This window comes from Gasterosteus aculeatus, chromosome 14, assembly GCF_964276395.1.
Source record: "Gasterosteus aculeatus chromosome 14, fGasAcu3.hap1.1, whole genome shotgun sequence".
Taxonomy (NCBI): Eukaryota; Metazoa; Chordata; class Actinopteri; order Perciformes; family Gasterosteidae; genus Gasterosteus; species Gasterosteus aculeatus.
This window is the reverse complement of record NC_135702.1, coordinates 10501909-10738703: the sequence shown is the minus strand read 5'-3', so window position 1 is coordinate 10738703 and position 236795 is coordinate 10501909. Positions and strand designations below refer to the sequence as shown.

Below are 236795 nucleotides of genomic sequence, written 5' to 3'. Positions count from 1 at the left end.
TTTTTAACCAAATCTTAAACTGAGCAGTTATATATTATTACATTACATTACATGTCATTTAGCTGACGCTTTAATCCAAAGCGACTTAGAATAAGTGCATTCAACCATAGGGTACAAACTCAGAAGAACAAGAAACAAGAAAGTGCAATTTCCTCAAATAAGCCAATTTACAATTTGCTATAGATGAGTGGCGTTACAAGTACAATTTAAGTGCTACAATTTGTTAGTCTTTTAGTCGAGGTAGAGTCTGAGGAGGTGTGTCCTTAGTCTGAAGATGTGAAGGCTCTCTGCGGTCCTGGTGTCTTCAGAGAGCTCGTTCCGCCATTTCGGAGCAAGGACAGCAAAAAGGTGAGATCTAGTCGAGTGTTTTGCTCTCAGTGAGGGAGGGACGAGTAGTTTTGCAGATGCAGTGCGGGTCGGGATGTCGGGTTTGACCATGTCCTGGATGTAAGCTGGACCCGATCCATTCACAGCATGGTACGTGAGCACTGATATCTGATGCATAAACAGATTTCTTTCTCTTAACCTGTTATAGTGGCAGATCTCAGAACAAGAAACATGCTAACTGAAAAGACCAAGACGGGGAGCAGCAGAACTAGAGATCCAACCCTTCACTTCAGCTACTAAAATCTGGCCTTCAGTAAGCCCCGCCCCCGGCTGCTACCCCATCGTGCTCTCACAGCTACCGTGGAGCCCACGCTGTCAATACGCTCCCTGACAAAATGTGATCACATTTTTGGACCAACAAAAAGCGACCTCAAGGAGTAGCAGACAAAAGGTTCTACAGTACCAGGTTGGAGGATGAATCCAGGATGTCAAACTGATTTGACAGCACTGATCCTCTGAGCCGGGGCAGGTCTAAATTCAACGTAATGTAGTATTGTTAAAATCATTACAAATGAAAAAGCATAGAAGTGCTGACGCTAATTAATGATGTGCTCACGTACTCTGCTAAATAACCACTGAGTAGAAACTTTACACTCATCCAGTGTTTACTTCCAACCTTTAACACCCCGACTAATTCTGAAAAGCAGCCAGTCTGGAAGGTTTTCATGACTCTCTATGCATATAACTTATTTAAATTGTTTTCTTTTTAACCGATTGACTTCCTGACAAGCTTGATGTAGCAATCCTACCTTTGCACCTCTGGCTACTGGAACATAAATGAGACGTTTTCTTTTTGATTTAATTGTGTCGCTCAGAGAGAAGCAGCAGTGGTTTTTGTGTCTCAGTCTCACCAGGGAGGTATTTTGTTTTGGTTCCCACGGTTGTGACGTGGGAAGTTGTTTGTATTTATAAATATTTTTAATGGCACTCTGCAGAAACTGTGTGTACAATCACCTCGCCTAATGTGATGTGCATTTGAGTTGTCTGCCAGAAAGTAAAGCTTATAATGACTTGTTTTTATTTTTTAATCAATCCTCTAAAATAGCGAACGGTGGAAGGAGAGCGACGACTGCGAAGCAGCCTGAAAGAAAGAGAGTTGAGCGGGAAAAGAAAAGAACCCAGCGGTGGTTTGCAATGCAAAATTGTCAAAACAGGTCAGGTCAGGAAACATTTATTGCCATAATATGTCAGACACACAAAAGGAATATGACTTGGCGGTTGGTGCAGACAGTACGACAATGTGCACAAGAAATAAAAAAATAAATAATGCTATGGGTTAGTAGTATAAGACTATGGGTTAGTTTAAAATAAAGGAATACAAGTTAAAGTTAAAAAATATAAAAAAATGAATTAATTAATTGCAAAACATAAGAGAGATCAGATGAGAGCCAATCAAACAAACACATGAGCATCAAACTAGTCTGTAGTGTTGTTTTGATTAAGATAACTCCAAATGTGCTGAATTTACACTAATGTTATTTTTCTATCATGCAAAATAATATTATACTCACCAGTACATGTATAAGTCTATTGGTTGTGTTGTAGACCCACATGCACTTTTCCCTTGGGAGGATACACACACACACACACACACACACAGATATGCAGAATATCAGCTTCCACTACATCCCAGTGTGTGCGCTCGCCGCTTCGCTCCATCTGCCAAAGAAGGAAACACACACAGACTCAACAATTCAGTGCCGGGTTTCACTGATCTGACAATCGGATGGTGGGTTCGATGGCGCCTAATGGTGAAGAGGGGCACACAACAACTGGATTCTGTTTTATCGGTAGTCGGCCGATTGATTCATAAAGATAGACCTAAATCCCATCAGAGTCTAAATTGTAATATTTACAAGGCTAAAGTTCCGCTCTGCTTCCAAGAATTGCACAACATGCATAAAAAAAGAGTGAACATTGCCCAGAACAAAGAATATGCTATTTTCTTTTTGCACCTGCACCTTTATCAATACATAGTAAATTCGCTTTCACATTCATTTTGTACCTCCCTCAAATCAACACTAACCTTGATGCCTTTACAGAAGTCCCACATTTACTTGAAATTCTAACCATTAGCAGATCTTTTTTTGGGGGGAGTCAAAAACGGAGCCACAGTGCTGTGCTCTTCTGATGGCACCCTTAATGGCACCATAATCCTCTTGAGCAGAAGAAAGCGATCTTAATAATTAACATCCAGTGTTCTGTATTCCAGAGCTCATTTCACTACGTTTTGTGAGAGGAGCGACAGTCACACTCCGGATCTCCCTCTCCAGCAGTTTGCCAACCCGCCGTGACTCCGCGCGGAAGTGTGCGTCTGTGCCCCGTGTGTCTACGGCGTCATTATTCGAGGGGCTTATTGATCGGAGGGTGTTTGGTTTCTCGGCGGCTCCTAAGCGGTGGGCTCGTTTCCATGGAAACCTAACAGGCTGGCCGCGAAGCAGCAGCCTCTTAGCTGTGATCAATGTTGCTGGAGAGACTTGCAAACGGCCATTCACTTACACCCACGCACACACACATACAGTCTAAAACCAGACAATGAGAGGTTACATATACTGACTGTGGCACTACTAGTAATAATGCACATTTAAGAAATGGTGTATTACTGTGCAGTGGCCTCATTTCATTAGACGATGTAGGTTTTTTGTTTTACAGAGTTATACTGTAAACACAGTCCATCTCTCTGGACGGGGAAGATATCCCATCAGACCCATTTAGGTATTCTTTTATGAGTATCAGTTTATTTTGAATGCAGTCATTTGTTTCGCAGTACGATTTTCAGTGTGTGAATCTCTGTTGTCGACCAGACTCGCTTTAATCAGTTTGACTTTCAGATGCAATCAGCCTTTCAGGAGGTGTTTACAGCGGTCTGATTTAAGAGATGAATGAAACGTGCAAGACGTTGACAGTGATATATGGGCACACGCAAGATGGCCAGTTTGTGACCATTGCAAACTCACTGGTTTGACAAAAAAAAAGAAAAATGCTCTGTCTGCATCTCATGATGCCCAAAAGTTCCCAAACATCTTTGCGTCTCGCTGCTACGATCACTTCAGAGAACATAGTCTTGATGGATACAATACAATGAAAATACACTATGGATTGTGAGGTTTACGCACAGCAAAAAATAAGTTAGCTGTTGATGTTAAATACCTCCTAAATGTATCAATAACCAACAAGAAAGTTGTATTTACTTGAAACAGGATTTGAAAACATTCATGTGTATCCACAATGCTCAGCCGAGATTTGAATCTGACTCTTTCTCTGAAAGGAAAGTTCACACACAAGCACAATGTATACAAAAATAAAATGTACATTTTAAAACAGTTCGACATGCAGCCCTTCGTTGTGTGGGATTCATGCTGGTCTGCTGCTATAAATAACTTGGCTCAGGAGGTTGTCATGGCAACCAACAAACTGATGCCAGGGTGTGAGTGCTGAGCTACTTGAAGAGAAAAGCACATTCAGTGGAGGGACAAATAGTGCCAAAGGAAAGATGAAAAGGATGGGAAGGACGTACGGCAGGAGAAGGACGTCTGAAAGGACGGTCAAAATTACAGGAGAGATGGATGAACTCGGAAGAAGGTGAGGCATCAAAGCAAGAAGAACGATGTAAATCGTGAGGAAGAACGAGGGGAGAGGTTTGGACTGGACATAGAAATTCTGAAAAATAATAAAGTGATGGTGATGAAATGCCAGGGTCAAACAAGAGGAGCGCATAGAAAGGAGTCGGGTGAGAAAGAAGATTGTCTGAAGGTCAAGTGTAATGAGACCAAGGAGATGGGCTGAGGAGAGGAGCATGACGAAGTAGAGGGGAGGAGGAAATAAGTGGGATGAAGACGAGGAAAGATGGAGGGTAGGTGAGAGCAGACAGGGGAGTTGAGAGAGGCAACAGAGAGTTTTTTCATTGTTGACTATCACATTGGACGACATTTTTACCACATTGTTTTACTGGTTTTGGGGAAATAGCTCGTTGCCAAAGGTCAGAGAGAACATTTACTCTTATTTGTCAGATCGTGACCAATCTGCTGGTGGTTAGCTTAGCCTAGCCTGTATTGAAATCTCTGCTTGCACTAAATAGAGGGCCCGGCCCTTCCCCCGTCCCCTCCCCCCACGCCGACCACCTCCGCTCCTTTGGCTCTCCGGGACAGCTGGTGCTGACCTGCGCTCTTTCTGCCTCCAACTCCCAGACGCGTACCACTGCTGTCCGGCTTAACATGTGGCACGCCGCTGTGTGAACCGACACTAATGCTGACATGGGGGCTTTAATGGGATCACAGGGAGAGGGAGGGGGGGGGGAGTTTGAGGCTGGGAAACGAAAGGGTGCAGAGGGCCAAAGGGGAGAAGGAGATGTTCAAATGAGTGTGTAGAAATTAGACAGGAGGCGGGTTAAAGGGGAGCGAAAGGGCAGAAGTGGGGGGGGGGTGGGGGGCAATCAAAAGGCAGGAAGAAGTGGGGAAAGGGATGAGAGGTAGGGGGGGGGGGGCGTGGGCTTAAGGAAGAGGGGGAGAAGGGGGGTGCGGTGGAGGATTAGCGGGGCAACCCAAAAGCCCAGAGCTGCGCAGGGAGCAGCAGCAGAATTCATTTGCATCGGCCATAAATCATCAAACCCGGCCCGAGATATTCTGCCGCCCTGCTTCATCCGTTTGATCACGGTCGCCAGCCGGCCGGAGAGGGTCCCTCGCCGTCTCCTCGGTTTGTACATCCCTCTTCATCCCGTCACTTTCTTTCCATTACTCCACCCGCGTTCGATGCCTCTGCCCCCGAAACCTCCGCGGCTCTCTGTCTCCTGCGTGCGGGCATCACTTTGAAGAAAGTGGAAGGGGGATTTATCCCACAGCGAGTGTCTTCTTATCTCGCAACGCAACGGCACCAATAAAAACTCACTTAAAGTGTTGTTGTGTTGATGTTGAGGGTAAATCTATCTTCCTACAAAACGGGGGCCGACGGCTTTTCAAGTCTGACCTTTTTATAAAGTCTGGTTCCTGCAGTTGAGCTACATGCCCCAAACTATGGGAAGGGCTGTGATCCAAGAGGATCTTGCAGTATGCAGCTTCTGTGCTTGCATTCATTGAGGAAGGTGTTAAATGGTGGAAGGAACTTCACAATATCCTTCAGAGCAGAGAAAAACGCACATTTTCTGTGCCAGTTTTTAGCGCGGATACCACGTCTACTAAAGACATGTCATTAGGGATTTAGAAAACAATAAATAATTCAAAATGGAAAAAAAGGCCTTGTCTCATTCATTCTCAGGGGGGGGGGGTTACACAATTTCTGCACAATGAGTGTAAAGCTTGCCCCACTTTTCATCTTCATCAACGAGACGCTGCCGCAGAACGGATGCCGATGCTTCCTCCTCCTCATTTTGGATGTTTCTGTACTTTCTCTGAGCGTCACAAACAAGACGCCGCCAGGCGCAGTAATAAAGCTCCACGAAAATACTCCCCTTAGCCGTGTTTTCTTCCAGTTGCGGATCTGAACCTCACTTACTCTGTGGATGATGAGACGTCGCTACTCCAGGCAAACAATTTGAACTGAATGGCAGCAGATGTTCTCTGAGAGGCCCGTGAAGCGCGGATGGGCCCGTGATGTCAATGGGAGAGGACTTCAAATGGTTGCCATGGGAATGGCAATCAAGCGGTGCGCTTTTTATCCTCGTGATCAACACACGCAGACAAAACCAATTTTGGTGACTTTCTTTGACTGTGTTCGTTCCCTTAAACTGTAGCACGTCATCACAGCACTTCAGGCTGAAATCCAAACCCGATAGGATAAAACTAACATCCTTAATGCTTAACCTCACCTCGGGCAAATGAGTCATAGTTCTAATCTCGTCCTTGAAGTCGTAGTCATGCTCAAAGGTACTAGGAGCTGGCGTCGAGGCGCAACTCGCTCTCTCTGTCTCTCTCTCTCGCGAGGCCGCTGTCCTCATATGTGAGGAAATATTCACACGCATTTTGTTGTACATCAACATGCATGAACACACACGCTGTCGCACTTTGGTGCACTTTCCACGCTGAGGCCTTCGGGGGGGCTCTCTGTGCCATGTGGTCTGACCCAAACAATGTCAGGGGACGCACACACAAACCGTGCACACACGCACACATGGTGTGTACACGCAAAGGTGAGATGCGTTGCCTATTTGTGTGATTAAATCAGTGTCGTGAGGCGGAGGAGGCAGCATTCATCTCAGAGGGCTGATACCTCGCCGGGTCTCAACACACACACACACACACAACACTGAGGACACAGAAGTAATACATTAGTAAGGGAGTTCGCTCAGGGCACAGAAGTGTCCAAAGGAGAAATAAGACAATGCGAGCATATCCAAAATCCCAAATGAGTTTATATTTTTGGAGAAGTCTGTTTGCTTCCAGAAGTCCACATTGTGGGAGCGCACAATGGGCGGCGCGTCCCACGCACAGGATCCGGGCTGTCACAAAGACTCTCCTCCACACAGAGCATGTCATTTATTGCCGGACAAAGAAGAAATGTGTTCCCCTTGAGGATGCATAATGTAGACTTCCATCTGCAGAAGCTAAATAATACACTAGGCAGTCTTTTGTGTCCTTGCTCGTCCACAACCTTTTATTGTATTTTTTATCTCGTGCTCGGTCACCTTTTCTCCCCTCAAGGTGTCTCACAGGGCGGTGAACACAGCACGAGCACAAATGTGATGCAAATATAACAGCCCCCCCCCCCCCCCCCCGCCCCCCCGTTTGTGCTGCTACATCCACGTTTCACAGGATGGAACACAATAGAAGAGTTTTGATATCTGGTCAGCTTGTATTTTCAGGAGCGCTGATGGTGATCCACCCCGTAAAGGTCACTGATGTCGCACTGAAATGACTTTGTCATCGTAAATGCAGTGAACTGATATGAACATGATGTTTAATTGCAGCATTAGAGTAGTTGTTTTCGGCCGGATTAATGTCAACGGCGTTATAAATGTCAGTGCTGCAGTAATCACATCACCAGTAAGTCGCAGCGCTGTAACACAAAGTGCGCGGCTTGACATTTCTGTTCTGTCCACGCCAGAGAAATGACTTCACTCTGAGACACGTTCAAGGAACCTCTCGAGATTTAAGTCTATGAAGCAACACCCACGAAATCTATGCAAGGAACCATCAGCAAACTATGATGCTGTGACAACTCCATCATTGGGTGATCATTTTAAGGAAATTGGAGAGCTTTACAAATCTAGTGTCTAATTCCAACTTTTACATGGATGCATAGTATTCATACTTCCTGGTGTGTGGACCCTGAAATGCGAACGACAGTGACCAAATACACTGTGTATAAACGTTCTTAAATGACCAGCAACATCAGCTTCAAAGTTGAAATGTCCGGTTTGGATCAAAAAGAATATAAACAATTTCAAACTGTGATTCATAGGTTGTGTCACATTGCTGACAATTCACTCCTGCTACTGTGTCTTTGCACATCCAGACATACGTGACATAACACAGCTTTGTCTGCGTCCTTTAACCAGCCGTACGCTCCCATTCATGAATCGGGATGACTCCACCGATTTTCCGGCAGCGTGTAAGTGACATCTGTGCTGTGACTTACCGTGAAGTCATCCTGCTGTTGTGTCACTGTTCATTTTAGTAATTGCGACACAGATGCACCTGTTCGTCACACATCCGTTTTAAAGCGTTGACAAAGCCTGGCTAAGAGACGCTGGCTAATGATCTGACAAAAGTAGCAGAGAATTGATTCAATAAGAAAAATAATGGACCAGGCAAACCCGTAGCCGAGCTAATATTCTGCCGAGCTGTCGCTGGAACCCTTTAGAAGGGGAGGCGTACGGCAGAAAGGAAGGTATTCTGTGTTATTTACAGCCAACACTTTGCAGTGTGAGCAACCACAGATAACTGGCTCCACTTGCAATGGGGATTGGACATCATGAGGCAGACACTATATTTGGAGGTTACTTTTTGTCCACCAGTGTACAAATGAGACAATTCCCTTACTGTGATGGTGCAGCAACATGCAGCACTATATGCTTCTTGTCCATTACAAGCGAACGCATCATGAGATGAGGGGTTCCCTGATGATGTCACGACAACAATGCCGAGGAGCACGGATCCCCCGATCTAATACTTACCAATAATTAAAAATAAAGGACGTTGAAAGGATGTGAAAGGAGGCAGAAGAACAAAAACGTTGTGCTTCTGTCTGTGAGGATTTATGACAGCAAGAGAAAAAGAGTGGGAGGTGCGGCCTGAATTAGGGGCAGAGAATGCAAGGAAAAAAAGAAGAGGGGATGAACAAAAAACAGATTATGCAGGCAGCAAAGCAGGAGCATTACGAAACTGATTTTTGAAGCTGCGGCCTTGGGCGACGCCGTGAATGTATTATGTTCCAGCACACGGGTCTGGTCCGCCAACTGAGGAGCCCTCACAAAGACACACAGAGAGAGAGACGCAAATACTTGCTTGAACAAACTTGCTTAAATTACATCTCATACACCAAAGCTGCAGATCCTCGTACCTTTTGTTGCAATTCCTTTCGATTGAATGCATTTTCTTTTTAAAAGAACAAACATGAAAGTCATCGGGAATTCAAGCATTTGACCCTCAGGTTTCCCTTTAATCTTTCTTCATGGCGGGTGTGTGGACCAGGGCCATAAGCACACAAATAAAACGTGTTTCATTCCTGACAACATTCCAGAACTAGAATATTCCCCTGCTGCCAAACGGTCAACACCACCAATCAGTCGGATTATGTGAGCTTGATGTTGTCAGCCAGCGATTCCATGTACATGACAGCATGAGTGGATTAAACATTGGTTGAACATATCAAACCAAACAAGGCAATTGCACACATGTTTTTATAGGACATTCTATGGAAGTCCCAAAGTAATCTTTACAGCTATTTAACATCATCCTATTGGGTTCCTGTTTTGAAATCAAGCCAGTTGGATTTTTTTTTAAAATTAGCAAGAGCCAATGTTTTTTAACCACTTCACAAAGGTGGCGTTAGACGAATCACCTTGATACAGCTGATTAAATATGTTTGTGAGGTTTTTCCTCAACTAGCTCGTTAGTTACACTTATGCCGACCATAAAGAGAAATAGCATGTTGATATTCTACTATTTATTCTCTATGAGCTAATATCTGCACAAGTGCAGAAGCTAATGCCAAAGATTTAGGTTGTTCCAGATTTATTGTGGTTTCCATTTGTAGACCGTCTGTAATATCGACCAATCACATCAGATTAGAATTTGGTTGCATGCAGCTAAACGGCCCGTGTTGAGATCAAATAGGACAGAAGGTATTGTCCGAAATACAAAAACGGAGTCCACCAGCTGTTTTATCATTGCACACACACACACACACACACCGGTGCCCAGGGGAGTTACAGCCGGTAATTGTGATGTTGATTTTGTAGTCGTGGCTGGATTTCAACACACCAATCATATCTCCCATTTCATATATACCACAGCCATGCTACTGATGCAGAAGAAGCACATAACTCTGTGTGTGTGTGTGTGTGTGTGTGTGTGTGTGTGTGTGTGTGTGTGTGTGTGTGTGTGTGTGTGTGTGTGTGTGTGTGTGTTGTGTGTGTGTGCGTGAGAGAGAGAGAGAGAGATTTTAAGCTTGCTTTGTCTTTATGTGAACACATTGTGTGTGTATATGTGCAGGCATGCAGTGGTGTGCTGCTCTCCATTTTAATGGCAATTCCAACAGAGCCTTTCCCATCTCCCCGTCACCATGGCAACCGGGCGGGTAAGCGGCCACGTTTGTCTCGGGGGTCCTGGCCTTCTTTTGCGTGCCACAGCTGCGCACACACATAGCAGCACACACACACACACACACCCAGAATATCCTGATTATGAATACATTAATACAAACATTTACTTTCACAGTGCACACACACACTCGTTGCTACATTCTGTGTGTACACACACAGCAACGCCTTTCCTCCTAATAAATACAGGGCTCTTCCCAAAATCCTTCCTGCACGCCTCCCCCTCATCCAAACCAGTGCTTGGGATTTCCCAGTTAAATGCAAAAGGGCTTTCCCAACTGTCCTACCAATTACAGGAAGCTCTCTAATATCTCTCTCTCTCTCTCTCCCATACATCTACACACACCACCCCAGTGCCCTGAACTGAGCTATTAGCGTGGTCTTTTGCATGTGTGTCTGCAGAATGCTGGCCGGCCGGCCAGCCAATGGACTGAGACAGAAATCGGCGCTCTCCTCTCTGATGTTTTATTCCCACCGCTCACGATCGGAGAAACGATAAATGCAGTTTGCCACTGATGATGTTTAATGTAACCTCGCACCGCACCTCAGCTCAACCCGCACCAGCCTCGCGTCGATGAGGGCCGAGCACACATGCTATGTTTTATGCAAGGCCTGATCCTGCACAACATCATTGTGCAAGGATGGAATTAGAGCAGCAGCCAGAGGCTAAACAGCTGAATGGTTTAAATGATGGTTTAACTCGCCACCTCCTTAAAGCATGAGATCAATTATTAAAACTACTGAATATTAGTAAAGAAATTGGAGCTGAGGTAGAGTAATATTTTGATATTATGTGTATATTGGGTTATCGGAGATATTGTTTCATTGTGGCTTAAGTGCTGTCTTACCAGCCTGTTAGCAGTCCATCAATCTATCCTAATGAATATTTATCAAAAATCTCACAGTTTGCAAAAACCCCAAACGTTAAACTTATCACAACACCAACGTGGAGGTTTTTTGTCAAAATGTTAATGTGATTTTAGATTTTCCCCATATTACTAAACGCTAACTGAATTCTGATTCTGTAACTACTATTCATTGCTTCAGCAGATGATTCATGAAAGAGAACGCGGGAAGAAGAAAAACAATACCAGTCATGCTCATGTCTCGCTTGTCAGTCATTGAAATTTGGAACATTTTCATGACCATGATATTTATATCTGATATGGAGAGGAATAATGAGCATTTTCAGAATCCCGCAAAATTGTTTTCTGTTTTCATTTTACTAAAGTGTTTTTTGACTTTAACCCTAAATTGAACCGTATCCTCCTATGGATGAAGGTCAAAGAGATCATCTATGATTCATTAAACCCTTTCAAAACTGAAAAGGAGCTGAGACCAAGGCATTCAATCATGTTTAGGCATACTGGATTTAAAACACAGAAGTGCAGATATACCTGCAGGAGAGGGTGGAGCGCTTTGGATAATGTTTAATTTATTGTAATAACTGCGCACTGACATGAAGAACGTCATCATGCTTCATCATTACCCAAATCCTGCACAGGATGTTAAATCTCATAACTTTGTTCATGACAAAATCTGACATAAACCCTCTGATAAACTGATTCATTGTAATATAATTATAATTATTATCACCTTTCCTCTTTAACTGACCTCTATTGTGAAAGTCAAATCAGCCCTATAGCCTACAGGGGTATGATGAATGTGCTAATTCAATATAAATGAATTATGAATCTTTTTTATATCACATTAGTTTCTTCTTGTTCGTGTGAATATGTATGTTTAAGACCATATCCAATACATGTAGATTCATTCATTCAATTGAATGAATTAATGTCAATAAATTAGAAGAAAGGATACAATACTTTCTTAACTGAAGGACACGAATAAATGAAGCAGTAACTATGCAGCAATGATTTGACTGATTCAAATCCTCTTTCGTCTTGGATGATTATGTGAAACATGCGCTGCAGTAAAACAACGTGGGGCACTTTTGCGTCGGGTCAGAGTGAACCCCAGTTGTGACTCCTATGGTATCGCTGGTTTATCTCAGCTGACAGACTTTCTGGATCAACGACTGAAACCCACTGGAGCGTCTATTTGCCAAAGTGTGTGTGTGTGTGTGTGTGTGCTCGTCTGTCTGTCTGTCCGGCTATCTGACTGAATGTTTGGGAATCTGACCTGCATGTAGAGCAAGTAAAGACATAAGCAGCCTGCAATCCGATACGTCTAAAAGATACACAGTAGAGGAGAAAGTGGTGCATTCAAGTGTCCAACGTCTGTTGTGGGCATCATACGAGGGAGATCAGGTCCTTGTATTTCAACATTTTTCATCATGTTTTTCAAGGGGTTTTAATTACAGCTTATTTTACAGTTCAGGTCAATTTTTCAGATTAGGACATTTTCTGGTGAAAAAATACTTCTGGAACGTGTCCTGGTTCCTTTTCCCATGCTGTGCACATAGTTATGGCATCAACCAGATCAAACCCTGGCTGAAAAGAAATCTTTAAACGCCTTAACTTCCCATTTAAAGCTGACGAGCAGCGCCCTCTACTGGTTATGTTATTATGGTGCAGTTCATTCATTTCAATTCCATTTCATTTATTTTATGAAGCCTGAAATCACAAATGCGCCAGCCCTAACTGTAAGCGTTATCAAAGAAGAAAGTCTTAAGCCAACTTTTAAATGTGTCTGTACTGTTTCTGCCCCGCAGACAGAAAGAGGAGCGCAGCTCTCTGGAATCGCAATATAGCACATAAGCTCCTTACGTGCCCAGAAGTATTTTAAATGATTTTCTTGATTTAACAGAGCAGAGAATCTAATACTGGAGTAATATGATCCCTTTTCTTAGTTCTTCTTAATACGTGCATGCTGCAGGATGTCTGTATCAACTGGAGGCATGAGGGACGCACTCAAGCTGCCTGTTAATAAAGAATTGCAGTAATCTAGTTTAGAAGTAACAAATGCATGAACTAATTGTACCTGATATTATGTATGTTACATATGTGAAGAAAGTCAGTGCTTAAAATGTGTTTTATTATTGTTATTAGTTATTAATTCAACAAAATCAAACAATCTCATGTTAAAGTACTCAACAGATGCTTGCTTCATCCCAATTAGAAGCGATATAAACAGAAAATGGTTAATATTGGGGGGCTCAGGCCTGTTCTTGAAGACTGAAGGCACACAGGACCTACAATTTCCCCACTTTTATTTAACCCCGGGTTCAGTGGACCCCGACACCATGTGTGTAGTAATAAGGCAAGGCCAATAAGTCTGAGTTTGAAAAAATGATGAATCGTATTATTACTGTTTTGATAAAAAAATGAAAACAGGTCTCACAGACCCGAACACTATTCAAGGGTTAAGCCAACTGGGAGAAAACAGAAGACAGAACAAACTCCACATTGAGGATAACACACACTATTTGATGTATTATTAGCTGAGTATGTTTGTTGCAGAATTCTGCTCAGAAGAGTAACTTCCCAATTGACTGAAACCAGGTATTTGCTTTCTGTCCTTTCTGTCCTCAGTAGTCAGGTATTTTCAAGTGGCTTCGAAAAGCCAGCAGATGGCGCTATACCCCATACTTTAAAAAAGGAACGTTAACCACAACCACCATCCCTACTAGAACTCACACTTTTATAAAGCATGACAATGCAGCAGGCCAGTGAGCCACTAAACACACGTTTGATGCCTTATGTGATGGAAATGAACAAAAAATGATGAAAGAAAGAACCTAAAATGTTTCCCACATTCCTGGAATAAACCGGGGGGTGTTGCTGTGTGTGTGGAGGGGGTGGAGGATACATGTCTGATGCCCATTTATGGTCGCTACGTCAACCTGAAGAGCAGCTGACTAACTTGCATACCAAACAACATAACTACGAGCTGTCAGGAAGAGGAGAGAGAGAGTAACAGGCAGCAGAGGGAAGGCCGATAAGCCCGGAAGGAACAGACTCTACAAGTGTAAACTTCTAAGTGGGTGACAGGGAGGAATGGGAAATGTTCTGGCATTTTAAGAGATGTGACCTTCACGTTGTCATTCTGGCCAATGAATTCCACTTGTTCTATTTGCAATATTGGGCTGTTACATGACATGTCATCTTTTATTGTTTTTTCTTTTTCTGTACATTTTCAATCAAATTGCGTCGTTTTTTCCTTCAAAAATGTCTGATGAGTCCAATGAATGATTAAATAATTGAAGTACACTACATGTGGAACTTCCGTTGTGAATATTGATTGACACGGATTCCTCCCCAGACTGTTAATATCCGAAAAAATATTTGAAAAAAAAACAAGTGTGAAGTAAAGATAGGTAAAGAAAGAGGGAGTAGAAAGAGGAATTGACAAATATAAAAAGATAGAGAAACATTTTCTTTTACAAAATATACATACAGGCGAGATAGAAGAAAGACCGAATAGCAATATCAAACACGGGCCGGCAAGGCGAGAAAGAAGAACCTTGGTCTCTGTTTTCACTCCAGGCACTGCTGCTAAGCACTAAGTTTATAGACCAATAAAAAGTCTGCCGAGCTTCTCGTTCGTGTTAGGATCCAGACTAAACGGTTTCTCCCTGTACCACGCTGGCAGCTGGCAGCTGGATTGTTGTCTTCGTCCGGCATGGGCCGCGTCCGACAGTCTAAACACGGTGCCGTCTACCCAACTGCTGCGGCCGTTTATGATATCATATATCCATATGTGTGACATGTGACAGCTGTTCCCCTTTGTCCGTCCACCTCCTACTTGCATGTTTTTCAGACTGCTCCCCTTACGTCCTTTGTGCGGTTTCACTAGTGGTTATGGCACGTGTAAATGGCGGTCTTCTTCGATGCCACCTGACTTAACTTCGCCATGGCCCGTTTGTTGACGAGCACTCATGTCACCAGGCCGCTTAAAATGCAGCCGGGAACGCAGTATTTCAGACGGATTATCATGTTGTAACACAGAATATCCGGTCATGGTCAAATATTTTGGACACGCCAGTCTGTAAAAAGACAGATCATCATTCAGCAGTTAGAATGCAGAATGCACGCTTAGAATGCAAATCTCCCTTGAGGAGATTATCCGTGCAGATTTGTCTACATCCAGCTGCAAAACTCGTGAAGGTTGGCCATCAACATGACAACTCCAACTCCATCTGGAGGATTTGAGTCCCGGAGTGCGCTGCTCCACGAGATGCTGAATGTCCGTGGTGACGTGCGGTGTAGTCACGGTCAAACCAGGATTGGGAAAGGGACTCTACTTTTTGTTTAGATTGTGTGGAAATAAATCAAACAATGACTGGCAGACTTCTTGTAAATCCCGTCCATTCAGTCGACCATCAGCCATACAGGCGTCCATTCCTCGCTGTCCCGTTTAAAGTTGTAGGACATCGCTTTTTTTTTTTTTATAATGATGGAGTGGTTTCTGAGTTTCCCATCTGCCTCTTTAAATGAATCCCTCTCCACTCTCGCAGGGGAAAGGTTCTCAGGGTAGCAGCAGGGACGAGGCGTGTTGGCCACTCCTTTATTATACCGAGACTCCCCCAAGGCTCTATTCCTCTCCGTCTCCCTCTCTTTGGCGTCCTATCCTCCTCCTTCCCTCTCTCATCTCCGTCACACACGACCTCACTCTCCTCACCTGCAAATCCCTCATCCCTTTGTCTCTCTCGTTAACATCATCACCTGGACATTAATACACCAGTGCTTCTCTCTTGTGTTCTCTCTCACACACACACACGCACACACACGCACACACACACGCACACGGACACGCACACACTCTCATCCCATCGCCTCCTGCCGGCAGTGCAGGTCGACGCAGGAGCGGCGGCGGCAGCAGCTGCTCTGACAGATTCTGCAGAGACAAACCCACTGAAAAAGGCAGGAGGAAAGAAGGGAGAAAGGCGGAGGAAAGGGAGGGAGGGAGGGAGGGAGGAGAAGAAGTGGACACAACTCTGTGCGAGAGGACAGCGGAGCAGAAGGCGAGGAGGAAGAGGGGAAGGCGAGCCGAGGGGCGCTGCAGCCATGGCAGACACACCTTTGCAGAGGAACGGCACGGCAACGGCCCCGTAAGTAGTGGCATGTTCTCTTCCTTCCCCTTTTGAAATATTCATTATTATTTCTTATCCATCTCTGCCTCCATCTCCATCCTCGCCTCGCCTGCATCCCTCCACCTCTCGCTCCCCTCCATCTGACAGGGCTGGGTTGCCATGGGAACGGGAGCTCCGTCATGGTGAGGCTGCTGCTCAGTCATGACTGGCGAGGGGACCCGCCGTACATCGTGTGCACTCCTCCCTCCCTCCCTCCCTCTCTTTTCTTTCAGTCACCCTCTCCCTCCCTCTGCAGACCTCCCCACACACATCAGCCCTCCTGGGCTTTACTCGTCCCGCGTGACGTTTCATCTTTCCACCACCTTCTCTCGGTGTCCTCTTGCAGACCTTCTTCATTCACATCCTACCGTGCCTGATGTTAACACCATTCTACGTTATGGAGTGTGCGTGTGTGTGTGTGCATGCGTGCGTGTGTGTGTGTGTGTGCGAGAGTGGCGGTTTTCAGCATAGCCGGTCGCTGTGTTCTAGCACAGTCCGCCATGCGGCAGAATGGTTCTTCCTGTGTGTCTGTGTTTGAATGCGTGTGTGTGTGGGATCGTCGTGCGTCTCTACTGTTATAGAAACGAGTGCCCATGCATTGAAGAATGAAAATGAAATCAAAACTCACTTACTGGCATTTCATCTGTCTTTTAATCAGGACAGCAGACACACCAACCGAACCTGCGTTCGCATTTGTGGCTTATGGGGACAGAATAACAGCAAGACGTGAAGCAAGAAAACACTGGCTATCATGGAACTCTGGTGGAAATGTTGCTGTTCAAACCCCGTCTGATGCTGACTGTCAAGTCTTTGATGACGTGTCCCAAAAGAACAAAATCAGCAGATTTCCAAAGCAATCTGACATTTCCAGACAAGGACTTGTCATTACTCAAAGGCCCAAAGGGAAAACAATAGAAAGAGAAAAAATGACCGTTGTGTATTTTATGAATATTATGTGACAACCCAAGATATCCTAATGAAATAGCATAGCCGTACTGGCCAAACGGAATAATGTAATGTAACCCTACATGTGAGCGATGGCCTTTCAGAGGAAAGAAGTCCCATTTTCCTGCTGCTTTAAGAGATAGTTGCATGCTGTTTGCAGCCTTGCTAGGCGAGCGATTAGCAGCGTGTGTGCTGCTTAGCTAGTCCGTCATTACACTGTTCAGTTACATTTTAATTTAGGGTTTCCCGCTGACTGGCCAAACAAGCGGATACAAGCTCTCTGTTGGTGTCTTTACCACAGAAATGGAAGTCATTTGTCTAGTGACGCTGGATATGACCTAAACCAGGGCAGGTGTCAAGGTCGGTGAAAGAGGGCGAGACCCCGGATGACAGTCTGACATATGTTAGACGCACTTTTAGTAAAGGGCTTTTGTTGTGTGTGTGACTTTGGGTACGGGCACTAACCAACACATCTGGTAGATGTGTTATATATTTGGCAAACCTCCCTCGGGTCCAAATGAAGAACAGGGCACCAGTGTTGAATTTGGATGATACCATCGGTCCATCCGGGTGCAGATTGGCGGATGCAGGCTTGTAAGCCGGTTCTAGTGATAAACAACCCAGAAGCTCAGAGTCTAGATCAGCTGACGAAACGTCAGTCCGAGTGACAGGGCGTAGTGATTTTTTTGTCTCTCGGGGCCGCGACCCCGAAGATGTGCAGGGACGCATGAAGGGGAGGTGCTTTCCTGGTGAATTAATAGTTCATGTTTTAATTGGGAAAATGAGACGCGGCTGTAAGGATTCAGTCGGTCCATCACATCTATATCGCCTCTTCCCTCGGCCATATGCAGCGTGCTCTCTCTCTGTCTGTTTGCTGAATCAGCAGAAAGGCTGTGTAGTATTTGCGGTCATGCAGAGCGCAGACACCACAATGGCAGGCGGCCCATTCTCCATTGCTATTTATTGCACACTCAGGGAGATCTTACAGGAAAAAGGCCCTTTATAGTGATGGGTCGAATTGAGAAGATCCACTTTTGCCGTGACAATAACCACCATAAAATAATCCATTGTTTGGCCTTATTTATACATTGATTGGTGATGAAAAGTAAGGGTGATTTGCCTGCATAGGTTTGACCCCTTTGGTCCAGTTGAAGTTTATTCATAGACTACAAAATAAACCTGCACAACCGTTTTAGTCGAATCTGATCTGATGACACATAATGCATGTTTCTTTTTTCATATACGTCTCCATTCCATAAAGAGTGATTGTAAACAGACGGGAGATGTGCAAACTATAGAGGAGAGGGGGGGGGGATGGCATCGAGGGAGCAGAAAGAAAATGCTGAGGTGGTGAGAGTGTCTGGAGGCCGTGACATCTGCTGCTCATCTACGATGCAACTCACGCTAAAATACTCGCTGCACAACAACAACAAAGCATTTAAAAATAATAAGCATACCAAATGCAGGCAAACACGCATGTGCATGTGAAGTATTGTCTCTCAATGTAAAATGTTGAGAATAACAGTGAGAGGAACAGAATGAGAAACTGAACTGACACAGAGGAGGGACCAATGCAGGACATGCTAATGTATCCGCTGGCTAAACTCTCCCTTTGCACTACAAAGAATTGGATTGGTTAGTAAGTGGGCAAAATGAGAGGCGCCGTATATTTCTACAGAACAGCTTTCCTAAGATACTTTAAGTTATTTCGCCAGAAAAGCACTGTTTTGTTTTTAAATAAAGTAAGTTTAAAAAAACACGTACGTAAAACAAGCATTTCTTTCTGAGCTTTGTCAGCTTCCGTATTAGTTTACAGCAAAACAAAAGGACGCGCCTTGCAGGGCTGCAGCCATGTTACTACTACTGGTATACCAGCTACTGATATGGAGTCGTATCAGTTAGAAATAAAAAGAGTTGATATCCGATTAGCCGCTGGAAGCCGATGACTTCCACGAGTTCCACTTCGCCAAACCTTCTCGGCCCGTCTTGCTTTGGCATTTCATTTTTCTGTTACATTTAATGGCCAATTTAGCAGCGTAAAAAATAAAATAAAGACAGTTTTAATCAGTCGGTAATAGTTTAACTGAGTGTGCAGACACACTGACAGACAGACAGACAGTAGGACACCCAAACACAGCGTGACCCCCCTCAGTGGCGTATAAAATATGAATGAGATCAACGTCTGGCGCTCAAATAGCCAGAAATATGTCTGCTTGGGGTTATTTTTTGGGGATAATTTAAATGTGGCAGTAAAAAGCTCAAAGGGGAAGGCTAAGCATTAACAGAACTGCGCACAAATACTCAAACGCACACGCACACACTTTTACTGACTTACTTTCTTTGTCCATATTTGCTCATTTCCTTTGCATGTTGTTATATTTCTGTGCGTGAGCGTCTGTGGGTGTGAGTGTGTGCGCTTTTTCCTGCCTCTGGCTCCACATCTGGAGGCCATTACCTCCTCGGCTGGGATCGTTGGGGGGGCGGGGGTGGAGGGGGTAGCTGGGCTGGCTGTGCAGTGAGGTCATCGCGTCGTCGCGGCGATGCAGAGGAACAATGATGCTGCTTGTCTGCAACGACGACCAACCCAACACAACTCACGCCAGAGTTAAGGGATTGGAGGGGGGGGGGGGGGGTGCAGTGCTTCAGGGGGGCGAGGAGGGGGTTAAAAAGTGGGGCAACAAAAGCGAGGTAGAGAGGAAAGCAAATAGAAACATGTTCTAATAACAGAGGTAAGGTCGAAGTGAGGGGGGGTGTCCTGTTTAGTGGCAGCTAGATGTGAAGTCCAGTCCAGGCTGAGGTCCGACGGCTGCAGAGCTCAGCCTGGTTTCATAACATGAACTGTTTGTTACTGACCCAAATAGGTGGTTTATGACTTTGCAATGAGAAAAAAACATATAAACATTATGTTCAGTTGGTTATCATCAAAGACGCAGCAAGTCCCAGCGTCCAAAGTCCCTTATTGGTATGTTGGCGGTGAACCCCAGTGAGCCTGTAGTGTGTTCAGCTGCTGCTGAAGAGGAGAAAATAACGACAAACTTATTTGTCACATGAGTGCAATCTGTTTGCATCATGGAAAACTCATTTAGAAACAAACACATTTGTTTTAAATGAAGCTTTTTTTTTTAATAGTACAACAAGCAGAGCCTGTTTTGTTCAGGGGACATGAATCAAAAGTCAAATGAGAAACATTCCAACAAAGGAAATCTAACTTAAGGCCATTTCAGGCCAGTGCAACAATCTGTAAGGAGCACACAATAAAGTTGAGACATTAATGAATCAGATTTGTGCACTGCGAAATGCGTCACACGTTCACCAGCTAGTCGTTAACTCTGTGTGTCTGCTGTTTGGTGCTGAGCAGGAAGTGCTTTATCAGAGCTTTTTCCCTGAAAACAGCTGTTTGAGCTTAAAAACAAAACAAAACAAGGAGCTGGAAGACACTTAAACGCTCCACAGAGCGGAGGGGAATTACGAGCGACTCCTCTCACATACTGTGTGTTGTCATGTTGAACCGCCATGATTTACCCTGTCGGTATGCGGGAAAGGAATTGTACAAACACTTACTTCATAAAGGTAGAACATTTTTTTGAAATTCCAAAGCTGCTCTAAAAAGGGTCAAAAAGTCTGCTGATACGACACTTTCTTTTTTTGAGGCTTGAATGATCAAATCAGCTGGAACTGAAAAAACAACCTGGGTGTTGAAGTAAAACAAAATAGAAATGATATACTTTATGTTCTAAAGATAACTTGTTATGGAATTCCTTTGAAGAACTTCACACTATTTGTTGCAGACTGAAAAAGTGGAAGAATTTAGAGAAGGAAATACATTTTTAATGCCACTAAAAAATGTCACATAAACAACAACTAACGGAAACTATCGATTTAATATGACTGAATATCTGGAAACAACCACTTGATTCATTCTGGTTCATTCTCTCTCTCTCGCTGCCCTTCACAGGACAAAAGCTGTCCAGCTGCACTTATTTACTGTACACTTTATTTTCTCTCTCTTGGTGTAATGCAGAAGCTGCCGTGTGCGTGTGTGTTTGTGCGAGTGTGTGTTTTTTGTCTTTGCTTCTGTATTCCCTAAAGAGTCGGCCACGACTGCTGCTGCCGTTTCTCCTTATAAGGACGTCTGCTCGAGGAAGGAGGGATGGAGAAAGAGGAGGACAGGAGGGACGTGAGGAAGAGGAAGAACAGAAAGTGTGAGGGAAAAGTCGGATGGGCAGGTGGGAGGACAGAGAGGAGCGGGAAGAGGAGGAGGAGGAGGAGGAGGAGGAGGAGTGGGAAGGAAGGGAGTCGGGGAGGAGACGAGGCGCAATGTAAAGAGAAAAGGAAAGGAGGAAGAGGAGTTCCAAGGAGTGACAGTTGAAGGATGTAGGAAGGGAAGAAGAGAAAGTGTTCTAAAGAAGAAAGAGCAGCAATGCAGCAAAGGAAGGAGAGAATAAATGAATAGAGGCTGCAGGTGAAACCCAAGTGAACTTGGAGAGTTAAAGCAGGCAGAATTGGGACAGTTAACAGTGACCCATTTACACACACTTTTCTTTTGTGTGTGTGTGTGTCCTGTTTATAAAGCGCTGTTGTTGCGCTTTGCATTTAGAAAGATGTTCCATTGATGTTCCCCAATTCAGAGAGCGACACAATTACTATCTGGTTTTATTTAGCTTTTTTTCTCTCCATCCATTTACTGATGTCTCTTCTATTGAATGAATGAGTGGCGCTGGAATAAATGCACGACCAGAGTGACCAGAAATAGAAGTGGAAGGAGCGTTTGTTTGTGACCTCTGTGAAGAAAGAGCTAAAATATCTCACGATGGGAAACCGATAAACACAAGTTGTGTCACTTTGACGGACGGCAAGGTTTCATTCGAGTTTCAAGTGGTCGTTTTCACTTCCTTCTATGTTCTTTGGTTGAGGAATGCTGTTTTTGACATTATTACTGTTTATTAGTGTTAGTTACTGAGGTAGCAGATTTCAGATTTTCAGTAATTTACCACTACAATTTGTGAAATTCAACAATAAAAACAAAGAAATAAAAGGGAAACCATTCTACGATTTAGTTTTTTTGGAGATGGGGCTCCTGCTTGAAGAGAAAAGAAGCGAACAACCACACTTAGTGATGTGATGGAGGTGTCTACGTATGTTGAGCATGTGATTTATCTAAAGTAAGGATGAATGCCTGTGTTCAGGCCACAGTGGTGGAAACACTAAAACTATTGGACTGAAGATAAAAAGCAAGAAGCCTCTAAGCTGTCAACGTTCACTCGTTTCACACAGTCTCATCTCAGCGCCCAGAAGTGAGAAATGACTCCTCTGCTTCCCTTTTTCCTTCCTCTGATCCTTCATCTCTGCTCTTTCCTTTTCGCTCCCTCGTTCCCTTTCTCTACACCTCTCTCCTGCCCCCTTTTACCTTCATGCCATAACTTCTCTCCTTCCTCTGCTTCTCTCTCTCTCTCTCCCCCCTCCCACTCAGCTGCTCCTCCCAGCTGTTTAATCACACATTACTCATGCCTAAAAAAAAAAAAAAAGGAAAGAAAGTTGAGGGGAGGGAGGGAGGGGACAAATGGGAGGAGAGAGCGAGAGGGTGAGCGTGAGGCACATGTCCAGTGAATGAGAGACCTTTGCTTCCCCTCGGAGTGAGCTCCTTCTCCCGCTGCCTCCTCGCTCGCTCCCCCGGCTGGATTACCGCTGAGGAAGGACCCTCGCCGCCCCCCCCGGGATACTCCTCCTCTCCTCCCCTCACTCCTCAGCTGCCCTCCCCCTCTTACCGCCTCTCGTCCGTCTCTCGCCCAGGGGACCCCCCCGGTGCTCTCGGTCTTCCCGGATCTCACGTCTCTTTTCTCCTTTGCCCCCCTTCCCCTCCCCCCTCGTCCCCCCACCCTCTCCCCTTGTCCCCTGCTTCGCCCCCCTTCAGGATGTCGTGTGAGGAGGCTCAGCTCCACAAGGAGAGGCTGCAGGCCTTGGCGGTAAGTTTTTTATTTTTTTGTAAACTGTGTGCTTTGAGTGTGTGTTTGCTTTCCTGTGTCATTTTGGCCATCAGTACAATATCTGTGTGGCACCTCCTCCCTCCCTCCCTCCCTCCCTCCCTCTCTCTCTCTCTCTCTCTCTCTGTCTGTCTGTCTGTCTCTCTCTCGCTGTGAGTCTGTCTGTCTGTGTTTGTGAGTGTCTCTCTCTCTCTCTAGTCTTTTATGTTCCACAAAGAAGGGAAGAATAAGTGATCAGTGATTAGTTTGTCTCTTTGCCCCATAGCAGAGTTCAACTTTGTGGAATTTATTGATTAAATGTGACTCAGTGATGCCCCCCCCCCCCCCCCTTACCCCTGTGTGCCCTTCGCGCCCTCCGTGCCTCCCTTGCTCTTCCTGTCTGTTTTCACCTTCCTTCCATGCCTCTTTTTGGGTAATCTAAAATCTTCTTCTTCTTTCTTTGTTGTTGTTGTTGTCTGAGGTTTTTCAAGTGTCCGTGCTTCTCGTAGGCATCATGAGTCGGGTCCAGAATGTGTTGGGATACTCGCCGCCATGTTTTGCGTTCACGGGGCCGTTTGGCGCAGCGGGTTTGGTGCGCAACTGACAGGACTTCAGAGCAGAACAGTTAGATCCGGACTCACCGCCTGGGACTAAATTTGGCGCCAGCGAGCAACCACAGCCGACCGCACGCGCTTTAGGATGCACAGGAACACGCACACACGCACATATTTGCACAAGTGGGCTGAGCAGCAGCAGCAGCAGCAGATGGAGAAGCTATTTTGGCCACGTCGAACCATGGCAGTCACACCAGGCTGCTTGCACTTACACCAATTGAGGCACTGCAGTGAAGGAAGAGAGAGGAAGCCTTTCTGCTCCTCGCGTCATTCTAACTCATGTACTGGGACAAAACGCTGGTTTGAAAGCTGTTGTGAGGCTGCGCTCTGCGTTGCATCATTAGCACAATCGTGGGTCCGCCTGGAAGAGCTTCGGCGTGGCGACAAGTAAAAGTTCTGTCTCGCCTCAGCTCTGCGTGTGCGTGTGTGTGTGTGTGTGTGTGTGTGTGTGTGTGTGTGTGTGTGTGTGTGCGTATACACACAAGACAATAAGGGGCACTAATAGCCTTCAGGCCCAACGGGGCACTTAGTACTAACAACCCTGTGAGGCGGCTAAGCGCCCCGTAAGCCGCGGCCTCATCCAAACAGCACGGCTCCAGTGTAAATACAGAAGCAGAAGTTTTCCAGAGCACCTAGCGAGGAAGAGGAGTTATCTTTCAAAACGCTGTTCCACTGCCAATTAAAAGCAAAAAAACAAAAAAACACCGGATTAAAGTCTTTTGAACCCGGTTAATATGGTATTCCTCAGACGGTATGTGGGTCTGTTCCAAACAAGTAATCCCCCCCGTAGAGAGGTGTACAGTCACACACACATCATCTGTACTGTCTCGGCTCAGCCGATAATGATTTCATCAATAATTGATACTTGATACATCTCATCAATACTTTAGCGGCTCTCGGGCCAAATTGGAAGCTTCCGCTACAATCAGGGCAGGTTGTTGGACCAGTCTGCGTCTCACAACGCGTCATTTGGACGGTGATAGTTTGAGTTTCTCGGCCGCGCTTCACCTGATGAGTCGGATCAGAAGTAGCTTTCAGCTGCCGGAGCGTTATTGGAAACAGAGCCTGGCCGGTTTGCCGTGTGGCTCACGAGTAAAGCACGGCCATAACGGCATAACTTAGCAAAAGGAGGGAGACGGATCAGTCCTCTTCACAATCGCTCAAAGCACATTATGAATTTACTTATCTAAATGAATTTAGTCCGTCCGTCCGCCTTGGGGTTTAATTCCTAACGACCGAAAGTGCAACGAACCCTGAGCACCGGCTTTCCGCTTCTGCGCGATTCATTTAAAAATGTTTTTTTTGCCTAAGATGGTTCTCCTTTGTGAGTTCTGTGAGAGTTTGTGCGTTACTCATTCAGTACGACGAAGGGTGGGACATGTGTTGCCGTTTTAATCTAAGAGTTGATAAGCCACTCTGACCGTTTGTCTGCAACCCAGAGAAAGATTCCCACCGTCGTCAGCTGCCAGCGGCGCTGGTTTCCTTGGTTACTAATTGGCCAGATTAGGGAAGAGTTGTGATGTCATGTTGTTAAATCCAGACCTGTAATTGGTGTATTATTAACATGTAATTACAGCCGTTGGATGGAGTGCAGCTTGGTCAGGGTTCTCCCAAAAAAACAGATTATGTGCATGTCGTTGTGCGTTGTGTATGTTTATGTCCGTGTGTCTTCCAAAACTGTGTGCGAGTTCACCCTGTGTGTGGTTTTTGGGACCAGCCAATGGTGTGTTGCAGCTTTGTAATTAGCTGTTGCCCACGTCGTCTGCCCGATGCTAAACAGCGCGGCAAAACACAAAGACCAAAGTTTGTGTGCGTCTTTGCATGCGCTCATTCGGTGACTTCTCTGTAGCGTGTGTCACACGTATACATGGATGACCTCAGGCCTTTGGACTCTCCGCTAACCCTCCGAAACACACACACGCTCGTCCCACACAAGGCCACAGATTGTCTGCTGCCAAGTCTGTGGGGAATTAGGAAGTGGTGTATGAAGATTGATGTGTGTGTGTGTGTGTGTGTGTGTGTGTGTGTGTGTGTGTGTGTGTTGGAAATCCCAGCTGTTGACACTGGTAATAAGACAGAGACACATTTCAAGGGAAACAAAGATAACCTTTAGCTCAAGCGATACGCCTGTTGTTTATGGTTCTGCCCTTTTTCAACAATCAACGTACAGTTCGGAATAGTTTCAGAACCCACAGTTTGATCTCCTGGGGCGAACTGTGTGAAGTGATCTGTGTAGCTCAGGGTCGCTGTGGCAGCCGGTCTGACGAAGGGGCACTGTGAAGGTCAGAGGGGGGGTTGACCAAATGCTGACCAAATACTCTCCACACTTTCTCTGTATGTCAGGGTTGCAGGGTGGAAGGCAGGACTCAAACGCAGACTTGCGGCAAACAAAAGACTTTAAAAGTCACAAGGATCAAAAAAACACCGGAACTGGGGGCAAACGCACACAGGCAAGAGACTACGACGATCCAAGACGAAAGACAATGACACGACAAGTGACACAAGAGACACATGGCTTAAATACACAAGGGAGGTGCAGGTGATTGGACACAGGTGGAAACTATTAGACGAACACAGGGGATGACGAGACAAGGCAGGAAGTGAAGTTACCCGGGGACACGAGTGGCAGAAAACTACAAAATAAGACAGGAAGTGAACCACACCGTGACACTGTATTTGGGTCCCTGTCGCTGTGGCTGCACGCAGTGTGCTCATCCAAAACAGGTCAAACACAGCTCTCCCAGCCTTTCACCTTCTGTCATCTGCTTTTGTTTGCAGCACTTTTATCTGCCAATACAGCAGATAAAGCGAATTGGAAAAAAACGTTGCAAGATGTTGCAAACTGTTTATTTGCACGCGATCAGCCATGTTCAACTTAAATCAGGCGCTTGCCTGTTACGGTCTCTGAAGAATCTTAAGTGAGACTAAACACAAACTTTCCAGCCCTGGATAATTGCAGCGGATTCACATCTTTCCCGCCTATATAACAGATGTTGGCCTTTTTATCTTTTGGAGCCTTTGTTTAGGTAACGCCTGATAAAAAGAAAACCGTGGCCGGATTCAGCTTCGGATCATCTCCTGTCTGCTCCATTAAGTATGAAAGTCTGCATATGCAGACGGCACGGCGACTCCGCCATTGGTTCATGATGAGCAATTCTAAAATCCCGTAGGCAGGAGTGGATCGGTGGCCGGTGGAGGTTTGGTTTATGGTCTTTAGCACTTTATGGGGGTGGGGAAATGTGCTCGCGGCAAAGTCATTCAAGGGGGGGGGCATGACCATGCCGGCTAAAATTAGCAGCAGCTGTCTTGGACCCACTGGACATTCGGCCGTGTGTGTGTGTGTGTGTGTGTGTGTGTGTGTGTGTGTGTGTGTGTGTGTGTGTGTGTGGCATTAGGGTTCACCGAGCCTGGGATGCAGCTCTAGCGCGCACTGCTGGTTTTGAGACAATTGTCGGGACATTTGAGTTACATTGGACGGTAAACATTGCGGAGCGACCGGGTCCAGAAACGGAGGGAATAGAGAGCAACGCACTGCGGAGGTAACTTTAGCCGACGCGCCATTGTGCTCGCCCAGCCGACCGTTTGCGTTGGCGTACGTGCATGTGAATGCACGTACGCCAACGCACACTCGTGTCCCTCCTCGATATGGACACGATGAGTATAGTCACCAGCTGCCACTATCGCATGGCATTGGCGCGCGAGGCGTTCTAGCCATGTGCTACGTCTGCGTTCATCGACACTGCCCTTGGCTACGGGGTTACCGGGCCAACCGCCACGTTGCAACACATGCAAACTTGCATTGTCCCGGGAGGCCGTCGCAGCCGGTACGGTCCCGGGCTGAGATTCGCGCCGCGGGGTCTGCAGGTGTTTCGCTGCGACTACCGACTCATTTTCCACACCGTCACAGTGGATATTCTGTTTCAACACCACGTGCGTTACACTCTCAGTCTGTAGGTGGGTCCAGAATGGTGCTGGATGGAAGACGATCCCCACGGCGACGTGTCTGTGCTGGGTGCGTCGGCGTGTGCGGAATGTGACACTCAATCTCCACCTCAGATGCGACATCGTTGCATCACTGTTTATTGTCACGCCCCTGTGACCTCATGCCGTGGGGCGGGGGAGCTTGTGCAAACATTTTAAAATAAAAAACACGTAATAAGCTTTTCAGTTTTATTGTTGTTTTGGCTTTTCATCTCCATTCCGGGTTTCTTAATTGAATGACTTGTTTCATCCTCTTTACTTTCTGGGAAACATTCCGGACGTTATTAGATGAATCCTCCTCTTAATCCTGGGTTTTGTTCAATGATTCATAGGCTGCATTCATACTGTTTCCTGCTTCCCCTCGGCTTTTTATTTTATTGTCCAGAAAACGAGGCCTTTTTCGGATATCTGGGGGGTCGGTATGTGAGCATGTGGCAACGATGCCTGAAAATGTGAGCGTCAGTCTGCTTAACAAGGAGAACTGTTGCACAATTTGTCAGGAATGAGAACATTAAACAAAGTGAAAAAAAACCCACCTCGAATAGCAAAAGGGTTGCGTTGGGACATCAGAATGTCTGTGGTGTGGACACCAACGAAGAAGAGTGAAGGTTCATCATACTGAAGTAGATACTGTGAGCTTTGACCCCCCTCTCCACTGCCAAAAATGTTTAACCTTGTAGGATGGAAGGTTACTAACCTCAAAAACACACAACAACAACAACATGTGACAGTACAAAATCTCCAATGGGGCTATTGAACCTGGGATTTTATCTCGGGCGTCCAGCTTTTTGGATGGTGGCTGCATGAATGGGGAGAAGTAATGTACTCTGTGTGAGAGCCAAGCGGGGCCGAGCACGCAGTGAGTCAAGCGTGTGGGAAGTGGCGAGTGTGTCGCCAAGAATGTCAGCATATTTCCCAGAGGAGGAGGGATGTGTTCTCTGCAGGGGGTGGTGGGGGGCTCGGGGTCTTTCTCCTGCCGATTCAGCAGGACAAGGCTTTCGGGGTTTTTTTTGCATTAACTCGGCAGTTTCAGTTGCAAACGCTGTCTTTGATCCCGTTCTCGCAGACAGAGAGGATACCTCCCTTTAATTAATTTCTGTTACCATTCAGATGTAATAGCCGAACTGCTCCATTACTTTTTCAGAGGAACTCGGTGACCCTTAAGGAGTTGAAGATTCCTCCACAGTTAAACTGAGTGGCAATAGAACTTAACTCAAGCTAACGTTTCTATTCGTTCTACGGGTAAAGTATGACAATGCAAGATATAATGCAAAGACATTGTTCCATTTTGATCTATTCTTCAAAAGGTACATTTCAATTTTGGCTTCAATCCAATATGAACATTACCGAAGCCGGAGGAGTCTGCAGTGTTTGATCGATCTGCATGGGCAGATTCCATATTTGAGATATGTGTACCGCTTGGAAATCTGAGAGCAAATGTGAGGAGGGAATTCCAAACTCTGAAGCACCACAGCACTGAATGAGCAGTAAAGTCCTGTATGATTAAGCATGTCGTTAACCTCTGACTACTTTCTGAGGCATGCTTTATGCTCGGGTGTGAAATGGAAAACATTTTCCTATGTAGCTGTGTCTTATGTTTACTTGTTTGCATTTGATTGGTTTTCACACTGTGCTGCAAGATGATGTTGCATTGTGCTGCATACAGACTGTGTCAGCCTTTTTTTTTAATTTAATTTTTTTTTTCGCCCTTTGTTTGGTGTTTTTTCCACAGCCCTCTGCAGAGTGCACCCCCGCTGCTTAGCGTCATGTAATGAATGAGGAGTCTGTGCCGCACAGCTTTGTTCAATCTAAAGGTCCTTTTGGGCTGTTTAGCAACCACCAATATCAAATATTCATTTTGTTACAAAATGTTTTAAGCAATGATTTCCCATTCTTCAACACACTGATCTTGTCTTGAGAATATATCCGTGTCTACACTATCATTGTGTACATATATGTGTGTATTTGCGTGTATGTGTTTTGCCAATTCCTGGACCACGTGTCCTCAACAGTCCTTGACATCTGGGGACCATCCATACCTCTGCTAGTGATCTATGACTGTACTTCCCAAGCCATGGGAACTGCTGCTGCCGTGGGTGTGGGTGTATACACGTGTTGGTGTATATGTGTGTGTGTGTGTGTGTGTGTGTGTGTGTGTGTGTGTGTGTGTGTGTGTGTGTGTGTGTGTGTGTGTGTGTGTGTGTGTGTGTGTGTGTGTGTGTGTGTTTGGGCGTGTAAGACAGAGAAAGAGGGATGATGTCAGTTTCTTTACAGTTTTAACAGCTGTGTGCATGTAGCATGTTTTTACTGATTTTCATTTTTTGTTAAGAAATATTAATCAGGATGACATGGAGAAGGAGGGGGGGTATATAAACATACATAATGTATACATACTATTTATGAATGTGTGCATCATCAGAAAACTGCAGCCTGTAAAGCCTATTTACATTTACATTTTCACAGATTTGGTACCAAGATTTGGCATCTAATGACCCCTCTAGAATGAGAAATCGGAATTGCCACTTTTACGGTTCGGTTCGGTTTTGGCGACAACAGCAACGAGGCTGAAGGGATGCAAAGAGCAGCCAGATGGCGTCAAAGTCAGATGCTTCATAAGTCCGACCTTCCAACCCAACCTCATATCTGTGGGCTACTTGCCACCCTCGTAACAATGTCACCCTGCTGGAGATCGAGCTAGAAAAATCCTTTAAACCAAGAGAAATGATGATTCTCCGGTTTTCTACCCTGGTTCCACCTTGATATTGTTTTCAGTTCTGCTTTCCTGTTCTATACTCTACTCTCTTTTGAGGGTAGTCTTTTAATGTTAATACACATTTGGGGGGTTTCCCCGCTGGCTATATTTAGAAATGTCCCAGAAATCATTGCTCTGCTCCCACTGAGAGAGAGAAACCCGTCTACAGTATCTCATGCCCTTGAGCTCCGCGGCAGGCTTGTCCTGGGACCTGCTTTGTTTATATTCCCATGCATTTCCGTCGCAGCGCGTTCAAAGATCTTGGACTCCACATTGTCTCCGTCAGTTTGAAACCTCCCACTCGCCAAACATCAGCCTCATCCATCTCCACATGAAGCAAAGGGTTGTTCGCTCCACCTCCACCGTAATGCCACTTAGAGGCTTCAAGGCCTACCCCTCCCCTACGGGCCCTACTCAGTCCTCCATAAGCCCTGACCTCTGACCTTTCTGATACGTCATTTCTTTTTTGCCTCCTCCCCCTGGATCCTTCTCCTCCTCGTCTTGGGGCACAGATGGAGTGAGTGCAATTCGCTGAGATAATTGTTGTCCGGTTGAAACCAGAGAAACGTAATCGGAAGAAGCTTCTGACATCGGCCCACCCAGCAGGCTAAACAAGACAGCATCAGTTTGAATCGAGCTAGACAGAACATACTGTACGAGAGGCCATCAGGTCTCCGCTCACCTTTTGAAATTGAGCGTATGAAAACTTGAGTTGGACCCAAGGGGACGTTGTCTGGCCGATGGTGAGCATTAGCAATAAATGTGTTTTATTGTTAATGCTCACCCTCGGCGTGCATTAGTGAACCAACATGCTCAATTTAGTTTCTTCCTCTTTTTTCACAGTCCGCCCATGCAAAAGGATATATAACGTTACTACAGACCGTCCGACATATGCTGACGGATCATTTGATTTTCTTTCTTTGTCTTTTAGGAGAAGCGAAAACGGCAAACTGAGATTGAAGACAAAAGAAGGCAGCTTGATGACCTGGTGCTACAAGTGCAGCATCTCAAGGTTTGTGTGCACGTGTGTGTGTGTGTGTGTGTGTGTTCCGAATTAAAGAATTATGAAAAGCTTATGGTAAGGAATGCATTATATCATCTCCAGGAGGATTAAGAATTGAGTTCAGCGTTACACTTGAATTTAGCACAATGACTGTAAGCAATTAATTCTGGGGTTACAGTATGAGTAAAACATGAGGGGGCATCTGCATCGGTCTGGTCTCTATTACCAGGGTAATTATCATACCGATGCAAAGACTCCATTGAATGGAATACACAAGCCAAGACACATTCCTCCTTCGTGATGTAGTGGCCTGTATATTCACATGGTTGCTGTTTGATGAACTCTGTAAATGTCCCGGCTACTCTACGTGGGAGATAAGAGAAGACGCATTGTTCCAGATTTGATGTTCCAGTTAGTTTAAGGTCAGCTATTGAGTTTAGGGGGAGATGAGAATGGGTTCAGGTTCGGGTTAGAAGCTTGCTAAGGGACGGACGTAGTTGCTCACAGGTGTGTATGCGTGTGTGTGTCAGTTATTTGTCTCTCCTTATCCAATCAATCCCCTTTTTTTTTTTTTTTTCCTCATGATAGCTCTTGCCTTGACCAGAAATGTCATCGAGATAAAGAGACGGAGCGTGCTCTCAAAGATATGTCATGTGCCTCCCTTTGCAGTCCGTCTCCGTGGCTGCACGTACAGTTCGTGCATGTGTTTGACAGCCTCTGTGCAGGATTACATCTGGAAGTCAGACTCTGGCTGACAGGTGACGCGTCAATTCCGTCGTACAGTAGTATCCAAAAGCTCAGTGCTCCTGGTGTGAGAGCTTCCTTCGGCCTAGTGGGGAAGGCTTGGGTGTTTGTGAGGTTGTGAGTTTGAAGATTTGGTCCCTTGACCTCGAGCCCGAGCTCAGAAAATCACATGACCCGACCTGTCAGGTGGAGACACACCAGATATGCGCTTCACATACATTCACGTCTTCTGCTCAAGAAGTTTGTGAACTTTGATCTTCTGTCCGTCCCGTCATATTTATAGAGCGCTCGCGCGAGTAAATGTGAGTTGCCCTTTTTCCGCATATGTTCCACAGTAGCGAGCTAAGAGAAGTAGTTCAGGAGAGACATGCCGGGTGGGTTGGAAAGCGGCAGCGGGTCCCCGTAATACGTGCGGTAGCCAGCTTTAATATTTGCAATAAAACTGCATTCCGTTCTGTAATTAGAGCCTTTAAACACACTTCAGGGCGTGAATGACTCCTCTATTTAATGAGTTTGATTCCTACACGCCGGTGCTTTCCACCATTTAACACCCACTTATGGAAATATTGGCAAAAGAGAAACGATGATTAAAGCCATGCGCACAGCGTGTATCTGGCGTGCAACCATCAAGGAGGGTTAAGCTGTTGGACCCGGGTTCCATCACCCTCTCCAGGAGGGGCCCAACTGAGAAACACGGATTCAAACTACTCCGCTTCACTCGTTAGGTTGGTGTAACCGAGTAACTGGTAATGTAATATTGCATCAGTAGATATCTATGACTTTGACATTTCCATACGTGTCTGTGGACGTGTTTTATTCTGCTATTTCTTTCCTTCATGGCCCTAATGTAGGTTACTCTGCATTGGAAGTAATGTCTGAACAAAAAATATATATGTATTGTTGGTAATTAATCCAAAAGTATTACAACCCTTTACTGAGGTGCACTGACAATACTCCACAAACAAGGTGAATAATATATAATTAAGTTACAACCTTACTTCAGTAATACGTTATGTTACAATAACAGCAACATGTAGGCTCCTTGAACCAAAAGTATTCAACGTCCAGTCAAATATTCCCCTTTGCTGCTTTTAAGATAAGACTTGTCTGGCTTCATATAACAGCTGCTTTAATGTGTCGGCCTCTGTTTCATTTTACGGCTGTGTGTTTAAAGTATTCTTCATTACATTACAGTCTAACTCCTTCACAAGACAGCCATGCGCCATTTACTACAAGATCATCATATTTACTATAAGATCATTATATTTACTGTAAGATCATCATATTTACTATAAGATCATCATACGTTCGGAGCATATTTGTCACGTGAGAACCATGTACCTAATATGACTTTTCACAGGTCCAGTAAATGCAGGTCTGTGAGGCTTTTTGAATACATACATAAAGGAACATTTGTCAGGCAGTTAATCAAAAAGCTTAAAAATATTTCCCTGAAAAGCTTAAAGGTTTTCCCTGGTGAAACCATTCTCAGACCGATTTAGTTCAGTTAAAAAAACAAAGTCAAAGTTGAAATTAGGCACAAAAGTAAAAATAAAAAGCTTTTCTGTTTGCTGTTTTAAACCCTTTGATGCCTTTATTGGTTAGCTGGCACGAGGGAGATACCAGGAAGCGAAGATGCTCTACCATCCATTGACCCCTCGACCCCCTCATACACAACAACAACAACCTTGAACTCCAGATGTAATCAGCATCTGGACACACAGTCCCATTTCATGGCCACTGCCTCTGAGTGCCACGCGGCCGGGCAGCATGAAGCCGGCTTTGTAGTATTCTCTCTGGAGACCCGGTGGCCTGGGAGAGGAAATGGAGGCTGGAGCCGGGAGATTCGATAAGAACCCCTCGGCTACAGGATTTCAAGCCTTTGCAGAATGGAAGCGTTGATCTGAGTCTGGGACCATGTAAACATCGCCATGGTTTGAGACTTAAGGCGCTTTCTGTGTCTCCTCGGTGATTTGGGTCATGGGTGATTTTTGGTTGATTTGATGCTTTAACTGTAAAAATAAATCAGATGAATAGCATAGATCCTCTATGCACCCCCCCGCCCCCCCCGATCCTTCCCTTGAAACGTTTCCAGCTCAAAGTAGTTGTGTGTTAAAGTTCACCAGGAAATGGAAAGTGTATTAACCAGCGTGAGAGGAGCAGAGAGAGCTGCTTCTCAAGGAAACAACTGTTTAATTATTCAACACGCTGCTTTCTTCACTGTATAAATGATCCACAAAGCCTTTATTTACCCTCCTTTGTGCAGTAGCACCTTACTGTGATCAAATGATAAAATCCCACGGGCGGGGTCAGGGGTCAAGGTCGGCTACAGGCCGGCATGCTCCTCGGGTCGAATGATGTTTTCTTTGCCCCACGTACGAGAAGAAGAAGTCTAGTTTGCTCTTTCAAAATGTTTTTTCTAACCGACAAAATGAGTGACGCACAACAACAACATATGTGTGGTTTTCTTGGCCTTGTAGGTGTGTAGCAGCCACAAACAAACAAACAAACCCGGCTTCCACATTCCGACAGCAGGTGGTGAAATGCTTTGGAATCATTTCCAGGGTGTCTGTGTGTGTGTGTGTGTGTGTGTGTGTGTGTGTGTGTGTGTGTGTGTGTGTGTGTGTGTGTGTGTGTGTGTGTGTGTGTACTGTTAATCCAGCCGAGCAGCAACAGTTTGACAGCAAGCAGCCGAAGGTGAAGCTAAGTGATGCGTTGTGGAAACAAAACCCGGGGCTGCAGACGGAGACGAGACATTAGAGACACAAACACGCCGCTCGTTCGTCTTCCAGACATTAAATGAAAAGCGGCTGCTTCCACCTCGGCCTTTATCGCACCCTGAGGTCGACAAATGTGTGTGCCGGCGATCGCTGCAGCGCTGCCTCAAGTGTTTTCCTCTGAGGAAAATGCTAAAACCGTTAAAAACTTTTACGCGCGCGTGGGCCGACGTGTTTGTTTTCGTCTAGTGTGTAGAAGCCGTGTAGTGAGGCCCTCTGGCTGGTAATGACGTCACCGGGGGTCGGCAGAGGGAAGCGTGGCGAGAGGAGCGTCGCGGTGCTGCTGTGGATCTGTGCGTCCCGTAACGCTTCTCTGTTCCCCCCCCTCAGTCCAAGGCCACGCGCGAGCGATGGCTGCTCCAGGGAATCGGGGAATCGGAGGAAGAGGAGGTGCGGCGGAAGCAGCTGGAGCGGGACGAAGAACAAGGCAAGAAGCTGGAAGACGTCATACATCGGTACGCTAACGGACGCCACCGTGACACATCTGGTTTTTGTTGCTACACATCTGCTTCTCTCTCTCCGGCGCCGCGTGGCCTTTGTTATATTTCCCAATTTTTACAAATTAGAAATACTACACAAATGCGCCACATTTGACACAAGATGGCTCTGCCGCCATATCAAACCACAGCAGCATCAAACGCACACTCACACACACTGTAATGGGAGAAGTATCGGAGGTGTGGGATGATCTGGCCGTTTGGAAACCTTACAGCTAAATGTCTACTTTCCTCTCGTGCGGCGGTGTGAAAACAAACACCAAGAGACGACTGCGCGCCGCGAACTCCTCTCTTCTCTAAAGAAAAACCGGCATGCCGAGCTGGACGCGCAATGGAGACGGAGAAAGGGGAGAGGAAGGACAGGGAAAGAAAGACACAAGTGAAAGCAGGGCGTCATTGGAGGAGGAGGAACATTAAGGAAAGGTGAAGGGGGAAAAAGTTGCAGTGGTTCCGTGGGCTCTTCCTGCGTTTGTGTCTCTGGGAGGAGCTTCCTGATTCGCATCCAGCAGTCATTCCTCATTTCCCAGTCAAGTTCGGCATGAGATCACCATCCTCATGAGAAAACAAAAGCTTGCAGCTCAGCTCGCGCAGCCCGGGCTGCACTGTGACATTTTAGACTTTTAGGAGCCGTTTCAAATGAAACCAAAGTGAATCATTTTACATGTAACTATTGGTCCTCTGAGTTGTGTTATTCCCTTGTGTGTTTTATAACAGGATGGCAGACAGTTTAGGCAGCGATGCAGATTTATTATTTCACAATTCACCCATTCTAGCAACGGAGGTCAAAATTCAGCTGGAGGGGAGGTTTCAAACGTCCGGAAGAAAGAGTCCCTGTTAGCCAGCAGCTACTGCAGCTTATCACGGGCCCCCGGGATAACATCAACATCAACATCACAGACGTGGTCAGTGAACACCGGGATCACGTGGGCATTGAATGCTCAAAGGGGGAGCGTTGTGCACGCGAGTACAGTCGGGATCGTGGAGCCGCTTCACGTGAATCGCTTCATTCAGCCGCGGTTGAATAGAGTCGCTGTCTGGTGCTCTTTTTCCGAGCGGGAGAAACGCTAGTTTGTGGTTTCGAGTTCTTACAAAAGCAATTAAAACGGAAAAGACGACCGGATAGCCAACAGAGCAAGGCCGTACTCTGCTTTTGTCCATTTCGGGACGGCAGCAGAAAACCAAGTGAAGTAAACCTAAACTTCTTTAAAAAAGCAGAAAGCAAAGTAGAACTAGCACAATGAAGTGAAGCTGCAGTGTGCACAACCGTGAAACCATCCATCATAGAAAATACCTGACTGTCCCTGTGTGCACGTGTTCTAGTTCCTCTCCTCCACAGACCCAAAGTTCAGCGAGGACCCGTTAACCTGGCACTTGTGCACACAAGCAGTGCAGCAGCAGCCATTGTGAGATGCGTCCTGTTAAACGGCTTTAAGAGGAGCTCAGCTGTCTGGGAGTAAATTCCACAGGCTTTCAGAAAATAGTCTCTCCCCGGCGAGTCCCAGAGCGCATGAGTGGGAGTCTAAGCAGGGCCTTTCCGTCACGCAAATCCTAAACCATGAGGACGTTTCAACAAAGCAGATTTACACACATTACCTTAAACCACCCGTCTGGGGAGGGAGAACTGTCTTTGGACTAAAGAATAACATGTTTTTCCTTTGGGTGTCGTGGTGTGAAGGCAGTTGATTAGTTCTGTTAGGATGATGAGACACTGATAGACAGTGTCCGTGTGCGTGTGTGTGTGTGTGAGTGTGTGTGTGTTTCAGGCAGAGGGTGTGCCATCTATATTTACATTCTGTGGACAACATCCTAAAATATCCCACAACCAAGGGGACCAGATACTTTCCAATACCGATAGCAGCAGTGGCGGATAGACGGGACAAATATGGACACATTATCTGTGTGTGTCCTTGTGTGTACGTGTCTGTGTGTGTGTCTACATGAGAGAGAAAGAAAGACGGAGACTAAAGCGGGCGGCTACTGTTTGCAAGGTCAAAGTGACGACAGACCATCACGCTTAGTCACACACAGAAGATCCAAACTTTACTACAATCATGTGTAGAACCTGGATTTACATATATATATATATATATATATATATATATATATATATATATATATATATATATATCCCAACTATCCCATTCTCCAGCTATACAGGTCTGAAATAGAATCCTCTGCCTTGTCCCTAAACGCAGAGAGTCCCAGGCATCTTGTCCATGTGCATTTAATTGCTGCTTGACTAATAACATGTGCTCCGGTGGACATTTTAATGACTGACAAAGTGACAAAGACGAGGCAGCAGCTTTTATGGATGCTTGTTTCTCTTCACGCACTGCAGGACACATGAGAAAAGGAAGCAAAGAGGAGAAACAGCTGTGTGTGTACACGGAGAACAACTGGGCTTTCAGTGCATGAAGGAAAATCATGAGAAAAAGTACACACAGAGAAAAGCATAACTGTTGTGGATTCAGACCTAAATGATCATGCAACCCGGGAAAACAAAGACCGGAGGACAACGGCGTGTCTTTGTGTGGTGTTCAGCAGTAAGTGGATCCTGCTGGTGTAATTAAACTGGAAATTGCAAACAGTGAAACCATTGAACATTTCCTATACGTACCTCAGGCAGCACGTGCGGAAAAATGAAAAAGTTTGGAAATGAAGGCCGTCGGCGAGGTGGTTGCAGCCCCGACTCGGGGCGGAACACACAAAACCATGAAGGAAAAATGGAGATGGCTTCCTTACTTACTCTGCGGATCCCGAGAGAACAAACGGGCATTAGAGGGAATGAATGTGGCGGTTTTACAGATATCCCTCTCATTAACAGCGAGAGAGGGACGCGGCGGCCAAAAGGCCCTCTTGCAGCGCGCCGCTGAGCCGGACACGTGGCCGCGCCGCTTCGGGACGGCGGCTCGCTGCGTGCGGATGTGGCCGCCGTTGCAGGGGAGCGCTGTGGTTTTTATATTCGGGAAGACGAGTTTTCGTCTGGTCTTTTTTCCGGGAAATGTCAGATAATTCAAAACATACAGGTTTTTAATTAGTAGATTTCTTTTTTTTAAATGAAAAAGGCCACTGAAACTGTTTTGTTGCTGTTTTTCGGTAGTAACTAGTAATTGGTTACCAGATGAGAGAACCTCCGCTTTAAACGGTGCTGCAGAAGACAAATGGAGTTTTGGGAGAAGGCTGCAGGAGGAGTCTGGCAACAGCAAACTTATACTTATTGCAACAAAACCGCTGAAGTGCCCCGTATCGCGTTACATAACGTTCTAAGAATATTTGTCTTTGTTCCCCAGCAGGAGAACACAGAGTCTTTATCTGACCGGGGAAAATGAAGAAAGTGTGAGGCAGTTTTCATTTCTGAGCTTATCGCCAATCATCACCAGGGCAAATTCCTCTACGTGTAACACATTTGGCAATAAATGGCTTTTCTGATTCTGAATTTTAGCTTGAGCTGAAAGTAACTAACTGCCGAGAAAACACGGGACGGGAGGGAAAAGTGGATTGAAGAGCTCAAGATGTCTGCTGTAGATAAAATGAGATCCAACGCAGCCTCCTGTGAGTTTTGAAAGCTCTCCAAGTCCCGGTCTCCAATGGACTTGTAGCAATAACGCACTCGGTTCATGTTCCCCATCTCCTGCATTCAACATTATGTATCATGTTGTCAAAACAAATCATTCCGGGCCTCTCGTGTATACAGAGGAATAGAAAGGTACTCATTCACGGCCGTTTACTGAAGACACAAATGTCTCGTTATCCCCTGAGCAGACGCCATTGTTCTGGCCTTTGTTATTCTGGATTCTTTGGGTTAGGGTCATGCAGAGCCAGACATAAGAATACTGTTACCAACATTTTGTGCTTGAAAAAAAGCAAGCTCTTCTGTTAATCGGACACTGGTTCATAATGATACAGCTCTATTGAATGTGTTATTATTAACATTTTCACTATAAGAAGTGGATACGATAACAGGGGTGAGAAATAACAAAGGACTTCCTCCGTGTGGTCAGTAAGTGCTCACATCAAATTATGAGCATATCAAGTCATGGACCTTCTGCTGTACTGTAATCATCACTTTACTAATATTGTAGGCACATGTCGTCTGTACTGTGTGTGTGTGTGTGTGTGTGTGTGTATTGATACAGTATCTATTCTGCAGTCATGTTGACTAAAGCACCGCACGTCATTTACCGTGTGGGTGTGAATTTTTCATTTTTTTTAACCTAGGTCAGTAAATCGTCAACAAAAGTAGGACGGAACAAAGATCAGTATTCACTCCTAATGTGCTTTTATGCTGAGGCTCAACACAGGAAGAAGCTGACTAATACATGACAGCAAATGTTATAAATGTCCCCTGCGTCAATGTGCCCGTGTGTATTAGAGGACAGATCATGATCCACTTTTTAATCACTAACGCTTAGTGAAGTGTCCTAATGGAGTTTTTTCAGCGAGGACTTTTTTAAGATGTTGGCAAATAATGGAGCGGCCAGTTGTTGCCGTTTTGTTACTCGGCTTTTGACGTGGCTCATTGAGCTGTTATGGATTCACGAAGGTGTTTGCGGTTGGATGTGGAGACCAGCGATGGTCTACAGATCCTCACAGTTTTTATTTGCAAACACTAATGACTTTGCCTCAGCAAAACGTTGGAAAACAATGAGCAACATCGCAGGTTGTTTTTGTCAAAAATCACCAGGCTAAAACACTTTACCCTCCCATTCGGCCTTTATGAGCATCGTTAAAACATTTAACATATGGTTTATAGCTCAGTTGTATTTATCAACAGCTATAACACCTTCATCAGGACTTTTACATCATGTTTGATATAAATGAAATCCTATCTGACTATGATGTCATTCATTATGTGTCGATCCACCAACCCACAGGAGTTGTTGAAAAGTACTTTATTAAACATTTAAATGTGCTCACAACTAAATCCTACAACTGCTATATCAATATTGTATTTATTATCGTAGTTTAAATTGCTGTTGAAGCTGTATATATTGCAAATACACAGGGGGGTGGGGGGGGGCAGAGAATGAGTGAGCCAAAATTGAACTGCTCTAGATGTCACCTCATGGGCTGCTTGGGAATACTAAGGCTCCCTGACTCCGCCCACTGATCTCCACCTCAGCCAATCAAATGTTTTCATTCCCCAAACTGCTCAGCATCTCGAAGGTCGCAAAGACAACCTCCAGGTGAAACACGGTACCTACAAAGCTCCCACCACACACACACACACACACACACACACACACACACACACAGAAAACCAGAGGTCTGCTTTTCCTCTTTTGTGTGTGAGGTGGAAAGCAGATGCTGCCCACCCGGGCGTATCCATGGCAACTTGCCTGCGGTTGGCTGACAGGGCGGGACGGTGACATCACTGGTCTCTTTTAGGCCTGCCACAGAAGATAGCGAGGTACGAGGGGAGGCAGCGGAGGGGAAGGAGTGACGGTGGGAGGGCGGGGCCCGAATTCCCTCGCTCACGCACACGCATACAAGTAAAGCATAACCCATTCTGCAATACAGAAAAACTGAGAAATATCAGGTTTTTATATATGCGGACTGTGTGGTATTCAATGATCCATGTACTTGCGTGCTCTAAAAGAGGCACTGGACTCCTATGTGGAATATAAGTGAAAACTTTTAAGTAACATCTAGTGATAAATAGGGCGGTTAATACTTCCTTCCTTGAAGAATTCACTCCTAATAAGGTTGTATAGATTGGGAGCGATAGGAAACAATGCATGGACCATGTCGGGTCTGGTTTTCTGTGCTTGGGTCACTAGAGGGCGCCAGACACAAACATCACCGGTGCCAGTACATTTCTCTTTGCTCGGAGGTAAAAACTGATGCTGTATCACAGACAGACTATGCGACTCTACGGTGTTTGTTTTTTAATTGAACGTGGAAGAAAGAGGATTAAAATTAAATCAAAAAAGGCTTTCTGATTAGACAATATCTCCTAGCGTTATAACAAATGACAAAACTTTGAATGTCTCTCCAAATGAGCCTGTGAGGATGCTCATCATAAAGCGGGACATTAAGTTGCAGTGGTGTAATGGGATTAGAAAGCTGCGTCCTCCTCCGGTCACATTCTCTTTCGTTTTGGCAGCTCACAGGATGCAGAAGTAAAATCCATTTCCCGCCAGAAAGGGGGGAGGAAATGAGACGGGGAGAAGTGGGGGGGGGAGTTAAGCGTTGAGCCGCATGCTTCAAAATGAAAAGATAGAAGTCAGGGTCAAACAAGACGGAGGGCTTCTTTAAATCTGGGGCCCGGTGGACACAGTCACTGCCGATGTACAGTGTGTTTAGAGAAACGTTTCATGTTCACTTGGCTGCAGGCTGCTTTTGTTGAGTCTGGCGGTTGACTTCCAGATGGCGCTTTGGTTTGTCTTTGTGAAGCTGTGAAGCTGCTCCTCCTCCTCCATCCTATTTGCCAGGATTACAGCTGCAAAGTGGGATGGTTTGACCCCACCAACTGTATGCGAAGTATGAAGTACTAATCTTATTTCACAGTCAGTACAAGCACAGCACAGATTGATTTACTGGACACAAACCTCTGATAATTCTTAGCAGAGCAAGCTAACTTTCTCAGTAAAGGGTCATTAAATTCAGATTACCCATGAGTCATATTTCTGTTTGCTCACCTTTTATTACCTCCGGTCTGTTTCCTATCTCTGCTACTATCCTGATAAGAGTCGGTAGACTCTTGTTTAATACTTGTAGCATCAACACAATCATTGCCATATGTAAAGAAGGACACCTTATATTCAGAAAGGATGATGATGCATTAAGTGTGTTGCTTCCGATCACTTCTTCCCAACGTCATGCCAATGCGAGAAATTCTTGTCCGAGTCAGTCTACAAATATTTCATGATTCACATTGTGGTGCAGTCCCAGCAGCTCGATTCAAAGTTGGGCGATGGTTTAAAATACCTGCAAGGCTAGAGTTGAATACAGCATGGCTGTCTGGAATTACTGTATTTATAAATAACCACTGTCCCAAATCTGTCAAGACTAAAATACACTCCGATATTACCTTGGAGGAAATACTGTAAAGGTATTGGCTAAGAGGGCGGACGCTAGTTGTTTTCTGTATCACGGTGGAGATACATTTTACACCTTAAGACCCGCTGCAATATGCAATGGACATGAACGTTTTTCTAACGAAGGATAACGGGCATTTTTGGCGTAACAAGATGCAATACAGTGTTGTGAGTAGAGCCCCTTGAATTACGTGATTTACAGTAAGAGGACCCTGAACTGTGCTGATTACTCTGATCCAGACAAAGGCTCCAGGGCGCAGCTCCACAAGGCCAATGCCACGATAAGAAACTATTCTTTGTTCAGTCTTTCCATGCCAGCAGGAATTTCTCATCAAAACTAGTGCACAATAACATTCCGCGAAGGTAAACAACAGACAGACGTGTGACAGATGCAGCCAACTAAAGCTGTTGTTGCGTAGCGCGGAAACGCTGCGCCGCAGCTTCTGCAGCGTGCATGCACGCCGCCCTGCTGCAGCCGGGCCTCTCTTACAAAAGGAGACCTGGAAGATCGGTACTTACGGCCTTCACGAAGCTTTGAAAGAGCAGAAGCTGAAGACGAACTCGAGTGAGATCACTGGGATGAGTGTGGAAACTGTGAGCCTTTTTGTTTAGTTAAACTTCGGCGATTGGAGCTGAAGCTCCATGGTTCTCTGGCGAACGTTGAATACACAATCTTTTGATTTTGTCCGGAGCAACGAATCCAAGAAATATGGCCCCTGGTACTCGTTGATGTTTTTTGAAAACTCAACAGATATATATATATGGTCCGGTGATGAGTGGGGCTTATCGATCCTCTCTCACGGTGGGAAGAGCGCCCACTTGTTACAAAGCTTAATATCTTTGTAACTCACAAACACTGACGCACAAATTCCTCGCGTCCCGGCGGAGTGCATTCTCAAGTATTGTGAGTGCTGGCAGCGAGCGAGGAAGCAAACCCCCTCCCGCTCCTCCCGGTCCTCCTCCCTGGCTGCTTCCTAGAATTGTTGCCACATCCATGCATGCCTTAAATGTCCATGCAGCGTGCATGTTTGCGTGCATGTGTTTGTGCGTTCGTAAGTCGGGTTTGGGTGCAGTTTTAGGAATGGAGGTGATGTCTTGAGACCGGCAATGAAAAGAGACATTCAGTGGACTCGTTGTAACTTTCCTACTGATAGGAAATCGGGCCGAATCCCACCAGATGTAATTCAGAAACTGAGGGTCAGCAATTTGAGATCCACAAAATAGAAGCCAATCCTGGGACTTAGCTCAGTGTTGATGTGTCTAATTAGTAAGAGTGAATGCAATGTGATTATTATATTTATTGGGAAGCCATCTATTTCTAACAGCTCTCTAAAAACACTTTACATTCTTTTTTTTTAATACGTTTCTAATATTAGCTTTCATGGACAATATAATGAAAGGTAATGTCCCGCCGTATTCTTTGTGCTTGCAGGCTGGAGAGTGAAATCGGCACCCTGGAGAGCGAGGAGTCTCAGATAGCGGCTAAAGAGCAGGTTCTACGGGCTCGCCTGAAGGAGACGGAGCGCTCGATAGAAGACCTGCAGAAGGTGCCGGGACCCGGACACTTTGAGAAGCTTTTACGAACATGTTGTGTCTGCCTCTATAGTTACGAATGAATGGCCTTGAAAATGGTATGCCGACAGTAAAAGCATCAACTGCTCCGACTGGTTGGTACTGACGTTACAGTTGTGCAGTCACCGGTCCGTCCTCACAGGGATTCTTTTCAATTCTTCTCATCTGTTATCGGTTCCTTGTTTGACTAATTGCATTTCTTTTTTAACCGCATTCATTTCTTTTGTAGAAGCCAATAAAAAGCAGTGCTGCTAATTAAAAACACATGTTAGCCAGAAACAACTTGGATGAATTAACTTTGTGTTTACAAAACGGAGCAGTCAAACACTGATAACTTGGAAGTCGACCTGATGCAAACATTGAAGGGGCCAGCACTGAAACAGCCTTCAACTGTGATTCTTTTTCAAAAGCTGTACCAATTGTCCTGCCATGGCTCATATAGATCTTTTTTTTCTTCCTGTCTGTCCTTCAGAGTCTGATGACCCACGATAGAGGTATGACACACACACACACACACACACACGCACACAAAACACACACACAAAGGAAACGCACTAACACGGATGATGCGTCTCTGAGTTATAGTGGTTTCCGAGCAGTGGGGTCGCTCTCTTTTCATTTCTGTGCGTGCGTGCGTGTGTGTGTGTGTGTGTGTGTGATGGGGGTGCGTGCGTGTGTGTGTGTGTGTGATGGGTGTGTGTGTGTGCGTGTGTGTCTGATGGGGGTGGGGGGGGGGGGAATAATAGTCTCGCTGAGGCACGAGGGACGCCGGCCAGAGACGCGCTCCTGAACCCCCAAACACTCGGCCGTACATACAGACTCACCCATAGACATGTATATACTTGCACACAAACACACACACACACATGCACCCTAAAAGGGCACATACGCACGCGGCCCAGCGCGACTATAGAAGCTCACATACACACACAGACACACACACAGACACAAGGCCATGACTCTGCAGCCTGCAGTCGCTGGCTTCATCCCTCCTATTCACCAACAAGCCCCCTAAAGCCCCTAAAGCTTTGTCCCTGCAATCACTCACAAACACACACACACACACACACACACACACACACACACCTACACACACTTCTGCTGCATAAGCACTGAACCTCAGGGGTGCTACAGTTGCCGTGGACGCTGAAATAGAGATGGGGGGAGTTAGATGGTGTGCGTGTGTGGGGTGTGGTTAGTTTTTCCCCGAACGGGGGGGGTGGGCTTTACGTATGTGAGTATTTGTTTCGGGGTGTGGCTACACATCGCTGAGGTGTGTGTTTGTGGCCCTCACGGCCTCTAACGCCCCGACCCCCCCCCCCGATCATGTGTCATTTCCCCCCCTTTGCTCCTGCTCACTAGATGCCTCCGGCTGCATGTCCGCCCCGCTCTCGGACTGCACGGACCCCGATCCTGACCACGCCGCCTTGGCCCAGCAGCCCAGGACCGGCCCACCTGACATACCAAGACCTGGTAAGACAGAGGGAGGGAGGGAGGGCAAGAGAGAGTGAGGGAGGGAGGGAGGACCAGAAGATTTTGGGCCGCAGCCAAGTCGGATTATGACCAGGACAAGCTCACACGCACATGGAGGGTGGACGGACATGGACACTCACACATTCGCACTACTGACGTCAGATCTGGTATGGAAAGCAGTCTCATAGAGACACAATTTAGATACAGAAAAGGCACACGATTGGTATTTGAATCAACTTTGGAGAATGTGTCTTGGCTCTTTGTTAACTTTTTCTACACAACTCAGACTGGAGAATCAAAAACATCAATTTGCATTACTTTTTGTCTCCCTATTAGTCTCCATTTATTTATTTTGTTGTAGACCACTTTATTTGAGTAGAATTACTTTTCTACATCAACACACTAGATTAGTTGTTTTTAGCTTTGGTTTTGATCCGTTATTCTATGAATAGGAATAAACCCCCCAAAAATGTTGTCTTTGGAAATCTGTTCGTACCCCATTGGTTCTTTCATTGTATACAGTGTTGCTGACTTTGCAGTGGGGAATAGCTCTACAAAATAAAAGCACAGCTTTAGGGGCGCTCTGCAAAATGGACTGTATTACTGCAGAAGCAAATGTAAAGAGTCCTTTGTCGAGAGGACAAAAGATGAAATATTATATAGTCAATCTTTAAGGAAGGCAATTACTGTAAAGTAGCTGTCACTTATAACTCCGCTCAGGGCTTCTCAGGGAAAGTTCGATATTCTAATTTGAGCCTTGTGCTCACTTACTGTACCTGTAGTTTGCAGGTCAAAGATAATAAAATCAGCGTTTTTTTCATTTACTAATTACACACAAAGCAGTTTGACTAACAAACTCAAATTGCAGCTGCAGTTTATCAGAGAACGCTGTGTCCCAAACCTCACGCTTCACCCCCTCCACTCCCCCATCCCACTACCTCTACTGGTTCCACGCCATCCATTCACCCTTCAACCCCCCCCCCCCCCCCCCACCTCCCCTCTCCCCTTTGCATCTACCCCCCCTCCCAACCCTCCCCTCCTAACAGCAATGTTTGCCATGGAGATCAACGTGGAGCACGACCCGCGGACCGGCGAGCAGCGCATCCTCTCCTCCAACCGCGTGAGCCCGCTGGACGCGGCGGCGCGCGGCATCAAAGTCTACGACGACGGCAGGAAGGTGGTCTACGAGGTCACGTCCTCCGGGGGCGTGTCCACCAGCACCTTGGAGAACGGTTGGAGCTCCGCGCAGGTCGACCAGCTGGTCCAGCGAGCCAGACCTGCCGCGCAGGCCGGGGACGGCGGCAAGGCTCAGGTGACGGTGACCCCGGCGGCCCCGCAGGCCTACGTCTCCCCAGAGGACGTCGATGATCTGTCTCCGCCCTCCTGCGCCCCGCCGTCCGTTCCTTCGAGCCCCCCAGGCCAGGTGGTCCTCCAGCGGGAGGCCCGGCTTGGCATGATGCCCCCGTCTGCTCCCATCACCACGCAGCCGGGCACCTCAGCCCGCCCGGGCGGCGAGCTCGACACCCCGACGCAGGCCAGCGCAGAGCACCCGGTCACCATGGTGTTCCTCGGCTACCACGACGTCGATGACATGAGCGAGAGCAGGCGGCTGCTCGGCTTCGACGGCGCCGTGAAGGCCGAGGTGGTGCTGATCGACGAGGACGACGAGAAGTCGCTGAGGGAGAAGACGGTCACCGACATGTCCATCATCGACGGCACAGCGGCCGACCTCGTGTCGGGGCGGCCGGCCACGTCCGAGGGCGCCAGCACGGAACTGTCATCCGACGGCCGCGAGCCCGACAGCGCCTCCTCGCCCCCCGCCGACCCCGACGCCAACCCGCCCCCCCCGCCCGGCCTCACCCCCGCCACAGGTACAGACAAGAGGAAACGCTGCGAGTGCTGCATCCTCATGTGACTTCTTCTCCCGCTACCACCCCTTTATTATTACCCACAACACCCCTCTCCTCTCTGTCTGGATGGCTACTAACAGAAGCCCCGCCTTTCTCCTCCTCCTCCTCCTCCTCCTCTGGACTCTGATCGACAGACACATACACACTCTTGACTGACCTTACCTTATGACCTCCACATCGCTGCTGTTTCGTTTCTCTCTCGGTCACCACGGAGGCTCCGCCTCTGCGCCTCCCGTCTCCCCTGACGACACACGGTTTATATCATCCCCTCGGAATTAGACTGGGATTCGGCTGTTGTTCCGCTGCCATATTGATTAACAGACGAACCGATGGGGACGAACAGCTTAGCCGGGTAATAAATCCAACTAAACTCCGTGGTCAATAAGAGACAATGCCATGCTGTCTAACCAAGCGGTGTGTTTGGACAGCCACATCATTGCCTTTTAATAAGCCCAGTGTATAAGACATTAAAATAAGACAGCAACAGTCTTAATAATCAGTCACTTCCGACTTCCTTTTCTCGATTCTCTCCTGTTGTCTCCAAACCTTCACAGACGCACCACCAACCAAAAACTCAAACCAACCCCCCCACGCCCCCCCTGCACCGACTGTCCCTGACTAGGGCGGAGAGCAGGGTACTCGTTGCCTTGGTTTCTTCATGTGCCTCTTCATTCTTCCTCATTGATAGTCCTAACAAAACCGTAGAGATGATTAGAAGTTGCTATTAGGCTTTTCGTTTCAGTTTGCCGTTGTGATCTGAACTTTTTATCTATTTATTTTCTTGAAATTGAAAAGACCATTGAATTCTTGGGACGGCGGTTTCCACGGAAAACTGTTTTTTTTTTACATTGTAGTTAGTGGTGACGAAACAACAAAATCTCTCTCTCTTTCTCTCTCTGTCATCTTGTCCCTTAACTCCAGCTATTCCACTGCTGAGGCCATTTCCTCCTATTCTACTAATCCCAAACCCAACAGCCAGTAAGAAGCAGTGGAACACCTTTTGGCAGCCAGTAGGATGTATACAGCCAACGTTTCCAGTGTGTCTAACAGGCCATGGAGCACGGGAAGCAAACGGCAGCTTAATGAGCTCACTGGCACGTATGAAAAACAAACACAGGGTAACTACCACTAACAGCAGCCAAACACGAATATCTGCAAGCAATAACATTACTACACGTTTACGGGAGCTTTTTGTCAAATAAGCTTTCAGAGAGAGATTGTGTCCGACTGCCGCTTAATCTTTCTGGCCATTAAATTCCCTTTGTGAGACGGAGAACACTGCCAGCTCATGCTGTCGTCACCAACCGGGCCCTCGTTTACAAGGGTGCTGCAGTCAATGTGGCCTGGGTGTCATTACAACATTGTGTATATTACACTCCTCCTCATTTATCTTGGCTGTTTAGACATAAGTAATCTCACTCATTCCGTTTGAATAATGAAGGCTGCTCTGGGAGGAAATCTGCCCGATTTCAAGTGTCTTTGATGTTAAATGGTCGCGAGACGAGGAAGATGCTCGATCGTGCATCTAAGGAATTGATTTTGAGGAGAGTTGGGGAGCTCACTTCTGCGTTGTACCCTGCAGAAGAAATCCCCGTTGTTAGAGAGAGGATCAATAAAGTGACACGGGCCAGAAAGGTGATGGAAGAAGAAACGTTTACAGGAGAGGCTGGAGAAGCCGTTCGGATTCATCACGACGGGATTGGGTGACGTTTGTGTGGCATTCAGGTGTTTTTCATGGGCCGAGACGTCCCTGGCTCAAATCCACCCTGGGTCCCAATATCAAAATGGTTTATTCACAGCGCCAAGACAACAAACGACAGCCAACACGTCGCTAATCGTCACCTGAGGAGACTTTTCTTTTTTCTTTTTCAGAGTGCGGTACCATTTCTTTCCTTCTCTCTCCAGCCAATGCGATTAACAGTTTTACTGGCCTTGGACATTTTGTAAAGAACATATTTCTATGCAGTGTGTACGAACTATGACAACACTCATGAAAAGAATGAAAGAATGACACGATATTCCTTTGGCAACGTGCAGCATATTTCCAGCATTGAAAGGTTTATGGGTGAATCCGTGCTCTCCTTACACGGCTCTGTGCTCAGCTGCATCTCACTTCCAACTGTCCTGTCCTACTGTGCTCCCGTGTGATTGGCCGACCGCCGCTGTCGGTCAGTGCAGCTTGCTGTGTGATAGGCCGCCACCGGACCCCACCCACGGCAGAGAGGGGGGGGGCTCGTTTCCTGTGTAGATACAGAATGTAAATACGCTCTATATTCTATTTAGTGACAATTTCATTTTCCACATCTGTATAGAGATCTAGAGGAAATTCGGATTATTATGGGCACATTACTCTGAAGTCCTGGGATGCCACATAACGACTGTGTGACCGCACAAATGCTTGTTTGTATATTTTCATTCTCTTTAACTTCACTGCTTTGCTGTGTGTACTCTCACAATTAACGGCCACACAACTTGTCCCCCTCTTCTGACCACCAACAACAACAACAACAACTGTGAACTCTTTCCGGCTGCTACCACTCCACCGGAGCGGTTTGTCCACAAAGGCATCCCAGGATCTTTACGCGTTGTGCAGAGGCGGGATCTCGAGTAGCCGTACCATTGGATCTGCATGGTAGCCCATTAACCACCAACTATCACATTTTTTTCTTCGCCTTTTTACCAAAGCATGATGCACATTTTTACCCTTTACGCACTTTTTCCCTCTAGGCAACCATTGGTTTCCATAGATTTGGGTTAAATATTAACATCTATTTGACTTGATTTGCTTGGGGCAGGAAATTACACTTCATCAAAGATAATAATTCCTGAAATTAATTTGGAAAAAATCCTTTATTAAAAAATATATACAAAATATATACTTGTTTGAATTCAAGACAACAGATCCCCATGAGGTATCGCGGGGGGGCACAGAGATGGTTTATCCGAGTAATTCATTGCTGTTCATCGCCGTCATAAAGTTCATCTCCAAACTGCAGGCCCTGTGCAGCCTGGAGACAAATACAAAATCGTCCCGCTCAGTGTCCCAAAACTGCCAAAACGTATTCTTTGCATGACTGTTAGGAATTAAAGATTGAGGAGGCGATGCAGATGAGTGTATTCTCAGAGGTGAAATGTTATTTTTTCTGCCAGGTGTAATGCACACACATATGACGTTGGTGCCCACAGTATGAAAAACACAATCCCAATATCAAAACCCATTGAAACAACATAAAAAGAAACAGCAGAGTTCTGGTTAATGGAGCCCGACCAACCCAGTTAGCCTGTGTGGATTTGTGTGCGCGTGTTTTTGATGTAATGCAAGAAGCTGCAGGTGAACAACAGACTAGTTGAGTTTACCAGCCCCACTGCCACGCCTGCAGTACTCCTCTGAACCTGTAGGGGTCGCCCTCAAGGTTGTTTGGACTGTTAAAACAAAAAAAGAGCCATTTTCTATTGTTCACACCTCTGTCGCTCTCTCTCTCTCTCTTCTTTTAAGGGTACGACCACTCAGTCTATTACATTCTCTCTCTCTCTCTGATGTCTGTATCCTCTCTCTATCTTTGGTCAATAAAGCTGAGTTTCTCCAGTTGCTCCCCTGCCGTCTCCTGCTTGTTGTTCTTTCCATCTGTCTCTAACATTCACTTTTTCGTTGGCTGCTGACAAAGGGAACACAAGCTGTGCTATCTCTCCTAATACCTCCCCGCCACTAACAAAACACACACACACGCAATCACTCAGGTAAGGTTATCAATGTGTGTGTTTGTGGTTGCATCGCACCCACAAATGAGGGTCAGCTCGCACAACTTTGTGTCGTACAGTTTATGGCATAATAAATCATAATAAATACAACACAAGACTCATGTGCAAAGCCAAAGCCCCCGTCAGAGCGGGTTGGATATTACATAATTGCTGTTGAGTACCTCAGAATATTTGACAGTATTAGACTGGTGCTTATGGCTTTAGATGAAAGCCTCTGAATTTTGGAGAACTTTCAAAAGATGGTCCACTGCTAAATGCAACCCGTCTGCTCTTGCTAAAAGTATAAAACCCCCAAATAAAGGCCCTCTTTCAGCACGACTAGCCATTGCTCATGAGAAATTGCTCCATTGCATCATCCTGCGTCTGTGGGATCTTACGAGTTCACACACTTAGGAGTGTGAGGACCTGAATGGGCAGCTGGTGCTTAAGGAAGAGAAGTGGGTAGATGGGTTGCTTAAAAACCTGGTACAGCTGGATGAGTCTAGATACACCCGTGCAGCGCCCGTACCAGGGCGCCCCCCCTGGTATCAGTGTAAGGTATTGAAGGAAATCATTTCACTGCATGCTCACTCGTCTAATACCACACAGCCATGAACCGAGAAGGACGCCGAAGAACACCAGAGGCGTGCACGTGAGACTCACGCGCCACGGGGACACGGAGGTGGCCACAGCCGTGTTCAAGGACACTTTCGAGGATAAAATGCACAAATGATACGCACATGATGTGTTTACGGTACACTATTTAGGACATCAGCGTCCTCTGAGGCAGATAGCAGCTGTACAATCTGTTGTTGTTGTTTGTCCTAGATGACAAACTGGCTGCCATTAGTTCCATTAAAAATAAAAAACACACACACACACACACACACACATGATCTGGTGAGAGCAGCGACACAAACATGACACACACTTCCCCAGAGGACATATTACCAGGTAATACATTATTATATTACAGACGTCACAACAACCAGCGTCTGAGAACAGGACTAACGGACACACAAGTGCAGACACACACACTCTTCCGGCACAGAGGATGGGTGTGTTTTCCGGGATAGTAACCACAAATACATTTATCTTTACACGATAATTTACACGGTGCACATCACGTACACACAAACACACACATGCATACAACACACACACAGTAAGCACGCGTCATATCTTTGTGATTCGGACTCGGACAGATCAGTGTCACGTGCACCTGACGTAGTCCAAAGGAGGTGGAGTAGTCGGTCAGGGTTGAGTGATGCAGTGTACGCTGTGCACGATTTGTGGTTTCCATCCCGTCAGTTCAACTTTACATACAGACAACCAGAGGCTACATATAAATCAAGAAGAAAAGTAGTAGAGGGTTTTAGAGGTGGTGAATTAAGATGCTGCTGAGAAAATGGGTGAATTATTATTGATCCTGAATAACGACACCTTATTTTTAATGTTTTAAAACACTACTACAGCTGCTGCTGATGAAAATACGGCTACTACTACAGCCACTTCCACTTCTACTAATACTAATACTAAAGCTATGGCAAATATTGACGCTTCTATACCTACCACCTGGTGGTGTAACATTTATTCAGATTATTTCAAAGCAATAACACATGTTAATACAATTTAAAGATAGGTATTATAAGAAAACATATTATTATGCAAAAAGTCCTGTTTCTTAATGCTGTATTGTATGTATACCGCATTAAGGCAGCATTGGCATTTTAATGCTGGGTGGTTTAGTCAAAATAATTAATATAATGGGACATAAAGTACAATATTTGGCCTTGATATATAGCATACAGTAACAAAATGACAATACAGAAGCAAATAACAGACACCTTAGTACAGTATTGGATGAGCAAATGCACTGTCCTTGGGCTCTACTACCACTGTAGCAGCGTTTCTTGGGTGATGTCCATTATTAAGCTACAGACACATGGATTTTGAATGTTTTTACAGTAGCAGGATTACATGTTCCATCCGGTCGGGTTTTCATGAAACTCTAAAAACAAGATAAAAGACCCAAAAGGTTGAGAAACTTGTGAAAATGAATATGAAAGGATAAGATGATTACCAACCATGACAGCGGTTTCAGTAACTCATATCTTCTTTCGTCATAGGTTACGACCCAACAGCGGTTGCCGTGACACCAGCCAATGGGTATGAAGCTCCCCTGTCGACCAGGCATGCTCACACCGCCATGGTGAGTAGTCTGTAAACGTGTGAGCTTGTCTCTTATGTACATGTGATGGTGCCATTCGTAAAAGTACGGTAGGAAGAAAAAAAGATGGCTGTGGTTTCATTTTAATGTGGTACTGAAATACCAGTTTTATTCAACCATGAAGTGTAACGAGTTTATTGGGACCAAATAACTCCCTTACAATACATTTTGTTTTCTATAATTTGCATATATTGATTTAAGGATGTTTCGGCTACAATATAATATGCTACAATATTTTCTATAACTATTGATGTGCAGAAATGTGGTTTTACTCTTCCACAACCACGTGGCAAACGCGTGAAAAGAGAATAAACAGACTGTTATTCACGTGGAGTCTTTAGGTCACATTATCACGTGGCGTTAACGGTCCACTGGCTCGCTGTTCTAGAACTGTCAAAAAAACCCAAAAATCTGTCTCCCTGAGCACATTTGACTGAGGGAAGCCGAGAGGAAACAGAGAGGTGGAGGAGAATGGAGGTGGAGGAGGAGGAGGAGGGGGGGGGGGGGGGGGGGGGCAGCTGAATAAATGAATGAAAGGCAGTACGGGCCCGTAACCTGATCCGTCCCAGTCACCCGCTTTGTGTGCTGCTGGCGCCGCGGAGGACAGCGAGGACGAGAAGGGGAGAAGGGGAGAAGGAGAGAGGAGACAGTGGGGGAGGAAACCAACGCTCGTTGGGGAAAAGCTCGCGCGTGGAATAAAGAGAGAGAGAGAGAGAGAGAGAGAGAGAGAGAGAGAGAGAGAGAGAGAGAGAGAGACAGAGAGAGAGAGAGAGAGAGAGAGAGAGAGACCGACAGGCAGCTCGATGTCCTGCGCGCGGCGGCCGTTACCGTTATTACTGCTGCGGAGCGCGGGCCGCCATCAGCTCCTCCTGCTCCCGGTGTCTTTCTAACAGCCTCCGTCGGACCAAACGTTTTTATTTATTCCCTTCGTTTCCCCGCGTTGAGGAAGGACTACCGGGACCACCGGGAGAACCGACTCCGGGGAACTTAACGCCTCGCGCCGTTACAAGTTACTCCCGGTCGTTGTTCCCGGTCGTTGTTCGGCCGTCGCGGAGCTCCGGGGGGATCCGCGCCTCGCTGCCGCACTCCTCCCCCCACACAGGTAGATGGAATTGACTAAAGTAACGCTTAAGAACGTCGTATGAGTGTGATTTTAATTTAACGTCGGAGAGCGACGCGCCAAACGAGGGGGGTTGTGGGTAAAAGTGAAGCGTTCAAGTTTACAAGTGATCAGTTAGGGCTCCATTCGGCTTCTGTTTGTCCTTTTCATCAAAGAGTTTACAACAGCAGCAATTACACTGATTGGCTTTAAAGTCGCGAGGACACGGGACACTGTCCAGTTATGTCCTGAGAGACAGAGAGACACAGAGAGAGAGAGAGAGAGAGAGAGAGAGCTCCAAACCAGGTTAATGGAGCAGACCACTTGCTGCAGTTGTCTCTGTGTATATTTCCGTCTCTGTTGGCTCCTCCTCCTCCTCTGCATCACTTTAACCTACATATCGAAATGACCTTAACCTGTTTTTCGTCCTCCACGCACACAATGACTCTGCAGAGACAGACTACAGATCATGCATGGAGGCGCTGTGCTGCATGTTAATGTCCTCATCAAATAACACAGGGTTTTTTTTGCAATTTATTTACATTGATTCTGTCCGGTTTGGTTGCCCGACCCTCTTGGGAAAAACCTCCTAGGAAGCCTCAGCACAGGGGTCAAGCGGCTGCGCGCACAGTTTCAGCCCCGCTCCCAACGTCCCAAAATCCCTCATTACTTATTACATACGCAGGACGGCACCTTCAGAGGCGTGGAGGGTACGAGGTGTCACGAATGTGTTTTCGAATCTTTCGTGTGTGACCGCTAATCTGCAAAAACGCATACTCACGCAGTCAAACCGACTCTCCTTGACCCCGTTTGCCCACCAAATCCAATCATGCTGATTGATTTCACTTTGCCGCGAGTGCAGCTGACCGGCACTTTATGAAAGGGGGGCAGAAATCGAACGTGTCTCTGTGAATATTCTCTTGGTTGCTTCGTAAAGAGACAGCTGTTTAATCTTGGACTTGACAGCTTTTGTTTATTTTGCACAACAACAGCAGTGCCAAGAAGAAATGCAAAGAAGCCAGCATGGAAGCATCCTTGCTGGCTTCTTTTCAACCATCATGGCTCATTAAAGAGGAGGGAGGGGCGGGACAATGTGTCTCTTTTTACGTCTATTTTTATGAACGTCTACAAATCTGCATCAGTAAAAGAAGCGCCGATGGGGATTCTGGTCCGATTTGACCGGTAACATTCACAATTGAGGGTCGAACAAAGTGTGTTTCCGCGCTTTGTTCAGAATGGCTCCTCATCCGCCGCAATCTGTTTACTGTTTTGTTGGGTCATCATTCAGAATCACCAGCTGCTTCTGGAAACTACGCAGCAAAGCAGCAAACTGCCAGCTCAGACGCAGTGTTTGCCAATAACCCGGAGCCAGCGCACCATTTGATTAGATAGTCGACGACAGGAAGTACCTGCCACATACTTAATGTCCCATTGTGTGTGTGTGTGTGTCATGGGGAAGTACGTTTTCCGTCCCCACCCCTCCCAGCACCGTGGACTGTGAGAACATTGACAGGAATAACACACTTATCAACGATGTCTTCTTCCTACAGACCTCTCCCATTTCCCGGAATGCACACACACACACACACACACACACACACACCTAAACGCACAAACATAATCACAGAGGTTACATAAAAGATGTTCCTCGGTTCGGTGAGCCTCGAGTGCGCAGGAAGTGTTAAATGGGAGTGAGGTACGGGATGAGAGAGGCCGACGATAAGAAACAATGAGTTCAAGGAGAAACGAAGGGCGCTGCAGGTGTGTGTGTGTGTGTGTGTGTGTCAGGGCTAGGTGGAGCGATGGATGTGAGGCGAGGGGAGGAGGGTGCTAAGCAGGAAGCCTGTTCAGCCCAGAACAGCTCCAAGGGCTGTTGACATTAACCAGGCAGCGGGCTTCCCGAGCTGTTGAAGGGCCTCCTCCTCCGCCCGCTCATTAGAGTTAAATCAGCCCAGTTCAGATGGACACCGAGGTCACGGACACACGCGCGAGTGCGGTTCGAGCTTTCGTGTCGCGGGACCTCGCTGGTTAACAGATGTAACGGGTGTCCCATCAGCTGACGATCAGTGATACAGCACGTGAATGTGAAGGAAGGACAACTTTTAGCTTTAGGGTGGCGCATCATTGGAAATCATGTGAGGGGCCCCCTCACCCCCCCCCAGGCCGGCTATGACACCGGGCCTTGAGACGCAGCATTTTCAACAAAGCCTCCTTGTGTGAAGTGGCCCGGGATTTATAAAAAGCTCTTTGGGCTGTGAAGGACACTTTTTCTATTTTGTTTTTTTTTTCCCACGGGAATGGATGGCAGCTTAAAATAATGACGGGGCACAAGAATGTGTGTCTGTGTGTGTGTGTGTGTGTGTGTGTGTGTGTGTGTGCGTGTGCGTGTCCGCTTGAGTTCGGCAGTTTTTTTTGATAAAGCCATAAAAGTCACCTTGACACCGCCAGAAGAGAAGAAGAGGCCCTTTTCACAAATATTAATCTCAAACTGTTAAAAGTTTGCGTTCTTGTCAGAGGGAAGAGAAAATACACTGCAACAGCTGCTGTGATTGGCTGTCCAATCAGCGGTGGCTTTGGTAACGTCTGACAATGGCACCGAATTGCGATCTTGTTGCAATTATCGTTGATCAGGAGAGGAGGCAGATGTTGACTACGTGGCCACTTGGCACAGAAGCTTCTGTAGAGCCGTCCACTGGTCACGTGACTCAAATGATGACATCAATGTGGAGCTGTGTTGTAACCATCCATTCTGGCTCGGGCATAACGTCCTCATTCATTCTGCCTACTAAGCAAAACTATTTGTTTTGATGCGTCTTCCACAAGGGAACACGTGCTTTTTTATTTTTTTGTCCGTTGAAAATGACAACGAAAGAAAGAACAACCCTGAATTAAGCACTCAACAAAGGTCGCATTCCATATTCCAAGTGTTTGGTTCATTGGTTTTCCAGAGAGGAAGAGAACCGAGGGATGCAGGAAACGTAACAATACAACCCCCCCCCCCCCCCCCCCCCTCCCCTCTCCTCCCTCAACCCCCCCCCCGCCCGCCACGTGACAGCACCCCCACCGCCCACTATTGTCTGCGGCACCCGACCGACTATGTGTCGCGCTGTGCAACCCGAGTCATTCATCTGCCACGGGGTGAAACGCCGCTCGTACAGCAGAGCCAATGCGGCGCAGGAACAGGACGTTATGAAGACGGGACATTCCTACCTTTTAAAACTGCCAAAATGAATTGGCTTGCACCACAAGAATCCTGTTTGCACAATATATTAAAAAAAGGAACGGTTTGATCAAATACTGCAGCAGATTCCGGGGAGTCGGGAGGGAGGCTGACCTCCGATGGGCTCTGGTGGTGAGAGGCTGCAGAGGTTTCTTTATCTCATTCCAGCTTTGGACTGGAATGTCAGATCGGTACTTGGCCAGGTGTTACTGTGGGGGGGGGGGGGTTCTCCTTTGGAGAGCCCAGCGGAGCCTCGGACCAACGCGATCGACGCGTCATCGCAAATTGGTTCCGCGGAATGTGCGTACCGGAATCTGAGGGGAGTTTTTATTTGAAGGTGACCTCTATGATTCTGGTCGACGAAGGTGCACCAGGGGGGGTAACGGTGTGAGGGTTAAGCGCTGGAGCTGAAACAACTCAATACCTAGAATGACTTTGCTCGTCGTTCCGTCATTTGGATGATGTCCACTTTAGGGAATTTACCGGTGGGAGGTGGCGGTGGGGGGGGTGAAGCAGCAGACGGGAACAAATTGATTTTAAAGCTCGCCGGCAGGTCATGTCGTCCCGAACTCTCTCTGGTTTGCTATGTTTGCTTCGTAAGAACACATGAACATCTCTGTTTTCACTCAAGAGGGTTGGCTTACTTCAACCCGGCGCAAAGCAGCCGCGATGGGAAAACCGCTCTAAGTAAACTGGGTAGCTCTCCAGCTCGGGCGTGTTTACCGTCACCGGGGCTGTTTCCCCCCGGCTGTCTAAATACTGCAGCTAACGGACAGGTGATTAACCCAGGAGGCCGAGCGGGGAGCTAGTTAATGCTATAAGTGGGAGGGAGGCTCGCTCTCTCGCTCTCTCTCCCAGGACAACAGCGCTAATGCGCTTTCCAGTCTTTTTTGGGCCCGCTCAGGCGGGGTTCCCGCCGCTGGGCCACGCGGCGAGCCAATTGTGGATCCGCGCGGTCTCGCTCCTTGAGAAAGTGCAACATGCTAATCTGTGCTAACGTGACGGCTATTATTTGCCATCGGCTGGAGTCCGTTACTGCGCGGCAACATCATGTGGCGATAACAAGCCGGCTACTAATTACTGTGGCGGGCTTTTCGAGGGGGCGTTTTGGGAGGCGGGGGTTGAGTCAGGCTTTCGAAACACAGCTAGCTGACATGAGTGTGCGACGGCATCGTGCCACAGTGGAAGTTACCGGCCTAATCTCCCCTCCGCCCTCAAACGGCGCTCACTTTGAGCTGATGATATGAGCCAATCGCCGGCTAATTGATTGGCAGATGCTGTTGTTGATGATGCGGATTGAGCCCGCGGCCAAAGAGAAAGATATTTGTGATATATCTGTTCTAGAGAACCTTGCAACAGGAAAAAGGCTTAGTATGTATTAAACACACAAACTATTGCGCTCTTTTCACTCCAGAGGAAAAAGCTTCATCAACTTTTTTTAATTTAGTTCTGTTGCCGCCGAGCCTCACTGTGTGGTCTCACCCGTGCTCAGAGGACTGTGGGACAAAGCCCTAAAATGGGCCCGCTTCACGCTGGGAAAGGATTACAATCATGTGCTCGCCGGCTTTTCTCTTCACACACAAACAGCCAGGACCACGTCCTTTGAAAGCCTCGGACTCAGCTGACCACGTGTCCTCCTACGGAAGATTTCGCTCCTCCGTGCCCGTCCTTATTTCCTGCCCGCTCATCCTGTTTCCCCCCCGATGGTCCGTCCGATTCCACAGAGGCTCGTCTTTTAGCCTTTCACCCTCCGTTAGGTCAGATCTCCCGGAATGGTCATGACCCCGTCACTATAGAGTCCAATGAAACGGTGGTGCTCGTGTTCGCTGAGCCTTTGTGTGTGTGAGACGATATGAAACTAAAAGGAATGTTTAGTTTCCAACAAGTCCTGCCGTGCTGGTTAAACAGCAGGAGAGAGACGTTACATAAGAAAGGGAGGCTGAGGAAGGAAAGGGAGCGTTGTCGTTATTTGCTTGTTACTTTCGCTTTTTGTACTCGCCTGCGTTTAATACAGTCTCTGTCCTGCAGGCCTCTGTGACCCTGTTAATCCAATGAACTTATCCCAAGTCATGTCCTCATAGCTGTTAAGTCAGTTAGTCACTGAGAATAACCATCGACAATAACGATGAACAAGCAAGGGTAGAAAATGATAAACATGCTACCACATTGCCTTTGCTGTACACAGATGATCATACTTCCTGCTGTGCGTGTTGCCCAGCCTTCCCCTGAGATCCGTTTTGATCCAGAAATAACCCTAAAGGTCCCCTCCACACAGGCGGGGGGCAGTCGGGACTCACAGGGGGATTTAACAGAGGTTCATTTGGTATCAAAGACCGTCTCACTGTGTCCTAACTGTCACGGTCCACCATCCCACCGGGCAGCCGGCCCGCCAGAGAACACTTTGTTTCACTGCCACACTATGAAATATTGTCCTCCACACAGATCTGAGATCTGCTTAAAGAAACCAGTGTAGTTGGTGCTTGGACTCCATCCAGGACCAAACTCATCGCTCCTGCCGCTCCGTGACCTGAACTTGTGTCGGGGCTGTTGATCTGGCTCTCCATCCGGTACTTCTGGAGAGTAGTCACTCTCTTTGACTACAAACCTCCATCTGTGAGCATGTAAGAATGTGTGTGTGTGTGTGTGTGTGTGTGTGTGTGTGTGTGTGTGGATCGTGGCATCAGTATTCAGCCTCGAGAGCCTCGCTGATGCGCCTGTCGGGCCCTTTGTTGTGGTTTCGTGGAGGGGTCTTAGAGGGGCTCCGGGAGGGGTGTCATGAGAGGCTTGGAAGGGGACGCCCAGAGCGGCCATGAGTCCTCCGGGACACTCCAGAGGCTTCGTGGACACGTCTCCGGTCTCTGGCACTGAGGAGGTCAGAGTCCGTTGTTGTTGGTTTGCAGTGGTGTTGTGTGTGTGTGAGTGTGTGTGTGTGTGTGTGTGTGTGTGTGTGTGTGTGACCCTCATTGCACGGGCCCTGCTTAAGCATGCACAGACATCACTTTGCTGATGCTGCACTGCTGGGCTGAGAGTCAAATTACCCAGAAGCCCCAGCGTGGGTTTGATAACACCTAACCGTTAGATTAACCCGTATCTTCTGTATTTCCGTTTGAGATGAGTAAAAAGAAAACAAGCCAATTTTAAAACACATTAAAATGGAGCCTAAGCGGTAGTTCTAGAAGGAAGACGCCCTTTATGCCACACGTAATGTAGAGATGCTTCAGCTGGTCTCCCAGAATTATCCAATCAGTGGAGATTGGCTGCACTCAGGTGTATGCGGCCAACAGAGGCGGCGCTGTGGCTCTAAACCAATCATATAGTTGATGTCAAACCTTTTTTAAGGGGTTCTCTCTGTGTTGCTGTCAGGGGTCATTTCAGTGCGAAACCCCACTCGCTTGTCTTGGTTTTCATCAACTCTCTTCTTCACCACCACCAGTGTCTGGACTCCAGGGGGGATTCTGCAGAACTCGGCATCACGGCCCCTTGATTATCCCGGTTTAGGATGGGGTCCAATCGCCCGAGATTCTGCACATTTCAATATCATACATGTGCAATGTTGTAAATTCGGAGCGAGTCTGGTCTGATTGAAGTGAATTTACAGCACTTCATTTCATTAATATGCCTGTTTTGAGTTGGCTCGGCTGATCTGGGTGTTTTCTCGCAGACTTTCCTCTTGCCGAATTGTTGACCCCTGTGAACTTTGAGCCTATGATCGTGTGCGTGTGCTCTGGTGCAGGTGGCCTCAACTTGTTGGTGCATTTCCTGTGTTGAGGGGCCATTTCCATGGATACAAGTTAGCGCAGCTTCCTGGTTTCCTGTTTAGATACCCTGCGAGCCGTGATAGGCTCTAATCCAATCAGTCGCTTCCTCTACTTTGCAGCATCATTTGTTTGAGTGTCCACAGCCCTTCTTTATATACACCGTGACTGTCTCTAACATCCAGCAGGACTTGAGTGCTTTTACAATAACTGTCTGGAGGATCTAAGAGTGTGTTACCCTACAATTAGAAAGCGTCTTTCTAACAGAACTGGTCTGCTTGTAGTGCGTGATGGGATGTTCAGTGGCTGCGATGCTTCATGTGTGTCATTCGTTTTTTTTCCTGACCAACTTCCCTGATGGAAGACTCCTCTGGGCACTGCACTTTATTGACCAGTGTTGACCCAGATGCGCGCAAATCACACATGGACACGCACAACGACATAAACAAACCGCCACGTACGCTGCTGCTGTCCTCCCCTGTCTGCTTTACGTTTTCAGACAATGACCCTTTTCATATCTCACAGCTTGTCTGTGACTGGACCTTATAGCCATGTAGCTGTAAATCACCAGCGATCATCACGAGTCGCTCTGTGCGTTACGATCCGTCCAGGAAGTGAACCCCTAAGTTCATATGCAATAATTGGGTTACTGTCCCAGTTTCCTGTAAATATAGCAGAGGGAACTAAATTACCTTAAAGATTATTCGTTTCGCAATTGTGCTTTTTGGTGCCGATGTCTGACAAAGTCCCTCCACGTGTAGGATAACAGCGGCCGTGAGGAGCTGACTAACTGAGGAAATGGAACAGGAAATATATCATTTAGTCAAATAGTCGGTCATTTGCACCTTCTGGCTTCTATAAAGGAATCATCCATTGATGAAGTGGCCCTGACACATTTCTCGCTCGCCGCTCCGCCCTCCACCATTTAGCCGCCGCCAACACAATGTGGCTAATTGCTCTTGTAGATCGGAGGAAAGTGTTTCCAGTGCGTCTCGACGCTCGGCGGGGAGAGAAAGTGAGCCGTGACTGGGATCCGCTCTGGTTTCCACCGGCCTGATCCGGTGACCCGTCGAGGCGCACACATCACCAACGCGCGACACGTTCCTTCTAACAGAGTTTGACTCCCCATCTTCAGCGGGGCAGTGCCCGGCCCTCGGAGGTTTTGAGCTTTGAGCTCTTCCTCCGCCCAGTCGCACGCGGAAAATCTCTAAAAACAAACTGCACCACGAGGCAGCGGCTCCCAGGTCATTAACTTTTTATTGGAAGGTGAACACAGCCGGGTTGTCACTCTACCCCTCGGACGCACTCAGCAGCTCCAAAGCTGATGATGACAGGAGAACCCCCCCCCCCCCCCCCCCCCTTCCCCTTTCTTCAGTCATCATGTCTTGATCATCGTCTCTCCGCCGGCTCCTTTGACTCTCGTCTCCTCTGAGTTTGGGAGGTTTGGAGGGAGAGCGGGGGAGAGGGGGCTCGCCCTTACACAGGAAAGGAGCAGCGGGGAGCCACAGGGTGGGTGTTTTCGGTGTGTGTGTGTGTTTGTACGAGGGCCGGCACAGGAGGGGTCTTTGTGGGTGAAGGGATCTGGAGAAACACACACGTTTAGCCCATGACATCACAACCCACTGAGCAGTCGGTAGGAATGTGACTGAGAGAGGAGAGGCTTTGTGGAGGAGAGGAAAGAGACGGGAGGGGAGGAAAAGGAGGAGAAGAAGAGGAGGAAAAGGCTTGGCCAGGGAAAAGTCCGGCACTCCCACACGCTGGAACCAGACTGGAGTGAACGGAGCTAAATGGGAAAGCAGATTAAGCTCATTTGGGGAAGTCACACGGGGGGTCGCAATTATTGATAGAAATATAAAAAGGAAGGAAGCTCGTTTTTAAGAAAACCCTCCATGGATTTACAGACACGCTGAAAATCGATCGGCAGGTGAGAACTCACTCAGCTTTTTGTGCAGCAAAGAAAAGAAACAGCTGTAGAGGAGCGCGTGGGCTTTTATTTAGTTCATTTTCTCTAATTCCATTTGCTGTGTGTTTTGGATACAATGTGTGCTCATTTTTATGGGAGAGACGTTCCAGATGCTGTTTACTTCCCTTCACGGAGTGTTAGGGTTTTCTCATAATCTGGTAACCCCCCCCCCCCCCCTGGCCTCTGAGGCCTGCAGCCCAACGTGTATGTTAGTGTGTGTTTAGTGTGTGTGTGTGTGTGTGTGTGTGTGTGTGTGTGTCATCCCAGTCAGAGGTTAAGCGTTTCCAAATGTGATGGGAAAGGAGACCGAGCATGAGACGGTCACATCTGACTCGGACAGAATAGCGATTGTGTCATTTTACTCGTCGTGACCTTCCCCCGAATTCCTCGAGTCCCACAAAACGTAACCCTTACATGAATCCCTAATATAACATTAATATATTTTAACAAGCTAATCTTATTTCTAGGATCTAATCCAAGCCATTATACAACATCCTAATCCTAACTCTCGGGTCTTAAACCCTCAAATCACCCTGGACGTAGAGCTTTCTTTCTGATCTGACTGTGGCTTGTTGCCCAGATTTAAACTCATAGGAATTCAAAGCGCCGACCCTGAACTACATCCGGTTGTCTTCTCCAGATTCTCGCGAGTGTGTGCGTATGAAAGGAAAGGTAACTCCTGGTCCGAGAGTCAGGACACACAGTCCAACAATCTGATAAGAATTTTAGCTTTTTATGCATTATTTTTGCACACACACACACTTTGCTCCTCGCCAGGTGGACAGTGTCCCTCATCGCAAGTATTTGAGTCCGAGCCTCGGGGACAGCTAGTAATGTCTGGAATGTCAGTTCACCTCAAGGAGAATCAGAAACACACACGGCAATACACACCTCTGACACAAAGACCACACTCACACCGCCATGCACCGCAGCACACACACACACACGCCTTGTATTGTGTGTTGGTGGAGTCGAGTCGCATTGCATATGAGACATTCCTGTACTATAGGTCTGTCTTCCCGAGGCAGTAAAGGGATATCCTCCCCCCTCTGTGCTGTCCTGCCTGCTGGACACACACACACAAACACATTCCTGCCCGCGCAAGCACACACACACACACACACACGCAGCAAACAATGGATCGAACGTAAGAGGGCCGAGGCTCTAGTCTGTGAATGTGTGTAAACACAAGTGACATCTGGTCGTCACATGGTCGCTAACATCATTAACTGGGTGAAAAATCATTTGAGTGTGTGAGAGTGTGAAGAAAACTAAGAGCTCCGAGATGAAAAGGGAACTTTAAACGTCTTTAAAACTTCAATACAGGTCAGTGTCAATCATAGTGCGGCTAAACAAAGAATAAAGTTGACAAAGTGACTAATGGCTAACTGTACTTTTCTGTCAAGGGCTAGTAAAGTTTTCATTTCTAAAGCTTAGCTTTGTCACATATTGATAATAACATTCCCATAACATAAGTACAGCTTCACAGAACTGATAGCATCGCTGCACACACATCGTTACACAGATGATGTATTAGATTAGAGAATAACTGCATCGGTTTATTTTCTCCCTTTCCATGCAGAGTAATAAAAGTAGTCCATACATCGTATCACTGGTAGACTTGTAGATGTGGGAGGCCGTCTTTGAAGAGATTGTGTTATTCTGACTTTCACACCCTTCATGAGAGAGTGGAAGCATGAGTCAGCCGGACCGGTACAAACAGAAACAATAGAGGTTATCACAGGAGTGTGCGGGGGAGAGACAACCGAGAGTAGAGGGTTCCTTCAGTGTAGACAAGACAAGGCTTTTTTTATCCCGCCCCCCCCCCCACCCCGTGTGAGTCCAGTCCAACAGTCCGAGGGAGGAAAAGCAGACGCAGGAGAGGACGCAAAAGAGCAGCCGAGGGGATTCAGAGAGAATTAAGACCAAGAAGTTCAACGGGAGAGAATAGTAGTCGAAGGAAAGAAAATGATCCGGCTTTGAAGCATGACTGCCCACTTTCTGAGCAAAATGTCCCGCTGATTCCTGCAGGAACGCCTCGTGCGGAGGGTTCACCTGGGCGGGATTGTCTGAGAACATCTTTTAATGAGTTGTTAAGTGTACGAGTGGGACCAAAGCAAACACCTCCTCCTCATGAGCCTATGTGCAGTTCACTCCTCAAGTGGTCCTCAATAAATCCCACCCCCCCATACACACACACACACACACACATTCTCTCACGTGTTATAAAGACAGGGGTCAGCAACCCCTCGTGGAAGATACTCGGCCCGAGGCGGTGAAACAGGAAGCCGGTAGAGTGTGTGTTGGTGGGAGTGGGTAAATGTAGCTCCTTGCTATCTGTGGGTGTGGAATGTGTCAGATGGATGGTTCACAAAAGCAGAAGGTCACAGATTTGATCCTAGGATGCACTTGTGTCCACCGGTGTGTCCTTTACTCAGAGTGAAATGTCCACCACAGGCCATCAGTGATTTAATGTCTATGTTATTTTGTATCCCATTCGAACAGTCAAAAAACATTTTAATCCAACAAAATGTTTCGGCATTTCCACCTGCAGCTGTTGAAGCTCAGGATGCCTCTCACCTCTTTTCCCCCTGTAGGATCCTACGTATGCCAGGTATTCAGCTCACCGATTCACGCTTGTGAGGTTATTTGATCCCAAATAGAATCATTTTCCGTTGAATAAAAAGTCGTCTTGTGTTTGTTCGGACAGCAGAGAAGGAGTCGGCGCCCTCTGGTGGTGGAAGCAAGTCGCAGCGCACTCCTGCTGCTGCTTCATTGGTTTCCTATAAACTCAACACACTACTACTGCAATGCAGACCGGCTCGTCCATGTGCGCGACGTGTTTTTAAAACAGGTTCACATCTCTCACTGCTCTCGTTTCCAGAAGTTGTGGCGGGCCGTCGATGATGTCAGTGACGCCGCGCCAAGAGAGCGGGCCTTGAAGAGCGTCAGTTTCCAGGAATCGGTCAGCGTTATCACTGACGGGCCTGCGAGCATGGAAGTGGAGAGCCAGCAGATCCAACATGGCTGCCTCAGCGGCCCCAGAAACCGCGCTCACAATGCAGCGCCTCCTGACGGCGACGGGGTGCAGGTACGCATGAAGTATCTTAATATCCTTTATCGTTTTACAGCAGGAGGAGTTTGACTATCATCATAATGCATCACTTGTCTCTGTCCACAGGAGATCCGCTACTTGGACCAGGTCTTAGACGCCGCCTCAGAAACTCCCACCAACGGAATCTCTCCCCCCTCAGAACACACCGGGCCGATCGCCGTCAACAGGGGCTCCCCCGCCGTCAGCGTGTCCGCCTCCTCTCCCGTCGATCCCCAGTCGATCGCCGTGGAGGGGCGGGGACAGACCACGTTCGTCCACCGGGACGACTTCGCCCCGAGGACCAACGGCCACGGTCAGGGGGAGGAGTCAGGGAGCGGCAGGGCCAAGTTTGAGCTCAGAGCGTTCCAGGAGGAGCGGCGGCCGGCGAAGCTCTTCGTCCCGGGAGAGGAGCAGGAGGTCAGGGTGACGCGGAGACGACCGTCGGGGGAGGTGAGCGGCTGAGCGGATTATGTGTATCTGTATGTGTTGTGGGGAAACAAAAGGGTTAGAAATAAGAGTCCTGAGGAAGGCTGGTGAATGCCAAGACATTACAGCATCTTATCTTAAGTGGTCTCACCAAATGAACAGTGTGAGCTAGTATACATTTGAGTATATTTTTTAATCCAAACACTACATTTAAAGTCAGGCACTTATTATTGCCCTTTGTCACCAAATCTAAACTGCGAAAAAAACAAGCTTCAAATGAAAGATTTATAGTATCAAGTATCTATTTAGTAAACAGAAACTGCCTAAAAGCTGAACCATAAGTTAGCTGTTAGCAGAAGATGTTTAACTGCCACTAGGCCTTAAACTCATTGCACTGTACTGACAGGCCTGACTCTTAAATATCCACACACGTCTGTGTCAGCATACACGATCAAATCAGAAGCTCACGGCTAATGGTGAGTGATTGGACTACTCTTTTTGTCTTCCCCTCGCCTGCTTTCCCAGGTTCAGGAGCTAGAGCGAGAGCGTCAGGAGCTGATCAAGGACCAGGCAGTGAAGAAAAACCCTGGGATCGCTCATCGCTGGTGGAACCCCCCTCAAGAGGTAGCCCCCCCCCCCTCCGCTTTGAGCTCTGTTTAGTATCTGGCTCTCCTGACAAACCGAGCGATTGTTTATCCGCTTGCTTTCTTTAATCCGTAAAAGGTTCCTTTGGAAGAACAGCTGGATTCAGATCAGCTGGAGTCTCTGAAGAAGTACCAGGAGAGGAAACAGCAGAGACAGAGTCACACCTATACATACACACAGGTAACACACACACACACACACACACACGTGCACACATGACTAGTGACGTGGGAGAGCTTGATGATTTTTTAGATTGGAGGACTAACCTTGTTGTTCACTTTCTGGCTTTGCTTTCTTTACACAGCCCCAGGTTTCTGGCCCTCCCACGATGGTGACCTTTGACCCAGAGCTGATCAGGAAGGAGGAAATTCTGGAGGAGCAGATCAACTTCTCGTCTGCCAGAAAGCAGTTCCTGCAGGGGGAGGCGGCCAAGAGGGACGTAGCTCCTCACGCGTATTCCACACAGCCCTTTTCAAAATCCGTAACCGGGGGCAGCCAGGGAGGCGGTGACGTCGTCCCAGAAACCGGCGAGGGCCACGTGACCTGGTCCGACGAAGGAGTGGCGGCGGAATTTACGTGTGCACGAGCTGTGATGACCATCCTGCCCGACGAGGAAGACAGGAAAGGGCATTTCTACCAGCCGGAGGAGTCCGACTCGGGGTTGGACGAGCTGTCTGTCCGCTCTCAGGACACCACCTTGTTCAGCTCCGACAACATATCGGACAGCGGGGCCTCGCTGCCGCCCACCCCCTCGCCGCTCACCCCGATGTCCCCGCCCACCCCGCAGCCCTCCACTCCGGTCAACGGGCAGGCCGGTGGCAGTCCAATGGAAGACGAACTGGAGTACCACGCCGGGGTGCTCGTTCAGAGCGCCATCCAAAATGCCCTGGAGGCTCAGGACGGAGGGGAGTGGCGGGGGTCCAATTCCTCGCAACTGAGCGCCCCCGTGTCTCCGTCCACGACTTCAACCAGCAGCCCGGAGCCGGTTTCTTCCTCTCCCGCGTCTTCCGGCGGAGCCCCGAGTCTCCAGTCGCCCGTGTCCTCCAGTCCGGCCCGGGAGCCACACCTCCAGACACCCTCTCCGCCGTCCTCCCAGCCCGTCTCGCCGCCGCAAAGGCCCAGAGACGGAGGCCCCAGGATCAAAATCCAGTCCTCCTACGCCAGAGCGCTCGCCTCCTCGGCCCCGTCTCCGGCCCGGGCTCCCGCCTCTTCCTCGGCCGCCGCCGTCCCGAGGCCCGCCCCGGTCTACCGGCCCCCGTCTCCCCCGAGCCCGGAGAAGCCCGAGTTCAGCTACTTCAGCAAGTACTCGGAGGCCGCCGAGCTGCGCAGCACGGCGGCGCGGGGCCCCGAGGCGGAGGCGGCCAGCGGGCCGTTCCGCCTGCGCTCCAAGAAGCAGCGCACCCTGTCCATGATCGAGGAGGAGATCCGGGCGGCTCAGCAGAGGGAGGAGGAGCTGAAGAAACAGAGGGAGGAGAAGCCCGTCGTGGCCGTGCGCCCCAGCGACTCGTCGGGCAACAGCCTGGGCCCCGCCAGGACGGGGATGCGGAAGGCCAACGTTTCCCCGGCGGACAAGATGAAGAGCAACAGCCTGCCGGCTCGTCTCACCCTGACGGCGAGGACGGCACCAGGTGGGTCACGGCGGTTCGTCACCGATCCCTCCACGGACGGGGGTGGGAATGCTGCGGCGTCCCCCCCCCATCGGCCCGGTGCGACCGCGTTTTATTCAACAAAAAGCGTGTTTAACACGTGCGTGTTTTTCTTTCGCCTTCCGGTGTGCAGGAAAGATCGAAAAGGTTCGACCCGCGCCGCCCGTCTCCCCCTCGCCATCAGAGGGAGCCCTGTCCGACGCCGGCAGCGAGGACTCCGGGGGACGTCCCAAGAGCTACATGCAGACGCTCATGGAGGACTACGAGACACACAAAGTGAAGAGGAGGGAGAAGCTGGAGGACAACAGCGTGAGTATTTGAGCCTGGTAGACATTGTGCTTCCATCCCCGTTAGTCTCTGCGAGAGCGGAAACTATGACATCAGAGGGAACTTCCCGGCCTGAAACAGGAACTTAAATTGACTAAATACGCTGGCACCGTTACGTAACGTTACCCAACTAACACACAAAGGAAGTAAAACCAAGCATGGCATTGCACGCATAGTTGTACTGTACTTTCCGTGATATATCAAATTCATTTTGACCGCCAGCAGAGATGTTCTTGTCGTCGTAGCAGATCTTAGCTGTTATTGTTTATTCAGGATGACATCACGTGTTTCTGACTATTTGTACTGTTGCTTCTCTCCTGCCGGGTCGCTCAGTATGCCCGTTTGTTGCTGGTTAAAGAGGTCACAACGGAGGTACCGGTCTCGCCTAAAACCTGTTCACTCCATGGATGGCCTTTACTGACAGACCTGGGACAGACCGCATGTAGGACATAGCAGTGGGAATTTGCACTGTTACTGTCAGGGAGTATTTGGGTTTTATTAGTTTTGGACATACTGTACGGTGGGTCTGATGATTATAACAAAACAAAGGACATTTTGAATATAAATATATATATATATATCTTTTTCACATCTTACTGAAGGAACTGATTATTCACAGCAAAGATTATGAAGCCACATGTTTTTATTGCGGGTTATTAGTATTGTTATCATCCATTAAATGTACACAACGTAAAACGCAAATAGATTAGTGTGCAACAACAAACAGTTTTTTATCTGATCCCAGGTCTGCTTGTGGTCTCACTGCATTACTGTCGTGGTTTGTGGTGATGGTGCAGCATGTGTTTACCCCCCCCCCCCTCCCATGCACATTTGTCAGACAAATTGTGATTGAAAAATCGACAGCAGGTCATTTACAACCACCTCTACTTCCTGCTCAAGTAAACGCTTAGTGATTTGAAATGGATGACATATATTTTCCTCACCACAATTCCCCCCCCCCCCCCCCCTGGACTCCTGCTCACAGAGAAAGACGTTCTGCGTGTGAAGATGTGCTTTCGTCTTTGTAACTGCGTGTGTGGATTTGTATTTGGCATGACCGTGTGTTAGGGGGACGATGAAGGGGGGGGGCATAAAAAGGAGTCAAATAGTGCAGTGGCGCTTCATCTTCATCACACCTCAAGGGCTCCTCTACTGCAGGGTGGTTAAAACAGGCGCTCCCTCTGTGTTTGAGTTTACGACGCATGCCATATTTAGTCCACTGCGCGGGTTTCCTGTTTGTGACGTGTGTGACGTTGTGTCCCTCGGGGCCACAAAAGCATGTGTTTTTTATTAATATTCATTCCTGAACATTTGGATAAATATTCCGCTGCTCTGACGGCCTGCTGTTCTGTAACTGACAGGTTCTGGAGGCCACCCGCGTCACCAGGAGGAAGAGCGACATGGCACGGAAGTGGGAGGCTGGTATCTACGCCAACGAGGATGGAGAGGAGGAGGAGGAAGAGGAGGAGGAGGAGGAGGAAGAGGAGGAGGAGTAAATGGCTCCTCTCAGTGGCAGCCAAGGGGCCAAGTGGAAAGGCAGAGGAGGGAGAAGACGAGGACAATGAGACTGGAGGAAAAAACGCAGCGAGGACAGTGAAAGGCAACAGTATTTATTTTTGCTAATAGTATTGAGATGGCCGGCTCCACCGACAGTCGAGTTGTGGTTTTTGGACCTGAGGAGTGAAGGCCATCAGTACGTTGGATGACGTGAGTTTGGAGATAGAGAGAGAGAGAGAGAGAGAGAGAGAGAGAGAGAGAGAGAGAGAGAGAGAGAGAGAGAGAGCGAGAGAGACCATTTAAAAGGGTTTTGTGGTGGTCGGATGTGTATTTGGTATTGAAGGTTTTCACTAGATGGTAGACGCTGAATGACTTAAGTATTCATAGGATCCTTATTTGCCTCTCATTTTTTATACTTAAATATGGCCTGAGATCTAAAGATTTTTTGTTTTGGTCGGTTGCCTGAGACTTGTTGAACCATGAGCATCTTCCACAATGCGTGGCGACACGCACGTTTGTGCGTTGTGACTTTTCTGCACGGGCTGATTTCTGTCATCACAGAATCGTTTTTTTCACCTGTGTTGGACGAAGCTTCCCGCTCAGAGGCCGCCAGGTTAGATCTCCTGCATCGGGCAGTTTTAACACTCATACGACGAGTTGCAGGGATCCGTTGCCTTTTAAGCGTCCATGTTGAATGTCATGTGCCGGTTTGCGGTTCCTGGAGCTGCTGAATGCTGGCGAGAAAAGCTTCGCCTGAGACCGTCACCGAGCGGCGCAGGCACCACACGTGACTTACGCCGCATTTCACCACTGGACGGGTGGTGGACAAACCTTCAGTGACGGACGGGGGTTGACGGGAACGCCTTTCCAGCTGAGGATGAAGTTTGACAACAAAGAATTTTTTATAAAATAAAATGTTACAGCTAAACCGAATGTGGTTACTTAGTGAACTGCCAGCTTATGCTTTTAAATCTATTTAACAAGGACCGGGACGTGAAAGGACACTCCTCCGATAACCTGAAACAAGCACACGACAAGCAGCAAGAGGAAGGTGATTGAAGGTCAAACGTGTGTTTATATTGTATGGGAATGACATCATGGTGGGAAAGGGGGGGGATTTGTGTGCTAGAGTTGTACGTTTTTTTTGTTTGTTTTTACCTAATATATAATGAGCTTCGATTTCTTGTTTTGCCGGATGAAGGAAGAACAACGCGGCCCTCTGTCAGCGTGGTGATGATGCCGCCGGGGGCCCCGAGGCAGCGCTCGGCTTCTCAATTAAAGCGCTAAAACACATTGAGACAGAAAAGTATTTGTGTGAAAACGCAGTAGAAACGTGTCAACGTGGTACCTTTGAACCACTTTAGCGGAAAACAATTGAACTTTCCAGCCTCCGTTAGCTCGATCATTAAAGCCTCGGAGGATCTGTATTACTTCAGCATGACAGGAGGATGGAGAGGGTCTCGGTTTGGGTCAGTGTCCCTGACCTGGAAACTGACCCTTTGCTTCATAAAATCCACATGTGATTAAAGCCGAGATGAAAGATAAAGAGATGCGGGACACGTGCTAATAGCCCTTAGCAATAACGACTCTTATTATATTTATTGTGACTGTCCCATCCCGCGTGCAACTGATCTGACTCTATTTAATTATCTATTTGAATATGTTCTCTGAGGAAACGTCGCGCCTGCAACCACCAAACACAAACACACAAAAAGACACACGTTGTGTCCAGCGAATCCTCCTCGTTCTGTATTTTTTCGATACATATGATACCATTGTATATAAAATGAAGAGAAACAAGAAAAGTATTTAAAGAACCACTGTCCCATTTACTGAGATGGACATGTTACTGTGTTGCAGCTGATGCTGATATGAGATTAAACCACACGAGGTGAAGGTGTGTTACCACATTGCAGATATTAGATATTAGAGGCACTCGGACTGACATCATCCAGAGCAAATGACAGAGGATATTTTTTTTAGTGGCCTACTCTGAGCTCCGACTGTATCTACGCTTCACTTTCTTCTTCACTAATTGACTGTAGCTGCTGCGCCGCCGTGTAAGACGCCTCCGTCCTCACTTCACCTTCCAAGGACACCACCGAACCCCCGACTCACTTTGAGTTTGCTTTAGATACGCTCCAAGGCTTTTAAAAATGCTTATGACGTCACGCACACGCAGAGGACTTACAATTGTGTGATTTATTATTATGATTATGCTTTTTGTTGTTTGAATGAGAAGATTTATTTATCATTTTAAATGCTGGTTGCTGGTTTTGGCCTGCAGGAGCATGTGAGCTTCAAGCTGTCTTTGTGTGTGTGTGTGTGTGTGTGTGTGTGTGTGTGTGTTGAAGCAATCCTATTATACATTATAACCTGTTTCTATGTTAACCACTTGTATGCTCATACTCTCCTTTGTTATTTTATAGCACACGTACGGCTCGCGGTTATTCACCTACGATACATATTATGGATATTTTCTCATTAAAATCAAAACCTGTACACGTGTGACTGCGTCATTCATGTTTTTTTAAAGCAATGGTTGTGGGTTTTTTTGCTTGTGACCAGCATGATGTGACTGAATGTACACGGCCGGGTATTGACTCAAACTGTAATATCATTGTAAACCATTAAATCGATTTGTCCTTTTGGATTGTTGCCTGTTTAAAACAAGCCAGATGGGCTCCAGGAACACGTGATACCTCGTTGTTACCATGGTCACCACCTTTTAAACACCCTCCCAATTGATTAATAAAAACAGTAAGGTTAGGTCTGTGTTAGCTGATTCCCGCCGTGCCGTGACATCAGAAGAGCAGAAAACAAAGTTACAACTGTTAACAACTGTGATTTTACGCAATTGTCCAGTTTTTTAAAAAAACGCATGACTTTCTTTATTGAAATTAAAGGAGCGACCTCCTATGTTTGTATTCATTCTTAAATACACACGTGACTCCGAGGTGGAGCGCAGGCCGGTTTACCAAAAATTCCTCCCGTGTTAGTCAGCGCGTAAAGAGGAGGAAGTCCCGACGTGCGCGTTTCACTTTCTTCCCCCGCTGCTTCACTTCACGAACACTCCTCACTCCGACGGGGGACGCGTGGGAATGAGGAGGTCCTAGAAGAAGAAGAAGTCCCACCACCATGTTCCCGTTGTGCCTTTGCCACGCCGCCGTCGCGGTGCTGCGGCGCATCGAGCCCACCATCGTGCTGCAGCAGCTGGGCAGCGCGCTCTCCAACACCGCCCTCCAGATGTTGGCGAAGGACCGCTGCCTCAACGCCACCTACCCCGACCTCTCCCCGGAGGCCAGCCAGCAGAAAGCCATGACGGACTTCTTCATGACCTACAACCTCATCCTCCGGCTGGTCCCGATCGTGCCCGCGCTGCTCCTGGCGCGGGGGGGTGACCGCGGCTGGAGGAGGCTCCCCATCGTGGTGCCGCTGTGCGGGTACCTGCTGCTGAGTGTCATCCTGCTCCTGGTGGTCGTCTTCCGCCTCCCGTTGGAGGTGATGTACGGCGGGGCGGTGGTCTACGGTCTGTCGGGGGGCTTCGGCGCCTATTGGCCCGGCGTGATGACGCTGGCCGCGCTCTCCTCCACGGCGACGGACCGATCCAAGGTCAGTTCTACGGTTACCGGCGTTCATGTGGAAAGCTTAACAACCCGCAACACCCACATAGCAGTAGTTGAAACCAACTAGGGACAATCGATCTTATCATAACACGTTTTTATTGTGCAGGTGATGATGAAAGTGGAGCTGCTGTACGGGACAGCCGGCGTGGTGGGGAGCCTCGCGTCGGGTCACATGTTCCTCGTGTACAGCTCCAGTTTGGGGAACGGGATCATCCTGCTGACAGTGAGCGTCCTGCTGCGGCTGCTGTGCCTCCTGCAGTCCGTCGTCCTGCTGCAGGTACGTGGATCGCCTCGTTTTTAGTCCGCCGCGCGCGTGCATGACTCTTTGTGAGACGCCTGGCCCCGCGCGCCCTGCCGCGGATGACGTCAGGAATGAGTGCCAACAGGTAAAACGGGCCGTGCAGGACGCCTGTTGTATCGGTGGGACTCTCCTGCTCTCAAAAGTGCTGTGTAGTGTGTACTGTGCTGAATGGAGGGCCGCTCAATGAAAGTATGCAGATACTTGGTCACATCATCAGAAACCACATTTTCAGCTCGTCTCTCCAAAAGGCGGCCCCCACGGGGTCACTTGCTGCACTCACTGCAGCAGCTGATGCAGATGTTGCACGTGTGTGTGTCCACCTTCATTTAAGGTGAACCCCCGACCGAGCGAAGAGCCAGAGGACACCAGCCGCCTCCTTCCTGACGCCTCCGGCGAGGCTCCTCCGGAGGCTCCTGCTGAGAGGAACAGGGTGAACGTAGTTCTGCTGGTGGCTACGGCCCTTCTGTACGGCGCCGCAGTGGGTGGAGCGATGGAAATACTGGACGTCTTCGTGCTAAAAGAGCCGCTCAGCTGGAGTGCCACTGAGGTGATTGTCTGAAGTACTGAGCTGTTGGTTTCCCAGGCTGTATCGATCGCATCAACGTATTACATGAACGCTGTGTTTTTATACACACTGCAGTGCACGTCGATTTGACCCTCCTCCCTTTTGCACTTTGGTGTCTGCTGCGCTTCACCTTGTTGTCTCTCTACCTCCAGGTGGGTTATGGGAACGCCGCCGGCTCTTTGATTTTCCTCACTAGCTTCTTCGGCGTCATGGTGTTTCGCCGCTGCGTCAGCGACGCGGCGCTCATCCTGATGGGCATGCTGTCCTTCGCGTCGGGGATTTACTTCATGTCCTTCGTCAGGACGACGTCCATGTTCTACCTCGGTGAGCATCTCGGACACGACGCGGGGATTGTGATGGGATCGCGAGCAACGGGCGTTCAAAGTCTGTCCTGTGACACGGTTCGGTTCGGGTGATGTTTTCTTCCTGCGGCGTTTTGTCTTGTCCCAGGATGAAGGCCCGAACTTGAACTCATCAAATTAGAACTGAATGATGCCTCATCTCTTCCTCCAGCTTTGTCCCATTATATCATAATGCTGAACGCTGGTATAACGATGCTTCTTTTCATAAAACTGGTTTCTACTTGAACTCATTAAACTGGGTTGCTCTGTGGCTCTAAGGTCAAAGAACCTGATGGGCTGAAATAGAATCACAAGTAATTATCCTTTTGAAAATGTATTTCTCTGCCAAATGAAGTAGTGAAAGAGACCCAGCAGACTTTCTCAGAGCTCGAGATGGTGTCTTCAGATTGATGGTTTTTCTTCACTAAGATTCAGTCCAAATCCAAAGTTAATAAAGTTAGTTATAGGCAGCTAAAATAAGTATATAATATAGTAGAATCATAAGATTCTTAAGATTAATAAGAACTGACTAACTCAAAAGTAATGGTACAGTTCATCTCAAAAAGAAGGGAAATAGCTTCACTGTCCAACAATGATTACAAGTCTCTAGTGCAGTGAACAGTTGTAGTATGATTCAAAATCATTAAAAAAAGCCATACAAAATGTCATTCAAAAATGTCAACGTAACAACGACGAAAAAAAAACTAAAATCCATGAAAAGTCATCGCTTATTTCTATCAAATTCGTAGTCTCGTTTGTCCCCATGAGTCAACGTGCAGTACGTTTAGCTTCATGAAAGCAGTTTGGCTTCAGAGCGCGCCGTGGTAGAGAGACATGTGTACAGACGGGGAAGGGCGACTTCAAAAGGAAACAATGGAGTCAGTTGTCAGCGAAATAGTTAATCAGTCATCATTTCTCCGCAGCTCGCTCACTCAACTTGTTTGCTCTGATCCCGATGCCCACAATCCGATCGCTGCTCTCACAGCAGGTTCCGGCTTCCTCATGTGGTGAGTAAGAAACCTGTGGCTGTGTGTGTGTGTGTGTGTGTGTGTGTGTGCGTGTGTGTGGGTGTGTTTGTGTTTGTAAGAGCACAACAGATGAGTAACAACATCAGGAAAACAAGTAATTCACTGCAGTGTTTAATGATGCTCTCAACATAATAATGACTGTAATACTTACTTTAAAGACATCTGGAGGGGGATTGGGCACAGCACATAAGTTACCGCAAACTATTTCCAGATCATTAAAAACAGAAGCAAAATAATCTTTAATACCATTATTTCTTAGGGGAAAGTAGTAAATATAGATCTCAAAACCTGGGGAATTAAAAAGAACTTTCTCACAGTGTAAATTGCAACCGAGCCAAAGCAGTGACCCGCGTGGCCTTTTTGTTTGAACTACCGCTACATACTGTACACTGATGACAGTACAGGTACAGGAACACGTTGTGGAAAAGGGAAGACAACTTTATAGTTCCGGAAAGTTGAGTTTTCAACTCTTTAAACAAACCAGCCTACCGATCCTCTGATGTTGCTGCTGCCAATCTGTGACCAACGTGTCCCCTGGCAACCAGGACTCTGACCTGAGGGCCTCCATCGAGCTTTATCATAATGCATCCCCTAACACACAGCCCCTTTTAAGTGAGGACCAGGCAAAAGGTAATTCGGGTAATGATGTGCATTTTGTCCCCACAAGGAGGACAAGTCCCCGTAATGGCATTTATGTTCCTACCAGACAAGTACAACAGGCTCGCACGAGAACACCCATTCAAGGAAGCAAGGGAATGTAAATATACTGTTTAGGAGTTCCAGTTTAGCCATTTCCCATTTTTTTCTAGTCATCTTCATGTTCCTGTAATAAAGAAGAACGTTATCAGTCCTCTTAATCCACTCTTAACAAGCATAATAAGTTTACAAGCCAAAAACAGTTCTCTCTCAGAGGGAACTCTGCTTTGAGAAAAAAAGAGGCTTTGCTGAACCCTTTTTTAAACTCCTCTCTCCCTTCGCCCATCAGGCACCACTCTCACATATCTGCAGATGGCCCTGAAGCTCTCCGGTCTGGCCTACATCCCGGCCTTCACCAAGATCTACCAGAGAACCCTGGACTGGTTCCCCGGCTTCGTCTTCACGCTGGCCAGCAGCGTCACGGTGCTGGGAATGATCCCCATCAGGTAGGCGGCGCCGACGCTTCTCCTCCTCCGGTTGCTTCTTCTTTTGTACTTGGAAATAGTTTGTGGAAATACACAGTGTCTTCTATGTGAAGAAAACAGGCGTATTGCTACATTTGTGATGTGCACTTCCTCCCCTGCCGACAGTATTGTGAGCTGCAGATCTCGTCCGATGCGCCAGCCCACAAGGATTCAGGCGGACTGAGGGCACCGACCTCACCGCCCTCACCGCAGCCAGCGCTCGCCAGAGGGTGACGGGGCGAGGAACCGAGGAACCGAGGAACGAAAAGTGGGCGAAAAGCAGAACAGCGCTTCAGTCTCACTTCCTCTTCTGACGGAACTTTGTACACCGCGAGAGTTTCAAATGGCCTCGGCTGTCACAGGATGAGCCGATCCTGTTTTGGTCCAGTTTGACGCAAACTCCTGACTGGAGAGTGAAATTTGTCCCGAATGAGGCGATTACCACATAATGAGGGACCAACGATGACAAAGTGACGCGAGTTTAGTCACAAACAGGCTGAATCACTGTCCCAAAGTGTAGCACGTACATGAGGGTTTGACAAGGGTTGGGATTAAAATTTCAAGTCATTCACACTGATATGTACTTTGGATTTATACTTTTCTACTGTCTGTTGCATTTTTATTGTTGTGCATGTTCGGGGATGGAATATACACACACACACACACACACACACACACACATTTTGATTTGTTTGAATTTGAGCTTGTGTGGTTTTGTACTCCCTTTGCATAAAAAATAGCTGCAGATTATTTTCAAACAATACATTTTGAAATGTTTATTTATTAAATGAACTACATATTAATCAATATAAATCGTATATTATACACAAGTTGTGATAAATTATACATTTCAGACGATAAGGCAGCAAGTGTAAGTCACTGTGCTTTACGGTACTCTGGACCCAGTGGATCTGAAGGGAATGTAATGCAGCGGATATCATTATTTTAACATTATGGATGCTGACCTTCGGGTATGAATTTAGGTAATTATTACACCTACGGTACAGTTTATCCTGGTTTAAGGGCTTAAATCAGATATGAAATATTCAATGAACTGAAGCTGTGAGTTTTGTAAGTCTTTAATAAACATTTCTAAATGTCTGTTTTTGGAGATGTATTAACTGGATGTATTATGAAATCTCAAAGTTCAAATAGTGATAATATTCACCAGGCATTGCGTGTATTTTCATGAAATAATGACTTACAAATCTTTCAAATGGCTGAATACAAAGAAAAAGTTAAAGAATGACAATAAAAAAACAGACCTAAGCAAAGGCATTATTTTTTTATTATTGGTCCAATATAACCAAAAGAATCATTCGAGGTAAAGATAAATTGCTTCAAAACGACATCAATATACAAGCTTATTTGTGATCACAACAGGATGTTGTTAGCATCCAAACAATAGGGACTCAACGTAAACAAGTACACACTGGGGAGGAACAGAAATCAAACAAATGAAAATAAAGATACACATTTGCATAACCGGTCTGACGTCTAATCTTTGATGGAATCCAATCATCTCATAATGTGTGAATCTATGACAGGAAGAAAAAAAAAAAAAGCAACCGGGGGGCATTTTGGCTTAGAAACATTTGATTTGAACCGAACAAGACGAAACAAATGCACGAGTCTGCCTGAATTGTCCCTGTTTGCAGAGCTGAATTCAGGTTAAATCCCCAGACGATGCCTTTCTGAACCAAGTCAAGTCACCAGACTATTCATTGTCATGTTTGGCAACAGAAAAAAAAGCTTATGTACGTTATTGTTGGAGTTGGCGCGCAACATAAATAGTGCAAAAGTAAATCAGCAGGCAAACGGTCTGAGAGGGGGATTATAAAATGTCTACAAGGGAGAAGAAGTAAACGTATGGGAGAAGTACTGGGGTTCCAATGACTCGTGCGAAAACAATAAATAACCGTTTAATTCCAAAATCCCTTTGACGTGATGTCGTAATCTTCAAACGCTTGATGGAAAACCAAAAATGATCACCTGCTTCTTTTATAGAAAAATAGACTCAGCTGTACCATATAATTCAGCTGTACATTTGGGTATATTGAATATACAGTATGTTGTCATTACAGAAAAAATACCTTTCCAACCCATTAGCATGCTCTGGTGAGGTCATCAGATGGCTTAACGCCTCTTTAGGAAACAAACCTGCTCATTTTAAACAGATCTTACCCAATAAACAAACAAAAAACCTGGATCGGGTTTGCTACATTTCAATATATTAAAATCTATTTAGATTACAGTGAGCATCACTTACAGGTTGAAATGTGGAAAATGAAACCTTTTTTTTGTCATATTTCTTATTGGGTTCTGGAGTGCAGTTTGCGAATATGAAAAGATATTTGGAAATGTTAAACTGATAAAACAATCTGTTGTTAAAGCTGCCCAGTGGATTATTTTATGTTGTAAACAAATGTTCACATTCAGTCTCGTCTTTGTGTGGTTCCTTGAGATACAAATCTGCTCCAGAGTGTTTCTAGTGGTCCGAGACCCTGCAGGCTGCCTTTCAGAGACGGATCACTCCTCCAAACAGCGACTGTCAGTCAGATCAAATCTATCGTGACATCCAACATAAAACGGATGCAGATGCACAAAACAAGAACACAGGCCGCTCTTAAAGCATTAGTTTGGGGATAGAAATTGAGGGTTTAGTAGAAACAGCATCTGCGTTGTGCTTCTAAAAAGGGAAAAATACAACCGACAAAAACGACAACGTGATGAATCCAGTTTACCAGCAGCCACTTCTCGGTTCCTCAACATGGGCCTATGTGATCAGGCCAAGGAGCATCCAGAGACAACCTGCCTGAAGGACATCTAGAAGAAACCACGGAGACAGACGGCCGTCAACTCAAATCAGCACCTTTTCGTCGGAGAGACGTGATGTCGTGGTAACGAATCAGCGCTAAAAGTGTCGGAAAAGCAAAGTCGTGGTCCTGCGATGAAATGAACTGAAGCTGTAAATGTGGTCGTCGGTAACGACGTCCCCGATCTCTCACCGGGAACAATCGAAAAGAGGGAAGAAAAAAAAAAAAAAAAAGAAGATGGCAGAAAGACCTTTGGTGGAGAGGCAACAATTTGAACCAAAACGGAGACGTTCTAAACTCTGAACTCTCTTAGTGTTTCTAGGTCAAATGAGGCAAAGCGTTTGGGGCTTTTAGGAATGTTCTCTCGATCCGTGTCACTGAGGCAGAGAAAGACATTTCATTCAAAGAGTTAGACAAAACATGTTGACGGATGATTTTCAGTCGTTTAAAGTAGATAAATGATACTTTCCACCCCCTCTGTGTTTATTTAAATCGGGTAAATCCGCCTGTTTAGCATCCTTGTCTAACTTTCAAGGTGAAACCCCTGCAGCAGGAATAAATGGCCGCGGCAGGAAAAAGCAAAGCAGACTTTTATCAGGAGTAGGAAACTGTTCAGCCGGCGGTTTCAAAAGCATGAGAGCTGTTTTCATCTAAACCACCAGGCGGCGCTGCTACAAAAGCACACAGTGAAAAGCTCAACATCAATCGTGACGTGGATCAAAAGTACATCCAAGTGTCCCTTTGCTTCCTTTGCTTTTACTGACATTTCGTTTCGTGAACCTCCTCCTTTTTCTCGGCCCATTCGCTTCTTGCGGCTGAGCTGCGGTTTCAAAAGCTCCCATAACCGTTAGTTCCAAGTCCCTGCAGGAGGATTTTTCATGCCAACAATGTTGGCGGGCAGAACAGGAAAAAAAAACAAAAAAAAAAAACATTTATGAACTCTTGGACAAAGGTCAACAGAGTTTATTGGCTGCAACCTGCGAGAACAACCGGTGGATCCTTTAAATGAAGTACGAGGTGTTGGATTCTAATTCACAGCCAATACGGTGGCTCCAAGAGATGAGACAGTATTGTTTCAGTGTGACATTTTTTAGAAAAGGAAAAAAAAAAAAAAATGAAAAAAGAACACTACTTCGTAATTCACATTTCGTGATCTCATCGGCTTCCTTCACGTTTGGCTCAATGTGAACACGGAGAGGACGGACGGAAAACCAGCCTCTCTGAGACCGAGCTTCAACACCGGCGGCATTTGGCACCCGAAATCATTAGGAAATATTGAGTAGAAAAAGTCCAGTTCAGAAAAGAAGGAAAAAAGGAAAATGTCGACGAAGTTCTGTCCCGTTTCCCCCCCAAGCGTCCTAGAATGTACCGTCGGTTACCTACTTTGTAGGGTCAAAGAGAGACGACTCCCCTCCGTACAATCCTCCCCCTGGAGAACGGGGGGGAGAGGGGGGGGGGGGGGCAAAGTCCTGCAGCTCAAGCCCGCTGCCCGGCTACGCAGCGCTACGCGGCGCTACGCAGCGATCAGATGTTTCAGTTCGTCTCGTGCGTTTTGTCCTCGGCCTGTTTGTCCTGGAGGACGGTTAAGAGCGACTCCCACGCTGCTTGGCACTGCACAGGGGGACGGGGGGGGGGGGAGGGGGGGGGCAGGGGGGAGAAGTGAGACACTCAGAAAACGGTCCGTCTTCCTCTACCAAATAATTGTATCCAACCCCGATAATGTTATCGGTTTCTTTCATATCAAAAAGTGTCTTGATCAATGACTGCGGCGCCGTCAAAGAGCCGCCCGCGTACCTTTTCGTAGTGGCGGATGTTCTTGTCGGCCATGCCGGTGAGAAGCTGTTTGAAGTCCTGTCTCTTGTTGCTCTGCCAGCGCTCCCAGTCCGCCTTCAGGTCGGCGTTGAAACACTCCACCTTGTCCTGGCATTTCTCCACCTCCGCCGGCATCTACGGAGAAACACAGACAACTACGGCTACAGGGGCGTTCAGGGAGCATTGTACGTCGTCTAAGGGGGGCGAGGGGGGTGGGGGGGTCTAGGTAGGTGCTGGGGTTTTGGAGGAGAGGGCTGTGTTAGAGATGTGGGGAAATGTGGCGCATCTCTCTGGGCGGAGTCGTCGTCGTCATCACGATCATGACGCGCTCGGATGAGAGGAAGGAGGCGGCTTACTGGCGTTCGGTCCTCCTGCTTGCGTAATATGGCGGCTTCTAGTCGGCCCTCGTACTCCGCCTGGCTCTGGTCTCGCTTCCTCAAAACATTCTGCAATCAACCACAAAGTGTCCACTGTTTCATTTTGCATGCGCGAAAGGGGCATTTAAAGATGCTGTAATGTTCCGGAAAGAAGCGACGAGGGAAATGTTAAACGGAGAGGAGGTGTTGATTAAAGAGCTCGGGGGGGGAAAGCGGCATGCGAGCGGACTCAGAGGTCACTTGCTCGACAGACGGTCCAACATGACCCCTCCCACCCCCGCTCACCTTCATGGACTCCACGTAGAGGACGTACTCTCGGAGGACGGGCAGGAAGTCCTGGCTCATGCCGTCGCCCAGGTCGTCCAGCGCTCCGCAGCACGTGGCCACGCAGCCGCCCACGCCCTCCAGGGGGCGCCGCAGCTCTTCCTCCGACGCCGCCCAGCTGGAGTACACGGTGCCGTACTCGCGGAGCTCCGTCAGGTACTCTGGCGGGGTTCAAGAGGAGAATGGAGGGGGGAGAAGGAGGAGGAGGAGGTGGTTAGACAGGCAAACGGGAAATGAAGAAAAAGATGCCGCCCGTTTCATACTTCTTAACGACGTGCGGATAATCTGTGTATCAGTTTGAAGGTTGAGCCCGGCTGGAAAACTAATAAAAGCAAAGACGTCTCTTTGCTGCCAGGCGACGTGGAGTGATTGGCACGCGCGATTGGAAAATCTGTATTCGCCGCAGTACACAGGGGATACATTTTATTTATTTTATTTTATTTCCCCAGTTCCTAGAGTTTCCATTCGATCTCCTCCGATGTGGAAACACGGTTCTTTTGTCTGCGTGGCAGATTTTCTTGGTTGCGACGCGCCTGAACCACCGGCACACACGGCGACGCCGAGCAGATGTCAGGAACTCACAGGATCACATGTCATGCAGGAGGAGGGCCTGCACTTATCACCCGCGACAACCACAATGCCAAAGGTCTGTACGGGGGGGAGAGGGGGTGGGGTGGGGGGTCTTTAAACAAACAACAGCACTGAATCAATACAACGAGCCAGTTTCAGCCACACGGACCAAAGGCCGTCGCATGAAATAAGCCGACCACCAGCTGACGGCCGGCACAATGGAAGTGGGACGATACGACGTAGCTGCCAATCAACCACAAAGGAACAGTTCAGCCACATCGAGGCTCTCTGCCGTTCATTCGTCGAGTTTATTATTTATATTTTGGTTATTTATGAACATCGCTCTTTTGCTGCTCAATAACAATCAATAAATACCCATCTGCAGGCCTGCTGGGCCCTGCCTAACATTTAAAGGGTTTATTGGACCTTGCAAGGGACCAGAGCTGCATATAATAAAGCAATCGACAGGTGACCGTATTATTATTATTACTGTCGCTCTAATACCCGACTGCTCTTTGAGGATCCTCTGAGCGATGCGGTCGATGGTTCCCAGTTTCTGGTTGAAGGTGTCCAGGTATTCTCCCATGGCGCAGAACTCGGCGGGCCGCGGCCGCAGCTTGTAGCCTCCGGCCACGTGCTTCACCGACTCGCCCACCTTGGTGAGCAGAGCCAGACCCTGACGCTTGTTCAGGTCCTGCACGCACGCACGCACGCACACGCACACGCACACACACACACACACACACACACACGGGGACAGATAACGGGCCACATGAAGTCCAATTTAAAACACAGATGTTACCAAAGTAACATTTTTTCTAACAAATTTTTTCCTATAGTTGATGTGCGGAAAATTGTAACATGCAAATTCTGAATTTACAAGACGCCCACAGCTGCTTTTATTGTTTGACTCCCCGTAGCATTTTGTTACCCATTTGATATGGATCTAGTATGCAGCAGCCTAACAAGGTGCTACGGTAAACATGTGACAGGAACAGCAATGACTGACTGCCCCGTGTGTTAATCATAGTGAGAAATAATTACTTTTATTTTCCCTAAAAAAAAATTTTTTTTAAAAATCTAAAGGTGAATTTGCAGACTTTGTGTTTCCTCACCTTGCCTGTTAGGAAAGCGTTTAAATGCGGGTTGAAGGAGAGTACCGGGTGGTCGGCAACTCGCTTGAGGAACTTGTCCAGAGCCTTCATCCTCGTCTCCACGAACTCCTCTGAAAAACGGTCCACCACGCCCTTCATCACGAACTTCTCCGGCAACGGCTGGAGAGGAAGAGGAGAAGCAGAGAGTGGAAATTGAAGGGCTCCTCGACGGGAGAAACGGACACGGCGCATGCGGCTCGTTCCACCTTACGGGGATGAGGTGGGTGGGCTGGCTGTCCTCCAACTTCATCCGCAGCCAGTCGAAGTCCTGGTAGCGCCGCCGCACGCAGTACTCGGGCAGGTCGAACTCTACGCGTGACGTCTGGAGACAAGAGCTTAGGATAACTATGCACGCTGTGTGTACCTTGACATATAGCTGACACTGCGCACACACACACACACACACACAATAGACAGCCCCCCCCACCCCCTGCACGCGCTCAATTAACACTGTGTTCATAGTGGGCTGTGATATTTGTCCACGGCCTCCGAACCCGAAGCGCACATAGCAACTGTCGCCATGACGCAAGCCGGCGGCTCCTAGCAGCGTCTCCCTCTGCATCGGTTTCCTCCATTACTACGCGTGAAGGCCTCCGAGGCTGCGGTTACCCCGCCGAAGGTCAGAGCGGGTTTAATCCCGGAGCGGCCTCTCCGCTTGCCAGCAGACAGGCGTGGAGGATGGAGCGGAGGATCCACCTGCTAAACACAAGTCCCTGAATGCATCCACCCTGTGGGATGGAGATGGGCTGAGGGACGGGAGTCTGTTCCGTGACGTACTGCGTCGAGACGTACAGGTCTTACCAACAGCATGAACATAAAAGGGGGCATGCGAGTGGAAATGAGGATAATAAAAGGAAGACTAGGTTTTCGCCGTGCTTGGTGGCCTACAAAAAAAAAGATATTCATTTCATTTCGTCTCACCTTGGTGGAGACTCTGTAGGTGATGTAGGTCTCCATGGTGGACACGTGTTTCTTTGGGTCGTCGACCGTGACGAAGAGGTCACGGGTCTCCGCCGTCTCCGCGTAGGGGTCCCGGACGTCGGCTTCCGGATCGTCGTCCAGCTGCAGCCTGTTGAACAGCGACGACGTGGAGGCGGGACTCGGCGTCTCCACCGGCGCGCCGTTGGTCAGGGACGCTTCCTGCGCAGGCGGGGGTGGGGACACAAACAGTGACATCAAATCGGGAGACACTGCGCTGGGAAACGCCGCGAACAAAAGACCTGATAGTTTGGTAATCCAGCTGTTCCTCTCCGTCAACGGGGCCCTTGTTGAGGCTGCTGATGCTGCTGCACCTCGTCTCACACGACGCCCGTCGCTCTCATTTTAATGAGGGACGAGACGGGAGAAATTTAGCCCTGGTGGAGTGGGGGATACTTTTTCCACAGGCCTAATACGAAGAATATTCAAACTGGGAAATAAATTGGCTTGCTATACTCTAGACTGAAAAAAAATAGAAGAAAAAATGTTGTTTCATTATAGATTTTTATAGGGACTTTTGGTATTTCTCCATTAAGAGATCTGGATCTACAAACACAGATCTGAGCACCACCGCTGTCAAACGGATGCAGAACTATAAATTATCATTACGCTCTCATACTTATTTCGGACAATTTCTATTTTCCGGAGGTTTGTATTGCAGCAACTGGAGCAAACAACCAATTTCACCCACAGGCTCCATCCAAACACAGCAAGTGTTCCAAAAAGCTATAAAAAGCAAATGACTGGACAAAAGTGCCGGTTGTGTTACTCCTATAATAAAAAAGAGACAACCTCTGGAGTTAAAAATCACTTCTCTACATTGGATTGAAATGCTATTGCTTCACATTTAGAAGAGAATATATTCATCGTTCTAAACACTGCAACAGGAAAGTAGGGAGAGTCAGCAGAGCTGTATTGTTTGAACTGGATTTGAAATCAAAACTAACCAAAGTCTCTCTTTGAAACAACCCTCACGGGCCCATTTCATTTGGTAATTTGGCAAACAGGAGGAAGGAACTTATTTACAGGTGTGGAAAGCACTTAATGTTCAACCTTTATCGCTTTTGCTGAGGCACAACGTTTGCCTGATTTGTTTAATTTTCAAATTCAAATCATTGAAAAAAAAAAAAAAAAGTCTCTCTTTTACTTTCACACCGTGCAACTCTACACACAACACACACTTTATTCACACCCCATCTCTCTCTGCTACTGTATATAGACACAGTAACCCACCCACACACGAGCTGCTGACATTGTGCATGCACACTTTTTACACCCCGCTGTCGATCACAGTTCACGCAGTTGCATTAAGTTGCATCATTACACCACAGTGAACAACCAGGCCGCCGCAACACTGGAGGTGAGGAAGAGATCTGAAACTATTATATCGAGGTCGGCGGGCGAGTCGGTAGATGTGCTTATGTAATTATAATAATATTAATGGTAATAAGTGACTGTTATTGTGACCAGGAAATGGGTGTGGCTGTGGTTCTGTCTGTTATTGGAATACTGTGATAAGAGCTTAGATGTTGCACTTCAGGGCCTAAAAGGTTTTTTAAAACATATTGGAGAAAAAGCACAGACAGCTCATCAGGTCCACATTACATTATAGGAGAACTACAGGCAGCATTCCCAGGGCCCCGAGACCGAAACAGACAATATTTATTTGACCATTTACAACGTGTGCTTTACCTGCTGGGATTTGCCAAAGTATCTCCAGAGAAAGGGACGTTAAAACGGGACGTGCCAAAATGCAGAGTCCACTAGTTGGTTAGTCATTAGTCAAAAAAAAGGGCGTTTAACTTCTTTCAAAGAATGCAATGTTAAGAAATCCTTTTGGAAAAAATCTGATCCACACTGAAAAGCAATTACTTGCTCCCAAAGCCATGACCTACATGTTCTTCCACTCTTATTGAAGCGCGTTGACAGACGAGTACGTTGGTCAGGGGCATTAAACACCAACAGGGAGACATTTTAAATTAGTTTGGCCTCTGGTTGTCTTGTTAGTTTGTATTTTTGTGGCAGAAATGGGCTTCCATAATGGATGAATGAAATTATATATATATATATATATATATAAAAAAGAATTGTAGAATGAATCACAGCATCATTTACTAGCGATAATGAATGTGTGTCATTCCGTGACGGACCCGCGCAGAAAGCATCACGGATCATGTTTCCACGAGCACACAAAAACAAGTCGGGTCCCTTTCTTCTTAGTGGGATCAGATAAATCTGTGCGTCTAATGCAACACTTGTAAACATATAATCCAGTTTGTTTGTTTTTTGTAAAGGTGTTCACACAGCAGCCTCGCATTCCTTGTGTCTCTGTGCTCGTGTGTTTGCGTGTATGCATTTTGTTGTCGTGCGGTATCACAACGTAAGTCATGTGACGACAGCTACACAACGTTAGCCAGCAGATACGCTCCTTTCACCGGGGATCATTAATCATCGTTAGCCTGCAGGAAACTGGGGAAGCTGCGGCGGGTCACGTGCAGCAAACAGCAATAATAAACGTTTGCGCTCATCCAGTTTCCTCCGTTAAACTTCCGTCACTTTCTGCTACTTGCATTCAGCCACAAGTACCGGGGGTCGGACTGAAAACAAGAGTTTTTTTGTGCCACCGTCCTCCGGCCACTGGGTGACGTCTAACGGGTCTCGGATCAGCCCCGGCGGACCGTACCTTGTCCCCTCCGACGACGACGCTGACGGTGACGGAGAGCTGCTGCTGCTGCTGCTGCTGCTGCTGCTGCTCGTCGCCGCCGCCGGAGAGCGGGTGGAGGATCTCCGCGATGGGCTTCTGCCCCGAGCTGGCCATGCACCTCGGAGCGGTAACACTCATCCTGCGGGGAGGCGGGAGGACGTGGCCGGGTTTCTGGGGACAAACGGCCGTCCGGTTCTCCGCTGCTGATACGCAAAAGTATAGAGACTAGAGAGGAAGGTTTTTTTTTTCTTCTCTCCCTTCAGCGTCTCTTCAGTTGATCGGTTACACCCGCTGGTTGGTCACTACAGTCAGCTGACTCCCAACGCGCAGCTCCGGAAATTACACTACACGAACCCGGATGTAAACACATGCATCACGTGCCCACAGGAAACTAATGGAACCATAAAGATCGTCTATCGAGAAGATGAGTGGACCGTTGTTGAAACGCCAACGTGTAAATGTGTTTAACACAGAAAGCACCTTGTCAGAAGCAGATCGTGTGAACCAAATAAAATGCAAATAAATTGATGTAAGCAACTGTACTTCAAATTAAGATTTTGTTTGAGTTATTTATCAAACTATTGTTCCCAAAGGCAATATTTAACATCCATGCTCAAATGTACTGGTCATTTAGAGCAGTTAATTGTCAGGTTTAAAGCATTTGATGATGATCACAATGAAACCAAAATAAAATGTGATTACATTAGAACGGACAATTAATGCACGTTTTGTTCTGTATTTGAATTCAAATTTGCATGCAATGGACTTGGACTCCAAATAACAGCGGCTTTCTACTATGTATTGATTAATATGAGTTTTTAGTGCATATAAGTTACTTTATCACGCTTGTCTACTAGTCTTCTGTGTCGTTTCTCCAGTTCTCAGGTCACTCTTTTGAATACCGGAAATAGATAAGAGTGGCACCTCTTCATCTTTTCCACTATCTAACCCATCTATCGGACAACCCGGTCCTTGGTTTCCAGAAGTAAAATGCGACTCATCGGCCGTACATAAGCAGGAGTTTTATTCTTATTTTAAACTTTCAGCTAACGTTACTGTTACAAAAGCAAGTACCGTGTAGTTTATCCAGCTCCAGTTTATGTGATATCCCCCCGGGGGACTTTTATCGTTGTGCATTGTACACCAGGGCAACATTAGCTGGGTGGAAGGAAACACAAATAAAACGTAGACCATCAGCTCTTAAAAGCCCTTCAGTTCTTCGTTACTTTGACCTGCCTCTCGCAACCTGTATGGAAATGGCTACTAATCCTCCAGGACCAGGTAATTCGTTAGTTTTGGGACAAACGTCATTGAGGGCTTTGTCTCTATCGCGCTGTAACTCCGGGGGCGTTGCTTCGAATTCTGCCCCCCGTAAACATGTTCTGCTCTCTGGTTCCCCCAGAGGAAGCTGGTCAAGCTTTAATCGTCTTTCATTCTATGTACATTTAGTTTCACCCCAATATAAAAGCTGAAAGAAAATATACATATTTAATAAAATTATACATGATTGTTATTTGGGATTGTTCAAAATATCTGTAGATTAATACAGTAACGTTAACTAATGCATATCGTTCCATCCCTCTCTCTCTGTCTCTTCCCTTACTGTCTCTGTCTCTGTCTTTTCTGTTTTTCTAGCCGTGCCAAATAAGGCACGAGTGGCGATCCTGGCAGAGCTGGAGAAAGAGAGGAGACGGCTTTTGAGCACCCCCGGAGCGAGGTAGGGATAGTATGCAGAAATTCAGGATCACCAGCATCAGTCACAACCTCGGGAGGAACCTTTTTTATGGAGGCACTAAAGCATTGGGATAGTGTATGTACATCCATAGTTTGTATGTCAATATTACGGAAGTTGTCTGATTCTCCTCCATCTCCTCCTGTAGCATCTCGCTGTCCAGGCCGAGTCTGAAGGATTTCCGGGACAACGCAGAACAGCAGCACATCGCTGCCCAGCAGAAAGCTGCCCTGCAGGTGTGACAGTCAGACCCAAATCACATCACCTTTTTATTTCACAAAACGTTTACATACAGAAACATGCAGCAGAACAAATAAAAATAAAAAATCAGTACTTCAGTTACTCATCCTATGGCTTATGTTAGTCAGACATTTACTCAGTTACATTCAGTTGCGGAGGGATTATCGAGTTTAGTTTTTCATTCAGTGGCGATGGGTTAATTTTTCAGTTTGTAGGAGGCTTATTTGTCACATATCACAATCAACGAGGACTTCTGTATCGAGTCATTTTTGAAAAAACTAGGCTTGAATAGAGTCTGGGAATCCTTATTCGAGCGAGAGAAGCTCAAAGACTAGATGAACCATCTTAAAGAAGTATCAAGGGGTTTGGGAGACACCGCGTGGTTGTTGGTGCATCAAACATCAAACACTGCGATGAGCTTTGATAAAATTCTCTGAAATCATTTTTGCTAAACAGAGACTACATGGTGGTTAGCTTAGCTTAGCAAAAACACCGGAAAAAGGGGACATCACAACATCTATCCTAGCTCTGTCCAAAGGTAACATGATAAAGCTACTAGCGTGTTTATTGCTGAACCCTTGTTAATTGAATAGCATTATAAAATGGTGAATTTGGTCGGTTTTAACACAAACCTTTGCCCGACGGTCTTCTCTTGCAGCATGCACACACACACTCATCGGGCTTCTTCATCACCCAGGACTCCTCATTCGGGAACCTCATCCTCCCCGTCATTCCACGCCTGGAGCCTGAGTCTTGACCTTTTTACCTTCCGTCGTCCTCCTGCCGCCCGGTGTGACACAAAGCATTCAGACAACACACACACACACACACACGCACGCACACCGGACCCACGCGTCCCCCGCTCTCCCCCGCTCGCCCCTCTTTTAAGTGTTTGATTATAAACGGACAGTGGTTTGTCCCATCGTAAACGATCTCAGGGGAGTGTCAATCTGTCATTTTTACATTTTCCAGACCAACAGGCTGACTGCGGAATTTAGGGAAGCTGTCAAAAGAAGTAGCAAGAAGGTTCTAGAAAGCTGTGTTACATCCTGTGAAATGGCGTGAGGGATAAAAACAAGATCACGGAAATACTTTTATTGCCATTCTGCATTTCTGCCTTTCACAGCGTTGATCCACAAGATACACTTTCGGTCAGGGTTTTACTTTTTCTTTTCTTTTTTTTCAACATTTGGATAATAAAATTGCTACATTCATTAGATATTGAATTTCAGTTTCTTGTTTTTGCAAATATAAAAAGATGGTGTTAGAAGCGACGGACAGCTGTGTTCACACAGGAGTTAGGAGTAGTGTTTATTCCTTTTTGAAACAAAAGAATATTTGCCTTCTTCATAACCCAATTCAAACTATTTGACCTAAAAACAATCCAGGCAACACGCTTCAAACAAAAAAAACATTGTCGCTGAACATTGACTGAAGCTTTGAAAGTGGTCAGTGGGCCACTGCAGATTCTCATACCATGTCAGTGTCACGAGCCACCACAGCAAAGCTGCTGTTTTCCCCCATGTGAGTCTATACGTGTGTCGTCATGGCTAAACTACTACAGGAGTGCTTTTGAGTACCGTCTGTTCACAGATTAATTTCAGCTCGATGGCGCTGGAACCGTGCAAGATGCAGTCGTGACTCTTTAAAGGCGTGTAGTTGAAATCAAGGTGAAAGGCCGAGTTTGACAATGGGTGGGGTCCATCCTCGAGAAGGCCAAAGGTAAGGAGTTAGCAAGGAGCCATTAACACCCCGGCCTTCGCCTGCGGCTCGTTCACTTCGACACTATGGGCAGCAGTTCGCCTTTGGCCTTCATCGTTTTGATCTTGGTCTTGATGCTGTCGTCCATGGCCTGCCGGCAGCGGTGGGCATAGTGGGCCAGCGTCTCCTCCTTCTCGTCCCACGGTGCCATGGCGTGAAACACCACGGGGGCGGCCAGACTGAGCTCGGCTATGGCGGCCGTGCGGGAGATTGTGTTGCGGTCCACGCCCACCCGGTCGAAGGCCACCTTCATGGAAACGCTGCGGCGGAACTCCTGCAGGGCCGCCATGTAGCGCGCTATGACGCCCGCCACGTTTTTCACTGGAGAGGGACAGCGAGAGAGACGCGTCAGCACGCGTGAAAAGGAAAACGAATGCCGTGTTTTGGTGTTAACATCTCGTACTACTCTACGTCTCTACGCGTCCTTACTCCTCACGCGGGGGTTCTCTCCGTCCCGGCTCCTCTTGCTCTTCAGGGTCCGGTGGCCGTGGTCCAGAGGGTGAAGCTCCATCTCCTCAAAGGAGTCGAACAGCGTCGGGGAATCGACCCCTGGCGCGTCGTCAGAAGACGGCACGTGTGAACTTCCCGGTTCCATCGGGTCGGAGCAGCAAGGCCACCTCTTTTCTAGTAGCAGAAATAGGACAACTGAATTCAGCTAATATGAAAATAAACATCTGAACTGTTCAGGTGTTGATTTCATCGACGGGTGGCTTTTCAGACCAGACCCCACCTGGCCGCAGTTTGTCCTGCAGAAAGTCACAGATGAGCTCAGCTTTCTTGGTGAGTTCATTCTGCAGGAGCTCTTTGTCCTGCTTCAGGCCGGAGATGATGTCCGACATCTGCTGGTTGCGGCTGCGTTCTGCACACAGTAACGCGTGCAGCTTCTCCAGCTCGTCCTGCTCCCCTGCGGCTGCGCACACAGAAGCAACAAAGAAACCCCAGCAGTCAGAAAGAGGAAGTCAGACGGTTGGATACGAGCACACAAACATTTGGTACGGAAGTCTTGTATATTGTTTTATATAATAAACAATACTATAACATGTAACATACACATTATAATACTGATGTATGCTTGTGTCAACTTATTTTCCATTAAATCAGGGGCAGGAAGTTAATTTATGCATTATTGGGCAGAAATGCCATTGAAACCTTTCAACATATTGTAAGGTTGCTGATATTTATTATATTATTATTATTTATTTTCCTAGTTGTTACCAGTGTGGGAATAGTTATTTCCTGCAGGCTATTCCCCCGATGAATCACGCTCCCAAAAGGGACGGGTCCTCACGTCTGTATTTGCACACCATCCAATAGGAACAACCTCCCTCTCAGGACCGGGGATTGTGGAAGCAACTCCCGTCACACAATAGATTTTCTCAGCCAGGAGAACATGCAGGAGTCTATTTTTATCCTTGGACCGCTTGAATTACAATATGCTGAGAGTCAATCACGAAATGTACAGTGCAATGCTGCCAAAAAAAAACTGCCAAATGCCACATTGTAACATTTGGGGACCTATTGAGGATGTGCTGAAATGTGGGTTTTTATGAGGCCTCGCGACAAAGCCGTACCCGCGGTCGTCTCCGTGGTCCCCGTGGAGGAGCAGCTCCTCTCGGCCCGCTCTGCGGTCCCTGCTGCGCAGCCGCCTCCTCCCAGCAGCTCCATCTCTGGGCCCTCTGACCTCTCCCACCTCAGGTACTGCCCATGCGGTGGGTGAGGGCCGGGTGAAAGGGGCTTTTTGGGAAACAGTGTGCACGTGATCTGAGAGTGTGCGTTTGGGGCCTGACGAGCCTGTGACACGTGGACGGCGTCCGTGCCGGCAGCGTCGTGGTCCTCTGCACAGGTCGCTTCTTTCTTGACCTTCTTCCTGATAATTGCTCCTCCTTGTGCCCCGCCTCTTTTCCTGGATGGGCGGAGCTGGTAGTCACCGTCGCCGTCCGTGGCCGAGGATTCACACCCGGTGATGTCAAAGCCCCGGCTGCTGCTTTCCTCCCCGTCTGATGCTGCCTCGCTATAGTAGAGGTCACCTGACGCTCCCGCTGTCACCTTTAAGGTATCAATGAGATAATAGAATAGTAATGACAGGTAAAAGATGAACTTCCGTGTGGCGTTAACAGCATTTAACTAACGTGACCTGCTCATTGTAAAAGTGGGATGTAATTGGTGATGTCATCGTGGTCATCTTTTGGACAGAAGGCCGACATTAGAAAAGGGGGCAGGGCAGATGATGACATTAATCAGGCCTGGGACGTTTAACAAAATATATATGAAAATATAATATGTGAAAAAGTAGACCTGGAACCTTCGCTCACCTTACTGGACCGGCGCCCTCCAACAAACCTTTCCTGGCCTTGGCTGGTATTTGATGCGCCTCTCCAGCCGTTGTTGTGGTCACTAAGGGGCCAGTGGTAAGAATGGCCGGCCGCACAACCCCATAGGGCCACGGGTACGCCGCTACCATGGAGACCGGGTTCAGGTGCCAGCACATTACCATGGGAACCACAGGTGAGGTGCTGCAGGCTGGGGATGAGGTCGCAGATGGTTCCGTGGCTGTGAGCCCAGCAGACCAGTTTGCAAAGACTGCCGGAGGTGGTCTGAACTGGGTCGGACATGATATCCACCTGGAGAAGAGAGAGAGAGAGAGAGAGGGGCGTCTCTTCAGGTGGGAGTGTACAAAAGTTACTTATCAACGTTTACTATTTTGGTGCCAAAGAACGCTTAGTTGTATAACTGATTAAAGATTTGTGACTCAACTGAATCACTTGTACCATTATACCAGAAACACCTTCAACTATGTTCATTAGGAGATTGATAGAAAGACGTTGAGTTAATTATCATGTCATAATAAAGAATAAGCATGATATTTGGGAGTCAGGAAGCAGGAAATACGTGACATTTTGCTAAGCAACTAAACTGATTATTCAACAATAAAAATGTATTTTTGATCTTTGAGTTAATTGTCAAAATTGACTATTTGACAATTAATTTGTTTTAACTATAACAAATGAGCAATATTAAAACGTATTGACAAAGACAGTTGCTGCCAAATGGTTACAAAACATAACAGCTGATAAGTGACTTGAACAAACAACTTTTAGATTTAGATAAAACTACAATAAAACCAACAATTGGAGGACAAACAGACACCTTGTTGCTCATCCGACTCCCTTTATGTCCATCACGTCTGTCTGCAGGCAAATCACAAATCATCACGCACAAGAACAAAGCGATAAATCATCCATCCATCCATCTTCAAACCGCTTATCCTGCACACAGGGTGCGATAAATCATTGACAATTATATTTACCTTTTCTTAAAAATACCATCATTTAAAACATTGCTGTCCTCGTTTATTCCACACGTGTCGGTGGCGACAACGAAGCGACTCTGAGTTATGTTATTATCCAAATGATGTGTGCAGAATTATCATGAATATCACATCAGATGTAACGTTGCAACGTTTGTTTAATTATGGCATTCTTTGTCTGAAAGCAAAGAGTGTGTTGCCGGAACGCAGAGGGGAAGTTTCTGTTGTGCCCCCTGGTGGTCTGGAGGAGAAACGGCTCAGTGCTGGAATACAGCGACCTCTAGTGGCCCCTGAGGCTCAACGTGTAAAACTTTTTTATTATTATATATTATATTAGCTTTATTTTGAAATGTGCACTTTTCATAACATGTGAACATATACTTGAGTAAAAGTGCAAAGAAATCAAATAAATTGCCCTCATTTAGGCCTAGTATTTACTGTGTTTCTTAATTCCCTCCCATACAATATATGCAAAAATGTGTTTTGCATATATTGTATATTTATTCGAGAGTTTTTCTTCACTGTGATTGAACGAGTGTTCAAAAATAATTTCGTGAGGAGAGATAGAGCTTAAGCTACCGGCTTAAATAGAAGTGTGTTTTTCTTTATTTAAGTTGCATTACAACACACGACTTAACACGCGCACAATTATATAATTAACAAAGGTTTGGTTCATTTTGAGGCGCGCGCATACAGAGGTTACATCTGTTTAAAGAGCTTATGTGTTTCCATGTGTGCAGCCAGTGACTTGACTGAACTCGCTGCGGGCTCCACCCTCCGTTACGTGTGCGGACGGCCGCCTTCAGCCGACGGGCATCTCGGCCACAAGAGGGGCGAGAAAAGAGGAGTTTACCCCGGCTGCTGTCTGCGGGAATAAAGCCCGGCCGGAGCAACTTCGACAACTTTAAACGTGTCAACGGAAGCGTCCTTTTCACACGAGGACACTGTTTTACTGTTTTTTTTCCGACTTGGATTAAGTTCTGCATGGAAACAAATGCTATTTGAGGGAGAGAGAGAGGTGGGTGTCGGGTACGTGTGTTTCTCTGCTTCTTCTTTTATGCACGCTTCTTAAATACGAGCATGTTTGCGTTGACAAAAGTGGCAACAGCAGCAATAAAATAGTCCCAATTGTTGCTGCCGCTGCGTCATCAAAATCTCCAAACATCTGGGAGTATTAAAGACTTAATCCCGGGTTGAGGAGGGGGGCAAAAAGAAAAACCATTGAAACAAGCGAAAAACTGCACGCAAATAACAACTGTTGCACAATTATGGCGTTAAAGGCCAAAGTGCTGTACGACTTCAGCCCTGAAAACCCGGGTGAGATCTCCGTAAGGGAGAACGAGCTGGTGACTCTGTTCAGCGAGGAGGAGCTGGATGGCTGGCTGGAGGGGGAGAACAGCAGGGGGGAGGCTGGCCTCTTCCCGGCATCCTATGTGGAGATCCTCAGGAAACCCATCTCCCCCGCCGCCGCCGCCAACAACAACGGCCTGTCCTCGCCTCCCAAAATCAAAGCCGTGACGCACGGCCACCCCACCTACGCGTCCCCCCCGGGCGCCCAGTCCCCGAGGGGAGTCGGGGCCGGCAGCGGCGGGAGCGGTGGAGGGAGCTTCCACACCAGCCAGGGCAGCGACGACGACTGGGACGACGACTGGGACGAAGGCTCTTCGGCGGCCGCCGCGTCCCAGGGTTACGGCAGGTCGCCCCCCTTGTACCCGGTGACCACCTCCTTGCCCGCGGGGCGGCGAGAGAGCGGCCAGCAGCATCATCAAGCCAAGGGCTCGGCGACCGTGGGGAGGAACCTCAACAGGTTCTCCACCTTCGTGAAGTCGGGCGGGGAGGCCTTCCTGCTGGGGGAGGCGTCCGCTTTCGTGAAGGACGGGGACAGGATCTGCGTGGTGATGGGGAAGCAGGGGCCGGAGTGGCAGGAGGACCCCTTCCCTTTCACCTGCACCATTGACGACCCCACCAAGCAGACCAAGTTCAAGGGCATGAAGAGCTACATGTCGTACGGCTTGACCCCGACGCACACCAACGTGCAGGTGAACCGCAGGTACGTGGCTGGCTTCCTGCCCCCCCCATTCCCCCTCCGCCTCCTCCACTTCCCTCCCACGCCGTTTTTCAAGCTTCTTTCTTCACCGGATATCCGCGGGCCTTATACCCTTACGAATGAAGGTTTCTGTGGCTTTTTCCTGTGGCCACAACTGTTGCGGCCTTTTGGCCTTTTGGCCTCTGGAGTCCTCCGGAATCTCCTCTTCCTTCTTGCGATTCCCTCTGCACCTTTCGCATTGTTTCCCTGTCAGGTTCCGTCGCCACCAGCCAACATGAACTCCCTTACGTTTCAGTTGCCACAATGTCTTGACTCCTGCTGGTGAGTCCCAACTGTTGCCTCGCAGCCTTCTTTTGTTTTCACTCCTTCTACTAGTCCGTTGCCGCCGTCGACAAACCGACCTTCTCCCTCCCTTCTCATCCACTCAAAATGTCCCCGCGCGCATAAACCTGTCTCGTATTCCGTCGTCCCCCCCGCAGGTACAAGCACTTTGACTGGCTGTACGCGCGGCTGGTGGAGCGTTTCCCCGTCATCTCAGTCCCCCACCTGCCGGAGAAGCAGGCCACGGGCCGCTTCGAGGAGGACTTCATCTCCAAGCGGAGGAAGGGGCTGATCTGGTGGATGAACCACATGACCAGCCACCCGGTGCTGGCGCGCTGTGACGTCTTCCAGCATTTCCTGACGTGCGGGGCGGACGAGAAGGCCTGGAAACAGGGCAAGAGGAAGGCCGAGCGGGATGAGCTGGTGGGGTCCAATTTCTTCCTGACGATCAGGTAGGAGGCCGGGTCGTGAACTGCTCGTGGTTTCCGTTACAAGCTCATGAGAAGCACTGAGGGCTCGACCGGAAAACCTGCGATTTGCTTGAGATTTAAATACACTGATGATGTCACGCATATGCAGACCGAGCACAAGGGCTTCATCCTAGGGTCGCCATTTTCCAACAGCATTCCACAATCATTGTTGGGGGTGTAGGGAACCCAGGATCTACCCCGATAAGGGCAGGCAATAGATCACAATGCCACACTGATCCAGTTTTCAGCAAGGCCCACAGACGTGACCTTCTTTACGTGATAAACCACTGTGAATGGATCAAGTTACAGCACAGACCCCCCGATCGAAGGAATTCTGGGAAATAAAGGCCCTCATTAGCTGACGTACATGGTTTGATGGGTTTGGAGAAAGATGGTACACCATAAACATAAATTAAGATGAAACAAGGTAAGTTTACAGGATTAGAGCAGCAAAGTAGGTAAAGTGCACACAGACATGTTGCCAAAAACAACAACATGAAAACAAATGAGCAGTGATAAAATAAAAACAAGAATCCAGATTAGATTAAATTACAGCTCTTCGCACTGTGTTATTATAATTATTATCTATATGTTATTATAGATTATAACTCCGTATTTTACTCCATAGTGTGTCAAGACATATGAATACTTTTTCGGTGTACACTATAATATTGTGGCAGATGTTCCTGTTATTTTGTCCGCCCACTCTCAACGATATGAAGTGGAGGATATTTGCCCTTGAGCAAGACGCCGTTATCAGTTCTCCTTCTTCGCCTGATAGCGAGGACGAGATAAAGTGAAACACAGAAACAACACACATACGACAGCTAAACACGATGATGCTATGATGAGAAGACACACAGGGGATGTTCAGAATGAAGCCACCACTCCTAAAATGGCCGCCACATGCCACGCTTGTCCTGCAGCACTCCCGCCGTCCCGCTGGACCTCCAGGAAGTCGAGAGCAAGATCGAAGGCTTCAAGACCTTCACCAAGAGGATGGACGAGAACATCGTGGTCGTGAACGCCACCATTAACGAGTTTGCCCGCAAGCAGATGACGGGGTTCAAGAAGGAGTACCAGAAGGTGGGACAGTCCTTCGGCCTCCTCGGGCAGGCGTTCGAGCTGGACCAGCAGGCCTACTCGGCGGGGCTGAACCGAGCCATCGCCTACACCGGCGAGGCCTACGAGGCGGTGGGAGAGTACTTCGCCGAGCAGCCGCGCCACGACCTGGCGCCCATTTCTGACCTGCTGGACCTCTACAAAGGACACCTGGCTAATTTCCCCGACATCGTCCACGTGCAGAAGGGTGAGTGTGTGTGTGTGTGTGTGTGTGTGTGTGTGTGTGTGTGTGTGTGTGTGTGTGTGTGTCGTTGTGAGGCCATTTCAAACCACTTAGTGTCAGTTGGAGGTGTTGGAAACAAGTCTTATCCTTTTTCCTCGCTTAACGTCGGGGCTCTTTAGCACACGGCCTTTTTGATGTGAGATGTGAATGCCAAACATGTCATACCGCCCCCGAGGGGGAACAGAAAGGAAATTGCAGAATGAAGTATGTGAAAGGGGTTACTAACAGGAAATGCATTAAAACCTTGTTGCAAGAAATTAAACAGGCATGGCCTTTTTACAGGGAGGTCAGGGGTCAAGGCTTAGCTTCGAATGGAGCTGGTGCGGACGGAGTGGTCGGGACTGTCGCTCGTGAATGCCGCTGCAGGGCGGAGAGTCTCAATCCGGGGAGGATTCAGATCGTTGCAACTCGAGGCCCCTCGCGCTCAGCTTTCATGCAACAGGCTGCACAATCTCTTATCAAACAACACCCCCCCCCCCTCAGAGATTTATTTACTTTTACTTAGATTGCAGAAGAATGTATTATGTCTCCAGACTGCAGCCTGCCCATGTATCAATCTTGTGAATATGATAAGGCAGATAACGAACAGAGACCCAAAATCTGTTTTCCTTCACTGAATCGTCTATGTGGGTCAACAACTGAAAGCCACAGCCAGTTCAATGTAACACTCTGGTGCTGTGAGAGCATGTACTCGCTCACAGGAAATCACAGGAAAACACACACCCACACACACAGACGTGTACGAAGGACAGAGTGAGGGCAGAGAGTTGGCTTGTCGGTTCCCTGCAGGTTGCAGGAGGAGGGACTTGGCACACAAAGGCCTGACGTTTGCCAAACCTAGAGGCAGCCTATAGTCTGCTGAGCTCTGTTAACTAGACACAATCACTGCTCCAACTATGGGAACGCCGCCCGAATCCCACAACAGTCCCGTCGACCGGCAGGAGTTCACCCACTTTCTGATTGACCAGTAACACATTATTTCACGTCCCACAAAGAGTTTGAACACCTTTCGCTGTGGATGCACTGCAAGGCAACCTTCCCATCAGAATATTTTTAGTAATAAGCTTACGTGTTCAGCCTTAGGGTGGAAGAAATATTTCCGAGCTAGTGCTGCCAGCTGCTAAGAGTGTGCAGAACTGGGTTGCGTCACTTTTTAGTAGTCATGCTTTAACCAGCATTAAGAAAACTGAACTCAAGGGGAAGTCGTGGAAATGATTACGGGTATGATATCATCATTCTGGCCTTCTGAGAAACTCATGAAAAAACACTCTTTCACTTTTGGAAACTTTAAGTAGCGTTGCTTTCAGTATAACAAGTTAATAATAAGAGGAACAGAAGTTTTTGCTCTTTCCCCTTTGAATTACTTGTAAATTCAAGTTCTCAAGCTGACTCAGAGCTTGTGTTTCTATCCCCCATGAACTTTGAGTAATTCACCGCTGGTGCAACAGGAAACCTTTTTGTCGACCCAGCGACACTGTCTGTACGTCTGCACGTCTGCCATAGTTGTGAAATAACTACCGTTGGTAACAGTTTCCATAACACTCAATTTAGGGAAATAATCCTCATGGAGAGAAACATGTTTGCAGAGATGCATGCATACATCTTTTTCTTTTTCAAACCCCCCCAAAACCCCCCCTCTACTGCGGTCTCCGCAATTTACATAACCGTTTATTTTCTACCTCCACGGTTCAACGCTCCACTAATGCCCATCATGTCATACAGCGCTGAACATTTCTGCATCACCAACCACAGAGTAACATCACGACAGCATCGCAGCACAAAAGCAGCTGCTGGGCTCCCGAGGAGCAGCGCTTTGTGGACCCAAATGAGCCCGGGCGGCGTCGTCCGTCCTCGCCGGTTCTGTCTGTGAGGTCCACAGCGCGCACATCTGATTCGAATGAGCCGAGGGATTCTTGGGTCTCTTGTGCCGCGTTGCCCCGGGACGGCAGGAATGCAGAACGCGGCCTGTCTCAGGATTAGTTTCCCCTCCTCCTCTTTTCTTCTCCCTCTTTTCTTAATTCCTCCCAGTGACACAGCGAGTTAACAAGAAAGAGGAAGAAGAAGAAGAAGAAGAGGAAGAAGAGGAAGAAGAGGGGAGGGGAGTGTGTGAAAGGGGCAGATAGTTGAAGAGATGAACTAGTTTCCCTCCAGCCAACAGCACAAGATTTCCGATTAAAGCAGCGTAACGGTCGTGAGGAGAGCAAAGTCCGAGTTCATTTCAGTTTGTTAGCGCACCCGAGTCGGCGTGTGTGTGCACTAGAGAGCGCGTCGATGCTGCCATGTTAGAGCCTTGCTCTGGGGCACCTTTTTTAACCTGGATCCAACTGTGCCAATTCCCCTCTGAAGCTTTAGTGACACTGAACCATCGTGAGTCACGGATGACTCCACGGATCCTGGAAACAGTGGTTAATAATGGTTTGTTTCCTTCTTGTAGTTGATCCTGACAAGCTGTCATCCCAACAGCTTCTGTAACTCAATGTAACAGAGGGTTAAAAATGTGAAATGTGTTGCCGCCACAGAAGATATGCCAAATTCAATCGGGTCACTTGTCATTAGAATGTAATCCCTTTATGACCCCAATGAAGACGAACAATGGCGATCAGACTTGTGGTACTAAAACGATTACACGGATTGGTCAATGGGGAAAATGCAAATGGCGTTTGGTGCTTTCTGCTATGAGTGTCGTCCACCACTGCTAAAAAGCGCTCTGCCTGATCGGGTTCATCAAAGAAGTAAACTTCCTGTGATATCGTTGCAAGATCATTTTTCAAAGACTTTGTTTTTTCGGAGCACGGCTTCATATTCAGGTCTGTTGTTTGACTTGTCACCTTTTCACCGATCTCCACCGCGTTTCTTTTTCTTCTCCCCAGGCGCCCTGACAAAGGTCAGAGACTGTCCGAAGCAGGAGGGCGAGCTCCACGACCGCTGCAACATCATTTCCTGCGCCACGCTCGCGGAGATCCAACACTTCCACCGCACGCGCGTACGGGACTTCCGCTCCCAGATGCAGCACCACCTGCGTCAGCAGATCGTCTTCTTCCAGAAGATCACTGCCAAACTGGAGGACGCGCTCCAGAAATATGACGATGACCAGTAGGAAGAGATGACGGAGAAGTGGGCGGAGCTTGAAGAGAAGTTCAGACCGAGATAATTGAGATGTTTCGTCTCACATTAACGGAGAACCTCTTTTGGTTTCTTGCCACAAGCATTTTAAGAATTAAAACCACTCTTTTTGAAAAGAAATGTAGACCACTGTACTGTGGGAAGACAACTTCTTGGATTATCTTGGTGCCCTTGATGAATGTACCAGTAAGTGGGATTTTGCTGACGCTCCAGGCACATCTCCAGCGACGGATATTAAAAGCAGCTGCCTCTCAATTCCCGGTTCCAGGGTCACGTGATCTTTCCGACGACGCTATTCTGCCTTCCTACTTTATGGAAACCGTCTGTTCTCGAACCCGGTGACACAACAGAAACAACGGCACGAAACTCCCTGAATAAGATTAAACGGGATGTTTTAAGGATTGAAAAACAGGACCTTTCTGTTTTCTCTATATGCGTCTGTTTTTACTTGAATGACCTGTTCAGTATTGTTTTGTTGGGCCATAACATAATGTTAGTGTTTGTTTGTGAATATGAAAAGGGGTCACACGTGCCTGCTTCTGATGTCTAACATCTGACACGACTCAGATGCCGTCACATCTTTGCTATATTATGATATGAATATCTTTGTTATTTTAGTTTATGTCTTAAAACCATAACTGATCTTCGACTGATTTTAAAACAATTTCGGCACACTATCTTCCTGTTCTATTTATTTGGGTTAGTTATTAGAACCTCAAGTCCATATTGTTTTTTTTTGCTTTCACCCGAAGAGGGAAGCTCAGAGGTCAGACTCAGGGTACTGAAACTTCAACTTGATGGATGCTTCTTGCCGTGAAATCTTTGAATCCAGATCTTCCTGTTTAAAGCCACCGCGCGGAGGTTCTTCTGTGATTCTAGTCTTTACTTTCAAAAAGAGTTTTAAGACAATCCTGTTTTTGTTCCCATTCCGTCTTTGTGGTACTACAACTTCAGGGACCTAACTTTAATGGTTGCTCTTTCAAACGTGCTAACCTGTAAAACACAGCACACTGTTTGTTGTCGGTCCTGGATCAATCAAAGTATGTTATTTTGAGGAAAAGTTTAGTGGCGAAGACAATCAATATACTCATTATAAAGTTTATGCTTAGAATATTTCTTGTAAAACTTTACATTCCTCTCCTGGGTTTTTACTTGGTTTAGAGTAGGATTGTTAGAAGTGTTCTTCACAAGCACGTTATTTTCTACAATGAAGTCAATACCTGAAACTGTTAATGTAACACATGGGAACAGTATTTCAGTATAAAATGTTAAATATATATTTATAGTTCCACTTGACCGGTTCTGTGTCTTTTAATTAGTGTTTTGAATGTAACACTAACTCCTTTTTATTCTAAACAAGACACCTGCTCCATCATTTTATTTCACATGAGGTTAGTTTGTTTAGTATAAAAATAATCTCCATTAGTTTGCTTTTCCCCAAAGAGAAGCTTGTTATCACTGTTTTGCCTCCGGAGGCAGAAGCAGTGCAGCCGCTGATATATGACACCGGAGTTCACAGCCTGCAGGTCAGGTTACTGCCGTTGCAGCTTTTCATTATTTAGACCTGCCTCTTGGTCCCTGTTTTCATTTTCTCATTTACTAGTTTCACTAATCATTTCAAAGTCCTGGTTATTCTAAGCTTCAGTTTCAGTTCATAAATATTCCAAACACAAAACAAAGCTCCCCTGCTCTCTAAATGAAGATCCACTTCCACTAAGCTTTAAAAGTATCTTGATATTTAGAAACTCAAATTGTGTGGTGGTGCTAGTGCTGATTTAAAATAACTAAGAATGTATATGAAGTACATCTATATTAATGCCTTGGAATGATTCATTATTGAATGGGTTTTCTGGCTGAGGCCTATTTCTAAGAATCACATAAAACCTAAAAGTGAGTTTTTGATTCATGTCAACATGTGTATCTCCATAGCACGCAGAGATGGACAGCCTGCTGCTACTTGCTATAAGTCATTACACAGGACTAAGTATACAAAGACAAGCATTGGTCTCCATTTCCTGTACACAGTTAAGATTGACACACAGTCGCTTTTATTAAAAATGCATTCTTCACAGTGCATGGCAAACAGGCTGGCATAAAAGGGTTCATGAGTGACAAATATATTATTTGAAAAATAAGGAAGCTACCAGTCTCTACACCTCACCGTGTATTGGTTTATCAGAAAATATGAAAAACATCTCACCTCCTTCAGCTGCAACAACATCAGATGATGGAAACACAAAAGGTGTGTGGAAAAAATAGACTTGAAAGGTCACAGCACTTTTAGTCACAGGTACAAGCAGACCGTACGATCTACCAGTTGACAGGTTTTGAACACATCAACTTCGCACAGTTATTTGTACGCCACTAACTAGTTTGAGCTAAAATTCAGCTACACCAAACAGAAAACAGTTTCTTTTACAGAAAATGCTATAAACCCCAATTTATGTTTCACTTCCTTGTTCATCCACTCTTCATAATGCCTCATTTGTCACAGCTATAGACTTTAAAGCCTTTATTTTGAGGAAAAAGAACCAATGGTGGCCATAATAGCGTCACACTAGCTCCTATGTGGAAACGGGATGTTTTACAGGGGAAATAACAAAGAGTTTTGTCAAATTACTTGAACATGGTGGCTATTATACATTATCCTCAGTAATATCTTTTCACGCACATTCTTGTGCTCCTTTGTGTGAATGTGCCTTAGACGACTACGGCTGTCCCTTGGATAGTACAGATGTTACTACTAATAAACTATAATACACCTCCAAGGCACAGTTTTTCGTTGGATTTCTTTCATCAAACCCAGTACTGGTTGTCTTTAAGAGTCGGAGTAGGGGACCTAGATCTCAGAGACGTTTGGAATCCCGCAGTTGCCATATCCTTTTCAATACTGCCACCGCCTATAACATTCCCACCAGCACCTTCTCCATCGGCTTCAAATGTCCCCCAGAAGGTCATCCCGGGCGCCAGACTCCTCCTCCTGGGACTGAAATGTCGCCTGGGGGAGTTGGGGCAGCTGGCGGGGCCCAGCGGGGTGACCACCACGCAGGGCATGGCCGGGCTCCGCTCCGCCCGGCCGAGGTACGGGCTTCCCTCGGCGGGCGACGCCGCTGCAGCGAGCTGCTGGAGGAGCCGCAGCTGGGCCCGTTTCTCCTTGCGGCGGCGGAACACCAGAATCAAAACCACGAGGATGGTGATGAGGAGCAAGCAGGCCAGCAGCGGCAGGATAATGAGGAGCGGGTCAGAGGACGGGCGGGGGAGGATCTCCACGCGGACCGGGTGCAGGACGGGAGGGAAGGCTGGAACGTGTTTGTTCGAGACCGAAGGCGTGTGGGGCAGCGCGCCGTGACCCTGACCCACTCCCTCTGCATGACTCCCCGATCTTCCCCCATGACTGCCGCCGCGCGTGTGATTCCTCCCGCGGCTGTGAGGCCTCAACTTGTGCTGTGTCCTGTTGTGGTTCTTATGTGACAAAATGTGTGGGGGCAAACCCAGCGCGTCCGCGCTGAGCGTCATGGAACCCCCCGGTCCACCTCCTCCCATGGTGGTCTTATGATGCGTCGGAAGACGGGTGGTCGTTTGAGCATGACTCCCGCCGTCTGCGTTGGAGCCGCTCGGACCGTGACGCATCTGGTGGTGGGGTAGGATGGTGAAGTGCAGCTCGCCCTTCGCCGGTTGGACGTTTCCAGCCTTCAGCAGGAAGATGAACGAGTCGTTGAGGGGCGTGGCAGGGGCGTGGCCTCTGGCTGTCGTGAGCGCCGATTTGTTGCCGCGCTGCCGGCTGTCGCTGTCACTGAGAGTCTCCTCGATGGCGACCCGGCCCTGCACCACATCTCTGAACGTAAATGACTTCAGCACCTCGGACGCTCGGTTAGGGTCGTAGGTCATCTGGATACACAGACAGTGGAAGAGAGAATGAACTGAAATGAACTGATTATTCTGGAAGGTTTTTTTTTTCCTCCATGTTATCATTTAATGCATTCACGCTCAGTGCGGTTTGTTCCTTTAAACAATGAACGGCTTTACCTTGACTAGTTTTCCATGTTTTGGTGGCGACAGAACCAGAAAAACCGGGTCGGCTCGGCTGATCCTCGCCAGCTCGGAGGCATCCATCATGGCCTTCCCCAACTTCACAGCAATCCCACTGGGCACTCTCACGGGCTCCCTCAGGTATATCAGAGGCCGCACAGTCACATTCACCACCTGCGCTGTCAGATTTACATAATCGACACCGGGCGACGCGGCCGACACTGTGACCTGGAAACTGTCCTCGGATTCGCTGAGATCGGTCATGTGATAGACGACGCGCCCCGACTGCACGTCCTGGTGGCGGAAGGCCGTGACTTCCTGGTCGTTAATAGCGATGCGTCCGTGGCGAGGGTGTGTGGTGACCGTGTAGGTGATGTTGACCGGCCTGCGACCGTTGGTTTGTGCCGCAAACTGGTTGGTTGTCAGGACCACAGCGGTCCTGCCTTGGACCAATGACAGGCCAGTGTTGTTCACCATGGAGACAGAGGGCTTTATCACCTCCAAACTAAAGCGCTTGTAGAGTGGACGATGGTGACCGTCGGTTACGTTGAAGTAGAAAACACCCGTTGAGGGCTCTCCCTGAGAGAGGGGGGACAGACAGAAGGAAAGGATTCAAAGGACACACCAAAGAACGGTACCGGCACTCACGTGAGTCTCCCTCAGCGGACTCACCTGCTGTATGAAGTGCAGCCGGCCGTGGTTGACGTCGTACTGGGTGAAGGAGGTCACCGGCTCCAGTCTCTCCCCCAGCGTCAGGTAGCCGTTGCTGGGTTTACTGATCACGAGGTAGTGCAGCTCCTCTGGAGGGGTGTCATGGTCCTCAACCTGGAAATGCAGATTAACAGGGTTATATTCAACAAGACTCGTCGAAAGAACAAGCCCAAGTAAACTTTCACTACTTTCAAATATTGTTGCTGCGTTAGATCTCAAAAGGTTTGCATAGAAAACAGATCGTTTGTCCCAAAAATGATCATTTCCTCTGGAAATCAGCATCTCTGCTAGTTCTCTGTGTGGATGTTTGATTTCACAATTGCCAATAAGATTTAAAAAAAGGCTTTTAAAATTGAAAACAAATTGTAAGATATTGGCCTTTTGCTTTTTGTAACTTTGTTTCATATACTCAAATATAAGGCTACGCTCTCTTAACACTGGCTCACCTGCAGGTGGTCCCGTCCAAGTACCACTCTCTCCCCGATAACAACCTTCATACTCGGCGCTCTGTCCCGGATGAGCGGCGGCTGGTCGTTGACCGGTGTCACCGTGATGTTGAACGTCTCCGTCACCGCCAGGCTGTCCCTGGCCCGGCGAGGAGAAACCACATCCAACGACGAGAGGGAGGAGGATGAGGCCGAGTAGAGAGGGGAAAAGGAAGAGGGGGAGGAAGAAGACGAAGATGAGGAAAATCCAGACGAGGAGGAAGAGAAGAGATTCAAAGGAGCCACCCAGGCCCGGAAGGAGAAGCTGTCGCTCGTCGTCTCTGAGTCATCGTGGGCGTATGTGATGCCGAACTTGTTTAGGGTGACTTGAGAGAAATCAGATTGGTTCCTGGGGAAAAGAAAAATATGAAAAAAAGCTGTACTCAGTCATCACTTTACATTTTAAAGGTCGCCTATTGCTTGTTGGCAAATGGTTTTGTCAGCAAGGAATTTTAAACACATGAAATTAGAACATACCTTTATTTCTTTACGTATTTGTGCCTTGTGTTTGGTACGACTTGTTTTAATATTATTCATCTATTGAGGCAAGAGGAGCAGAGCAAAGCACCTGGTGAGGTTATGTCCTTGTATAGACAGAGAGCCGTGGCGCGGTGGGGAAATCAGGCGGTACATGATGTGGTGGTCTTTCCGGTGCGGCGCGGGGACTTTCCCAAGGAGATTGGAGGCATCGAGTTTAGACTTGTCAATAGTCACCCTGCCTCCCTCGGCAACCACAGCACCTTGAATCACAAATACGGACACCTCGGTTGGTCCACTTGAAATCATGACCTCCAGGGTCCAAATAGATATCAAAGTAGAAAGGGAGACTTTTGCACTCGGTACCTGCGTTGCTCAGCAGCCTGGTTTTGTGTTGAGGGATGTTGTGATGTGCGTTGGCCTGATAGGAGATTAAGATGTTGAAGGTGTGTGGAGCCAGGAAAGCCGGAGGAGAGGACACGGTGAAAGAGAAGGTGTCTGCGGCCGACCATCCCACTGACTGTGGCTTATTCTGATGGTACAAAATAACCCCATCTTTCACCTGAGAGACAAAGACATGACCAAACACAAAGGGATTCGTTTTATTTGGGCCGTAAGACAAGAGCTTTGCTTTTGTTTTTCAAGACACAAACGCGCCTACCATGCCTTGTGTGAACGTGGAGACGTTTCTCGTAGAGTTGTCGGGCATACGGCGGACCAGGCTGCCAAGTTTCGGAGGATCAGTTACCACAAAGACCACTGAGTTGTTTCTTCTACTGTCGCTGACATCGTTGGTTACGGCCTGAAGCTCCTGCTCAGAGATTGGTGTCACAGAGCCTTTAATGGTTGGAACAAATGAGTTATTAGTTAAGAGTTATTGAATGCACATTTATTGTTTTTTTATTTGATTTTCATGTCTTAGTCCCCCCTATGCTGCTGTAATCCTGTAAATCTACTCACTGTGGGACTAATAAAGGATGGTATTATCTTATTTCTATTTAATAAAGATTTTTAGACTTATATGTAAAGTCTATTTGTCAAAGTCAGATTCACTGTGGTTGAGAAGGGAAAAGCCTTTTTTTGGTTTTGTGAAAACATACCCGGGTAGACCTCCATGGGATGATTTGTCTGCAGGGTGAGGACCACAGAGTGGGCAGTCGTGCTGAAAATCTGTCGAGGGGCAAAGTTCACGCCGTCGTTCACCTGGAAGTGAAAGCCACCCGATAAAGCACCTACAAACAGTCAACATCAAGAAAATAGAGGGGTTGTTATTTTTATTTTTTTATTCCATCCCATCCACAAATGTGGTCCCAAGACGTTACTCACCACTGTGCACAAACATCAACTGTCCGGTTCGTATGTGATTTTGGGTGAAGTTGAGGATTTGTCTGGAGGGGGCCCCCTTAAGCGCCAGGTGGCCGTTGCTCGGTGGCGTGACGATGAACTCCAGAGCCTGAGGTTCAGGAGTGTCTGAGTCCTCTGCACTAAGATCATCGGTGGTGATTTCTGTCACTGAACCCACCCACACCTAAGGGAAAATAGAGGAAAAGATGGATGAATAAAGTTGATGCAGTCTGACTCATTTTAGCTGAAAACAATCACAGTGTCTCATGGGTGTGTATGTTGTCACTCTTCACCTTCAGACCCTTGTTGGTTGTAACAACGGGAGTTTCATCATCAACGGGTGTGACCTTGATGTGACCCGTGCACGGCAGGCTGTTCTTCTTGATTTCCGTCTGATTGGCCACAATGGTAAAGTTGTCTCTTAGCGTGTCGCTGCCATCATGGATGTACGAGATGTACTCACGTTCCAACTGGGAAATACAAGCGATGTTTGTAACTGCCTATGTGGCTAATGTCAGATGGACAGGAGCAGAGCAACAGCACAGATGTGTGTGCTGTGTATCTTTCAAGATTATGCAAAGTTTGGTGTGTGTGTGTGTGTGTCTGCTGAGTCAAACCTCAGTGTGAGTGAAAGCGGTGATGGGCATCCCCGGGATCCGGCTGTGCTCCAAGTGTCCGTGTCGTGGTGGAGTGATGACCTGGTACAGGAAGTTCATCCCTGAAAAGTGATGACTGGCCACCTTGATGATGTCAGGGGTCAATGGCATCGACGACCCCTCGTCAAGGGTCAAGTCAGACACCTGCAGAACAGACAATAGAACTGACTGACTGGTTAGAGGGAATCTTCCTCTGCGTGACAATCGACTTCTCTCCATTTTCATGCAATGGTTTCCTTTTTAAGATCATCTGACGTCTAGACGGACGCGTTGTACCTGAAGAGGGAGCAGGGTGGGGATGATATCAATCTCTAGCCTGAAAGGTCCGACTCTTGTGACGCCGTTCGTTGCCTCCAACAGGAGAGAGTCGTTGGTGCGACCTGCAGCCTGCTGGTGGTAGATGATCAATCCCTGGTTGAGATCCTCCTGGGTGAAGGACTTTGTTGGCTGCTCTTCGATGCCCTGCATGGAGGCGCGGAGCAGAACAACCTATTGAGTGTAGCTTCTGTGCAAAATCAGTGTGACCTTTAAAGCAGCGGTGTGCAACTGTTTGCAGGCCTTACACCTACTGTAGGAGGATTCTGATCGAGGTGCAGCTGCTCTCCGTTGTTGGTCTGGTGGGGAAACCGCTGTAGAAAGCCCAGGGCTGGAGGACTTTGGATGTTGAAAACTATCTCTGAGGGCCTGCTGTCCTCATGAACCACCTGTTCAAACGCAACAGACCACATGTATTTCTAAGTAATGGAATGAACATCTGATACCAAGAGTTATAGTTGCTTTGAAGGGTGATTTTGTAAAATGAATGAATAAGAAAACACAATAAACCTTGATCTCGCAAAGTTCGCGATACAAGTAATATATCTTGTAATATATGAAACAAATCGGGCTGGAAAGTGACCACCTGGTAACTGAGTAGTAGATGATTTGCTTGTGGTTACCAGCTTACCTCCAAGTGCTCCTTGCTTATAGCGACGTACTGCCCCTCGGACACAACCACTGGGCGGTTACTCGTGACCGTTGGCGGCCTCTGGTGGCTCTCCAGGACGATTTTTACCATCACTCCAATGTCCAGATGTATGTCCCTCCTCTTCCGATCTAGATGCACCGGCGTGTTCTTCTCGTTCGCTCTGGCCGTCACATTGAACCCATCTGACAGCTCGTGGCTGCCGTCGTGGCGATACGCCAGGCGCCCCAGCACCAAATCTCGCTGGGTAAATATTGAAATTGCGTCTGATGCTGTCACGCCATCTCCGTCATGAAAGCAGAGCACGCCGTGTTTAGGTGGAAGGAAGACCTCAAATGTCACTTCCTGTGGGTCTCGGATGTCCAGGTTGCTGAAGATGCTGAGGTTGGCAGCGGTCAAGGCTTTGAAGCCACCTCGCTGGAGCACGAGGCCTGTGTTGTTCTCCACTTGGAGGTAAGGATCCTGGGCCATCACCTGCATCGGCCCGTCACCCAACAGAAAGAGATGTAAATGATTAACAGCAGCTAACATCTTTAACCATCTAACACAATTATATTTAATTACCAGCAAATCATTTGTAAAAATAAAACACAATTCAAATCACTAATAAATGACACAAACATATTAATGTAAAACAACGTGACCAATGGTTTGTTTTATGCTGCTTGACTTACTCTCATCATTTCAATGGCACCGTAAAATATGCATGAATTAAACGTTTATTACATTCAGTGGGAAGATAACATAATCACCTCCAGCAGTGTTGAGACATAATGTTTTCCATCTGATACGAACAGCACAAAACGCCCAAAACTCACTCCTCTGTGGACAAACAACACTTTTTTCTGCCAGGGGAGAAAAGAAAATGATAAGAAAACTGCATCGGGAGGTTTTATTAAAAAAAAAAAACACACTAGAAGTAAAAGTTAAGTACAAAGGCATCAGGGTCTCAGACCCCCTCCCTCTACACCTCTCCAACACTGGAAAAAAAGTGAGCTGCGTAGAATCCTTATTTTCCCTCAGGACGGAAAACTTTCTTAGACCCAAAAAAGTGTGGAGATACATCTGCCATTGCAAGACTACACCTCCTCCAAACCATCTCACTGACTAAGATGTTTCATCAGTGACTTTAAACCTATTTTGTGGTCAGTCGGACTTTGAAGGTGACATGAAGGTTGGAACACAGAAACATCTGAAGGCCAACCCTTGACTACGTGGTTCCAAATGTTCTACCAGCTGAACGAGCAAGAGACTTCACGGATGATTGCACTTACCTGCTGGAGATCCCGTTGTGTGAACTCGTACAGCTTGTGACTGGTATCACTGGCCAGCACCAGCTCTCCCAACGGAATCCCTCGCCGCGTGTACACCAACCAACTGTCATCAAAGTCCGAGTCGTCGTCGCGGTAACGGAGGTCGCTCAACGTCACCAACCTCTGCCCGTCGCGGGCCACGTGGAAAACTTTGTCGACAACCCTGACGGGTCGCTCGTCGTTGACCAGCTGCACGGAGATATTGAAGGTGTGCTCGGCCGTCCGCCGATCCTCCTGCTTTCTCGCGCGTTTGTTCGGTTTGTGAACCACGATTTGAAAAGTGAAGGAATCCTGCGTGGTCTCGCTGTCATCGTGGACGTACATGACCCTCTCCTCAATGATGTCCTGGTTTGTAAACGCCACAACGTTATCGTTAACGGAAGTGGAGTTGGAAAGGTTGATCCTCCTCAGGTGGCCGTGCCGGGGGCTCCCCGTGACGCTGTAGTGGACATCGCGGTTACTCGCCGTGCGAGTGAACAGGACGTCTTTGTTGATGACTCTACTTCCTCCCTCCGGGGTCGACAGGCCTTTGTTTACAACGGTGATGGCGATCGACTCGGCTCTGATGTTGATCCGGAAGTCGAAAGCTGTTGAGGTGGCGTGCGTGGAGAAAACCTGGAAGCTGAACGTGTCTCTCGTGTCCTCCTGAGGCACGTTGAGCAGCTCGTACTTCATCAAGCCATCCGTGACGTTCTGTTGGCTGAAGGCCGAGTTCCTTCGCAGAGCTTTGTCGTCGAGGAATAGCTGCCCTTTCTTTGGTAACGTGACAAGCCGGAAGTGGAGGTCGCTCTCGTTGACTTTGACGCCCTTAGAGATCACATGGAAGTCCTTGGGTGTGAGCGCAGTAGACTGAACGCCGTTGACCTCCATCTTGCTGCGTGTGACCTTGTAGTGGATCCAGCGTACTGTTATGGGGAAAACAACCTCCTGAGAAGCCCGAGATCCGATGCTGATTGTACATTTGAAGTAATCAGTGGTGTTACTCTGCGTCTGAACGCTGTGGTAGGTGCTGAGATATCGGATCCGTTCTTTTTCCAGAAGCTTCTGAGAAAAGGAAGTTGTCGGTTTCCAGTCGCCGCTTGAGTGCAACCGCTGGAGCTCGCCATATCGTGGCGACTCCACAACGGCGTAGCGGATTTCCACCGCCTGATCATTCACATTAAGTTGCACCGCGAGGTGAGTGGTGGTGATGATGAAAGCCTCGCCTTGGTTCACCTCCAGTCCGGTGTTATTCACCAGGGTGTGTTCGAGTGGCACCGCCATGATCCTCAAAACTACCGTGTTGCTCAACTGCGCAAAGGAGAAGGAACAAGGAAACACCAGATGTTGTGATGAAATAGGGGATGAGATGAAGGAAGAGGAAACAAGGGAGGAAAGGAATTAACAGGAGACAAGGAAAATAAACTGATTGACCTCATGATGGCAAAATGTATACTGTATAGTGAGAAATTAATCAATTAAGTGAATACAATTCATCCTGAGAGGTGGGTGAATGTTCCAAATTTCGAGGTAATCCATTTAACAGGCGTCACGACATTTAACTTTATTTGTTTCTACAGTAGCCGAGAAGGTTCAAAACAAACGCTGGCTCTAGTTAAGGCCATTAGCATGTTTGCTAAAGCCACTTAAAAAATGCCCCAAATGCATTTATCACATCCTTTACGTTACAGCTAATGGGTTTATTGTCTCTTGGGCAAGACATTTCTTACCTTAAGCCCGTCGCTGACCCTGAGTGCCAGCCGGGAGGTGGGGACGCCGGTGTGGACAAAGCAGATCTTACCCTCCTCCAGATCATTCAGCGAGAACAAGTCAATTGCCCTGGAAGATAGGTAGCAATCCTGTTAACTTCCCTAGCCTGTCTCCTAACTCTAAAAACATTTCAGTAGTGGCGTGCATGACTTTTGGGTGCCACGAGGTTAAAACACCTGCCTTATACTGAATGTTTATCAAAATCTAGCAACCATAAATGTGCAGGAGTCAATTAGTTCTAAATATCCACCATCAGATTTAACCATCAATTACAGAGAGCCAAGCTCCACGCCTAGCTTTTATTCACTAGTAGCCTTTTTATTTTAGCATTGAATTCATTGTTCCATCCGATGGTTGGTTCTATGAAGAGTTTCAAAGCTGCGGTACAAACCTGCCGGGGTGGTCCTGGTGCTCAAGGTGTCCAACCTCAGCGTTGAGGTTCCCTAGAGAGCTGAAGACCAGCTCTGCAGGACTGCTGTCAGGGTCCCACACCCTCAGCAAATCTGCTGTCAGCTGGGGGACACAGTGGTTGTATTAATCATCATTGTGTCCCTTATCCAGCGAACGTCCATGCAAAGACTGACATCTAATAAATGCGACGATGACAAAATCTACATTCATCAACTGCTACTGAAAATCGAATCAAAACATCATCAACGTCTCAACACGCACCTTCATTGATATGTCATGCGAAGCTAATGACTGCTTAGTAATGTGACGAGTTCCTGGACCTGTTGACCTCCGTCTGTTGTACGACTGCTGGTGATTTAATCATCCGTGAGTAAAGTAAACCTTCCGACAGGCTGCGAGGACATCCAGCTCACCCAAGAAGCAGGAACCCAAAGAAATGCTTTCCTTCAACTGGTGTCAAAAACACCGCAAATGGGATTGATAACTTCCCGCGCGCCAGATCTGCCCGTCACGGCTCTGCCGGTTCCTCCTCTCCTGTGGCCCCGTGTTCTGTCCCGTGCCGTAATGTTACACATAGCTAAGCATTTATTCCAGCAACTATCTAGAAAAATACACTCCTGAAGGTAGACATTTGAAAACTGGCAAATGCGGCGTAATGTGCACTGCTGCTACAAATGATCAGGACGGGACGAGGAGGAGCAGTTCAAGCGTGACCTCAACTGAGATATTAGAGAAGGTCAAACCAGCTGTCATAGAGTCATAGATGGAGGAATGTGATTCAAACTCCGATAAGATGCCCACAGAGGAACACGCCTTACAGCTTTGTCCTCCATCTGCCCATCAGAACAGGTGAAAAGAAAAGACAATTTGTAGACGTAGTAAACGAGTTTCATGTTCTTAGCCTTTTAATTTCACATTTCAGCCAGATAATAAAATAATCTTTGATAGGAACATTTTATACCTAAAAGCTCTAAATTAAATATGTATCAAAACTTCTTGGGACTAAACTCCCTGCTGCTTAACGGTGCATACAGCTTTTCAGCTGAGTTTAATAAAAAAAAGGATCGGTATTCATTGTACAGTCCGTTATCTTTTTCATTCATTCAATCATTTACGTTGCTAAACCTTTTTCTTTAATCATTTATTTTCTGTTAGTTGTTTAATTGTGTAGTTAGACCAATAAATATTCCATTCATAAAGAGCTTGATGATTTCATTTGCCTGTACACATTGAAAAGAGCTCTGAAACAACCATGAGATTGACATTCAATTGATTAATTTTCCCACCATCATTTCAATACTAATTCATAAGTTTAGGATTAATAATTAGTGGAATAATTAATATCGCATACTGAACATATTTTGATATTTATTCTTATTTATTACATCTTCTTCTCTACCCACTTGGTAGACTTACACATAGGAGTGTTCTGCTGTACCAACCTGTCGGCTGGACTTCTCCAACAGCGTGAAAAGGTTTCCCTGCGGCAGGCTGAGCACAGGTGCATCGTTAACGGGACTGATGCTGATATCGAACCGATGCAGACGGTTACCCTTCAGAAAAACAGGAAGCATCTTCCTTTTGTTGGAAGATACCGAAAACGTGAAAGAGTCAAGCTGGTCCTCTGAACCGCCGTGAACGTAGATCACGCGGCCCTGCCACAAGTCCAGCATACTGAAGGTGCTCTCCGTCTCTCCTGCTCCCATTGTGATAGTCCTCTCCTGGCCCTCCCGCAGCTTCCCATCAGGGTCGGGACTGAGGTCCAGTTGGAGCTGGCCGTGGGCGGGCTGGCCCTCAATACGGAACATCAGTTGGGATGGGTGAATGCCCAATTTTCTAAAATCCAGATTCACCTAAAAGACAACGTAAAAAGGGACTGAATTGTTGCTATTATGTGAATAAATCTATACTATATACATAGCTAAAGGTGAAAATCAGCACGATCAGCACGATCCGTCCAGTCCTACCCTCATGTGTTTGGGCTCCAGTGGTGCCCGACCTCCCTCCGAAACTTCAAGCTTTCTCAGCAACAAAAAGTTAGTGTTCTTCTTATCTTCGGCGATCGGTTGTGGGGTTGTCTCATCAAACTCGGGACGATCTGATGGACCCATGGTGGTCACCGTATCTTGAACCTGCCCTGTCTTACAGCCTACAGTGACGTCCTTGGTGATGACGGCGTGCGGTAGGCCTGTTCTTCGAGTGTTCACCCTGATTTCGCGGAGGCAGCCTCTGAAGGAGCCTCCCCGCCCGGACGGTCGCCCCGCCGGCACAGCGGACAACAGCCCAGCTCGCCTCGCCTCTCCCCGTGCTTCTTCGTCCAGCCCTCCCAGGAAGAGAGGCCCGTCGAGCTGAATGGCCAGGGGATCCAAACTCGGCGTGGCCTCAACCAACTCCTCGCCCACCTTCAGCTGGACGCTGTTGGGCAGCAAGTGCAGCCGGACGGGGTACCACGTGAGATTGCTGTGAACGTGCATTGCAGAACGCAGCTCAGTTTTGCTGCTCTCTCCAGTCGCCACCGTTGCCACGAGGTTACCGTCTCTGATCTCTATAGCAACGAACCCGCCCTGGTTGCCGGAGGCATACAGGACCAGGCCATCGTCTTCTCTTGCGGAAGGGTACAGTTCACATTCAAACGCTCCCTCCTGCGGCCCTTCCCACGGCGGGAGAGAGATAAAAGCTTTGGAGCTAAAAAAGCTGACAGAGTCTTCTTCCGTGGCCGCAAACTGTGAGCTACAGCCCAGAGACACCTCGTGGACGCTCTTGTACCCAGAATGGGGCCTCAGGCTGGACAACAGGTTGTGTTCATTAAACACAACTTCATCTACGCAGCCTCGAAACCCGGCGGAGGCGTTGAAAAGGAGCGGTCGACTCAGTCCGGCTGTGCCGGCAACAAAAAGGCCGTCCTCGACGCTGAGCTCCAGGTCCGGTCCTGGCATGCGGAGGCTCGTGTGAGAGTTTCCGTCCACGGTCATGTTTACGTTGTGGTGGTCGTGGGTCAGCTCCATGGAGTGCCATGCCAGGTCGCTGAGGTTGATGCCCTTTTCTGAGCGTAGTGAACGCTCACCTGAGCCCAGGTTCAGGCGGACCTGAGGGATGAGGAAGAGTGGGGGAAGGGGGAATAAATAAGAATGCAATTCTACATTATAAGAAAGAGCAAGACACACAAAAGCAGGCGTGGGATGGAGATTCAAAACAGAATCGTGGCACTTGCTACCTGTGGTAGAGCATTATTTCACACAAAAGCAAGAAAACTCTTTTATGAGGGGCTCCCTTACAGAGATTTTCTCTTTAACGTTGGTCATGAAGGAACTTGTCCTAAAAGTGCCAGGGGGATTTTTTTTCTCTCTGCAAGCAATCTGACACCGAGCTGTGTGTTCTCTCTGTGTCTCCGTAGGATCGTTAGAGGCAATATTTGAACTAGAAAAAGCCTAAAGGAAAAATATTTGTAAGTGTGTGTGTGAGGACTTGAAGTGAGAGTGAATCTGGGCTAATGTGCGTATGTATTACAACAATCCAAATAAATGATCTTTCACATGCTCCATTTTTGTTCTTTAAATTACCAAAAAGACGTCTCGCTAGTGTGTCGCCCATGAACAGTTTCCCGCCAGTTGCTTTTTGACAACCATGCTACTGTGCTAAAATGTGCTAGTGCTAACCTGCAGGCGCCCAGAGAGGAGCTCCAGCAGCAAGAAGTCTCTGCGTCCAGCGGCCAGGAACAGCATGCCAGCCGGACTGGAGGTGCGGAAACGCACGTGAAGCAAAGTCTGATTGGACGCCTCCCTCGTCCGCAGGTGGATGTATCCATCCCCGTAGAATGAGACTACAACAATGAACAAAGAAGACAGGGAAGAAGCAGAGGTTTTAGCTGTCAAGGTCCAGATTTGTTCTATGCTTCTATCTCATTTATATCTGTATATTAAAAGACCGAAATAATGGAATGAAGATGTGGTGACTAAAGGCTTTCTCCCTGCACAGGGTATTCCATTAAATTGTATTGACCAGGTTTCCAATGCGGCGTCTATCCTGCACTTTACACCTGCTATCCAAATCAATTAATGACAACTAATGCACTCTGGAGCGGGTCATCCAGAAATATGCTGTTGCTAATTAGAGTTGCCTGTTAAACCGAATGAAGCAGGTTGGACTAAATTCTCCGACAGAGCTGCTCTGAAAGCACAAATACACAGCACCGATTGCAGCCCACGTAGCCAACTCAAATTTGGAACCTGTGAGCAAAATATGAATAAAAATATGTAATGGACCGCCATTGGTTTTGCATTCAAATTGCCTCTTAACGCCAGATAATTGCTTGTTTAAATGTTCCATGTTTAGGAGTCATCGGGCTACATTTAGTGTGCAACCTAACGAATAGGGGTTAAGATACCAAAAGTTGTGGACCAATCAAGCGTCTCTCCATTCTCCCCAGAGTCTAAAAACCTTCTGTAAATGTGGCCCGACACTTTCCATTCTAGGGTTTTATAATTGTGTCTATGTGTAATTACAAAGTACTTGTGTTTAATAGTGAACCCAGAGTCCCCAGGACTGACATCTGTGAATGAAACAATAAATTAGGCTTCACTTCAATCAATTTGACCTACAAAGCAGCTGTTAGAACTATTGGAGCGTGTTGTTAAAAGGACAATTTGTTGAACAATTAGCAAAGAGAGGTCAAAGAGAGAGAGAGAGAGGCTGTGTGTGCTGTTGGGGATGGTGACACTCTTACAACTATAAAGCTCTCTAAAGAGTGCAGCAGTGTAGAGTGATTGTGCGACTGATTCAATGATTTGAATTAAAACACTGAAAGAGGGTAATGCATTAAACTCGGATAAAAGAGCTTGTTAGCCGGAGGGGGAGGAACACAGATGCTGTAACATTTTATGAGCAAACAACTTTAAAAAGCTGCTGTGTGCAGCTAAACAACACTTAGTTAATTTACATGGCACCCAATAATACAAACAAGTCAGACAGCAAGACATGCTAGACTTTTACCTGCAGGGAACTTATAACCATTTAACCTTTATACATAGTGTTATTATTGGTTTTCTGGCAGGCGCTTCAAGCATCTGCCAAGTTTGCCAACATTTCTCAAAAAACGTGTTATCATTTGATGTTATGGTGAAGATTTTGTTGACTAAAATCATTTAGGATGACCTTTGTGGCTAGATATAACAATGTGGTTTGCATTCATGAGTGTTTTAGCTTCAAGGAGAAATACTAACAATACAAAAAAAATGAAATAATGAGTTGGGCATTCAACATAATCATTTATCATTATTGTATTGCCTTTAAACCCCTTCTGCCTGCGAAATAAATAAATAAAACTGGTCCCACTGAGAAGCACTCAGTCAGCATGCCCCTGTGCATAAAGCCTATAAGCCGGCTGTCAGTATCCCCCCATGCCTGTCCATCTATGTCTAATCTGTCTCAATGATACCAGTGAACATTGGATTATTTGTAATCTTCCGACAGGGACAGACACACCTCCAATGTGTGTTTGGTCTGCTGCCGAAATGATGAAATATCACTTGTGCAAATGCAGCAACTTCTGTTAGGAAGTGTTGATATTTTTTGGAAAACTATTTCAATTTGAACAGAAATGTTGACTGAGAAGTTGTCCACTTGTCAAAACTAATCTAAACGCAAAACCAAATGCTCTCTTTTTAACATAAAATTAATATTATCCTATAAGTAATTAAATGCTTTTCGATACAGGTAGAGGCTTGTTTATGATGACAAGGTTGCTGCAGAAGTAACAGCACAAGTGAAAACTATCTTATAGACAAAACTCATTTAGTGAGCAGCGTGACATCCGACCAAGCACCTGTGCCCCTGTGTTTATATAATAATCCAGAATATGGCAGAATATTACCACATGGCTTCAGACAATTTACGATGGATTAAACATTAATCTGCCAACCGTGACAGACGCATTTAAACTCGGTCAATTGCTGTGAACTGCCTTTGCAACGTTATCCTCATCATCTCCTGCGCAACCTAATTAATGGGTGATGACATTAACTTAAACCACGACTTGTGTGTGAACTCTGAGAACTATTCAAAACTAAAGCTGCATGATACTCAAAGCATGATTCTTTCCATTATAACAATGCAACAAACCATTAATTTGTAATGATTTGGAATAATTGCTCTCAGGTAACTTTTGCATCTCAAGTCAAGAGAAAATATGACTTTGTCTCCTCTGCAGCGCCTTACCTCCATAAACGTGTCCTGTGGAAATCAGCAGGAGCAGAAACAGATCAGCAACAAGACTCCCCATTGTTAGTCAGGCCCTTAAAATCTAACTTGCATTTCATTAAGAGCAACTTCTGGCAGCTGGATTGTGCAGTCCATTGTCTTCAGTGCACGGCACTGGCCCCCATTTCAACCCGCAGGCTACTTCCAGACGGACTCTACCTGCTCTGCAGGCTTCGGCTTACACTCTTTAAAATAGTTTTACCTGTGGCTGCTGGCAAAGCAGGAGCTCCACCCTCGGATCCTCCCCGTGGCCGACGGTGCTCAGCGCTGGACATGAACACAAGGGGGAGGTGTCGCAACACGTGCAAAGCAAGTAGTGCATCGTTGTTCATAGATTGAAACTTGTAGTGTAGTTAATCACATTATTAGGACTTTGGTCCATTTTGATTAGAATTTTGCACACCTTTGGCATGAAATTATAAATCCTACTATTGGTTGTTCTTATTCAGATGTTCAGGTCTTAAGAACAGAGCTTAAAGGCAGTTTGTGCTTTATTTTTATTTAATATGTATTAACTTCATCTCTTCTAATCACTTCCACACTTGGCCGACCCAGTAAATTGTTATTCGCAAAGATTAAAGATTAAATCTGCCATTTTATAAAAATAAGTAGGTTTTTGGCTCATTGATACTATAGTATTGCAGTGCTGCTTTATGGTACAGAACGTGCCTCAGCCAATTGTAATCGAGGACCGAAACTATTCATTTTAAAAACTGTGTTTTTTTCAGGTAAGCAGGTTTACTACTAATATTTAAAAACGTTCCACTCAGTGACTTTAACCATGAATTCAGCTGAAAGTACAAACAAAGGAACAGGATCGTCTGTCATTTCTTACCTTAACTAGAATACTATTGAATTGACCTCCAAAGACGGACAGAAAATAATGCAGATATGCAGAGAGAGACAGAAAGAGGGAGAGAGAAGGAGAGAGAGAGAGAGAGAGAGAGAGCGAGAGGGAGGAAGTAAAAGGGAACAAGTGTTTAAAGGAGGGAAATGGCCTGTGGCAGATCGAGGTAAAGTGGAAGTTTGGGTGTGATTGTTAAAATGCAGGACACACTCCCTAGTCTGTATCCTGAACCCCTCCCACCCTTTAACTTACTACTTCTACACACACACACACACACACACACACTTTAAAATGGGCTGTGAGGCTGCAGCTTGAGAGCATTTGGTCCATTAAAATGTTGAAAGAACACACATGAGGGCCTTTATTCAGCTGCTGATTCAAACTCTGCTTGGCTCGCTCTCGTGAGAGGAGTGATGGGTTTAGGGTTAGTTCCCAGGGTGTCGAATAATAGATCCCGCAGCCTGGTTTCTTAGACGGAGGGGTCACTCCCAAAAATGGGTCACAGTTCAGTGGTGACGGGTCCTCTCACGACGAGAGAGGTGGTTTGTTTTAATGAGCGCGGATCCCACGCCGAGAGGATTAGCGTCTTGTCTTTCGGGCTGGAAAAGTCTTTTAAGTCCGTCAAAAAAAAAACCCCCAGACAACTGGATGTTTGTATTGAGCTTAAATTAATACATTTCCCATATCTATCATAGCAACACAACCCATTCAAAGAGGGATTTCCGATGCTTTATGCAAACAAAGGTTTCGCTAAAGTCCATTCAAACTCACATTTGGTGCCATTCGGTAACCACTGTATTGAATGTTGTAAATATATTTTAATCAATTGAAAGAGAAACCCATCTCTTAATCATGAAAAAAAGGAAAATGCTGCGACATTCTCATTGCACGGAATTAAAACTCTTTTAAGAGTTTGAGATGTGCGTTGCCCTTTCAAATCAAGTACAAAAACCCCAACTAAAGCTTTACAACTGTTGTAATACAAGGTAGAGAACAGGAACCACCTGGCCGAGGAGGCAAACAGCGCAGACCAGGAAGAGATGGAGGATTTGGGACCGATTTAACCAGCCGCAGCTAAAACAACAAAAACACACCACAGGGCTGGATGGACCGTCCTGAAAGCTCCCTGCTTCTTACACGTGTCCCCAACACGGCAAATTAATAGAAAAGAAAGTAAAACCTGCTTTCCTCCTTGAAAGATAACGAATCTTCCTCCCACACCTACATGTGTTGGCACATTTGTGCCTGATAGAAGCCGCTCTAGTTCTCCCGAGGAATTCAATAAAAATCCATTGATTTTTGAGTTGCTAAACAAGCACTAAGAGAAGAAAACAAAAAGAAAGAGGCACATCATCCTCCTTTAGCGGCCGAGATGAATGAGTCAGTGTTTTGATGCTGGAATATAAATAAAGTTAATGGAAGAAGGCTTGAAGCCCCGTGTGGGCTCCGGCATAAACTATGGCCTGCGCTCGCGGTCCACTTCCAGTATAAATACAGTAATTGAGTGACACATCCAGTCTCTATTTATGAGCTGGTTGCATAAGAGAGCGGGGAAGGAAGAATAGCGCTATGGAGAAAGACCAAGAGAAAAAGATGCAGATGAAGTTCAGAAAGAGATGCTCCAGATCCACAGATAGATATCAAACCATGAAGAACACAGGACATTTGCATTTTTCTTGGCCATTTTTGGCATTTAGCTTAAATATCATGACATTTTTTAAACAAAGCTCAACAAAGAGCAGCTCGGGGCATTTGCTTCCGTCCAGGGAGGGGAGTGCGTGTTTGTGTATTTGTGAGGGAGGCCAGAGCTCGGTTCAGCCTTTCATTAAGTGCACTCTCTCCATCATTAGCTACAAGTTGTAAGGCCCACCACGCAATTCACAGTCAGTGTGTTGTTCTGTGCGAGTGTGTGTGTGTGTGTGAGTGTGTGTGTGTCTAACCTATCGCCAGAGGCACCTCTCCAAATGTTTCGGGGGAACCTCTCAGATATTTGATATTTTGCTCCTAAAAACATGCAACGCGATGCCGGGACCAGCTGCTACCTCTGCTTGGGGACACATGGAGTCTTTGTTTGTGTGTGTGCGTGTGTGTTTGTGGGTACCCATGTGTGAAAGTGATTGCGGTGTGACTCACTTTGAGTCATAACTGCTCCATTTAGCTCACTTGTTGAAAAGAGACACAAATAAGAGAGGATAATAATCCTATTGACGGGACTTATTACATGAACTAGAAGTAGTCCGAGTTCGATCGCTGGTCAAAGAAACGGATGGAAACACAAACAGGCGCAACATCACAGATGTGTGTGTTGATCAAACAGGTGTCCAACTCCCATCGTCTCCCACCTCGCGTTCACTTCTGTTCTCCACGCCATCTCGTATGGGAATGTAATTGGCAGTTAATGTATTTGATCATTACCACTAAACATGGAACAGGCTGACGGGAATGCGGCTGGTTCTGCAGGTTTTGGTCACAAACCTTTTTACCTGGCCATGATGTGAGCTGAACCAGTCGAGGATCACCACATTTCAGGCCATCCTGTCGGGTGAACCGCCCCGTCACACAGAATCCATCGACTCAGACGCCAGCTGTCGTCCTTTCATTTTCCTCTCTGCCTTAACGGCCAATAAAACATATCGTTCTGTGAAAACAAAGACATGCAGCATCTGCAAGATCAGCACTCCCAGTGATGAGTGACGGGAAGGGAGAGTGCAGAGAAGGCAGGATAGGAAGGGATGAGAGGAAATGACCTATGGGCGTCTCTTAATGTTTTAGTTAGGGGTTTTTTCCAAAGTGGGGGAAAAAACAATTGAAGAAATGGAAGAAGCCTGATTTCTTTTTTTTTTTTTTCAATGTTAGGAGTGATTGTTTTCCAAAACCTTTCTGAAAAAGATGTAGAATGAAATCCCATCTTGGTCTATGTCAGGAATCCTTTTCCCAAGTACTTTAAACTTTGAATGCACATACTGGCACAAGCTAACAAGCATACAAAGACACTTTCAAACACAAATCCCCCAAGTTACACGTACCCTTTTCTTTTGTCTTACACACACACACACACACACACACACACACACACACACACGTAAACACACTCACTCTCCTCCCCTGATACAATATCAGGCTTTCTGCTGATGATTGTTTTGCTCTCATCTCAAATCTTCGTCTCCATCACCGTGACAAAGGTCAGTCGCCAAACACAATGGCTGCCAGCAGCTGGCGGCCTGACTCGCTGCCAAACCGTTTGACCCTGAAGCTTATCACATCGTTTAACATTGTTTAAGACTTCTCAGCAAAACACAATCTGAGTCACTGTCTAATTTGTATAAAAAACAACGTGTTTGAACTACGAACAGGGTATAAAGGACGCGCTGTCACTCGCGGCAGAGTTCCAAATGCTCGTCGCGCGCATTTACTGTTCGACTGATCGAGGACGTGCGCGGGGCGAGGTGGTTTGCAGGGTTGGATTTTCAAACCAATCCGAAGCATTCATGTTCCCTCACAAGTGGGCGTGAAAAACAAGCTTGTTTGTGAGTTTGAAAACAGGGGAATACGTTGCACATCACGCGCTCTCTCCCGGAGCAAACATCTGCTCTCTGCCTGTGATCTTTTTCCATGCAACGACTAACTGTGTTATCTACGGTGATACAATTTCCCACTGTACAACTCCCTCGCCGGAGGCTTTCGGTTGGAGTGCTGGCCATTTTATAGTCCCCGGAATAGGAAAAAAAAACAGCATACCAGTGTGACAAAACATGCATACAAATAAAGTATTCATTTGATAAACACCAACTTACTGACAGCTAAATGGAAACAAATGCACCTTCGGTTGCACAAAAAAGGTTTAACAGTTGTGTCTATATACTGATAAGTTAATATTTATGTGTTTTAATTAAATGGACAGTGCTTCACTGTGCATTAAGACAAGCCCGGGACGTTTTCTTCCCCAGTTAAACCAGCACAACTTGCACAAAAACTCCAGACTGTCCGTCTTTTAAAAGAAAATTGTGAGCCTGGGAAGACAGGCTGGTTGAGGGATACATGAAAGAGTGAATTGTACTAAGTTGAACTAATTAGGAGGCAGCGAATGAGACTGAGCAACAAGAACTGAGGTCAGAGGTCAAACTGTAACCTGCTTATTAAGTGAGTTAGATATGAATCAGCTATTGTTGTCTGCCAAACGGTCTGATATCTTGGGGGGACTTCTGCTCTAATACAGATATCATTCACCACTTGGTTGTGTTCTTCATCTTCAAGTAGAAAGTGAAATGCGTTGGACGAGATGTGTTTTAACTCCCGAAGCTGCTCATTTATTGTGCGTGGTCCTCATGAACCACGCGTGTGGTGTAATGTTTGATGGAACACACTGCAGGCTCTGAAAAGAGGTTTGGTTTTTACCTCGCATGTTGTTTACATTTGTATCTTGATTCTTAAGCCTTCAGCTGTTAGGCCTGCTTCACCGATCGCTAGTTTCAGTGTGTGACCAACAGCCTCCTCATATCGTTCATTGTAAAACATGAAAATGAAAATGATAATAAGAAAAGCATGACCATTCTTGCTGAATTGACCTCCGATCTTGCGCTGTGCTCGCCAGTAATAACAACGGTTCTGCTGTTATAGGATTTTGCTTCGCTTTAAAAAACATCTTGTGGAAACCGCAGCATATTGTGTTATTCTTCTTTTTTTTTCCTGCTGCCTCGCTCTCGTTTGCTACAGGAATGAATCACTCCCACGAGAGGAGCTGGAGTGGCACTTCTCTCTAAAAACAAACAAACTCCTCCCTCCCTTTTGGCGCCGAAGAACCATTTGCGGCCCAGATTCAGATCACAAACACTCGATAGGTATATTCAATATGTTCTTTGTTGTTGATTGTTACAACAACAACAACAAAAAGATGGCTTGATTTGCAAAAATAAATTCAAGTGCATTTCATTTTTTTTAAAAGAGGTCAAACGCTTTAGTTTAAACACATTCACAAAACAGTGAAGTGCAATAGACGGTGTTTAGCCATCCAAACTCTGGCTGGCCAGAGGCTTCATAATGTTAAGCCCCTCCCCCAGATCAAACAACCAATGATCCATTATCTCTATAGGATCAGCATTTACAAGTCAAATGGTTTAAATGTACCCAAAAACTATGACAGAATTTCATCAATAGGGTCATATACCCTGTAATTAAAACAGTATCTTGTGCCGTCACGGTTTCATGTCATGTTTGTGTGAAGATTATTGATCCAACTGGATGAGATGCTCATTTATGAACTGAGTTATCGTCAGTCTTATAAAAACATTTTCAAACTAAGTTGATTGACCCAAATGGCATTTTTGTGTTGTGTTTTGATTCCTGAAAACTTGACATTTCAGAGCTGCGATGTCTCCACAAGATATAAGACAAAATACTATGAAACAACCACAGCGTCGGTTCCCAACTGCTGTTTGCCTGAAACTCTCACAATGCCTCTAGTATCAGTGACTTCAGAGGATTCACGCAATCAATCCTCCGAGCCAAACTGACTTCAAGGGATTCAAATAGTTTGGAGGAAAGCAATTACAGCCACAGACACTCACACCGTCCCATAATCAACCGTCTGCCCCCAAAACATCCCTCTGCAGTCTGGCTCGAAGTGGCGGGAACAAGTGGACAACATGCGACAGCAGACGGGCAGGAATGTTTGCCGTGACTCGTTAGTGACGCACTATTTGTTGTTGAGCCCCACTGCAGGGAACTTATTGTTGAGGAGGGGACGCTTTGCACTTGTCGGGGGAGGAGGAGGAGGAGGAGGAGGGGGCCGGGGGGCAGAGAGGGAGGGGTTTTGTTGTGAGAATAAAAAAAAGTCGAGGGTGTTCTCCTTTCGTTTCCTCCTCTGCCCGAAAGGCCGCACCACCTCCCCCCCTCCTCCTCCTCCTCCTCCGGTTTGTCTCCCTCCCTCTCCCCCACGTCTCATGTTATTCCTCATGTCTTTCCTGTACAGGGTTAGGACCTGTTCCCACACCGCGTGCAATGTCCTTCGCACACACGCACAAGGGAAACACACCCTGCCGCCTGCACTGTGCGTACTGTCCTGTTAGCAGCGCGTGCAGATGATTGGTGGAAGGAACACAGTTGGACGTCTGAAGGGTGGTCCAGTGTGTTCTACGCATTTTAGGATAAGCTCTACAATCATTCGAATAATCCAGAATGTAATATGGATTTTATAGTTATGGGTCCTTTGGCAATGACGTAGGGGACGGTTGTCCCACATGTTACCAGAAACAAATGGGAACGTGCCAACAAGTGTCTCTCTTTCCATCACTTCAAGAGGCATTTCCTGAACTTCCACTGGCGTCCTCCCAAAAGACGTTCCATTAAACACTCAGTGTGAAGATAAATCGTATCAATAAGGGATCTTGGATCAGAACCGTCTGGTAAGCCCCTGGCAGAGCATGTTGTGTTTGGACGAGCCAACAAAAGTCGATTGCGCAAGCGCAAAAGTTTGGAATCGACCTTTTGTTTGCGCCGCTGAGCGAGAGGGAAAAACAAAGCGCGTTTCCTGTTGGCGTCACGTTCAAACCCCTCCTCGCCGTTTCCTTCCCTCGGAGTCGATTGTGCACCTGCACCCAGAAGCAGCATAAACACTATTAGCTGTTCACTGGACGTTGAATTCATCCGCCGTAAAAACAACACAACACATGTTGAGAAACAATGCAGCCCGTGTGTGAAAACAAGTTTGTTGCTCAGTGGTCCTTGGTGGAATGAATAGAAAGCGCAGGAAGCCCCTCGGTGTCCTCTGCATTCCTCTCGTTTGGGGTTGAGTGTTTACATTTGGTCACTTGGTTGAATATAGATTTCTACATTCATCTCATTATGCGGAGGAATGAAAGGAATGTGACCAGCTGCTCTACTCTTTGTTGAAACGGAACAATTCCAGGTCGCAGTGGAAGTCCGCAGTCCAGTTATTGGACAAGCGTCTTTGAAATGGACCATCAAGGTTCTCGTTCTCGTCTTTCCGCTCCCTATTTTACGCGTAACAATCATTTTCCTTACATGGATTAGCTTGGTCAGCTATTGGTCAGTGTCAGGAATTGGCTGCTCAGTAAAAATAAGTCAAGGAAAACTGACATGGGATGAAGTGTCGACAAATAAAAGCCACTTTGCTTTTTGCTAAATCAATATTATTAAATAACATGCCGTTGCAAAATACAGTAGATGCCGATAGCAGAAGGGGATTCCCTGCTGCAATGGGCTGCCATTGGATGATAATATTTTCAAAGTTTACATCAAGAGAGGCCTCCTATAAGAGCCTAATGCACCGCTGCAAAGACAGAAAGCATTTCTTTATTTTGTTTCGATGAACCATTGTGAAGAGCAAAAGACACTCTGCTGTAAAAATACAGAGCTCCCCAGATAGCATCAAATTTGATTTAGACATGTAGCACAAAACACACGCACACACACACAAATTGCCTCCACCTAAATCCAGTGCCACATCTGCAGACAGTGTAGGAGTGGTTTACAGTAAAACCACCGGAGCTGCAGAGAAATTACAGAAGTAAATCAAAACACTCTCAGACGGCGCTCGCTCCCAGATGTGCCTTTACTTTTGTTTTTAGTAAGAGCGTAGGCAGCTCACATCCCACCTCAGACATCCAGTTGGTTTAACTCTTCACTGGGAGGATTTGGAGGCAGTGGAGTGGGCACTTTATACGGTTATAGAACGGGAGGAACGGAAGGAGTGCCTTTGCTGTGTCTTTAAAATAACAGCTCCATAAATATGTGTTTCACCGATTCCTTTTAAATGTTTACCTTGCATGGGGTTGTCAGCTTTAATTAGACGGTAAACAGTGTAATGAGAGGAGGGACGGTTGATGTGAGATGTGAGATGTGAGCTGGTCCTAAATCCAAATGAAAAGGAGTCAGAACGTAACACCAAGAGAAAAATGAAACCACATCTACCAATACAGATACCAATATATTTGAAAAACAAAAACTAATTTTTTCCATTGTGAAAGAATTCCGCTCATACGGGAAAGTTCAGAAACACATCATCGTGCAACTTTTCAGAAGTGCAATTCACAGCTGTGATGGTGACAATGTAATAGTCGCCATGTGTTACTTAAAGGCTTTGTTTTTAATCACCCGGAAAAAAAAGTTCCCAGGGGGGAAATATAAGTTGCATTAAAAAGAAAATCCAGATAAAGGCCAAGAAATTGGTATTTTAAAGAAGAAGCTGCAACATAACAAGATTAAAATAAGTCACCAAAACCCAAAAAATAGTTTTTCCTCTAGATTGTTAAAGCACAATACGTGTTACTGGAGACGGCCTTCGGTACCGCACAGTATAACCAAGTCTCTGTCGGGTTTATCAGCTCTGCGCTTCACATGTTTTTCATGAATTTGCCGGGACCAAGTTTGTTGTTTTTGGCAGAACATTTACCCTGAGGGTTGGTGGAAAGGGTTCACCTGCTTACGTCTTCTCGCAGGTACTTATCAGATTTTCTATGCTCACTGGACAGAAATATGACTTCAAATGGAAGCACGGAGGCATCACACAGATAAACAGTCCATATACATATATGTTGAATACATACATTTTTTAAACGGTTGAACTTTGGCTCTTGTGTTATGTAAAGCAGATGTAGGTAAATGTCAGGTATGTATTGTGAGTTTGTGTGCGTGTGTGTGTGCGTGTCTACCTCCCATCCTCAGAGGATATCTGTCTGAGTGACATGGAAGTTCAGGGCACATCCAGGAAACAGGCCGTCTGTCCGACTACCGTCCATCAGCTGCAACCCAGCTGAGTCCCACATGAGGAGGATATATATATATATATATATATATATATATATATAGTGCAGTTTCCTATAACTCCAACCAAGTAGAAGAAACGCTAGACACAAAGGATTATGGGGCATAAGACTGTTTACGGCTCATATTCAACAGGCCCTCTGGCTTGATTTGATGCCTCTACATGTTCTTAGCTGGTCTTAGCAGCAGGAGACAATATCTGAATCATAAATTATGTAATCAATACTAACTTCACACAAGGCATCATAAACAGCGAAAAGAGGCCCATTTGAAATGCTGTAAAAGCTGGCATACGTCCGCGAGCTATTATTCAACCTGACTCATAATGGAGTGCGTTACGGGCGGTCATTACATGGACGCTGTTGCCGTGGGTGAAAGTGATCCCCTTTCTCTCTTCTTAATGTCACCGTGGCAACACAAATCACAGGTCAGGATGTTGAGCAGATTGTCGCATTACTTCAAAAGAAGCAGATGAGCAGTATGAGTGAATGAACGAAACAAATGTGCATATAAAGGAAGGGGGGAATAGTGTGCATGTGTTTCCTACGAGTCGTTATCACCATTCTGAGGCAAATCCTCAGACGGCATAAAATCCACCTTTTTTCTTTCATCTCTCCAGTGACCCAAGAAAAAGCTAAGGGAGTGAGAGCTGTACAGCAGACCTATTTCACTTCACCTCTAACCCTTTTTTCAGAATATGACCTTTAGGGTCTCGCTTTCCTCCGGCAAAGTAAAAATAAAAAAAAAACACTGATTATTCGCCACTTATTGTGTCCAGACCGGGGCAGGGGGCTTTCAGAAGCTGTGTCAGACCTTTTACTGGAAGCCTGTGACTCACCCGTCTCCCCCCCGCCCCCCTATCCTTGCTTCATGTCCCCTTATCCCCCCCTCCTCTGATATGTCCAACTACTCCACTCAGGCTGAACCATACTAACCCACCTTAATCCCTTCAGGCAGCCCGAGCGTGCGGCTTTTTGAGGCAGGAGTTTGTTCTCGTGCTGCAGGTTTTTTTTTATTCTTCTCTCTAACTTTTATAATATGCATGTGTGCATGTGTGCATTCTGAGCAGTAAAGAATGTCACCGCAAAAGCCCCCCCCCTCCCCCCTGATTCTCGGGTCCTCCCCCCCTTCTTGTTCCCCTCTTTCCCGAACACAATGATCTCACCCAGCTGTCACTGCGTGATCCCACCCACACGCAGGTTGCTGCTGCCGCTGGTGACCTCTGACATCACTTGTTTTGTGTCGCCACGTCCTGGAAATCCAAAACACGCTTCCAGTCAGAAGCTTTTGGACAACGATTTGGGGCATTTTGGTTTTAAGTAGTGCTAACTGGTGCTGGTGCTGCACTCACTGTAAACGCTCCAACATGCAGGTGAAGAGTATTTGTAGAAGATTCAACGACGAATATCAGAGCTTTTTCATTCTCGATAGGGTTCTGGTTAGAAATAAGAAAACCTGTTGATCCAACAGAACCGAACAAGATAAATTGGACTAAATATCAAATGGCCTCAAAAATCCAAAAATATATAAATCTTCTCTGACAACATCTAAACCGACAATTAAATCTGCAATAATTGTAGACAAAAGAAAGAAAGACAACTTTTAAATTACACAATTTAAAACGTCAGACAGCAGTGATTTGCTTACTTCAGATCACCATTAGGAAGATGTTGAGTCATGTTTCTTGCTGTTTGATTCATTTAGATCCAATTTTACCTCTTATTTTAGCTCTTGCTTTGTTCTTACTGACTCATGAGGGATATAACTGGCTAGTGGCTCATCAGCGTTTCTTTTTTTCTGCTACTAATAGTTGCCTGGTGCGCTGAACTATTAGAGCGGTGAGAGAGAACAAGAGCAGTGAAGTAGCAGGACAGAAAACAAAAACAATTCCATCGCTAGCCCTTGTGTACAAAAACCTTACTTACTGTGTATACAATTACCTATTTCTACGGTAGGCCTATACTGTACTGGTAGTACAGGTTGAATTATGAACCCCCAACTACGCAACACGGCTGCTTTTTGCCACACAAACATTTCCAGCTCAAAGCATGCAGGGTCCTTTCTTTTTTTCCCTAAGTTTAGGGTATTTACAGTGCGCATGAAATATGGCACAACATAACAATTTGCAAGGAAACCTTTTCCTGGTGTTGGCACGCTGGCTGAGAACCAACGGAGAGACACTTACTTTCATTGTTTCTCCTCATGAAGCTCTGATCAATAATGTACTATCAGAAACTTCTGTAGTCGAAGTGTTTATCTGGTGCAGTTTTCTGTAAATACAGAATAAGTAAATATTTGAATGCTGTGGTTTTGCCTTCATGCATTTACTCTGCAATGTGGCCGGTGAAGAAGCAGGATCCACGTTAACGAAATTAAACCACCTTGTCATTTAAGCCTCCTGCTGCATGTTCCCCTCCTGTGTCTGTATCCCTCACATTACCGTACCTCTGCATTCAAGTCATTCATTTCCTACTGAAAGACAGCAATTTATCCCTTTTTCGTTTTTTGTTAGGAACCATTTCAAAGCTGATTAAATATGATGTGATTCATACGATGATAAATGCTTCCCAAGGGTTTTAAGATCTCAAGAAATGCCTGTGTGCCTTTCACAGAGTGAACATGGAAGGTCATTGAGCAACGGTGGTGGTGTTGACCACCAATGGAGTTTAATATTATTTCCTTTGACTTCCCTTGAGTTGCCGCTCTGACGGCGAGTCCTCCTGAACAGCTCGTGGGCGTCGAGCAGCCACATCGAGAAAAAAAAAGAAGCCAAACCTCTCGAGGGCCCTCACCGCCCGTCGCCATGGTCAAGCACCACCGGAAGGCGATGCAGGTGTGCGTTCGTTGGCCGCACTACGCAGCCGGAAGTTGTGCGCTCGGGGTGCATTGTGTAGGAGTTGGGTTATTGAAACGAGAAAATCCTGCAGCCTGGAAGACTCAGAGATCAGCTATTCTTGCCTCGACGGTGATGCGTCATAATGTAAGAGGCGTCGGTGTTGAGCGCCGCCCACAGCGTTGGGGCCCGGCCGTGCTTTAAATCTGGCGCTGTGCTTATGTAATTTGGTGTTTATGCAACAGAAAAAGGGATTGGACGGACTCTGTTGAGGTGGACGGCAGCGAGGCAGTGGCATTTGAGCGGGTGGGTACTGTGCGCACCCACCTTGCTTTAATTACCATATTTCAGAGGACAATTAGGCTGTAGGAGGGGAGCAGAGTATACATAGTTACAGGTCATTCTAAACATTTAGAGAAAGAGATGAGGTGGGGTTTTTAAACTCCGACAGAGTGAAAATCAACAAGAACCTGTTGAGGACGCAAGTACGACGAGACTGAACATTTATTCCTGTTGTTACTTGAACACGTAGATGATCTTTTTGTTTTCCCTGCAATTTAGGGATAACGTTGTGTCATGGGTGGAGTCATTTCTCCATCCTCGCGGGTTTGGTAAATCTTCAGGTATCAGCAACATTACTGTCGTCAAGGCCGTTTTTCTCTTGAATCTCGAGTGAAAAAAGGTTTACGCAAAGACATGCCATCAATGCACACCGTGTAAATAAATCAACTTCTTTGGAAGGAACGCTTTGCCCTCGCAGCCTGCTGCGTTGAATAGCATACACACTACAGCAGAGGGTCAACAACTTTTATGATTATAGATTTACTCTGAGCTACAATTTAATGGCTTACCAATAAACAGCGACAGATCCAGGTCTTTTGAGAACGGCCATGACCGGGTGTAATTACCTGTGAGCCACAGTACGGCATGAATGACCAAATAGTCTGAGAGTGTGTGCATTACGCTTCACACACACAATTATGTGTGGGACAGTATGTGGCATGTGGTATGTTATGTGACATGTGAACTAGTGTTAGAGCTGCAACAACACTTAATTAATCCTGCTTTCAACTGCATCACCACAAAATGAGATTAAAGCTGCACCAACTAATAGAATCTATATTGCCAATCATTTAAACATGAAAGGAACCACACAGAGTCATCCTCCAACTCAGCAGTCCTCCTCAGTCTTATGGAGCATATACTGATTTTTAGCTCATTGTTTTGGCTCTCTTGCCCTTCACCACTATACTTTTCTATGACAAAAGTCAATAGTTTCTATTGAAAGATCTCTGATAAAACCAGTGAATGCTGCTTGCCTAGAATAGGATAATGGAGCAGTAGCGTAAGAGCCTGGCTGGTGAACACAGTGAAGCATTTACTGGATAAAAACTTTCTCAGGAGTTGGTGTTTATTCTTTTCCTCGTGAGACAAAGGTATGGCAAATGTGTTTTTAGTGTTCTACTGCTGCCCCCGCAATGTCCAAATTAATAAATTAATGAATGCAGCTTTGAGCCAACAAAATTTCCACTCTAATGAGTTACCTATTTTAGACCTGATTTCAAGATGGCACCCGCCCACTGCCATCTGATTTCCACAGTGCCGAAATGATTAGCAACTTTATAAAGGGAGAAAGCATATTCCAAAGTTCAGCAGTAATGATTTATTGCAAAATACATTGATATACAAAAAGAATACAACCATATTTATACTTCAACACTACACTTCTTGCTCACTTCTGGATTCATTGTTGCCATCATCTCACAATACACAACAGCATAAAATGAAACACATTTTCTTCCTTTTCATCTTCTTAATATATGGCTGATTAATTACATCATTTAACAAGATAAAATGCAAGCTTTTACTTTTACAAACGCTTGATTTTTTAAGACCCAAGACACCCACACAAACACACGCACACGCCCACACACACGCGCACATACATTCCTGGAGAAACCCTACACCTTCCGTATTTCAGCTCCAACAAAAACATTCGCTACACCCCCCTTGATATATGTTGAGAGGAAGGAATTCGACGGACGGCCAGTCAGCCAATCAGATTCTCTGAAGTTTTCGATTTTTTAGTCCCGTCCCCTGTGATTGGCCCGCGCCTCCTCAGAAGGACCCGCCCCCACGCGGCGATTGGCCGGTTTTCCCGGCTCCACGGAGGGTCACTTGAACCCGCCTCGCTCTGAGAGGCTCGTTTCAGCGCCGCTGGTTCAAACCGAGTCAAATATCAGCGGCGGACACACAATGGACGAGAGCACAGCGCAGACACACACCGCCGAGAGACCTGTGGCTTGTTAGACACACACGCAAACACACGCTGTGCAACTTTATCCCGGTGTCATGGCGGGCAGCGGACACCTCTGACGGACCGGACGGTCCTCGTTCTCTGCGCTTTTTATTGAAGTTATCGCAGTCGGACATTGAGTCGCATCCCATCAGCGGTAAGTCGCGCGCGGGGGGGCGATGGGTTTCTTCATGGCAGCAGTTCCATTCAATCTCATCCCCTTTATGTTTTCTTTCATCGCATTCATTCAAGATGCTCAGGTGGCCGCAGAGCCGAATCTAGTTTTGTTTTTCTTTCTCAGCGCTACAACAAAACCTTTACAAATAAAAAAAATAAATCCTGTTAACTCAAAAGCATTTATTCGGCGTGGCGGGTGTTTTGCAAATGGGTTATTACACCCTTCCCTTGGATTCCATTCTCTCCCCTCCTACATACCCACACTGTTGTTGTTGTTGTTTACCGCCCATGTGAGTTTATAATTAGGCTCGCTGTCAGACTCGCGCGCGCACACGTTACTCACCGACACCTGCGACGGGACGCCGGTGGCCGCTTTTACTTTTAGTGTGTTATGACTCAGTTAGAAACCCATCATGTGGGCCAGGCATGCCGGCCTGGTTCGTGTGTGTGTGTGTGTGTGTGTGTGAGAGACCAACACTTTGTGTGTCTTTAGGGAAAAGAAAAAACGAGCCTGTGTTCTCCTGACTTTAAACAGCATTATTCTCTCCGCACACTTAAATATAAACCCTTAATAACTGGCTGAAACTAGCACAGCAATGAACCTCACATTGAAATGTTTCATTTATTGTGGGGATTAGAAACAAAAGGCATTGTGAGGAACACAGGCAACATTCCGGGCTGGTGAGAAATGTGTGTGTTGTGCTGTGTGTGGGAGATTTGTAGGTTTATGGGCGATAGAAAACGTGTTTCTGTGTGACAGAAAACCCCTTTACAGGAGCTTATCGGGTTATGAAATCCCATCAGCAGAGGAGATAATGTCTCTTTATCCTTTCTGGCAGTAGGTTAATACTGTACTAGCCTACCAGATCATGCAAGGGACCAGCGCGTGCGTCTCCTTGTGTGGATCCATACACTTCTAGCCCTGTGTGTGTGTGTGTGTGTGGAGCCTCTACACACAGGAATGCGTGCTGGAAAAGATAAAAACAGGACTAGCATTGGGTGAATTGTTTTCCAGTTATCTCCCTCAACGTGAGCACGGCGTCCGTATCCGGTCGCCCCGTCTATCTTCTCGACGTAGGTGCAGGTGCTGGTCAAGCGTATCCCGATGTGTCTGGTGGTTTCACAGCACCTGACCCATGAGATTACTGCAGCGTGAGTGCATAGGGTCGTGACCCCCACCCGGACCCCACCCCCCCTCTCGCCCGCCACTCCCACCTCCCCACTTTGCTTTGGTCTCGTGTGGTCAGGTGACGATGATGGTCTAACGCCTGGCGGTCGCTAAAAGGTTTTGAGCATGAGACCTCGAATAGGAGAACTGTGGGGCAGATTCATTCAAAGTGAAAATACCCCAAAACGCAAAGCATTGTGGGTAGAGAAAGATGGATGAGGAGCTTTTTTACTCAAAACAGCATGTGTTGCAATGAGACTCATGACGATAGCTCAGATTCCTTTTTAGATCTTTTTATTTTCACAATCTTTAACTGCAGCGCTATAACAGCTGAATGGGTGCGAGGTGGAGCTACGCTGAAAGGTTATGATGATGCACCAGCTGATTGCGACTATCGTAAACTTAATTGCATAGTTCACGAGTCACCAAACAACACGTGGATTATAGGTCAGGGAGTATTTTAAAAGTCTCACAGGCCGCTGCGTCCCCACACAGTTCAGCTGACTACTGTGTGTCACGAATATTCACTTCTCTTAAGAGGAAGTTACAAATAAAAGTCAGGGGAATCCCTCCGTCGTTGAGCAAGAAGATGGATGGAATTGCCGTTGTTTTTCTTTCGCTCTCGTCGTGCTGTTTAAAGGGTGAACCGTAGTGTGCAGCTTCGCCAAAGCCGGCAGTAAGCGATACGAGCGCAGCCCGTACTTTAACCTCATTTATTGTGAAGAATAAGGCTGACTGTGAAGGGTTTCCCCACAGACGTCCCGCCCACACGCCTACACGCCTAACCCGCTGCGACTTACTGGTGTCAAAGTACGCACTTTACAAAGTAGAGGCAAAGGTGGCCGTGCATCGCCCCTTTTAGCGCTCTGATGAATTCGCTTTAAAGCTCTTCTTATCAGCTGATTTGCCTCTGACGCCGTGTGTCCACATCGCGGTCACCTGCGTGTTTTCTTGCTCTCAGGTTAAAGGCCTCGGATGTGACAGGAGTCCTTGCAAACGAACAAACCATCTCCTGTTCCTTCCAGGTCCTGGCGTGGTTAAAAGCATCAGGGTTTACTATTATTAGGTCGGTTTCATTCTGGCTCCGTTGGCCTTGAATACGTGCCTACTAAGACAGCCGTGGGGTCCCCACACACTGTGACGCACCAACTGTTTCACACCAAAAATCCAGCCGCTCGAGGCCACGTGAAGTTATATCTGCTCACGTCGGTACACAAGCTCCCGAGGTGGCCTGGCGTACCTTTTTTTTCGGCGGCCTTGCAGCCAAATGAAAGTGCAGATTTACGGCGCGTGACCTCGCGGTGGATGACGCCTGTGAACGTGTATCAAGAGCCCCTTGCAGGAGGAAGACAAAGTCTGCTCGGCACTGGTGACGTGAAGACGATCATCCCGGGCCTCGGTTCCACGAGGAGACCTGGCGTCACGCGTCCTGACGGGGGCCAGCCGAGTGTGTGCGAAAGCCGCTGTGTGTGTGTGTGTGTGTGTGTGTCTGATGTGATCTCTTCCTGGGAGTCTTTGTGTGGTTGTTAATGCCATGACAGGATAGATAATACCTCTATTGTTGGAAAGCCCCCCCTGCCCCCTCGTACGCTCCCCTCCGGCTATAGCTGCTTTCGGCATTGCTGGCTGGACCTTTTTTTTGTTTTGTTTTTAAACCACATTGTTGTGATTTGGAATAAAATGGTCTGCCGAAGGTTGAAAGATTTCGGGTTTTTTCCGGAACCGAATGGAGTGAAGTTGGTCTTAAGCCAACGATGCTTTGCTTTGGAATCCAAGAAGGAATCAAACGCACCTAAAACACTTCTTTCCTTTCACAGTCCTTTCCTGGTAAAAGAAATGACTTTCAAAATGCAGTATTAAAAGCTAAAGTGTCAAATTTCATTGTGCTGCCAAATGACCTCGTCGTCCTGTCTTTGAAGCAGCTTGGAGGAATCCCCAGTGGATTTAAATCCATTAGCAGTTGATATCAGCCTGCAGCTCCATCAAATGTCCAATTAGTTTGACCCTTCTGCTGAACCGGGTCGTTCCAGGCACCCGGCGCTGCAGTCGGGGGGTCATTTGTCAAACAGGGGACAGGGTTTGTTGTTGCAGTATGAAACGGATGCCAGTGGCAGGAGGGGGGGGGGGGGGGGTGCACGACAAAACACGCTTGTATCCTTTTTGGTTTCGTTGGCATAAAGCGCAGACAAAGAGCAGAGAACATTTCTGCTCCCTCCTGTACGTCCATGACGTCCCTTTGCAAGGCTGCACTTTTTTTTTTACAAAGTTTACAAATAAGAGAATTCAAACAATGCTCTCAATGTGGAATTATGCTCCCAAACACCGTCATTAGGGCGTCTGCGGCGAGCCCAACCTATCATTTAGAGAGCGTAGCATTTTTGGCGGCCGCGACATGGAAGCCGCGAAACCACCCGAAGGGTCAACTCCTCAGGAAGTCGGTTCTGGAAAAAAACTGATTTCAGCCGCGTTTCCCAAGCGGCGCGAGGTCACCTTTTCAACGCAAACAAGAGGCCTCAGAGACGGCGTCCCCAAAAAAACCAGCGCAAATGTCACTTAGATGCCTTATCTCAACGTGACCACCAGAGCTCTTCCAGATTGCATTACATGGTGACTTTAGGAAGATAAAGCCAGCGTAATCTTTTAACGGGGTTAGAGGGAAAACAGACGGGCCGGCGCTGGCACCACGCCGGGCCCCCGTGGCACACAGGAGTGTGTGGGTGGGTGTGTGTGTGTGCGTGTGTGTCGCTTTGCTCAAGCCATCGTTTGTTTATGTGTGACGTGTGTGTGTGTGTGTGTGGGGGGGATTATACCGGCATGGGGTTTGGCGCCGTGGCTGACATGGGTGTGTGTGTGTGTGTAAGATGTTGGCCCGGGCAAACACTCCTCCGTCGGCGCAGCGCTGGACAAACAAATGTCGGCTGGATTCCTGCAGCGTCTGGTTTTCTGGCAGAGCGTACGTGCGCGCGCACGGACGAAAACAGAAGCAGGATAAAGACGGCTCCAGAGTTAAAGCACGCCGTGGTGGTGATCTGGGATCAGCTTACCAAACTCAAATCCAATTATCTACACCATTAAGGCAAAAAAAAAAAAAAAAGATCCATCTGCTGGGCTATTTTTTTCCACCCTTATGGCAAAAACAATAAAGCAGAACTAAAAGGAAACGTCACGTGACCTTTGGGGAAAGAGAACTTCACAGGGGGAATCTTTCAAAATTCCAATCCAAAACGGTAAAAAAGGAGGGTTAAAGTGACGTGATTATGTGTAGATATCGACTTGCTCAAACAGATATTTTCACAACATGTGATTCGCGGCTCGTCAGTGCAACAGCTGTGAATACGGGTGTTTGGTGACATAATGAGGACAGATGTCATTTAGAACCTGCAGGCATAACTGTCGTTCATAGTGTGATATTAAATAACTATTAGTGAGATCTGATCTACAGAAAATGAATCCAAAAAGTATTACTATGTGCCAATAGTAAATGTAATACATCCTCTTCTCCAGGTCACCATGCCTCCCACAACCCCGTACGCCGGAAAGTTCAGCCCCTGCGCCCCTTACGGCAACAACAACAACAACCACCCCGCGCCTCACAGCCCGTACCGCAACGGCACCGCCGCCGGCCCGGAGCCCGCCAGGGAGAACGTCTACAACGGCGCCTACGCCGCCGCGGAGAACCCTTACGACGTGCCGCAGCCGCACGCCGCGTACCGCAGCTCCTCCGTGTCCTCCGTCGCAGCCAGGGAGCGCCATTACAACGGCGGCTGCGCGATTTCGGAGAACCCGTACTCCTCGCCGCGGCCTCACAGCCCCCGGCAGCACAGCACCTCCTGTCCCGGGCGGGCCTACCGCCACACCACCGCCGCCAACACTGCCAACACCACCACCGCCAGCAGCAGCAGCGGCGGCAGCGAGCAGTCCTCTCGCAACAACTCCGTTGCGGCGAAAGGCCGGCGCTACGGACACGGCGTCACCGCTAGCTACGGGGAGATGTGTTACCATGACAACAGCTTGGTTTCAGCATCCCTCGAGGCCCTGATCCAGCACCTGGTCCCCACGGTGGACTACTACCCAGACGTAAGTGTCGGTTTAAGTGGTTAGTGGCTGTAGAGGACAGATTTCCTGTGTGTGTGTGTGTGTTCTTGTCGTGAGAGCTGTCGTGTTTCTTCATCATCAGAGGTCGTACGTGTTCACCTTCCTGCTGAGCTCACGCCTCTTCCTGCACCCGTACGAGCTCATGACGAGGGTTTGTCACCTGTGCGTGGAGCAGCAGCGCTCCGGGGACGCCCTGCTGGACAAGGTGGGCGGATTACACGCACACACACTCACGTAACATACGCACTGCTATAATTTGTCTTTGTTTCACTCCTTCCCACACAAACTCACGCCCACGCATAAACACCGCCACACGGACACAAACCGCTTCAGTATTTAATGACTGTTTTTACGAGCGTTCGGGGCTCTCGTTGAAACCACGGGCAACACAAACGGAGCGAGGATGTAAACAGCAGCATATCGTGTCAGATTCCGTCACGTAACAACTTCTGTGACACACAACAGGCCGTGTGACGTTTTTGTTGCTTTTTGTGTTTTTTTTTAAAGATACGCTTCCGCGAGGTGGCGCCCAAGCTGGTGCAGCTGCTGACCGAGTGGACGGAGACGTTTCCGTACGACTTCAGGGACGAGAGGATGATGCGCTGCCTCAACGACATGACGCAGCACGTGGCCCGAGGAGACGAGGTCAGCGCCGCCAATCGCCGCTCTTTTGTTTCCCCCCTTCAAGTCAATTTAATGATTTGTATTCTCAAGCGAGGATTGCCAAACGGCCGATAAGGCCTTTAATCTTCAGCCACATCAGCGTTAAAGCCTTTTTTCCTAGTGTCCAAAAAGCGTTTTTAACGCAATACCTCGAAAAGCGTCTCCCAATACGTCAACAGAGATGTGGCTCTTGACTTCCGTTGACCTCTCGGCCCAACGCCGCCATTACCATTCGAAAATATTGACGTCTGTATAAAGAATCGATATCTGACGACCCGCGTTGCGCTTCCAGTACTCGTGGCGGGCCATGCAGCAGATGACCCAGCGGCTGATCAAGCGCCTGTCGGCCCTCGGCCAATACGAGGAGGCCGTGTCGGCGCTCAGCGCCGTGGCGATGGAGCGGCCCGCCTCCCTGAAAGGCAGACAGGCCGCCGGTCAGCGGGGCGACGTAATGAGCGCGTGCGACGACCCCTTCGTCCTCGCACAGCAGCTCACGCACATCGAGCTGGTAAGAAGAGATTTACGGGGGCCCGTACGACCATCTGTTGTGGGATCAGGAGGCGGATCTGCGGTCGCGTGACTGATGTTCTCACCGTGTTTCATGTGTCGGCGTGTGGCTGCTGTTTAACAGGCCTTTTATTTACTCCACTTAATTGGTTTAAAAACACATTTCTAAGCTTAATGAAATTCTTGCTGCCGCTACCTTCTTTTTTGTTTTGTGTGCGGCTTTTTTGTTGACTTATTACTTGGTTTCATTGTTTTCCCATAAACCCCTTTTGTGGTCTTTTAAAAAGAGAAAGTTAATTAAAACTTTTCTATGAACTTGAACTGATTTGTTTTATTCTTATATTCTTAATAATTAAACTCTTCCGAGGTATTTTTGTAGTTTTCTGTTCTCGTGGTCCACGCCCCCTTTCTTCTTGATCCTCTGCCCTTCGTGTATTCCTGTTTTTGTTGTCCTGATTGTTTTCCGTCCCTGTTTTCTGCCTTCAGGACAGACTGAGTTTTATTGGTCCCGAGGAGTTCATCCAAACATTCGCCATGAAGGATCCTTTGGAGAACCACAAGGTACAACGGAGTTTCAGTTCTGCGTTACTCCAAAAAGGAGCCTGTGAGACAGATAGATATTAAACACACTTTTTTCCTTTGTATGAAATGATACTGATTAAATTAATATGGAAATGAATAAAGCGTTTTTTCTACTACAATATTTAATGACATCTGTCAGAATGGATGGGATGGAACCAACATCTATAACTTTTTGTTTAAAGAAGAACGCAGCAGCATGATCCGTCTAATTATCATTATCACAAGCATCAAAGAAATGATAAAGAAAAGCCCCAGATTGTAGTTATTTTTATTTGAAGCCTGCTCAGTTTTACGCCTACTTTGATGATGTAATTTGTGGTCTGCCTCAGCTCAGGTTGATTCAGAAGCCACATGGAAGATCCTTTTTTTTTTCCTTAATTTACCCTTTAAAAATGCATCAAACACAGTATGAAAGAACCATCACGCGTATGTCTAAGTGTACCTGAAGGGCTCTTTTCCTCCTAAGTGGCCCTGTGAGTCAGCTGAAGCGGCCGCTTTCAATCAGCGCTGCCCAGAACGAGCTTTCAGCCGCTGCTTGTTACCCAGCTGTGCTGCGGCAGTTATATAAGATCCACTTTGTATAAAAGAGCAGGTTGAGTCAGCGTTAGGGGTCCTGAAGTGTAAAGGGGAAGTTTGGATCGGAGTGGGCTGCTGGTGTTGTGTAAGCAGCTAATAGAGACATGAATCTGCGGGATTACATCATCACGGGCCAAGGCGAGGTTATTTATCCAGCGCTTTTGTTGTATAAATGTTATTTTTTTAATATAGAAGTGCCTCTGGCAAACCGGTCCACCACAGATTGCCTCACACAAAAACCAGAAGCAGACTGAATTGAGATGGAAATAACAACAGAGACGTCACTGTGCAGGTGCACGGGTTGTGTGGGTGTGAGGGCTTTGGAGATCCATTCAATAAGGGATGAAAAGAAGAAGACCGGCTCGCCCTTTTTATTCCTTTTTTTCTGTGAAATGATTATGAGTTATAAGTTATGCTGCAGAGTATCACAATCTCAATTCTTTTTTCGTCAGGTCAGAAAGATTGCAAAAAAATGAGCCCCAGATAAACCAAAGAAATGGCTCAAACTAAAACGTAGCCCAAGATCCACCTGCTAAATTGTCTTCCCGTTGTCTTCCTCGGCAGATGGAATTAGCTCAGTATTTGCATGCATTGCTTTTCTTAGCAAACTCTTATCTGTTGAGGAAATCCATGATATGAAGTTGAAAGCTCCAGAAAAGGCTCGTAATGCAAACCGGATTTTCAGGTTTCAGTGACAAACGCGTTGAAAGAAAAGATTGTATGCGGTTGTGTTCACATGTTTGCGTTGCATTGGTGTTATTCTACCCCGGGTGCCTTTTTTGTGACGTTTACATAAAGTAACCTAACCTCTAACAATCAAAGTCATCGTTTATTGTCCTAAAAAAAATAACCAAATACAAACAGGACCATGGTTTAAAATTACACAAATGTGTCGTTTTTCATGCATGCCTTTTTGACATGTCTGTCTCTGTCTTTTTTTCAGGGTTTCTTCCGGAAGCGTAAAACCAGTAACCTGGAGGCCTACATCAACTGGTTCAACAGACTGAGCTACCTGGTTGCCACGGAGATCTGTATGGTACGTTCTCCTCAACAGGACCAGTTCCCCCTCCCTGTCCCCTACCTGTCCCCTCTCTGTCCCCTCCCTGTGTGTCACCCACCGGAGCTTTTGTTGTTCGACGGCCGTCTCTCTGAAACTGGTGTGTTCTTTCATTACAGCCGGTGAAGAAGAAACAGCGAGCGCGTATCATCGAGTTCTTCATCGATGTAGCTCAGGAGTGTTTCAACATCGGCAATTTCAACTCCCTCATGGCCATCATCAGTGAGTACTCGACCTAGTGACTCCCCTCCCCCCCCCCCGCATTGTTGTAATGAGGTTGTTTTTGGGATATGAAGTGGATTGGGATTCCCACCATTTCTCTGTTGAACAGACAAAAATTGGATACAGGTCAAGAAGTAAAGTGCCGGCTGGAGTGCAGCAGTTTGCTTCAAATACTTACACAGCTACTCTGTCTTTCAGCCGGAATGAACATGAGTCCTGTTGCCAGGCTGAGGAAAACCTGGAGTAAAGTCAACACCGACAAGTTCGAAATCCTGGAGGTAAGAAAACCTGCACGCATCCCTGATTTCCTGCTACATCAACTTTACTGTATTTCTGAATGGATTGATTTATTTGAAGTTGACTGCCAAACCTTTGACCCACGTCGGCTCTGTTTGACCCCACTCAGCACCAGATGGACCCGTCCAGTAACTTCACCAACTACCGCACGGCGCTCCGCGGCGCCACGCAGAGGTCTGAGACTGCCCACAGCAGCCAGGAGAAGGTCAGGAGGGGGCACACAGGGGGGAAATAAATCCCAATACACAGAGTGTAGAACGTCAATTTAAAGCCAATGGTGTCTCTTTCCTCCAGATTGTGATCCCTTTCTTCAGTCTCCTCATTAAAGACATCTACTTCCTGAACGAAGGCTGCGCCAGCAAGCTGACCAACGGGCACATCAACTTCGAGGTCAGTCCGCAAATTTAAGAGATTGGTTGATGAATCAGATCGAGGTCTGAACTTTTGATGTGATTGTGTTTTTTTTGGGTCAAAGCTGATCCATAGAAGCGATGATTTGAATGTTCACTGTGAAATGATGTAACTGCTCCACAGTCATAGGTATGGTTTTGACAAGAGGCTTTCAAACCGTATGTAGTTGTGCCCCCTTGTGGTCTGAAATGAGCATTACAGCTCCTCCTATTTCTTTAGTGATGACGTTAAGAAACCATTTTTTTAAAGCCTCCCTGCATATATATATATATATTGTTAGGTACATTATACACCTGTTTAATAGGGGTCGGTGTTCATAATGTCTCAACAGAAACTTTGGGAGCTTGCGAAGCAGGTGAGCGAATTCCTGGTGTGGCGTCAGGTGATTTGTCCGTTCGACAGAGACCGCCGGATCCTCCAGTATCTTGTCACCACGCCTGTCTTCACTGAGGATGGTCAGTATGCGATCTTCTCCGTGTATTTCTCTTAATTGTATATGAGTTGCACGGCTGCCGTGTTCCCCGAGTTGGAGAAGGAGTGAAGGCTCCATCTTGTTTTTGTTGCTGCAGAGCTGCACCTGGCGTCGTATGAGAGTGAAGGGCCGGAGAACAACATGGAGAAAGACAGCCGTAGGTCTCTCAGGTGGGTGCACGCACGCTCAAAACCATCAAACCACTGCAACAAGAACATATGAGATCGGCTCAAATAAATAACTGATAACCCGTGTTCTGTTTTACAGATCCTCCCTTCTGCATCGAGAGAATCGGTCCTAAGAGAACGACATTCTGCTCTTCAGACTGAAAATGAACGAGGTGTTTTAAAGCTACAGGTTCCTTCACAGAATCTCTCCTGGACACATTTTCACATTCCCTTCGGAGAACAAAAGCAGCCGGGCCCATAGTCTCACATAAAGGGAAAGACTACACTGGTGTACCCTTTCACCAACCTTTGATGAAATCAATCACGACTTCACACGCTGCAGTTTTCAATCTTGCGATTCCCGAAGGGAGCTCGGAGTACTGATCAGGATCATCATCTGAGCTCCCTCTCAACATCAGCTCTTCCCCAGGCACTTACAGGACTTCAGGCTGTGGATTTAGCTTATATCTCCGGTGGACCCCTTTTGTCACGGGCACAACATATTGTTGAGGGACCCCCAGTGTGGAAGCGTAAAGGGAGACGGACAGATGTGGACCCGATCGCCATCATTGCGATATCGCCACTGTCGCCCCGCAGACGAACGTGGCTGAGTTGAGTTCGGACCCACAGAGGAGAGACGCACTCTGAAAGATCAATCTGTATTATAGCTAACAGGCTAATTCCTGCTTTCAGAGGTGGTGCTTTCTGCGCGGTGTTGTCTTGTCGAGTGCGTGATTGTGATGGCGACGCCGTGAGCAGCAGAGGCGCCGCATCCTTTCCACCTCCCCTCCGTTTACACACAGCATCGATTTCCGTCTCTTTTGGAGGCCGTGATCTGATTTTAGAAAGACGCTAATGCAAGTCAATACATCAGCTGCACATGGCCCGCCCCGCTCCACAGACACTGCACTCATGCTATCGGGTTCTGCACGTTTTGTGATGTTGTGCACTTTGACTGCGTGCCGGCGGTGCAGAATTGTGCGTAAGCGACGTGCCGCTAATCATGCACGTTAAATCAAATGCACTTCAGTGGGTTGACATGTGTTGTACTATGGGATGTGGTGACTCCTATTTTAAGCTGTCTTTCAACACAGTATTAATTTGTATTTTGTATCAGAACGTAAAGAAATGTGTATTTTTTTTCTTCATGTATTTTTGTGTCCCTGTGAGCTTGTTGCTGGTTGGCTGGCTCTGTGTTGGTAAGCTAGCTTTAACACCAGTTCATGTCACACGGAAGTGTTTTGGGTCCTTCATTTGGGAATGAAACAAGGAGTGATGTTTGTGTGTGTGTGTGTGTGTGTGTGTGTGTGTGTGTGTGTGTGTGTGTGTGTGTGTGTGTGTGTGTGCGTGTGCGTGCGTGTGTGTGTGTGTGTGTGTGTGTGTGTGTGTGTGTGCGCGCAGCCTGGATACAGTTATTTCTCCTCTTCAGCTGATCTGTGATGACGTGAGCTCGATGTGTTTCTTACAAATCTGCTATCGTTCTATTTTTTGTCGTTGTCCTTTTTTGGAAAAAAGCTTATTTTACGAGTGTTTTCTCACGTATTTGTGTGTATTATTTTGTGCTACCGGTCAGGGTACTTGTACTGAAGGTCGTTGTGAAAAGAGAATTATATTTTTTCTTTCAAATAAACAGAATAATGAAAACATTGTTATTTTTGTTTCCCTCCCCAGGTGCAGTAACCTCTAAATGCAATAACACCAGAATATACGTAAAGACGTTTATTTACAATACATGTTGGATAAGAACAATCGTCTCTTGAGTGTACGTGGCATTAATCTTAGGCCAAAAACTGCAAAGAAGCGAAATGTGTTGATCCTCGTGGTCAGACATCAGTGACGCTGAACTCTGGTGAAGTTAATACAGCGTCCCTGGAGACAAATAAAAGCCAGACATTTGCAGTTAGAGGAAAATATGAAAACACAATAATCAAAATCTCATCAGCGATTGAGAAGACAAAAAAATCCTAAAACATCTACACGCGTATTATGTATTCAAGCTGTCTTTGAAGTGATGACATTTACACAGTGGTTTATTACGACTGAGTTGGTGCAGTAAGCTGTTATTAGTCTGTTGGGTGGATAATTAGAGGGGAGTTCGGGCTGTATCATCTGTTATTATCTAATCAAATCACTGGCGTCGGGAGGACGGATCCGTTTTGTAATCAAATTAACTGGTGACAGGGAATGATTCAGCAGGCAATGATGATGAAGTATTATGAAATGAAAGCAATCCCTGTTCCCCTTCCATCGTTGAATAGTACTCTTACCTTGTCGCGAGGCGTCGGCCTCATGATCGCCACTCTGTCGTACTGTCTCCTCATTAACGCCTGCAGCGCATCAAAACGGCCCTGAAAGTCCAGTCAGATTAGGTTATTTTAATCAATGACGCAATATCATATTGCAGATGAAGAACAGTATGCCACACCGACATCATCACATTTATTTGTATGTGCGTGTGGACGGGATCAGAAACACATCTTAGCCTTAAAGTCGTAGATATCAGCTGCCCGTATGAGAGAGTCTCGTCCTGTGGTGGGTGAGCGATCGTCTCACCTTGATGGGAGTGTACCATTTGGGCCGTGGTGGCGGCGTGTAGACTGGAGGAGGTCTCGGCGGGGGTTTAGACAAGATGGGCTCCTCGACTCCCTCCGGCATTGTGACCACTGCGTTTTTGGCTTTCTCAAGCCGGGAGCCTTCCTCTGTGGACCCCATCTGGCCCCAGCGCACCTGCGGACCACGAGCACACCGACTCCCGTACTGCAACCACGTCAAAACGTTGAGGTCGAGCCTACAAGTAGGAGCTTTTTTCCATTACCTCCATGCGCTTGATTCCTCCAGCACCTCTGCCACCATAGTAGGAAGCGTCCACTGTGGGCCACTGGTGTTTGGCTGAGGGATCTTCTTCTGGCTCCTTGAAAACAAGCAAAATGCTGGAGTGCTGGAGTACTATGAGCAGACATTGGACGCTGCCTAGAGTCCAAGATGGCATCGAGCGGGAAAATCCAAACTTCAGGCTCAGAATGCCGAGTCAGTTTTTAAACTATCTGTGGTAAACTCACATTGACAGGAGGTGGCGGTGGCGGTGGCGGGCGAGATGGGGGCGGGTCTCTGATAACCTGTGAGAGAGAATGTGAAAAGAACAAATTAAATCAATGTTATTATCGAAACACTGGCCAAACACTGTGGGCTACCTCAATAAATATGAATCCCACTGAAATGTGGCCTGTGGTTCCACACTTACACGCGCACACACACACACACACACGTTGTGTAGGCTGAAGACTCACCACGGTGCAGCAGAGAGGCCAGAACCACCAGAAGAAAACCAGAGCTAGAAGCAGCAAGAGAGCCAACAGCAACCAGAGCACCCAGGTCCCATCTGACTGCAACAAAACAAACCCATCAGACCCACGCCGGTGTCGACTCTGCGTGGAAATGGACAGTTTCTGCTCTACGAGGCAAACTTCAGCACTGGCAGGACCTGATACTCACACACGCTGTAGCACGGATGGTAATGGGACCGGAGATGTAGGATTGTCCGTTGTTCAGGCTCACCAGCACTTCGACTGATCTGCAGAAGGCAGGAGCAGAAATGATGGAGAAATGTCCCCTTGTATTGATTTATTGATCATTAAGGGGTCAAGTGACAACCTTAATGTTTGACAGCGATGCCTCTACGTAACATTGCCAGTCTCCCAGTTGACCTTTCAACGCCAACGCACCGTAAAAAGGAAACACTTGGCACGAGTGTTTTAGTGAGGAGGGAATGTTGCAGAGTGGGTGAGACATGATGGAAAGTGAGAGGCGACGGGGGACAGATGGAGGGGGAGAGAGAGGACGCTGTTGGAGGTGGGTGAAGCACCTTGAGCTGCTGATGGTTTCTTTGACAAATAAAAGCACCTATTTTATTTTATTTTATTCTACACAGACTCCGTGTTGAGCTCGGCGGTGGGAGAGCAGGCTGGTGGGGCGCAGAGATGCTACTGATTCTCATCTTATCTACAAGTCCTTTCAGCCAACCCACAGCCTTTGGTAATGACTGATTTTAATCACATGGCACAACACAAACCAGCACAGAAGGGACAGAAGGCTGAGCGTGCAGCATGAACACTTTGCACACTATTTTCAATTTTCAATGTGCAACTACACGTAAATTAAATGAAATAATTGTAACTGTACTTTGATTTTAAACACAACATGTGTGTTTAGAGTCAGATAATAACACGTGGCACGTGTGTGTGTGTGTGTGTGTGTGTGTGTGTGTGTGTGTTTAACTTCACTTACTGTCCGACCTCATGTAGAACCGGCGCTGGACACAGCAGATAGCCGTCTCTAACTACTTTGGGTTTCTGGTCTAAGAGAGCGAAAGAGAGAGAGTGTGTGGGTATAATTACCTATAAGGAAAGGAATGTTTTACAAATACCTGATGAAGACAATCACACAATGTTAAGTTGTAGATGGAAGCAAAAAACAAATGGATGCGGTTGCTATGTCGTGATAATTGATCATAGAGTTGAAAAATCATTTTACACATCTATAAAATAAAAAACAGCAATTGCAGCAAACAAATAAGAAAAGGATGAAAAACATTCCAGCAGAACAGATACCGAAGCTGGTCGGGAGTCAAAAGTGGACATCACGTCATGAGTTGTGTCCTCTCAGTGACATTAAGAGAACATCGATCTGTTTACAGACTAATGGGACAGAGAACATGTTCTCCCTCGCTCTGCGTCTCATAATGTCTCCTCTGTTCTCCGGCTGAAGTCAATAAAAAAGAAGCCACTGTTTATTTCCGCGCGCCGTGACTCTGACTTTCCACTGCGGCACAGACATCTGCGCATCGTATCTATCGCCGTTCCCTTCACAGAGGAGGTTTTCCCACAGTGCATCGCAGTGTGTACGCAGCTTTTAGCATCCTTGGCAAATAAGACCACAGGAGGCTCACCCCCAGAATTAACATCCGAAGCGTCCCAGCCGACCTGCAGTGTGAATGGCGGCGTGAGGGTGTGGAGTGCGTGGCGTTCACTGACCGTGTGTCTTCTGATCGACGGTGAGGGAGCAGAGCACGTTGTTGGTTCTCTTGGATCCGCTGAAGCCGCTGCCCCGCAGCACCACGCTGAAGGACTCTGGGATACATGGGACAGAGTTTATGAAACAGCAAAGTAAGGCCAACGAGACTGAGGCTGTGCGGCCGGGCTGACGTAAGTATGTTAAACGGAATAAAGGAACGTGAAGGATAACCACAGTTATTACAATTCAGCAGGAAGTGAACATATAACAGCAGGAATTCTGGGGCAAAATGGTTGTTTACTAGAATATCTCACGACTTATTGGTTGTTTATCTGATCGAGGTTTATTAGTTGTTTTTAATTGATAAATCCATGGAACTGTCTGAGGTGCTGAAATGACAGACGGGTTCGTATATGCATTTATAAAAGAGTCTACACATAGAAAGACAATCCTATACTATATGTGTACATACATATTATAGGTTAGGGTCCCTTCCTTGATTAAAATGATAAGAAGTTCCTTGTTGTTGGGGAAGAGTTGATAGAGTCACATTGCTGTTTTTAGTAAGCCATCATTTACCTCCAGTTATTTAGTAGCGTTTGTAAAAGTCTAAAGGTAGAACCCACTTGACTGAATATCTCTGTAGCGATATATTGTAGTGTAGACAAGACCACTGTTACTGTAATTGTCTCCTTTGGGTGTGTTGGTTGATGGTTTGAAGGCAATGGGTTCCTCCCATTGGGAAAATCAACAAATCACAGAGGCTAAAATAGTCGAGCACTAAAGTCATTTGGCTTCATCCTCCGGGGACCATGATTACATTTTTTTCCTGCATCATTATATCAAATAAAAAAATAATTAAAAAAACCACACCACTAACTTACCATTCACACAAACGCTCGACGGCTCAATTGTGAAGACGTCGGCGCACGTCTGCTTCAGGATCTGAAGACGGAGACGAAGGTGACAGCTCAGCGCGTGCGGCTGGATATGAGCGTTTTTTTGTGCGTCGTTATGTCTGACTTGACCTCACCGAGTTCACGATGTCTTTGAGGGCATGAAACCCGGACAGCACCGGGAAGACCTGCTCTGTGCCGTCTGCTATGTCAGCAAGCTGACAACAAAACCAGAAACAGTTTAGCGGGAGTCCTGAACAACTGAGTCGACAGCGGACGTTCATTTCGCTGCTTCTTTGGGAGGTCCTGTGTGCGTTTGGGTTCAGTACTTCTGCAGCGTTTAGGGAGGAAAAGTCTGTTTCTGGGAGATGAAAGCTCTGGACAGCTGGCTGGAGCTTTCATCTCCGACCCCGGTGATAGCAGAACAGGAAGCTCGGCTGGCATTATTTAATTGGAGAGGGATGTAATGACTTCCTCCTCAGACCACAAAGTGCACTCTGGTCAGTAAGTGCAGAACAACGCTTGCACTTGCCGACTGAAGACCTTTTTTTAGTTTGAAGCCATATTTATATTCTTATTAATCCTTATTTTACAATTATTGTCACTAAAAAGTGGTCAAAGAATGAATTAGGTTGTGGATTGTGCAAAAACACGTTAAATGAATTATATTTTAGAATCATATTCCTCAATAAATGTCAATCGACAGTTTTTTCTTTGCACTGCAAATTACATTTGGGATAAAAGAATCTGTTGAAAAGATTCGGTATCAAAGCAGTGTTTCAGACACAGGAGATAACTGTTTCTCAACCATTTCTAAATCTCTACTCAACATTTCTCACAGTCAACACGGTCAGCACAAGATAATTCAATTTGTTCCTATTCAGCATGAAGAAATTTAGAGGAAACATTCTGCTGTCTTTCAGTAACCTGATACAAGATATGAAGGCAAATCAAATCTCTCCAAGGATATGATAACTTAAAACATGCCGCCATACAAAAATCATTCATTGTTTTGACATAAACCAAATTTGTAATAAACCCCTGAATACAATTCCCTGCCAGATGCGTGCTGTTCTGTCCTCAGGAGGTTCCAGTTGAGCTCAACCACATCGAGCCACAAGTTCAAGGTGCGTCAATAAACCAGACAACCAAAGAAACACTCGACTATTGAAGCCCCGACTGAAACCAAACACACACACACACACACACATACAAACACATGCAAAGGCAAATTCCACCCCAGTGTTTACATAACCACCAGTATCAGTAACAGAGAGAATTCCTGCTCACACTGTCAGAGGCTGAAAGAGCGTGAAGGTCCTCCTACCTGTCTGTGGTCAAAGTCCATGACCCCGACACAGTAGACTCGGGCCCCAAACCCTCTGACTTTGTCCGCCTGGGAAGCACAACACGGAAAGTCCTGATTCACCTTCTGCTTCCACTAGCATTCCCTCCAGCCATGTTTACAATGGGTTCTCAAAAAATGAATAATTGATCCCAGAGGGTTTCTATCGTGTTGCTATTTTGAAACAGCCTGACTTTCTGCTAAAGAACCATGCGGTGATAAACCATGTAGCCAGAAACTCACTTCATGCAACGTGATTAAACATCTTTGAGTGTCGTAATTCAGTAAAACAACAGAGAGGATTATATAAGTGTGTATGTGTGTGTGTGTGTGTGTGTGTGTGTGTGTGTGTGTGTGTGTCACTGTGTCTCCTCAAACAACCTGTGTTTTGATTGAAATACATTTTAAAAACCCCATAAAAACATAGCCATTAGAAATAGAATTATCTTCAGCGTTCAGTACCTCCTGTACGGTCAGTTCATAGGGGAACACCTGCAGCTTGCCGTCGGTCAGAGCGATGATGATGGTGGACGACGGCGAGGTCTGTGTCTTCATCTGCTCTGACACCTGAGGAGGGAAGGTTGACACAAACATATGCACTACTACTGAAACAACACAAAAGGAGCCGCTTAACAGGTCTCACACATCCACATATTTACTTTGTATCTATTAGGATTTTATATTGTACGGTGAGACCGAATGGACCAGTAGCAGTATTTTATAGTAGATTTGATTTCTTATAGTACATTAGTTTTATCGCATTTCCCCTTTAGCTCCTGGAGGAGAATCTACCTACCGCTTTCATGCCTTCGTGCATGAACGTTTCACCAGCAGGTTTGATTTGGCTCAGCTTCTCCAAACCCTTGTCTATCTTTGACCTGTGCATCCAGATCACATGACACGAAGACAGCGTTTAAATACAGGCCGATAAGACTTCAGTTTCTGTGTGATCTGCTTATCTGCGTTACGTCTCTTCTGCTCGTGGAGGAAGATGTGTTTTTGGGTTGGAGACGGAGAACGACAGAAGGAGAAGAAGGGAAATGTCAATAAAAAGAAAACTGGTACCTGTCTCCAGTTAGAGGCAGTATTACGACTGCTTTGGCTGAAAAGACTATGTAGGAAACCCTCATCCTGGGACTGAAACACACATAAACACGCAGCTTGTGAGTTTCATCTGCAGTACAAAGACACGTCAAATGCAAAACCACATTTTGTAACTTTTAAGATTGTGTCAAATAAAAATGAAATGAAATAATAATAATGATACATGAAATTTGTGACAAAATGTGACATTACACTTTCATACCACTTTTTGGCAAGGCACAACGACGCCGTTCATCTTCATATAAACTATATCACTTTATATAAACTATGTGTACTACTGCTATCAGTATCTGTAAACACGTGTAGCAATGAAGTCAAATAGAAGCCAATAACATTATACAACATGTCAAACTTCAGCATGCACGATTATGCATGACATAACTTAAGAACATGGTAACAGAACACGGCATAACATGAAATGACTGTGCACGACATACAATACAACTTTACTACATAGTGTGATAAAGCAGATAATACCATTTTGCAAAACATTCCCTGTGACTTTGTGGGGAATTGAACCCTAAACCTCCGTCTTTAGTTCACCCTTCAGGCTTTGTTGGGATGAAGGACTGTCTGAAGTGGTCGGCACCAACTTCCACATGCGGCCTCCATATTTATCACCCTGTTATTAAAGCTAAAGATACCCCATGGACACACACACACACACACACACACACACACACACACACACACACACACACACACCCTTGTATGATGTCTGCTGCTCCAAATAGACACATGGCCTACTTTCTACTCACTACGATTGTTTGTACTATAATTGTAGGACCGTTAACTACTTCCTAATGTTTAAAATAGTCTTTTTTCATTTGCTGAATGTGACTGGGGGACATTCAATGTGCCTTCCCGCCCGCACTCTTTCCCCTCGGTTTTGAACTGATGAAGTTGTATTATTCCATTCTTCATGAGGCTATTTATAGTATAGAAAGCCCCCTCTGTGGAGGAGACGAAAGGCGAATAGGGACAGGAGAGAGAGACGAAAGGGACAGCAGCAGACACTTTACCCACCTGACAAACCTGCTGGTGAGCTGCTCAACAAATCCATAGATCTCGTCCCAGTGTCCAAAAACACTGCCGGACCTGCAGAAAGAGGCAGCAGCACGTTTCAAATATATCCCACACAAGATTTAGGACCAAACATGCTGAACCCGGAGGACGGCACAGGTGCGTAAAGACACATTTGTATATTGTTTGCATGAACTTTTGAGTTCTGATACTGCAGAATTCATTGTGGTGAAATAAACCTTTAACCTCTTGAGCCCCACAGCCATTTTTGTGGTAAAGTTTATTATGGACTTTGTTTGTTCATGCTCAACAAACTGAGAGAAGTTCAGAAGAGAAAATACACTTTGTGCAACATTTGCAGTGTAGCAGCAGAGGAACAAAACCAAAACAAAGCCATAAATGGAGAGGACAGAGTCACGGCTGTCTCCGCACTAAGCACACGATATTACATTCACTATCGGTCTGTCACGGTTGGCTCGTGGATTCCTTCAACAAAAACAAGATCTGTGTTTACTCACCGGTCCAAAACGAAATAAATATCAAACGCTCCATCACAAGAAGCGTCCTCGCCATCACTCAATGATGCTCTAACGCAGAAACTTAGGCAAAGTAGGATTTGGGAACATATCCGTATTAAATCCATAATCCGTGCGTTTCATATCAGAAGTGTGTTTGTGCTGAGCAGCTGTGGGGTTGTTGTTTTTTTTACCCCGTGGTCAGCATGAGCCCGGCGGGTTCGGATGTTGGATCCCTGCTGGGTGGGTCCGTGGGTTCGTGCGCTCCTTGGCTGTGATAATGCAATGAACGGGGCGGGGCGGCTGCTGCACCACCGGACCAGCAGCCAGCCGACAGGACAGGACTTCCCGCTGGGGTCTCCACATTAAACCTGCACTGCAGACGTCTACGCAGGAAAATAATACTACAAATGATGAGGGTATTCATCAGTATGTTTGAACACGTTTAGGATTGTTCTTTTTTTTTATGGAGGGTGTTTTGCTCTATTTGATCCATTTGTGGTTTGTTGGTTTTATGGGATTAACAGTGATGATTATGATGCTGTAAATTAGCAAGAATTAGTTTGTTATCTGTCCCTGGACATATTCTATTCGAGTTTCCCTAAATAAAAATATCATAAAACAGACATTAGAAGCAGTAACAATATATTATTAATATTAGTGAAGGTATTTTACGGATTGAATGAAAAAAAAATGTAATTGAATCATAAATAAATACCAGACAAATAAAATATGAGTAAGCATTGATTTATTTATTCTAAACAACAATCAAATGTTATGTAATATAATGTTGCAAAATAGACATGAAAAACGTATCATGCTTTTATGTTGAAGGCACACTAAAACATAAAAACGCGAATGTTCCTGTTTTCTAAATGCCATTTCTGACTTGACTGAGATTAGAAAGAATTGCAGACTGAATGATTTCCCTACAGAATGTAAGACCCTTAAATATGCTGCTATTCAATGTGCTTTAAAACAAAAGTAAGGGAGCTTTCTATAAAAAATCAATCCTTGTAAGTATCTGAAAAGCGTTTGCCATGTTTCAAGATGTAAATCAAAATGTGCTTCTCAATCAATGAGGAATTTCGTGTATTTCTCACTGACTCACAAATCACTCCCGATGTTCTTTCTCTTCTCCAAACAAACCACTGCATCACGTTCCAACAAATTTAAGTCAGATGGGAAATGGAATTGAATAACACACCCTTGGTACGTCAGGGTGGTGCAAGTTGCTTTGCATGAGTATTGTCTAAAATGTCACTCCCCACAAGTAATTAGATCTCCTCTTTTGTCTCTCAAGAAAAAAACAAAAGACTTCATTTATGGATTTCACAAGAACGTCTCGGCATCACCACAACAAGTGTCCTCAAACGCACATTGTGTTTAAAGACATGAAAGAGGAAACAATGCTGAAAGCACATGATGTCAGAGATGAAGGGATCTTACGCACTGATTGCTGGCAGTTTGAATATTTATTTTCAACTCTAAAAGGAGTATGAAGTCCTAACATTTACAAACTCAAATAACAACATACCAAAGGAATACTGTCAGCAAAGTGACTCTGTTTAATCTTGCTCTAAAAAGAAAGATCTCCCTTTCGTATTTCATGCACGTCTGTTATGGATTATGTGTTCTGCGCATTGTTTTTGGGTGTAGTAGTTGGGAGACAGAATGATGCAGTCTGAATTATTGTGTCGAGCCAGAAATGTGAACCACATCTTCTCCGGCCGGCAGCCTTAGAATAAGTCGATAATGAGTATAATAATGTCAGACAGTGTGTAATACAAATCTCACCCTTTTACTCAAAGTGGAAGCGAAACAATCGTGGCACATCAAGGACTAAAGTTGAAACAGGAAAAGTTAGCTTCAGGTGGACAAGTGTACGTCAGAAGAAGGGCTGGTCTCGTTAATTCCAGCCCAAAAGACGTGAATGAAATTTCCCGCAGGGTGTAACCTGTTGTTTCTAATGAAATGTAATTAACTGCCAAAAGCAAAGGGCGTGATTTTAATTTCTGCTCTGGTGCAGATCTACTTGAAAGTGCTCACTGTGCACGCTTAAGGCTTCAGACAAGAGAACTAAAGAATAAGCTTTTGAGAAATTACTTTAACATAAGATATCTCTGCAACAAAGCCTGGAAGATAATTTTGGCCCCCGGTGCAGTACCTCACGCGTACCAGCAGGTGGCGGTGACGCGCCGCCGCCTCCTTCCACGGCCGAAAAAAAGAAGAAGATCCGGTTCGGTGTTTATCGAGCAGCGGAGGACGTGCGTTCAGTTTGATTCCTCTCACCATACTGTATTTTTATTTCATGCTCGCGCAATGCTCGCGTAACAGCCCTGCCGGTTATGGCTGAATTAGCAGAACAAGGACACCGACGGCCCCCCCGCGACTAATGGTGAGCTTTGTGACCCGGTTTTCACTCGTTTTTTATCGGGGCTGCGTTACAGGACGAGCCCGTCAAGGTTAGCGTCGCCGTTTCCTCTCCCCCCTCCTCCCCCCCCGGAACCGAACTCGAGCTAACATGGCGTGACGACAATGAAACGGTGAGGCAAATCATTCGTGGATGCCGGCACGTCTGTTTGAAAAAGGAGTTGTGTTTCCAAGTGAAATAGATAATGGCACCTGTGTCGAGTCAAGGATGGAGTCGTTGCGCACGGACACACACACACACACACACACACACACACACACACACACACACACACACACACACACACACACACACACACGTTAGCTTCAGCTAGCTTACATGTAAACAAACGTTTTCTCCTCATATTGTCACATGTCATAATATGTTTCACAATTGTCGTTTTTTACCGGTGGTGTCTCCCGTCCACACCAGCCGTGTCCTCGGCGGCCAGCCGGTGGCTGAGAAGAAGAAGCAGCAGCAGGAGGAGAAGAAGGAGGAGGAGAAGATGCTGCTGAAGACGCCCCAGAAGCTGCTGAAGACCGGCCACTACATCGAGCTGGGCAGCTACCAGCACTGGCCGGTGCTGATACCCCAGAGGATCAGACTGTACACCTACGAGCAGATCCCCCTCTTCCTCAAAGAAAACCCCTTCATCACCGGCGGCTACCGGGCCCACCTGCCCTCCAAGCTCTGCCTGAGGAGGTGGGTGGATGACCGGCGGCAGTGACGTAGGGTTTACACGTCATCACGCGAAGGTGCAGCCGCCTTGTTGATGTGCGTTTCTTCTTCTTCTTCTTCTTTTGCAGTATTTTTATGCTGACCAATGAGACGGTGAACATTTGGAGCCACCTCCTCGGTTTCCTGCTCTTCTTCTCCCTGGGGGTCAACGACGTGTCCTCGGTGCTGCCGGCCTCCGGCGCCAATAGAGAGGACTACGTCATCTACGTCATCGGACTCTTCTGCTTCCAGGTGAAGGCCGCCGATATCGCAGGAAGTCTCGCACGCTCGTCCAGGTCTTGTTGTCGTCCCCAGTGTCCATGCTCACAAACAAAGAATTATCTACAGAGATTATCTACGTGTCTTATCATTTTACCACTTTGTAATTACTTTCTTCTTTTGAATCCTTTACAGCTGTTTACTGTAAAGTCTCAGTTAATACAAATGTGCTTTACCTGACCGTTTCTCCCGTGTATAAATAAATAATGTCTCTTAAAAACGGATTCATGAAGGTTCACGTTTGCTGCCCCGGGCACAATCAGTTGTCCTCAACCCACGCAGGTGTGTAAGCTGTTGTAAAGGTCGGGCCCAGTGTGTTGTACAATAAAGCGCTGCAATAGCGACGGTGGAGTAGTTCAGAGGTGCATTTCCCTGTGGAGGGACGTTAGATGTGTTTGTGCGGTTCATGCAGTAGGTCGGGTAAAAAATGTAAATGTAATAATATAATATAATCCTAAAAGGAAAAAGGGACAATCTGCTTTCCTTTTAGGAAAAAGGGACAAGGGGAAGGGGAATAACAGATTATAATATAAACGATCATGTTTCCTTACAATCAGAAAAGTGAAAGAGGTAATAACGAAAACCAATAATGACGATCATAAAAACAAAACCCTTCTAATAATAAAGATAAGACTTGCGTTGGCCTTTCTGGTCTGTAAACGCTGGCTTGTGTTTGCATCGCAGGTGTGCATGCTGTGTTCCGTGGGGTATCACCTGTTCTCGTGCCACCGATCTGAGACCACCTGCCGCCGCTGGCTCTCTTTGGACTACGCCGGCATCTCCGTCGGCATCCTGGGCTGCTACGTCCCCGGGATCTTCTACGCCTTCTACTGCAACGCTGTGAGTGTGATTGCCCCACCTGTTTGCTTCCCCCCTCCCCTCCGTGGATCTCAGTGGACTGCGTCTCAATCCGTCGCGCTCCTGTGTTTGCAGTTCTGGCGACAGGTCTACCTGCTGACCGTGCTGTCGCTCATCCTGGCCGTCTTCTGCACTCAGGTGCACCCTCATTACCTCAGCAACGAGTGGCGAGGGATTCGCACGACGATCTTCTGCTGCGTGGCGGGCATCAGCGTCATTCCCGCGTGTCACTGGGTCTGGCTCAACGGAGGACTCGCCACGGACGTCGTGCAGGTCCGTGCTCCTACAGCGGTGGAAACAGCGTGACAACACTTCCATCTCGGCACTAAACCTTTTTGTTTTGTGTGTGTTTAGCTGTTCCTGCCGCGCGTGCTAGTGATGTACCTGATTGCCGGAGCTGCGTTCTTGTTCTACGTCACCAAGGTCCCCGAACGCTACTTCCCCGGTGAGTCGTCGTCGTCGTCGTCGTCCTCCGTCTCTTTGTGTGCACAAAACGGGAGCTTTTGGGCTGAAAGTGAACGGGGAAGGAATCTGTAATTAAGGTCACTGTTTGTCTGAATAAACAGACGAGGTCGGTGAGTGTAAATTGTGTCTTGTTGTCAGTAAAGAGTTACAGAAGCTGAAACATGTAATACGTTTTATAATATTGGACTTAATATTGAATTCCAATGAAATAGACTCACAACTGCAAATCATTGTACTTTTTAAATACACAAAGTGTGATTGATTTGAAATGAAATTGATTGAAATTGAAATGATCTAAATGTTCAGTCTACCAGGAAACCGATCCATGTTGCAGTTTGCTTTTATTTTTATATATTCTACAGTTTAGAGCAAACAAGGTATCTTTATTATTGTACGGGGGGGGGTTGTACCTTATGGGGTTTGTTTTGTACTCATCCAAATGTGTTTCTTTCGTAGTTAGTAGCACAGATAGACTTTAAATTATATTGTTTCAGTAGCATTTGTTAGATCCTTTACAGCTAAACGGGAAACTCAAATAGCTGTGACATATTTCCTTAATTACCACTACAAGATTTTGTGAAGCGGTCTCGGAGGTGTGGCGGATAAACACGTCAAAATAACAAAATAGTCGCTGAGGCCGGGGCGAGGTCTGGGCAGTTGTTAACGTGAAAGAAAACTGCTTGGTGACGCTTTGGAAATACGTCGAGAGGGACGAGCGCACGTAATTAGGAGAGAATCTGGTCAATTTTCAAAATAACACATTTTTCAGAGCTGTTAGATGACATGTTTAGGTACTATTTCTAGACCCCCAAGTGCCAAATATGCTCTTTTTTTTTTGTACATTTTGAAGAAAGTAGGGTAATTGGGCGGAAAAAAGAGCCAAATATGTAATATAGTAATTGTCTTTCCTCCTTCAGGCCAGCTGAACTACCTGGGAGCCAGCCACCAGGTGTGGCACATACTGGTAGTGGTGATGTTTTACTGGTGGCATCAGACAGCCGTGCACATCATGCACTTCAGGCACAGCCGGTCCTGCCCGAGCAGCAGCAGCTAAGTTGGACAGATCCCACGATGTAATGGAACGGCAATCGGTTGCAGGCTACTAAGCTATGAATGTTAGTGGACATCAGTTAAACACCTAATGTTGCTTTTCAAACACTTCTCACCAGTCAGCCTGCTGGTTAGAAGCTGCCGCCTAAAGGGATTTTAACCACAAGCTTGTGCTTATTACCCACTAAGGTGTAAAACTGACAGTCTCATGGAAGCTCCTGGTTTTCATTGAGCTGCTGGTTACTGTTTTAGTGGCTTTTTAAGGCCAGTACACGCATTAATTCTACTGTGTCCAGCACTTGATATCTGCAAGGAGAAGCTACACAGTACTGTACATCTTAAACTTGCTTATCCACCATAACCATTAAGTTGCATGAAGCTGGAATTTTATATTATTTTGTAGAAACGGACTACGGTTTGGAGTTTTTAATTGGTGATCTTTTTTTTATCGCATGGTTTGTTGAGTTTGGGATCTTCTTTGTGTACAGAAGTTTTAAAGAATATCTACATGGATTCTGTTGAATCAAACATAAATGCCTGTGTGAACAATTCCTTAATTTTTGCTTTCTATGTGATTAGATTGGATGAAACGTCTTGATGAAATGTGAAAAGCAGGGAACAAAAACTGGAAATTCAGCACTGTGAACTCTGGGAAAAATAATGTCTCAATGTATTTGAAGCGCTCGAACAAATATCTAAAGGTCAATCAATGATCAATCCCCAATATCTGAGAAGAAAGTGTAGGAACCATATTCAGCCTACATTACATTACTTCCTAAATACAGCCTGATTTTTATTTGTCTTTGGAACAGAGAAAGTGTCAGTGTTGCGGTGGCCAAATCCAGCATGTTATGGCTTCACTACACGATATGTAATATCAGCCTTAATACCAGAACAACCGAGTTAATCAACAACATATTGTACAATCATCCCCTTTTTAATTTAAATATTAGTCTGTTAGATTTAACTTATTAATCAAAAAGAAAGCTTGACCAGCTAAATTGACCGAGCTTCATTCTCCTGACATCATGGTGAATGGTTCTGGGATCAGATGTGGAGTCACCAACTACTGTTTTTGTTAGAAAGTGGTCTAAACTGGAGTCTGCATGGCTGGAATGACAAAAATGCTGATTGTAGTATTGTGATAAAAAAAAGAACCCTTTAACAACAGTTTGAACTGGACAATCACGACAACGAGGACACATTTCGGCTGACGATCCAGTTGGCGGTAGCACTTTAACGCTCTCCGATTGGTCAACGCCTGTCACTGATCAGGCAGGAAGCCCTTTTGAGTCATAAAGGTTAATTGTGTACAATTTTGCATGTATTGTCTACTTGAGGCTGTTGTTTAAGCGAGGCCAGTGTTACAGGTTTTTATTTTTAAAATCACTCCAATCATGTTTGCATACGTTTGCCTTATCATCTGTGAGTATTTGTACTGTATACACACTTACTGTTAGAGTCGGTTTCGTTGTGTCAAAGGAATTATCAAACTCAGACCGATTTAATCTTTGCTGTTACACAACAACGCCAGTATGGTTTTTATCTAATATGATTCAACGCTTAGAACAAGTTATGGATTTTAGTTGAGGTCACTTACTGCTGCGGAACTGTGTGTGGCACAATGAAAGAAGTGACTTTATTTCTGCCTTTTTGGGTTTGTGTTTTTATTTTTCATCATGCATATCTAACAATCATGTACTGCTTGGTCTGTTCTTTTGAAAATTCATATCATGATTGTTTTATCCTGTGTTTGTGTTTCCTTAATTATCATTTATATGATAAAGCACTGGCGCTGATTTACAAGATATTTATTTCAGTGCCTATGTGAAATTATATTTATAATATATTTTTAAACATTTTGAATGAATAAAGAATGCTGGAAAATACGTTTTACGGTTGTCTTTTTTTCAATAGCTCAGGAGCGCTTTAATTGAATTTATTTGAATGTCTTTACCTAATCCATTTGAATTCCTTTATCACTGCCTGAAGGGCACATCATGTGTCAGAGGAGGTGACTTTTACATCTGAGGGCTTTCAGCCGTTGTCATGGGATTCACTTGAGTTAGCAAATTGATAATGACATGCTTGTTAAACACAGGCATCTTCTGATGACTCAGCCGGTCATTGTGAAGTCACATGTATCGTCTCACAAGCAGGAAATATACGCTATCTCAGTTGTTTTTCCCATTTATTCAAAACAAACAATCATTTTGTAAATCTTCCTCTTGTCTGGTGGCAACGCTGACATCCTAAATGATTGTAATTTATTTCCACAGTGACTTTGTTAGTATGATTATTGTGCTAGAAAATGATATAACACAAAATCACCTCATGCAGTAATGAGTATTTGCGCAAATGGTGTCTGAGACAGTAATGATAGAAAGTCGCTGTGAAAATACTGTTGTCTTATTCATTCATATTCATCATTTCATTTTCCCTTGTTGTACTTTCCCTGTAGTGAAGGAGTTGAAGCACCATTTTCTTCTTTTCACTGATGTTTCTTTGCTGTGTAAAGGTCTTAATGCCAAAGACTCAGGCTAAAAACATATCAGTTTAATGCAAGTATTGAACATTAAGGCAGTATTTGTTCTATATACTTTTGGAGTGTTGAACACTCAGTGATGAAAGTCGAGCGGACTACACGTTTTAATCTAAAAAGTGAAAAAATCTAAAATCAATACGTGAAAACTGATGACAAAATAAACGTAGGAAAATATAAAATGTTAGTTTACAAAATGTTCAACCACTAATGTCTATATCTTAATACAATGGCAGTTCATCAATAATCTAAATAAAAATACATCGTTTATGAAGTATTACATGAATTGTGGTAGTTTCGACAACTGATTTAATCACAGAGACAAAATCTGTGATTTTGAAAGTCATCTAAAAACAAACATTTGATTCAACAGACATGAAAGAAAGTAGCAAAGCATTAAAATAAAAATGCTGACCTCACCTGCTGCTATCAGTTGAGAGATAAAAGTTAGAAGCACCAAATAAAGAGTTGTGTGTAATTCCTATAATCTTTACGAGTAAAGCGCTAAAGCCGGCCTCGTTGCTGGCTCACCAAAGATCAGTAAACGTTGGTGTCACTCAGCCAAGGCTGTTTCTGTGCGACACTGAGATAGAAAAGGCACTCCTCGGGAGTCACAGAAAGCTTCTGTGACCGCCGCGGACTGGTGCTTCTTCTTTCAGTCAGGTGGACTCGAACTGGGTTTTGAGCTCCGATGTCAGAAATCAGGAAGTAACGCAACTGGCGGCTGAATCTTCATGTGCGGGTTGTAACCACTTTACACTCCGGTTGTAACCATGGACTTTGGCCAAAGGACTCAAGTGATGTGAAAAGTCAAAACAGCTTTCATTGCCGGTAGCGTTGCCTTTGACAGAGTGACACTCATGTGTTATTTGCCTCAGATATCAGAACCTAACAAGAACGAACCAGGGAGCTTGACTACGTCAGGAAAAATTACATCCAAAAAATCTATACCCTTCCTGTTTGTTTTTTTAGAACAAAGCTCCCTGAATAGTGACCTCAAAGCTAACTTGGAGTATTGTACAGCATGCCTTATATAACAGCATACCTTCTCTACCTCCAGATGCTCTAAACCAAACAGTCTTCCGACTTGCCTTCTGCGGATGCGCTGCTTGCATAAAGCACCGCCATGTGAACCGTATGAAACAGCAGGCTGCTCATGTCTCTGTCATCTTTCCCGAAGAATTGTCCTTTCTGCAGGGCGTCAATGACTGAGGTGTTGCAGTGTGCAAGGAGCACGCTGACGCCTATCTCCTTAAATTCACTGACCAGCCCCTTAAATGTGCCCGTGCCTGTTGAGTCTATGAAGGGTATCGCAGAGCAGTCCAGGACTATCGTGTGGAAGGCCAGTTCTCTCTGTACGAGTCCGAGTCCTATAACAACCATCTTAGAGGACATCTTTTTTGCCTTCTTCTCTGCCTTTCTCCTCTTAGTCAGCTCCAAGAAAGGCTCAACTCCAACGGCTTTGTAGAGGGATTTGAGGAACGAGTCCTTGTTTGCGTAGTACAGCGGCGCCTGGAAGCGGAACACCTGAACCCGAGGCGGCGGCATAAGGTTCTCGTACTCGTCCAAGTCCTCGTAAAGATCACTGCCGCTGGCCCGGCCCAGCAGAGAGACCTGGCATCGAACGATCAGATTACATTAGATTAGATTAGATTTTGAGATAACCAAAGGTCAATGTTTGGTCAATGTTTGATAACCGAAGGTCAATGATTTTTCACATGTTGGAACCATTGTCTTTTTGTTCCAGCTTTTAAGTCTATTACTCACCTTAGGGTTCTGAGTCTCAAAGATGATGCAGAACATGGAAAAAAATATTCCGACCACAAGACCCAGCTCCACACTGATCAGAGCCGTGGCCGACATGGTGACCAGCCACACCGTGGCGTCGGTGCGGCTGGCACGCCACTTGGCCGGTACGTCCCTGAACTTCCTCAGCGCCCCACGGAGGCTTACAATGATGATGCAGGCGAGAACGCACTTCTGGAGGGCGTAGAAGCAAGGCGCAAAGAAGAGAAGGACGAGTAGGACAACCAGGGCGCTGACCAGACTGGAAATCTGATTACATGGAGAGTACAGATGGAGAGGAAGAAGGAGATTCCACAGTAAGCGTCTTTCACGGAGTTAACATTGACGGATGCAATGCGGTAATGTGAATTGCTGAGGCTCTACACGTCTCGCAGAGACCATGCACCCAGGCAAGGAAAGCACACACTTTAGGGAAGAATGGAAAATAAAATGTAAAAGTATGAAATGCACCTGTGTCTGGCAACCTGTTGAGTCCTTAACCATGGTTTTTGCCAATGCTGCACTGGTGGTGAAACAGTGGAAGAAGGAAGGTATGATATTACAAAAGCCGATGGCCAGCATCTCCTGGTTGGGACGAACCGTATAGCCATTTTTCTTTGCAAACATCTCGGACAGCGACACCGTGAAGGCAAAACTGCAAGACAAAATGAGCCTGTAAATTAAACGCTTTGACCTTATTTAAACGTACATTAACGACCTCCAACAGAAGTGAAAAGAAAATAGTATTTTCATTTTCATACCCACACAATTACTACTCAGGTAGCTTATTTTTTGCATCCTTAAGACGTATTCATTTAAACAATGGTTATCGGCGAGCGGTGACCATCATTCGAATCAGCCAGTACACTGTATATTTGTCAGAAATGACCATCGTTGTACATATTTTGGATTGATGCAATCAGCTAACGGAGGCATGTTTCCCTGGCAGACGACACTCCAGCTTCTAAATTGCATCTGTAACGTTCCATATACGAGACACAGATCGGCAAACGTGTTAACTATTACCTAATGACGGCCAAAGGAATGGCATCCAGTATCAACCGGGACATCAGACTGAAGCTGGGCACCTGTGGGGGACTGAAGCCCGTGGGGATGTGGCCGGATACACTGGAGCCATAATTGCTGTTCAGCTCCCCAAAATGGCTGGCCAGCGTAGCTCCTGCCACAACTATCAGCTCAGTCGGCAGAGGGATCTTAAGACGATCCTTGTAGCGCTCCTGGATCTCTTTCCCCGCCACTGTATTAACCAAAACCTCAGTGTTATTCCATATCAAAGACAGCTAGGATGAATTTGCTTATTAGGCCGTAGTATGACCACTAGCGGGTTGCCTTGTTCCATGTCCTCGGGAGCACGGGAGGCGGTTAATGTATTTACCTAAAACAAAGATAGAGATGGCGCTTGTGATGAGGTCACACATGTTGGTCTGGTGAATGGTGGCGAAGATGTTGAACCAGGTGACGACAACTGTGCCGTAGCCCTGGTGACGGGGGATCTTTAGACCCAGCAGGTATTTAGCCTGCACGGTGAGGATGGTGAATGAGGCTCCCGTGGCAAAACCGTCAAGCATCGGAGCCGAAAGGTATACAGAGACGAAGCCGAGCCGGAACGCGGCCATCAAAACCTGGTGGGGAGGTGAGGAGGTGGAGCGGGAGGAGAAGCAGGTGGACGGTAACAAAAACGGGAGTCAGCTCTCAAATGAAATAGCTCAAGATTTACTTGAGGGATTGGCAAGATGTTTTGTAAACATTCACAGCTGTCAGATATATTTGAAAGACTTTGGTGCCCTTTCTTTTTTGCCAAAAGATTTTGTTCATCGCGGTACAAAAAACACACTTGCGTGTGTTACCTGGTAAACGCCAACCAGAAACGTGAGAGAAGCAGCGATGCTGATGGAGTAGCACTCTTTCCCGCACTGCAGACCCATCAGCTCCACGGTGTGAAGTTTTCCGGCAGTGAGGTTGTTTCCCAGCGTGGCATTAACCACATCAGGGCCAGACGCTGGGGAGTCCTCGTTGAGGTCAAAACCTGCCAGGAACATCTCCTTGTACACCACCTGCAAACAAGTAGAAGTATTAATTAATCAATTAAATGAAACTTTATCCTTTTTATTTACATTTCAATCAACATTTCACGAAAGACCCTAAAGGTAATGATCATTTCTCGCCACCCAAGATCCTCTGCAGTACCTGTCCAACCATCAGGCTCATGAGGCTGAAGATCCCCACCGAGACATGCCTGGACGTCCCCATGAGGAAGTAGATGATGTTTGCGTAAAAGGAAGTGTAAAGACCGTGGATTGGCTTCACCCCTGCAAGCAGGCAGTAGGCGATGGCCTGCGGTACCAAGATGATACCAACGATCACCCCGGACATCAGATCGCCCCAGATGTACTCCCGGAGCTTGTATTTAGGCAGCCAGCGCACGACAGGGAAGAACCCGGTCAGGGCGGACCGGACTCTGGGGACGGAGCAGGTGACGCTCTTCTTCAGCTTGGACTTGAGGACTGAAACCGCGGGCTGTCGCCGGCGAGCCCGGCGCTCCAATGCAGGCGGCGTGACCAAGTTGACCTCCTCCATGGTCTTCGGGAGTAACGGCGGGCGGCGAGGTGAGAGGAACGGGTAACGGAAGTGGGTAATGTGGTCAGCTCTGCTCCTGTAAGAGTAGATGTACGGAAGATAAAGAACAGAAGGGTATGAATGGAGACGATCTTCCTGTTAGGTCTCTGGTATATTGGAATTTTGGGGCATTTACACATTCAGTAAACTTCTCAATTCTCTGTCAGGATTAAGAATTCCAGTTTTTTCTGTCCAAAACGAGTCAGTGTACAAATCAAATATTAAACCCATGACCATTGTCCTGTTAAACTTACATATTGTAGTTGTGCAGTAGGTATGTCTCGTGGTAATGGTGATGACCTACTTTTCTCAGAACACAGTTAGCCAGTGGCTAAGATGCACGGTCGTGACTAAGTGGTGTTATAGGCATATTGTCATGAAAATACGTTGTCCGTGATTTTGTCCACTTTGGTTCAAATCTATTCAATTCCTTCCCAAGATCTGCTTCTATGTGTTGACACTTTAACTGGCTCGGATTCAAAGCTAAAGGGTAAAGCTCCTGAAACTACAACGAAAGACAGGAACTAATTGGTGCAACCATGTCAAGAAGGTAATGTCATTGTATAAAATGACCTTTTGTAACCTTTTGGACAATCAGAAATGAACCGAGGGATTTTTGAGACCTCATTAAATGTTTTCTCAAGTGTTAAAAAATGGGTTCAAGTTTGCACCAAATCTGTATAAGAAATGGTATCAAGAACTAACGAGATATAAGAGTGTGTAAATTCTCCCCATATACTTCCATTCTAATGTTCTAATGTCAAAATACATTCTATTCAACTCATTTATTAATATTTATATCTGATAAAAAGCCCTCACCCTTTACGTTACAGAAAACGGGGAGGACTGATAAGAGGATTAAATTCTACCATGAAACTAATTCAATTGTTAGAAACCACAAGTGACAAAACCTATGCAACATACACATCATTACATACATGATAATCAGAAATGAATCTAGAGGTCGATGCCTCGTGGACGGCTCGTCTCGCAAGGTTCGCCGTTCAGCAGCTGCGTCCCAGAGGAGATTACCATGTCATATAAACCATTAAACACTCAAAATGATGTATAATCAGCCTCCAGCATCACAACACGGGTATGTGCTGTGATTTACACGCCCTGCGGCATCGTTGGGCATCAACAGCCAGACAGATATGGCAACGCAAAGATGAATAGTGTAATGATTTATTTTATGTGAAGCGACATCAAGCGGCATCATTTTAATTTTCTTTCTGTTGGGCTCGCTGTTGCTTGCCAGTTTTACTTTGCTTTAAAAAATAATTGCTTGATTTTGCATGAAAAAAAAGTCCATACAGATATCTGTGTTTGTGTCTTTTAAAGTAAACCTGACCCCTTTTTTGTCAGATAAAAGACACAGGAGATAAATAATGAGCCTGTGGCAATCTCCCCAAAAGAGATGTTATGTTTAACACAGTTGCCAACAAAATGTCCAGGGTTCCTTTCAAAAAACACCCCTGATTGACTGTTGAGCAAGGCAGGAGTCACACTGAGGTCTTTTTGGAACCAAATGATGAGATTTACTTCGGTGTCAACCCTGAACAGTGGGGCGAAGACTTTTGATCAAAGCTGTTTCTGTAAAGCGTTTCAAATCATTGTACTCCGCCTTTAATCACGTTATAAAGGAATCACCACTTCATGCTTACAGCATTGACACGGACAGCGCAGCTCCCTCAGAGACGAGCAATTCAAACCTCGTCATGTAAGGTCTTCACTACATACGGTTGCTGAGTCTTCAGTCAGTGTTTAACTAGTGAAGCCAGGACTATTGTCCCCAGTCGAACATTAAAAACACAACAGGCGTGAAAGCGGGTAGTTTTAATACTTGACAAACCAGATAAAAATCTCATTAATTTGAACAAGAATCACCCTTTTGACTTCCAAAAACCACGTTATGAAATGATGCAAATTATTCTCCAAACCTCAATTCTTGACTTAACTTGGAAAGGAAACAGCCCTGAAGAGGTTTTCAAAGGATTTGAAGTTTTTTAAAAAAATCATAAAAGAAACTGTGATTACCACTAAAATGACATTCCCAAGAGTTTGACCCATTATGAAAATGACTTTAAAAACTGAAAACGTCGGTTTTGGTTTCCAAACTCCAGTAGAGAACATCTTTTCTCAGAGAGAAAACTGTCAAGTCAAATCAAAAAGACTCCTCCTGGTTGAAACATTAAAATGGAACTTCTCAAGCATTACCATAGTAGTTTCTCCGAATATTTTTGCCCAAAAAATCAAAATACACCATAGAATCATTTGGACCTATGAAATAATGATTGTGCCACACCTTCAACAGCATCCTGTACTCTCCAACTCCAGTCACGTCTCTACTCTTAAAATGCTTCACAGGAGCAATAAAAAACAGCTTCAAAATGCCTTATTTGTTTTATCTTGGACACAAAGTTACAGTCAGTAACATGTGACAACACACTCACCTGCAGAGTCACTGGCACAAGGACAAACAGCACCACGAGTCTCTGATGTGTCGTATTCAAATCCGCTCTATGTTGAAGGCACTTAACTTCTCATTCCATCTCTCTCTCTCTCCCACTCTTCATATGTCTCTCCCCCTCTGTGTCTCTCTCATCATCCGAGCGGCTGGACACAGTAGGTGTGAGTGAGATCTCAGCTGGACAAACAGGGAGATAAAAGCGGCCCTTTGCTCACCCTCGATCAGTCTCCTTATTGGCTCAGTTTCCAAGAGTGGGTGGCGCTGGTCAAAATGTCCACCAATGAAAAAGCATCTGCGTGTGCGTGTGTGCACGTGTGTGTGCACGTACGTGTCTGTCTGTGGAGGAAGCTACTCTGGGCGAGAGGTTAAATCCAGTCAATGTTTTACTGAATAGTGTAATATATTGTGCATGTTTCTGCCCTGCAGAGGACCAGGACCGCCAATCACTTGGATTGCAGATGCGTATATCAGCATTTCCTACTATTTAAATATAGACACAGCAAACAGCAGATAAGGTGCCCTGTTATCTGTTTGAAGGGCAATAGAAACAACATAGAAGTATTCCAGCAAATACAATACAAGATTGGATCAGTGTTCAGCGTGGAAAAGGGGAACCGACAGAGATTTTGACCGGCTAGCTCACTGTATTGCTCATGATCTACCTGCACTTTGTGAATTGTTTCTTTTCATGAGCTCATAATCAGAAGTGTGAGCCATGCAATTAAGAAAATCTGAACTGAAAACATTCTTTTTTGTTTTTCAGGGGTTTGATCAAGCAAGCCGTGCGTCATTTTGAAAGGGGTTTGGTAGTGTCATAAAATGCTTTACAGTCGGTTAGTTAGTCAGAACTAAACATGGAGGAGCAGCGTTCAGTCTTTATGCTCCACATATCTGGAACAAAGTCCCAGAAAGCTGCAGGTCTGCTGAGTCCCTGAGCTCCTTTAAATACAGATTAAAGACTTTTCTGTTTGCTGCTGCCTTCAATTGACCAAGTCTGAATTCTTAAAGACATTCTTAACATTCTGTAACATTACATACAATTTTATTTCAAAATTTTTAACGTCTTTTTTATCCTTTTAATGACTGTTTTTCTTTTATGTTTCAATGTATCAATGTTCCTAACTGTTTATAAATCTCCTTGCTTTATGTGTGGATGTTTTAATGGTTTTATGTGAAGCACTTTGAATTGCCTTGTTGTTGAAATGTGCTACGCAAATAAAATTGCCTTGAAATCAAAAATGGTGGATAGTGTTCTTTTGAATAATAAGGAAATTATCAAATAAATTGTGATGTAGTATTGAAGGTACCCAGAAGTGGGTTTATAGCCGTAGCTTCACCCTCAGAAGAGGCAACATTATTATAGTATTTTTACATACTAGTGTATTGTTTCTAGAATGTATATTACCTTTAATTGAACCAGTTTTGTACTAATATACATTGAAATACCAGTTTACCATTTAAGAATCTGCCTAGTTTGGCAAAGTTCAGCAACAACATATATAACACAGACCTTGTTTAATGAACATTTAATTTGATAAGCAAAAAATATTTGTCGATAATCTTCATCATACCTAGAAACGATGTGTGCTTCCTGAAATCAAATGATGATCAAATGAAAACAATGCGCACGGTTGCCTCCGAAGTCACTTTAGCTATTTGTATCTGGACATATCTTATTTTTGTGAGGCACTGAAGCGGTCAGTTGAAGTTATACTGAGGTCAAAAGTCTGCAGCTTTCAAATTATTAACAACAAAAGGGTAGAGTCACATTTTCCCTGCGTCGAGAAAGAGAAACATTTATGCAAAATAAAGAAAACACTTTCTCCTTTGTTAAACAACTTCACTGATACAAAACGCTGCAAAACATTCAAATCCTGCACGATTTGGCCTCTGTCCGTCTGTGTGGAGTCTGACTGTGCAAGGTCAGAGTTTACTTTTAACTTTTAATCTTCAAAATAATATCTTCAGCTGAACTGATCAAACCAGAAGTTGAGCTTAACCTTAACTGGTGGCTCAGCAATGATTACTCAAACACTGGCAACGGGTGGGGCATCAATTATTATCCCTGAGATAAAAACAGGCAATACAAAGTTATCACTAATCAAGAACCAGAGATTAAGAGAGAGCTTCTGGTTTTCCTATAATCATATAATCAAAATCTGAGACAATGGTGGTCTGTGTGTGTGTGTGCGTGTGTGTGTGGGTGGGTGGGTGGGACCCTGAGTGCATTAACTGCTGGACTAAATGGCATCATTGTGGAAACGATTGCAGTTTACTCCCTAATACAGCTTTATATTAGAGCCACAGAAATATCAAGGGAGAAAGGCCTTCTCTGTATGACACGTGCTTGTCTGTGTGTGTGTCGTTACCATGACAATAACAAGACGTGAACATGCCTTCTGACCAACAAAACAAACAAATCGGAAAACACATGAGGAGCCCCCCCCCCCCCAGCAGGATTACTGCCCTGCCCCTTTAAATCCACCGGCATCTGTCTCCTCCACCGTCTACCAGACGCATCATCTGCCCAGCATGGATTCCTGGACACGGTTTGTCTGTTGTCCTTATAATTGACACGGTCGAACGAGGAAGGACTCACCCAGAGAGGCCCAGAGGAGCGAACGGGAAGCAACGTCAGCCATAGCTCCCCGATTGGTGCCTCTGCATGCAGCATCAGACTGTGTTTGTCTGTGCAGCCGTCCACTCGGATGCTCATGTTCTTCTTCCTGCTTCATTCCGCAAAGCATGATGGGAGCAGCACCCACCCCATGTCTTGTTCCTGTCTGCGGATTGGAGCCGAGGAGAGGGGGTGTGGAGAGAGGGGAATAAAGGGAGGAGGGACTGAGGAGGGATTATGGTTACCATGGTGACTAAACTGCAGCTGATGCTCATGTGGGCATGTGTGTACTCCTGTTTCTTAAATGAAGACAATTACCACTTCACATGCCTATGATTATGCTTTATGTCAATGCTTTATGGCTCCATTATTATCTAAGAGTATTAGTAACACATCACGAAGGAGACTCGCATGATATTTCATGATTGATTAGCTGTTTTAATTCAATCACACAAACACTGTCCTGCTACTAGAAATAGTAACTGAAACACCCATTTTATAACTGGTGTAAAAATCCACTTGTCCTTACTAGGAGCAGAGTTTCCTTCCGTTTTATTAACCTTCGGCAAAAGCTTCAGTGCTGTTTTCTTCTCCTCCAAGGATTCAGCCAACGTTAGATGAAATACTTTGAATCGCAGACATTTGTTCAAAGATATACTGTATTAGGTTAGGAGGAACAGATGGGTTTGGTGATGACAGTTACACACCTCTCCATCTCAGATGGAGTTCAGAATTGGTTGATTCCGATTACAATATCGTTCTTCATCAACTTTCAATTTCTTTTTGTCATTATATACACAGAGGATACAAATGATCCTCCAAGATGCTACTTGTAAACCCGAGCTATCCTCAAAACTACCGTGCGAAACAAAGTCTGCAATACTACTTGTATATTTGTACTTACACCTGGAAAATGTTTATGTTCTATTCAAGTGGGTTTTTTTTGTACAGCTCAAAATCCCTTCAGCGTGAAGAAAAAAGGACAAAATCCTATATGGGGAGTCCCTGTAGAACCTATAAGAGGAGGATCCCTCCCCGCGATGGATGGTCATATGTACAGTTTAAAAGACACAGTGCGCTCAAGAAAGAAGAGCGTAGAGGAGGAGCAGGTCCTCTCCTACTGTGAGTGTTTACCTACCTGTGTCTGCCGGGTTGCCACTTTCTGCTCTGCTTTCAATTCAATTCATTTTATTTTGTATAGCCCATAATCCCAAATTACAAATTTGCCTAAGAGGGCTTTACAGTCTGTACACATACAACATCCTCTGCCCCGAAACCCACCATCGGCACAGGAAAAACTCCCCAAAAAATGAAAAAAAACCCTTACAAGAGGGAAAAAAGGGAAGAAACCTTAGGGAGAACGTCAGAGGAGGGATCCCACTCCCGGGATGGGACTACAATGTACTAATATACATTAGTATATTACTATTACAGGACTACAATGGATGCCATGTGTACAGAATGAACAATGTATAATACATGCAATTCCTATGACAGAAATGATTCAAGTAATTGTGAGTAGTAAGCCAGGCGCACAGCAGGACCACTGCAGGGGCAACCACCATCAGATAGAACCACCATCCACAGAAGCCTGTGGGGAGGGAGAGCACAGAGACTTTAGGAGAGGGTAATGTCGGTTTATGAGTACAGTAATATGATTAATATCTAAAATAATAATGATGATGATGATGATGGCAGCAGCAGGCGTCAGCATGGCCACGGCAGGTGTCATGACCAGGGTCCCGAAGGAACCACGATCTACGGAGACCTGATAGGGGAGAAAGCACAAAAAAAACTCCCGGAAAGAAGCTGAATTAGTCATGTGCATAAAACTTGAATTATGGTAGAACGAGAGCGTGAGAGAGGAGCTCGGTGTGTCCTAAGAATTCCCCCGGCATTCTAAGCCTATAGCAGCTTAACTAAGGGCTGGTCCGGACTAACCTGAGCCAGCCCTAACTATAGGCAGAATCAAAGAGGAACGTTTTAAGTTTTACTTTAAAAGAGCTGACCGAATCTGCCCCCCGGACTGAAAGTGGAACCTGGTTCCACAAAAGAGGAGCTTGATAACTGAAGGCTCTGGCCCCCAGCCTACTTTTTAAAACCATAGGAACAACAAGTAACCCAGCATCTATGGAGCGCAGTTGCCTTGTAGGGCAATACGGTGTTACAAGCTCTTGAAGATACGATGGTGCCTCACCAGCAAGTGCCTTGTAGGTGAGGAGAAGTACCTTAAAATCTATTCTTGATTTAACAGGAGGAGTGGAGAGAAGTTAATACAGGAGTGATATGATCCCTTTTCTTAGTTCTTGTTAATACACGTGCTGCAGCATTCTGAATCAACTGGAGAGGCTTAAAAGATTTACAAGAGCAGCCTGATAACAAAGAATTACAGTAGTCCAGTCTGGAAGTGACAAACGCATGAACTAATATGTCTGCATCACTTTGAGACAGGAAGTTCCTGATTTTCGATATGTTACGTAGATGAAAATAGGCAGTCCTTGAAGTCTTCTTTATATGAGAGTTGAAGGTCATATCCTGGTCGAAGAGAACTCACAGATTCCTGACGGTGCTGCAGGGTACCAGAGCAATTCCATCCATAAAAACTGTATCGCGTGACAGCTGGCTTCGAAGGCGCTCTGGGCCTATCAGGATAACTTCCGTTTTTTCTGAGTTTAGCATCAGGACGTTGCCGGTCATCCAAGTTTTGATGTCTCCAAGACATTCTTAAAGTCTAACTCACTGGTCCGTCTCTTCTGGCTTGATCGACAGATACAGTTGAGTATCGTCTGCATAACAATAGAAGTTTATGCGGTGTTTCCTGATAAAATCGCCCAAAGGAAGCATATAGAGGGTAAATAAAATCGGTCCAAGTACAGAACCTTGTGGGACTCCGTGACCAACATTGGTGGTCTTTGAGGATTCACCGTTTACAAGCACAAACTGGGATCGGTCCGATAAGTAGGATTTCAACCAGCTGAGTGCAGTTCCTTTGATACCAATTAAATGTTCTAGTCTCTGCAACAGGATACAATGGTCTATGGTATCAAATGCGGCACTGAGGTCCAGCAAGACAAGAAAAGAGATGAGTCCTTGGTCCGATGCAAGTAGAAGATCATTCGTAATTTTCACCAGTGCTGTTTCTGTACTGTGATGCACTCGAAATCCTGACTGGAAATCCTCGAACAAAGCATTGTTTTGTAGAAAGTCACATAATTGATTTGCGACGGATTTCTCAAGGATCTTAGAGAGGAAGGGAAGATTAGAGATAGGTCTGTAGTTAGCCAACACCTCTGGAGCAAGAGTAGGTTTCTTAAGAAGAGGTTTATTACAGCTACCTTGAAGGACTGTGGTACATGTCCTGTCAACAAAGACAGATTCATAATATCTAATAAGGATGTGCTAACTAAAGGAAAAACTTCCTTAAGCAGTTTGGTCGGAATCGGATCCAAGAGACAAGTAGAAGATTTAGACTTTGAAAATAAAGAAGTCAGTTGATCAAGGTGGAAGAGAAGGCATCCAAACAGGCATCAGGGCCCACTGCTGCATCCGAGGTTCCTACAGTGCTTTCAGAGCTTGCACTCCTCAACCAGGTTTGAGACATTAACTCCCTAAACTAGCGGTAAAAAAATGTTTTTGATTATCAGATATAACCCTCACCAGATATAGCCACCATCAGATGAACTGAGACTAACTTGTACAGACCCGGAGAACCCGGGGAGAACCCATGCAGAACATGCAGGCTCCACACAAAACGGCCGCTCAGTGGACCTTCTTGCTGGCGACATAATCTCTTATGTAGTTATTTTAAACCAAGCCACAATCCGCTCCTGAACCCAACAAAGCAGTGTAGGAAAGGTTGTGGCTTTTACGGTGGATTGTGAGCCTTCAAGAAAAACAACCACCAATCACCAGAGATCGGCAGAGAGGATATTTACCTCCCTGACATGCCACCACTTCACAAAACACGCACACAAAGACGCGTGCTGTCAAGTCGTGGCTCACTTTAATCATCACTTTAATCATCTCTAAGAAAGTTAAAAAATCTGGTGACACTGCGTGAGTGAGGTTAGGTATGAAGAGAGGCCTCCCGCTGGCTCGGCCAAGCGAATCACTGAGGTGAAATATTTCTCAACCTAAAACTCGGGACGTTTCTCAACAGTTTTGCTTTGCTGACCGTGGAAGAAGCGTGCGGCGATGTCCACGCAGCCTACTTCTGACATCGGGTGCATGATTTGCAGTAAACCACCTCTCCGATGCGTAATAATTATTTAGGTTAAGATTTTACAAGCAGCACAAAAAAAACATAAACATAAATATCAATTTTTAACCACATGTTATTTTGCTTTACAGTCAAACAGCTTCCACTGATCGACCTTCTCACAGTTTCATGTTCTCTTGTTTAAATTCTACTGCAAAGCATTGAATGCCTTAAACAATGTTTAGTAGTAGTGAATATTGAAAAGACATCAGCTATTCGGCAGTGAACGTTCACTGTCAGTTAACTTTCTTTCCTTCATTATTTCCGTTTAACAAACCCTGTTTGAAGTACGTCATTCCACCCAATTGACCTGATCACTAATCGATCGATTGGACCTGTGATAGAAGGTGTCAGCACAGATTAATAGCTGGAGACTGAAATGTTTGCCATTGATGTGTGTGGTGAAAATGTGCAGATCAACAAATTCTCCCCCAACAATATGTGTAAATTAGCGCAATGAGAGTTTTTGGCACTTTGCAGTGGAACTGCAACTCAATGCTGAGGTCTGTTAAAAAATACATCCTGTTTTAACTGAAAATTATTTTAAAATCAGCAAAAAAAACGGCAGAGGTCAAACTATGTATGGTTCACTATGTGAAGTCAGAGTCAACCTGAACAGACTATAATATTGAGCTGACTGTGTTGCAGCTACATCTAGTGGCAGCGTGGAGACGAGCCGGTTGGGTGTTACAGACGATATTACAGCAACGGATGCAGCTCAGTTTCTCCCTGCAGTCTTATAAGTGAACACAATCAACGCCAGTTCTGAATGATATTACATTGTTGAGTTGCAGTGTTTGTGGGCAGCGTGTGGATCATTTCATGGGGGTTACGGCATTGTTTTGTTGGACAGCTGGTCTTGAACAGGCCCAATGACCCTGCTCAGGGTCACCCAGGTCCGGTAGGAATCACATGGCTCCCAATAGAGAATCTCAGGAGATTTGACAAACAAATCCTTTAAGTCTTCCTTTATTTCTCATAAAGCATGGAACCATCCTTACCCGGGCTTAGCTCAGGGTTACTGCTTTGATGTTGGTGCGGACCTCTTACCTCCACATGGGAAGAGGTCAGTGATAACTCCACTTGAAGGTTTCTAAATCCTTTCACACTTCAAATCCTTCAGCATATCCTTTTTTTTTTGCCGTGGCCACATCTGTTAGAAAAGAACATTAGGTTGGAGTCAGGCAGGAACAAAAACTATCACCCGGCCCATAGAAGGATAAAATACGAGACTGGCGTCCCGTGGGGTGAAGCACATTTTTGTGCGCCTACTTCCTTAAAATGTTTAGATCCAGGATGCTTATAGAAAACGCAGGTTCTGGCTGTGGCGCTTCTGCGCTGGGAGGCAGAGCCTTGAGAGCCTCGTGCTTTAGACGGCGAGTAATCCCGGAGAGATTGAGTTGGAGTCTGGGAGTTTTTGAGAGGGTTTACGGAATAATGAATTCCTCCCCTGGCTTCTCAATGATTGGTCAATGGCCAGCAGACTTGGGTCGGTCATCACAAATCAACCCAGCAAATCAGTGTGAAGATTGCTGCCAGCGGCGGAGGGAGTGATTGGAGATAATTGTGTTTGCAGGTCCCTAAACGGGCTTCTTGACGAGGGGCTTTGTTGTGTAATTGCGCGCCTTCCCCCGCCGACAGTAATAAAGGATTGTTAAATATGTATTTCCTCACACACAGAATAATATTAATCCTAATGCAAACTTGCCGCAGTATAAACTCGTGACGCCACCGATCCAGACAGGTGAGAGTTTACTAAATATTTGTTGCTTATTTTAGTTTGGTTGTAGTTGGCATGGAAATGGTCGAAACATCAAACCTTTTTCTTCCTCAAATCAAGGCCACACAATTCAGTGCACTACTATGCTAGACATGTGACTATTGGTTCTCCGAGACGGGTCGCTCATAGTTTATGAACCCATATGGAACTCAAACGTTTACTATGTTTACATATTTATGATCAACCAGTAATCCCTATGACACTGATATCCAAAGTCAATATGTGTTGTGTAATTGATCATTTTCCAAAGACAAGTGGGATGTGTTAAAATGTTTGAAAGACTAGTTTTTTGGCAAATATCACAAAGCGGTTACGTTAATATGAGCAGTATGCGCGGTTGCAATTAAACGGGAATATTAGTAGAATTCTAATCTCAACATTCGCCATGTACACAGCAAAACATGTAAACACGTCAATGTTTTGGTCGTCTGTGTCTGTGAGTCCAAATACTGTGTGAAGAAACAAAGCAGCTTGTTGTGCTGCCTCCAAATGACCAATACCTAGATTCATGCCGGGTTAATCAGCCATAAATACACCACTTTATCAACTCTGAATACGACACAAAAATCTAGATCTGGAGACATCCGTACGCCTCGGAGGGCTTCTCACCTATTCAAGAGCTTATACGAATCACTGTACATTGAGTAATTGGAAAATTCTCTGTTTATTCTCCGTTGCACACGATAAAGATGAAATACAGGGACAAGTAAAAGTTGTCACATTGTAACAAGACATTCATCCAGCTCGTCATCTTTCAAGTTGGACTCTGAGGTTGTGCATTGCGAATAAAAGAAGAAGGATGATTAGTTAACTGCTGTTTGGCGAGGCAGAGATGCAGAGAGAAACAGAAATGAAAATGTGGCGACAAGGTGTAGGCGGTCGTGTTGGCATCACACCTCCGTGTGTCCATCTCCTGATCATGTTGTGATAGACAGACAGTGTCGCTTTAGACGTAAATCAAGCATCAAACATCAGAGGAGGGGTAAATCGGGATGAAGGCGTTTTTTAAAACTCGGATACTAGGATCAGAGTGCCACCAAAGCCTCTCTGTAGCTTAATAACAACTTGAGCTGTTTTTCGATTTCATCCGCCCATTACTTATTGTTTTTTTTGTTTTCTTTTTAAACCCTAACATCACGGGCCTTTCAGGTATTGTAGTACAAGCGAGCAATCACAAAACTACTGACAATATGCAACATGCCCAACATGAAACAGCAGGGAGCGCAACAAAAAAAACCTCCAATTAAGGAAAAGTGCCCCAATTAAGGCTAAAAGGAGCATGAATATTGACCTCTAGTGGTCAAAATCACCTGATTTCATTTAACAGCGTAGAGAGACAGACAAGTCTGCAATGCTTTGTTTGAGGGATATTCTGCCCGGCCTGAAAGTGCTATCATGTCTAATTAGGGAAATATTGATATTGTTTCCTGAAACATTTCCACTTCTCTTTTTCAGGTCTGGTGTGGAGAGAACAAAAAATAATGATTGCGGACGTGAAATTACTTTTTTTAATACTCTTTTTAAAGCTGCAAAATGAGCGCTTCCCGAAATGCTGATAATGTGGCCCAGAAAAGAGTTTAGTGAAATTATCATGACAATAATTCCTTGCACTCACTAAGCACCACATTAGTAGCGGAAAATACTCAACGACAATTCCCAGTTCCCTCGTCTGAGAAACATCCGGTGCCCAAACACAGTGCCTATACCTCCTTCAGGAAATTAATCAGCCTTTAAAAAAAAATGAAAACTACTTTTTGTCTCTTGTCTTTTGTCTCTTACAGAGCGATTGTAAACTATTCAGAAAGCCCTTATACTTTACATTTCTTGTTGTTGTCTATATATTATATTACATATTTTTTAAGAACTGAAAAAATAAATAAAATAAACTAAAATTATCAAATTAAATAATATAAAATAGATAATTACTTATTTAATAAAAAATATTGAATCTAATTGAGATACTTGATGATCACAGGTCTCCATCTTCAGGTCTCTTCAATTCCGTCTCTTCCGCCCTCCATTAGCTACGTCATTATTTACGTTTCACGTTGAGCCAAACAAGAGAAACATTTGTTGCATATTTGTTATTATCAGTAACATCAGTGAAATCCAAAGGACCTCTTCCTGTATAAAGGGCTTTTCTCTGCATGCAATTCATATCCGCATTTACATTTGTGTCATGATGATTCTCATCACGCAGTTTCTTTAAACTTTTAAACTTTTTAAAAACTTTTTCGGAATATTTGTATAGCAGTGTGTCTGTTTGTATGCTAAATATATTGATGTCCTTTAAACCATGTCTGGTTCATTTTCAACCCGTCTCTGTCGCTCCTTGCAGTGAAAGCCAAGCTTTCCCCCTTGTGATGTACACATCTGCCGTGATGTAGAGCTGCACTACCAAACTAACACAACATCGCTGCTGGCTTTCAAACAAAATGCAACACATTTGAAACGTTCAGCCAGACGTAAGTGCAACAATATCGTATGTGCCATCAAAGGTGTTTCATCTCAACAGTCAACAATAGAAGTTTTACATCACACCATATTTCATCACAAACTGCCACACTGAAGTCCGTAATTGTCTGATTTCACATTCTGGGCCTTTGGTCTTTTGGTGTTTACATCTATTTCAAAATGAAATACGATATAAACGCCAAACATCTAATTGTGACATTACATTCAGCTGTTTCTCAGTGCTGCCAATGCTGGTGAAACACAATAATACTAACTGCTCTACAATAAATTTAACTTCAAATCTAATGAGCTTTGCGGTCTGCGTGAGCAGCTGGCAGTTACCTCTGTTATAACTATGCAGGAGCGCCAGAACAGAGGTTTCAAAGACGGAGCTGAATTTATCACTGGACTTCATCTTCACGTCCAGTGATCATGATGTCTGAACAAAATCAGTTGTAGAATCAGAACCTGAAAAAGTATTGGGTATGTTTTATTCCATGGACGCAACACAACAAGTGCTTTGGTATGCACCCACGTTGCATGTAACCAGATCAGACTGTCTGCGTGTCGGACGGCTGCAGTAGTGCCTCTGAACATGGACTGCATCCACATACAAAAAGTCATCTGATGAGGATTCTGGATCATGGAGTGAATACCCAGCTGAGATAATCCCAGTCTCAGTCTCAGGTCAGATCACAGTAGACTGTTGACATTACACGGGCCAAGAATTCTTCATCTGTGAGCAGACTCGAGGGTCCTCCACGTCAGCTGACGCTATCTTCAGAGTGGTCCTAGAGAGTCCTGGGACTCCTGCTCGTTAGCCAGCATCGTCCGCCCGTTGTCGCTGTAGCTCCGATTTGGTAGGAATGACAATCTGAAAAACAGACAGAGTCCCTCAGTAAACTTTGCACCGGCTCATCATTACGTGGATTGCTCTACACACAAACTTGTAACGTGAGTTATACAAATAGTAGTGCGTTTCTTTTTTGTAGCTGCCTTTGAACCAGAATGTCAAGAAATCCATCATCACAGAGACTTGCACAATAAGAATAAAGCAAATACAACACAAACTATCACAAAAGACAGTGAAAATGTATTTTTCAAATAATCTTGAAAAAAAAAAGGTTATGTGGACTTTAAGGTCCAGGAAAAGTAGTCTCATTGTGGTGCATTGTGGGAATAAGCACTGAGTTTCGGTCGTGCAGTCGGTGGAAGTAGAAGAGAATGGAAATGATTAAAGAGCGACTGGGAACTAATGTCTGCATTCTTCTCAAAGTAGGCAGCAAGTCTTCGGCCAAGAGGAAGGAAGTGGCAGGAGAAAAGAGTTAAGTTTATGATGGCAAAATTCCATTTATATAAAAAAAAAATAGCTTTTCAAAATATTTATGAAGGTAAATACTTCAATAAAAAAGCAGCACAATATACTTCAAATCCAAATAGGTATTTTATATTTTTGCTGCGTTTTTTATTTTTAGAAAACATACTATATATTGTAAAAATGGATTAATTACATAGTCATGAAGAGCGTTTTTGGAACCCAACATGGGTACTTAGGCTGGTTCGAACTCCTTAGGAAAGGAAACATTAAACTGACACTTGATCCCGGTGCCAACGGAAACCCTGAACTAAGTGGCAGAAGCGCTTTGCTGTTGAGGACAGTCTGTGTGAAGAGCTCATGAGCAAGTGATTAAGAGAAAACACACGTTGGCACACACCCCCTCGCGCACGCACACACACACACACACACACGCACCAACAAGCAAACACACACCTGAAGGGAAGTCCGGGTGGATTCCTTCTGGTAAGTCCCAGTAAGCTGTTATCAGACTATTTACTACAGCGACCGCAGACACACACACACCCAGTCACACACAGGCATGTCCAGGGAACAGAAAATGTTCTTTAACGTTTATTCCTCTTTTGTCTGGACGGTAATGTGTTTACAGTCCAAACACACTGCGTCTATCTCTCCGACACACAGCCGGGGTTGAGACTGCCAACAGCCACCAGAAGAAAGATCAGCATTAGATAATACCATGGAGGAAATTCAAGAAAACAAGTATCCGGATAACAAATAATGATGGCATTAAGGGTCCAAGGCCAAAAATGTCACTGCAAAAATGTAACCTTGCAAGTCCAGTGTACTGAAGAATGAATTGCTGAAGCGTCCTTCAATAAGTATATTTTATGGGTGTAATAGAAACTCTCTGCATCTGTTGACTTCCCAAAAAGATCTGTATTGGCTTACACCAGAAGTTGTTAGAAATTGTACAGTACAGCATTCAATTGCTGTTTAATGCAATTTCTGCTGTCAGTTTATTAAACATACATCACTTACAAGTTTTGCTGCAAACTAAATCATCAATAATTTAAACTTTTCATTTTGAGACGATCTTTAACTCTAAAAGACAAATCTAATCTACGGCTGCTTTCAAGTGTCACACTTATCAGTATCAGATCATGAGGTAAAAACATCCTTGCAACCTCAGTCAAGCTAATTTCCACACCGATCAGTTGAAACATGGTGGAAAGTTAGTGTGGATAAACTCATTGTGTATTTGACTTAAACCTCGTTGTTCTGCTCAAGCAGTTCCTGATTTCACTACAGACAGCAATCACCTCCTGGATACCAGAGCAAAAAGAATTTGACAATCATCAGCTGAGATCTTAAGTCATAAGGACGTTTGTCTGGGGGGCAAAGAGTGAATTTAAGTCGTAAGTCAACAGGAAGCGTCAGCCAGCAGCAGCTGCCCCTACTGCCCTGAGGAAGATTAGGCATTTATTGAGTTTATTTTCAATTAAATTGTCATGCAAAAGTCCTCAAATAGACCCTTTTGTGAATTTATTTATTCATTATTTATTTAATGAGGCATAACAAAACCCTGCAAATCCCTGAGATCTGACCCTTTACCGTAATATGAGAAAACCAGAGGCAGAGTCTTTGTAGGGATAAAGTCCATGAACAAATTCATGCTTACATGAAGCATCATTAAGCTAAGCTTTTTTTTTCCTGAGCGGACCCCGGGATTCAATTTCATCCTTCAGCTTTTCAAACCAAATAAATGTGTTTGTGCAGTTTGACAAAAACCCTTAAATACGACTCATAGAGCAAAGCGCCTGTTCATGCTTCTGATCACCACTAATTAATCCCCATTAAGCAGAGAAACGGCACTGACTTACTGCATTTATATGGTTCATAAGCAGGACAAAAAGCATGATATCCTGTTAGCAGATGTTTGGACTAAACGTACATTCGATGATGTATACGACACTTCGTCAAGTGCAGTTTCAACTCGGCAATTTTATATTATATATGTTATATTAAAAGAAATTCAGCAGCCCCCCCCCCCCCCCCCCCCCCCCCCGCCCCAATGACAGATCATTCCCAGAGTTATTAAAAAAGGAGGGAAAGAGAGTATTCACATTTTCCCACATGGTAAATCAAATCGTATAACATCACTCTGTCCGCGGAGAGTTTAGTGGTCAACTCCCTCCAGAGCTTTGCCTCCCGCGTCTCCTCTGTTTGGCTCTCTGCGTTGGTTTTTCACCGTCGATTTTGGAGGTAAAGAAAAAAGGTTGAGACATTTTTTTTCTCGCGATACGTGTGCAATTCAATTTTCCATTAACTTTTTCATTTCGATGGCAGGCAAATGTTTGGTGAGGTTGCGTAAGCTGTCAACCGTGATTAAAGATGAAAACCCTGCCGGTTAGAAGGAGAGAAAGCAGAAATGAACTTCTCTCGTGGGAACCAACAAATACTTTTCTGTTTCTATTCCGACACGAGATCAGCAGTGGCGGGGAAAACAGAGCTCTTGTTTGTGTTAGATTTTCATGACATAACAACATTTTTGTCCCTATTTACAGTGTGAAACTAGTGCATTCAGTAATAATCATCTGGGTCGAGTGACATCGTCCGCCAATCTCACAATAGATTTAAATTGCCTTTACTCACTCGTGCAATTTACAGGATAATTTACTGTTTTTGCTTCGATCTCATTGATATCAGTCTTCTCACTCTCCAACAAAAAGGTCCACTGGGTAGGAATGATGTGGACATTTGGACAAGATGGAATACGATGTCGATAGTCGGTGGAGATCTGTGACCTCACCACTAGACGTTTCAAAATCCCAAAAACTGGACTGCGAAATCATTTCAGAATGTTGCTGCTTCTCATGGAAACATCACAGACCTACGCAGTCAAGACTGATCCATGCGTTTGTTTTTTTGAATGAAAACCATATTTTAGTTGTATTTGTGTACCTGTCGTTCTTCAGGAGGCTTTTCTTTGAGAAAATATAGGAATATGGAATGTTCATGCCAAGAGACGACACGTATTTACAATCAGCTTGATCAATCTTTCCCATTTGAATGTCCCATCTTCCTGTTAAAATGCTCCGTGCACCCTTTCACATTTACCTTTTTGTTCAGCACTCCAGTTGTTAAAATTTCCCGTCTCATATTACTCAAAAAACAACAAGGCATGTCCTGTCACATAGCCGGCCCCCGTGACCTCAAGACAGATTGGCACGAGATACAGGAGAGGTTTGTGTTCCTTTAATTTAGCGCTAATATCGGGGGGGACGTTCAATTAAATAATAAATAATCCATTTGGACTCTTATCTCCTCGCTTTGAGGGCTGAAGAAGAGAGGAAGGAGCGCTGATGGGGGAGGAAGATAAGGAGCACTTTCCCACAGAGACCCTTTGAACACAACTAGAGGACTTAGCTTGGCTTTTTCCAAGCAATCTACTCACATCCACTTCTGATAGGCTGCATGTGTCACGTGTTTGACTTACAAACTGAGGACAGAATCTTTAGGTCGAACACACAATCTAATGAATGCTTTTATTAAATAGAATTAAGAATCAAACACTTCAGCTTTGGCCTACACACACACACACACACACACACACGCATACATAAACAGAGCGACAAGTTTGGAAGCCCTCGAGGGAAATTCAGCGGCTAATTGGCAGTGTGAATTCTCGAAGACACCCTGGAGTCTGGGCCCTTAAGGAGTCCACTACTGTACAACTAATATGTTGAGTCGAAATCCCAGTTTTAAAACGTCAAAGAACCTGAACCGTATTGACGCACACGTCCTGTTCTAAACGCGTTAGAGCTCGTCTTCTGCGCTGATTTCAGGTCCACTTCCTTTCAGAGCCCTGGGAGTCATTCTTGATGAGACCAACTGGGATGAAAACACGGAGAGAGACAACAGACCATCAGCTAATAAATAGAAAGTGTACTGAAACAAATCCCAAAACTCAGGATAAGCTTCACAGAACATGAACACAAACCAAACAAGCGTGAAACGATCAAATTCATCAGCATGATCTGGGTTTCTAGGACAGAAAATCTTCGGCATTTCATGTTTCTGTTAATATTTTGGCGACAGGCCCTGTGAAAGAAGACATATTTCCATCCGATGACCCAACGCCGGCTCCTGACAGATCTTTAAGAAATAACATCTCACTTGTTTCTGTTAGCGACTTACTGGCAGGGCTTTCTGTTGACTTTCAGATTTGGTCTCAAGTAGAGCGTTCTGTCCTCTAGTATGACGCGTCCGTCATGCTACACTGAAATATTTAAGGAACCGAAGAACACTTTTATTAGACTCTCGTGAAAGGAAAACTAAAGAGAGGATGTGTGGTTGAGAAGACACATTGAAATCATACTTTATAAATCTATCCAATCCATCTCACTTCCTGCTCAGAGATGGACCTGACAGTGACACGTTGCTTCTATGCTGGACACTGTATGTCTGCAGATTTGTACTCAGTGTGTGTGTGTGTGTGTGTGTGTGTGTGTGTGTGTTGAAAATAAAAGATAATTTTAGAAGTTTTCCAGAGCATTAAACCTAACTTTAACATGTGACTCATGCAAATGTATTTATTGTTTTGGACGAACCTCTCAAAGCTTTTCCAGGTGCTTGGATACTTTTTCTTTTTTTTTACACAATCAACTACAAGCTGTATGTGTGACATCACCTGTTTTCTATTTTCCAAAGTCTTGTGTGACTAAATCGACTTGATTTGCACGGTTCTTCATGACTTGTTGGGAACAAATGGGGCCGTGATGCTGTGGCAAACCGGAGCCGACGCGTTACGCTGATGCTGTTGCTCGGCGCTTCCTGTCATTTGTCTCACATTAGATGCGTTTGAATGTGAAGACGAGAGAAGGTCTTTACCGCCACACCAACAATTGTATGTATATAGTTAGACATATTTTTATGTTTATTAGAAATACAATTGCTTTACCTATCTGTATCCAAGAGGGAAGGTTATTCAATAAAGTTTAATTACATTAAAATATAGTCATTAACGCACAGCCAGTTTTCTCTGGCTGTGCGAGTTCCAAAAAATTGTTGATAATTTTCTCCCACTTGCTTACTGTTGCTAAGGAAACAAATAGTAGAAAAAAACACTCAAGGCAATACAATAAAAAAAAAAACCTTAAATGTCTGGTTCAACTGAGGGTTCACAGCACACAGTAAACGGGAGAAAAGCAGGAGAGGAAGAAAGATAATGAGAAAAGCTCTTTCCCTCTTCAGCGGCTACACCTGATGTGCATGTGAGGAACATCAAAGTGGAGCAGCTCACCGACCAGCAGCATTTGCCTGCAGCGGATCCCACTACAGCACCACGTATATGAGGGACATGTAGAAGGAAAGAAAATCTAATTTCCTGAATTCCTCAGAAAATGTTAATAAATACAGTGCACACAGAGTACGTGAGCTCAAAGTGAGTGCGCAGTGATATTGAGGAAGCATGAAGAAGTAAGTAGGACACATCCTAATTAGAGGCGACCATCAGCTGCTTTTATATATATATACACTATATAAACATCAAAACTTGATCAGAAGACTACTTATAAGCACTTAAAGATGTCGAGCAGTCAAGTTGAAAATGATGCATTCCTAAAAAGCCTCCTCAGCTGAACTGAACTCCGTCTCCATTGCTCCTTTTGTGGGAATGTCTCCGTGCTGACATTGTTCAAAGTAGGAACACATGATAAGAACAGTGAAAAGAAAATGAACTGAACAAATCCGAAGAATGCCTTCACCTCATCCTGGGATTCAATATCAGCTCTGCTGCACAGAACGCATGCCGACAGCCAGCGAGGGATTCAAACTGAGCCGCTGTGCTGTCTGTATCGGACACAGATCTGGTGCTTTGCTCTCGTTTGAGCAGACGAAGTAAGTAAATCACCTGAAGCTAAAGCAAGGTCAGCATGGAAAGGTCCCGCAGATACTTTACAATACCACTAAAACTCAATTGCCATGTTGTTCATCGTATGTATGTTTTACGGTGTTGGTTTTGGAAGTATAAATTGACCATATACTTTATAATATCATATGTGGGGCCGAGCTATTTCCCTTTTATATACACACAGCTGTCTGACCCTGAGGTTCTCAAACAGGTAAAAGCAATATTATGCATAAAAAGTGAATAAAATATACAGTAAAATGAAGTTCTAGTCTTCTCTAAATGAGACCGTCGGCAGCAAAAGAAAACGAAACACAACAAAATGCAGCAGAGCTGACATTACAGAACCAATTGAACTGCAACCACAGCTTTTTCCTCGTGGCGTCGATCACATTGGACTGCAAAGATGTCCGGTACATGCACATGTGCAAAGACGAGCCAGTGAGTGCGATCGCGGATGGATGGTAGTGTAAGTCCTCAGAAAAACCTGGCAAGAAATCTGATGCAAAGTTCACTCCCGATGTCTCAATGTGCTGAAATGCAGATAAGATTTATTTTCCTGCTCTGTGTTCAGAGCAGAACCCTCCGTCCGCTGAGAACAACTCCTCCGGTTTCTATTGACAATGTTGTGATATCAATTAGAAGTGACCCGCTGTTCCTCTCAGCTCGATGGAACATTTTAACCTCTTTCATCTCATTGTTTTGGTTTTTCGGGCCTGTGGTTTTCTTGTTTGGTTCACTCTCACAGCTCTCACAGGGTTTTCTTTTGGTTATATTTAGCAGAAAAAACGGATAAATCCACATTAAATGGCCTTTTCAAAACCAAATGGCAGGACAGACACAGTTATCGAATAAGTGAAGCGGATCATCTAGCGGCGGAAGAGACAGATATGTGCCTCAGGAGTTAGAATAGACCAAAGCTGAAAAGGTCAGTATTTAAAGCTTCTCTCTGCTCCCAACAAAATACTCGTAAATGAGCTTAATGCAGATGTAAACACTGCTGTGTTTACATGTGTCTTATGTATAAATAATACATGTGGAGGAAAGTCTGAGTTTAAGATCAGGGAACTACGTCTTCTGGGACCAAAATCATTTTCCTTCAGCTTTTTCAAAGAAAAACAGAGAAAGTCTTTTTTCCCTTGCAGAAAAAAAGAATTGACCTAATTGAAATTCTAAGTTCTTTTTCCCAGGTGGGTTCACTCCACCGTCTCTGTCACCAAGGAAACCATGTTCGGGTCACAGAGGAGAGACTGAAGGAGAGATGAGTTTCATTCAGACTCACAAATGAGTTCAGAACGTCCAAACCGAACAGGAGGAGAAACGTCAGCTGCGGATGTAATCAGGACAACAACAACTTTTATTGTGTGCTTATTTTTTAACATTTAGAAGTTTTTTTTCCCCGATTTTACTCTTTAACCCTTTTGTTGCAGTATAAAATATACTAATACACAGTCGTTCCTTCTGTTAGAGCCACAGATGAGACGCGGCGATGAATAAGGAACGGACGATTAAAGGGAAGAAAGTGGGCTGCAGAAAGGAGCAGCTGGGGGGATTTGATCTGGGGAAGTTTTAATCAAACAGCAATAAATCTAATAAGCTTCATAATAAATCACAGACTGCATGTTTACATTTCTTTGGCCCGTCTTTCTAAACTAAGTGTCTTTGGTCGACGTCCAATCATGGCTGCAGCATATACATCCAAGAGGAATAAAAAAAAGAAAAGAGCTTCGTTTTTTTATGGTTTTGTCGATTTGTGGCTCCTGCGTTCTGAGGAAAGTAGAGCAGCACTAACCTGCTAAGAACAACAGGTGATCATCATGAAACCATCCGTTCTCAACCGAGGTTCGGAATAGACGGATCTTCTCTTGAGAAGATGTTTGGTCTTTAGTTTAGGATCTTTCCCCAATATTCCACCAAAGCTGGAAGCTTAAATATACAAACCTTTGGTTTCAAGTACCGATTGAGCTTCACCCAAAATCTGGATCCTGTATTTCTCATAATGCAACTTGCTAACATCTTTTTTGAGTTTTGCTCCTCCTGACCATTGAATGGATCCTGTGTGTGTCAAAATCCGTGGACAGCCCATTTAATATTACCCAACAACCCGTTACATCGTGTGTAATACCTCTCTGGTTTGTATTATCTTAGCGTTTCAACCGCTGTATAAATCTACATAAAACTTGCTGAATGCTTCCGCTTATTTTAATAATCAAAACACAAATATTCAGGATCAGTAAACAGCGTTGATTGACCATCATCCCCCACGTGAGCCTTTGCACCAGTGAGATTACAAATTCTGCTGTTTTGAAAATGGCTAAAAAGCGGCGCTTTGCTTCAGCATTAACTGGCAGAAAGCTGAAGCGCGTAATAATCACACTGATTGTACGCGACCGATAACCGTGTTTGGTGTTTGGGGAATGCAACTGGTCACGAGCTCGACGGATCACAAGAGGAGTTGATTAACTGTAACAGGAAGAGTTGAACATTTTGAGTTGTAGCTTGTTATGTCTGTTTATGACATTCAGGGGGAAACGTAAATGCTCTATTGCATGCAGCTCCGTTAAGTAGCACTCCAACAGCAACGCAGCTGATTTGTTTTCGGCACATTAAGACTGCATCAGCCTCTCATTTTACACCTTTCACTCTCGTTTGAATCCCTCTCATGCTTGTATTTTTGAGTTGAAGCTCACACATTCAGCCCACACTGTTTAAGGTATTGATGTCAGCTGCTCCGAAGGAGGCAGGATGACAGCGCCGAGAGTCACGGAGGAACTACAGACAATCCGAAGGGAAAATGATATCAGAAGATCACATGCGTGTGAAAACATCATATCTTCAACACTTCAACTGGGTTATAAAAGCAGCAAATGCTGACTTGATATGTATGTTTGACATTTCAAAACTGTGGTGGCAAATAATGCCAAATAATTAAGTTCCCATTTATCGCCACGCCCATTTTGCAGCAAATAGAACCGATGATAGAACCATTCACCTGTATTTACAAAAAGACGACGCTGCCATCGTGACGGAACTGTGACATCACCCATTGGTTTGTGGACAATAAGTGACTTTCATGGACTGAAAAAAACGTAACAACAGTTACAGTCAAAACGTAGCCGAGCCCTAAAGTATACCCTCCTTTATATTCTACTGTAGCTTAAATGGTACCATCGTTTACAAAATGAACATCTTGCCGTGTTGAAAAAGATTGGAAACTCGCCACTGAGACCATGAACCCACGTTTACAGTGTTTACTGAGGTAAAAGAATGGCCATTTTCTCATAGTTTGGAAAAGGACTGAATTACTCTAATAGAAAGTTATACACAGTTATAAAGTTATTACTTGTGCACTGTTGTCTTGTCTGTCTACTGTCGCGCACTAACCGCCAAGACAAATTCCTTGTATGTTTGGCATATTTTGGCAAATAAATGTTTCCTGATTCCTGATTCCTGATTCCTGGTACACTATGGTGTGGAGCAGGGGTCACTAGCAGGCGGACCGTATCCGGACCCGGGACCTATAAGCTATAGATAATTGAGAATGATTACGGCACAGCTTTTCCAGCCTCAGCGGCACTTGTTCAGCAGTGCAGGAACCCGCCCGACCATTTTCATACCTTGTAAATACCGTTAAATCGAGTGAATGAGCCAATCAAATATCTTCATTCCGATAAGCATCGCGGCTTGAGAGCGATACACACAAAGTGGAGCGAGGTCCAACAACTGGAGTAGTGTGTGAGTCAAAGTTATTTAACCTTATTTTACATGGCAAATTTAATAACTTTATTATTTTATATCTTCATATGGGCAGAAATGAAGTACTTTATTTTAAGATAGAGAATTCTCAAAAGCTTTCTTTGATGTATTTTTTATTTTTTTGTATTTTACTGTATTTGTCATTATTCCTGATTAGTATTATCAAGGTTTGGGTTGATTCAGAATAAACTAGGAAACTACCGCTGACCATGGAATGAAGTGGACAAACAACTGTTTAGTAGGATGCAGGAAGGCTGCTGGCAGTCTGTAAAGATGAATGGTGGTCTTTACAGAACAAATCTGCCCTTTATGGCTCCCATGTGTGACAAACTGACAGATTGTTGTCAAGTGCGCACAAAACTGCGTTCACACAGGAATAAATAAAAAAGACAGAAGACAGTTTTCGTGATGAACTGCGTTACAGAGAAACACCCGAAAGGACACATGGACCATGCACGCACAGACTGTGCGCCCACAGACAAAGCGACTCGAGGATTCTTCCATTCATTCCAGTTTGCAGTATCCTGTTGGCGGTAATCTCATTGTCTGAGTCTGTTTTATGTCCCAGAGATTTTAAGAGAGAACGTCAGATTGGAGTTTAAACTTTTCTTCTTTTTTGTTTCCTACACACACACACAAACCGGTAGAAGGACGGAAGAAATGCACAGAGACGCCACGGAAACACACATTACAACAAAAATAACCACTATGACCGGAGAGGAGGCACAAGGTCAGCGGGCTTCCTCTCTACAAACTGCAGACACACACTTGAAGCATTATATGAGTGGGTTTTCCCATGCAGGATTTTTTGATTTGATAACTCACATCCCTGCTTTCTACATAGTGTGTATATATTAATTTGTCAGCTGTGTGTGTGACTGCGTGTTTGTGTGTGTAAGTGCGTATGCATCTGTTTCTCTGTGGCAGAAAAGTACTTATGTTAAAGTTACACAGTGCAGAGCCAAGCAGGTCCCCTCCTCCATAACCCCCACCAGAAGGGAAACACAAACACAGGCGTCGACTAAATCACCACCATTAACGTCAACAGAAAACCTGCGTTAAAATTAAAAGAATTAAAAACTACCATTCATTATCAATTAATTAAAGATGGCCATCGCTGAAATAATACTACATTTTAAGACATGTATCTGTCCTCCTTGAAGTTTCACACCTCAGGTGACTCTAAGCTCAGCAGAACTCTATAGCGCTGTGACAAACGACTTGAGGAGGCTCACATTATTTAAAGCAACATGGGGTTTACTCTCCGGACGACGAGCAATTTATTTTGGTGTCAGTTGTACTTATTTGGGATTTTATAAGAGCAATAAATATAAAAACAATACAGTTTCAAGTTAAAGCTTTTTCCAATTTTTGCAATTAAAAAATGTTAAATATTTACGAAAAAATTGACTAAACAAGCAGTAGAATTTGAACGACAATTCCAAGTCAGTTCTTCTCGACTTCCGATCTAAATGCAAAAAGCGGTGCATCTGCTCGGGTAAACGTGGACGCCTGCAGCAAAGTGGTGCTCGTGAAGCGGAGATACCCCAGAAACATCACTTTGCTGCAGGCGTCCACGTTCTCAGAGCAGATGCACTGGGACGCATTTAGCTCGGAAGCTGCCTACTTGGAGTTAACAACTTCCATCTAGCGAGGCTGGATGGATCTCGCTCGGGTTTCCGACAGAGTGCATTTTTGTCAAAGGATTTTTAGCAGGACCCCAGCATGTCGTCTGATTGTAAATTGCCACAGCTGCTGTTTTATAAATCCACAGGCCAGATGCTTCTGTCTGTGCTGGCTTAGAACTCCATCCATGTCCCCAGCTTCTAGCAGATCCTTATTGCTACGCATGCGTATAAGTTAAGAAAAGGTAAAGCACTAAATACATCAATTTAAACAAAATACAGTGTTGAAATCTGCGCTAAAGCCTGATAGTGTCTTCCTCGCCTTGTCAGCTCAGCTTGGATCACATTTCCTGATTGTACTTAATGTTACAAAACCTATATGACATAACTCATGATGTCACAATCATATTACGAGTACACACTATACGCCAAAATAGAATGACCCGACACAGGTACGAGTCCAGGACAATTTTGCAGGACTTTTTGTTTCTTGATTTGGAACTGCAGAGCACCACAGCTGATTTGACCCTTAAATTATTATTTGTAGAACAGGTACAGCTTGATCTATTATTTATACGGTAAAGTATGACACACGGCATAAATGAGAAATTATTCAAACAAGACGATGGCATGACGTGCAGATTTCAAAGATTGAAGAAACTATGCTCCATAGAGATGAAATCAAATCGTGTTTTAAGAATTTAAATGTCTTCAAAAAAGCAGACATGTTCTCCAACCTAATCTATGTCACCAATTAGTAATTTATACTGTGATGTATAAAAAAATTAAAAAAAAACTTTTGAAAGATCTGCATCTCAACAAACAGACAAATTAAACTGTAAAGAAAGAATCTCCGTCTTCCTTTCTGTGTGTCTTTCGAATATCTTGAGAACCGCTGATCCGATATACTTCACGCTTGGTGGTCTTTTTCAACGAGTGCTCTCTTCAGACAAACAGTTTAGTAGGAGTATACTTTGCACCTTTTCTAGAAGCAGCTTTTTTGGTTTAGCAGATTGACTGGGCTCTGCAGGTCATTGTATACTAATCTTAAAACCAAACTCCTCCACACTTCCCGGCGGCGTAACAGACGATGCACATCTGGCTTCCTTTGCAAGAGAACACAAATGAACTTGGTTTCCTGTCTGAAGCCTTGACTTCTCCTATGATGGACTTTTACTACGGAAGACCAAAGGACAACGCACACGTACGATTCACACATTGAAATATCCACAAAACCAGTTGCAGCCGTGCCTTTACCATGTGTTTACCTCAGTGCCATTGACGTCCCGTTGACCGACCCGGCCGAGTACGCCCTTTGGGTGTGTCCGTAGGAGCAGCTCCCCTGCCGCGCGTACCGCTCATCCCCGCAGCACAGGATCACCAGAAAGGCCCTCCGAAATGCCCGGTTCAGAAAGGCGTACAGGAAAGGGTTCAACCCTGAATTGATGTACCCGAGCCACAGCCAGGCTGTCCACAGCTGCCAGGGCACCGAGTAATGGATGAAGGGGTCCACCACGTTGGTGATGAAGAACGGCGCCCAGCAGAGACAGAAACAGCCCATTATGACCGCCAGCGTCTTTGCCGCCTTCGTCTCAATGCGCATGCGGCTGTTCGCTATGGGAGCGTGCTCCGAGGAGGAGGAGCTCGCCGCTGTCCTGAGGTGGTACTGGTCCGTCGGATCCGAGGAGGTGGAGGACCTCACGGTGACCACCGGGGTCGTCCCGAAGACGGGCGCCGAACCGGCCCGCTGCAGTGTTTCTATTTGCCGCACATGGGTCATGGCGGTGACGTAGATCCGCTGGTAGGCCAGGACCATGAGAGCCAACGGGACGTAGAAGGCCACCGTGGAGCAGATCAGGGCGTACGGCCGGTTCACCAGAAACACACAGCTGGTGTCGTTGGAGCCTCCTGACGAGCGTCTGTCCTCAATCTGGAAAGGCGACCAGATACGGAGGTGTTGGCAGGAATGTTTTTGAACTTTGAGGAGGCAAACTTTTAAGTTTAGCGGTACAATCCTGACCTGGAAACATTTGTATGGTGGGACCCTCTTTCATTTTTTATCAAAGAAATTCATTATTTTTTCAAAAGGGAAGAATATATACAACTATATTTTCATCCACCGGTGACTGTAACCCCCTCTACACATTTATATTACCCACATGGGGTTTGGATCCACTGGACCCGGGGCAAACAAAAGTGGGGAAATTGTAGGTCCTCTGTACTTTCAGTCTTACAAGTCTACACTGGGAAACCTGATGGAGGACACCCATCAAATCAAGGGATTGGAGTTGTCCTGGACATGTCTCAGGGACTCAACATCAAATGCAACAATTTATTGTCATCGTACACGCTGGGACAGGATCTCCTGAAGAGGAAGTTGATGGTGGAAACTATGAGGAAAAACAGGCCTGAGCCCCACAATATTATCCATATTTGCTGTTTATGTTGCTTCCAATTGGGATGAAGCAAACATCTGTTTTTTAACATCAGATTTGTTGACTCCAAAATACAGCAGGCTCAAGAGACCCACAACACTGAATAACAACAAAATGAACAAGGGGTAATATTGAGTAATCCTGTTTTTTCAAAGATAAGAGAAAGTTGAGACTCCTCAGCTTCATACCATCGTGCCCCCTGCGGTGCAGAGTCTCACTCTGGCTTCAGTGGGAACGGAGCAGAAACAGTTCACACCGAGCTAACACACCGTACCGTATTGTTTAACGTGTGTCCTAGCTATTGGATCAATTCTTGTGGCTTTGTGACAGCACGAGTGAGAAGGACTAACAATTTCAAACAAATCAGTGCAATGGATATTTTCTGAATGTTTGAGAGAAAGTCAAGCAACCAGAGATAATGCACACGGTGATAGACCTGGCCCAAATGTGCAGACACAATTCAGTGCTCAAGTTATATTCAATTGTATATGTGACATTTATGACTTCAAGCCAGCCAGGTCAATACAAAAGATTGTTGTTTTGGATGCTGCAGACTGACGGACAGAGAAAGGGAGCAGAGTATTTCATTAACTCTGGCTGAATAAATTCATCTGTCCTCTTCTGCCTCTGGGAGTCCTGCAGCTCATTTCAAGGCAGCTACGAAATAACCTCCCACCAAAACGTATCCAAACCAGCAAGAAATGCTCGTTGAAGTTTACGCTCGCAGCAAGAGAGCCTCCACAGGAGCTGCAATTGTTTTGTGATCACTGCATTAGCGTCTCATCGTTGAAAGGATTGCAAACTTTATTAGAAACAGAGCATATTAGGTTGGGAATGTGTGCTGAATTTACCCATCCAGAAGAAAATATCGCTCTCTTTATGTGCTAGAGGCAGTTATTTGAACTCTTGTTGTGATACTTAAAATATGCAGTATATTTCGTTCATGCCGTGCCGTAACAAATTGTCATCAAAATAACAACGTAACACGCAGTTTTGAGCTTCTTTGCTTTTTGATTTCCAATCTCAGCTGCCGAGGACTCACAATGTCCTCGATGCCGATGGCGTTCCAGCTTTGCATGATGGGTAGAAAGGAGATGAATGTCGGGATGAGCCAGCAGCCACTGAGCATCCCCGCCACTCTGAGCGGGGTCATCTTGTGTCTGTAGACCAGCGGCTGGCAGCAGATAGCGTAATACCTGGAGTGAGACACACACACACACCTGCTGTACACCAGGAAGCCTTTGAATGAGGTTTAGAATCTCCCTCTCGTTCATCTCACGCTCAAACACGCAAACCTGTCCAGCGCAATGCAGCAGAGGTGCAATATGGACGCCGTGGTCAACAGGACGTCCAGAGACGTTCGGACCAGACAGAAGATCTCTCCGTACCGCCACTCTCCGGTGGTCAGCTCGATCGCAGCGAAGGGCATCACCAGCAACGCCACCAGCAGGTCGGCAAAGGCCAGCGACACAATGAAGTAGTTGGTCTTCTTCTTTCTGAGAGGACAGCAGGGAAACAAGACAGCGTTAAAAATCACCAGAAGGTCGTGGGGTCACGTGACTGTAATAAGCTCGCACCTCTGACCCATAAAGGTGCTTCCTGTCAGTGTGACTTCTCAGGAATATGAAGCGACAGTCAAGGGTCCCGTTTTGCAATTTCTTGTATAGATCAAAAACAGCTTTTGTGTACATGCAAGATATGAAATGTCCACAAAACTATCACTGTTTGTTGTCCCAGGCAGACTACCAATATACCTGTCCAGTCAGACACTGAAAAAGGAAAAAGGGTCTATGTAATGGGAGTGCTTTGACATTTAATGGGATTGTTCCAAAGAATGTGTAATTTTACAACACAGTTGCCCCAGAATGGATTACACAATACATCTGTGTTTTCAGTACAAATAGCAAGCAACATACTTCCCTGGCTTTGTCTCATCCTCATTTATTTTACTGGGGTGTTAAAGTCAGACTGGACCACTGTTACTGCTGTATGTGTACTCGTCCTGCTATTAGAAATAACAGGCTCACCTTAAATGTCTATCCTTGCAGAGTGCCACCATGACCAGCAGGTTACCAAACACTGTCATGATGATAATAACTGAGAGAAAGATGATTAGAACAATCGTCTCCAGCAAGCTCAGAAATTCCTCCTGCTGCTGTTCTCCCGTTCCTCTGTTTATTACGTCATCCAACAAACTGCGAAAAAAACAAAACTTAAAACTTAGAAATGAATTTTGGAGTTATATATATATATATAGACATGTTTTGCTTTAGTTTCTGTAACAGAGGTTAAATTGATGACTTACTGTTGAGGGGATGTTGTGTCCATCACTGGTCATCTGCATTCAGGTCAGGGAGGACAGTCCTCATCACCCTATGCTCTGGCCTTGTTGATACACACACACACACACACACACACACACACACTTGCAGTGAGTCTGCAATCTAGTAGCCAGCTTGCGTGTACAGACTGGTTGAATTTATTTTTGTTTGACTCTCTATCATTGTACTTCAAAAATGGAACTAGATCACGCGTGTCATATCTAGAAGACAAGAGGGCTACAACAGGCCACAGCTGTCGCTGCAAGATCCCATCAGCATGTTAGTTTGTCTTCATAATGCAACAATAATACCATGCTTTAGTCAGTACCACAGGGGGAATTCTCCTTTGGTACCCCCTTGTCAGAGCAGGTCAAAGGTCAGATATTAGCTACAGAACAGCACCTCTGAGACTAGCGGGGATTCAGCAGATCTTGGCTCTCGCTTTTAAGGACCAGTCTTCATGACCCAGCGGGCAACATATCTATTTTACGAACAACAGCATGAGATATGAGAGGCCGTTAACTTGACAATGACTGTGGGTCATTAGCGGCCAGGATCTGTGCGGCTTCTCCCTTCTGACAAATCAATATCTTCTTGTTCAGATTGGTAGACAGCTTCTTATGTCTTGGTTTTGATGTTTACAGCTCTTTAAATAGGTCCAAGAACATATGATGCTGTAGAAATCTACCCCAAAAGAACAAATTCATATGATTATGACATTTCGTCCCTCTTTGTCTTTGTCAAACATTTTGGTTTCATTTGGCCTTTGATGACGAGCCGCGGACTCAGCCAATCCCTGAGCTGAATGTACTGAGGACGTGTGGATGTAAATGGTGCGATTACGCCGAACACACTCGACTTTGAGACGCCAGCCTGTCAGGTTTAGCAGCGTGGAGGGTCTATTCAATTGAATCATTTTGTTTTTGATTCACACACAATTTTGACCTTATAGACAAAAATGCCAAGGCTAAACAAATGCATGGCCTATATGTACCAAAATACACATAAATCTTTCAAGTAGTTGTTAAAGATTAAATAATGAATTGTCTTCTTTATGGTGGCTCAAGAAAAAAGTCAGAGGCTCACAAAAGTTATTTGAATTCATCCACTAGGAATATTTAATTTCTTTATCAAACTTAATGGCAATCCATCTATTCACTTATATGGTGCCAGGACAACGAGAAATGAGTGCTGGGCACGTCGCCACATTACAATTGTGCTAACAAATGTATTAATTAACACAAGAACACTTGTTAACGCATTGTTTATCAGTCATCATAATTCATAGAGTCTGAGGTTGACTGGCTCTGAGTACACAAGCAAACCCTCCACGGGTCACAGGGGGGATGTTGATCAGTGTTGGCTTGGGCGGGGCGTCATCACGCACCTCGACCAATGAGAGTATTTGGGGGCGGGCCTAAGATTGCTCAGATGAACCAAAATAGAAATCCTTGGACCTCTTCAATTTTAAATGGTTTTCAGGCGGCGAGTTGATTGATCCAAACACACAACTGTTGTGTTTTAAATACACACAAGAAGTGAGAACAAACTGCTCTCAGTTCTGTCTGTTCTATCTGGATTAAGTTTTCTCCTCACCTAAGTCGCCTCTGGTCCCTACAGACACTGTTTCTTATTAACATCAATAAGCATTATGAACATCGATGTACCAACATACATTTATGAGAATTACCACTAACACTGAACTGAGACTGTTTATGCTGCTCCCTGATAAAAGTAAAATGTTTCTGCCAGTAACTTTAAAAAAAGAAAAATGGTTTTATAAATGTTAACTTGCTGTTGTTGGGAAGGTGCCTGTTATTATGTAACCCGTTTTGCAATAAAAAACTAGATCAAATGTTAGCTTTGGTTTTGTGTTTGATTTAGTGCTGTTAAAAATTGTTTGCAGAAATAAAAGTGCACAATAGCCTACTTTTAAATTATACAATTGAACTAAAAATGAACTACATCAAAAAATTGCCTAGCATTATTAAACACACATGTATTATAAAAATGCAATTCACCAGAGAAAGACTGAGGTTTGTCTTTCATGTTTGCATAGTAGTTGAATGAGACGATTTGTCAAAATCTGCCACATGACAAATAAGGGTTGAAAATGTCTCGTGAGTCATGGTCCTTTTTTAGTAAGTATATTTTCTTGAAGAACAGCAGAGAACCTCTCATCAGTGCACTTGTAGATGCCTTATCAGCTTTAAGTACCAATTACAACATCTGCTTTCTATGGCATTTTATGACGGCAGTCTTGTCTTATCTCCATGGTCAATATCATCTGACAGACTGTGACAGCCGGCGATCCTGTCAACAACTCATACTTCCTGCACGCAGATGACCGATTCCAGTTTGTCACCTCTAGCGCAGTAATTCTCAATCCTCTCACCTGGTGTCATTGCAATGTTTGCTGTGAGGCTTTGATGTAAGTTGAACCAAACATATCACTTTATAGTAACTTGACAATGTTTTGTTTCTGTTTGTGTTCTTATACAAGCCTGCACCCATCTTGGCATAGAACCACTTCTCAGGACAACCTGTTACAGTACTGGTCAGCCAGACTGGTCTCAATTTGCTTAGTCACGACTTTTCCTGTCGTTACACACAATATAACCTTCAATGGATTGTGAGTTTGAGGGTTCAGTCCTCTTTGGACGTTCTTCTGTCCTCTGTCCTCTGAACGTGTCTGAAGGAAGGTGTTATTTTTGGCCGTACAGGAGCCCGCATAATAGAGAGGGGCCTCGGTATCCGCGTGGCTGAAGCTCATACTACGTAGCCTCCATGTCCAACGTACGCATCGATACACAGGTTGCATGTCGCAGCTCTGCTTCCCACTTCTTTCTACACCGTCGTCCGTCAAACAAAGGCAAATGATGAAGCAATATAAAGAGTGTGAGAAAGTGTATCAAATCCTGTGTGTACGTTCACACCCCCACAGACTGGGCGAATGCTTTCTTTTCTACAAGATCTAACAAGCACTAATTTGAAGCAGACTGAGGCCTTTAAGGCACCCTGACCTCTCAGGCACCTGCCCTCCCCCCCAAAAAACACTGATTATACACACAGCAAATATAATTAAATGCCAAGTAGTGCGCAGGAATAATTTGGCTGAACAATGGTGCACCGATTGGATTGTTAAACTTTGCGTTCTCATTACGACATGCAGTTTTTAATAGAGCACCAAACCATGACTGATTACTTTGCATTTCAAATGGTCCGCCGAGGGGACTGGAATGAGCGTTATCCGCTAACACGCAGAAATCATTACTGGACAACAACACTAACACTGCCCACCCTCGTACTCGCTGCTCACTCAGTTACTCACACGTAGGAATCCAGGGAACCAGAGAATATTTTCTCAATCTGAATTCCAACAAAAAGAAAAAAAAAGAATTGAGTAAGAAGGGTGAAGAGCCGAGTCTGACAGACTGCTGCAGTTCTCTGATGTGCGTTCACGCAGCTGACACTGTTGCATAGAACAGAATGACCTCTGGAGAGACTCTGGACTTTTTGACAATTTCTGTCCTCTTATTTTCATTATTACTATTCAATCATAATCATTATTGATTTGGGCCAAAACGGAAATAAGACTTGATGTTTTGAGACATTTTTGCAGCTCTGTGAGGCTACTTACCGGCTCGGATGCACATAGAGCTAAATGCTAATGTCAATGATAACAAAAAAAATTGAATTTTGATTTTGACAATTGTATTAAACGACAAAAATCACCAAACTTATTACAACATGTACTGTAGGGAATAATTGAATGGCAAGCCATATGATAATGCTTGAGACATATTACAATAGCTAAAGATGTACAGTAAATCTTAACCTCATGCTGGCACAAAAGGAAAAGTCAGTGAATCTACAAAGTCATTAGGATTCCTCTGGGGCCCATGAATGTACGTGCAACAATGTAGTGCAAATTTATTAAGTTAGTGTTGAGATATATTTCACGGAATGAATAAAGGCTTTGACCTAGGTAGCGCTACACAACTTGCATGGCTAAAAACGAGACTGGATGACATGTTCAACTTATAATGGTAGATGTATGAATATATGAAAACAAGGCTGGCAACAAATTAGCAGTATGAACAATATCAAGTCAAGAGTAACACGTGCAAACATGAAATGAAATCAGTCTGAGACATTGGAACCTTTATACATCTGAAGATAGATGGATAGATAGATATATGGATGGAAGAATGGATGCATAGATATACAGATGGAAAGCTGCATGCATAGATGGATGGATGGATAGATAGATGGAGAGAAACCCTTTATACCTTAATTTAAAAAAATGGGAGAACAATACTGTTCTGTATCTAATCAATTTCTTAGACTACATAAATCACTGAAAAATATATTATAGAAAAATAATGTTATTCTGCACTTTGTGCCACACACAAAAGCTACACGCACACAAACAAACAAGAAAATAAAAAAATGAACTCTCCAGTCACTTGCTTTCTGCCAGGTGGAAAGTACTTCTCACTTGATCTCACACCTCAGATTGTGAGAGGGCTGAACCGTGTGTAAGTGTGTTTATATGCACATATTTTTGTTTGTACGTGGAGGAGGAGCCTCTGGTCCTGTTGCCACGGAGACTGAGAGGTATAATGCTCAGCGAACTGTCATACTGTGATTTGAATTTGAAGAAAGGCTGGCTCTCTAAAAATCTACTGCCGGGGTGGACGTTTTCTCCTGAGGATGTGCTGTGGTGTCTAGATGTTGATCAGTGTATAAATATCAATAGTTAGGGCCGAAAGATGACCATGATATAAAAAATCATCCCAAGTGAATTGATGAAGGAATTGATTAATTGGACGGGTGACATGTTCCTTCATCATGATCCAATCCCAAATTCACCAGCCTGGTTCCAATAAGCACTTTGAGTGTGTCCACTAAACTGTATAGTAAGAAAATCCTGCTAATTAAGAAAATGTTTCTCACACCACCCAGTCAACATACTACAGTACATCTGGAACACACTCCACATTTCATTTCTTGCCGTGAAAAGTAGTGTCGATATTATGTTAATCTGAAATTTGGAACACAACCTCTTTCTCTTCTACAATGAATCTACCACTTCACGATCACGCTCTCTTTTCTTTTCTTTTAGGTCTGTGTATTTTAGGACCTTTAAACATTTACCAATGAGTAGTGACGATTAAGACTCAGTGATGGAGGGCTGGTATCTCCAAACAACACCGAACGCCAACCTTCTTCTTCCAAATGGACTTGTAGCCTCCAAAGAGTCCCAGTTATTGTTGTCTAAGGATCCTGTTTGTCCTGCGTGGATTACGTGTGTCTTTAAAGAGTCATCCAATGAGCCTGCACATGTTTATTGTTTTTTAGGAATCAGTGAAAACTGGAGAAACGTTTTTAAAAAAACTATGTGAAATTACATTATAATTCAGGAGAGATTCATCACACACAGAACAAGGCTCTTCACCTCAATTGACTTGGACTTCGTGGAAAGATAACAAACGCATTTTGGCACTATTTTTACGACAAAACAGAAAGCAGAACCCCTGTCAGTTTAACTCAGCAATGATCAGCCAAAGCCAAGAACACACCATCAGGTCTCTCTCCCACACACACACACACACACACACACGCACACACACACCCTCACTAAGCCAAGGAGTTTTGAGTCAATAATACTACGTTAAAGCAACAGCAAGAAACCGAGGAACTGGTGAAGTGATTAACGTGCACTGTTCGCTCAGGAATCAAGAGGTTTGGGACACAATTCAAAACAATTAGTGGAAAACAACTGTTTTTCCTTGTAGTTTCCCAGTTCCTTGTTTGTTTGTTTTGTGTCGCCATCACGTTAGCACTCATAATGTTGCTGTGTTTTCTTCACTGCATCAAACCAATTCATGCCACGTGGTTTGGTATCTATGGTCTACAAGGTTTCTATTGATGGTGCTTATGCTCACGCCCAGTCCGGTTAATTGAACATGTTATAAATAGGCATATTAAAGTAATTCAGTGAAAACGACTTGGCTTATAACTCACACAATCAGCACATATGATACTTGTTAGAGGCAAAAAACCTTCAACAATCGTCAACCTACAGCCTGTTAATAGATATGTTTTTCTTCTTAGAAGCTTTCTTCAATGACAGCAGCGACGTTAAAAACCTTCTCTGCATTAAGCCTGGAATAGCTGCTGTTGTCACAGATCCTGTTGAACAACCTCTGCTGGGAATTAACTCGTTATCTCAAACCAGGGTCACATGGAGGGGAAAAGGAAGATTTGGGATGAAATAGTTGAGGGACTTTTGCTCCACTGGCTGGCTTTGTGTCTATTTTCAGTCCACATGAACTTTGTGGATGTGGCATCACGATGTGCAAACAGCATGGTTAATCTGGTGGGTCAGTCTGTGTAACTAGTGGTTAAATAACTTTGCACCATCTGGAGACATTTTTTTGATCTAGTTGAAAGACCACATTTGGCGGCTGAAATGAAGATTTACTGAATTCAAACATTCAGTGCAGCTGCAGACCAGATTCAGTTCCTTCGAGTTATATAACACCATCAAAAAGACAGTTCCAAAGAGTTCGTGCCGTTATAAAAAATTCAACCAAGGGCAAAAACATTTTGAGAAAAAAAACTTGCTTCTTGAAGATCAACATCACTGATTAGACTGATTATTAATACTGCATAAGTCTCCCTTGATCGGTGACACCATGGTTGAGTGTTAAGTACTGTACATACAATACAGTTTATTTCTGAGTGTGAGCAAGGATATTTTCTTAATATGCACCTCTGGAAGGGCAGTTGTTACCACAGTAACCACTAAAAGTCGATCCAAATAAACAACTAAAAGTTTTTCTGTACACCTGCTGCCGTTACCACTGAACCCTAACCCTCAAATCAACGATCTCACCTGTCGTTACAGAACATTAAAAACTACTTAATGCACACTCACAAGTTACGGACGCTCGAAAAGGAAGGCCGACAGGTTGTGGAAATAGAGCCTGGAGCATCTCCCCCTCTGGGCATTCACTTAGGACTGATCGCTTCTCCTCTTTCTCATTCCACCACTTTCAAAACCGATATCTGTTTTTGCGCTGCCGGGAAATTAGCAATTACATGCCAACTAATTGACAATGAGATCAAAATGAACAGCAATAGGCTTTGCCATATACCGCCAAATCCAACAATAGCAATAATGAAAGCAACAGTTGGTGAAAACTAAAAGAAGCTTTTCATGACCAACTTTCTTATCAACACATGCAATTCTTGAAACGGAGAACTTTCCCAATTGTTAACGGTTTACTGCAAAAAAGTGATGCCAAGTACAAGTGAAGAGATGGACGGGCAACAAACCACATTATCGCCTCTCCTTCCTGAATAAAGTATCTCATTAAACTCTCGTGCCGAGCCAAAGTTTAAGGAACATTCTTCCATTACTTCACAGGAAAAGAACGTTTTCTTGCTTTCACGCGCTTCCTTCATTATGCAGCAGAGTCTGAACGATGCAGGAATGTCTGACACGAGCCTGAATAGTAATCCTGGCTTCAGGAGATTAAAACAGCCCACGTTTAGTTCTCACATCTGCACTCGATGACAGACCAGTCCCACCCGTCACAGAGACACCGGTATTGTCTCCACCTTGTGAGTCTGTGCGTGTGTGTGTGTGTTCACAGGGGTTTATACGTCCTTGAACGCCGTGATTCGGTCGGAGAACTTTACAGAAGCGCGTTTGGGATTAAAACGGAGGCAGAGTTCAGGCAGGTGGTGCGGATGGAGAACGCTTCACGATGCTCCAGACTGCTGGTGCATCCTAATGAGAAATGTTTAGGAGTTGTGGTGAATTCACGACTGCACGCTGAGGTTATCTCTGATCGGCGAGGGGCGGAAGGTCTAGACGGATGTGTTTCTTTGGGGGAAGAGATATTGATAATGATTATGATGAATAATGCCTGCTGGCCCTGGGAATCAGGCTAATGAGTTGGTGTTGGTGCAGACGGACTAAAATTAGGCCGAAGGCGCTGGCTGTCTCCTAAATGTCTACAGGGAGGGGATAATAAGGACAGGGCAGTGCAGGGACGGGAAGATAGCGATCACTGCTGAATGCAATGACTAGGGCTTCTTCTCTCATTAACAAACCGCTTGCCAGGTTACTTAAGTACATCTAACGTCTCCCAACACCAGTGTGTTTCTTCTCCTAATGAATCTACTGATGTTTTGTAGCCGGGCAGTGGCTTAGGGTTGGTGGGATCGTGCCTCGCTTAGCCTTACAATTCCTGTATAAGTTGAGATGATCCAAATCAAATCTACGTTCTATCCTGATGTAATCTAATAACGACGAATCACCATGACTTCTTGTTTATTACAAATTGACTTTTATTTATTTCGCCTGTTTCTCAGAAGTTGCGGCGGTTACGCGCTTGGGTCTATTTATCCCTGGCAAGCGATTCATGGGAAAATGAGCAATGGGGATCTATTTGTTCTTATAATAGAGCTAAATAGGAACAACGTGTGCATTACACAGTGTGGCCTCCATGTAATATATCGTGTATCTTCAGACAAGCCAAAAAGATGCTGGCAAGCTAATGCCGGTTAATTCATTGAGAAAGGGAGACATGAGCGCCAGAGAGCAGATTTGAACAACTGCCTTGGGAATTGCTGTTGGAAGCTACCACAGTAAAACGCCACATCTCCTGTGATAGCTTACATACACGCCAGTCTAACTGAACGCCATCTCTTATTAAAATCTGCCGTATAGCTCCAGGCGAAACAATCCAAACAGAATGTTTGTTTCACTGCATCACTGAAACGGGAGATATTTGAAGCGGGATCCGTCAATGAGACCATAAATCTACGATCCGCTTTTGCCGATACACATTTAATCTAAAGTTGCTGCATCCTTCAGTGACACAACATGTTGGATGAGATCCCATGAAGTTCACTACCCCAGGTTTGAGTCGGAGTGTTGAAATGAGAGCTTACGGTAGGTCAACAACGGTCAGGATTAGTTTGAACAGCGCTTTTAAACACATCATTGGATGTTTCCTGCAACTTCCCCCTGCTTTTTACACCTTAACCGAGAAGAATACTTTGGTCATTATGCTCTTTTTTATCAACTTCTCACTCTTTCTATATCCCTCTCTTTATCTCTTGCAAACAGTTAATTGCATATATGGGCTGATATCTAACTGTTGTTCAGTGTTGTTATGTTTACAGTCAATTAAACGATGAATCAACTGAAAATCAGGCAAATACGCAGCAGCAGCAGCCACCTGTCCCCCATGAGGTGCACTTGCATCGTGTGTGTGTTTGTGTGTGCCTGAGCACCCTTGTGGATACTGCGATGAGTGAGAGTGCGCAGCTCATGTTCCTTGTAGATAAACAACACTGGAATAAAGCGCCGACAATGGTGGAATTGCAGCACGTCACTACGGAAATGTCAGCAGTCAGTTCGCTTCATTCGGAATAATTGAACAACTGGGACCAAACAGTGTGGCAAAGACGTCGACGTGAAACAAACTCTTACTAATTGTCGGCTCACACAGTGATTTGTAGTCTCTAAAAATGGTTAAATGGTTCGGAAGGCCGCATGTATAGTCTTAACTAAAACTATATTACCCCGGCTTAAGTTTGCATCTATTGACTTCAAATCAGCCTTAATGGCTTTTGATGAGTTACAATGTTAAACTGTATAATGGGCCCGTCCCCTTTCTACCCAAACCTAACAGCAGTCTGCAGGGTCCTTTTCCTCTCACGCTGCCTCCAGGCCGAACCTCCCTACAGACATCAAGCAGACTTCCATTCAAATTAACTGTTTATTGTTTCATTATTTTCTCAACCTAAGTGTATTATTTACTTCTATATGTAGAATACGTAGCTTTCCCTGCCAACGAGAGTAATGTAAACTGAACGTCACCCTGAACAAACTCTTTATTCATCTCTGTCTCTAGCTAATCTTGGCTGGCCGATCGGGCATCATGGGACTCTCCCCCTTCTCGCCTGCCTCTGTCCACACGTTGGACCTGGATCTCTGTCCTCGGGGAGATTCGTCCTCGTCTCTAGTCTATCTCACTCCCTCTCAGTCTCTGCTTGCTTTCTCTCAGTGTGAATGATGTGCTTCAGCTTTGCTCCCCGTGTGTTTGTGCAGCCTATCCGGTCCTTCCCGGGTTTCCATGGCAGAGACGAGGCCGCGGCAACACCTGGAAGCTGCGTAGCATCATCCTGGATCCAATTTTACATTTGTCATTTGAATAGTCTAACTGTATCAGGTTGGTTAATACGTGCACATGACATACAAATTCAATTGACTTGTGCTGAGTTTAACATGACACTCTCCTCCTATTCATAGCCACTGTATGTTTACCCATCCACACTCTTAGGTGGACACACCGCTCATAAAATAAGAGATAAGAAGTTCAGCAAGAGTTTAAGCACTTATTCTTATTCTTATTAGTTCCTTAGAATATTAAATATTAAACAAAAATTGTATCTGTCTTTATGCAAAGTTCTTCACATACAGTAGATAAACTATTTTCCTGTTGCTCCCTATATTGCTGCCGTACATTTAGTTCCATTGTGTGGCTCGAGGGTTTTAACAAATGGTCACAGTACAAGTGATGACATCCGGGACAGCTAATTTAGCTAATTTAACAGTTTATTGTGGAACTGATTGGAGTGTCGTCCTCGTGGAGAAAACCCTAAAACTTGAAATGTTCATTAAATGAAGCTCAAACAGCCCGTGTGTGTGTCTGTGTGCGTGCGTGCGTGCGTGCGCATGTGTGGGTGTGGGTGTGTTTAGATGGGCTGCTCTGAATTCATTAAACTGTGAAAAATAATGGAACAAATGAATGAGTCAAATAGAGGGAATATATCATTATAATTTGAGACTGCATAAGCAAGGAGGAGGAGGATGGAAAGGAGACGAAACCACCTCTCACACCTGCATGCAACTTCAGGGACAGTAAATAGATGTGATCAGAAAAAATGTCTAACTTTTGGCAACAATAAACAGCAAACTGTCACAATTTTTCAGTTTAAATTTTAATTAATTAGTTAGTTATCTGGAAAGCCGTTTGAAATTAAAACGGAGGCAGGAAAACCTGACTCTGGGACATGATTTACATTTATCTCACAAAGGTTATTTGATATATTTCTATCTTCCTTCTGTCCTTCCAAACTTTTCGACGAGAAACCTGTGACCTGCTCACCTGTGCCGTTCTCCCCGCCTCCCCTCCTCCGATCCAGGCGCCCCGGTGAGTGCCGGCGGCTCCCATATCACGGACGAAAAGAGGGAAAAAGAAAAGCGGAGTCCGATCTGCACAAAGTGAGCAAAAGGAGTGACACTGGACGTCAGTCCGCCTTGTGCCATAAAGAGAGAGAGAAAGAGAGAGAGTGAGAGAGAGAGAACAGTGATCCATGCTGCCATCCTGTGGCTGTTCCTCAATCACACGCTGACAGACTGAAAACAATCCTTACAATGTGTTTTAATATTGTCTATATTTTTCTACACTAGAGTGATACGATTTATTGATGAAGTTCATGTTTATGCTGACGGCTTATACAAGTCCAGTACACTTCAATCTAACAAGAAGCCGGGAGAATGGACTCAAAGGGGCCATCGCTTTTATTTAAGGCGTTACAGCTCTGCAGTAGATTTACATCGAGAAAACACAAATAAAATATCAGCTGAGTTACAGTTTTCTTGGTGGATTTATTGGGGGAAATATTTTGGGGGAACAATGGTGGGACACACGGATGCAGAAGTCATAATTGCATGGTTTGGCCCCTATGGAAATTGGCTTCAACGCCTGGAGCTCTTTCTTTCTGTTGTTTTGTAGATCTTACATCTACAATTTTGGTATTTCAGTTGGAATCGCCTTGTTAGGTGTTTAACCTTGTTGTGTATTCTCCAGGACAGCATGTTTGGAACGCAGAATTATGTTTTGCGGTTTTATTCTGTAAATGTACTAATGTGGTATGGAAAAGTTTGGGCACCCCTGATCATTTTCAAGATTTTCCTTTATGTATCATTAGTTGTTCGGAACAGCAATTTCAATTAAATATATCATATAGCAGACAAACACAGTGGTACTTAAGAAGTGAAATAAAGTTAACAGGCTTTACAGAAAGTGTGCAATAATTATTTGAACAAAGGTAGGCAGGTGCATAAATTTGGGCACTCTTGTTGTTTTTTTGATTTGAATACCTTCAGCACTAATTATTGGAACACAAAATGGGTTTGGTAAGCTCATTGACCCTTGACCTACATACACAGGTGAAGCCAATCATGAGAAAGGGTATTTAAGGTGGCCTGTTGCAAGTTGTTCTCCTCTTTGCATCTTCTCTGAAGACTGGCAACACGGGAGCCTCAAAACAACTGTCAAATGACCTGAAAACAAAGATTGTTCAACATCGTGGTTTCAGGGGAAGGATACAAAAAGCTAGCTCAGAGATTTCAGCTGTCAGTTTCCACTGTGAGGAACATAGTGAGGAAATGGAAGACCACAGGCACAGTTCTAGTTAAGGCCCGTAGTGGCAGGCCAAGAAAAATCTCAGATAAGCAGAGTCTAAGGATGGTGAGAACAGTCAAACTCAACCCACAACCAGCTCCAAAGGCCTACAACATGATCTTGCTGCAGATGGTGTCACTGTGCATCTTTCAACTATTGATGCTGTATGGGAGAGTAATGCGGCAGGAGCCTTTTCTGCGCCCATGCCACAAAAAGAGTCGCTTGAGGTATGCTAAAGCACATTTGGACAAGCCAGCTTCATTTTGGAATAAGGTGCTGTGGACTGATGAAACTAAAATGTAGTTGTTTGGACATAAGGGGCGGTATGCATGGCGGAAGAAAAACACTTGCTACCCACAGTAACATTTGGTGGTGGTTCCATCATGCTGTGGGGCTGTGTGGCCAGTGCAGGTACTGGCAATCTTGTTAAAGGTTGCATGGATTCCAGTCAGTATCAGCAGATTCTTGCGAATAATGTTCAAGAATCAGTGACAAAGTTGAAGTAGCGCCGGGGCTGGATACTTTAAGACAACGGCCCTAAACACTGCTCAAATTCTACCAAAGCATTCATGCAGAGTACAACGTTCTGGAATGGTCCATCTCAGTCCCCAGACCTGAATATCATTGAAAATCTCTGGTCTGATTTCTGCAAAAGGAGGATCTACTAAATATTGATGTAATTTTTCTGTTGGGGTGCCCAAATATATGCACCTGCCTACTTTTGTTTAAGTAATTATTGCACTTTCTGTAAATTCTATAAACTTCATTTCACTTCTTAAATATCACTGTTTGTCTCCTAATATGATATATATTTAATTGAATTTTTTTTTCTGTGGAAACTTGAAAATGATCAGGGGTGCCCAAACGTTTTCATACCACTATAACATTCCTTTTAATTATACCTTGTGATGAATAATTGCTTTCTTTTTTTTCTTACATCATAAAGCCATCCAGCAGATACAGCTGCCTTTAGCACTTGGTGCTGCTGCAAAGCAGAACCTTCATTTGGCAAGAAAAACCAATACACATTCTTGCGTGCTCTATAAAAGCCTTTTGTCTGATGCTTGTTGGTTGTTGTGCTGAATGCTGCTTATTCAAATTCCAAACAGGTTATTGTCACCACGGCAACTGCCACTCTACCAATTACCATTCCTGATACTTTCCCAAGTAACCAACCCACAGTCCGCCAAGCCTCAGGACCACTCCATCGTACACCTCGGCACCTGCTTCATCTTTGATGCTCACTATCCATTCAGGGAGAGCAGGATTCAGATCTTCAGAACAGAAAAAAAAAAAAAAAAATCTTCCTGGATTTGAGAGGCACTGTATCGGAAGGAGTCCCTGTCCAGTGCCATAAGCTGTTTCGAGTCGGGTTCTGTGGAATTCCAAAGTGTTTCAAGTGCAGCGCAGGAGATGCTGTAAATGCTCTTATAAGAGATTCACCCCTCTCCTCCAGTGCTCGTGACTGCTGGGCCACTTTGAGATGCTAAAGCACGGCTCGCTGTTGTCCCTCAACCCTCATTTAGCATGTTTCTTAAACAGCTACAGCGAGGACAAGGTTGCATCCGTATACGTTCCCTCTGTTACTGAGAGACAATAATTAGTTCACAAGAATAGAATTCATTCAAAACGTTTATTGTTTTGTTTTTTTCTCACTTGTTTGCATTGCTCTGTAATCTGTTATGGACCACCAGTATCATGAAAGGGGGCAGCAGCAAACGGTAGTACAGTAGTACATTTATTAACTTATTTATTCATAGAAATCAACTTTTTATGAATTTTTTATTCCCTTATTTTTTGCATTGAGTGTCCACCATGCAATCATGTTGACATTATGACAAGCAGCTTAACACTTACACCTACAACAGCACATACAACAAAACAAAGGTAAAAAATGTAACAGAAAACATTATTGGTCTTTTTAGGTTGAGGGAACAAATCAACGTAAAGAAAATATCTTTTTGTATCAGGAAATCTGAGTAGCACACGTTAAACTTCAGTAGAAAACCCCCCAGCGATTGAAATGTAGAATTACGGACGTGCCCTGAACGCACCACCCTCCGGTGCGCACACCTCCGCTCACCTCGCGCTGAAACCGTGACGACAATGAGGTCAAAGTCATTCGATACACTGGCAGAAAGGACAGCGGCTTTGCCCCCGAACCCGAATCGATTGGTTAAAGTTCACAGTTACTGTCCGTTTTTTAGTTTTTCTTTTAAAGCTAAGCAGCGCGCGCTAGCGTTGGACCCACCTGACCAAAAAACCCAATTCAATCCCGCGAGCGCTTCTGCCAGCGCCGAGGACCCGGATGGCTAAACTAGCAGGAAGCGCCGGCGTGCCGGTGCTCGGGGACAAGTCGCTGGACTTCTACCGGGACCCGGTGGGTTTCTGCCAGCAGAGGATCGACAAACACCGGGGGAGAGTGTTTCAGTGCCGCGTGCTGAACAGAGCGACCGTCTTCGTCTGCTCCGTGCGCGCGATGAGGGAGCTGCTGTGCGGTACGTTATGCGCGCACACGTGTGTGTGTGTGTGTGTGTGTGTGTGTGTGTGTGTGTGTGTGTGTGTGTGTGTGTGTGTGCGTGCGCAGGCGCGCAACAGGTGCGCATCCCGAAAGGTAACGACGGATAATAACAATAACGTCAGTATTTAAAGGTGCAACCGATACATTTTATTGGCCTCCTGCTTGGAGAATCCTTGATCGATTTGACCGAACGTGACTCGGCAGTTTATTCTCCTCGTGCCTCCGTTGGAATCATTATTCTTTTAGTTGAATTCATTCATAATTAATAGCGCGTAGATACTATTGTGTTCTGCAGTTGAGGGGGTTAATTATCATTAATTAAAAGCCCATTTTACACTGACTGCACTGAATGACGTAGAGAGCAATGGCTCTGATGCAGAGGATCAAAAGGACAAATCCACCTTTTTTAAAGGGAGTTAAATCCCCTCCCGGATTATTCTGATCGTCATGGGAGACACTCGTGATGTTACATGAGAGGAGAGAGGACGTAACAGAGACCGTGTTTTATTGGCGTTAGTACTTTATGATGGAATAATAACTTAAAAAATGAGATACAAGTATGTGAAATAGAGTTCATAAAGTTACTATACCCTTTGAATTAGATAAAGCCTTTAAACGGATATTTATTTGACATTTATTTGATTTAAATAACAGACATATCTCTTCAGTACGTTATACATTCAATAGGATTTTCAGTTCAGTTCTTGTTACATTCGTCAATCATGTTTGCATCTTAACGTGTCACTAAAAATGAGAAACACAGTGGTAGTACTAGTTTTGAAGTGATGTGTTGTGTGTTTCAGAGAAGTCCAACACTTTTCAGAAGGATCCAACTGACTTGATGACCAACATGTATGGCGACACCGTTGTCACCACGAACGGTAAACACACGCACAGCCCCACAAAACCCCACAAACGGCCCAAAGCACAGCTTTGAATGCGACAGATACTTATTTTAAATCATTGCTAAGATGAGAAAAAAAACTCTCCTAGATGCAGGTACTGATAACCTATTGTATTCACACCTACGGGTTCATCCTATACTCTCAATGCAATGGAAGATTAATATACGCTCCTATACACTTCAGTACACGTGAGTGTCTTGCATTTGTGTATTTTAGGTGAGGAGGCGTATCTTCTTCGTCTGTCACTCACCACCTTGTTCACAGGAAGTTGTTTGAAGTCCTCCAACGATTACATCACCAGGTAGGGGACCAAATGTTTTACAAGTAATAATTGTGTGGCCATGTATGACCCGGAGAGTCACAGGCTTCGGGCCATGTTGCTCATCAGCATTGTTGTGTAACTTGTTGTGTAATGGATGAAGAAGTCCTTCTTTCTACAGCAATGTCTCCATCCCATGTCCGGGGCTTCTTGAGTAAGAACGGACCGATTCTGTGTTGTTTACACTGTGTGTGTTTTTGCTCTACCTCTTTAACAGTGTGTGTGAGCGCCACCTGAAGGACCTCTCTCTCAGGTAACTAATTCTCAAATTCTATATTCTACAAATTACGACTGAAAAGCAGCACTGATGGATAAGCTGCCGCACAACACTTGTGCCGTGTAGAGTTGCAAACAACAATTTCCGCCGCCATTTTTCCTCAAATACTTGTTTTCCATGGATTCTTGCTTTTGTTTGTGTTTGTGCTTCTCACGGACGTGCGTACAGTTTCATGACGTGTGCTGGATATTTATTCGCTTCATGTATTCCATGTGCGCAGTGGGCGGCCTCCGTGTTTGTACTCCGCCTTCAAGCGTCTGGGGACGGAGTTGGGTCTGGGCCTTTTCCTCAACGTGCGAGCAGAAGAGCAACCCCAACTCTTCCAAGAAATCGTGCAGCTCTGCACGCAGCACTGGCATGGTAGGGGCAAGCCCAGTGTGTTGTTTAAAGGACACACACATGCAGAAACACACGCTTTTAAAAAAATGATTTGCCTTTCAAATAGACAGTCCAGTGGCAGCCTGCATGCTGACCTGTGGACGTCACACGTGTCAATAGAGGCAGGATCGCTACTCTAGAGGAGGCTTTCGTGAAGGCCCCGCGACCCACAAACGGGAGCAGTCAAAATTATAATCTTAAACCTGCGCAGAAAGCGCTGGATTTTGTCGTAGGCGAGGCAATGTTTTTTTGAAAAGCACATTTCAACAACAAGGCAATTCAAAGTGCTTCACATAAAACCATTTAAAACCATCCAAACATAAAGTAAGGAGATTTACAAACAGTTAAGGACATTTATTGAAACTTAAAAGAAAAACCGTCATAAACCTATTTCATTATTTTGTGTTATATGCTTGGTTGTAAGGTTTGTCTGAGATTATACTTTAATGTTTCCAACGGTGTGTATCATTCATATATTTTTTTCGTGATAAGTACACAACATATCTGTTGTAATTTGCTTCACTTGGGATGAACAGGATTTATCCCCTTTCCCGATATTGTCCTTTATTTAAATGCAGCACTGGCATTGTTACAAACTCTCCCCAAACACCTTGTGATCTTCTCCAGACGCGTTTATTTGAGTCGGCTCTGTTCTGCATTGTGTTGCAAAATCCTCCACTTCTCCTTTCAATTCAGCTCAGTGAATACGACGTTTCTGTGTGTTGTCGCCCTTCTCCTCGTACGTTGTTTCGTGAACAACTCCTCCTGCGGCCCTCGCAGGTCTGATCTCCGCTCCGGTCAATGTGAAAGTTCCTCTGTGGTCGTCGGGCTTCTCCAACGCTCTGGACGCCAGAGACAGACTGATGGACATCATCAAAGACAAACTGAAGAATGACACACAGGGGTGAGGCTTGCATGTGTTAGTGTACTTCTGCCTTTCTCCGTCACACACACACACGATAGTAGAGACGGAAGGAAGCGTCCCACTGCTTCTTCACTTCCCCTCTTGGGTGTCGTTCTTAAGCCTGTTTAAAGCCGTTCTCTCGTACGCGATCGCACACGTTGAGCAGTTTTCATTTAACTCTCTTGTCTACCTCTTCCTTCTGTTCACCAAAGACTTGCCAGTACTTTATATGTTGGTTAAATTTTAAAAAAGTTAACAAATTTGGTGAAGTAAACTTGTGAAAAAATAACGACGATCCTTCCTCCCGGCCCGTCGGCTTCCCGTATGACTGCCTGAGCTCTGGGCTCCATTTCTCTATTTCCACATTTTTGTGTCATCTGTGCCTCAATAAATACGTTGTAGTTTTCGAGTTCTGCCTTTTTTCTTTGGCATCGGGCAAAGGTGATCTTCACCCGTTATCTGCGTGGTCTGTCTTTTGGATCAAACGTACCTTTCACTCCATCTTTACGAGTAACGAACCAGGACGTTGATGTGGAACCTTAATCTCTATGTTGCTCTCTCCTCTTTGCGCCCGGCAGCTTCGTCGGCTCCCTCGGCTCTTTGCCGCTGCCCGACTCCAGTTCTGCCTCCCAGCATCTGCTGCTGTTCATCTCAGCTCTGATCCCCAAAGCTCTGGCTTCGCTGCTCACCTCCTTCACGCTGGCGCTCAGTGGAAACGAACAGGTGCGCAAACACGGACAGGACGGTGCGTGTCGAGACAAAACAACAACCAGATGTGACGGACAAAAATACATGTCGTTGTTTGAATAATTCAGATAACACTAGGCCTATAAGCCTGTTCTGTAGGAAAGGTAACCTTGAATGACTTCTGTTCTAAACAGGCACTACTGTATATAGAATACAATTAGCTTTTCTTTGACACAGCGGAAATGAGACCTCTGGAGAAACTAGCACCCTGGGCCATAACTTTTCTTGCCCGATGCTTCTGCTTTCAAATAAAAATGACCTCCAGTAATCTTTTTCTTTCATGAGAAGCACCGTCGGCGAGCTGCAGAAGATCCCGACTACCTACGCAGAGTACTGCTGGAGGTTCAGAGACTGTGGCCTCCTTTCATTGGTGGACGCAGAATAGCTGATGAGGTAGGACTGTTCACCAGGATTACATCCGGTTTAATCACGTATTGCTGAATGAGTGTTGGGTATTTCTTGTGTTTTGAATTTGAGGGATTCATTGTCATGAGACATTATCCGTCGTGTTCGAGTGTGTGTGTGTGTGTGTGTGTGTGTGTGTGTGTGTGTGTGTGTGTGTGTGTGTGTGTGTGTGTGTGTGTGTGTGTGTGTGTGTGTGTGTGTGTGTGTGTGTGTGTGTGTGTGGGGGGGGGGGGGGGTGGAACTCTGCTGTGCTCTTTAATCCAAAAAATGAAATAACAGTATTAAAAACATGAATAGTAAAAAAAAAAAATAGCAGGGTCATTTTCAGCTGCTGTACATTGCAGGTATAGTATCCTCGAACATCTTAACAATCAGTGCAGAAGTAGCATTAAATCCCTGGAGAGTTCAGCTTATAAGCAATGTAGACAGCAAATGTTATTCTTTCATGTTTGAAAAAAACTAATAAAAATATGAAGAAAAAGTCCTGTCTTTTGCTAACCTCATTTAGACAAACCCTCTCATTTGGATGTTTTAACATGGCTGAAGAAACCATAAATAGTCCAACATTCTGTTTACTGGTTTCCGTGTTGCACTGCTCTCCCCCAGATGGCGGCATATTCCTGTTGTTGTAAGTCTCCCCTGTTGTCACCGCCTCCTCTTGTGTTTTAAGTGCAATGAGCTGCGGTGACTGGACGAGAAGCACAAACACCTGACCGCATATTATCGGCCCTGCAGTAAAAATCAGTTTCTGCAAATCTGCATTATGTAATGTTTTCCTGATGCTCAGTTAATGTCGTTGGAACAATTACATAAGCCTGCAAATGGAATTAATTTAACCGGTATCTACCGCAGAGCTCTTGTAATTATTAGTTTACAGCCCTTGTTTAAAAAAACCTTTTTGAAAACTATTTGATTTAAGTTTTCCATGCATCCATTATTTTTACTTCCTTATTTTACTTCCAGCATCGGCTGTGTTTATCATCATGACCTCATCAAACTGCCTTATGCAACAGCTCAATCAGAGGCATTGATCCCTCCCTGTTATTGATTGCCTCCGCTCTCCCGGAAAGGGAGTGAGTGAGCGTGTGTGTGTGTTTGGGGGTTAAGGGTTCGGCAGTGGGATTGATGGATGCTGGTGGCACTGTGAGGCCGAGTGGAAAGTCATTTGTCACTTCTGGGAAACGCACCAGCGCTCTGATTCCCAACGCCCTCGGTGGAACGCGGGAGGGGGGGGGGGGGGGTCATGATGTGTGGGCGTTTTTGGAGAGAAGTAACAACTCAAAGAATAATGTGTCTTTGCAAGATGGATTAGTTAGTGTTAAGGGAGGAAAGACTACTAGAATATCTATGCAGACGCAAATTGAGTAGGTGATTTGTGTTGAAAAGTACTTAAGCCGTAGTAAGGAATTTATTCTTTTGACCACTACTTGTAGTCATTTTACAAATTGCCTCTGTAAAAGTGCTCATATGACCCCTCGACTACAACCAGGTCATAAAAAAGTCTTTTATCAAATGTAAGAACCATTTTCATGCTATCTTGGCCTTTTGCGTTGATTTCATTTTTAATATTGAACAATAACAATGAACTCAAGCAGCAAAGGTTCTGCCCTACCCTGGGAAAATATATTTTAGTGTAAACAATTCAAAGAAAAGCAGAAGGGAAGTGCTGGATCCAGAGTGATAAGAAGTCAATGAGGTGTTTATGTGTGCAGACAGGTGTAAGAGAGAGAGAGAGGTTATTAGTATTCACAATCCGGTGGAAAAAGTAGAAGCTCCATCCAGGTGGAACTAAGATATGCAGCCGTTTTCAGGATCATTGCGTGCGTCTGTAGATGAGTGAATTTGCGAGCGAGTAATGAACTGCAGTGGCAGAGGCATTGTTCTGGGAGAACTGGGAGAAAGAAGGCAAATTGTAAAATATGTTCCACTACAGCAGCAAAAGAGAAACAAGGTAGAGGGGAGTAGAGGAAACGGTGATCCTGTTTTGTGGTGGTCCATTAGTGCAGCTGCTAATGGATGGAGTGAATAGGCGAATTAAAAGGGCAACAATTGGGTAAGTGGTCTTTTTGCCCACGGTGGGTCCTTTCCCCAGAGCTTAGTGAACAATCAACAGGGGGAAATGTTGTTTAAAATGGATCTGCAATTCACAATATGAACCAAACACGAGTGTGAAAGAAGTCTCCCGTTCATTCTGGTTCAAATGGCTTAAAGTTGGATCATGGCTGTGTTCACATTCTGTTCTGAATCTATCTCATTACTGTAAAATCTGCATCACAATCATGAAACTCCTGATCAACAATTTCTAGAATATTTAGTTATTGATTTGATGCAGGATTCGCTCTGTCATTCAATTATTATTATTATTATTATTTCTCCCCCTTTCTACGTGTAGGACTCCACGTTAGCAGGATTTCATGTCCCAAAGGATTATGGGGTCATCTATATCAGCCATTCTGTCCACCGCGACCCAGAGGTGTTTGAGCAGCCAGACCACTTCCTGCCAGAGAGATGGAGCGGAAGGTAAGCGCCTTAGATTTGGCTTTAGCTTGTTAAGCTGCGTTGCAGAAAAACAGACGCAAAGAAGCAATGTTAAGGATGCGTGGTAGAAAAGTATGAATATGATGTTCATGATGAGGTGTACGTTGGTGTGTAATCACCTCAAAATAGGATTTGGTGTGTTTTCTTTAACTTGGAATGAGCCCCTTCATGTCTTCATAGAGAGCGGGTCCTCTTCCTCGAAGCCCGCCATGTTGACCATGTTGACCACGTTGACCACGTTGACCACGTTGACCATGTGGACCATGTTGACCATGTTGCACATGTTGCACATGTTGCACATGTTGCACATGTGGACCATGTGGACCATGTTGCACATGTTTCTACAGTAGCCCTGAATGGACCAACTGAACACTGGTCCTAGAAAGGTGCCTTTTTGACAAACAACTCTGTAGCAATCTCAACTCATCTCAAGTGTGTATTCTTTACAAAGAGCAATTGCTTCCGTTGAGTGCTGCCACTTTTCTTAGATAATCAACAATCACAACAGTAGCAAGAGGAGACAATTTCTCCACAAACAGGTGCAGAAAATAGACCCCAAAACTGTCACGAAATGAGGATTTTCAAGTAAGTGGTACAACTTCTTCTCAAAATTGGAGACAAATCTGCAGAATGAAAACCATTCATTAACAGGTTATAATGATCTGATGAAATCGTTTATTGACAGCTATTGTTTTTTCGAAGAATTTTGTCATGTACATCTCTGGGAACTGAACCTGTTACATTTCTGTGTCCATATTAGTGGATGGTCCTAAAAGGTTGAGAAAAGAGTCGGGTCATCCTCTGCCACACGCACACACACACAAACACACTGACCATTAGGCGGAGGAAGGTGGAGGAAGGCGAAGGAGGCGCTCAGTGGTTTAACACATTGATGCCAAATGCATAACTTTTTAAAAGAAAACTAATGGGTGATGGAATCATTTCTATTAATGGATGGAGGAACAAGTGGTAATGGACAGATTTTTGTTGTTTGCATGATTTCTGTAGATGGTACTGGTGAAGAAATTAGGAAAATAAGGTGCTGGCAACTGTGACTTGTCTGAAATTATACCACAGGAAAATAAACTAGTACTGCAGGTTTATATTAAACTCCATGTAACCATAGCAACAGCACAGGGAGCTCTACTTAATTTCAAAGGTCTACAGTTATAGCTTAAGTGAAGAGGTAACATTGCACAAATTGGTTGTTACATATAAAAAAATATTTAGTCACAACTAATCCCAGATTAACAGAGTAACTGTTGCATAGTTACATTAACCTTAATCAAAAAACTGTTATTGAAACATTTTTAAAACATTAATTCCATGCACAAAGGTGGGGCACCATTGGCACAGTAATTGTCCTTTTTTTAAAAAGTAAGCAATTTCGTCATAAAAAATCCTTCCACACAAAGCTGCCTACTTATATATTCTGTCTAGGAGTCTTTTCTTCAGCCTGCTTTGTAAGTCTATATTGGGAATCCCGCTGGTTGGTGTGGCTGTACATGGTCTCCGCCTGCTACCTGCTCTGTTAGAATGTAACCGGATCATACGTCCTTCACCAATTCACTCACTTTCATTCATCCACTTCCCCCGTTCACCTGTTTGTTCTCATTTACGATTGTTCATTCAGACGACCGAGCAAAGGGTGAATGGGGGGGAGGGTGGAGGAGATCTATGAATGAATGTATGTATGTATGTAGGGAGCTGCTACCATGGAAACCAGTCATTTGACACTGTCTTTACCAATAGGGATTCCCTGCGCGTGTGTGTGTGTGTGCAGGGTGGGGGATGATGCCCTGTGGAGCGAGACGGTGTACAGAATATGAGTCAGAAAAGATTCTATTCTTCTTGTTTTCGAATATGTGTGTGTGTGTTTCTCAGAACAAAAACAGCGTGATTACTTTAAAAGGAAATCTATTTGCGTGTGGGGCCTCCCCCCCCCACACACACACACACCTCAATGTCTCAGTATATTTTATGTGGTTGTGAGGATTTAGCCGTGCATACCAGTAAACCACTGGCTGACCCATTTTCTTTAATTAACGATAAGGCTATAATTTAATTCAACGCAATCTCTAGTCAAAACCATAAATTTACTAAACCAAATACTATTATATATGACCTTTCCCACAATGCCGAAAGGCTAAACTAACGATTCTTGTAACAATGTGATGATCTGCTTGTGCATAACCCATTATTCACTAAGTGGTGGGTGACCGTAGAAGCAGCGGAACACTTGATGGATAAATAGACAGGTGACTGTTGCCATGGTAACTGGGGGGGGGGATTCCCTGTGTGCTCTTTTGGGGGAGCGTGTGTGAGCTCTGGAGGATGAGATGGGGTTGAGGAATAAGTCATAGATTTTCCTTGGATAGATTAAACTACAAACAAAAACGTCGAATAACGATCATCAAAAAAAAAAAGGTTTTGTCTGAAATTTATTTCACTATACGATAGAAAAGACTCTTGTGATTATTCAGATCTGTAGCTCATCCGTCTTTGTTGTAGACGTCTCTGTAATCAACAATCAACTGCCTGAGTACTGTGGTTTATTTTGAGTTCATCCCCATCAGATTGTCTCACTACTGCACCCAATTCATCAGCTAAAAACGATCGCCCAGCCGAAATGCTATTTAATAATGTTGGTGTTGTTGACTAAAAACTAGGTTTTCGAAAAGCGTTTGGCCTTTTTTTCTTAATGAAACCACATACTGTATTTGTGACCCGATTGACTTGGTGCTGAGGGGTAAGTGCAGGTGTTGTACGTGATCTAGGTTTGTGTGTGTCTAAATTGCTGCTCAAACTAGTGAGTTTCCCTCAGGATGTAACTATTTTAGTCCCCCTGTGTGTTTACTGTATTTACCCTTCCAACCGTCAATTTATCATCCGGTCTGTTCCTCTCTCCTCCTGCCTGTCTTTTCTTCTGCTTCTGTCAGTCTTCCTGGAGACCACTTTCCTGTCTGCCTCGATAGTTGCCTGGGCTCCTTTCCTTGCCACCTGGCCGTGTAATTTAATGATCCTGCCCACCTACAGTAACTACAGCCTAACCACATCATCTCTATGTGTGTGTGTGTGTGTGTGTGTGTGTGTGTGTGTTTCTGTGCGATAATTGCGTAGATCGTCCGTTGTGTCGGTGCATACTGTATCCTCAGCTTGTGGGTTTGTGTGCTTTTCCAGTTGGAGGCAAATGGTCGAGCTGGCGAGTTAACATCCTATCAAACGCCCACACAGGCTCCGGCCCGTAGATGAATGAACCGGAAACGCCGGCAAACACCGATACAAAATCTGGGAAACTGTTTTGTTGCTGGTTTTAGTTGTAAGTCTGAGAACCGGTGGGTTTCCTGCATGTGTACAAATGGGGGGGGTTCTTTTCACACTATAACCTGACACAATCACAGGTTTTACATTTACCTTTTAATGCTCCAGCTCAAAACATTGATGTTATAAAACTCCTTAGGAAATACTGTTTGACAACATAATTAAGTGAAAATATATTATAAAAGGAAATAATCCAATGAAAGTCTTTCAGAGCTATACTTCATTCAGAATCCCTTTTGTAAAAGCTCATTCTTTACTGGATTAATTAAATACCATCATGGCCTCAGAGCTCATTCATTGCATTCGTACCCTTGCTACTTTAGAGTAGAAAAATGAATTACAAGGTCCTATAAATTATACTTAATTATACTCTGATTGACTTCCCATCTATTGAGCATATTCAATATGGCTTTCTGCCGGATTGCTCGGCAAGACGTCCTCTCGCTCTCTCTCTCGCTCTCTCTCTCTCTCTGTTTCGGTATTACAGACAGCACACGTCTTGCTGTTTCAGGATGAGCGTAGAAGTACAGCACAAGACAGATGCTGCAGAGAACACTAGCAATCTTCCTTCTATAACTCTCTTACACACACACACAGCCTCTCACATACACTGGACCCAGACTACACAGCACTAATGCTTCCTGTTTGCCTTTAATCAGAGCTCAGGTTTCAGGAAGACAGGATGCATTAGTGGTGAGAGGGTAGAGTCGGCCTGCATTAGCAGGCTGAGAGACAAAGCTGACGGCTGGAAACAACCAGCAGCTCTTTATTTTTCAGTACATGCTTAAATTGTAATGTTACAGGAGGCCTTGCAATTAGAGTCAGACTAAAACAACGTGTGTCACGATGTTTCAATGAATCTCAACCACCTAGTTTGATCGGCCACCTCTCAGTTTGGTCGATCTGCCTCCACTTAACAAGATTTTTTTTCTTATGCAACTGAGCGGACATGATTCAGCTGAACCAAGCCCACCAATTGCCCTACGAGCAATATCTATTCCTGGTTATTTTGTATAATGCAGGCTGCACACCACTGCCATCAGATTTAAGAGTTATTTTATTAAGAATTTTTTGAAGGTATGTATCCGTAAAAGCAACAATTGGCTGGGAGAACACACGGACGAGAGGCAGAGCCTTTCAGCTGGTAGAACAGGCGGACGAGAGGCGGAGCCTTTCAGCTGGTAGAACAGGCGGACGAGAGGCGGAGCCTTTCAGCTGGTAGAACACACGGTCCAGAGGCGGAGCCTTTCAGCTGGTAGAACACACGGTCCAGAGGCGGAGCCTTTCAGCTGGTGGAACACACGGACGAGAGGCGGAGCCTTTCAGCTGGTAGAACAGGCGGACAAGAGGTGGAGCCTTTCAGCTGGTGGAACACACGGACGAGAGGCGGAGCCTTTCAGCTGGTGGAACACGCGGTCCAGAGGCGGAGCCTTTCAGCTGGTAGAACAGGCGGACAAGAGGTGGAGCCTTTCAGCTGGTAAAACAGGCGGACAAGAGGCGGAGCCTTTCAGCTGGTAGAACACACGGTCCAGAGGCGGAGCCTTTCAGCTGGTAGAACACACGGTCCAGAGGCGGAGCCTTTCAGCTGGTAGAACACACGGTCCAGAGGCGGAGCCTTTCAGCTGGTAGAACACACGGTCCAGAGGCGGAGCCTTTCAGCTGGTAGAACACACGGACCAGCTGGTACAAGGCATGATGAGTGGTCTAGCTTAACAATCACATGATACAACACATGGAGGGGATGTGGAACACAGAGGAAAGCAAAATAAATGAAATGCAAGAAAATCCATTAAGAAGCAAACAGACCCAAACAGTATTGCACTATATTCCAAAGTGAAACACAAGCAGTGTATTGTGTGTACATCGGATGATCATTTTACGTCCCGTCTGATGATCACCCCAAAGCTAACCGCACATTCTGTCATTCTATGTTGCATTATACTTAGGCTACAGTTTATATATTTCTGCAATAACTGATCCCGTAGTAGGCTCAGCCATTATTTATTGTCATTGTCTTCATTTGTGCAGGAATGCAGGCCAGGAGCACTTCCTGTGTTCTTTCGGCAATGGGCCCAGAAGCTGTATTGGAACTAAACTTACGGATGTTTTCCTTAAGGTGAGTCCATTTCTCCAACACCCAAAACCACATGCATTCAGGCACACTCACGGTGCCACTCAACGTTGCCACAGTCTCTAAGATTGTTGTTGAAACAACATAATGCGGTTTTTCTGTTCTCTGTTAGAACTGAGCGTCTCTCCTGCAGAAATGACATACAATCAAAGAGGAAAGGGACCACTCCTCATGGGAATGATTAAATGCATGTGTGTGTGTCTTTATTATCCTAACAAACAGAGCCAGATACAGACTGTCCTGTTTAAACCACCTGCTAGTCCCCCCGGTAGCCTTTACCATAGCCACCATTGCCTATAATTAGGAGACAAGTACACACACACACACACACACACATACTGAGACTATGGAACAAGAGCAGGACAGGTGTGTTACAGGTGCAAAAACAGGAAGGGCAGGGATTTAGTTCCCATGTGGGGATGTTCGCTCTGGAAACAGGAGTGACTATGTACATATTTGTTGTGAGTCTTGGAGGGGGACGCCAACCTGAAAACAACCACCGTGAACTGCTGGATTCACACGGTTTTAATTGGTAACGAATCAATGAGGTTACACCTCCCAAATCCCTCCCATACTCAGTGATGTAAACTTAGACCGTAAACTTGCATAGCATCAACACAAAGATAATGGCAGAGTCTACCATCAAAGGTTTTTAATATCCGATAGATAGACATTAGTAAGCTTCTCATAGCGGGGGTGGATTTGTCCGTCTTGTGTTGTTTTTAGGATTTACCAGCTGTAGTGCGATAGATGGTTGAGCGAACTCCATTCATTTTAGTTGAAAAAATCTTAATGGCTGGCCTTTTAGCGTTTCCAAGTGACTGCTTTTGCGACTTTTTATAAGGGTTTTAAATGTGTTCGAGACCTAATGCTCGATGGCCGGCTGTTATGCACTTAGGGTGGTGTGTTTGTTGGAGGGAAGGAAGCAAAATCTACCGGTCAGCTAATGAGAGGCTTGTCTCAACAGTTTACATCCGTAGAGGCAAACTAATACACTCTATTTACATTCCCTAACCTCCCTCAGGCTGGTAGATTACAGCCACATAAACAGAATCTAAATGTATGCGGCTATTAAAGAGCAAAAACCCGCATTCAAACATAATGTGTAGGGGGGTGTTGCTGAAAGCTATCCTTCATGCAAATGTTAGGGATGAGTCAATCCTATATTCACACCACACACACAAACGATTCATGGAAAATGTTGAGTCTGATTGAATGGAGCGCAGAATATATATGTATTTATTAAAATGTACATGTATTTCATTTAGACCAGTCCTTATCTCATCTAAATTAATTTAATCCAGTCTTATTCCTTTTTTGTTTTGACAACAAATGAATTCCGGACACACGATGTCATCCATATCTCCGGGGTCAGCCCTGCTCCTCCATCTGTTAGCCTAGGAATGCTCTCGACGCTTCAGTAAGTGTTGTTCTCTGACCCAACACTGCTACGGGATAACGTACAAGAAGTGCACACGCTATCCATCACCTTGTCCAGTTAGATTGTGTACCAATGTGGCCCGCTTGTACCTCATCCTGGGTGTCTGATTGGCTCTCATCAGACTGACTACCATGCTCACACACACACACACACACACACACAGATAAGAGGGTGTGACCAGAATAAAAAGTAGACCAGAGGGATCTAGGTCAGAGATGTGAGTCATCGCCTCCTCTCTTCATCCTTCCCCTTCCCGCCTTCCTCCCACCCCCGCCATCATCGCCCTTACCCTATTCCATCGTCTTCTTGCCTCCCTTCCTCCATTCATCCGGCTCCTCCCCCTCTATTGGCAAAATCTTCATTCACAAAGTGCAGGGAGGCTGCAACTTGCTTTTACTGGTTACTGTTGCAGTGGATCTGAATCTGTGGCTGGCTATCAACCAATCGGCATTCCTGCCAGCCATGGAGCTCTGAGTTTAGGAATGTAGAATGAAATGGGATCAGGCTCTACACTCAAAGCAGTGCGGAAATAAGAGTTTATTGTTGATTTGAGACATTTTGGTCAAACTTGAACACTGCAACATGCTCAAATTAGTACAGACAAGAACAAATTGTTTGAGTACAGAGGACCTAATGTTCTTTTTCAATTTGGCGGCCGAAATGTGTTGCTTTCCTACTTTTCAAAATATGGAAACAAACAAACATAACAACAAAGTGTTATGGAGGCTGGAGCTTTTCAAGTTGGAGCTTTTTTTGTGAAAACAATAAAATTAGGAGATTTTCACTGCCACCCCGCTGCTTTTAACTCTGAATATTATCACGCAGAAACTTTAGTTTACAACACACACAGAACACTTTCTTTTTCTTGTTTGGTCACCAGGAAGCGTGCATGTACCTGTTAAAGAACTGCGACTGGTGTCTGGACCCTCCATCACAAGACCTCGAGTACAAATGGCTGCCTGTTTCTCGCCCGGCCCACCCCCCCGCCATCTCCTTCACCCGACTCGATGCCGCCGGATGTGACGGGAGCGACACCAGCTAGGATGCACAGTATGTTTGGTGATGTAGCTGCTGATAAATTGTGTGTGCATGGAGGGGGCAGGGAGAGGAAAACAAGGCAAAACACGTCTGTCTAGAATGTGCAGAACAACCCGGAAAATATGAGATCAAACCCAAAGGGAAGCCAGCGAACTATAAGGGCTTCCCCCTCTCTCCCCCCCGCTGCATATAACGCAGTAATCGCCGTGGGGAAAGCCGAGGAAAGTGCTGGTTTCACTCTGTGTTCCTCTGCCAGACATTTTGGTAAACAAAGGACGAAATAAGTGACGCATAATCATTCACTTTTTCCTGAATCTGACGCTGCCAGACAGCTTTTTTCCTCTTTTTTTTAATGAGTCATTTATGTCAGTTTAAAAAGATTTAACGGATTCAGAACATGAAATTCTTCTCTTCCGTCACTGAGTCTGGCATAATTTTGGATTCATGTAGTTTGAATTATTAACTCGCACGCACACACACACACACACACACGCAGAGGTAAGCCCTCATATTTAATTCCTAACGGCAAACCTGTCTCCCCTCCCCCTTCCACCACCTAGCAACCACCACTGCTTAGCAACCGTTCGTCATACTGACACTGACTTTAGTATGCAGTACTCCCTCTCTCTCTCACACACACACACACACACACACACACACACACTAAACTGGGTATTTTTGAAAGCAGTTGGCAGTGACACACACACACACACACTATCTGAGTCACGTGGAAATGTTCCCAGAAGGTGTTTGAGATCGCACGCCTACATTTCAAATAACCTTAGTAACCTAAGTGATTTTTAGCACATGAATCATAAACCGAACTGTTGTTTTCACATGTAACATATAGGTTTTACGTTGTATCTGTTAAGTGGCACATTCTTTATATTACATTTGTTAACATTTGCATTTATCTGTTGCGGTCACTTAAGTGCATAGTTGTAAAATACATTTTATTGTGATGTCTAATGGTTTGATGTATGGGAGACTTTAATACGCCTGCTAGATTGTAAAAATGGGATATTTTGAGTATTTCATTCTAGTTGTTTCTGTATCCTGTCAAATATGTGGAATACAAGTGTATTTTTGAATTCTAGTGGTTTCCGATTTGTTTGCCGGGGCTTCGAGGAATTATGCGATAACTCCGTAATAATAATCATCTTTACTTTTTTTAAGAACTACATACGTTTGCCTCTCCAGGACAAGCACTTCTTATGTCACTTTCTGAAAAAGAAAAATACCTTTCTGGTTATACTACTGTGGATTACCTGTGACAATTGATCACGAGTAGATTCACTTTAAAGTGTCGTAAAAAGTTTGAAGCATCTAGCAGCTACGATAAAATCAATGACATGTTCCCTAATTGCCCAAGTCTAATAAAAAACATATAAATACGGCAAAGCACACAAGAAAAATACTTGTCGTCCCAATTACATGACCACAACGTGTCCCTATCAATGCCTTGTTATAACGTATATTTTGTTTAATGTAACCCAGCAACAAGGATCCTTCCTTGAACCTGAACATGTTCTGCGGCCTTGAGTGTGTCGCTTGTGTGAAACGGGAGCTCTGCTGTTAATGCCGTCCCTGTACTCGGCTTTAGGCATTTGCCCCAGAAAGATGCTTTTGTCCTGCACAACAAACCTACTTTGTTCTCTTCGTAAGCTCCCTCTCACTCGCCGAACTACACTCCCTCATTTACACCATGACTTATGCTGCAGACGGGCATATTTTTTTCTTGTCTCACTCGGGCCGTTGTTTGTGTTTCTCCCTCCCTTGCTCTCTCACACACACACACAGACACACAGACTTTGAGATATGCATTGCATGAGATCAGGCAGAAAACGGGGTTCCTCTGGATGAAGCGCTATGACTCACTGCTCTTGTCAGCGAGCTGTCGTTCCTTCTCGACAATGCACGACAGGCGAGAGCATTTTACACTGTATGTATTTGACTGATCAAATACCAACAAATTAAACTAGATTTGATTAATGATTAAATATGGTTGAGACCTTTTAGGTGCCCCGATGAATAGAGCGGCATTTCACGCGGCATATTTTGTGCATCCCGGTTATCTGTGTGCCTGCTTGTAGTCCACCCCATCACATTTCAAAACCTCATTTAAAAATCAGCTAACCACGCACCCACAAACAATGGCTTAGTGAATTTATTATTGGCAGTGAATTCCAAGAATGTGATGAGCGGTAGCGGCATTTGCTCTCCCTCCTGTTTGCAGATTTCAATAACATGCAGATGATTTAGAAGGAAGCTGAAGTTTCACAAGGTTTGTGTTGGATTCAACACATGGTCACACGAAATGTTGAGCCTCGTGCCCACAATGAAACGAATGGTTGGCGAACTCTGTAGTCTGGTGTTTCCCATGAGGCGGACTCTGTTGGTGGACCTCCGACCCTCTCGAGACTTGCGTTATATTCTAACGCCTCTTCACACGCCACCCCTAATCAGCATCGCTCTTCTATTTTAGCGTTCACATTTCCACAGGGTCCTTCAACCACCGCAGCTCACCTTGTTTGCACGTCTTCGGTGAAGGAATATATACATTCATTGATAGAAAATGAATTCAGAGAACTGCAATGCACTAAACGCGGGGTCATTTTCCGCCGAGGATGGTGAGGGAAAAAGGGAAGCGATGTGGGGCCGCTCACAGACTCGTCTAACAGGAGGTGGGACGGCACGTCCAGATGGCAGAACAAAGCCGTAGGTCCGTTTTAATGAGCACAGATAATTGCCACATGACTGTCCTGTCTCTCCGCTCCCGGTGGACTGTTGGTCTTTAATAGGGTATACAGCAGGAAGTAAACGCAGGAAAAACCCACCGCCCACTCATGCCACACACACACACACACACACACACACAAATAGGAGTCACTGTAAACGTAGCCCAGTTGGGACACAGTTGACTGATCGTTGACCTCTTTTGACGAACAGATTGCACAGAGCTGTGTCTACGCCCAACATCACAGAACTTTTGACATTTTCTAAGGAAATGCGTCTTTGGGTGGAATTGAATCATGCGTCGTCATATCATGACACACTTGAAGTGATGATAAGCGCATTCTGTGCAAACCTTTGTCAGGAAAAATATTATTTTGCAACAAGTTCTTATTTAAACTGAAAGTTACTCATGTTTCATCGGTCAGGCATTCGATTAATTTAAAACCATGAGATAATAAGGTTAGTTTGTGATAAGCTAAGAGCTTTTGTTACCTCCACTAGTTTATAAGCTAGTTAACCGCACATGCTTTCAGCTTGTGTTTCAGAAAACCACTGGCTCATCTATTTTATGCGTAGTGTTAAAATTAAAGTATAATCGTTACAAAAATCTTCCATTACTGCCACGTTTTCTTTTGTCTCACCTGGTAATCCCATTCTCATTGTTTTCATGTGTTTGTCCATCTGTTGCACTCCTGCAGCAAACCTCCCGCCCACACACACAAGAATGTGTCCGTCAAAGCAGCACAAACACACACGCAGACACACACACTCTCTCCTTACTTACTTACTTACTACTGTGTTTGTCTGTGCTCAGACACGCAGGAAGGAAAAGCCATTTGTCACTGAGGTGCCATCAAGCCCGGTTTAATTGTCTCATTTATCTTCCCTGCGCCGCTGAACTCTGCGCTGCCCTCCGGAGCACAGCGCTCTGCCAAGTACAAGAATAAAATCATTTTGTCGCAATAAGTGGTCCTAACGTCTGCCGATGTGAGTGTCTTTGGCTGAGAGGTGGAGAGTGAGTTACCTCAGTCCAGTTTCCGGTCGTCCCGGAGAAAATAAGTGAACCTCTGGTGACTTTACTTTACATTACAGGTCATTTAGCTGACGCTTTTATCCAAAATGTAATTTTTAACTCGTGGCTTTTTACATTTTTTCCCAGGGAGCAATTAGGGGTTAGGTGTCTTGTTCAGGGAGGAAGATCTCTAATGTTTATCCTCTAGACTATTCATGTATTAATATTTTAAGAACTCAAACCCTTTAATTAGATGCAATAAACCCATTGTTTATGTTAAATAGTTTGTGTGACATGATCGGCTTGTGATGCTGAAATAACTCACTTTATTACGTGTGAAGCCTAAACTTAGCCTATAGCTCCCACCCGCTTGTGACTCATTATCATTTCGAAATCACAAGCAGGGGTTGTTCCGTGATGTTGCAGCTGTAGCGGGAGATGTTGAGGGGCGCCGCGGGAGTCGGCCGAGTGGTTGGGAGTACAGTAGAGTAAAAACAATCGCTCTGCGAACACGTTCAACCACTTGTCCTCTTGCGTCTCTCCTGTGGCTGCTCTCCTCCTCTCTTTGGGACTGTTGTTAATTTCCACATCAAGGAACAGCACTTTTAGGGCTTATGACTCTCTGGCCTCCGGTGAAGAAGAGGAGTGGAAATAGGATGAGACGAGAGGAAGAGAAAGAAAAATTTAGCTATTAATCTCGGTAATTTCAATATGATCGGTTTTGTTTATTGTCATGACTTGGAAAAGTAGTTTATTTTGAGTCACTGTCATGACGTTGTAAATACATTTTGCCTGGAAATAATCCCTGCACTACAGTGCGGTGTTTAAAAGTAATTAAAAGTAAATTAGGGTTTTTCAAATGAAGGTATATGTTTGCATGAAGTCTTTTTAAACGTGTTTCATAAGTTGCATCACAGTACATTTTGTAAAACAGTTTGTTTTAGATGGGTTAGCAGAGGCGAATGGGCCTTTCCACTGCACACTATCAAACTACCTCCTGCTTGTAGATGTTAATACAAATGTACTTTTGCCAGTTTAGCATTGCCTTGTCAAACTCATTGTCTGATCAGATTTTTATATTTTATATTTTCACGGTCTTTTTTTTTTTTTTTTTTTCAATAGTCAAAGAAAAGCTCGGCCTCCATGTTGACCCCAGGATCACATGTTTCTGCTCGTAACTTAACGCTACTGTCGGAACTGACTGTTATTTCCAATTTGTTTTGAACACTAACTTCCGCTCCCTGGATCTAACGGCAAAAGAGACGTGAACCTTGGACAGACGCCATGGTGGCCTCGCATTGAGCAAGGAGCTCGCCAGCATCCACACTGCATTCCTGCCCTCAAGTCTGTGGCGTTTTCCTGGTGTTACGGAGCTCTGTGAAAAGCATGTTTATCCCCGGCTGTTTGGGGAAAGCCGGCTTCGCAACCCGCTCCGTTACGGAGACAACAATGGCGGGCCTGTTTCTTCCACGGCTTTAGCCGAGGAATTAAGCGGTCAGGCCACTTTTCTAATAGTTCCGCTTTCACTCCTGACCACCATTGTACACAAAGCGAACTTAGCTGTTTGTTCAGTTAAGTAAAAACCCCAGAGAGGTAGCTAAGCTGAATATTTCCGGTGACCGATCACAACATTTCAGATGTGGTAGTTTATGACAGAGTTTAGATGGAGGCTTTGGAAACAGGTGAGAGTTTATAAGTCTGAAATGATATGTACAACATCAGAAATTTGTTTATAGACTTTGACCTTGTTGGCCCCACAAAGCCCCAATAACATGTGGGGGGGCTCAGCAGCCAGCAGCAGATGAGCCTTTGGCAATGCAGAGCATCAGAAATGAGAATCCAGGGGCCTTCTCACGAAAGACTCGTACGCAAACTCTGTACACGCGGGTGTGTGGAGCCTATGAACCCGCACGCTGGGAGATCAGAAAATAAATGATTCAACAAGCCATTCGATGATCCTTCCTGCGTCACGTGCAGACTCATTAGAATTCGGGCTCAGGCAATTCATCAGCATAAGGGATATAATTCATTTTTCTCCCGCCGCGCTCACTGCTTTATGGTGAAGTTTGATCGTGCATCATCTAACGCTGTTAATCACCTGTTTCATATGGAAGCACGACCATGGATGAGTTTGAAATGTTTCAGATGTTTGCAGTTGTTGCCCCGCACACTCCAAAAATACTTTCTAATAATACTAACTGCATGTTACTACATTGATTAAATCCATTCATTTGTCACAACAACGCATTACATTTTGAGTTCCAGTATTTTCTGATCAGGCGTTTTGTTACATTTTGTTTATTTGTTCTTTTAAAAAAGTTTTTGATAATGATTTGGGGTAAATAAATAGTTATCTAAATATGTTAAACAATCTTAAGTCTAATGAATGTCAAATTGACAGCTAAAGAAACAAAGTGGCCTTTTTCGGGAAAGCCATGTGTACTTATATATGAAAACATGTTCTAATAGAAACTCCAAATATAAGTATGTACCTGAAAAAAAAACCATGTATTCTATTTACATTTCCCATTCCAGGTGTGGATTGGAAATAGATCACAGAAAGTTCATTGAATCATGTCGTCTGAGGTTTGAAAGCAACTAGAAACATCTACCTCAATGAGCACCCAGATGTGCTTCCTATTAACCCTCTTAAAATGAACAGATACTTTCTGTAGTTTATGATACATTCATGATACAGTAGCTGCATCAGAAAAGAAGCATGCTGGCTTTTCCAAACAGTTAATGAACGGATTCATTAAATAAAATGCCCACTTATTAAATGGACATTTAGCAGAAATTAGTATAAATGGGTAAATTGTTGGAATGAAAAAAACATTAAAGCAAAACCAGAGGGAAAAAATCAATAACTGATCACACTTAATGGGGCAAATTGATTAGAGCTTCATTTGGAAAGGTTAAGAAAATGTAAAAGTAGGAGGGGAGGATTCATTTTTGGACGCATCCCAAACAATAGTTCAGTTACAGGCAAATCTCTCGCTTGAAAGAGGGTTTTCTTAATTCAGTGTCACATGGCGGTGTCTCACATGCTTCACCTGAGAATCCGTCCCAGTGGTGTGTGTGGGAGGAGATGTTCGCCTGTGCACAACTGTCAGTCACAATGACAGAAGTCAGGAACGCGAGGAGTCAAGGCGAAGCTCTCCAAAAGATAAACGCATTCCCTCAGAAACCGAACTCGTGCTCCGTGTTTGTCTTGGACCGGTGTGATAAGTAGGAGTCGGACTGTGTGTTCCAGTACTTTCCAGTGTTAAATCCCCCGCCGGGGGTTTGGATGGTTTCACAATTTGGATGAAATAAAGTACGCTGCCCAC

At 45.3% G+C, this 236795-nt stretch overlaps 13 protein-coding genes and 1 long non-coding RNA gene across 29 annotated transcripts; 8 read left to right on the top strand and 6 right to left on the bottom strand.

The window, feature by feature from the left end:
- Window positions 1-16012: 16012 nt before the first annotated feature.
- Window positions 16013-73591, top strand: palm2akap2 (PALM2 and AKAP2 fusion). Of its 6 annotated transcripts, XM_078088461.1 has the most exons (17): window positions 16013-16154; window positions 23032-23083; window positions 31359-31439; window positions 35282-35406; window positions 43921-44035; window positions 44533-44554; window positions 45423-45533; window positions 46580-47404; window positions 53311-53393; window positions 66333-66539; window positions 66630-66992; window positions 67494-67592; window positions 67692-67793; window positions 67918-69241; window positions 69393-69568; window positions 69920-69958; window positions 70948-73591. In XM_078088461.1, exons 1-17 carry the CDS (start codon window positions 16111-16113, stop codon window positions 71080-71082), a joined length of 3903 nt encoding a protein of 1300 aa, XP_077944587.1. In that variant the 5' UTR covers window positions 16013-16110; the 3' UTR covers window positions 71083-73591. The 6 variants fall into 6 exon arrangements, with proteins under 6 accessions (XP_077944587.1, XP_077944585.1, XP_077944586.1 ...); XM_078088459.1 differs by lacking the exon at window positions 69920-69958 and having other exon boundaries at window positions 16017-16154; XM_078088462.1 differs by lacking the exon at window positions 35282-35406 and having other exon boundaries at window positions 16072-16154.
- Window positions 73592-73727: 136 nt separating this feature from the next.
- slc46a2 (solute carrier family 46 member 2) lies at window positions 73728-79206 on the top strand. The gene is made up of 7 exons (XM_040197695.2): window positions 73728-74695; window positions 74816-74986; window positions 75342-75557; window positions 75728-75899; window positions 76840-76923; window positions 77930-78086; window positions 78231-79206. The coding sequence occupies exons 1-7, from the start codon at window positions 74222-74224 to the stop codon at window positions 78286-78288; spliced, it is 1332 nt and encodes a 443-aa protein (XP_040053629.2). The 5' UTR covers window positions 73728-74221; the 3' UTR covers window positions 78289-79206.
- A 168-nt stretch (window positions 79207-79374) lies between these two features.
- Window positions 79375-89578, bottom strand: snx30 (sorting nexin family member 30). The gene is made up of 9 exons (XM_040197693.2): window positions 88819-89578; window positions 86079-86297; window positions 85369-85479; window positions 85119-85277; window positions 84508-84697; window positions 83395-83594; window positions 83089-83178; window positions 82715-82867; window positions 79375-82531 (listed from the first exon to the last, which is right to left on the bottom strand). The coding sequence occupies exons 1-9, from the start codon at window positions 88975-88977 to the stop codon at window positions 82454-82456; spliced, it is 1359 nt and encodes a 452-aa protein (XP_040053627.2). The 5' UTR covers window positions 88978-89578; the 3' UTR covers window positions 79375-82453.
- On the top strand, window positions 87349-89388 carry LOC144388259 (uncharacterized). The gene is made up of 2 exons (XR_013452580.1): window positions 87349-87495; window positions 88712-89388. It is a non-coding gene; the product is annotated as an uncharacterized LOC144388259 (long non-coding RNA).
- A 52-nt stretch (window positions 89579-89630) lies between the features above and the next one.
- On the top strand, window positions 89631-92030 carry inip (ints3 and nabp interacting protein). The gene is made up of 4 exons (XM_040197696.2): window positions 89631-90120; window positions 90475-90556; window positions 90720-90807; window positions 91470-92030. Exons 1-4 carry the CDS (start codon window positions 90090-90092, stop codon window positions 91566-91568), a joined length of 300 nt encoding a protein of 99 aa, XP_040053630.1. The 5' UTR covers window positions 89631-90089; the 3' UTR covers window positions 91569-92030.
- kiaa1958 (KIAA1958 ortholog) lies at window positions 91892-96074 on the bottom strand. Of its 2 annotated transcripts, none has more exons than XM_078088466.1 (6): window positions 95720-95861; window positions 94885-95193; window positions 94144-94618; window positions 93303-93482; window positions 93002-93196; window positions 91892-92893 (listed from the first exon to the last, which is right to left on the bottom strand). In XM_078088466.1, the coding sequence occupies exons 1-6, from the start codon at window positions 95780-95782 to the stop codon at window positions 92586-92588; spliced, it is 1530 nt and encodes a 509-aa protein (XP_077944592.1). In that variant the 5' UTR covers window positions 95783-95861; the 3' UTR covers window positions 91892-92585. The 2 variants fall into 2 exon arrangements, with proteins under 2 accessions (XP_077944592.1, XP_040053626.2); XM_040197692.2 differs by lacking the exon at window positions 95720-95861 and adding an exon at window positions 95880-96074 and having other exon boundaries at window positions 92110-92893.
- A 100-nt stretch (window positions 96075-96174) lies between these two features.
- On the top strand, window positions 96175-104476 carry LOC120831863 (sorting nexin-18). Of its 2 annotated transcripts, none has more exons than XR_013452579.1 (4): window positions 96175-97929; window positions 98406-98699; window positions 99644-100382; window positions 100429-101691. XR_013452579.1 is itself a non-coding variant. In XM_040197690.2 (4 exons), the coding sequence occupies exons 1-4, from the start codon at window positions 97148-97150 to the stop codon at window positions 103157-103159; spliced, it is 1686 nt and encodes a 561-aa protein (XP_040053624.2). In that variant the 5' UTR covers window positions 96175-97147; the 3' UTR covers window positions 103160-104476. The 2 variants fall into 2 exon arrangements, 1 of the variants encoding a protein (XP_040053624.2); XM_040197690.2 differs by lacking the exon at window positions 100429-101691 and adding an exon at window positions 102933-104476 and having other exon boundaries at window positions 99644-100026.
- Window positions 104477-105206: 730 nt separating this feature from the next.
- On the bottom strand, window positions 105207-121785 carry LOC120831861 (chondroitin sulfate proteoglycan 4). The gene is made up of 22 exons (XM_040197684.2): window positions 121538-121785; window positions 118981-119144; window positions 117292-118410; window positions 116767-117177; window positions 115305-115426; window positions 114874-114982; window positions 113126-114454; window positions 112604-112696; window positions 111834-112325; window positions 111457-111591; window positions 111164-111349; window positions 110849-111031; window positions 110525-110701; window positions 110214-110415; window positions 109988-110119; window positions 109549-109724; window positions 109254-109449; window positions 108979-109150; window positions 108372-108759; window positions 107887-108039; window positions 107212-107793; window positions 105207-107073 (listed from the first exon to the last, which is right to left on the bottom strand). Exons 1-22 carry the CDS (start codon window positions 121599-121601, stop codon window positions 105982-105984), a joined length of 7677 nt encoding a protein of 2558 aa, XP_040053618.2. The 5' UTR covers window positions 121602-121785; the 3' UTR covers window positions 105207-105981.
- A 14405-nt stretch (window positions 121786-136190) lies between these two features.
- Window positions 136191-148374, top strand: LOC120831520 (ras-GEF domain-containing family member 1B-B). The gene is made up of 14 exons (XM_040197012.2): window positions 136191-136493; window positions 141186-141758; window positions 141859-141981; window positions 142284-142421; window positions 142732-142947; window positions 143433-143507; window positions 145048-145140; window positions 145281-145383; window positions 145582-145661; window positions 145790-145885; window positions 145975-146070; window positions 146423-146546; window positions 146661-146733; window positions 146831-148374. The coding sequence occupies exons 2-14, from the start codon at window positions 141192-141194 to the stop codon at window positions 146862-146864; spliced, it is 1818 nt and encodes a 605-aa protein (XP_040052946.2). The 5' UTR covers window positions 136191-136493; window positions 141186-141191; the 3' UTR covers window positions 146865-148374.
- Window positions 148375-148434: 60 nt separating this feature from the next.
- LOC120831521 (anthrax toxin receptor 2) lies at window positions 148435-156917 on the bottom strand. 2 transcript variants are annotated; one of them, XM_040197014.2, is made up of 17 exons: window positions 156627-156917; window positions 156112-156183; window positions 155047-155118; window positions 154778-154859; window positions 154444-154548; window positions 153964-154032; window positions 152774-152854; window positions 152625-152685; window positions 151761-151856; window positions 151015-151084; window positions 150223-150301; window positions 150018-150113; window positions 149790-149846; window positions 149546-149641; window positions 149284-149457; window positions 148998-149078; window positions 148435-148599 (listed from the first exon to the last, which is right to left on the bottom strand). In XM_040197014.2, the coding sequence occupies exons 1-17, from the start codon at window positions 156749-156751 to the stop codon at window positions 148561-148563; spliced, it is 1455 nt and encodes a 484-aa protein (XP_040052948.2). In that variant the 5' UTR covers window positions 156752-156917; the 3' UTR covers window positions 148435-148560. The 2 variants fall into 2 exon arrangements, with proteins under 2 accessions (XP_040052948.2, XP_040052947.2); XM_040197013.2 differs by having other exon boundaries at window positions 156818-156902.
- LOC120831522 (progestin and adipoQ receptor family member 3) lies at window positions 156077-164294 on the top strand. 5 transcript variants are annotated; one of them, XM_078088457.1, is made up of 7 exons: window positions 156077-156267; window positions 159469-159738; window positions 159843-160005; window positions 160717-160872; window positions 160966-161163; window positions 161245-161335; window positions 162273-164294. In XM_078088457.1, exons 2-7 carry the CDS (start codon window positions 159542-159544, stop codon window positions 162407-162409), a joined length of 942 nt encoding a protein of 313 aa, XP_077944583.1. In that variant the 5' UTR covers window positions 156077-156267; window positions 159469-159541; the 3' UTR covers window positions 162410-164294. The 5 variants fall into 5 exon arrangements, with proteins under 5 accessions (XP_077944583.1, XP_040052951.1, XP_040052950.2 ...); XM_040197017.2 differs by lacking the exon at window positions 156077-156267 and adding an exon at window positions 158803-159021; XM_040197016.2 differs by lacking the exon at window positions 156077-156267 and adding an exon at window positions 158803-159169 and having other exon boundaries at window positions 161029-161163.
- A 285-nt stretch (window positions 164295-164579) lies between these two features.
- On the bottom strand, window positions 164580-174580 carry slc26a1 (solute carrier family 26 member 1). 2 transcript variants are annotated; one of them, XM_040197011.2, is made up of 8 exons: window positions 174439-174580; window positions 168941-169406; window positions 168601-168807; window positions 168129-168375; window positions 167759-167990; window positions 167204-167387; window positions 166715-167002; window positions 164580-166561 (listed from the first exon to the last, which is right to left on the bottom strand). In XM_040197011.2, the coding sequence occupies exons 2-8, from the start codon at window positions 169328-169330 to the stop codon at window positions 166013-166015; spliced, it is 2097 nt and encodes a 698-aa protein (XP_040052945.2). In that variant the 5' UTR covers window positions 169331-169406; window positions 174439-174580; the 3' UTR covers window positions 164580-166012. The 2 variants fall into 2 exon arrangements, with proteins under 2 accessions (XP_040052945.2, XP_077944582.1); XM_078088456.1 differs by lacking the exon at window positions 174439-174580 and adding an exon at window positions 171823-172102.
- Window positions 174581-181142: 6562 nt separating this feature from the next.
- On the bottom strand, window positions 181143-211612 carry LOC120831518 (5-hydroxytryptamine receptor 4). Of its 2 annotated transcripts, none has more exons than XM_040197007.2 (7): window positions 211492-211612; window positions 200278-200357; window positions 200000-200167; window positions 199268-199468; window positions 199015-199168; window positions 196806-197467; window positions 181143-183822 (listed from the first exon to the last, which is right to left on the bottom strand). In XM_040197007.2, exons 2-7 carry the CDS (start codon window positions 200298-200300, stop codon window positions 183729-183731), a joined length of 1302 nt encoding a protein of 433 aa, XP_040052941.1. In that variant the 5' UTR covers window positions 200301-200357; window positions 211492-211612; the 3' UTR covers window positions 181143-183728. The 2 variants fall into 2 exon arrangements, with proteins under 2 accessions (XP_040052941.1, XP_040052943.1); XM_040197009.2 differs by having other exon boundaries at window positions 183717-183822; window positions 196795-197467.
- A 2956-nt stretch (window positions 211613-214568) lies between these two features.
- Window positions 214569-230809, top strand: LOC120832041 (putative cytochrome P450 120). 2 transcript variants are annotated; one of them, XM_040198057.2, is made up of 11 exons: window positions 214569-215291; window positions 216118-216195; window positions 216436-216520; window positions 216756-216791; window positions 217036-217175; window positions 217974-218097; window positions 218676-218820; window positions 219133-219237; window positions 221642-221769; window positions 227137-227224; window positions 229561-230809. In XM_040198057.2, exons 1-11 carry the CDS (start codon window positions 215102-215104, stop codon window positions 229720-229722), a joined length of 1281 nt encoding a protein of 426 aa, XP_040053991.2. In that variant the 5' UTR covers window positions 214569-215101; the 3' UTR covers window positions 229723-230809. The 2 variants fall into 2 exon arrangements, with proteins under 2 accessions (XP_040053991.2, XP_040053993.2); XM_040198059.2 differs by lacking the exons at window positions 227137-227224; window positions 229561-230809 and adding an exon at window positions 221968-222709.
- Window positions 230810-236795: the final 5986 nt, after the last annotated feature.

Coding starts and splice junctions, on each gene's coding strand:
- palm2akap2 (XM_078088461.1), top strand. CDS start 16,111: ATGGCAGACACACCTTTGCAGAGGAACGGCACGGCAACGGCCCC. Junction 35,407..43,920: donor CTGGAAGACGTCATACATCG/GTACGCTAACGG, acceptor TTGTGCTTGCAG/GCTGGAGAGTGAAATCGGCA. Junction 53,394..66,332: donor GGCATGCTCACACCGCCATG/GTGAGTAGTCTG, acceptor TCTCGTTTCCAG/AAGTTGTGGCGGGCCGTCGA.
- slc46a2 (XM_040197695.2), top strand. CDS start 74,222: ATGTTCCCGTTGTGCCTTTGCCACGCCGCCGTCGCGGTGCTGCGGCGC. Junction 75,900..76,839: donor GACGTCCATGTTCTACCTCG/GTGAGCATCTCG, acceptor ATTTCTCCGCAG/CTCGCTCACTCAACTTGTTT. Junction 76,924..77,929: donor GGTTCCGGCTTCCTCATGTG/GTGAGTAAGAAA, acceptor TTCGCCCATCAG/GCACCACTCTCACATATCTG.
- snx30 (XM_040197693.2), bottom strand. CDS start 88,977: ATGAGTGTTACCGCTCCGAGGTGCATGGCCAGCTCGGGGCAGAAGCCC. Junction 83,595..84,507: donor GATCCTCAAAGAGCAGTCGG/GTATTAGAGCGA, acceptor GAACCCCGCCAG/AGTACCTGACGGAGCTCCGC. Junction 82,868..83,088: donor AGCAGGAGGACCGAACGCCA/GTAAGCCGCCTC, acceptor GTTTCTCCGTAG/ATGCCGGCGGAGGTGGAGAA.
- inip (XM_040197696.2), top strand. CDS start 90,090: ATGGAAATGGCTACTAATCCTCCAGGACCAG. Junction 90,121..90,474: donor TACTAATCCTCCAGGACCAG/GTAATTCGTTAG, acceptor CTGTTTTTCTAG/CCGTGCCAAATAAGGCACGA. Junction 90,557..90,719: donor TTGAGCACCCCCGGAGCGAG/GTAGGGATAGTA, acceptor CTCCTCCTGTAG/CATCTCGCTGTCCAGGCCGA.
- kiaa1958 (XM_078088466.1), bottom strand. CDS start 95,782: ATGATTTGTGATTTGCCTGCAGACAGACGTGATGGACATAAAGGGAGT. Junction 93,483..94,143: donor GACCACGGAGACGACCGCGG/GTACGGCTTTGT, acceptor CTGTGTGCGCAG/CCGCAGGGGAGCAGGACGAG. Junction 93,197..93,302: donor GCAGGACAAACTGCGGCCAG/GTGGGGTCTGGT, acceptor TTCTGCTACTAG/AAAAGAGGTGGCCTTGCTGC.
- LOC120831863 (XM_040197690.2), top strand. CDS start 97,148: ATGGCGTTAAAGGCCAAAGTGCTGTACGACTTCAGCCCTGAAAACCCG. Junction 98,700..99,643: donor AATTTCTTCCTGACGATCAG/GTAGGAGGCCGG, acceptor CTTGTCCTGCAG/CACTCCCGCCGTCCCGCTGG. Junction 100,027..102,932: donor CATCGTCCACGTGCAGAAGG/GTGAGTGTGTGT, acceptor TCTTCTCCCCAG/GCGCCCTGACAAAGGTCAGA.
- LOC120831861 (XM_040197684.2), bottom strand. CDS start 121,601: ATGGGGAGTCTTGTTGCTGATCTGTTTCTGCTCCTGCTGATTTCCACA. Junction 110,416..110,524: donor CAACCAACAAGGGTCTGAAG/GTGAAGAGTGAC, acceptor ATTTTCCCTTAG/GTGTGGGTGGGTTCAGTGAC. Junction 107,794..107,886: donor GGCTGCACTTCATACAGCAG/GTGAGTCCGCTG, acceptor CCCCTCTCTCAG/GGAGAGCCCTCAACGGGTGT.
- LOC120831520 (XM_040197012.2), top strand. CDS start 141,192: ATGCCTCCCACAACCCCGTACGCCGGAAAGTTCAGCCCCTGCGCCCCT. Junction 141,759..141,858: donor CGGTGGACTACTACCCAGAC/GTAAGTGTCGGT, acceptor CTTCATCATCAG/AGGTCGTACGTGTTCACCTT. Junction 145,384..145,581: donor CTCCCTCATGGCCATCATCA/GTGAGTACTCGA, acceptor TCTGTCTTTCAG/CCGGAATGAACATGAGTCCT.
- LOC120831521 (XM_040197014.2), bottom strand. CDS start 156,751: ATGGATTTAATACGGATATGTTCCCAAATCCTACTTTGCCTAAGTTTC. Junction 154,860..155,046: donor CTGCCTCTAACTGGAGACAG/GTACCAGTTTTC, acceptor CTGGATGCACAG/GTCAAAGATAGACAAGGGTT. Junction 154,549..154,777: donor TGCACGAAGGCATGAAAGCG/GTAGGTAGATTC, acceptor TTCCCTCCTCAG/GTGTCAGAGCAGATGAAGAC.
- LOC120831522 (XM_040197015.2), top strand. Junction 159,739..159,842: donor TCCAAGCTCTGCCTGAGGAG/GTGGGTGGATGA, acceptor CTTCTTTTGCAG/TATTTTTATGCTGACCAATG. Junction 161,164..161,244: donor TCGCCACGGACGTCGTGCAG/GTCCGTGCTCCT, acceptor GTGTGTGTTTAG/CTGTTCCTGCCGCGCGTGCT.
- slc26a1 (XM_040197011.2), bottom strand. CDS start 169,330: ATGGAGGAGGTCAACTTGGTCACGCCGCCTGCATTGGAGCGCCGGGCT. Junction 168,808..168,940: donor TGAGCCTGATGGTTGGACAG/GTACTGCAGAGG, acceptor ACTTGTTTGCAG/GTGGTGTACAAGGAGATGTT. Junction 167,003..167,203: donor CAACAGGTTGCCAGACACAG/GTGCATTTCATA, acceptor CCATGTAATCAG/ATTTCCAGTCTGGTCAGCGC.
- LOC120831518 (XM_040197007.2), bottom strand. CDS start 200,300: ATGGACACAACATCCCCTCAACA. Junction 200,168..200,277: donor GACACAACATCCCCTCAACA/GTAAGTCATCAA, acceptor TTTTTTTCGCAG/TTTGTTGGATGACGTAATAA. Junction 199,469..199,999: donor TGCAAGGATAGACATTTAAG/GTGAGCCTGTTA, acceptor CTGTCCTCTCAG/AAAGAAGAAGACCAACTACT.
- LOC120832041 (XM_040198057.2), top strand. CDS start 215,102: ATGGCTAAACTAGCAGGAAGCGCCGGCGTGCCGGTGCTCGGGGACAAG. Junction 221,770..227,136: donor CCAGAGAGATGGAGCGGAAG/GTAAGCGCCTTA, acceptor TCATTTGTGCAG/GAATGCAGGCCAGGAGCACT. Junction 227,225..229,560: donor TTACGGATGTTTTCCTTAAG/GTGAGTCCATTT, acceptor TTTGGTCACCAG/GAAGCGTGCATGTACCTGTT.